We start from the raw sequence: 288,358 nt of genomic DNA, 5'->3' as shown, positions 1-288,358 counted from the left end.
ATCTCATTAATTTATCACTTCATTCATTTTTTTGGATGCCAACTCTCTGCAAGATTGTCAGTAGCCCGTGATTTGAGAATTAGCAAGATAAAAACACTACTTTTAACAGACTGTATATTACTTAACCATGAAATTAATAGTGAAATTGATAGAGATGGTGTAGGCACAGATAGTCCCAATAAGGGATCAATAGATAAAAAGGGAAACTTCGGGGACTTTGGGAGATCACTGTAAGTTAATAAATTGCTCAAAAAAGCCATCAGTACAAGGCTAGTGGAGGTGTGAGAATTGTCTCAGGTCATTGGGTGGGGGAATGGGATGAGGCCTGCATTCAGATTCAGACCAAGAGCAGGAGTTTGAAGACTGCCCTTTGTGGATTTGAATTCATACCTTACCAGATATGGGGTGGAGCTAGTACTCCCAGAAAGGAAGAGGTGGTCTTTTCCCACCCCTACTCCCTTTGTTTGATAAAACTGTAGCCCACCAGATCCTCTACTGGGCAGAGCTTCCATGCCTGCCCACTTGAACCTCTCACAGTTCTCTGGTCTTAATAAATCTACTTCTTGCCTATTGTTTTGTCTCTTGCTGAATCCCTTCTGTGTGGAGACGTGAAGAACCTGAACCTCAATGAGTGCAAACACAGGGTGAGTGATTCTAATTTAAAACCATGTGTTCAAGTCCCAAACTGGCTTTTGCCTGTGTTTGAGTTCCGGCACGTGGGTTCCAGTCCCAGGCTGTGTTTAGGCTGGGTTTGAGTCCCTGTCTGTGTTCTGGCTAGGTTCAGGCAGTTAGCACTGCTACTTTCAAAATTAACTGAGTCTTAGTGTAAATGCCAATACTCAATGTGTAAACTTTTGTTTCCCTAGTGAAGTGTAGAGCAGAGTGCATTTTTGTGGCATATTTGTTCAACATGAGACAGCACATTTACTCAGTTCTTCATTTTTTTCAACTATAAAATTGATGTATTTTAGATACAAATATTTGAAAATTATTTTATAAAATACTTTGTATAATATATAATGCTAAAATATGTTAATGGTAAAATAATTCTAATAGGTATTATCATTTAACAGTGATTATGCAACAAATCACCAATGAGCCTTTTTAAAGTTCTAAATCTGCTTCTAGACAGAAGCTACAAGAAATTGTGATAGTCAATTTTGAAAAGTGGCTTCTCACTATATATATTTACACAAATTACCAGTGCGACAAGTAACAAGACATTTTACATTCTTCATCACTAAATACTTTCCTAGTGATGAAGCATTCGTCACTTTTTCCTCCATATTTCCAGGCATTTCCTCTATACTTGAAATGCCTGGATCAAAGACTAAATCTAAATGTTTATTTAAAGCTCCTGATTCATAGTATCAAATCACTTTCTAGAAAATTCCCAGAAAGTTGATACTATATAAAAATAGCAGTTTTACTGGATTGTATTACTTTAAAAATTCATATGTGATTTTAAAAGTCTTTATATTTTGCATTTTTGAATGATGTCTCTCCTATGTGTTGTTTACATAATATTAAATATTTCCCTATCATGTTAGTAAGAAACTTTTTAAAAAAATTTCCATTTTCCTTGTTACACAAAGAAATAGTTGTTAAAAGAATGTGCTCCAGAGTTAGACCATCTGGGTTTTAATCCTGGCTCTCTGCATATTGACTGTGTCACACTGGGTAAATTTCTTAAACTCTCTGTTCCTTAATTTCTTCATTCATAGAAGGGGGACAATAATAGCATCTATGTCACTGAGTTATCATGAGGATTAGTTAAGTCGATAAATGTAAAACTCTTAAAGTCTTGCATTCTTTTAAGTTGGTTGCCATCCCTTCAGCCTCTACAATGTTAGATTGTCATTCTCTGTTCTGCAGGACTTACTTACACCCACTTTCATTAAAATCAATTCTAATCTTCTCGTACTCAATAAGTACTAAGTGAATGTTAACATACATATCATTTCAATATGATGTTAAATATATAGAGATGTTTTAAATCTAGTTACCATGTAAACATACAAAGATATTATATTATGACTGACTATATATCCAGGGCAATACATATCATTGCCATAATGCATTTATTTTTTAACTGGAAGTTTGTACCTGTTGTACAAATCTCCCTCACCTATTTAACTCATCACCCCACTCCCTCCCCTCTTTCAACTACCTGTTTGTTCTCTGTATCTGTAACTCTATTATGTTTGTTCATTTGTTTCGTTTTTTAGATTCCATATATAAGTGAATTCTATGGTATTCTTTCTCTGACTTATTTCATGTAACATAGTATCTGCTAGGTTTATTGTTATCACAAATGGCAAGATAACATAAAGATAAAATGGCATTTTACTCTTTTTATGGCTTAGTAATATTCCACTGTGTGTGTGTGTATACTTTTATATATTAATATATATGTGTGCATATGTATATAAATCACTTTACTCATTTATCTATCCATGGGCACTTTGGTTGCTTCCATTTCTTGGCTATTGTAAATAATGCTGCAATGAACATGGGGGTGTACATATCTTTGCAAATTAGAGTTTTTGTTTTCTTTGGAAAAAAACCAGAAGTGGAATTGCTAGGTCATACGGTGGTATTTTTTTTTTAATTTTATTGGCGTATAGTTGACTTGGAAATTGTGTTAGTTTCAGGTGTACAGCAGAGTAAATCAGTTATACATAAACATTTATCCATTCCTTTTCAGGTTCTTCTCCCATATAGAGAATTATACAGTATTGAGTAGATTTCCCTGTACTATACAGTTGGTCCTTGTTACCTATCTACTTTATATATAGCAGTATGTATATGTCAATTCCAACCTCCTAATTTTATCTCTACACCCAACATTTCCCCTTCAGTTAACTTAAGTGTAGTTTCAAAGTCTATGAGTCTGTTTCTGTTATATAAGTTCTTTTGTACTATTTTTTGTTAGATTCCACATAATAGTGATCTCATATGATACTTGTTTTTATCTATTTCATTTAGTATGATCATCTCTAAATCCATCCATGTTGCCACAAATGGCATTTTTCATTATTTTTTATGGCTGAATAATATTCCATTGTCTATATGTACCACATCTTCTTGATCCAAACTGTACAGATTGTTTCCATGTCTTGGCTATAATAAATACTGCAATGAATATTAGGGTGCACATGTCTTTTCAAATTAATGGTTTGCTCTGGGTAAATGTCCAGGAGTGGGATTCCTAGGTCATATGGTAGTTCTCTAGTTTCTTCAAGAACCTCCATACTCTCATCCATAGTGGTTGTCCCAGCTTACAATCCTATCAACAGTGTAGGAAGGTTCTCTTTTCTCCACACCCTCTCTAGCATTTATTGTTTGTAAATTTATTGATGATGCCCTTTCTGACTGGTGTGTTGTGATAAATCCTTATAGTTTTTATTTGCATTTCTTTAATGTGAGGTTGAACATCTTCTCATGTGCTTTTTGGCCATCAATCTATCTTCTTTGGAGAAATGTATGTTTAGATGTTCTAACCTTTTTTTTTTTTTCATAAAAATGTTTTTTTGTTGTAGTTTGTATATTTTATTTTTTATAATTTTTATTTTTTCCATTATAGCTGATTTACAGTGTTGTGTCAATTTTCTACTGCACAGCAAGGTGACCCAGTCACATATACATGTATACATTCTTTTTTCTCACATTACCATGCTCCATCATAAATGACCAAAGTTCCCAATGCTATACAGCAGGATCCCATTGCTTATCCATTTCAAAGACAATAGTTTGCATCTATTAACCTCAAATTTCCAGTCCCTCCCACTCCTTCTTGGTAACCATAAAAGTGTTCTCCATATCTGTGATTTTCTTTTCTATGGTAAGGTTCATATGAGCCATATATCAGATTCCAGATATAAGTGAAATCATATGGTATTTGTCTTTCTCTTTCTAACTTCAGTCAGGATGAGAGTCTCTAGTTCCATCCATGGGGGTTGCTGCAAATGGCATTATTTTGTTCTTTTTTATGGCCGAGTAGTATTCCATTGTGTATATATCCCACATCTTCTTAATCCATTCATCTGTCAATGGACATTTAGGTTGTTTCCACATCTCGGGTATTGTGAATAGTGATGCAATGAACATGTGGGTGCATGTTTATTTTTCAAGGAAAGTTTTGTCCAGATATATGCCCAAAAGTGGGATTGCTGGGTCATATGGTAGTTCTATGTGTAGTTTTCCACGTACCTCCATACTGTTTTCCATAGTGCTTGTACCCACTTACCTTCCCACCAACAGTGCAGGAGGGTTCCATTTTCTCCACACCATCTCTCACATTTGTTATTTGTGAACTTAGTAATGATGGCCATTCTGACTGGTGTGAGGTGGTATCTCGTGATAGTTTTTACTTATATTTCTCTAATAACCAGGGATGTTGAGCATTTTTTCATGTGCTTGTTGGCCATCTGTATATCTTCCTTGGAGAAATGTCTATTCAGGTCTTTTGCCCATTTTTCCTTTGGGTTGCAGTCTTTTTTACTGTTGAGTTGTACAAGTTTGTATATTTTAGAGATTAAGCCCTTGTCAGTTGCATTATTTGAAACTGTTTTCTCCCATTCTGTAAGTTGTCTTTTTTTTTTTTAATGGTTTCCTTTGCTGAGCAAAAGCTTGTCAGTTTGATGAGGTCCCATTGGTTCATTTTTGCTTTTATTTCTGTTGCTTTGGGAGACTGACCTGAGAAAAATTTGTAAGGTTGATATCAGAGAAAGTTTTGCCTATGTTCTCTTCCAGGAGTTTGATGGTGTCTTGTCTTATATTTAAGTCTTTAAGCCATTTTGAGTTTATTTTTGTGCATGGTGTGAGGTTGTGTTCTAGTTTCATTGATGTGCATGCAGCTGTCCAGGTTTCCCAGCAATTCTTGCTGAAAAGACTGTCTTTTTCCCATTTTATAGTCTTGTCTCCTTTGTCTAAGATTAATTGACCCTAGGTGTCTGAGTTTATTTCTGGGTTGTCTATTCTGTTCCATTGGCCTGTATATCTGTTTTGGTGCCAGTACCACACTGTCTTGATTACTTTGGCTCTGTAATATTGCCTGATGTCTGGGAGAGTTATCCTCCTGCTTGGTTTTTGTTCCTGAGGCTTTCTTTGGCAATTCTGGGTCTTTTGTGTTTCCATATCAATTTTTGGATTGTTCTAATTCTGTGAAAAATGTCATGGGTAATTTGATTGGGATAGCATTGAATCTGTAGTTTGCTTTGGGTAGTATGGCCATTTTTACAATATTAATTTTCCAACCCAGGAAGCATGGAATATCTTTCCATTTCTTTGGATCCTCTTTAATATCTTTGATGAATGTTTCATAATTCTCAGTATATAAGTCTTTCATCTCCTTGGTCAGGTATATTCCCAGGTAATTGATTTTTTGGGGTGCAATTTTAAAAGGTACTGTATTTTTGTATTCCTTTTCTTATATTTCATTGTTAGTAAACAGAAATGTGACTGATATCTGAATCTAACCATTTTTTAAGTAGGCTTTTTGCTTTTTTGAAATAAAGCTGTATATGAGACGTTTGTGTATTTTGAAGATTAATCCCTTCTTAGTTGCTTCATATTCAAATAATTCCTCCCATTCCATAGATTGTCTTTTCACTTTTTGCTTTCCTTTGCTGTGCAAAATCTTTTAAGTTTACTTAGGTCCATTTGTTTATTTTTGTCTTTATTGCCATTACTTTAGGTGGTGGATCAAAATAAGATATTTCTGTAATTTTTGTCAAAGTGCATTTTGCTTATGTTTTCTTCTATAGTATCCAGACTTATGTTTAGTTATTTAATCCATTTTGAGTATTTATTTATTTATTTATTTATTTATTGTCCTTTTTGCTTTTTCTAGGGCTGCACCCATAGCATATGGAGGTTCCCAGGCTAGGGTTCTAATCGGAGCTATAGCTGCCAGCCTATGCCACAGCCACAGCAACACAGGATCTGAGCCGTGCCTGTGACCTACACCATAGCTCACAGCAATGCCGGATCCTTAACCCACTGAGCAAGGCCAGGGATTGAACCCACAACTTCATGGTTCCTAGTTGGATTCGTTAATCACTGCTCCACGACGGGAACTCCTTGAGTTTTTTTTAAATATGGTACTAGAGAATGTTTCAATTTCATTCTTTTACATGTAGCTATCCAGTTTTACCTGCACCACTTCTTGAAGAGATTTCTTTTCTCCATTGTATATTCTTGCCTCCTTTGTCATTGATTAATTGACCATATGTGTCTGGATTTATTTATGGGCTTTCTATGCTGACCGTTGATCTACATGTCTCTTTTTGTGCCAGTACAATGCTGTTTTGATGACTGTACTTTTGTAGTATAATCTGAAGTCAGGGAGCATGATTCTTCTACTTCTGTTTTTCTTTCTCAAGATTGCTTTATCTACTTAGGGTCTTTTGTGTTTCCATACAAATTTTAAATTTTTTGCTAGTTCTGTGAAAAATGCCATTGGTAATTTAATAGGGATTACACTGAATCTGTGTAGTCATTTTGACAATACTGATTCTTCCAATCCAAGAACATGGTATTTCTTTTTATCTTTTTGTAACATATTCAATTTTCTTCATCAATGTCTTAGATTTTTCAGGGTATATGTGTTTTGCCTCTTTAGGTAGGTTTGTACCTCGGTATTTTATTCTATTCAGTGCAATTGTAAATGGGATTATTTCCTTAATCTCTCTTTCTGATATTTTGCTGTTAGTGTATAAGAAGGTAATAGCTTTCAGGGTATTAATTTTATATCCTACAAATTTACTGAATTCATTGAGCTCTAGTTCTGGTACCAGCTTTAGGGTTTTCTATGTAGGATATCATGTCATCTGCAAACAATAATAGTTTTACTTCTTTCCCAATTTGGATTCCTTTATTTCTTTGCTTTTCTGATTCCCATGGCTAGAACTCATTTAATAAAACTATGTTTAATAAAAGCAGCAAGAGTGGTCATCCTTGTCCTGTTCCTGACCTTATTTTAAGGGCTGCACCTGTGGCATATGGAAGTTCCCAGGCTAGGGGTTGAATCAGAGCTGCAGCTTCATGCCTATGCCACAGCAATGACAAATCCAAGCCATGTCTGCGATGTAAGCCACAGCTTGCAGCAATGCTGGATCTTTAACCCAATGAGTGAGGCCAGGGATCAACCCTACATCTTCATGGATACTAGTTGGGTTCTTAATCCACCGAGCCACAACAGGAGCACCTTATTCCTAATCTTAATGGGAATTCTTTCAACTTTTGACCATTGAGACTGATGTTAGCTGTGGGTTTGTCATTATGTTGAGGTGGGTTCTCTCTATGCCAACTTTCTGGAGGGTTTTTATCAGAAATAGGTATTGCATTTTTTCAAAAGTTTTTTCAGCATCTATTGATATGACCATATATTTTTAATTTTTTTAGGGCCACACCTGCAGCATATGATAGTTCTTGGCTAAGGGACTAATCAGAGCTGCTACCAGCCACAGCCATAGCCACAGCAACTTTGAAGACAAGCCACACCTGTGACCTATACCACAGCTCATAGCAACACCAGATACTTAACCCACTGAGTGAGGCCAGGGCTCAAACCCAAATCCTCATGGATACTAGTAAATTCTTAACCAGCTGAGCTATGACAGAAACCCTCCATATGGTTTTTATTCTTTAGTTTGTTGATGTGCTGTGTCACACTGATTTTTGTATATTGAAAAATACTTGTATCCCCAGGACAAAATCCCACTTTATCATGCTGTATTACATATAGTTTTTAATGTATTGTTGTATTTGGTTTGGTAATATTTTGTTGAGAATTTTTGCATCTATGTTCATCAGTGATAATGGCCTGTAATTTTTGTGTGTATATATGTGTGTGGTGTCTTTGTCTAATTTTGGTATCAGGGTGATGGTAGACCCATAGAATGAATTTGGGAGTGTTCCTTCCTGTGCAATTTTTTGGAAGACTTTCAGAAGGATAGATCTTAACTCTTTCTAAATATTTGGTACGATTCACCTGTAAAGCCATCTGTAAAACTAACTTCCAATTTCTCAAAGTTTTGAAATCACAGTTTCAATTTTGGTATTTGTGATTGGCCTACTCATATTTTTGATTTCTTTCTGGATCAGTCTTTGAATGAATGTTGTACTTTTCTAAGAATTTGTCCATTTCTTAGAGGTTGTCCATTTTATTGGCATAACATTGTTTGTAGAGTCTCTTAATATCCTATTTCTGTGATGTCAGTTGTAATGTCTCCTTTTTTGCTTCTAATTTTATAGATTTGACCTCTCTCCCTTTTTTTCTTGATATGTCTGGCTAAAATTTGATGAATTTTGCTTATCTTTTCAAAGAACCAGCTTTTAGCATTTGACAAAGTTCAACATCCATTCATGACCAAGACCCTCGCCAAAGTGGGTATAGAGGGAACATTCCTGAATATAATCAAAGCCATTTATGAGAAACCCACAGCAAATATAATACTCAATGGGGAAAAACTGAAAGCCTTCTCACTCAAATCTGGAACAAGACAGGGATGCCCACTCTCACCACTGCTCTTCAACATCGTTTTGGAAGTCTTAGCCACAGCAATTAGACAAACAAAAGAAATAAAAGGCATCCATATAGGAAGAGAAGAGATCAAACTGTCACTGTATGCAGATGATATGATACTATACCTAGAAAACCCTAAGGACTCAACCCCAAAACTCCTTGAACTGATTAATAAATTCAGCAAAGTGGCAGGATATAAGAATAACATTCAGAAGTCAGTTGCATTTCTGTATACCAGCAATGAAACATTAGAAAAGGAATACAAAAAAATGATACCTTTTAAAATTGTACGTCACAAAATCAAATACCTCGGAATACACCTGACCAAAGAGGTAAAGGACCTATATGCTGAGAACTATAAAACCTTAATCAAAGAAATCAAAGAAGATGTAAAGAAATGGAAAGATATTCCATGTTCCTGGATTGGAAAAATCAATATTGTGAAAATGGCCATCCTACCCAAAGCAATCTACAGATTCAATGCAATCCCTATCCAATTACCCATGACATTTTCCACAGAACTAGAACAAACAATCCAAACATTTATATGGAATCACAAAAGACCCAGAATTGCCAAAGCAATCCTGAGAAACAAAAACCAAGCAGGAGTCATAACTCTCCCAGACTTCAAGAAATACTACAAAGCCACAGTCATCAAAACAGTGTGGTACTGGTATCAAAACAGACAGACAGACCAATGGAACAGAATAGAGAATCCGGAAATAAACCCTGACACCTATGGTCAATTAATCTTTGACAAGGGAGGCAAGAACATCAAATGGGAAAAGGAAAGTCTATTCAGCAAGCATTGCTGGGAAACCTGGACAGCTGCATGCAAAGCAATGAAACTAGAACACACCCTCACACCATGCACAAAAATACACTCCAAATGGCTGAAAGACTTAAATATACGACAGGACACCATCAAACTCCTAGAAGAAAACATAGGCAAAACACTCTCTGACATCAACATCATGAATATTTTCTCAGGTCAGTCTCCCAAAGCAATAGAAATTAGAGCAAAAATAAACCCATGGGACCTCATCAAACTGAAAAGCTTTTGCACAGCAAAGGAAACCCAAAAGAAAACAAAAAGACAACTTACAGAATGGGAGAAAATAGTTTCAAATGATGCAACTGACAAGGGCTTAATCTCTAGAATATACAAGCAACTTATACAACTCAACAGCAAAAAAACCAATCACTCAATGGAAAAATGGGCAAAAGACCTGAATAGACATATCTCCAAGGAAGATATACAGATGGCCAACAAACACATGAAAAAATGCTCAACATCGCTGATTATAAGAGAAATGCAAATCAAAACTACCATGAGATACCACCTCACACCAGTCAGAATGGCCCTCATTAATAAATCCACAAATAACAAGTGCTGGAGGGGCTGTGGAGAAAAGGGAACCCTCCTGCACTGCTGGTGGGAATGTAAACTGGTACAGCCACTATGGAGAACAGTTTGGAGATACCTTAGAAATCTATACATAGAACTTCCATATGACCCTGCAATCCCACTCTTGGGCATCTATCCGGACAAAACTCTACTTCAAAGAGACACATGCACCTGCATGTTCATTGCAGCCCTATTCACAATAGCCAGGACATGGAAACAACCCAAATGTCCATCGAAAGATGATTGGATTCGGAAGAAGTGGTATATATACACAATGGAATACTACTCAGTCATAAAAAAGGATGACATAATGCCATTTGCAGCAACATGGATGGAACTAGAGAATCTCATCCTGAGTGAAATGAGCCAGAAAGACAAAGACAAATACCATATGATGTCACTTATAACTGGAATCTAATATCCAGCACAAATGAACATCTCCTCAGAAAAGAAAATCATGGACTTGGAGAAGAGACTTGTGGTTGCCTGATGGGAGGGGGAGGGAGTGGGAGGGATCGGGAGCTTGGGCTTATCAGACACAACCTAGAATAGATATACAAGGAGATCCTGCTGAATAGCATTGAGAACTATGTCTAGATACTCATGTCGCAACAGAAGAAAGGGTGGGGGAAAAAAAACTGTAACTGCAATGTATACATCTAAGGATGACCTGACCCCCTTGCTGTACAGTGGGAGAATAATAAAAAAAAAAAAAAAAAAAAAAAAAAAAAAAGAACCAGCTTTTAATTTCATTGATCCTTTCTATTGTTTTCTTCATTTTTATCTCATTTACTTCTGTTCTGATCTTTATGATTTCTTTCCTTCTACTAAAACTTTGGGTTTTGTTTGTTCATCTTTCTCTAGTTGCTTTAGTTATAAAGGTAGGTTTTTATTTATTTGTTTTTATCTTTAAGGCTGAACCTGTGCATATGAAAGTTCCTGGGCTTAGCCATTGAATCAAGCTGTGCTGAGGCCTATCCCACAACCAGGGCAAGACTGGATCTGAGCTGCATCTGCAACCTATTCCACAGCTTACAGCAGTGCTGGATCCTTAACCCACAGTGCAAGGTCAGGGATCAAACCTGCATCCTCACAGAGACAATGTTGTGTCCTTAACCTGTTGAGCCATAACGGAAACTCCAAGATTAGATTCTTGATTTGAGATTTTCCTTTTTCCCCCAGGTGAGATTGTATTTCTATAGACCTCTCTTTGAAAAATGCTTTAGCTGAGTCCCATAGGTTTTGGATAGTTGTATTTTTGTGGTCAATTATCTCTAGGTATTTTTTTTTATTTCCTTTTTGATTTATTCATTGATCATTGGTTCTTTACTAGCATATCATTTAGCCTCCACGTGTTCCTGGTTTTCTCGTAGTTTTTTTCTTGTGGTTGAAAATATGAGTAGGCCAATCACAAATACTAAATTCTAGTCTCATAGTGTTGTGGTCAGAAAAAAATGCTTGATATGATTTCAGTTTTTGAAAATATACTGAGGCTTGCTTTATGGCCCAAAATGTGGTCTACCCTGGAGAATATTCTGTGTGCACTTAAGAAGGATGTGTATTCTTCTGCTTTCAGATAAAATGTTCTGTAAATATCAGTTAGCCTGGTCTAATGTGTCACTTAAGTCAAATGCTTTTTATTGATTTTGTTTGTATGATCTGTCTTTTGATGTAAGTGGGGTGTTAAAATCTACTACTATTTTTATGTTACTGTTGATTTCTTTTTTTTTTTTTTCATTTAAAAACTTGATGAACATACCCTCTGCCCATGGAAGTTCCTGAGCCAGAGAGTGAATCTAAGCTGCAACTGTGACATATACCACAGCTGTGGTAATGCCAAATCTTTAATCACTGCAGCAGGCCAGAGATAAAACTTGGGGCTACACAGCCACCTGAGTTGCTGCAGTTGGATTCTTAACCCACTGCACCACTCTTATTTCTCCTTTTATGGCTGTTAGCAGTTACCTTATAAAATGTGGTGATCCTACTGGGTGAATTATTATATCTTCTTGGATTGATCCCTTGATTATTAAGTAGTGTCCATCTTTGTCTCTTGTACCATTCTTTATTTTTATATAAAGTTTACTTTGTCTTGTATGAGTATGGCTACTCCATCTTATTTTTTTTATTTACATTTTCATGGAATATCTTCTTCGATCCCCTGACTTTCAGTCTGTATGTGTACCTAGATCTGAAGTGAGTCCCTTATAAGACAGCATATGAACAGGTCTTGTTTTTGTATCCATTAAGCCAGTTTGTGTCTTTTGGTTGGAGCATTTAATCCATTTACATTCAAGGTAATTATCAATACATATGTACTTATTGCCATTTTCTTAATTATTTTTGATTCATGGATGTTGACATTTTTTCTTTCCTTCTTTTGTTCCTTTCTGATTTGACAACAATATTTAGTATTGTATTTATTTATACAATATTTAGTATTATATTATTGTATTTGGATTGCTTTTTCTTTGTGTGTTTGCATATCTATGTCTATGTTTTTCGTTTTTTTTCTTCTTTGGTTTGTGGTTCCTGTGAGGTTTTGATACACCATTATGTATATATGCAAAATTTTTAAGTTTCTTGCTCCTTAATTTCAAATGCCTTTTAAATATCCTGTTTTCCTTTTCTCACAATTACTAGATTTGATATCATATTTGTGTATGGATAATTTCCTTACCTTTACTGTATGTTTGCCCTTACTGGTGATCTTTTCCATTTGTAATTTTCTTGTTTGTAGTTGTGGTGATTTCTTTTCAACAGAGGGAATCTTCTTTAGCATTTGTTGTGAAGCTGGTTTTTTGGTGCTGAATTTTCTTAGCTTTTGCTTGTCTGTAAAGCTTTTGATTTCTCCATTGTATCTGAATGAGAGTGTAGTTCTATTTTAATTTCTTTTTTTGTTGTTGTTGTCAGGTACAATATTTTTATTTATTTATTTATTTTATTTTTTTACAGAATAAAATACATACATTTACACACAGTTACATTCACACAGATTATTATAACATGGATCTTAAGAAACAGATTAAGTGACTCCCACTGGAGAAGTGGAATGGAAAATATGCTGAGACAAATAGGAAATTTATTCTGTACTTTATCCCAATTTTATTGCTTTCATCTTTACTACTTAGTTTTATCTATTACATTTCAATTTTTCTTTAAAAATTAGTGTTATATTAAATTGTTATATTATGCAACTAAAATTTATAAAGAAGAAAGCCTTATATACCATTAAATATTTTATATAGCATAGTAAAAAGAATAACTGGTAAGCATAACAAAAATAATACACCCTCTGAAAATAAGTAAAATATAAAATGCATAAGTTGGTTAAAAAATAGTGTAACTATATAAATATGTCCTCACAATTTGTTCCATCTCATTGATTCTTCAATAAAGGCATTACACCATTCTAGGTGATGTGATAAACAAGACATTATAGACTTTACATTGTACCATAGAGAGAAATGGTTATTAATAATACAATTGTAGAACTGTATTATTTAACTGTACAGTGGCATTATTTAATTATAATTATCATAAGTTCTTTGATGGAGAGGAATTCAGAATCAGATCTAAGAAGACTTCAGCATTCCAAGAATGATGTCAAATGACCCCCTTCATGGTGGATTATGCACTTATTTACTATGAGATATATTTCTTCTCCAGAGATTCCTTGTTTGTGTATCAATTGTAGATTTTTGGTTTGCAGTTATTCTGAAGTTTTGATGTAAGAGTCTGTATGTATATGAGATTGTTTTAAGTTGTTGTTCTCTTAATTGCAAGTTCATCTCCAGTGTCCTGCATTTGTACCCACCTCGTCTCATGATTTCTGATTTTGATGGTATAATTGTGCATGGGTGATTTTGTATCTTTACTGTATATATACCTTTACTGGTGAGCCTTGTCATTTGTGGAATTTTTGTTTCCTGTTGCTGATCTTTTCTTTCCTGCCTAGAGAAGTTCCTTTAGTATTTGTTGTAAGGCTGGTTTAGTGTAGCTGAATTCTCTTAGCTTTTGCTTATCTGAGAAGGTTTTTATTTCTCCTTCAAATCTGAATGAGAGCCTTGCTGGGTAGAGTATTCTTGGTTGGAGGTTTTTCCCTTTCATCACGTTAAGTATATCATGCCACTCCCTTCTGGCCTGCAGAGTTTCTGCTGAAAAATCTGCTGATAACCTTATTGGGGTTCCCTTGTATGTGACTTGTTTCTTTTCCCTAGCTGCTTTCAAGATTTTCTTTGTCTGTAATTTTGGTCAGTTTGATTATTATGTGTCTCAGTGTGTTCCTCCTTGGGTTTATTTTATATGGAACTTGTTGTGCCTCCTGCATTTGAGTCAGTGGTTCCTTTCCCATGTTAGGGAAATTTTCGGCTATTATCTCTTGGAATATTTTTTCTGTGCCCTTCTCTCTCTCTTCTCCTTCTGGCACCCCTATAATACGGATGTTGTTGTGTTTCACGTTGTCCCAGAGTTCTCTGAGACTCTCTTCATTTCTTTTCAATCTTTTTTCTCTCTTCTGTTCTGCATCTGTAATTTCTTCTAATCTGTCCTCCACCTCGCTTATTCGTTCATCTGCCTCCTGTATTCTGCTATTAGCTGCTTCTAGTGTTTTTTTTTTTTTTTCAGTTATTGTATTTTGCATCTCTTCTTGTTTAAGTTTTATATCTTGTATCTCTTTGGTTAGTGTTTCCTGTAAGTTATCCTTCTTTGCCTCCAGTTTATTTCCAATGTCTTGCATCATCTTCAGCATCAACAGTCTAAAGTCTTTTTCCTGGAGGCTGAGAATCTCCTCATTGCTTAGCTGATTTTCTGGGGTTTTTCTTTTCTCCCTCATCTGAGTTATCATCCTCTGTCTTTTCATTTTTATAAGTGTTTGGTGTGGTGACGTTTTTCTAGATACTAGAGTTGTAGCCTCTCTTACTTCTGGTGTCTGCCCCCCTTGTGGCTGAAGTTGGTATGGGGGGCTTGCTGTAGGCTTCCTGATGGGAGGGGCTGATGCCTGCCCACTGGTAGGTGGAGCCGATTCTAATCCCTTTGGTGGGTGGGGCTTAGTCTCTGTAGGGGATTAGGGGCTGCTGTGTGCCTGAGGCTCTTTAGGTAGCCTGTTTACTGAGGGGTGGGGCTGTGATCCCACCTGGATTGTTGTTTGCCCTGGGGCTTCTCAGCACTGACTGATGGGTGGGGCCAGATTTTCCCAAAATGGCCACCTCCAGAGAAAGGCAACTGCTGAATATTCCCGAGAGCTTTGCCTTCAATGTCCTTCCCTCACAACAAGCCACATTCACCCCTGTTTTCCCATGATGTCCTCCAAGAACTGCAGTCAGGTTTGACGTAGGTTCCTGTGGAGACCTTGCTCTGCCCTGGGACCTAGTGCACATGGAAGTCTGTGTGCACCTTTTAAGAATTGGGTCTCTATTTCCCCTAGTCCTGCGGAGCTCCTATGCACAAGCCCCACTGGCCTTCAATGCCAGATGCTCCAGGGGCTCTTTCTCCCAGTGACAGATCCTAGCATATGAGGGTTTGATGTGGGGCTCAGAACTCTCACTCCTGTAGGTGAGTCTCTGTGAACCAGTTAGTTTCCAGTCTGTGGGGCTTCCCACCCAGGAGGTATGGGGTCTTTTATATCATGAAATCACCCCTCCTACCTGTGGATGTGGCCTCCTCTTTTTCTTCTGGAGTAGGGTATGGGTTTCCGGTCCATTTGGGTGGAGATTGCTCAGACTTTAGTTGTGAATTTTCTATTTTAATTTCTTAAAATTAAAATAGAACTATGAAAACAGTGTGGAGGACCCATACTAATTTACATTCCCACCAACAGAGCAGAGGGTTCCCTTTGCTTCACATCCTTGCCAACATTTGTTATTTCTTGTGTTGTTGATTGTAGCCATTCTGACAGGTATGAGGTAATACCTCAATGTGATTTTGATTTGCATGTCTGTGATGATAGTTGATGTCAAACATCTTTTTATGTGTCTATTGGCCATCTGTATGTCTTCTTTGAAAACATGTCTATTCATGTCCTCTGACCATTTTTAATCAGGTTGGGGGCTTTTTTTGTTTATTTTGTTTTTGATGTTCAGTTGTCCAAGTTATCTGTATATTATGAATATTAATCTATTATCAAATATATTATTTCCAAATATCTTCTCTCATTCAGTAGGTGGACTTTTCATTTTGTCAATAATTTCTTTTACTGGGCAAAATCTTGTTTGGTTTGATGTCATCTCATTTGTTTGTTTTTGCTTTAGTTTCTCTTGCCTGAGGATACATAGACAAAAATATATTGCTAAGACTGATGTCAAAGAACATAATTCCTTTTTTTTTTCCTTAGGAGTTTTATGGTTTCTAGTCTTACATTTAGATCTTTAATCCACTTTAGAGTTTATTTTTGAGTGTATCATGAAAAAGCAGTCCAGTTTGATTCTTTTACATGTAACTGTCCAGTTTTCCCAGCACTTTATTGAAGAGGCTATCTTTTCCTCCTTGTATATTCTTGCTTCCTTTGTTGTGTATTAACTGATCATATAAGTGTGGGTCCATTTCTGGGTTCTCTGTTCTCTTCCATTGATCTATATGTCTTTTTTTGTGTGTCAATACTATACTCTATTGATTGCTGTAGCTTCATAATATAGTCTGCAGTTAGGGAGCATGCCATATTCAACTCTGTTTTTCTGTCTCAAGATTGTTTTGGTTATTTGGGATCTTTTGTGCTTCCATACAAATTTTAGAATTATTTGTTGTATGAAAAATGACATTGGTATTTTGATAGGAATTACATTAAATCTGTAGATTGTCTTGAGTACTATGATCATCCTAATATTATTAATTCCATTAATCCATGAGCACAGTATAATTTCCCATTTGTTTGTGTAATTTTCAATTCCTTTTATCAATGTCTTAAAGATTTCAAAGTCCAGGTCTTTTACCTCCTTCGTTAGATTTATTCCTAGTTACTTTAATCTTTTTGATTCAATTGTAAATGAGATAGATTTCTTAATTTCTCTTTCCGATAGTTCATTTTTAGTGTATGGAAAGGTAACAAACTTCTGTATTTTAATTTTGTATCCTGAAGTTTTAGTGAATTTATTGAGTTCTAGTGGGGTTTTTGTGATATCTTTAGAATTTTATGCAGAGAGTGTCATGTCATTTGTGAACAGTTATAGTTTATTTCTTCCTTTTCAATTAGGATTCTTTTTGTTTTCTTTTTCTTTACTGGTTGTTGTAGCCTAGGATTTCTGATACTATGTTAAATAAACATGGTGAGAGTTGAGTGTCTTTGTCTTGATCCTGATCTTAGAGGAAGTACTTTCGGCTTTTTACTGTTGAGTAGGATATAGTTGTGGTAAATAGACTTACAGTGGTGATCATTTTGTAATGTATAGAAATAAGAAATAACCACAATGTTGTGCACTAGGAACTAGTATAATATTGTCGACCTACTACACATCAAAAGGCAAAATTATAGAAATAGAGAGCAGATCCATGATTTCCAGACACAGGGGGTAAGAGGAGGGGGAATACCATGAAGGTGGTCAAAAGGTACAAACTTCTAGTTATAAGATAAATAAGTACTAGGGGTATAATGCCAACATGGTTAATATAATTAATACTATTCTAAACAATATATGAAAGTTTTTAAGTAAATCCTGAGAGTGCTCATTACAAGGAAACATTTTTTCTTTTATATCTATATGAGATAATAAATGTTCATTAAACTTGTAGCAAATAAATGTTCATTAAACTTGTGGCAATCATTTCATGATATATATAAGTTGAGTCATTACCTGAACACATTACACTTATGGTGCTGTATCATTTATACCTCAATAAAACTGGGAAAAGAAAAATAAAATGATACCCACAAAAAGTATTTTTTTCTTAACAGCAAAATCAAGGGAATAAATTGCTTAGAAGTAAAAAAAAAAATGGATAAAGACATTTATATGATAGGGCACAATCTTAGGATATGAAACATTGTAAAGCAGATGGAATGTAGATAAATCTCAAAAACAATGCTACAAGATGTAACATGATCTATATATCTTTTAATTTGTGGCAGGTAAAATAATACACCAAAAACAATATTCTAAGATAATTTGTGAATGCATAGCTAGGTGTGTAAAATGGAATAAAATTATAAATACTAAATGTATAAATTCTGAAGATGCTACCAGAAAACTACTGCAACTCATCGGTAATTAGGAAAAGTTAGATACAAAATTAATACACAGAAATTTCTTGCATTTCTATACACTAGAGATGAAGAATCAGAAAGGCAAGTTAAGGAAAAAACCACATTTACCATTGCATCAAAAATAATAAAATATGTAGTAATAAGCCTACTATCTAAGGAAGCAAAGGATCCATACTCCAAAAACTATAAGATTTTAATTAAAGAAATTGAAGACAATGCAAATAGATGGAAAGATACAGCATGCTTTTGAATTAGAAGAATCAATATTGTTAAACTAACTACTCCAGGGCAAGCTACAGATTCAGTGCAATTCCTATGAAATTAACAATGGCATTTGTTACAGAACTAGAACAAAAAAACAAAAATTTGTATGGAAACACAAAAGATCTCAAATATTCAAAGAAATCTTGAAAAAGTAAAACAGAGCTGGAGAAGCTGTGCTCCCTGACTTCAGACTATACTGTGAAGCTACAGTCATCAAAACAGTATGGTACTGACACAAAAACAGAAATATAGATCAATAGAACAAAATATTAAGCCCAGAAATAAATCCCTGCATTTATGTCAAATTAATTTATTACCTATTTTCTAGTTAAGAAGATACAGTGGCAAAAAGCAGTCTCTTCAATAATTGATGCTTGGAAAAAATGGACAGCTACATGTAAAAGAAAGAAATCAGAATATTCTCTTTACACCATATACAAAAATCATCTCAAAATGGATTAAAGGGCCTAAAAGTAAGGTAGGACACCATAAAATTCATGGAGGAAAACATAAACAAAACACTCTTTGAAGTAAATTTCAGCCATATCTTTTGGAATCCACCTCCTAGAGTAATGGAAATAAACACAAAAATAAACAAATGGGACCTAATTAAACTTAAAATATTTTTCACAGTATAGGAAAGCATAAACAAAGCAAAAACATAACCTACAGATTGGGGGAAAGATACTTGTAAACAATGAGACCAGCAAAAGCTTAATTTTCAAAGTATATATACTGGTCATATAACCCAATATCAAAAAAAAAAAAAAAATTGAAAAATGGGCAGAAGACCTAAATAGACATTCTCCAAAGAAGACAGACAGATGGCCAATAGGCACATGAAAAAAATGTTCAATATCACTAATTGTAGAGAAGTGAAAATCGTAAGTACAATGAGGTATCACCTCACTCCAGTTGGATTGACTATCATCAAAAAGTCCACAAATAAATGCTGGAGGGTGTGTGAAGAAAAAGGAACCCTCCTACACAGTTAGTGAGAATGTAAATTGGTGCATTGACTATGGAGAATGGTATGAAATTTCTTTAAAAAACTAAAAATACAGTTACCATGTGATTCTGAAGTGCCACTCCTGAGCATATATCCAGAGAAAGCTTTAATTCAGAAAGATAAATGATTCCTAATGTTTCCTGCAACATTGTTAACAATAACCAAAACATGAGACAACATAAATGTACATCAAAAGATGAAGGATAAAGATGTTTTGTATAAACATAATAGAATATTACTCAGCCATGAAAAAAAGGAAATAATGCCATTTGTAGCAACATAGATGGACCTGGAGATTATCATACTAAGTGAAGTAAACCAGACAGAGAAAAATAAATATCACATGCTATCACTCATATATGGAACATAAAAAAAATACACATGAACTTATTTACAAAGTAGAAACTCACAAACATAGAAAACAAACTTATGGTTACCAAAGGGGAAAGGGCAGAAAGGATAAATAAGGATGTTGGGATTAAAACATACACACTACTGTATGTAATATAGATAAGGAGAAAGGACCTACTGTATAGCTGGGAAACTATACTCAATATTTTATAACAACCTAAAAAAAGAACATGAAAAATAATGCATATATATAAATTTAAAAAATAAAAAATGTGTGATAATTTTTCTGAGGCTGGAAGAATAAGGAATATAGATGTTAGTAAAATATGAGTGTAATCATATCTATAATAATTTCTTCAAATAAAAAATCTGGAAATAATTATGAAGAAATATTTACCATCATTCATTCTGGATGTTGGATTTATTAATGTTCATAAATCTTTGTACATTAAATTCCTCAAAACATTACATATAGACATTTTAAGTTCAGGTCATAATTAGCAATATTTTGTGTTTTTCTTATTGCTATGTATTGAAAGATCTTGACTTATCTATGGCAAGTTCTATATTGTTTTCTTTCTGAATTTATATATATTTTTTCCTTTTTTTTTTGTCTTTTTTGCTATTTATTGGGCCGCTCCCGCAGCATATGGAGGTTCCCAGGCTAGGGGTCTAATTGGAGCTGTAGCTGCTGGCCTACACCAGAGCCATAGCAACGCAGGATCTGAGCCGCATCTGCAACCTACACTACAGCTCACAGCAACGACGGATTGTTAACCCACTGAGCAAGGGCAGGGACTGAACCCGCAACCTCATAGTTCTTAGTCAGATTTGTTAACCACTGCGCCACGATGGGAACTCCCTGAATTTATATTTTTAATTCAGTTGGCACTGTCTTAGCATATGTTGAGATGAAAGGTTGACTCGATTCTTTTTTTTTTTTAAATCCCAGGTAACCATTTTTCCCCACATAATTTCTTAAATATTAACAATCACAAATTGGCATATGTGTATGCCTTTAACCACATGCTCAGTGTGTATGGAGATTTCTTTCCATAAACATATATTTTGTTAAACTGATCTACTCTTTATTGTGCCAGTCCACATCTTTAATTACTGTAGTTTAAAATATTATTTAAGAGCTGATAATACAAATGCCCTTTTATTTTTGTCTTCAGCATTATATTAAATTTGCTCTTTTGCTTCATCAATGGACCTTAGAATCATAATTTTTGTTTCTTAAACTCTCATTGAGGTTTCTATTATAGTATAATTAAAACCTGTATATTACTAGAAAAAATCATGTTCTTTACAGTAGTCAATTTTTATATCTGAAAATAATGAAGATAATTTATGCAACTTCTTATACCATTTATATAAATGAGCAAATTTAAAGATATATTTTTATAGTCCTATACATTCTATATAAATAACATACTATTCTGTATATAAATTACATACGTATTTAATAATTAAAATATTTAATCTCTTAGTCTACTTAGTGTGACAAGATGAAAAAGTTTTATCTCTCTATAATTTAGTTTCTTTAAGTTTCTCTTTGTACTTCTTTAAGTTATACCATTTTAGCTTTTAAAATATCACTGGAAGACTTATAATTATTAAACCCCTATTTGTGATGATATAAATTTTGTTTCCCCTTTTCTAAAATGCTTATAAAAAGAATGTGTCTATCCTCATAATCAAAATGTCTAGCTCAGTTTCTCAAATTTTGAGCAATCTCTTTGTAGCTTCCTTTCTGTCATTAAACATTATGTCTTGTAAATTCTATGATTATTTTGTTGGTAAGAGTTTAAATTCCAATAGTAGTTTCCTTAGTTTATTCAATACATCAGTATTTCTCTAATCGACTATTTTGGTAATTCTTATAATATGTAAACTCAGTTTTTGGCTTAATGAGTTTTTGTTGTTTATTTAATGTTAACTATACTGCTTCCATTCCTTCTGAGTTGGTTGCTCTACTGTTACCAGTGGTGTTAGATTAGATTACCATTTTCTTCTTTAATGTTAATACCCACTTTTTCCTTAAAATCACTTCTAATCTTCTGCTGCATTCTTGGTGGGTCTTTCAAGTATCTCAATTGTATGCTTCAAATCACTGATTCATGTTTCCAAAATTTTCAAATATAGTCTCTACCACTAATATATTTTGCATTACCAAGCATTTTTTGTCAGTTAATTATTTTTGCATTTTTGTCCATCCCAATTTTGGTTTCCCCTCCTGGTTCCAAGTTCTTGTTTCTCAGAGACTCTACCTTGTGATATATTTGATTATGCCAATCATAAACTCATAATATTTCAATATTTTAGTTTTAGAAAGCTATTTTTACAGATGTACTTAGTGTATGCTTTTCTTCTAATTTTCTTTGGAAATGTATTTTTATTTTTGCTTTTTAATGCAGCCTACTCTCATTGAATAGGGAGATAATTGGGCATGTTGCTTTGACAACATGCAGAATGGGTAAAGTAATTTTGATCTTTCTAATTGCCGACATGAAGACTGGCCATGTCCTACTTCTATACCCAAAACAGACACAGTTCAACTTGAAATTCCTGCATCATTTCATTTAATGTTTCCCTGGACATGAAGATTTAAATTAATTTCAATATCTTCAGAGATTGAGGGCAAAGAAAATGGCAGTGATTAAATATCTGAAGAATTCTAATATTCAAAAACATGTCATAACATGTTTATTATAATGATTATTATATATATAATTGTATTATTGTCAGAGTAAACTATCCACATCCAATTCACAAGCATTATAGCTAACTAGAATCATAGAATTTTTTTTGTCTTTTTTTTTTTTCCCTAGGGCCACACCCACAGCACATGGAGATTCCCAGGCTAGGGGTTGAAACAGAGCTGCAGCCGTTGGCCTGCACCACAGCCACAGCAATGTGGAATCTGAGCCGTGTCTGAGACTCACACCACAGCTCATGGCAACATGCGATCCTCAACCCACTGAGAGAGGCCAGGGATTGAACCCCCAACCTTGTGGTTACTAGTCATGTTCGTTAACCACTGAGCCACAGAGGGAGCACAAGGTGACTGGTGGGAATTGTTTTTCTTTAAAAAAACAATTTAACAAAAAAAATACTGGGATTGGAGAGCTTTGACAAAGATGACAATGAGAGGCAATGAAAACTCTTCTAAATATTAAAAGTTATTGAAGTTATGCCATTTCCTTCCAAATTGAACTCCTAGAATCATAGAATATTAAAACAGGAAAGGAACATTATCATTCAAACCAAGCTTAGAGTTTATATATTTTATAAATATAAAAATATGTATATAAAAACTTGTACAGCTTTTCTAAGCCTCAGTTTCCTCAATATTAAATAAGAAAATTAATTATCTCTAGTTTTATTCGAGGACCCAGAGAGTTAGTACATTTGCATGGTATTTGGCACATATTAAGTGCTCAGCAAAATATATAGTTGTTATTCATAATGGAGTTATTAAAACTAATACATGGTAGTTTTTAAGGAGATTGTATAGCATTTTATATTTTTCAAGTAATTAATATCTCTTGCTTCATTAACTATTAATTTCAAGGTTTTATACATTGAAGGTAAACATGTTGAGGTTTGCATCTACATTTTTACTTAAATCAGTTGGGGAAATTTCTTTGAAATTAAGAATTTTATTTTAGCGCTTTGTTTGCATTCCTAGAATTGAATTTAAACCTGAATATGTGGGGAAAAACCGTTTTTAACTATCATGAGACAATACTAAGCAATGTAAAAGTAATTTTCCAATGTTTTCATTAAATTGCCTAGAATAATGACATTCTTGGAAAGAAACTTTTTCTTTCCTTATAGCTATTAAATATTTTATATATAGGTCAGCATATTTATGTGTATATTGTAAAACTTCTGTCTAGTGGAAAGTGCTCATTGCAAAAAAGTAAAGTTTTAAGAGATGGATAGTACTATTTTAGGTATAGATGTTATGCTTTTATATGAAAGAAAGTCTGTGGGTAAGAAACCCAGCTAAGGTGAGGATTCTTTGCCTGATTCTAGAACACCCAAAATGGTGTTATATAAATCTTCTCTTGCTATACTGTATACAGACTGACAGGGACAGAATGAAAACCAAAGCAAATGTGAGGTAAAAATGATTTTTTATTACTTTAGGTATTTCTAGATGTCAGATAAAAATGAGAACATTGCTAAAAATTTTACAGAATGACAGCTCTGCCTTATGGATAAAATTCTATAGTTTGATGTATGAGGCAAAAAATGTGAAAAATATTATGAAGTACTACTCTGACATAATGATGGAAAGCCGCTGAAAGTGTGCTAACACCAGAGAAATATAATAAAATAAAGTAAAACTAGGAAGAATACAATTCTTTTGACTCTTGCTTACCAAGAAACATGAATTTAGGCCTTCAAAAAAATGCAGACCACTCAGTTTTATTTTTTATTGATTTTTAAATGTTGCACTTTACTTCTTCACTTCTCAATTAATGCCTTTGCATATCTATGAAATAGGAAATATAGAAAATCTTTAAGAATCATGATTTGTATGCCATGATCTGCTCTGCTGCAAATGACTAGATTACAGTATGACAAATTACTATTTCAGTTACTAACTCACATATATTCTCCCTGGATGTACTCTTGGAAGTGATGGTAGGTACTGGATTCCTTAGCCCACATAGTCAGCGCTACCCTTTATTCATAGTCACATTAGTAAATTTTGTCTTTTAGAAATGATCTAATTTAATAAGTCCTACCCTCATCTTTCAAGAGGTGAACATCTAACTCAGATTCGAGCAACTGGCCCCTTTCTCCTGAGATTTTGCTCTTATGCTAATTTATGTCACTGGTGGTTCCTGAAGAAATCAGCTTTTAGTACCTGGGAATCTGAACCTGCCTTGATTCCTAAATCTTTCTAAGCTTGATACATCAGTTACTCTTTTGACTCTATAAGAAACCCTTATCCTTTAAGTAAATTTTGTTTTTGTTAAATTAGCCAAAGTGATGCCTGAGACTTGAAACCACATAACGGTGTAGGTACCATATTTATTAGTTCAAGACATGCAATATGGTATAAAACCTCAGACAGAGGCATGTGGTTGAAAGTGCCAGGCTATTCTTAAAAATTTAAGATTATATATTATAAATTAATGTTGTTATTATATTATTATTTTATAATTATAATATTATTATTAAGATTATTATTTAAGAGAAACCTCTTATTTCTATGAATAGTGCTGACATGGAATTTTATTTTGAAAGAGGCTTTCTGGTTGACCAGTTATTTCCCCCCATGTATTTCTGATGTTGAGATTTCTCATGAATTGGTAAACTCAAATATCATTAACACATGCATACAGACAGACTAGTTTCTACATTGATTCCACCTTTAAAATGGGATCCATATAATAAAATGCTATCCATATAATATAATGTATTGATATAAGATCTGAATTTTCTGTAGAATACAGACCAGAATAGGGGCTACTTTTTTTTTTCTCTTGCCATAGATATTTTTCATTAAGTTTTGCTATACATACACCCCCCACACACACATATACACAAACACTTACATACACACACATATGTATATAATACACAACAATTTCAAGAAAGAAAAACTTCACTTCCTCAAGAATGTCACTATTCTGGATAATTTAATGGGAGCATTAGAAAATTGCATTTATGTTACATAGTATTAGAAAAACTCAATATGTCATTTACAAGTTATATGCATTATTTTGATTTAATGAATTAGTCACCAATGAGAATAATAGCTAGAAGAAATGTTAGAGTTTATTCCTCATTATATATGTATAAATATTGATGTTGAATAAATCTGAAGATTAATTGGAAATATTTTTTACTCAGTTTACTTTGTATAATAGTAGTAATTACCTCATAGGATTTTTATGAGTAATAAATAAGGCTTAACAGAAAACTAGGGACATAAGAAAATCTCAAAAAATGTTAGTTTTGATATTGAAAAGTTAATATAAAGATGATAACACTATGTTGCACATCAACTTGACAATGAGTCTTATCTAAGCATTATGTTTTTATTTTTAATACTCCCGTAAGCTGGTTAGGACAGTTTATATTTCACCACTTGGTATAAAGAAATTTTTTTTTTGCTTTTATTAAACCAATGGGTATGAAATTGTATTTTATTTTTGTTTTAGTTTGTATTTCTCTGAGTTCCAGTACAACTTGAGCTCTATAAATTATTTAACTTTATACTTAGGGTATTTTTAAATTAAAAGTGTTTTTATTAGGATATAATTGATATATAATATTGTATTAGTTTTAGTATAAGACATAATGATTTGATATATGTACATAAGTTGTGTAAGATTACCACAATAAGTTTAGTTAAGATCCAACAACATAGTTTGTTACATATATACATAAGTTGTTTCCATGTCTTGGCAATTGCAAATAATGTTGCAATTAAAATATGGTGGGACATATTTTTTTTTGAGATAGTGATTTTGTTTCCATCTTTTTGAAGATAGCTATTGTAACAGTTGTGAGGTGACACATTATTGTGGTTCTGGTTTGCATTTACGTGATGACTAATGATGTTGAGTAAATTTTCATGTACCTGTTGGCCAGCTCTACGTCTTTGGGAAAATGTCTATTCAAATCCCCTGCCCATTTTTTAATTGAATTATTTCTTTGTTTTTTTTCTCCTGAGTTGTCTGTGTTCTTTACATATTTGAAATATTAAGCATTATCAGGTACATTGCTTGTAAACATTATATCCTATTCAATAGGTTGACTTTTCATTTTGTTTATGATTTCCTTTGCTGTGCAGAAATTTTTTTTTTTTAGTTTGACATAATTCCATTTATCAATTTTTCATTTTGTGGCCTTTTATTGTTGGTTTCCAGTCCAAAAAATCATTGCCAAAAGTTATGTCAAGGAACTACTCCCAATGTTTTCTTCTCAGAGTATTATGGTTTTAGGTCTTATGTTCAAATCTTTAATCCATTTTAACTTGATTTTTGTTTATGATGTAGATGGTCCAGTTTTATTCTTTAGCATGTGGTTGTTTTTTCAACACTGTTTGTTAAAGCAACTGTCCTTTCCCCATTGTATATTCTTGTTTATTTTGTCATGAATTAATTGAGCATATATGTTTGGGTTTATTTCTGGTCTCTCTGTTCTGTCACACTGATCTTTATGTCTGTTTTTATGCCAGTACCACATAGTTTTGATTACTATAGCATTGTAATATAGTTTGAAACTGTGAAGCATAATTCTCCTGCTTTGTTCTTCTTAAGATTGCTTTGGCTGTTTGGGTTCTTTTGTGGCTTCATATAAATTTTAGTATTGATTGTTATTTTTCTGTGGAAAATGCAATTGGAGTTTTGATAGGGTTTGCATTTTGTCTGTAGATTGCTTGGGTAGTATGGACATATTAACAATATTCTAATTCATGAGCATAGGATCTTTCCATTTACTTATGACTTCAATATTTGTCAACAATAGCTTATAGTTTTCAGTGTACGTGTTATGCCTGCTTGGTTGTATTTGTTCAACCAAGGTATTTTATTCTTTTTGACACAATTTTAATGGCATTGTTTATTTAATTTCTCTGATAGTTCATTATTAGTGTATAGAAATGCAACAGATTTTTGTATATTGATTTTTTTTATCCTGCTATTTTACTGAATTCATTTATTAGCCTAACCGTATTTTGAAAGTATCTTTAGGGTTTTCTAAAAAAAAAAAAAATAGTGACAATTTTAATTCTAATTTTACTTCCTTTCCAAGTTGGATGCCTTTTTTTCTTTCTCTTGCCTAATTTATTTGGCTAGGATGTCTAATATAAGTAGTAAGATTGGCATCCTCATCTTGTTTCTTGTTTCTTAGAAATCTTTAAGCTTTTTATTGATGAATGTGATGTGAGCTGTAGGCTTCCCATATATGGCCTTTATTATATTGATATATGTTCCCACTATACCCTATTTTTGTTAGTTTTGTCATAAATGGATGTTGGATTTTTTTTCCCACTTTTTCTGCATCTATTGAGATGATAATGTGATTTTTATCTACTTTGTTAATGTAGTGTGTCATTAAATTGCAGACAGTTATACTGCTGGATGCTTAGTATAACTCTCACTTGATCATGGTGCATGATCTTTTAAATATACTCTTAAAATTGGTGACCCACTATTTCCTTGAAAATATTTACATCTATATTGTTGGAAATGTTGTCCTGTAATTTTATTCTATTTTGGCGTCCTTATCCAGTTTGATTTCAGAGTAGTAGTGGCTCTGTAAAATGAGTTGGGAAGTGTTATCTCAAATTCTAATGTTTGGAAGACTTTGAGAAGAATTGGTATTAATTTTTACTTAAATGCTTGGTGGAATTCATCAGTGAGCCATCCGGTCTTGGACTTTATTGTTGGGAGATTTTTGACTACTGACTTCTTACAAGTATTGGTCTGTTCTGATATTCTGTTTTCATGATTCAGTCTTGGTAGGTTGTATGTTTCTAGGAATTTATCCTCTTACTCTAGGTTGTCCATTCGTTGACATATAATTATTCATAGTATCTTATTCTTTGTATTTTTGTGGTATCTGTTTTAATATCTTCTCTTTCATTCGTGATCTTATTTCAGTTCTGTTTCTTTTAATCTTGATTAACCTAGCTAGCAATTTTCAATTTTGGCTATCTTTTCAAAAACCAGTTCTGTTTTCATTGATTTTTTTTTTTTTTTTTTTTGTCTTTTGGTCTCTTACATTTATTTCAGGTTTGGTCTTTGTTATTTCTTCCTTCTACTAAATTTGGATTCTATTTTTTTTTTTTCTAGTTCCTGGAGGTGTAAAGTGAGGTGGTTTGTTTGGGATCTTTCTTATATCTTGATGTGTGAGCATTTATTGCTGTTAACTTTCCTCATCAAACTGCTTTTGCAGCATCCCATAAGTTTTGGTATGTTGTATTTACATTTTCATTTGTTTCAAGGTATTTTTTAATTTTTCTTTTTATGTCTTATTTAACCCATTGTTTGTTCAGTAGCATGTTATTTTATCTTCACATATTTGTGAATTTTCCAGTTTTCTTCTTATGATTTCATACTGTCATGATCAGAAAAGATGGTTGGGGAGTTCCCATCATGGCGCAGTGGTTAAAAAATCCGAATAGGAACCATGAGGTTGAGGGTTTGATCCCTACCCTTACTCAGTGGGTTAATGATCTGGTGTTGCTGTGAGCTGTGGTGTAGGTCGCAGATGTGGCTCGGATCCCCACATTGCTGTGGGTCTGGTGTAGGCCGGCAGCTACAGCTCTGATTCGACCCCTAGCCTGGGAATCTCTATATGCCACAGGAATGGCCCAATAAATGGCAAAAAGACAAAAAAAAAAAAAAAAAAAAAGGAAAAGATGGTTGATATGTTTTTCAATATTCTTATATTTTTTAAAGACTTACTTTGTGCTCTAATATATTATCTGTCCCAGAGGATGTTGCACATGTACTTGAGAATAATGTGTATCCTGTTACTTTGAAATGGGATGTTCTGCATATATCTGTTAAGTTCTGGAATGACGTGTCATTTAAGGCTAATGTTTTCTTGTTGATTTTCTGCCTGGATAACGTAGTCATTGATCAAAAGGGGTATATTAAAGTCCCCTACCATAATTAGGTCTATTTCTGTGGGTGTTAATATTTACCTTCTATATTTAGGTGCTCCTCTGTTGAGTGTACATATACTTACAAGTACTATATCCTCTTGTTGGGTTTGACTCCTTTGTAATTATATAGTGACTTTCTTTGTCTCTTATTACAGCCTTTATTTTAAAGTCTATTTTGTCTGATGTAAGCATAACTATCTCAGCTTTTTGTTGATTTCCATTTGCAGGGAAGACTTTTTTACCATCCCTTCACTTTGAGTTGGAGTGCGTGCTTGTAGGTCTTTTTTCAACAGCACATAGGTCATGTTTTATTATACATTCAGCCACTCTGTCTTTGGGGAAATTTATTCCATTTACTTTTGAAGTGATTATTGATAGGTATGTCCTTATTTTTGTTTTGTTAATTGTTTTATGGTTGTTTTCTTTTTTTTAAATCATTTTATTTATTTATTTTTGTTTTTCTTTTTAGGGCCAGACCCATGGCATATGGAGGTTCCCAGGCTAGGGGTCTAATTGGAGCTGTAGCTGCTGGCCTACACCACAGCCACAGCAACACAGGATCCAAGCTCTGTCTGTGACCTACACCATAGCTCATGGCAATGCCAGATCCTTAACTCACTGAGCGAGGCCAGGGATTGAACCCGCAACCTCGTGGTTCCTAGTCAGATTCATTTCTGCTCTGCCATGGTGGGAACTCCGTGGTTATTTTCTGGTTCCTCAATTTTTTTCTTGTTTTGCTCTCTTCCTTTGTGATTTGATGATTTTCTGTAGTGGTATAATTAGATTCCTTTCTCATTATCCTCTGTATCTACTATAGTTTCTTGCTTTGTGTTTACCAAGAGGCTTACATAAAACAACTTTATTTGTAACAACCAATTTTAAGTTGATAGAAATTTAAATTTTAGTGCATTATAAAGCTCTACATTTTTACACATTCACCGCATGATTTAAGTTTTGTTGTCACAGTTTACAATTGCTCAGTATCTTAGAGTTTAGGAGACACAGGTGGGATGGCAATGTAAATTAAAAAAAAAATCTTGGCACATTTATCTGTGCAAATATTCTAAGATTTTTAATTTAATAACATCAATTATAAAAAGCTACACTGAATAAATATGTTTATGTTTCAAAATATGATTGTTTTACCTTACTGGTAATATTAATGGAAATTACAAAATACAATTAAGTAACTTCATTGAGTGTTTTGTGTCTGGTGCTCACTACAAATATCACTAAACAACTGCTGTGAACTATATATTGATATATATTACAAATACAATATTTAAGGTATAATCCATTACTTTGTCCTGGAGAATGTAAGGCACAGTAAAATGTAAATATGATGGGGTTTTGCGTAATATTTTAAAATATCTGCAGTAAATGTCACACATACATAATTCCCTTATGCTGATGCTGTGACTTGCTTTATTCTTAATGGGATTGGATTTTTGGTCTCCCTAGTATTCAATGATATTTTTGTTTTGTAAATGGCTCTTCTATTTAGGATGTGTGCATCCTTTGTCTAACATTATCTGTTACAATGACATTTTGGAGCAACTCTTCATATTTTTTTTAGCTCAGTATTAATTATACCACATTTTTTTTTTGCGATTTATAGAGGGCATCTGAAAGTATACATATGTAAAGCACACTATGTTATCAAAGGAAAATAATCCCATAGGTACAGAATTAGAGTGAAATTGTACATAACCCTTTAGTAGAGAATTTACAAACTCAAGTATATATGAAGTATAATTGTTGCCCATAATACATCTTAAATATATATTGGCATTATTTTCCCAAACAATTAGGCCACTGTCTTAAGTAAATATTTATCAAGAGGAGCTAAAAATACATGGAAGAAACGAGGGGGATTAGGGAGGCTTGTGCCTTCCCTTTATTCATCCTTAAAATTTATTTCATTTAGAAGTATATATTGAGAGGTGCTAAAATACTAATAATTTTTGTCCCCCATCTTCATTTCCTACTAAATTCATGCTCTTCTATATTCCCCTTGCTCCTGCCCTTCAAATGCATCAGATATCCTACTATTTATTTAATATTCTGGCTTTTTCCTGCTTAATTTTTGAATTACTTGTTCTTTGTGCCTAGAATATTCTTCCACATGGTTGCTGAATTGTCTTTTTTTATTTTATTGTATTTATTTTTTCCACTGTACAGCATGGAGACCAAGTTACACTTACATGTATACATTTTTTTTTTTCCTCCCTTTGATTCTGTTGCAATATAAGTATCTAGACATAGTTATCAATGGTACACAGCAGGAACTCATTGTAAATCCATTCCAAGAGCAATAGTTTGCATCCAATAACCTCATGCTCCCAATCCCTCCCATTCCCTCCCTCTCCCCCCGGACAGCCACAAGTCTATTCTCCAAGTCCATGATTTTCTTCTCTGTGGAAATGTTCATTTGTGCTGTATATTAGATTCCAGTTATAAGTGATATCATATGGTATTTGTCTTTGTCTTTCTGACTTGCTTCACTCAATATGAGAGTCTCTAGTTCCATCCATGTTGCTGTAAATGGCATTATGTCATTCTTTTTTATGGCTGAATAGTATTCCATTGTGTCTATATACCACATCTTCCTAATCCACTCATCTGTCAATGGGCATTTGGGTTGTTTCCATGTCTTGGCTATTGTGAATAGTGCTGCAATGAACATGTGGCTGAATTGTCTTTTGATAACTTTGTTTAAATTCCCCTTCTAACTGAGTCCTACCCTGATCTATTTATTTAAAATTGCTGTCTCTCACATAATCCACTTTTTTCATTTCTCTTTCCTTGCTGATATTTTTCCCACAGCACAGTTTTCTAATACCTTATAAATGTTCATTGTATTTGTTGTCATTTTCTCCACTCATATAGCTATATAGGGTAATAGCTATATGAGGGCAAGTGTTTTTTTGCTTGTTCACTTTTTCAGTTTTCCTCAAAGCTGTACCCAAATTGCCTAGAATAATACTCTCCAAGTAGTAGCTATTCTATATATAATTATGAAATGAGGAATAATTACATTTTCTATTAATAAAATACTCAAGTATAATAAAGTAGATTAGGACATTTCTAAAATAACATGAATTCATTATGAGGGGATTTACTATGCAGTAACTTTTTTTTAATTTGTTTTTATTGAAAAGATAATATTAATTTAAATTAGAACTTTATAATTCCACTATTTTAGTGAGCCTATGTTAATCTTTGTATGTAATCTTTATCATGTGTATAATGTTATTGAGACATCATAACATGTACAATTTTATGTTGTATTTTTTTCACTGAATTTTTAATTTTTATTTTTTCACCTCTTTGCCAGTTTTATTGAGATATAATTAACACATCCCACTGTGTGAGTTTAAGATAAAGTGTAATGGCTTGACTTACATATATTGCTAAATGATTACCAAAATAATTTAACATCCATCATCTCACATAAACAAAATAAAAGTGTGGGTTTTTTTCTGTGTGGTAGATGAGAAATCTAATTTTTGCTCTTAACAACTTTGAGATATTCCTTACAGCAGTGTTAACTATAAATATCATGTTATACATTATATCCTCAGGACATATTTACCTCATTACTGGAAATTTGTACCATTTAACTATCCCATCCAGTTCCTCCATCTACCATCCCTCCCTCTCTCCATTAAACACATTTGATTTCTTTTTCTATTAGTTTGATTTTTAGATTCTACATATACAAGAGATCATACAGCATTTGTCTTTTTCTGCCTGACTTACTTCACTTAACATAATGCCTTCAATGTTTATGACAGGATTTTGTTCTTTTATATGGCTAAATAATATCCATTGTTATATATACTACACTTCTATAGACACTAAAGTTGTTTCCAAGTTTTGACTATTATAAATAATGCTGCAATGAACATGGGGGTGCCTATATCTTTTCAAATAGGTATTTTCATTTTCTTTCAAAAAATACCTAGAAGTGGACCTGTAGGATGGCATGGTAGTTGTATTTTTAATTTTTAGAACAAAAATCATACTGTTTTTTCATAGTAACTATACCAAATTAAAATCCCAGAAACATTGCACCAACATCCCCATCAGCATTTATTTCTTGTACTTTTGATAATAACCATTCTAACATATGTGAGGTGATATCTTAGTATGGTTTGGTTTTACATTTCCCTGATGATTAGTGATGTTGAGCAACTTTTTGTGTATCAGTTGGCAATTTGTATGTTTTCTTGGGAAAAATGCCTAGATGGGACTTTTGCCAATTTTTGTTTTTTATTTCATTTATTTTTGTCTTTTTAAGGCCATACCTGCACATATGGAGCTTCCTAAGCTAGGGGTTGAATCAGAGCTACAGCTGCCGATCTATGCCACAGCCATAGCAACATGGGATCCCAGCCACATCTGTGACCTACACCATAGCTCATGGCAATGCTGGATCCTTAACCCACTGAGGCAGGCCAGGGTTCGAACCTGTGTCATGGATGCTAGTCAGATTCATTTCTGCTGAGCCGTGATGGGAACTGCCTGCCCATGTTTAAATTGGATTTTTTTTTTGTCTTTTTGCTATTTCTTGGGCCGCTCCCATGGCATATGGAGGTTCCCAGGCTAGGGGCGAATCTGAGCTGTAGCTGCCAGCCTACACCAGAGCCACAGCAATGCGGGATCCAAGCCGTGTCTGCAACCTACACCACAGCTCACAGCAACGCCAGATCGTTAACCCACTGAGCAAGGGCAGGAATCGAACCCGCAACCTCATGGTTCCTAGTCGGATTCATTAACCACTGCACCACAATGGGAACTCCCTAAACTGGATTTTTTTTCCCATTAGTTGTTTGAGTTCTTTATATATACTTGGATATTAACCCTATCAGATAAATTATTTGCAGATATATTTTCCCCCTTTCTCAGGTTGTGTTTATTTGTTGTTTTCTGCTCTGCAAAATTTTTTAGTTGATATAGTTCAACTTTTAAAAATTTTGTTGCTTGTTTTTTAGGTGGTCATTATTGTATTTTAAATTATCTATAATTTTATTTCATATTTTCTTTAAAGTGTTGCTAATTATCTTCAGGTTATAACTATTTCACCAAGTTTTTGCAACATCATTTAATAAATTATTTTTCTTGGATAACTTTTTTTATTTATAATTTTAAAAGATATTCTTAAAATTACAGTCCTTTATCATGGAGATTATGTATTTATTTGATATATCTAATTAACTCAGTTGCAGTTTTCTCCCACTTGACTGCTTTTAATAGTTCGATAGCTTTCTTATAAATTACAGTGACAAAGTAGATATATGAAAACATATTAACCCATTGATGTAAGAAATGTTTTTATCTTCTGTTGTATTTTGGACTATTATTACACTCACGCTACAAAATTTTAGTTTTTATACATTATAACTTGTCAGTATTTTTGATCATAAATTTTTCTGCTGTTTCAATGATGAGAATTTTTGTCCATTCTATTTTTCCCATTAAATTCTATTTTATGGAGCTTATCTTATTCATGAGACATTTAGGTTGGAGTATAAGACAGTATCAATGCAGAGATCAAAGCAACATGCTATCAGACACATGTGGTTTGTTATACAGAATAAAGCAGTCTCTGGTCTTGAGATCTTGGGAAGTATCTTTTTTTATAAGTACCTGAGTTAGTACTGAAGAAAACTATAATTTCAGAACAACTGACATAAGACGGATAGAACTCACTATGTCCCCCCCAAATCACTGTATTAAAATTAAATTCTTTATTTAATAACACTCTATGCTAACTTGTATTAAAAAGTGTTTATAACCAAGAGATACTAAGTTTTGTATTTAATTCATTGCATTCTGACTTGTCTGTTCTTCTAATTTACTTCTGTTTGCTTCTTCAAAGAGAGTTTTCAAAATATTTTATTTGAAATATTTTAATTTTACACTTAGTTTCTAAAAGGAAAAGAATCTGTCATATGTCTTTCAATATGTTCTACAACAATGTCTTTATATCTCCATTGTGTTTTTTAAACATTCTGTCAAGTTTTAAAAGTGCCCTCTTAAAAATATTGTCACCTTGGAGTCATTTAAATTTATACACTTAACTCAAGATGGAAATATCTTTCAAGTATTAGTGTTTATGTCTGAAAGTAAGTATGCCTATTTATTTTCAGACCTTTTAAAAATTGAGGCTTTGCTCTTTTAAAAACATCTGACCGTCTTCAGTTTATATGTATGGCTTATGTATTGTTATATCTTGTTATTTTGTTAGAGTAAATATAATCTTTTTATTAGATCTTCTGGCTTTTTTGTCTTTAAAGGGCTGCACTTGCAGCATGTGGAGGTTTCCAGGCTAGGTCCAATCGGAGCTGTGGCCTCTGACCTACGCCACAGTCACAGCAACACCAGATCTGAGCTGCGTCTGTATGGTACATTCCATGGGTTTAGACACCTGTGAAATGACATGAATGCATTGTGATATCCTATAAAATATTTTCACTGCCCTAAAAATCCTCTGTACTCCACCTCTTCATCCCTCTTCTCCACCCCCAGTTGCTAACAACCAATGATCTCGCTATTGTCTCTGTGGCTTTGCCTTTTCCAGAATGTCAGAGTTGGAATAACAGAGTATGTAGACTTTTCAGATTGGCTTCTTTCACTTAGTAATAAGCACTTAAGTTTCTACTATGTCTTTTCTTGTTTTAATAGCTCATTTCATTTTAGCGCTGATGGTATCCCATTATCTCGTGTACTAGCCTACTAATCCATCCACCTACTGAAGGAGATCTTGGTTGCTTCCAAGTTTTGGCACGTATGAATAAAGTTGCTATAAATATCTCTGTGCAAATTTTTGTGTGGATAGAGTTTTGGACTCCTTTGGGTAAATACAACTATTGGCTTTCGCTGGATCTTGTAGTAAGACTAGGTATTTAGTTTCATAAGAAACTGCCAAAATCTTGAATGAGAGTTTATGTAGCTTTACATCCTCATGAGCATTTGGTCTTGTGCCAAATTTTGGTCACTCTGATAGATGTATAGTGGTATCTTTTCATAGCATTGTTTTCTATCTGTATATCTTCTTTGTTGAGGTGTCTGTTAAGGCCTCTTTTTGATATGATTATTTACTTTTTTATTGCTGAGTTTTGAGTTCTTTGTATATTTTCAATGGATACCCTTTATCACACATGCGCACACACACACGTTTTTTGCAAATATTTTCTCCTAGTCTGTACCTCATCTTCTATTCTTCTGACATTGTCATTCACAGAACAGACATTTTAAACTTGAATGAAATCCCACTTAGCCATTTTTTTTAGCCATTTTTACTTCACAAATTGTGCCTTTGGCATTTTATCTACGAAGTCATTACTATGTCAAAGTTCATTTTGGTTTTCTTTTTTGTTATCTTATAGTAGTTTCACAGTTTTTTTTTCCATGTTTTATCTTAGATTTAGGTCTGTGAGCTATTTTTTTGTCGGAGGCCAGCTCCGGCAGCCAGGGTGTGTACGTCCCGATCAGAGATGGACGACGTTGGTGAAAGAACAGAGACAGCCTTTTTTTCCCTTCTTTCAGGGCGCTGGACTGCTCAAATTTTATTAGCATAAGTGGTTGATTATATAGACAGTTTTTCACTACAGATTACATCATAGTGTTAAAAGTACTTGGTTAACTATTAGGCTTTGTTTTTTGATCACATGGTATAGTAGCAATACATTACATTCTAAAATCTTCAACTTAACTAAATTTAATGAGTACAATTCAAGGACAAACAGGTGCAGCATATCATGTGGGAAAGAGGAGACCCAGCACAAACCATCTCAGGCAGCCAATTCCCACAAGCTGAAGAAGTTACAGACACAAAAAATCCTGTCTTCAGATTAGTGTCTATCTTTAAAGCGTCCTTGGCAGGGAAACAGTGTGAGAAAATACGAATCAACTTAGCCAGCTACCACTAAAAGTTTCTAAAATCAAGGATAAGACTCACAGCTGGGTTTATTTTGATCAAGAATAATATATGTCTAACTTCTATAGACCTCATTAAAATCCTAACTCTAAAGTTACTGTATAACTAGTTAGTAGATAAACACTATGTTTTAATTGAGTTGGATTTAAATAGGGGAAAGTCCTTTAGAATGCAATTCTTATTATATTATTATTGTAATTTTGTTAAATCACAAATCACCACAGGAAAAAAGAATGGAGAATAAGAATAATAAGTAAATAATCAGGAAAGACTAAGGAAAACTGAATAACAAATAAAACAACAGGAAAGACTAGGTCACCCGAGAAACAATCCATGTTCTCCAGTGCAAACATGGAAATTGTTTTCCCAGGAAAGCCCCGATCCTTCCCCATAAACATCAAAATGAGAGTTGTATAACCTGAGGCCTGTCCTTGGCTTGTACCGTGCAGGCAGGCTTTCATCCTGTCCAGAGGCCCACCTTCAGCATATACCATTCAGGTGAGCTCCCTTCCTTAGTTAGGAACCTGCCTTAAGGTTTTTTCTGCCATAAGGCAAGGTTTTTTTTTGTGTCCCTGTATCTCCTTGGCTCCCCATATTTTTTTTTTTTTTTTTTTTTTGCTTTTTTATGGCTGCACCTGGGCATATGGAAGTTTCCAGGGTAGAGGTTGAATCAGAGCTGTAGCTGCCAGCCTGTACCACAGCCATAGCAACACAGGAACCAAGCCACTTCTGTAACCTACATAGCAGCTTGTAGCAATGCTGGATCCATGGATCCGTAACAAGTGAGGCCAGGGATCAAACTTGCATCCTCATGGAGACTATATCAGGTTCTTAACCTGCTGAGCTACAAAGGGGACTCCTGTGATGCATTTTGAGTTAAGATTTGTGAAGGGTGTAATGTGCGTATTTAGATTTATTTATACATTTATTTTTGCATGTGAATATCTAGTTATCCAAGCACTATTTATTGAGGAAAATATCTTTATTCCATTGTGTTGCTTTTGTTCCTTTGTCAAAGATCAGTTGACCATATTTATGTGGGCCAATTTCTGGGCTCTCTATTGTGTTCCACTGACCCATCTGTTTATTCTTTTGCCAGCACCACACAGTCTTGACTACTGTAGATATAGATATAGATATAGAATAAGTTGGTTAGCATCAGTCTTCCAATTTTGTTCTTCTCTTCAGTATTGTTTTGGCTATTATGGGTCTTTTACCTCTCCATTATAAACTTGAAAATAAGTTTGTTGATTTCCCCAAAGTAACTAGCTGGTATTTTGATTGAGTTTACATTGAATCATAGATCAAACTGGGAAGAACTGAAATCTTGGTGACTTTGAATCTTCCTATCCATGAAGTTGGTATTTGCCCTCATTCAGTTCTTTAACTTTGTTCAGCGGAGTTTTGTAGTTTTGCTCATACAGATATTGTACTCTGTTGTTTAATACCTAAGAATTCAGTTTTGGGAGTTGCTGATATAAAGGGTGTTGTGTTTTAATTTCTAATCCCATTTGTTCATTTGTAATATATAGGGCAGTGATTGACTTTTGTATATTTCAACCTTGTATGCTGCAAACTTGCTAGAATTGCTTAATAGTTCCCAGAAAGTTTTTTGTCGATTTTTTAAAAATTTTTTATGTAGGTGATCATGTCATCTGCTATCAGAGATCATTTTCTTTCTTTCTTCCCAATCTGTATGACTTACTTCCATTTGTTGACTTATTATACTAACAAGGACTTTTAGTATGATGTTTAAAAGGGGTGGTACATGAAGATATCCTTGGATTGTACCTGATCTTAGTAGGTAAGCTTCAGGCTTTTGATCATTATGTATATTATTAGCTATAAATTTTTTTGCATATATTTTCTTTATGAAGTTCAGACAATTTCCTTCTATTCCTAATTTATGAAATATTTTATCACGAGTGAGTGTTGGATTTTCTCAAGTGTTTTCTGCATCTATTGATAGGATAACATGACTTAGCTTTTTTTTAACTTGTTCATGTGATGGATTTTATTAATTTGTTTTCAAATCTTGAACCTACCTTCCATGGTGGGATAAATCTTTCTTGATCATGGTGGATGATTTTTTTTTATACATTATTGGATTTGATTTGCTATTGACTATTCCTCAGAATTTCCCCATTTGTGACAAGTAGTACAGCTTATCCAGAATAATCAGCTACACACTGGAATTCACATGATTGACCAGAATTTTTTTTTTGGGGGTCTTTTTAGGGCCACACCAATGGCATATGGAAGTTCCCAGGCTAGGGGTTGAATCAAAACGGTAGCCACCAGCCTATACCACAGCCACAGCAATGCCAGATCCGAGCCATGTCTGCAAGGTACACCACAGCTCACAGCAACACCAGATCCTTAACCCACTGAGCAAGGCCAGGGGTTGAACGTGCATCCTCATGGGATACTAGTCAGATTCATTTCTCAACTTTAGCTTGATCTACCAATCGAGAATCAACATTACATCATACACACACATACACACACATACACACACACACACACACACACACACACACACACCCCAATTTAATCAAGTGTAAGTCTCTTCTCTCTGGGCTCTGGCAATAAGCAAGGGCATTTACCCTATGTAAACACAATATTATAAACTCTAAATGTCTATTAGAGTTTGTCTCACATGATCTTCATATTGGTTCTAGCTTTTTCCCTTCAAGTTTCTTCTTTTACAAAAAGAATTTGAAGTAGCTATTGAAAAGGAAGTGTTAGTCACACTGAACACAGAACACTGATCTGCCTTATTTTCTTGCACGGTTTGAATATACCACACATTGGGGAGAAGTAATGCTATTGAAGGCAACACTCTGTGCAGTCCTCTGTAGTCTAAAGTTAACCTCCTGGATTTTTCACATTTTCTCCAGGGCCATACTGGACTGTTTAAAAAATTGTGGATACTGATAGAGTCATATCTAACATATCCTTAATAAAAGCTGAATTTATTGATCTTCCCAAGTTATCTGATAGTGCTTTAAATTAACCACTAGCGTGTGTTTTGGTAATTATAAACGTTCTTAATTGGCATACAAATTACAATAGTATGAACAGCACATTGGATGATGTCCCTCTTCCAATGGTTTGTAAAAGGATGTAATCTCCCATTTGAACATCATCCCATTTCAATAATATACTCTGGGGGGTGAGATAGCAATCATGGATAAATTTGCTCTTAAATTCTTACTTTAAGCCTTACTCATACTTTGAAGTGTTTTATAAGTGCATCACCATATCTTCTTAACATAATTCTATTGTCTTTTTGGTTTTGATTAGTGGTTTTAGTTATGACAGTACTTTGTGCACCAATATCAAAAAATCCCCACAAAATTTCTTCACCAAACCTAGCCCATTTTATTAAAGCAAAATACTTGAGTGCCCTGTGGGGTTGTACTAAGAGATCCTAGCCATCCTTCCATTCAAAATTAGAACATTTCCTTTCCTTCACACCATTTAATGGGCACTGTTTAGAAAGGACTCTAGATTCCTCCTTTGTGTTACTATTTTTAAAAATTAATCAAGGCTCTAACAAATTGAATAAATTCATTGCTGTCTGTGTGCATTATTAGGGGTTGAATAGATAAATCATCTTTTTTTTTTTTGGTGATCCACTAAATTTTTAATAGCTACTACATCTATCTCCTTTTTATGTCATTTTAAAATTAACTATCTGAAATTGTATACCTGGTTTAATTGCCCCAAGGATATTTTATCTATTCAGTTTGTATTGTTTACTTGCTTCTTGAATTGTAACTATTTTCCTACTATTCAACCCCACTCTGGGGAAGCTTAGCAAGCATGTTCTCCATAACATCTGTTACATCACTCTGCCTTATGTAACCTTATTCTGACAATAGAGTCATATAAAGAATCCAAGTAGTTGGAACCTCTTTTCTCACAATATCCTACATTGCTTGGGTCAAAGTATAGAATTAGGGAATACATTAGTTTCAGCATAAAACCAATCCACATGTGTTTGAGTTTTCCACATTTCAGCAGCCTTAGAAACAGAATTCCTTTTAATAGCTTAGGATTGATTTGGACAATTTCTTTATCAGGCTGTAAATTATATATCTCTATTTTATTTCACTCAACAGATTGGGCGTTTGTCTATCTAGCTATATTTCCTGCAAAATTTGAAGTTAATGAAGATCCTAAGAAAGACCAAATGTGTCATTTCATTTGGTAATATCTAATACAAGGGAAATACCTCCCTGATCCCTGATGATCTATATTAATAATGTCTTAAAAGAAATCTACTAATAGTGTTCTGTAGAATGACTTGACTATGTGAATCAGTAATCCCATCTTTTAGGTGTCTCTTAAATCCTGTTTCGGATAATCTGGTGTCTCTTAAATCCTGTTTCTGATAATCTATATATTTTCAGTTATTTATTATTGGGTGATTGCCACATGTCATTTAAAAAATCTGCCTACCTCTCTTTGGTGTCATGTTTGTTCACTGAACACATAGGTTCATGGCCAAAATCTAAAAGCCTCTGCAGCATTGAGATCTTTATCAGTTACTTTCCCCCCAAAGCAACCAATACCATATTAAGGTACTGAATTTCACTTTGTTTGAAATTTTAACAATACATTTAGTTATTCCCCCGTGTTGTGGTTGTACTACCTCTGATTCCTACTGATAAGTGTTCTTCCTTTCAGTTGTCAGTGATCAATGAGGACTCAAAGCAGAGGTTGTCAGGAAACCATCCTGGCTTTGCAAATTCTCCATTCTGCTGGTCCTCATCTTTCTTTATCCTAAATCAAACTTTAGCAATTACTTATATTACAGAGTCAAGACAATTACAATTAACCTGGTTACAGTGCCACCAGCAGCAATTAAACAGTCAGATAATTGAAAGAATGTCCACAAGGTGGACTCATGTAAGGTGTTAATAAAGATAAAGGATATGGTATAGCAAGAGAAAGGAAGTGCAGATATCATCTTAGAGATCAGTAAATGTCCAACCACAGCCTTTAGGGAATTTTTTCAGTCACATAAAATATGCTCATTTTCAAACTATAGGATAAATTTTGGTTTCAGGGATATCAAAGCACAAGTTGACTGTGGGGTTTCCTATACTCCACTGGTAAAACCAGTCTATATAACCAGTTAAACAAAGTGTAAACCATTAATTAATATGTTTTCATTAAACAATAGAGATGAGTATAGAATTGTCTCCAGGGAATTTGTGAACTTTAAACAGGACTTTACAAGTACTAACTAGCACAATTTATTTTTATCTTGGCCAAGGGTTAGTAGATTTCCAGGCATTACCAAACTTAAGCATGGAGGTACCCCAGAAGAGCTTTAAGGCAAACCTATTTTTACATACTTTTTTCTAATTTGCAAAGATGTTTTATTTATTATGAAAAAAGTTTAGTTTTGCCGATTTTTGGTGTATATATTTAAAAATGTAGTTTTCCTCATTTATTCAGTGATATGGTGAATCAAATTGATTATTTAAATTTTTGTTGATAGATCTTATTTCTTAAAGCAGTAAATGGGTTTATAGAACAATGAACGGAAAGTAGGGATAGTTCCTATATGCTCTCTCTCACCTCAGTTAGAGTTTCCCCTATTAGTGACATCTTCAATGTTGATACATTATAATTAAAATCCATAGTTCACAATGGTTTATTTTTTGTGTGGTGTATGGGTTTTGCCAAATGCATATCATCATGTATTTACCATTATGATATCATACTGAATAGTTCCACTGCCCTAATAAATCCTAAACTTGCTTTACTCATCGATCTGCCTTCTACTGCACCTCCCCCCTACAACTCAACCATGGGAAACTTGATCTTTTTACTGTCTTCACGGTTATACATTTTCAAGAATGTCATATGGTTGGGATCCATACAGTATTAAACCTTTTCAGACTGGATTCTTTCACTTAGCAATATGCATTAAAGTTTCCTCCGTGTCTTTTCATGACTTGATAGTTCATCTATTTCTAATCACTGAATAGTGATCCATTCTAGGGACACACCACAGTTTATCCATTCACCTGTTAAAGGGCACCTTGGATATTTGTTTGCTTCTAAGCTTTGGTATAATGAATAAAGCTGCTATAAACACTTGTATGCAGGACATAAGTTTGCTTGTTTTGGACATAGTTATCAATTTATCTGAATAAATACCTGGAGTATGATTGATCATATGATATAAGATCATATTTGTTGGTCAGATGTTCTATATTCTTATTTTTATCGAGCTCGTCTATCAGTAATGGAGAGAAATGCATTAAGGTCTCCAAATATTATTGTAGATTTGTTGATTTCTTCCATAAGTACTGTCAGTTTTTGCTTCATATATTTTAATATCCTATTATTAGGAGATATATACATCCATAATTCATAATATATATTTAATATGGTATCAATTTTATAAACCATGAGCAAACCATTGGAATAGTAGACACATATTTATCTATGCTCAAACTCTCTATGTAAATATATACATACATACATACTTATATGGGGGAAATGATGTAGGGAAGAATACACAAAGTATTTGAAAAAGACAAGAAGAAAGAACATGGCAAGTAAACCATACAGTTTAGGAGAATTTTTTAATGAAAATTTTCCATACTTATAATGTAGTAATGAGAGAGTACACTATAATATTGGTACTTAGAATTCAAATTTTTACAAGTATTCTCAAAATTACTATCAGTTGATAAATACATATCCTTACTTTCATATAAATATACATACATCAGCACATGCTGTATGTACACACACACACACACACACACATACACACCACTCACATTGTAATAATGCAAGATTGTTTTTTATTTATTGAAGAGATTTGTTTTCAATATATAAAGTATTAGTGTTTGTGTTTTGGTTTGATTTTGTTGTATATTTTAATTATTGTTAATGGAAAAGAATATAACTATATAACTTTTAAAAAGTAATCATAAAAATTTAAAAATATTTAATGGGTAATGAGAAATCTTCTGAGTGATTTTATGTTGTTTTATAAAAGTAATTTTAGAAATAAATTAGGATAATTATATGTTTTCCCTGTCTCACATATTTTACCATGCCAAAAGAAAAGAAGAAATATAGTTCTATTTTTCTCAAATATAAATTGATTCTTTGTCATAAAACTGCATCAGTGTTATAGCTGTAAAAAAGAAAAAAAATTGATTTCTCCCAAATAGCTAAAATTGCCATGAGGAACAACAAATAAATGTAGCTTACATATTCCTTAGAGACTTGGTACTTTGCATTAGCTAAATAAGTAATTTGAAGATGCATTTTCCTGAAAAAAAAAAGTAGTATAAAGTCTCTGATATACATAGTTTTGCTTGGTAATTGTGAGCTTATTCTAATATATGTATACATGAATTTATTATTTGTATTAAAATTTCAAATACCTTTAAAGGAACAAAAGCTAGGAAAAACATTTCTAGGGTGTTCCCATGTGCCACAGTGAAATGAGTCCAACTAGTATCCATGAAGATGCATGTTCCATCCCTGGCCTTGCTCCCTGGGTTAAGGATCTGGCATTGCTGTGAGCTATGGTGTAGGTTGAAGATGTGGTTTGGATCCTGAGTTGCTGTGGCTATGGAAGGGGCTGGTGGCTACAGCTCTGATTCAACCCTGAGGGTGGGACTTTGCATATGCCACGAACTCAACCCTGAAAAGCAAAAAAAAAAAAAAGAGAGAGGAGAGAAAAGAAAAAGAAACATTTCTATGTCAAAAATACAATGAAACAATTTAAATGTTATGTATACCACTGCACTGGATTCATTACTTATTAGAAATCATCTTGATTCTTTAAAAATAAACTGAAAATTGGAATAAATGGATTTTGAATTAATATCAGTGCTCAAAGCAAAATTACCACATCTGAAGGACAGTATTGCTACTATTGCAAATAGTAAAAATGTATAAATCTAGGTATTCATTATTTTGTAGAATACTAATGTAAACTAACATCAATCTTTATATTGAATAGTGCAAATGTGTTAATCCTGGAGTTCTGGTCGTGGCACAGTGGTTAAGGAATCCGACTAAGAACCATGAGGTTGCGGGTTCGATCCCTGGCCTTGCTCAGCGGGTTGGGGATCTGGCATTGCCGTGAGCTGTGGTGTAGGTTGCAGACGCGGTTCGGATCCCTCGTTGCTGTGCCTCTGGTGTAGGCTGGTGGCTAAGCTTGGATTAGACCCCTAACGTGGGAACCTCCATATGCTGCAGGAGCGGCCCTAGAAATGGCAAAAAGACAGGAAAAAAAAAAAGTGTTAATATTTAGATTCATTTATGAATTCTGATTGGAATTATAGAATTAAATATATGTTGAACATCTACAACATAAAAACAAGGCTAAATACTACAAAACATAGAGATGAACAATGATAAATATATAATAAACACAAAGAATGGCATTAGATATTCAAACTGCTATAGATTTTTGGAGGAAGAAAAAAAACACATGAAGTTTGATGGGTCAAGAAATTTTCAGTGTTTTAGAAGTGATGGAGGTAGAGAAGAGAGAAGAAACAAGAGGGGTTGAGGATAAGGAAGAGAGCAGGAAGATACCTACTCTAGTAGGATATTTCTTTATTAATATTCAAGACAAATTTCAATTGTTGGTAGTTTACCCATCATTTTAGAGAGATGAAGTTTGAGAAGTGAAGTACTCTCCTTTCCATTATTCCATTAAGTAAATGTTACAGGTGATCCCACAAATGCTGTCCTTCTAAAATCCAGCACAACTTACAACCTACCTAGTTTTCTGTGTTCTCCCTTTTCTTCTGAAAGAAACCACAAATAGTCATTTTGAAACAGTCTAGGGAGTGGAAAAATTATCTATTCATAAATATTTTGTTTACACTGGACACAGATACACAGCTTCTTCTACCTACTATGCATTCTGTTTTGAAAGAGTTTTATATAAGCTTCTTGAGCCACTGTGAAAGGATAAAAAAAAAATCAGAATATGGTATTTTAAAGTTCATATTTCTGATCCTTTTTCACACTTTCATAATACAGCTGTGATAGGCAGCCTCAAGATGGGTGGCAATGATTCCCACCCCTTGAAATTCATGACCTTGTGTGAACTGAATTTACCAACTCCTTTCATGCAAAGAGAATGTGTCACTTCCGAGATAAGGTAATAAACTGTAACTTTGGTTACCTGAGGAAAACCAGCCGCCCCATCATGAAGCATCCCTTCATGATGCATTGTCACTTCATGAAGCAAGATGAGGTCCACAGGGTGAGGGACCACAGGCTGCCAACAGCCACATGAGTGAGTTTGTACATTGACTCCCTCCCTGAAGCTGAGCCTTCAGATGAGACTGCAGCCCCAGTTAAGAGCTAGACGGAAACCTCAAGAGAGACCAAATTCAGAGGCATCCAGATCAGTTGTGACCAGATTGAGACCCATAGAATCTGTGGGTAATAAATATTTGTTATTTTTATTTTTATTTTTTTTATTTTTTTGTCTTTTTGCTATTTCTTGGGCCGCTCCTGCGGCATATGGAGGTTCCCAGGCTAGGGGTCTAATCGGAGCTGTAGCCACTGACCTACGCCAGGGCCACAGCAACGCGGGATCCGAGCCGCGTCTGCAACCTACATCACAGCTCACGGCAACGCCGGATCGTTGTTAACCCACTGAGCAAGGGCAGGGACCGAACCCGCAACCTCATGGTTCCTAGTCGGATTCGTTAACCACTGCGCCACGACGGGAACTCCTGTTATTTTTAAATAGCTAAATTTTGAGATATTTTGGCACATAGCAATAGATAAACAATAACAGTAGCATAAAACATTTCTAGACTCTCATACTCATTCACTTCTCAATGACACAGTATTCTTTCCTCCACTCCCAGTGTCCCAGAGCATCTAAACCTTCTGAACTCAAAATAACATTTTTTTTTTTTTTTTTTTTTTTTTTTTGGCATTTAAGGGCCATACCCACAGCATATGGAGGTTCCTAAGCTAGGGATCCAATCAGAGCTGTATCTGCCAGCCTACACGACAGCCACAGCAACACCACATCCTTAATCCACTGAGTGAGGCCAGGAATCGATCCTGCAACCTCATGGTTCCTAGTTGGATTCGTTTCCACTGTACCATGATGGGAACTCCTCAAATAACATTTGAAGTCACTATTCAATTACCTGCCTTATGTAGCCAAAGTCAGCAGTAACCATTAGAAATAAATTTGAAATAAATCAAAATATATGAGAAAAAATTAGTTTTGGAATTAAGAATGTAATTTGTGAAAATGCTTTTATGCATACTATGTGGAATATCTCAGATAATTTAGTTCTTAGAGACTCGAATATATCATAAAAATCAAAACACTTTATTCAAAGTGTTTTGATTTTATATTATAAAGATGTAGTACATTTTCCCCTTAGTATCATGCATGTGCTTTTTGATCAATTACACAATAGATGTTAGGATACTTAATATATTATTGAAATATGTATTAACATAATTTGATGCAGAATTTGAATTTTTTACAGTGGTATGTTTTATACTGAATATGATATATGTTAATGTCATCTGTAGATATTGCATAAGGCTGTATGCTTTGGAAAAGAATAGAATTGTTAAATATGTTATTGCACTCATCCATTACTTTTATACCAAGTTCATTTTATTTTTTATTCTGTGTCCTGAGTGTTTTACAAGGTATTACATCAAGGTTTAAAGCATGTTTTGACTTCATTTGCAGGTAACAAAAGTCACTTCGTCAACCTTCTTTCTGAATCCAATCCTCCATGACAAGGAAATGAGAAATAGAAAGTTCATCTTTGATAAAATCAGGACAAAGCACATAGAAAATAAACTAAACATGGGGTAAGGGTGCTAACAGCAGAACTTAGTCGACTTTAGCAATAGAGACAAGAGAGAAAATAATCTCACTATCTAGATCATAGTGAGAAGAACACAGAGAATTACAGATCTGGTGTCACTTTCTGAGAGGCTGTTTAAAGGTGCCCTTGACTGAAATTACAGTGTTTGGATAAACAAGCAGGGAAACACCTTTAAACCATATTTATCAAAGAAAAATGTTTTGAAGGAAGACTCATATTGTCACCTTAACTAGTTCATACTGTCCCAAAAAAGGGTGGTGGGGAGGGAGATGATCAATACCAGGCCAATCCTGATGAAGTTATTGAACTTCGACAGCAAACAGTAATGTTCTAAAGGAATTTAGGTCAAACGTCAAATCTCTTAAAAAGGGACAAAAGTAAAGCTCATTTCATACTTTTTATTAACACCATTCAGTGCTTAAATACTGCAGCAATGTCTACAGTGTTCTTACAGCTGTATCAGAACGCATGATTCAAATATTCTACACTCTATATGCGCTAATAATTCAGTAATTCGGAACAGGGGTTCTGGGTTGGCATGGTTGAGTTCAAATCATGGGTCTACCACCTATAGCTGTGTGAACTTGAGCCAGTCACTTAAGTTCTCAATATCTCAATTTCCACATCTCTAAAATGCAGATAATTAATTTCCTCATATCTAAAAATGCAGGTAATACTTTTTTTCAAAAGATTACTTCTAGAATTAGTTAATACATATAAAAAACTGAGAATGAAGTTAGGTACATAGTACTATATATATGTTAAATAATTGAGCATTAAAATTAATAAAGCAAGAGCTCTCTAGAAAAATATTAAGAACCTCTACATATCTATTAGCCAGTAATAGATGAAGGAAATAGTTCTAATTAAGTATATAGAAGAACAAATATTTTTATTGGGATACAAAGTTACAGATAAATGTTTATGACCTTATAGACGCCAAACACATAGAATATGCTTTGCAAACATTTAAGAAACTTTTTCACTTATTTATTTTACCAGAATTCTCAGAAAACATTATTAAACAGCCACTTTTTTTTCTGGTCAAAGTGTAATAACATTAGATATGAATATATTAACAAAACAGAAAATGCAAATAGAGCAAAAAAAATACTAGCCAGAAATTTAAAGACAAATCTTAACTCTTAGCTCATATGATAGCAAAAAATAAAATTGCAGAATATAAAGGCCATAACACCATCAGATTTTTTATGGTATCTTGTTAAAATGTTCAAATGAAAAATTAATATTATGCACATAGGTTACAAGAAAAAGGAAAAAATGGAAACAAAAATACTGAGTTTACAAAATAATTAAAAGAACAAACATGAGTGGAGAATAAAATCATTTTAAAAGATAATAGCAAAAATTATAAAATAGATATCAGAAAAAATGGCAAAGTTTAAATACAACTGATATTAGAAGAGCAAATAGGATAGAAGACATTTCGTTTTGTTTTTATTTCTTTATATATATACTTTTTCTACTGCACAGCATGGTGACCCAGTTACACATACATGTATACATTCTTTTTTCTCACATTACGTGTTCCTTCATAATTGACTAGACAGAGTTCCCAGTGCTACGCAGCAGGATCCCATTGCTAATCCATCCTGAAGGCAACATTCTCCATCTATTTACCCCAAGCTCTCAGTCCTTTCCACTCCCTCCCTTTCTTCCTTGGCAACCACAAGTCTATTCTCCACAGAAGACCTATTTTGACTACCTGTCTCAGCTCCATATGCATTAATTTAGACACCTGGATTAGAAAAACGTTATCTAGAAAAGATGAAAATCTAAAAGAAAAATTCTAAAGAACTTTTTGAGATAATTATTAAAGAATTATACTTCAAAAATGTTATGTCCAGATATTTTTTAGGTGTAGTGTGTGCATTAGGAAACAAACAGCTGCACTTATATTTAAGGAATGAGGGAGGGGCAAAATAGGGCATGAGACTAAGAGATACAAACTGCTAGGTATAAAATAGATAAGCAACAAGGATTTATTGTACAGCAAAGGGAATTAAATCCATTATCTTGTGATAACTTTTAATGGAATGTAATCTGTAAAAATACTGAATCACTACTCTATAGATTTGAAATGAATATAATATTGTAAATCAACTATACTTCTATAAATAGATTCATTTAGCTCATAGAGAAAAGTAAAAATTTGTAAATGCTTTTTAGAAAGCTAGGAAAATGCTATCACTAAAATTTTAAAATGGTAAAGAATAAACTGAAGAAAATTACCAATGTTGCTTATGAATATAAGTCCAATAATGCTAATTTAAATATGTCTTAATAAGTACCATCAATTGAGTGATTTTTATCTAAGGAATGTAAAGATTCTTCAATATGGGATATTTATTAGTTTTACTGATTCAAGGAAAAAAAAGATAACTCAATAGGTGCTTTTCTGCATTAATTAATAAAAACAAACACATACAATATAGATAATCTACTCAAGATAGAGACATAGGGAAAATACTTTGTGATGTCTTAAAGAAAAGTTGGTAGCAGATAAATTAAAATACATTATTTCAGCTTCATATCATCCTTATGAAAAAGTAGACTACTTAAAAAAAACTCATTATTTTGAGTAATTTTGATAGTACTAAGTAGTCTAATTTTATATGCAATATATAACTAAGAAGATTTTTGGCAGATTGTGTTATTTGGCCAAAACTCTGAAGACTCAACCAGAATATGGTTAGAAAGTATAAGAAACTGTATTAAAATGGTTAGCTACACAATTAATAAAAAGTCAATCATTTGTATAATAAATATAAAAGAAAATTTAATGAGGAAAAAGACTTGTTTGCAAAATTTCCTGAATGGAAGAAAAGAAGAGGGATAGAGAAAAGGGGGAAGGAAGAAAAGATGATAGGGAATATATAGTGGCAATGTACTTAAAGGATTGCAGATCTATGTAAGGGAAGCTTGGAGGTTTTGTGTAAGACATAAAATAAGACTTAAGAAAGTGGAATTATATGGAGTTCCTGTCATGGCGCAGTGGTTAACGAATCCGACTAGGAACCATGAGGTTGCGGGTTAGGTCCCTGCCCTTGCTCAGTGGGTTAACGATCCAGCGTTGCCGTGAGCTGTGGCGTAGATTGCAGATGCGGCTTGGATCCCGTGTTGCTGTGGCTCTGGCGTAGGCCGGGGGCTACAGCTCCAATTAGACCCTAGCCTGGGAACCTCCATATGCCACGGGAGCGGCCCAAGAAATGGTAAAAAGACAAAAAAAAAAAAAAAAAAAAGTAACTACTCGTATTTAAAAAAAAAAAGAAAGTGGAATTATAAACATTGTTTTTTATTAGAAGTCCTTCATATTTAAGTATGTAATTTCTCCCTAAATTAATCTGAAATATATCTATATCAAATAGTTTCTGAAACCCAATACTTGTAATGGTAAAATTCGTAACAAAAATAGATGTTTTTTTAAAGGCCAGGATAGTCTAAAGAGAAAATTAATAAAAAAGTAGAGTCTTATCAGCAATATGAAAGGTATTTAAAACTTTAATCATTAAAGTAACTTAATATTGGCACAAAATTGGCAGACATTAATGGTACCAATTAGATAACTAAGAAATAAACCTAAGTGTGGGAACATAATCTCTCATAAACTGCCATTCCAAATCAGTGAAGAAAATATGGATATTCCATAAATGTTGGAAACATAGCTAGCTATTAGAAAGAAAGAATGCTGACTTGTAATTCCTTTCAAAATGAGCATTAACTGTAAATGAATTGAAGGTTTAAGAATTAAAAATGGAAACTGTAACAGAGCAATAATATATTTTAAAACGATTCTTAGTTGAGAAAGTCCTTTATAACCAAAATTTTAAAAATTTAAATGAAAAGATGCCATGTATAAAGTAAAAAAGAGAAACAATATTTATCCATGTAATTGTAATCATGATAGTTTACTGTTTTTCATTGATGTTTATCCACTGCACAAATGCAACAATCTGTGGTTAGCTGCTTCTAAAAATATATACTATTGTGAGTAAAGGCATTATAAACATTCCTTTATCTGTCTTTGCTAGACATGTGTCCTCATTTCCTTTGAAAATCTACCTAGGAGAAGAATGCTACTTAGAAATGCGTTTGTCAGTCCTCACCAAAAAATGTGGTTGTATCTATTTACATACTCGCAAAACTTTACTTCCTATAAACACTCTTGTCAACATTTGGTGTCGGTAAACTGTGAAACTTTGTTTTAGCTACTGAAGGATGTCTATTGATATCCCCTTGCAATTTAATTTTATATTTCTCAGATTATTAATGACTAGCACCTTTTATATAATTCTTATAATTTTAATATTTTCTTTTGTGAAGTACCTCAAGTGTTTAACATTTACTATTTAGATTTTCTTATTGATTTGTAGAGGTTCTTTATACAATCTGGATAAGAAGTCCTCTTCACTTGTGTGTACTGTAAATATCTTCTAATCCATACTTCCTTTTTATTCTCTTCATGGTATCTTTTGGTGAACAGAAAGTCTGAAATTTGATGAAGCCTCTTTCATTTTTGTATTGCTGTGTGACTACCTACCATCAAAATTAGCAGCTTAAAACACTGTATTATTTACCGACAATTCTGCCATTGGAGAGGGCTCGTAGTCCCTGGTAGTTGTACTTTCTTGCTTGGTAACTTGCTTCCTGTGATGCAAAAGCAGGACAATGTCCTGTCCTCCACATTCTTTTAGTTAAAGTCACCATAGTGCCACAGTTGTGCAAAGACACCCACGCAAATATTCTCACTATAACATAATTTTTATTAGCAAAATGCTAGAAGTGAATCAAATGCTCATTAATATAGGGCTCATTAAATGTACCATAATACATTTGTATAATGAAATATTCACTCTACTGCTACTAAAATAATGATTTAGGTCTAATTTGATGATATGGAATGGGCCAAAATATATATTGCATTATTTCCTGAAAAGAGAAAACAGCATGAGAGGAAACATGTATGTGTGTGTGCGTGTGTATAACATGATCGCATTTTTGTTAAAAAAAAATGGTGTTTGTGTACTTTCATAGGCAAGTTATGGTAAGATACCCAAAATCATATTAAGAGTATTTGCTTATCAAAAAGAGCCCTGTGGGATAGTGTGTAGAAAAGAATGTTTCTTTTAACAACTTTTTTATCATATGAATATATTAATCTTCATTAGAATATTAATAAAGCATGTAAATGTAACATTTCAATATATCAATATTAGCAAAATAAATAGTGCTAAGTGTGTGTGTGTGTGTGTGTGTGTATATATATATATACATATATATATATACATACATACATCTTAGGTGCCTAATATGTATTATACACACACACACATATACACACACATACGTACTACTTAGGTGCCTGTCATGAATATGTTGTCATTGCTTTTGATTTTAAAGTTTAAAGTTTTGCATATATATTTCTGAGGACACAAAAGAAGAGAACTAGATGGTGACAATAAAAACAAGATGAGAATCTCAGTAGAATTTCAACATAATCAGGAACACCCTCAGGCAAAAATGAATTCTCTGAGAGGATTTTTTTTTAAATAGTTTCAGAAACATACACAGATATTTGAAAATAGTAGGTGTAAAAACATCCATAGGAAGCAGCGTAAATTTCATGATGCCACAGAATATGTGATGGAAATGAATAGGTGGGATTACTATATCTCCTAAGAGCATCTATCAGGAGTGTAGTTGCCTGTTCTTGTTTACTGTGTATATTTAATCTTGTCTTTAATAACCCCAATAGGAATCACTCAATCTTGCCTTTCATTTGCCACATTGCTTCACCTGGGAATTAACAAAAATGTGAAAATGTATTTTTGATGCATTTATGATGTCTGTTATATATTAAAAATGATTAAAATATAGTATTTGGGGAGTTCTAATGTCAGCTTCCAGTTTCTCTACTGGAATCTGGTATAAATAATGGCCCGTCTTAAGGATTTTCTGGTTTCCTCTTCCATCTTTCTCTCCCTTGTATACGGTTGTATTTCCCAATTTATCATGTAATTCAACTTTACTAAGATGTCAGATTGTTTCTTACTACCAAGTGCACAGGAGAGCACTACACTTTATCCCCACACGCCTGATTTCTGAGTCAGTTTCAAATGTCAGCTCTTTAATACTCTAAAACATTTGTTTTCTTCTTGTTTTTGAGAATTTCGCTATAAGGAGACATGAATGTTGATGAGACCTGTAGAGTACAATTTTACTAATATAGATTACTCCAAAAGATTTTTTTAAATCATCTGAATATTTGTGCTGTGGGGATGGGAAGCAGGACTGTGTTAAGGATAATTATTTTTAAGGAGTTCCTGTTGTGGTACAGTGGTTAACGGATCCGACTAGGAACCATGAGGTTGCGGTTCCATCCCTGGCCTTGCTCAGTGGGTTAAGGATCTGGCGTTGCTGTGAGCTGTGGTGTAGGCCGGTGGCTACAGCTCTGATTAGACCCCTAGCCTGGGAACCTCGGTGTGCCGTAGGAGCAGCCCAAGAAAAGGCAAAAAGACAAAAATAATAATAATAATATTATTATTATTTTTAAAATATATGAAACCTAAACCATGACTCGCTATTCAAATAAAATTCTTGGAAATGCAGATTTGAAAACTAACCAAAGCCATAAGTTTAGCCTGGGGCAGAGCTTCTAGGCAAGCTAGGGAAAAAAACGGCTTCTGTGGACATTTGCCTGAAGGCAGTCTTTTGTTAAAGCTGTTCTACCAGCAGCTGAGTCACCAATTAGGCTTGAGGAGCAATTGCAATTGCAAATGCTAAGGTTTGGCTGCTTACTTCTCTTTCTCTGTAACCTCTCTCCAGAGCTGGTAGGAAAAAGTTATAGCCTTGAGAAAGAATAATGTTCACATTCCACAGCTTTCAACTTTAGAAACTCTGAGCCAGTACCTACAGGTTGCAGAAGTTTTGATTAGAAGTTAAGGGGGAAAAAAAAATCAATACTTTCTGATTCCTGTGATCCTTTGTGATTGCAGTTAACATTGCAATCACTTTCTTTATGATGAATAAAGTCATTATTGCTGCTACGTGAACCAGGAAAATTTAGACTGAAAAAGCCAGACCTGAATTATGACATAAAGTCAAATGTCACAATGAATTTTTACTTTTTTATTGCCTCATATATTTTATTTACTATAGTAAACATATAGGCTATAGAAACAAAAACATCATAGGTCTTCTCTTCCTAAAAAGAAAATGCTCTTCTAGCCTCCTGCTGTGGAAAAAAAATTTGCTAGTAAAATGGTAACATTGCTGTTTTAACTTAAACAATGTTTAGATGATGCCTTTGTTATTTAGTGTGGACAACAACCTCGTTTATGCTTCAGTTAATCTACATTGCAAGTGTGGAAAATAATGATATTAAAAACCAATGAAAAATAAATTACAAATAATATTATTATGATGTAATCTCCAAACACAAGTACAAAGGCAAATGTATTAACAGCAGCTTCATGAAATATGTAGAGGGTCATGAAGTCACTTATGGAATTAATTGCCTAGTTCTGAATTGAATAACTCTGTGTAAGCATATTACTCACACAGGTAAGAAAGATGTTCCTCAAGGCATCAGTGTAAATATTTAATCACTTATCCAGTCTCTAGAATAAAAAGTATAATAAGCAGTATGAAAATACTTTTCACCCCTTGGTTCCTAAGAGTGTGTATCCTTTTAGCTTATTTATTTTAGGCAATTTATGTCATCAGTGAGGGTAAAAGATAAAAAGAAGAGAAATAATTGAAGTCATTAATATTAAACCATTTCTCACTTTCTGTTAATATTTTTCTATATTTCATAATTAAAATCACCCATGATTCTTTTTGCTTCACCTATATTTATTTTGAAATGAAAGACTATACTCTCTGTAAAAATAAAAGGAGGGAGTTTTCTTTGTGGCTCAGCAGTTAATGAACCTGATGAGGATTTTTGGGGAAAATGACTCTGGCTTAGATTGTCAGTGTCAGAAAGTAAGATACATGAACATGGGAACATCTCAACAAGGCTCTTTCCTTCTGCAGAAGGGCTCATGTGCTCAAAAAGCACGTGTGAAAGAGGGAGACACCCCCCTCCCCTGCATTTATCCCTAACACAGGTGGTATACCTGTCCTTTTCCCTTGGACAGGTCAGGGCCCACATTCTTCTCATTGGCTAATTGAAACAATTGTTACTGGGAGAAGAGGGAAAGGGGAGTGGGAGGGTGTCTCAGATGAAGCAGGAACAAAATGGAGTAACCAAGACTTCCTTTGATAGAAAAGACATGTTAATTCTCACAGGATCCATGAGGATGCAGGTTCAATCCCTGGCCTTGCTCAGTGGGTTAAGGATTTGGTGTTGCCATGAGCTGTGGTGTAGGTCACAGATGTGGCTCCTCAGATCCTGCATTGCTGTGGCTATGGTGTAAGCCAGCAGTGGTAGCTCCAATTTGACCCTTAGCCTGGGAACTTCCATATGCCACAGCTATGGCCCTAAAAAGAAAAGAAAAGAAAAAAGAAAAATTACAAAATATCTTGAGGAAGAAAATAAAGAGCATTAATTTACAAAAACCAATGCCCAATGCAGCTTTATAAACTAAACAAAAAAAATCTATAAAAACCTCTGGTTTTCTGAGTCTATAGATAGGTTACTATGAACATGAGCCATGAAAGAATGAAAGAAAACAGCACAAAGAATAGGGAAATGTAGGAATTAGAAACTGAGCACTGAATGATCATAAAAGCTGAAACTGAAAATTTTGTTAGTTCTATGTACTGTGCATTGAATACACAATTTCTAAATCCCTCTATCCCTGCAAGGTGGGTTTCATTAGGTACTTATACTGCCAGGGCAAACTATGTTCACTAAAACCATCAAACCAGCCTTTTGCTATTGGCTGAAGAAAACAAAGGCTGGGGGAGGCGGGAATGCCTCGCAAGTGGGCTGTCCCTAAAGTTCAAGGGAAGGCTCCTGGGTTTACTAGAGAAGAGAAAATTCTCTCAGACAGGAAGAACCTGATCTGGAAGTCATTTGACAACACAACTCTGGCGAATTATGTACCAGGAGCCTGAGAGAAGTTTCAGATAAAGTTACTAAAAGGGTTGATTATTATTGAAAGAATCATGAAGAAGAGAAAGAAGGCAAAAGGTACATGTGTTTTCCAAAAGACAAATAGGTTACATTTTGATAATTGTAAGCAAATATGATTATATAGATCCTGGTTAAGTTTCTAAAATTATATATTTAAAATTTGTTTGCTTAGAAAATGAAACCATTAATCACTAGGAGTACTAATGGCTTCATTTAGTACATGTCATGACAACTAATCTAATTTTCTCTTTTTTCTTATACGAAGTTAGCAAGGCATTTGTCAAGATTTTTCACATAACCTAATGGATGGGAACAGAAATGTAGATGACCTAGAAGTTTATAGAGGAGTTTTTTCACAACGTATTAACCAATAATATGAATAAAGATATTGAGTAAATTTTCCAAAATTTGCAAATAACGGGAAGTGTTCATTAGTGAAAGTAATGAGAATCTGGGGTGGTTCAATGTAACAAAGCAATCAGCCTAGTAGAATGAAACTAAAAGTGGGAAAATATACACTATTGCATTTTGTTCCAAAAAAATGTGGAAGAAAATGGTAATTGAAGTGAGAAGGTATGCCATCTGAATGTTAGATACTAATCTCTATACCAGTCTCAATTAATATTTAATATATTGTATAATGTACCAACCCATTTCATTAATATAGTACTAGCTGCTAGCTAGATTAATAGAATTGTAGTTGTGTGAGATTGCAGAATCTTGGAATATTGACTTGAGTTTCCAAATGACCAAAATTTTCCTCATTGCAAAACTATCTAAAGAGGAAAGACATTTCCTCTGTAGGTTGTATATTCTCAATAATCATAGTTATCAAACAACTGGTGAGAATATATCCAAATATAGATTTGGATATGTATCCAAAGATAGATAGATAGATAGATACTATGTTAAGCATTTTAGAAGTAACCACTTAGGTATAATCGCTATACTCTTGAGCAGCAAAGTTCTTGAAATGTTAGGTCTCAGTAACCTTTCATACTCTTTGGGTATTGAGAACCCCAAAGAGTTTTCTTCATGTATATTATGTCTCTTAATGTTTATCATATAAACAGTAAAAGAGAAATTTAAAAAATGTGTTAATTTAAGGAAATGTAACCATAATTCAGCTATTTAGCATAAATAACATTTTATGAAAAACGGCTATGTTTTTAAACAAAAAATTGGTGACAAAGTAGCATTTTTGCAAATCTGTTTGTAGGTGAGTCATTTATAGAGAGCTGGATAATCATACCTGCTTCTGCATTCAATCTGTTATATTTTGATTTGGGGATGAAGTACATAAAGAAAATCTGGCCTCACACAAATACACAGATGGAAAAGAGTAGTATTTTAATAGCCTTTTGAGATAATCATGTATATTTTTCTTTGATACTATACCAAAACTCAACAAGTAGTATATACTAAAGGTTATTTGCAAGGTGAATATCAATGAATTTTTTTCCTCTGTGTTAAAGTAAAATACCTTGATCCATTTTATACTGTTTAAGAAAAACTATACTTTAGTACCATTTTTTTTCAAACTAAAAAAATCCTGAGGCATAATTGACATATTACATTATATTAGCTTCAGGTATCCAATGTGATGATTAAATATTTCACACTTTTGAATGGCTGGACTACCACAAACCACTTTGTAATATCATGCATTCATCATTTGGAAAACACTGGTTCACTGAGTTGTGAAGACTTTCTAAAAGGTGACACATTTCAGTAGAGCGTATTAAAAAATCACATTCACTAGAACCACCACCAATAATCAGAAAAATCTTTAATTATTGGGAAGCTGTGAATTTCATCCAAGCTTTTTAAAATTCTAACTTGAGCTGTCAAGCCCGAATTTTATTATTGGCAATAGGTAGCATTAGTAGTTTTCCCTGAAGTAACAAGTTTACTCATTCTTTGATAAAATGGCAGCAAAATACCCAAATCTGGATTGCCTTAGTTTATATGACAGTTGATTTTTGGTTAAAAAAAAGTCATTTCATTGAAGTTTTCTTATGGCACAGTGGGTTAACGACCAGGCAGTGTCATGGCAGTGGCTTGGTTCACTGCTGCGGCATGGTTCTATTCCTGGCTAGAGAACTTCTGCATGCTCCGGATGTGGTCCAAAAAAAGCATTTAATGAAAAAAGTGGCCATTTCTCTTCACAACTCAAACTGTTGATATTCCTTAGGACAATCACCATACTGTAATATTTAACAGAAATATTTTGTATGTACTTCCTACTTAGCTATACAGGATAATTAATAATAGAAAGATATGTACTCACGTAGAGATTTTTGAAAATTAGTATTTTTTATTGTCTCATTTAGGAAAATCTTAAGAAAACTGATTTTTTTCTTTTTCTTTTTTTCTTTCTTTCTTTTTTTTGGGGGGGGGGTAAGCAAATGCATAGTTGAGATGACTGTAATGATTCCTAGAACACTTTGATGCTGCTACCTTGATTCATGCTGAAATGCCAGTATTTTTCCATCTCTGCTTTTTGCATCATCATTGCTTGTTGCAAAGGCAACACTGTTAAAAAAAAAAAAAAGGCAAGTAAAGTCTCATGATTAATTATGAAATTAATTTTGACCCTAAAACCTCTGAAAATTCTCGAGGGAACCCTAGGATTCTATAGAACATACTTTGAGAACCTGTGGCATGTTGGTTAGAAGGATGGGGTCAGAGCTTCCCTGTCTGTGTAACAAAGTACAGCTCTGACTGTGAGCAAATTACTGTGAGCAAATTGCTTCAACTTGCTTTGCCTTATTTTACTCATCTGTAAAATGGATATAATAGTACTTATCAAAAAGTTGTGTGAAAATTAGAGCAGTAGTTGATAAATAATACTCACATTTTCTTAGCTCTTAATACTAGTATTAGTAAAGGACAGTTGCTTATTAACTTTGTAGGAGTACTATATGTTCCATGAATTAGTTATGCTGCTCTGTTATCTTTGAAATATTTAATAATTTAAATTTTCTACTTCTATGAATGAATTTTCCCATGAGCCAAAAAAGTGAATTTAAATGAAAGTAATTTTCTAAAGAATACTCCCCTACTCCAATTTTATTTTCTTTTTCAGAAAATCAATTTTTTTCACATATAACACATAAACATCTTTAATACTTGGAGTTTTTTAATTGAAATATATTTGACATATTGTATAAATTTAAGGTATACAGTTACATATGTATTATAGTATGATCGCCATTGTAGCAATAATTAGCACCTCTCTCACAACTCGTAATTATTTCTTTTTAGTGGATGGAACATTAAAATTTAATCTCTTTGCAAGTTTGAATGCAACATTACTGTTTCCCTACACTGTGCTACATTAGATCTCAAGGATTTATTTACTAATTGTTGCAAGTTTGTACCTTAAACAATATTTATTCTATCTTGATATTTCCACCCCCATCTCCTGGTAACCACCATTTACTCTCTCTTTTTACAAGTTTGGTTTTTTTAGATTGTATATATAAGTGATACCTTATAGTATTTGTCTATCTCTGTCTGGCTTCTCTCACTTAGCATAATGTTCTCAAGTTCCATCCATGTTTTTACGAATGACAGGATGTCATAATATTTTGGGGTTTGTACATACCACATTTTTAAATCCATCCATCCATTGCTGGTTGTTTCTATATCTTGGCTAATTTGAGTAATGCTGCCCTAAATAGGAGTGCATATATTTCTTTCTATATCCCATTTTCATTTTGTGGCTTGCCTAATGCTCTGGTGGGACTTCTAATAAGATATTGAATAAGAGGGGTGAGAGTGGGCATCCTTGCCTTGTTCCTGATCTTAGAGGAAAGCTTTCAATATTTTACCACTGAGTGTAATGTTAGCTGTGGGTTTATTGCACATGGCCTTATGTTGAAATGTTTCCTCTATACTCTTTTGAGGAATTTTATCATGAAAATATGTTTTATTTGTCCAATACTTCTTCTGCATCTACTGAGATGATCATGTAACTGTTATCTTTTATTCTATTAATGTAAGGTATTACATATATTGAATTGTGTATATTGAAACATATTTGTATGCCAAGGATAAATACCATTTGGTCATGGTGTATAATCCTTTTAATATGTTCTTGAATTCAGTTTTCTAATACTTTGTTGAAAAAGTTTACATATATTTCTATAAGGGATATTGATCTATAATGTCTATTGATTTTTTTATTTTAGTAGCATTCTTAACTGATTTTAGTATTTGAATAATGTTGGATTGTAGAATAAGTTTGGAAATGTTTCCTCTTTAATTTTTTAAAAGAGTTTTATGAGCACTGGCATTAATTCTTTAAATCTTGGATAGAATTCACATGTGAAGCCGTCTATAGTCCTTAGGTTTTCTGTGTTGGCAGATTTTTGATTACTGATTTAATCTCTTTACTCATTACTGATCTGTTCAGATTTTCTATTCATTCCTAATTTAATCTTGGTAGGTTTTGTGTTCTATGAATGGTCACATTTTTCTATACCTTATTAATTTGGTCATATGTGATGGTTAATATTACAGGCATACCTCTTTTACTGCCCTTTGTTTTATGCACTTCCAGATAATGCATTTTTTATAAATTGAAGGTTTGTGGCTACTCTGAATCCAGCAGTCACTGCCAATTTTTTTTGCAATAGCATGTACTCACTTCATGTCTTTGTGTCACATTTTGGTAATTTTCATGACACTTCAAACTTTTTGATTATTACATTTGTTATGGTGATCTATAATCAGTGATCTTTTGATGTTACTATTGTAAAAAGATTAAGACTTTTTTGAAGGCTCAGATGATGGGTTAGTAATAAAATATTTTCTAGCAGTAAAGTGTTTTTAGCAATAAAGTATTTTAATTAAGGAATGCACCTTTTTTAAAATGTAATGCTATTGCATACTTAATGTACTACAATATAGTATAGACATAATTTTCTTTGGCCACATCCGTGGCATATGGAAGTTCCCAGGCCATGGATTGAATCTGAGCTATGGATGTGGCATCGCTGGATCCAGTGGTTTCATTGCACCAGGCCAGGGATTGAACCTGCACCTCATTAGTGACCTGAGCCACTGCAGAGATAATACCAGATTCTGAATTCACTGCACCACAGTGGGAAGTCCTATAAACATTTTATATGCACCGGAAAAACCAGAAAAACTGAGTGACTTTTATTGTAATATTTGCTTTACTGGGATGTTCTAAAACTGAACTGTAATATCTCTGAGGTATGCCTAAAGTCCCTTATGACCCTATGAATTTGTGTAGTATCAGTTGTACTTTCCTCTTTAATTTCTTTGAGTCTCCTTTTTTTCTTGGTGAATCTAGCTAAAGGTTTTCAATTTTGTTTATCTTATTGAAAAACTAGCTGTTAGTTTCATTGCTTATTTTTATTGTTTTTCTCATCTCTAGTTTATGTCTGTTCTGATATTTCTTATTTCCTTCCTTCTGCTAACTTTGGACTTAAATTGTTCTTTTTTAGTTCCTTGAGATACTAAGTTAGGTTGTTTACTTGAGATCTATCTTGTTTCTTGATGTTGGCTTTTATTGCCATGAACTTCCCTCTTAAAACTGCTTTTGCAGCATTTCATAGGATTTAGTAAGTTGTGTTTCCATTTTTATTTGTTTCAAGAGATTTTTATTTCCATTTTTATTTTTCGTTTAACCACTGGTAGTTCCAAAATGGGTTGTTTAGTTTCCACATATTGATCTGTGTACTGTTAGATGATCCATCCTGAAGAATGTTTCACATGCACTTGAGAATGTTATATATATATATTTCAGTCTATATAGTCTAAAGTATGGTTCAGTTCCAACGTTTGCTTTTTGGTTTTCTATCCAGTGTGGGCAGTGGAGTATTGTGAAATATCCTCCCTATTGAAATGTGCTCTGTAGTTCCTTCAGATCTGTTAGTATTTGCTTAATATATTTAGGTCCCTCAATGTGGGGGTGTATATGCATATAATTGTTATATCTTCTTGATGTATTGAGTTATCATTTTTGGCTTAAAGTCTATTTTATCTGATGTAAGTATAGCTATCCTCACTTTGTTTTCCACGTACGTAAAGTATCTTCTTTCATCCTTTACTTGTAGTCTGTAGAGCTGAAATGTGTTTCTTGTAGGTATCAGAGAGCATGGTAACTAAACTTTTATGACTTTTTGCTTCTTACAATTCAACAGGTTGGCTATTAGTAATCCTTCATATATATTCTAGAAGGTGGTGCTATAGCTCAGGTTTCTGGTTTCCCCCGGCCTATTATCTGATCAGTCTCTGCATCTACCCCACTCCCTTATAAGGATGCACTTGGGAGCTTGCACAAGGAGCCAGCAATAGGGTAGAGTGGGGAAAGTGGGTTTAGCATGTGGGGCTTTGTGGGTACCCAGAGTTCTAGTAAGGAAATAAAAAACTCTTGAAACAAATAAAAATGGAAACACAACTTACACATATGTAGGGTATATTTTCTCATCTACAGCTCATCCTATTTATCTTAGGTCAGGAGTATAATTTTTTATGCTCCCAGAGGTTTGTGGGTAGACTTATTGCTGAAGTCCTAAAGCAGACAGCAGAAAATGTATTCCTTTAATGCCCTCTGATAGTCTTATCTGCTTCCTTCCTTTTTCCTCCCCCCCCACCCCCGCCCCAGTCATGAAGGATCCTCCTCAGACATCAAGAACTGCGGGAGACAAACAGGTGTCTCCAGATGTAACCCACACAACTGGAGTGGCTGGGCAGTCACTCACCATGTTTGCTTCCCACCACCTCTACAGGAGAAGTCACCACTGCAGCAGCCAAAAGTTGAGCCCCTTGCAGTGTTTCCTTGAGGAATGGCATGGGAGGGGGGACTTTTTCCTCTCTTCTGTGCCCAAACATACCTTTATCCTGATCCAATGGAATGCTGGGATCTCCAGTCTTAGAAGCTATACTTAAAAAATTCTCTCCCAGCCATGGGTCTCTGTCCAGTTTTGCACTTTTTCCCACCCTAATCAAGCCCAGTGGGGAATGGGGCAGGTTCACTGAATCTCTTGGATCCACAGCCCTTATCAAGGTTTCTTGTTTTATTTTTGTTTATTTTCAGATGCTCTTGTGGGCTAGAAACTCCTGTGTCCCATGGTGTAAAGTGCAGAGGTGCTTTTGTCTGGTTATACATATCTAATTAGTTGGTTAAGAAAAGAGAGAGAGGGAAAAGAAATGACGTAGGGCACCATAATGCTGATGTTATACCTAATAGAGCCACCAACTTTATAATGCATGGTTTAGGGAAAAAAGATTTTGAATAGATAGCAGTTTCTAGAGAAATCACGATCATATAGCCAATGTACATTATCTTTTTAAGTATATCTGTAATTTTTTTTATGCCCATACCCATGGTAAATTTCCCAGGCCAGGGATTGAATCTGAACCACAGCTGCAATCTATGCCAGATCTGTGGCAATGCTGGATCTTGGACTCACTGGACTGGGCCATGGAGTGTTAAACCTGTGCCTCCACAGTAACCCAAGCCACTGCAGTCGGATTTCTTAACCCACTGTACCACATCGGGGGCTCCTGTAAAATATGGCTTTAATTAACTTCATTTATAAGTAACAGATATTTGAAGTGAGATTTCTATGCTACATTCAGTCAAGTAAGAAAACTCTTGGTTCCTATTTTATAAATGAGTGAAGTCAAAGAATATTATGAATCAAAAATAAATGTCTACTGTACATTGACAAGTAAGGGTATATTTACTGTCAGAAACCTTTTGGCAAGTGCTCAGAATTCTGAAAAAAAAATTATACTCCTGACCTAAGATAAATAGGATGAGCTGTAGATGAGAAAATATACCCTACGTATGTATTTATGGTAAACTCCTTCTGCCATACAAATACAATTAAAAGTCAACATTTTTAGACATAAATATATATGCCTAATTTGTTCAAGTTATGGTCTAGCCAGCTGTGGCTGACTTCCCATCAGGGCAGCTTCATGAGCATGTAGCTTTTGTAGCTGCAGGGTCCCACAAAAGTTTTGGTTTGGTGTAGCCCCTTGTGTTTATTTTTGCTTTTGTTCAGTTTGCTTTGTGTGTCAAATCTAAAAATCACCAATAAGACCAATGTCCAGGAGCTTTTATACCTATGTTTTCGGTAGATGTTTTATAGTTTCAGGTCTTACATTAAATTCTTTCTTAAAAAATTGTTATTGGAATATAGTTGATTTACAATGTTGTGGTAATTTCTGCTACAGCAAAGTGGTTCAGTTACACACACACACACATATATATATAATATAAATATATATACGTTTTCATATTCATTTCCATTATAGTTTATCAGAGGATATTGAATATAGTTCCATGTGATATACAGTTGGACCTTGTTGTTTATTATAATTGTTACCATCCTATATATAATGGTTACCATCTGCTAATCCCAAACTCTCAATCCCTCCCTCCCCTATGCCCTTCTCTTTGGCAACCACAAGTCTGTTCTCAATGTATCCATGAGTCTGTTTCTGTTTTGTAGATACGTTCATTTGTATTTGGGGGGTGTAGTGATGGCTTTTTATTTTTTTAATGATTTTTATTTTTTCCATTATAGCAGGTTTATAGTGTTCTCTCAATTTTCTACTGTTCAGCAAGGCGACCCAGTCACACATACATGTATACATTCTTTTTGTCACATAATCCTCCATCATGCTCCATCCTAAGTGACTAGATATAGTTCCCAGTGCTATACAGCAGGATATCATTGCTGATCCATTTCAAAGGCAACAGTTTGTGTCTATTAATCCCAGATTCCCAGTCCATCCCACTCCCACTTGCCTTGGCAAACACAAGTCTGTTCTCCAACTCCATCAGTTTCTTTTGTGTGGAAAGGTTAATTTGCGGCATATATTAGATTACAAATATAAGTGATAGCATACAGTATTTATCTTTCTCTTTCTGATTTACTTAGTATGAGAGTCTCTAGTTCCATCCATGTTGCTGGAAATGGCATTATTTTTCTCTTTTTTATGGCTGAGTAATATTCCATTGTGTATATATACCACATCTTCTTAATCCATTCATCTGTCAATGGACATTTAGGTTGTTTCCATGTCTTGGCTATTGTGAATAGTGCTGCAGTGAACATATGGCTGCGAGTGTCTTTTTCAAGGAAAGTTTTGTCCAGATATATGCCCAAGAGTGGGATTGCTGGGTTATATGGTAGTTCTATATTTAGGTTTCTGAGGTACCTCTATGGCATTTTCCATAGTGGTTGTACCAGCTTACATTCCCACCAACAGTATAGGAGGGATCCCTTTTCTCCACACCCTGTCCAGGATTTGTTATTTGTGGATTTATTAATGATGGCCATTCTGACTGGTGTGAGGTGGTATCTCATGGTAGTTTTTATTTATATTTCTCTAATAATCAGTGATGTTGAGCATTGTTTCATGTGCTTGTTGGCCATCTCTGTATCTTTGGAGAAATGTCTATTAAGGTCTTTTGCCCATTTTTCTATTGGGTTGTTGGCTTTTTTGCTGTTGAGTTGTATAAGTCGTTTGTCTATTTTAGAGATATAGTTGCATCCTTTGAAATGAATTTATTCCATTCTGTAAGTTGTCTTTTTTTTTTAAGATTTCCTTTGCTATGCAAAAGCTTGTCAGTTTGGTTAAGTCTCATTGGTTTATTTTTGCTTTTTTGTTATTGTTGTTGCCTTGGAAGACCCACCTGAGTATTTTAGATTCCACATACAAGTGATATTGTATGATATTTGTCTTTCTCTTTCTGACTTTCTTCACTTAGTATGATAATCTCTAGGTCCATCCATGTTGCTGCAAATAGCATTATTTCATTCTTTTTATGGCTGAATAGTATTCTATTATGTATATGTATATAATGGAATATAGATATCCATTCACATGTCAATGGACATTTAGGTTGTTTCCATGTCTTAGCTATTGTACATAGTGCTTCTATGAACCCAGGGGTACATGTATCTTTTTGAATGATAGATTTGTCCAAATATATGCCCAGGAGTGGGATTATTTGATCATATGGCAACTCAATTTTTAGATTTTTGAGGAAACTCCATACTTTTTTCCATAAGGGTTTCACCAGTTTACATTCCCACCAACAGTGTAGGAGGGTTCCCTTCTCTACACACCCCTTCCGGCACTTGTCATTTATAGATATTTTAATGATGTCCATTCTGACCAGTATGAGGTGGTACCAAATTGTAGTATTGATTTGCTTTTCTCTAATGATTGAAGATGATGAGCATCTTTTCATGCACCTATTGGCTATCTGTATGTCTTCCTTGGAAAAATGTCTATTTAAGCCTTCTGCCCATTTTTCGATTGGGTTATTTTTTATTATTGAGTTGTATGAGCTGTTGGTATATTTTGGAAATTAAGCTCTTATTTTCATTTTGTTTATGATTTCCTTTGCTGAGCAAAAGCTTATAAATTTGACTAAGTCCCATATTTGCTTTTATTTGCATTGCCTGGGGAGACTAACTTAAGAAAACATTGGTGTGATTTATTTCATTAAAATTTATTTGTTTGTTTGTTTGTGTCTTTTTGCCATTTCTTGGGCTGCTCCCGTGGCATATGGAGGTTCCCAGGCTAAGGGTCCAATCAGAGTTGCAGCCACTGGCCTACACCATAGCCACAGCAATGCAGGGATCCGAGCCGCATCTGTAACCTACACCACAGCTCACGGCAACGCTGGATCGTTAACCCACTGAGCAAGGGCAGGGATTGAACCCACAACCTCCTGGTTCCTAGTTGGATTCATTAACCACTGAGCCACAATAGGAACTCCTCTTTCATTAAATTCTTTAGTCCAGTCTGATTTAGTTGTTGTATATGGTGCAAAATAGTGGTCCAGATTCCTTTTTTGCATGCAGTTATCAAACTTTCACAACACCAATTTTTGAAGTTACTGTCTTTATCCACTGTATATTCTTGTTTATTTTTTATTAAATCCATGCATATATTGTCAATTAATTTACGTCTGGGCTCACTGAAGTTGTGTTGATATATGTGTTTGTTTTACCATCAATATCGTACTGTTTTGATTACTATAACTTTGTTATGTAGTTTAAAATCAGAGAGCGTGATGCTTCCAGCATTGTTTCCCACCACCTACCCTCAAGATTGCTTTGGTTTTTGGGGGGGTCTCTTATTATTTCATATACATTTTAGGAATATCTATTTATTTCTGTGAAAAATGCCATTGGAATTTTGATAGACATTGCATTGAATGTGTAGATTGCTTTAGATGATACAGACAATTTATATACTAATTCTTCCCATCCATTATCCTGGAATTTCCTTGCATTTATTTATATATTCTTCAATTTTATTCAATCAATATATTTTTTAACAGCTTATTTAATTTTTTCCCATTTTTGAAGTTTTATTGAAGTATAGTTGATTTACAATGTTGTGTTAATTTCTACTGTACAACAAAGTGATTCAGTTTTATGTATGTGTATGTGTGTATATATATATATATGTATATATGTATACACACACACACACACACATCCATTCTTTTTCAGGTTCTTTTCCCATATAGATTATCATAGAATATTGAATAGAGTTCCCTATGCTATATAGCAGGTCCCTGTTGACCATCCATTCCATAGAAAATAGTGTGCATATGCCAGTCTTAAACCTCTATCCATCCCTCCTCCCTACTTTTCTCTTTTCATAAATTTGTTTTCTGAGTATATGAACTTGTTTCTGTTTTTTAAATAAGTTCATTTGTAACTTTTTTTTTGGTCTTTTTGACATTTCCAGGGCTGCTCCCATGGCATATGGAGGTTCCCAGGTTAGGGGTCGAATCTGAGCTGTAGCTGCTGGCTTACGCTGGAGCCACAGCAATGCAGGATCCAAACCGCATCTGCAACCTACACCACAGCTCATGGCAATGCCTGATCCTTAACCCACTGACCAAGGCCAGGGATTGAACCTACAACCTCCTGGTTCCTAGTCGGATTCATTAACCACTGAGCCACAACGAGAACTCCTCATTTGTAACATTTTTTAAGATTCCACATACAGTAGTTCTATGTATAGTTTTCTAAAGTACCTCCATACTGTTCTCCATAGTAGTTGTACCAGCTTACATTCCCACCAACAGAGCAGGAGGGTTCCCTTTTCTCCACACCCCCTCCAGCATTTGTTGTTTGTGGACATGTATGTGTAACTGGGTACCATGTTGTACAGTAGAAAAAAAATGTATTGGGGAAATAAAAAAAATTAAAATTAAAAAAAAGGAGAAAAAATTAAGTACACGTGTGAAACAACAAAAAAAATGGATATTAAAATGAAAAAATCCCACTTATAAATTATATCATATGAGGTTTGTCTTTCTCTGATTTACTACACTTAGTGTGATAATCTCTAGGTCCATCCATGTTGCTGCAAATGTCATTATTTCATCCTTTTTATGGCTGAGTATATATGTATCACATCTTCTTATCCATTCATCTGTTGATGGACATTGAGGTTGCTTCCTTGTCTTGGTTATTATAAGTAGTAATGAACACTGGAGTGCAAGTATCTTTGAATTATGACTTTCTCTGGATATGTGCCTGGGATTTGGATTCCAGAATGATATGGTAGTTCTACTTTTAGTTTATTGAGGAAATTCCATATTGTTCTTCATAGTGGCTGTACCAATTTACATTCCTACTACCAGTGTGGGAGGGTTCCCTTTTCTCCACACCCTCTCCAGCATTTATTACAGACGTTTTGATGATTAACATTCTGTCCAGTGTGAGGTGATAACCACATTGTAGTTTTGATCTTTATTTTTCTAATAATTAGCAATGTTGAGTATCTTTTCATGTGTTTTTTAGCCATTTGTCTGTCTTCTTAGGAGAATGTCTATTTAGATCTTCCCACCATTTTTTGATTGGTTTGTTTTTTGATATAAAGCTGCATAAGATGTTTGTATATTTTGGAGATGAATCCCTTGTCAGTCACTTCATTTGCAAATGTTTTCTCCCATTCTGTGGGTTTTTTTTTTTCATTTTGTTTATGGTTTCATTTTCTGTGAAAAAGCTTTTAAGTTTAATTATGTCTCATTTATTTTTTAATTTGCATTATTCTAGGAGATGGATCCAAAAAGATACTGTGATTTATGTCAAAGAATGTTATACCTATGTTTTCCTCTCAGAGTTTTATAGTATCCTACATTTAGGTCTTCAATCCCTTTTGAGTTTATTTTTGTGTACTGTGTTAGAGAATGTTCTAATTTCATTCTTTTACCTGTGGCTGTCCCTTTCTCCCAGTATCACTTAAGACAGTCTTTTCTCCACTGTGTATTATCTCCTTTGTCTCAGGATAGTTAAAAATTGGTGAATGGGCTTATTTTGGGAGGTTTTGTACTATTCCGCTGATTTATATTTCTGTTTTTGGGTCAGCACAGTAATGTTTTGATGACTGGAGCTTTGTAGTATACGCTGAAATCAGGAAGCCTGATTCTTCCAGCTGCATTTTTCTTTCTCAGGATTGCATTGTCTATTCAGGATGTTTTGTATTTCCATATAAATTTTAAAGTTTTTTTTGCTCTCATTCTATAAAAAATACCATTGGTAATTTAATAGGGATTGCATTGAATCTGTATTTGCCTTTGGTAACAGCCATTTTAAGAATATTGATTTCTCCAATCCAAGAATATGCTATATCTTTCCATCTGTTTGTGTCATCTTTTTCTTTCACCAGTATCTTATTATTTTCAGAGTACAGGTCTTTGGTCTCCTTAGGTATGTTTATTCCTAGGTATTTTATTATTTTTGATGTCATGATAAATGGAATTGTTTACTTAATTTCTCTTTCTGATTTTCATTGTTAGTGCATAGAAGTGCAATTTTTCATTTTTAGTCTATAGAAATACAAAATGTGTATTAATTTTGTATTTGGCAGCTTTTCCAAATTCATTTATGAGCTTCAGTACTTTTCTAGTAGTAGCTTTAGAATTTTCTATGTATAGTATCATGTCATCTGCAAACAGTGGTGGTTTTACTTCTTTTCTAATTTGGATTCATTTTATTTTTCTTTTCTGATCACCATGGCTAGGACTTCCAAAATTATGTTGCATGAAAGTGGCGAGAGTTGCCATCCTTTTATGATGAGTCTGGGAGTGGTAGACTCATTTTCTTTGTTAATCTTTTCAAAGAACCAGCTTTTAGTTTCATTCATCTTTTCTATTGTTTTCTTCATCTCTATTTCATTTATTTCTGCTCCAATATTTATGATTTCTTACCTTCTACTAACTTTGGGTTTTGTTTGTTCTTCATTCTTTAACCACTTTAGTGTAAGGTTGGGTTTTTTACTTGAGATTTCTATTTTTTGAGATAAGATTGTATTGCTTTAAACTTCCCTCAGAATTGCTTCTGCTGCATCTCATAGATTTTTGGGCCATTGTATTTTTATTTTCATTTACCTCTAGGTATTTTTTGATTTCCCCTTTAACTCCTGTGATCCATTGGTTGTTAGTAGCATATTGTTTAGTCTCCATGTGTTTCTGTTTTTTTGCTTATTTTTTCTTGTAGTTGATTTCTAACCTTACTGTGTTATAGTTGTAAAGATGTTTGATATGATTTCAATATTCTTAAGTTTACCAAGGCTTGCTTGTAACCCAAGATGTCATCTGTCCTGAAGAATGTTCCATGGTTGCTTGAAAAGAATGTGTATTCTGCTGCTTTTGAATGAAATGGTCTAGTAATATCAATTAAGTCCATCTGGTTTATTGCATCCTTTAAGGCCTGCATTTCCTTATTGATTTTCTGTCTAGATGATCTGTCCACTGATTTAAGTGGGATGTTAAAGTCCCCCACTGTTACTGTGTTATTATTTATTTCTCTTTTATGACTTACAGCATTTGCCTTATATATTGAAGTGCTCCTATTTTGAGTACATATATCTTTTCAACTGTTATATCTACTTCTTGGCTTGATCCTTTGGTCATTATGTACTTTCCTTCTGTCTCTTGTGACTTTCTTTATTTTAAAGTATATTTTGTCTGATATGAGTATTTCTGCTCCAGCTTTCTTTTGATTTCTATTTACATGGAATACCTTTTTCCAGCCTCTCACTTTCAGTCCATGTGTGTCCCTAGATCTGAAATGACTGTCTTGTAGATAGCATGCATACAGGTCTTGTTTGTGTATCCACTCAACTAGTCTATCTTTTGGTTGGAGCATTTAATCCATTTACATTTAAGTTATTATTGATATGGGTGTTCTTATTTCCATTTTGTTAATTGTTTTGGATTTGTTTTTGCAGGTCTTTTTTTTTCCATCCCTTCCTCTTGTTCTTTTGTGGTTTGATGACTATCTTTAGTATTGTGTTTGGATTGCTTTTTCTTTTTTGTGTAACTATTGTTAATTTTTGCTTTGCAGTTACCATGAGGTTTTGCTACAGCAGTGTGTGTGTGTGTGTGTGTGTGTGTGTGTGTGTGTGTGTGTATGCACACAACATTGTTTTAAGTTGCTGGACTCTTAATTTCAAATGCCTTTCCAATATCCTGCATTCATACTGTCCTCTTCTCACTAATGCTGGTTTTGATATCATATTTGTATATGGATGAAAATTACCTTTACTGTGAGTTTTCCTTTACCAGTGTGCTTTCCCATTTGTAATTTTCTTGTTTCTATGTTATGTCCTTTTTTTCCTCCTAAAGTAGTTCATTTTGCATATGCTGTAAAAATGGTTTGGTGGTGTTGAATTCTTTTAGCTTTTTCTTGTGTGTAAAGCTTTTGATTTCTCCTGCAAATCTGAATGAGAGCCTTGCTGGGTAGAATATCCTTGGTGGTAGGTGTTTTCCTTTCATCTCTTTCAGTATATGGGTGTCACTCCCTTCTGGCTTGCAGAGTTTCTACTGAAAAATCAGCTCATAACCTTATGGAGATTCCCTTGTATGTTATTTGTTGCTTTTTCTTCATTACTTTTTAATATTTTCTCTTTGTTTTTAATTTTGGTCAATTTGCTTAATGTGTGTTTCAGCATGCTCCTCCTTGGGTTTACCCTATCTGGGACTTGCTGTGGTTCCTCTACTTGACTGAGTATTTCCTTCCCTGTGTTAGAGAAGTTTTGGCTATTTTCTCTTCATATTTTCTCAGGTCTTTTTTCTCTCTCTTCTCCTTCTGGCACCTTTAAAATGCAATTGTTGGTGCATTTAAAGTTGTTCCAAAAGTCTCTTAGACCATTCTCATTTCTTTTCATTCTTTTTTCTTTATTCTGTCCATGTCAGTTGATTTCCACCAATCTGTCTTCCGTCTCACTTATTCATTCTTTCACCTCTTGTATTCTGCTATTGATTCCCTCTAATGTATTTTTCATTTCAGTTATTATATTGTTCATCTTTGTTCTTTAAATTTTCATCACCGTTAAATATTTCTTGTGATTTCTCACTCTATGCCTCCTTTTTTGTTGTTGTTTCTCCTGAGATCTTGGATCATCTTAACTATCCAAGATCATGTTTACTATCATTACTGATTTTTTTTCCAGGTAGGTTGCTATCTTCACTTCAGTTAGTTGTTCTTCTGGTATTTTGTCTTGTTCACTTGTCTGGAACAAATATCTCTGCCATCTCATTTTGTCCAGCTTTCTGTGTTTGCGGTTTTCCCCTCTGAAGGTTACAGCATTGTATCCCCTCTTGCTTCTTGTGTCTATTTCACAGTGGGTAAAGATGATCCAGGGGCTTTATAAAAGCTTCCTAGTGGGTGGGACTGATTCCTGCTCAATGGTTGGTGAAGCTGGGTCTTGTTCCTCTGGTGAGCAATGCCAGGTTGAAGGGATGTAATTAGAGGTACCTGTGTGCCATGGATGACTTTAGGCAGCCTATCTGCTGATGGGTAGGGCTCTGTTTCCACTCTTTTGTTTGTTTGGCCTAGGACTTCCAGTACTGGAGCCTATAGATTGTTGTGTAGGGCCAGATCTAACTTCTAAAATGGAAGCTCCAAGGGAGCTCACACTGATTATTATTCCCTGGGGCCTCCACTTCCATTATCCTGCCATCACAATGAGCTACAGCTGACTCCTGCCTCCCCAAGAGACCCTCTAAAACCCATAGGTAGATCTGGCACAGATTTTTTAGAGTCCCTTCTTTTCCCTTTGATCTAGTGGACTTGAAACCTTATGTTCACCCTCCAAGAGAGGAGTCTGTTTCCCCCCAGTCCTATGGAGCTCCTGCACTCAAGCCCTGCTGGCCTTCAATGCCAAATGCTCTGGGGGCTCCTCCTCTTGATGCCAGGCCCACAGACTGGGAAACTGACATGGGGTTTGGAACTCTCACTCCTGTGGAAGACCTCAGCAATATAGTTATTTTCCAGTTTTTGACTTACACACTCAGAAATTATGGGATTTGCTTACATCGTGAAAGTGCCTCTTTTATTGTCTCATTGTTGCTTCTTTGTTTTTGGGTATAGAATATCTTTTTAGTGTGTTTCAACTCTTTCTTATTGATGGTTGTTCAGACCTTAATTGTGATTTTTGGTGTTTCCATGAGAAAAAGTGTGCTTGAGTCCTTGTACTCTGCCACCTTGTTTCTAATAATCTCATCAGTATCTTATAGTTGTCAGTGTACAAATATTTCACTTCCTTCGTTAAATTTAATCGTTGGTATTTTATTCTTTTTGATACAATTGTAATGGGATTGTTTCCTAATTTTGTTTTCTGATAGCTTCTTATTAAAGAAATATAATTATTTTTGTATGTTTTTGTATCCTACAACTTTACAGAATTTGTGTATCATTCCTAACATTTTTGGTGGAATCTTTAAAGTTTTATATATATATACTACAATGTCATGTGCAAATAGAGACAGTTTTGCTTCTTCCTTTCTAGTTTGGATAATTTTATTTCTTTTTCTTGCTTAATTGCTCTAGCTAGTCAATCAGATGCTGTGTTGAAGGCAAGTGCCAAGAGTGAGCATCCTTGTCTTATTCCTGACCTCAAAAAGTTTCAGCTTTTTATTATTAAGTATGATGTTAACCGTCGGCTTTTCATGAATGGTCTATATTTTGCTGAGGTACATTTCCAGTAAACTAACTTTGTTGATGGTTTTTAATTATAAAATCAATTTTGAATTTCATCAAATGCTTTTTATGCATTTACGGAGATGATCACATTATGTTTATCCTTTGTTTTCTTAGTGGAGTGTATTACAGTGATTGATTTGCATTTGTTGAACTATCCTTGCATGCCTGGAATGAATCCACTTGACCACAGTTACTGATCCTTTTAATGTATTATTGAATTTGCTTCCCTAATTTTTGTCAAGGATTTTTTGCATGTAAGTTCATCGGAGATATTGACCTCCTATATATATATATTTTTTTTTGTGGCATTATTTTTTTAAAATTCTATTTATTCTTTTTAAATGTATTAAAATATAGTTGATTTACAATGCTGTGATAATTTCTGCTGTAAAGCAAAGTGACCCAGTCATACATATATATGTGTATGTATGTATGTATATATATATATATATACACACACACACACACACACACACACACACACACACACACACAGTCATACATATGTGTGTGTGTGTGTGTGTGTGTGTATACACTCCCTTTCTTATATTATTTTCCATCATGGTCTCCCAAGAGACTGAATACAGTTCTCTCTGCTATATAGTAGAACATCACTGCTTTCTTGTAGCATTCTTGACTGATTTGATGTTACAGTAATGCTGACCCTTTTAGAAGGAATTTGGAAGTGTTTCCTCTTCTTCAATTTTTATAAAATTTGAGGATAGGTATTAAATTTGGAATATTTGGTAAATTCACAAGTGAAGCCATTTTGCTCTTTGTTTATTAGGAGGACTTTGATTATTGATTCAATTCCTTAGTGAAACTTCTGTTCAGATTTTCTCTTCATGTTTCATTTGGTAGGTTGTACATTTCTAGGAATATATCCATTTATTCTAGGTTGTCCAATTTGTTGGCATATAATTATTCATAGTAGTCTCTTTTGATTTCTATGTATTTGTTGAAATATCTCCTCATTCATTTCTGATTTTATTTTTGTAGTTTTCTGTTTTATTTTCTATCGACTAGAAAATTTAGTCCATTAAGATTTGAAGTTGGAGTTCCTGACATGGCTCAGCAGTAAAAAACTCAACTAGTATCCATTAGGACACAGGTTCAATCCCTGGACTTGCTCAGTGAGTTAAGTATCCATTGTTGCTGTGTGCTGTGCTGTAGGTCACAGACACAGCTTGGCTCCCATGTTGTTGTGACTATGATGTAGGTTGGCAGCTGCAGCTCTGATTTGACCCCTACCCTAGGAACTTCCATCCCCCAGGTGCAGCCCTAAAAGAAAAAAAAAGAAAAAAGAAAAAGAAAAAAGAAAGAAAAAAGAAAAGAAAAGAGGAAGGGCCAAAATTGTAACTACTTTTCACTTTACTTTGACCAAATTTGGTTTTACTTTTCTTCCCTGGATTTCTGGTAAAAAGAGATCCTTCATTTTTAGAAAATGGTAGTTGAGAGAGAATAATCCATTAATATTAACATTAATTCATTAACTGCATTATCATTTATAATCCCCAGGAATTAGAGGGAATAGGAATCTTCTATATACTTAAGCAGATTTAATTGTGAAGATGTCAGGAAATGTTAAATATTAGGAAATAGAAGTTACATAGGTTAAGCATAATTGAATATGTTATATACGGTATGTAAAACATGTTTTATTAGGAAATAAAATTTATATATGTTATATAAAATGTTACATATATTAAATATATGTTATATATGTTAACTTCAGGAAATGTTAAATATTAGGAAATAGAAGTTAAATATTAGGCATAGAGTTATAAAAACAAAAGTCAGAGAAGGAATTTTGAGGTGTGAGACAGTAAAAGGGTGGGGATATCTGGATAGGACGTCATAGTGGGGTTGTGGTCAGTTAGAAAACTGTAAAGTAAAAGTTACTGAAAGTCTTGGAGATAAACAGATATAGAATGTATAAATTAGAGTGAAAAAACTCTCCTAACCATTCTGTCTAGAGCCCACCTACTTTGGAACACTGCAGCACTTGAAATATTATAGCTTTTCATTTCTATTCATGAATATTTAAATTTTAATTCCAAAATACTTCCAACATATAGCTCTTAAAACAAGCTATGCCACTCCTTTGAGGGGCCAACTAGATTACCGAAGGAGAACTTAGGCAGGTTAAAGGTTGTTGTTATTATGGAACTGGCAGAAGCCATGCAGAAGATTATGTGGAAAGAATCAACATCACTGGAAGCAGTTCCCCAATTCCTTCCTAGATCTCCACAGAGGTGCACACAAATTTTGGTCAGGACTACCTGTATGATGAGAAGAATCTGAAAGACATGAAAGCCCAGAGTCAGGGGCTTGCAACATTTTCCTCCAGTCCACTCATTTTATTTCATCTAAGTTCTTCACCAGTCATTGTTTGTCAACTATAAATAAGTATAGATCAATATAGACAAACTGGACAATCAGATGCACTGGTCAAAATTCTAGCCACTGCAAAGATTTCTCTTCCCACTGACCCTCTAAAGTTTAAATGCTACCAACTTCCATTTTAGTTTGGTTATATCATATCACATAGCACCATCTAGAGGACAGGTATATTTTTTTCTTTTGTCACCCAGTCATAGGAACTCTCCCAAAGGTCATAGATAGGGGTTGAGAAAGACACAGCAGTAAAACAGGGGTGAGTGTAGGCACTGGGGGTGCAACCTACTTGCTCATACAACCTTGTTGTGTCTTCAGGACTGCCTCTTCTTCTGGGCTTTGAGGACTTAGCAGTAACATGTGGAGTTTACCTTCTAGAAGATGTAGACTGAAAAAAATTTAAAAGGACATGTTTTACGTACAGTAGTGAGTACTAAAGAGAATTTTTTTTTTTTTTTTTTTTTTTAGGGCTACACCTGGAACATATGGAAGTTCCTAGGCTAAGGGTCAAATTGGAGCTTCAGTGCCAGCCTATGCCACAGCCACAGCAGCACAGGATATGAGCCACATCTGTAACCTACGCTGCATCTCACGGCAACACCAGATCCTTTAACCCATTGAGCGAGGCCAAGGATCGAATCTGAATCTTCATGAGTACTAGTTGGATTCTTAACCTGCTGAGCCACAATGAGAACTCCTAAATATAATTTTTTTAAATAAATAAAATAAATAGGTAGAGTGAATGATGGGTTATTAAGGATTGTATTTCCACATCGATAGTGAGGGAAGGTGAGGGTCGAGTGAAGTGAATTAAAAAGATAAAGGAGGAGTTCCCATCGTGGCGCAGTGGTTAACGAATCCGACTAGGAACCATGAGGTTGCGGGTTCGGTCCCTGCCCTTGCTCAGTGGGTTAACGATCCGGCGTTGCCGTGAGCTGTGGTGTAGGTTGCAGATGCGGCTCGGATCCCGCGTTGCTGTGGCTCTGGCGTAAGCCGGTGGCTACATACAGCTCCGATTCAACCCCTAGCCTGGGAACCTCCATATGCCGCAGGAGCGGCCCAAGAAATAGCAAAAAGACAAAAAAAAAAAAAAAAAAGATAAAGGAAAATGTTAAGGTTGTTATTAAGGAATATGTGGACCTCTGTAGGAAGAATGTTCCATGCAGAGAGAGAACCTGTGCAAATAAGCTGAGGTAGAAGCATGCCTATATTATTAGAGATCCTGTGTGTCTAGAGCACAGTGAAAAAGAAGAGGGGAAAATTATGAGAACACTGCTGATGGCAGCCTATTTATAAAGTTACAAACATACTATTCTGGGTGAATTAGAAAGGCATGAGAGAGCTTTAAGTAAAGATGTGACATCATTTGACTTATCTTTAAGTAGGATTGTATGGGGTTCAGTATTCAGAGTAGACTGAAGGGGAGAAAGTTAGAGACCATTGCAATTATCTAGGTTAATGATAGCTTGGACCAGAGTGACTAATGTGAAGATGGTAGGCAGTGTTACATCCCCGACCAAAGGGAATTTTTGATGTTACATGTTGTTTATAAGAAAAAGATAGGTTGTTAAAAAACTGGAAGGAACTAAGATGAGGAAAACTTCCTGACTGGGGTTGGGAAAATCATATCAGTTCTAGACATATTAATATGGGGCTCTACTCAGACAGTTGTATATATGATACATTTATACATAGGATAGAAATTGGGAATTAACAGTCTGGAGACCTTTACAGTTATGGGACCACATGTGATCCCAAGTGAGTAATTTAGAGAGGAAAAAAGAAGTCCGCAGACAGAGCAGAGACACAAGCAGGAATCGGCATAAGAGTGAGATGCAGTAGCTAGTGAAGAAGCCAGAAATCCAGGAGCATGTGCATCTCACAGGAGTTTCAGGGACTAGTGAATAGAGTTACATATTAGATTTTTAGATTTCATTCTCCACACTTATAATCCCTTTCATATTATCTATCTCGTTATTACTCTATGTTGAATTCTGAATAATTTCCTTAGCACTGTGGTTGATAGCACAGGTCACAGAGCCAATCTGCTTGACACCAACAAATTTCAGCCAGCAAGAATACATTAATGAACATACTTATAATAATAAAATTAATAATGAACAATGATAAAAAATCATAGTATAGCAATTACCTCTTTAGCACTTAAAGGCTTGGTAAGCCCTCAGTAGGCATTAGTTCTTATTGAGCTTCCAGGTCACTAATTTTCTATTTCTAATCAATCATTTAGCTTTGCAAATCAATGAAACTAGAACACACCATCACACCATGCACCAAAATAAACTCAAAACGGCTTAAAGACTTAAATATAAGACAAGACACCATCAAACTCCTGGAAGAGGACATAGGTAAAACATTTTCTGACAGCAGCCTTACAAATGTTTTCTCAGTCTCCCAAAGCAACAGAAATTAAAGCAAAAATAAACCAATGGGGCCTCATCAAACTGACAAGATTTTGCACAGCAAAGGAAGCCAAAAAGAAAACAAAAAGACAACTTACAGAATGGGAGAAAATAGTTTCAAGTGATGCAACTGACAAGGGCTTAATCTCTAAATTAGACAAACAACGTATAAAACTCAACAGCAAAAAAGGCCACCAACCCAGTGGAAAAATGGGCAAGAGACCTGAGTAGACATTTCTTCGAGGAAGATATACAGATGGCCAAAAAGCACATGAAACAATGCTCAACATCCCTGATTATTAGAGAATGCAAATCAAAACTACCATGAGATACCACCTCACACCAGTCAGAATGCCCATCATAAATAAGTCCACAAATAACAAATACTGGAGACGGTGTGCAGAAAAGGGAAACCTTCTGCACTGTTGGTGGGAATGTAAGCTGGCACAACCACTATGGAGAACAGTATGGAGTACCTTAGAAAACTATACATAGAACTACCATATGACCCAGCAACCCCACTTTTGGGCATGTATCTGGACAAAACATTCCTTGAAAAAGACACATGCATGCATGTTCATTGCAGCACTATTCACAATAGCCAAGACATGGAAACAACCCAAATGTCCATCAACAGATGATTAGATTAGGAAAATGTGGGATATATACATGATGGGATACTACTCAGCCATAAAAAAAGAATAAATAATGCCATTTGCAGCAACATGGATGGAACTAGAAACTCTCATACTGAGTGAAGTAAGTCAGAAAGAGAAAAACAAATACTGTATTATATCCCCTACATCTGGAATCTAATATATGGCACAAATGAACCTTTCCACAGAAAAGAAAATCATGGACTTGGAGAATAGACTTGTGGTTGCCAAGGGAGTGGGATGGATTGGGAGCTTGGGGTTAATGGATGCAAACTATTGCTTTTGGAATGGACTAGCAATGAGATCCTGCTCTGTAGCACTGAGAACTAAGTCTAATCATTTTTGATTGAACATGATAATGAGAGAAAAAAGAATGTATGCATGTATGTATAACTGGGTCACCATGCTTCACAGTAGAAAAAAAATTGTATTGGGGAAATAACAATAAAAAAAATTTTAAAGATCATTTAAGTTTTTAATTTCAATTTTTCATTTCCAAAACTTACATTTGATTCTTTTCAAACAGCCCTATCTAAATTTTGCTTTTTGTTCTTTCTCATAGCTTCATTTTTATATTATGCTTTTAATCATTTTAAACATACATTTTTATAATGTTCACCAGTTTGCTTTATTACCTAAATTTCTGAGGTTCTTTTCAACTGGATTGTCATGTCTTGGACTCTCTTATATGGCATCTTTTTGTTTGACTGTGCTATAACTTTGGATTGTAAGCTTGCCCTCTGGGCTTTATTTATAGGGATTCTGTATAGTCAAAGAGGTTTTGTACTAGTACCCCAAGCCTACCACTGTCTTCTGGGACAACACCTATTACATAGTGGAGAATCCAGGTAGACACACTATCTTCCTCATCATCCCCATGTGCAACTATGCAGACTTTATCTGTGTACCCTCTTCATGAGAATGAATGGAGGCTCTGAGGGTCTCTTCTTTATATGGGAGTCTCTGTACTATATCTTTGCTTAGGGTACAAAGAATAATAACTAAGACCTCCCTTTAGGCCCACTGCCAGCTAATTTTCTTATAATCCACTGAAGTTCTATTTTGTTACTTTTGCTTGGGAATTTCACATTCTTCCTTGTAATTTACATCCCACATTGCTAGCAAAGTTAGTTTTTGTAGGTTGGGGTCAGAGATTGAAACTAGATTATCTGTTTTACCATGTTACCAAAGACAGAATTACTCTACACAAGTTTTGAAGCCTGTTAAGATCATGTAGGAGTCCAGTCATAGCTATATGAAGGCATACCCAAAAACATGTTATTCAAATCCATGCAGTTAGAGATCAACTTGTAGTTTGTGTATACTTTCAGGTGAAGGTGAAAATCTCCAGGAATGCCAAAGACATGAAGACATGATAGAATTATCATTTTACTATTGAATTGTTATTTTTCTATACCTGAGAGCAAGCATTTCTTTACCCCATAATGTGGCTTTCCATTATGCCTAAAGGACGTAGGATGGATGAAACAGAAATGAATATATTCTCAGTAAAAGACCTAAATTAGTCCTTCTATTTTGTAAAGTAAAACTACTGGAAGTAGTTTTAGTTTCTGTATCATAACCTTGATTCTGTCCTAGTATTCCTATTTTTTATTATAGTTGATTTAATTCAATTTCTGTTGCCCTGCAGTGACCCAATCACACACAATTCCCTGTGCTGTACAGCAGGTGTCCATTGCCCATCCACTCCAACTGTTACAGTTTGTATCCACCAACCCCAAACTCCCCATCCATCCCACTCCCTCTCCCCTCCCCCCAGCAACCACAAGTTTCTCTCCATGTCCGTGATCTGTTTTGTAGATAGGATCATGTGTGCCGTATTCTAGATTGCACCTATATAAGTGATATGGTATTTGTCTTTCTCTTTCTGATTACTTCACTTAATACGAGAATCTCTAGTTTTATCCATGTTGCCACAAATGACATTATTTTATTCTTTTTATTAAGGGCTGATTAGTAGTCCATTGTATATATGTACCACATCTTCTTAATCCATTCATCTGTTAGTGGACATTTAGGTTGTATGTAGGTCTTGGATATTGTGAACAGTGCTGCAATGAACATTGGGCGGGGGCATGTATTTTTCAAATAAATTCTTTGTTCAGATATATGCCCAGGAGTGGGATTGCTGGGTCATACAGTAGTTCTATATTTATTTTTCTGAGGTAACTCTATACTGTTTTCCACAGCGGTTGTATCAATTTTATTTATTTATTTATTTATTTTGTATTTTGGGGCTGAACCTATGGCAGATGGAGGTCCCCAGACTAGGGGTCTAATCGGAGCTATGGCTGCCAGCCTACACCACAGCCACAACAACACCAGATTCATGCTGTGTCTGCAACCTACACCACAGCTTATACAACACTGGATCCTCAACCCACTGAGTGAGGCCAGGGATCAAACCTTCAACCTCATGGTTCCTAGTTGGATTCGTTTCCATTGCGCCATGATGGGAACTCCACTTGTACCAATTTACATTCCTACCAATAGTGTAGGAGAGTTCACTTTTCTCCACACTCTCTCCAGCATTTGTTATTTGTTGACTTATTAATGGTGGACATTCTGACTGGCGTGAGGTGGTACCTCATTGTAGTTTTGATTTGCATTTCTCTAATAATTAGTGATGTTGAGCATTTTTTCATGTGTCTATTGGCCATCCATATGTCTCATTTGGAGAAATGTCTAATTAGGTCTTGTGACCATTTTTCAGTTGGGTTCCCAAGCTTATTCTATAATGCCACCATCACCCAGATACTAAAACCAGACAAAGTTACCACAGAAAAAAAGAAAATTATAGGCCAGTATCACTGATGAGTAGATGCAAAAATCCTCAACAAAATATTAACGAACTGAATACAAATATATATTAATAGGATCATACACCATGAGCAAGTGAGGTTTATTCCAGGGATGCAAGGATTTTTCAGTATCCTCAAATCAATCAGTGTGATACGCCACAGCAACAGATTGAAAAAGAAAAACCATATGGTCATTTCAATAGATGCAGAAAAAGATTTTGACAAAATTCAACACCCATTTCTTTTCTTTGTTCTATCTTTCTTTCTTTTTTCTCTTTTTTTTTTTTTTTTTTGCTTTTTAGGGCCACACCCACAGCATATGGAAGCTTCCAGGCTAGGGGTCAAATCAGAGCTACAGCTGCTGGCCTACACCATAGCTATAGCTACAGCCGTGCAGGATCCAAACTGTGTCTGTGACCTACACCCCAGCTCATGGCAATGCTGAATCCTTAACCCACTGAGTGAGGCCAGTGATCAAACTCACAACCTCTTGTTTACTATTCAGATTTATTTTTGCTAAGCCACTAGGAAAATTCCTTAATGCCCATTTCTGAGAAAATCTCTCCAGAAAGTGGGCAGAGAGAGAACCTATTTCAACATAATAAAAGCCATGTATGACAAACGTTCAGCTAACATCATTCTCAATGGTGAAAAACTGGAAAACATTTCTGCTAAGATCAGGAACAAGACAAGGATGTCACTATCACCACTATTATTCAATATAGTTTTGGAAGTCCTAGCAGCAACAGAGAAGAAAAAGAAATAAAAGGAATCCAAATTGGAAAAGAAGCAGTAAAACTATCACTGTCTGCAGATGACATGATACTATACTTAGAAAACCCTAAAGATACTACCAGAAAACTGTTAGAGCTCATCAATGAATTTGGCAAAGTGGCAGGATACAAAATTAATCCACAGAAATCAACTGAATTTCTATATACTAACAATTAAAGATCAGAAAGAGAAATCAGATAAACCATCCCATTCACCATCATATCAAAAAGAATAAAATACCTAGGAATAAACTTACCTAAAGAGATAAAAGACCTATACTCTGAAAACTCTGAGACACTGATGAAAAAAATAAAAGACAACACAAGAGATGGAAAGATACACCCCATGCTCTTGGATTGCAAAAATCAATATTGATAAAATAACTATACCATACTACCCAAGCCAAGCTACAGATTCATTGCAATCCCTATCAAATTACCAAGGACATTCTTCACAGAACTAGAACAGAGTATTTTAAAATTTGTATTGAAACACAAAAGACACTGAATAGCCAAACAACATTCAAAAAGAAAAACAGAAATGGAGGAAACAGGCTCCCTGAGTTCAGACAATACCACAAAGCTACAGTTATCAAAACAATATGGCACTGGCACAAAAACAGAAATATGGATCAATGGAACAGGATAGAAAACCCAGAAATAAACCCAAGCACCCCTGGTCAACTAACCTATAACAAAGGAGGCAAGAACACACAGTAGGAGAAAGACAATCTCTTTAATAAGTGGTGCTGGGAGAAATGGACAGCTACATGTAAAAGAATGAAATTAGAACACTCTAACACCATACACAAAAATAAATTCAAAATAGATAAATACCTAAATATAAGGTCAGAAACTATAAAACTACGAGAGGAAAACATAGGCATTATGCTCTTTGACCTAAGTCACAGCAAGATCTTGTTTGATCCACCTCCTAGAATAAGGTCAACAAAAATGAAAATAAACCAGTGGGACCTAATTAAACTCAAAAGCTTTTGCAGAGCAAAGGAAAGCATTAAAAACCAGAAAAGACAACACACAGAGTAGGAGAAAATCTTTGCAGACAATGCAGCAGACAAGGGCCTAATCTGCAAAATATACAAACAGCACATACAACTCAACAACAAAAATCAAACAACCTAGTATTCTTATTTTAAAGTATTTGTAACATTATAATTTTGCCAAGTTATAATTGCCTCGAGTTATAAAGTTATAAAGATTAAACTGCAGGGAAGAAGGAGCTGAGATAAATATGACTAATAGATTCTTGCATTACCAATCATTTTTTTAAAATGCTATGCCTGCTTATATTGACTTTTCAATTCAAATATCAAAGGTAATTTGGCACTGAAAAGAAATTGTCTTTGACATGGCATTAAGAAAACCCATGTAATTTACCATGTTATTTGTCTGTTTAGGAAACTAAAAATGTGCTAGCAGAACAATAACAAAAATTGTTACAGCCCTGTCAGTTTCATTTTAACATGGTTAATGTTCACTCAGTAGAACAGGTATCAGGGCAAGAAAATGATTTGGTTGGCTAAAAATGGTGTCTGTTTCTGAGCATCTATATTGTGTTTGATAAGACAATATGTACTTAATTCTACTGAATAACTACAATTTCAATTTTATGAATGTGTTCAGTGTCATTCAAATTATGTAGGTAAATATATTTGAAAAAGTAACATTTAATAATGCTGGCGTTTGTTGAAATCAATGACCATAAATAACAAAACTATTTTATAAATAAAGTGTGAAAGACCTTTTTTAAAGATGCAAATGTTGAAAATTTTAGGTAGCACCACCAAAGTACTTTGAGAAGAGAAATATAAAGAAATAGAACCTATAAAGTCCAGGGATACTGGAATCCTGTTTATATTGTTTTGTATATACTAAATTTGATTTTCAGCTCTAATTAGGAAAAATATATTGTTTTCAGCCAAGTATGTTATTACTTTAAGATTATTCTAAACATTGCTACATAATTCCCATGTCTTTTGTACTTATTATTCTTGTGCTACTTAAAATAGACCCTGTTGTTGTAAGTCAATGCCTTCTGTCACCTGACAAGGCAGGTGGCAAACCAGTGGTAGCTGTGCCTTAGATACACCCAGTTTTTATGCTGTAGATCATCTCCACGTCACATGGTTTCATAAATAGTATTTATGACATCCTCTCATGTCATCTGTTTTGCATGTTTATATTTTTGTACTACTTACTCTGTTTTGCCCAGGACTTTTATATTCATACTCATATTCTTTGATAAGTCAAAGGAAACTTGACTCAAAACTAATTTTAAAAATTAAAGAAGGGGAATTCTCATCGTGGCTCAGATCTAACTGGCATCTATGAGGATGCAGGTTTGATCCCTGGCCTCGCTCATTGGGTTAAGGATCTGGCATTGCTGTGAGCTGTGGTGTATAGGTTGCAAATACAGCTCGGATCTGATGTTGCTGTGGCTGCGGCCGGCAGCTATAGCTCGGATTCAAATGCTAGCCTGGGAACCTCCATATGCTGTGGGTGGGGCCTAAAATAAAAAGACAAAAAAAACCTTAAAGAATAGTTATGCTCAATTAAAACTTGTTAATACCTTTTTCAACAGTTAGAGCTTGTGTGTATATATGGGGTGTATACTTATATACCAATATTAACTAAATAAAATTTCATGCTTATTTTTTGTCACTTTTGTACATAACCCACATATTTTTTTTTCCATTTTATGAGGCTACCTTTATACTAACACCAGAGCCATACAAAGCAATAGAGGAAAAGAAAACCATGAGCCAATCACCCCCATGAACATCACTGCAAAAATCCTCAGCAAGATACTAGCAAATCAAATTCAACATCACTTACAAAAACATCTTATAGCATTGTTGGGTGGAATTCATTCCTAGAATACCAGGATGTATTTTTCTTACACTACATTTTTCATTGTACAATACTAAAGATAGGCCCAACTACATAATTAAAGGATTTTGGAACATTTTATTATATTTTAAATTTGAAGCTTAGCCTGATTAGAGAATGAAATAAATAGCTAACTCAGTATAACTACTATAAATATTACACTTTGGTATATGTTAATTCCTGCATACAGTATGGGATATGGAATGAAACTGTATGGTTAGGGCTAGAGTGACAACTAAGATCAGTGCAGTAAAGGGAGTATAGACATGACAAATTTAAAAATACATTGGAACTGTATTTGACTAAATTCTTTGATTTCTTCGTAAGGAGATAATTGTTTGGATTTGTAGCCAGTACTTCTCTGTCCATTACTCTTTCAAACAATTCTTTAAAGCTAAACTGGATTGTTTTTTTCCTTTGCATTGCTTTTCAATATTGTTAGAAACATTTCCATAATGAGGAGAAAATTACTTCAGTAAAATGTTCATCTTTAGTACATTTCATGTATAGTTCACTTTAATGAATAACTATTTTAACTATTACTTTCAAAGATTTCCAGCTCAACAGTAATTCTGCTTTCCTCATTATTGCTAGTATATAACTGCATCATTGTAATCAATATTTTTTGCTTCACAATGATGCATCTTAAAAAAAAACTCTGTTTTACTTTCAGAGAAGCTGTACCATTGCTGCAATAAATTCCAACCCAAGAAAGCAGTCATTCACAGGCTAAGATAGTATTTCATCCATGTTGTAAATGTCACATGCCATAGAATCTGAGGTCAGGCATCCTATGAACACTGAAATTATAGTTACATAACACTTTAATATGCATATACTGAACTCAGCAATATAAAATAAGCCATTCTTTTCTTATAGAGTAGAAAATATGAACAAAGAATTGAACTTTAATTTCAATGATAAAGAAAGAGCAAAAACAATTTCCACTATGCCATTTGTGAAGGCTACATACAGGTCTTCAGAAGTATGGAATATATTTGTTAAATCTGAGAGCATTGGTTTGGGGAATTGGGCTCCAGGCCAGAGTTTCCTGTGTGACATTTCAGGCCTGACCATAGGCAATTACACAGGATCTGCCTTGTGGGCCTCATGGGGAAAGCTGCCTCTCCTCACTAGACTTGGTGTACAGCCTGCATATTAGAGTTTTCAAGAGAGAGTCAAGTTTAAGAACTTGAGGTCCCTCAGGCCAGCCATGCTCACATACATACGAGGTGCCTGCATTCAGAAGCCTCTTAATTGAGGCAATAGGCTGAGGCACTTTTTAGGTATCTATGCCAAGAACTTCTTAGTGGGGAACCTCAACTAAGACAATTTTCTCCACTGGCTCAGTGCTTCTCCACTCTTAGCCTCCCCTTCCCTCCCTCAGGCCTGTCAGATCCATAAAAAGACAGGGGCCCTCTGTTTGAGGGTCCTTGGCACTTAGATGATGCCCCCTGTCTACAGTGCATGTCATTCAAACCCTTGCCTTTGCCATTCCATGTAGAGACATGGAACATTGGGGAAGTGGAATCTACTTTTGCCTCTTGTTATGCAATTACAGTGAGTCAATAGGCTTTCTTATTACCTTCAGTTTGGCTTGCGGTCCTAAATGACCACTTTGACATCTGAAAGATCCACATAGTTCATAACTCTTCCCTTTTCATTTGGTGGTTTTCCTTAATTTTGTTTTATAAAACTAGTGAGCAAGTAAGAATAGACACTTTTGTATATTGTGAATTTTCTAATGGAGAGAATATGCTCCTCTAAGAATACAGATAAATATACTGGGTAAGGATACTCCATATTTATAGACAAAGCAAAGAAGAATGATACTTCAATTAGTCTATTTGAAAATAATAGCATATAAAATAGTCTTAAAAACCATATTCATGATATCTCATTAATGCAGCTAACACAGTATTTCATGTGTTCAAAAGTGCTGGGTTTGGGGTTCCATCCTTGTATTTTTAAAATATGTGGCTTTGTGCAATAACAATGTCATATTCACACCCCAACAATTAATATAATGTAAATGTTGAATCTTTCCTCTTGACACTTTAGGCATTAAATTAATCTCTTGAGAAAGAAGTTGTTATTCAAGCTACATTAGTAAAGAGACCAAAATTATGCGCAGGAAAACAAAGTTTCATTGTCTAACAGATGCCTAATTAGGGAGTTGAATACTTGAATCAAGTGAGGCATGGAAATGGATTATATAGCATTTACATGTGGAGCACATTATTTATCAATAAAAGTAATAAATGGTGCTTTAAGGAGAAACTCACCAAAGCTTTGCTGAACTTTGAGCTGTTAATTTTTCTTCATTTTTGATAATAAAAGTAGCAGAACATCACTTTACCATTACCGCTTCTGTTAGGTTAAACAACTATTAGTGATCCCTAATGAAAAAACTCAATGACCATAAAATTTGAATCTTGTAAAGTTTTATTTTCAGAAACACACCATAGATTTTGTTAAATTTAACAAAGAATTTGTGAAATATTGATGAAATAAGGCAAGTATTCAGGTACTAAGTTCCGCAGATGAAATGAATTAGGAAGTAGGAAGGCAGCATTGGTAGAAATGAAATGTTCTGTAGAAAACAACGACAAAAAAACTCAGCTGCTTTGTATAATGCATATGTCTAAACAAGAATGGATTGCTGTATCCTTTTTCAAATATTTTTTTCAAAAAAGGAAATGTTTTCGCTTCTTTAGGTTTTTACCATGTATGTGGCTGGGCTGAATATTTTAATGCTGCTTCTGACTTTTGAACAGATAGAATCTTACACTAAAATTACTTAATCACAAATATTATATATAAAAATGTGCCTATGTGATCTAGCACAAAATGTTCTGGGAACAGAAGCAGTTGCTCTGCCGTTTAGGGGATGGTAAGTGAAGTTGAATCTGCCTTTAGCAGGAGGTCAGGGACTGCTCATGCTTACAACAAAATCATGGCGTAAAGAAATTTTTGTAGTTTTAGACACAGCCACTACTATGTATTATCAAATATATCAATTTTCTGAATAAGAACTTTACCTTGGCTAGCTAAAATAAATAGATAAATACACAGACATTTGGAAAACTCAAATTGCTTCCCTTAAAATTGATAGATACAACTTATATTCTATGCATCATTTTATTTTTCCCTCTTTCCCTCATTTTTGTCTTTTCCTCAGTTCCTTCCCTTTTATTTCAGATTACTACCTGTTGTCCAGTTGTGTTTATATACAACTTCACAAAAAGAGTCCTTCTGTAAATGTCTGTAGGGCTAGTTAAGGAACAGTGTATTGACTATGACGGTATAACTATATTCTAGGAATATATTTAATTCTTGATAAAGACAGCTCAACATAGAGTCTTTGTCTTGACATCTCAATTTCAGGAAATCATTTGGGCCATTAAACTTCTCTATTTCAAGTTGAGTCTCGAGGAATGCTAAATAGTACATAATTAAATGCTACTGTTTTGTATTTGGAGTAGAATCCATTGTTTATGAAGTGGTTATTAAGAGTCTGATCAATTTAAACTGATATCCGTCATCCCTATCTTTCCTCTCCTTCGGGGAGGTGCCATCCAGGCTTGTAAAAGCCAGTCTGCTCTGTGATTTATTCTTCTTCCCACTCTATCATGTTAGAGCAGAAGCATCTGATACTTGGACTGGTCCCACAGTCTCTCTTCTGCTACACCGTTATAGCAAAACAGAAGGGTGATAGTGCAGAAGTGGCATCTACCTCAATTCAGTGCCCATTGAAGGCTGCTTCTACTGATTGTCACTGTCTTTAGCTAGTGCTGTCTGGCCATTGATGACCTCCAAGTGACAAATATAAAATGCTGGCTCTATCTTGAAGGGTTCTTGTGCCTCTTTTGAAAGACCCTAAGGTAGTTCTTAGGCATCGGAGTTCCACTTTTAAGGCAATTCTGGTAGTACTTAATTGTAGTAGGACCAGTTCAGCTTCTTTACAAAGACTTTGCGGGTGATCTGATCTCATTGTTTTCGAGGCTCCTTTTAGAACTGAGGCATGCAAATCCTCTTTGTCCTCAGGTGTCGATCCTTGGTGCCAATTGAAGAACACTCTGAAAACCCTAATAAATGTCTTGTTTCATAATTGCAGTTTGTAAGCACTCTGATGTCATAAAACCCATGGACTGCGGTGACTTTGTTGAGGTTATTAGATGACGTGTGTGTGGTGTTGACTGCAGATGCACAGATACTACCAGAGAGCTTCAGTGATCCATTTACCTTTCAAGGAATGCTTTAAAGAAAGTTAGAGGCTTGAAAGAATTATTGAGTTAAAGAACTATATCTCTTAAAGTGTGCGTGTGCGCACATGTGCGCATATGCACATATGTGTGTAGACAGAGACCTGGAGTTAGAGAGCCAAAAAAGTAACAGAGAGAACAATCAAGGTAGCAATGTTTCACTATATACTTTCCAGTTAGTTTTAGAATCTGTGTTTGGAGAACATAAAGTCTATTTTAAAGTCAAGTGATAAGGAGTTTTCACTGAATTATAGTGCAGTTGAAGATTTAGCAATTTCTGAGATACCACTAAATGCTTCAAAGAAACTAAAATAGGAAGAAATGGATTTTGAGATGCATAGATCTCTTTGTTAATATACCTAGAGTAAGAAATAAAAGGTCTATTATGATGATAATTTTCTATCTTAGTGAAAGTCCTTGTAGGGAAATCAATGAAATGTTTTAAGTTTTGATCAAATAAAGTATGCACATGATTTAAAAATGGAACATATTTACTTGATATAAAAAGCAACTGTCCCTTCTCAGTTCTTTTTCACATTCTGTCCTGTTCCTTGCAGGAAAAAATACTTTGACTTTCTTGGACCTTTTTTTCTGAAACCTAATTTAATCTATAATGTACCTACTCTGTTATAGATATTTCTTAATTTTAACCATTATCAATAGATTTTTACTCTAAAAAAATGAGAATAGAGCTCAAACTTTTTTTTTCTTTTTATGGGTGCACCTGGGGCCCATAGTGTGGAATTGGAGCTGTAGCTGCAGCCTACACCACAGCCCCAGGAACATGGGATCTGAGCTGCTCCCAAGCCACAGCTTGCCGCACGATGGATCCTTAACCTGCTGAAGAGAGAGGCCAGGGATCAAACCCTCAACCTTATGGATGCTATGTTGGGTTCTTAATCTGTTGTGCCACAATAGGAACTCCTCAAACTTTTTTATCTTCCCTTCCCTCCTTCATTCTTTCAATATAGTTATGTCAGTAACTCTCTCTTTAAAACCTTTATGTAAATTTACCTGCTACATATACTTAGTGCACTTGCACATCTATTTCTTATTCAATAAATTATGCTGAGTATCATGGAGGACATTACTGGCTGCCTATATAGCAGATACTCCCCCCTTTCTTGTTTGGCTTATGGAACAATATTTCCTACTGATCTCCTTTCCACCCTTGGATTCTGTTTAAGATTATCCCACGTTGGAATTCCTGTTGTGGCTCAGTGGGTTAAAAACCCGACATAGTGTCCATGAGGATATGGGTTTGATCCCTGGCCTAGCTCAGTGGGTTAAAGATCCAGCGTTGCCCCAAGCTTCTGTGTAGGTCGCAGGTACAGCTAGGATACCACATTCCTGTGACTGTGGTGTAGGCTGGCAACTGCAGTTCTGACCTGAGAACTTCCATAAGCCACAGGTACAGCCCTAAAAAAAAAAAAAAAAAAAAAAAAAGAATGTAAGGATACTTGTTAGAGTTATGGCTGAACCTAAGGGTAAACCACTAAGGTACTAAGCATGGCCAAGAAGAAAGAAAGGTAGAGCTTGGTCCTTGATATCTTGAATAAGTCTCAAAAAAAGTGCTGGGAATGCTAATGACTGGATGGTGTATGTCAGATTTGACTAGTCTCTTACTTGCACCTAAAATACTCCTAATCCATTATCACTTGATGTCCTCAATGTCTTGTGCTGGGCTTTCCTTCTACTTTCAAACTTTATTTATCTGCTCTTTTATTTTAGCCTCTCAGAGTGGAATAACAAAGAGTATGAGAAATATTTGATTGAGAAGTCGATTTCCACAAAGATTAGAGAATATCCACAATTAACTAAACATTTAAAAAATGAAAATTAAGAAAGAGAAAACCAATAGGAAATTAAGCCAGAGAAAAGATTAGGAGGTAGTCTAAGCAAAGACTTAAACAAAAAACAACAGAGATTCCCACCAGTAGTGAAGGAAGGTACCTTTTCTCCACACTCTCTCTAGCATTTTGTTGACATGATAATGATGACCATTCTGACCTGTAATGAGGTGGTACTTGGTTGCAGTTTTGATTTGCATTTCTCCCATAATTAGTTATGTTGAGCATTTTTTCATGTGCCATCTGTATGTCTTCTTTGGAGAAATATCTCTTTAGGTCTTTGGCCCATTTTTCAGTTGGGCTATTTATGTTGTTGTTGTCATTGTTGAGTTGTATGTGCTGTTTGTATATTTTGCAGATTAGGCCCTTGTCTGCTACATCATTAGTGAAGGTGTTTCTCCTATTTTGTAGGTTGTGTTTTCAATTTTTTAATGGTTTCCTTTGCTCTGCAAAAGCTTTTGAGTTTAATTAGGTCCCATTGGTTTATTTTAGTTTTTATTACCCTATTCTAGGAGTGGATCCAACAAGATGTTGCTGTGATTTAGGTCAAAGAGCATTATGCCTGTGTTTTCCTCTAGTAGTTTTACAGTATCTGGCTGTATTTAGGTTTTTGATACATTTTGAATTTATTTTGGTGTATGATGTTAGAGAGTATTCTAATTTCATTCTTTCACATGTAGCTTTCCAGTTTTCCCAGCACCACTTATTAAAGAAACTGTCTTTCTTCCACTGTGTGTTCTTGCTTGGGTTTATTTCTGGGTTTTCTATCCTGTTCCATTGATCTGTATTTCTGTTTTTGTGCCAGTACCATATTGTTTTGATAACTGTAGCTTTGTAGTATTGTCTGAACTCAGGGAGCCTGATTCCTCCGTTTGTATTTTTCTTTTTGAATATTGCTTTGGCTATTCAGGGTCTTTTGTGTTTTGATGCAAGTAAATTGGTACAACCACTATGGAAAATAGTATGGAGGTACCTCAGAAAAATTAATATAGGACCACCATATGATCAAGCAATCCCACTCCTGAGCACATATCCAGACAAAACTTTCATTCACAAAGATACATGCAGCCCTCTGTTCACTGCATCACTATTCACAATAGCCAAGACATAGAAATGACCTAAATGTCCAATGAATGGATTAAGAAGATGTGCCACATACATATAATGGAATACTACTCAGCCATAAAAAGGACAAAATAATGCCATTTGTAGCAACATGGATGGAATTAGAGATTCTCTAAGTGAAATAAGTCAGAAGGAGAAACAAAGATATCATATGATATCACTTAATTGTGGAATATAAAATATGACACAAATGATCATATCTACAAAACAGAAACAGATCATAGCCAAAGAGAGCAGACTTGTGGTTGCCAGGGGAGAGGAGAGGGGAGTGAAATGACTGGGAGTTTGGGGTTGGTGGATGCAAACTCTTATATTTGGAATGAATGGCAAGAAGTCCTACTGTACAGCACAGGGAACTGTGTATGATTGGGTCACTTTGCTGTACAATGGAAACTGAAGAAACATGGTAAATCAACTATACTGTAAAAAAAGAGAGAGAAAGATAACTTTGCAAAATATACAGAGGAAAAACACCAAAATTTTAAATGTTTTTTTTGAGAAGAAATTGGTATCCTTACAGTAGTGAGAAAGAATACTTCTCCATTACTTTCTTTCTTGAAGGACTGGGCTTCCCCACCCTGTGCTCTGCCATGTTCATAGGCAAACCTTCAAACTAAACAATTTCCCCTGAATTTTCATCCTCCTCTACATAGACTTTACAATAATTCCCCATCTTCCAGATTAACCTTCAGTCACCCACGTTATTAACCTCTGTAGTTTAGTATACCGTTTTGTCTCTTGGATTCATACTGCTCAGGTATGAACATCAAGTCTAGTTTTGGTAGCCAGTTGCTTTTCTAGAATTGATTCCTTACCTTCCAGTGAACAATACTTGTCCTGCCACACAATTCTTTTTCTCCCTACTCAAACTGCATCATCTTTGAGCCCTGCATCTTTATCCTCAACTACCCAGATGTATTCTTATTTAATTCAATGCTTTAGTATATCTTTAAGGTTACGGCTACATTTTGCAAAATAGGACCTATTCAATATTTTATTAAATTGTTAACTTCTCCTACATAGGTAAGTAAATTCTATAAAATACATATGTGTTTGGTAATATGGAACTAAAAAATGTGGCCATAAGACAAGTGCGATAATGTTTTAAAATGTAATAAGTAGGAGCTTTTGTTTACCTCACTATAATAAAGACAGTTTTTTTTTTCCCCAATAGTATCACCTTCCTTATATCTCTCCCATTATTCCAAGCAAGAAAATATAGGGGAGATATTAAAACCTAAAAGATTAGTATTTTTAAAAATCTGTCTTCCCATTTAGAAGAGATAATCACATATTCCAAAAAATAGTTGTAAAATAGATTATATTTTCTAGCTCTTAGAAAATCTTGTCTCATTCTTAGGTAGCACAATGCTAATGATTATAAAATTGAGACAGATGGCTCTTTATTACTCTATGCAAGGACTGTCTCTTGGATAGAAAGTCAACAGCAGATGCTTCAGGAGCTTTTTTTATGAGAAACAAAACAAGGGAAATGTTCATAAAAGGCTTATTATCTTATTAAAGGGCAATTAAGCCATACCAAGCATTTATTAAATAAAATATTGAGTCAATTATATATCTTTGAAAAAAGTGCATTTAAAAAATTATTATGGTTGATTTACAATTCTGCTGTACAGCAAAGTGATCCAATCATACATATATACACATTCTTTTTCTCACATTCTCCTCCATCATGGTTCATCACAAGTGACTTAGCTATAGTTCTCTGTGCTATATAGTAGGACCTCATTGATTATTCACCAAATGCCTCACCTATTAAAATATTCTCTACACTTGTTTAAGAACAAAAAACCCATGATGAATTTCATTTTGCATTCCTTGAGATTCTAATGATTAATTTGCTGTGTTGTGATGCCAGTGTGCTTTAGTGTTTAAAGTTGTGCTCATAAGACTACATAAAAATGACATGCAAATATTAGTCAACACTGTCTAAAACTTAGTATTGCCCAAGTTTGTCAAATCTTGTAGTGACTGTTGAGTAGACTTTTTGAGGTTTATGTCACATCTACTGGTTGTTCCTTTTTCCTATTTAAAAAGTGAGCCATTTAAGCGCAAGCTGCAAAACACCTATATTTCTGCCAACATAGAGCTGATAATTCCATGTAAGTAAGGGATAGCTAACATCTGGGCTAAATGCAACCACATTGCTCAACACCCTGAGTAAATCGAAAGGAAGGAGCTGGTTCCATTCTAAGTAATAGGTTGTAAATTAATCACACATTTACAAATCAAGCAGTTGTTAAACTTTATTTATTTATTTATTTTTGTCTTTTTGCTATTTCTTTGGGCCGCTCCCGCAGCATATGGAGGTTCCCAGGCTAGGGGTCGAATCGGAGCTGTAGCCGCCAGCCTACGCCAGAGCCATAGCAACGCGGGATCCGAGCGCTGTGCAACCTACACCACAGCTCGTTAACCCACTGAGCAAGGGCAGGGACGGACCCGCAACCTCATGGTTCCTAATCGGATTCGTTAACCACTGCGCCACGACGGGAACTCCAGTTGTTAAACTTTAAAGGCTAAGAATCAAACGTCATATGCAATCTTTTCTGGCAAGTATAAGCTTATAGAGCATGTTTCCACAATTAGCTACATATTACAAAGGCTCTTTTTCACTAGACTTTTTGTCAAAGTTATTAGTTTCCATTCTGTCCCTTGGTTTTGTTGGCATGTTCCCTATTTTTAGGTGTTTAAATTTTTTTCCGGGGATCCTAATCTTCTAATAAGCTATTCTTAAAACATAGGTTCTAAGACCCGTGTTAACCAGAATCATCTGATAACAATAATTTATGGCTCTTTGGTGATTGCTAAAGTCCACCTTAAAGTCTGGCAATTATTGCTGTAGCATTCACTGCTATTCAGCATTAGCATATAGGAGATGGCAAGGCTTAATTTGCTCAAGTCGTTTTTATATTTAAAGGGTCTTATTTTCCATAGCTTTGTAAATTCTCAATTATTCATGGGTACTTTTCACATTTGAAGTGCCACGCTTCCACATTACAGGGATAAAAGTCCAAGGGACGTGACTTTTTTTACATGCATTGAGATTTTTAACTTGCTCAAAATCAGCCGGGCATAGAAAGCCCGTTAATAGATATTGGGGAGAAAATGAGCTGAAGAAATGACTTTCAGAGAGAAAAAAAAAAAAGATAACTGCCACTATGCATTTTCTAGAGATTATAGAAAATGGAGTTTAGATAGCTCTGATTTCTTCTAAAGTTCAGAATTCAAGACTTTCAATTTAGCTACGATTCAAATCAATGCACAATATTGACAGGGCTAATATACAGAATGTGTCAGGCCATAGATTTTGGACTACTTTGGTTAACCCTGAAAAACTCTTTAAGAAGCAACCTAGAAAGCTTGACATTGATGCCAGAGCAGCTACAATAGCTAAAAGCATTGCTGTCCCTATATGAGAACACTTCTGCAGAGCAATTTAGATGTAATAATAAATTTCTAGTAATAAAAAATAATGTAAAGTATATAAAAAGCTGCTTCACAAATCACAGTAAGCTCTTTATACCTACAGGTGTCTAGTATTTTGAAATAATCCCTACACTAAAAGTAACAACCATTATCTCCTGAAATTGTTCCATTCCAGTGCTAAAACTTTGGATGTTATGAAATTCTTTCCTTCCTAGTTTATTAGGTGGATATATGCACCTGAAAATGTAATATTGGTTATAAGAACTAAATTCATACTGACGGGATTAACAAATGATACCTAAATTGACAGCACCATCAAGTGTTTTAAGAAATTCAGTCTTGCATAAATTGTGATATTTGATTGGACAAAGTACAAATGTAAGTAGAAAAATAGGCCATAAAAGACTAATCCTTTCATTGGAACAACAAAAATATAAACCCAGGAAAATAATTCAATGAATATATAGGGTATGGCTAATATGTGTCAGACTTTTTAAGCTGTTGGTTTTCTAGTTTGTGTCAGGGAAATGATTACACTGTATAATTTAAAGATTCGTTGAAATCAAAGCCCATCTATTTAGTGCAGTAGCTGTAGTAGAAAATTTATAGCACTTGAATCTAAGAATACTAGTGTAGTAATTAATGCAAGGATCCAGTAAAGTAATATTCTTGCATTCTGAAGTCCAGTAGTATTTCTGTATGTATTTATACCTATTACTAGTGATCTTGTGTTTTTTTCCAGTACTAGAGAGCTGAAGTCTGTCAACAAAAAATTAACCAGTCTATCTAAAAATAGATTTATTTGAGCTAAATTAAATATTATAACCAGAGAAGAGCATCTCAGAAAGCTGTGAGAACTGCTCCTCCTGTTATAGATCCAAGCACAGTTACACAGTTTTTTTTTTTTTTTTTTTTTTGAGACAGAGGGATGTACATTAAATGATGAAGTTTGCACAATCCAGATCTGCAGGTATGAATGAGTAGTGGGTATGGGTTTGGGGTCCCTTATAAAATTAGGAAGATTATCTCTTAAGTAGTTACCTTGCTGATGCTGGGAGAATATTGTTCTTTGTGGCTGAGCAGGTACTTCTGCCAATAGGGAGGTTTGGTTGATGCGTAATGCTGACAGATAATGCACAGTAAAGGGGAGAGAGAGAGGCCAAAGAGCAGAGAAAAAAATTATACTTAAATTTTCCTTGACTTGCCTTAGGATATGAATTTATACTTCATCAATTCAAAATATAGCTCAAATTTACAATGTAAACTGTTTTCTTCTATTTCATCAGTATAACAGATAATAGGGGTACCATCATCTATGATTGTTATATAAATGAATGAATATATATATAAAACCCTCCTGGAAGTTTTACACACTCAGTAAATGTTGGTTGCTATTTTTATTATTGCTTCGTTGAAGCTCTTTGCCTCCAATATCCCCTGGCCGGCAGTGTGGCTGAATGAGATGCAGCATTTCTGATCCTGGATCTCTGTTCCCTTAGGGATGTCAGAGAAAATTACTAGGGATTATTTTATTAGCTAAAGTTTTGAAGATTGGGCTATTTTTAGTTATCTTTATGCCCCTAATACTTAGTGTGGTACTTGATAATTAATTTTTGCTTCCTCAGTGTCTGATAAAAGACAAATGCTGTGAGCATTTATATAATGGGAAAAAAATACTCTGGGTAATAGATCAGAGAAGGCTCATGGTATTTATCTCAGAAGTTCTGCATCCAAATCCAGGACAAGGGAATCCAAAAGGAAAGCCATATCCAACAAAAGAAAAAGTGAAAAGCCAAGGTGACCGCAGTAGCAGGCTTATTGCCACAGCAGGCAGTGACGATCTTTCTTATAAACTGTCTTTCCAGTCCTGTGATGGCAAGCAGGCATGATGTAGAATTGGCAGCTACAGCACCTGGAATCATGTCAATCTTGAAATAGAACTGGCAGAAAATAGGATTTAGACAAACAAGAAGATAGAGCAAAGACCAGAAAGTCACTACTCTATGGAAGGTACATGTGTCCAAGCTACATTTCTCAGCCCTGAAAAGAAAGAGGCAAGACAGTTTTGTATTCCCCAAAATGATTTCTGGCTAGATGTATCTTATTTTGGGACTGCCATGTTGTTTACTTGGCTTTGCACCTTATAGAAAATAGGGTTTTTTATGAGACTGCTTTGTGTAGGCCAGTTCTCTGGGAGAAGAAAACTAAGTAATTACTGAGCATTTGATAAATCACAGGCACTAAGTTAAGAGATTTCTCATTGCATCATTTAATTTAATCATAATAATTCTGAGTTAATGTCCTTGAAAAATTTTACCAATGGCATTATCATTAATTTAATTTTAACAAATAAAGAAGCACAGATTACATAATTTGCCAGATAATTAAGATTCCCTGATAATTAAGATTCTCCATAAATATTTTAGGATGGATGAGCTGTAAAACTGATATTTTCTTCTTTCTTGCAGTTTACTTATAGAAAAAGGCATTGTTTTTTAGTTCAATTAAATATTTTGTCTGATATGATTAAACTGAATTAATTTTAGAACCTGTTTCATGTGTATTTCCTGAAATTTTAGAAACTTTGAAGAACTTATTGGTAACATACAGAAGAAAGAAATGATTCTTTGAAAGAAATCTATGGTACACAAAAGGGTTAAGATACAAGGATGTGGAATTAATAAAGCAATTTAAGTTAAAGTAGATTGAATAGAGGCATTGTGTTAAGAAATATGAAGTTCGAAGCATAGTCAGTAAATATCCATTTCACAGGTAAGTTTATAAATGAGGAATAAAATAAATGTAGGTGGCAATTACTTTTTTTCTGGTGCCTTTTTAAATTAAAAAACTATGAAAAATATGCATAATGTAAAATTTACCATCTTAACCATTTTTCAGTATACAGTTAAAGTGATATTAAATATAGTTGCATGAGTTCCCATTGTGGCAGAGCAGAAACGAATCTGACTAGCAACCATGAGGTTACAGGTTCGATCCCTGGCCTCACTCAGTGGGTTGAGGATCTGGCACTGCCATGAATTGTGGCATAGGTCACAGACGTGGCTCGGATCCTGCTTTGCTGTGGCTGTGGTGTAGGCTAGCAGCTGTAGCTCCAATTTGACCCCTAGCCTGGGAACCTCCATGTGCCTCTAAAAAGACAAAAAAAAAAAAAAAAAAAAAAAAAAAAAAAGGCTTTCTGTTTGTGTTTTAAATTTTTAATTATTTTTAACTGAGATATAATTGAGACATAAGATATTAGTTTCAGGTATACAACGTAATGATTCAATATTTATATAGATTGCAAAATGATTACCACATTAAGTCTAGTTAGCATTCATCACCATAGTTACACAATTTTTCTTATGATGAGAACTTTTAAGATTTACTCTTAGCACTTTCAGATATGCAACTGAGTATTATTAACTATAGTCACCATAGTGTATGTCACATGACCATGACATTTATTTTATAACTGGAAGTTTGTACCTTTTGATCTTCACCCATTTCACTGCCACATATCCCTATGTCTTATAACCACCCATCTGTTCTCTGTATCTATGAGCCTTGTTTGGTTGTGTTTTTATTTTGTGTGGTTTTCTTTGGTTTATAGATTCTATATATAAATGAGGTCATATGGTTTTTGCCTTTCTCTGATGTATTTCATGTATCATAATGCCCTAGGATCCATTCATGTTGCAAATGGGCAAGATTTTCTTCTAAGCCTGAATAATATTTGTGTGTGTGTGGTGTGTGTGTGTACACAAACCTTAGGATGCTTCCAAATCTTGGCTGTGGTAATTGTGCTTCAGTGAACTGGGAGTGTAGATATCATTTTGACATTGTTTTTGTTTTCTTAGAATAAATACACAGATGTGAAATTGCTGAATTATATGGTAGCTCTATTTTTAATCTTTTTGAGGAATTTCCATATTGTTTTCCACAGTGGCTGCACTAATTTTACTTTCCACAAACAATGCACAAGGCATCTATTTTCTCACATCCTTGCAAGCACTTGTTCTTTTTCATCTTTTTGATAATACAAATTCTAACAGATATAAGGTGCTATCTCATTGTGGTTTCAGTTTTTATTTATCTGATGATTAGGGAAGTTGAACAACTTTTCATGGACCTCTCAGACATCTATATTTCTTTGGAAAAATGTCTGTTTAGATCCTCTGCCTTTTTTCAGTGGATTGCTTATTTGTTATTGAATTGTACGGATTCTATATGATTTTTACATATATATCACATATATAATTTACAGGTTTTTTTTTTTTTTTTCAATCAGTAGGCTGCTTTTCATTTTGTTGGTGGTTTCCTTTGTGGTGCAGAAGCACTTGAGTTTGATGTTGTCCCACTTGTTTATTTTCGCTTTTGTTGCTTTTGGTGTCAAATCCAAAAAATTATCACCAAGACCAAAGTAAAAAGCTTCCTATGTTTTCTTCTAGTAGTATTATGGTTTCAGGCCTTATGTTGAAATATTTCATCCATCTTGAGTTAATTTTTGTTTATGGTATAAGATGGTGATTCAGTTTCATTCTTTTGCATGTGACTGTCCAGTTTTCCCAATAGTATTTATTGAAGAGAGTATCCTTTTCCCATTTTACATTCTTGGCTCCTTGCAAGCATAATCTCACTGGTAATCAGAGCTAAGTAGTTTAGAGGTGGTCCCTGGGTACTAGCCACAAAAATTGGGATGTCAGACGAGTGTACAAATGAGATACTAGTGAGCTGTAGAGATGCAGAGAAAGAGCACAAAGATGGCACCCACTAGCTTTTGTTCCTGGATAGTAGCTCAGTAGGTACCTAACTGTGTGCTAAAGCATAAGCCTGCCCTTCAGACAGAAGCTCCAAGACAAGCCAACAGTTTTCTTTCATAGAACCTGGGGTGGTTTCAGCCTGCTGTCCATACTGTGTCATAGGAGAGGTAGCCAGCCAAGAAGTGTCTTTCCATTTGTTACAGTGCCATGGAATTCATGATTTCAAGCCCCACTGGCGAGCACAGCCATGTGATCACTGGGCACCCCCTGGACAGCACCTAAAAAATGGGGGCACCGGACGGGTGTACAGGCTCCTTTCTGAGAGACACCGGCACTCTGGAGCATAGCTGAAGGGGGAATGAATATATTGCCCATACTCTGAGGTCTCTGGAGAGAATGCAAGTTGGCCCTTACAAGTGTATTTAATTACAACCCTGCCTCTCAGACTGCACCTATGAATATTAGCTAATAGGAGTCTTTTACAAAAAGACTGGGCATTTCTGTTTGCTGCTTCTTACTGTGCCCTGGTGGTGGTAGCCAGTTCAGAATTCTTTCTCAGTTGGTTACAGTCCTGTGGAACCCAAGAGCATAAGCCTCTCTGGCCACCAAAGCCAGATGACATAGGGGTGTCCCTTGGGCAGCAGCCACAAAAATCAGCATACCAGCAAGGTTACAAGTTCCTTCTGAAAGATACCAGTGAGCTGGAGTAAGACAGAGGGAGAGTGTAAAAATGATATCTGCCAGACTTTATCCCTAGAGAATATTTCAGAGGCTCCTAAATGTGTGTTCAATTAGATGCCTGCCCTTCACATCAAAGTGTGAGCAAATAACCTCTTTCACCGAAAGTCTGGGTGCTTTTCAGTTGGCTGCCTCTGTGCTGGGCATTAGCGCAGATGAATCTCAGCATGAGGGCTCTTTAAGGACTGGTTCTCAGTTCACTATTGCTCTCTGGTTCTAACAAATGCAAGCAGTGCTAGCTTTCAAAACTAGATGTTTTAGGGTCATGTTTCTCAGGTAGAAGTCAATGTGAAGGTGAAACCTTTTGCTTCTCAGGGAGAAGGTGGAGTTTTGAAACTTCTCCTGATTGTGAGTTACCATGAAGGGAGGTGAAGTTTCTGGAGAGTTTTCATCTCAGCTCTCCTACCCACTTTGATGTGGCTTCCTTCTCACTCACTTGATATGCAGGCATTGCTTAGCTGGTTGGTTTGTTTCCCAGAGGAAATTGTTCCATAGGTAGCAGATTCAGTATGTCTGTGGAAGGGGGTAATTTTCCATAAAAATTTTAAAAATTCTGGTAAGAGGTAAGCTCGGGATCTTTCTTCACTGTCAGCTTGAACCAGAACTCCCATTCATATTTTAAATGAAAAAAAAATGCATGTTATAAAATTTTTACGGTATATCTGTGTGGAACACTCTATATATAGCTCAGCTGTTGGCTAACATCAAATTTGCTGAAGAGAATCCTCAAGCCAGTTATTTTATGCTTCATCTTCCCAAATAACTTAATTTTTCTCTCTGAATCCCATAGATTTCTTTCTTAATCCTTCAGGTTCAATAATGTTGTCAACAGATGTGTCACTATTCATCATTTAAAATCAGCTCTTCCTGGAACAAATTTTGCATTTTTTTTGTCTAGAGAGTCAATTCCCTATTTCAGGAAATATAATATTCTTTTTGAGTTTTTAAAACATTTATCTCTTCTAGAAATCCTCTCACATTAGTTTTGCTGTGTTTTTTATGTCTATCATTTCATTAATAATAGTGATTATAATGTTTAAACTATTTTATTTTTTTCATACCCTCCTTGTGTTTGTCTTATTCTGATCTCTGTTTCCAGTATTTGTTCTATTTATTTCTGGTTCAAATGCAGTTTGACTGAATGTAGTTCTATTATTTTATTTCTCTATTTTCTATGCTTTTCTGATTCATACTTTATCTGCCAGTGTGCCTCCTCTCATTTTTAATCACTCTTGCAGTATCCCTTATCTTTTACATTTCCTCTTATATTAGAATTTTTCCTTTAGTTTATTTAAGGGCATTTTTGTGTGACATGTTTTCTGTTACTGGGCAGAATTTTTTCTTTTTTTTTCTGAAGCATGTTGTTCATCTGAATTTTGATTATTATGTCTATACTCCTCCTTTTGATACAGTATCTGTACATATGTTCTGTGTTGGAACATTTTTGCCTCCACTTCATCTTTGAATGAGGTAATTTTATGTGGTACAGCTGTTTGCTCAGCAGTGGTTAAGGCAAGAAGATGGATATTGATCTGGGATCACAACTTCAGGAAGAAAATGCTGAGCATTCAGCTTTTGGCATTTCCCCTCAGGACAAGCAGTGCCCCAGACAGATGTTAGTTCTCAGTGAAGCTTGTAGTGCTTGGGTATTTTGTTTGATGGTTAGTGCTCAATTCTGCTTAGTCAATTCAATCCCTGCTATAAAATCGGATGCTACTCATATTCTATCCTCCATTATGATTCATCAACATGATGCTTTCCTTGTCTTAGAAATAGAGATTAAAGAAAATAGAGATGGTGCATTAACAATATCCTTTCTTCCTTTATTGGAAAGGTCCTACTGGGTTTCAGGAGAAATGTAGTATAAACTGGCTACTACTTTACCAACAGTTTTTTTCTTTATTTTTCACTTTGACAACCAAATATATCTTTTCTAAATTTCAATTTATAAATCAATTTATAAATTGAATCTGACTCACTTGGTTGTATATTTAAACCACAGTTTAATTAGTATTCTGGTTTCCATGAAACCAGAAATGAACTTCTTGCTCTGCATTGATACTTTCACATAAGGCATCAATTATCTGACCATTGGAGAGAGGTCTGTGTCACTTTCACTGCATTAGATATATCACAAGTTTTAAATGCAGTTATGACTTACATGATATTATGCAAAATTACAAAAAGTGTTTAAAATACAACTCCAAATTGCCTGAAGAAAAAATATTTCTGGATATATTAATAGTGATGTTCATATCTTTTTAGTAACATCTATTTTTACTATTGTATTAGTCTTTCACAAGAAAAGGAAAGCATGTTAAAATTAAAATACACCATTTCTGGAGTTTCCCATCGTGGCTCAGAGAAAACGAATCTGAGTAGTATGACTAGGATCCATGAGGGTGCAGGTTCGATCCCTGGCCTTGCTCAGTGGGTTAAGGATCTGTCATTGCCATGAGCTGTGATGTAGGTTGCAGGAACGGTTCAGATCTGGCATTGCTGTGGCTACGGTGTAGGACAGTGGCTACAGCTCCAATTTGACCCCTAGCCTGGGAACCTCCATGTGCCATGGGTACGGCTCTAAAAAGAAAAAAAATTAAAACATACAACTTCCAAATATCATTTCCATGAATGATGTCAGATTTACTTTATTCCTTTGAAAGGTTTCCTTGTATCTTATGAAGGAGGCAAAAGGACAAAATGTTTCATCAGTGTCATATCTCCATTAATCAATGCTTAATTTTCTAGCTTTGCTGAAGTGGTGTTTTGCTTCCTTGGCATATCAGATCATATTCTTTGATTTTTGCATGAGCACATATGCCTTTCAATTGTAAACCCTCAGTAATAAATTTAAAATCTGATTATGCTCTCATTCAGTGCATCATGATACTGATTTTTTATTCCTATCTTAAAAATTTCTTATTGGCAATGTAACTTTGAAATCACCCTTGATATTAATAGTATCTTATATGTTATGAGCTGTTTCTTATTTTCACTCAGATGTATTACTTAGACTTGTGGAAATACACAAATGCTCTGATGTAAAAAATGACCATCTGTTTTATATGTGAAGACTATCTGCTCTGTTTCAAAAGTGGTTGGACAAAATGAGAATGTTGCATTAACAAGTATTATAAGAAACTATAAATATTAGAAATGCTATACCTTGCTTTTGTGCCATAAACTCTATAGGGGAAGCTCTGCACAGGGTGGTCTGCCTTCCATTGAAGCCTTGATAAGAAGGGTAAGCCTGTGTAATTCTTCAAAAGAAAGTATCCCATTTGACTGCAGACATATGCCCCATTTTCCAATATTAACTTTATCAATTAAAAAAGACATATTTGATCTCTCATTTACTCACTCTGATGATCTTCTTTCCCAATTGCTTTAGAAATTGGATGGGGAAATTTAGTGCTGTAAAAACTCTAAAACCTGTGCTAATTTACCTCATAAGAGATATGTGTATTGACCAATATGCTAATGAATTGTCTTACACAGAGAAAAAAGCAAGGCAAAACAGAATACCTGTTAAGATGGCAGTATCTTCTTTTCCTGTAAGAAAAATTATGTAGGAAATAATATCATTATTAGATGGTTTTTGTTAAATATGCAATATGGTCAGGGTACAACTTATTGGGTAATTTTGGTGATCACCAATATACAAGTTTGATGCATCTATTTTCCTATGTAAATATGCCTGTCAAGACAGTTAGATGCTTAACTCTGCTGGTCTATATAGGTTCTTTACCAGAACGACTATAGATACAAAAATTTTCTTCTCTGGCACCTTTTTTTTCTAGTTTCTAGATAAATACTCAAACCATTCCCTTCAGGTAAAGAAATATTTCTTCAGACAGCATAAAAATACATTTGAACATGCTATATAAGTGGACCTTCTAATATAGGTATATGCTCTGTAACTACATACTAGACCACCTGAATAGGGCTTATATATTTTTAAATCTTCTGTGGCAAAGATGGCTGATTGTCTGCCCCAAGTTTTGGCTCCCTACTTACTGTGTACAATTCGTGCTAGCAGCAATTGCCCAAGTAGGCAATATATTTAGTAGAAAACTTATGTCCATGTGACTGGGTTCTGACTGGTGGAATGTTGGCCAAAGTTCTTATGCCACTTGTAAGCCTGGCAATTAAAAACTTCTTCTAAGATCCTACAGTCCTGATATTTCCCCAAAATCAAGCTGAATCTTAACTTCCTAGATGATAACTGGAGGCCTCTGTTGAAGATGGTAGAGCCTCCATAAGGTTGGATTCCTAAATGAACTTATCACTCCCTAGAAGCATTTCTTTATACTACAAAGATTGTGACATGTCATTCCTGAATTTGCTCTCCATCACAAGAAGAATAATTAACAACTATTCATAGGCAAGATATTAATGAAAAAATACTAGAACATGGGGATGAAGCTGAAGCACCCCTGCACCACAGAGGCCAAGTCAGGTGCATTAGAAGAGAAGTGGCTGTATACTGACCACATTGACCCTCCCTCAGGCCAGCAGGGCACCACACAGAATGGTTGTGCCTGAACCTATGGTTCCTCTGGAGGGGAAAGAAAGCCCAGGGTAAACATCCATCTCTCCAAGCATTGTAGGTCATTTTTGGGCACCCCCAATCTGGCACTGCCATATGAGGATTGTGGGGGAATCTGATTATGATGGAGAAGGAATAAAGAGCTTCCAACAGTCAGCACTCAGATCTTCATAGACCAAGTTCCTACCTGCAGTGCCCAAGAAGTAATCCTGACCAGCAGCTTTGCTCATCTGCAGAGCCCAGATGGTAAAGCAGACTGACCAGGTAACTTGGCAGGGTGCAGGTCTGCCTGTTTTGGGTCCTCAAATCAAGAGCCTTTTGGCTCTAGAGCACTGTCTGCCCTGCCCAGGCAGGGAGTTAATTTATAGGACTGTTTATTGTTGAGTGTAGCTCTCAGACTTACCTGATTAGAAAACCCGGTAGCCCACTAAAGTTCAAGTGGAGAGTCCAGCAGGCAGAGCTGATTTTCTGCCAAGCAAACCATTGGCCCTATTTGGCTAGGAACTTGAGGTATAAGTAAACTTCAGTCAAAATCACAGAGAGCCTTGCTGATTTGGATACAGTTCTTCCACTCTTCCCTGGTGGGAAAACTAATTCATAGTCCTGTTTACTGCTAAATACAGTTTCAGGTTCTCAAACCAGGTGACCTAACCAGAGCATGTGGGAAGCTGCTTAGCCCAGCCAGCAGACATGCTTACAGATTAAGTTTAATAGAAAGCACAGCCTGTGGCTTTCTCCAACTGCAGAGCAAAACTGATGGTTTCTCTGACTTCAGAGAGTTGGCTCGCCCAAAAATAGTTCCTGATATAAAGCCCAACCTGCCCGAGGGAGTTACCTGTGGACATATCCAGGGACCCAAACCGAGCTGTCTGATAAAAACAAACAAAAACCAAATTATCTCAGCCACAGTGAACCTGTAAAGTTCAGAAGAGGATAACGCTTACTCAAACTCACAAATACCAAGGAAAGAAAACAGGACCATGAAAATTAGGTAAACATGACACCACAAAAGAAACTAATAAATCTCCAATAGCTGAGCCTAAAGAAATGGAGCTCTATGAGGTGTCAGACAAACAGTTCAGCATAATCCTCTTAAAATTTAGTGAACTACCAGAAAAGGGAATTAGAAAAATAATGCATGAACAAAATGAATTCAGCACAGAAATAGACACCATTGGAAAAATCCACAGGAATCACAAAGTTTAAAAATACCATGACTAAATTGAAGAACTCAATAGAGAGCATCAAGATCAGATTCAATCATGCAGAAGAATCAGTGATATAGAACACAGGGTATTTGTAATTATCCAGTAGGGGGAGCCAAAAGAAAAAGAATTTAAAAAGTGAAGAAAGCCTATAAGACTTATTGGACACAGCCAAAAGAAACAATATTTGCATTATGGGAATTCCAGAAGGAAAAGAGAGGAAAAGCCAGAAAGTGTATTTAAAGCAATAATGCTGACAACTTACCAAACCTGAGGAGAGACGTGGACATCCAGATCCATGAGGCTCAAAAGTTCCCAAATAGTTTGATCCCAAATAGGGCTATACTTAGACATATTATAATTAAATTGTCCAAAGTTAAAGACAAAGAATTGTGAAAGCAGTTAAAAAAAATTTAAATTCAAGGGAACCTCCATAAGATTGGCAGAATTTTCAGCAGAAACTTTCCAGGCCAGGAAAAAAAAAAAAAAAGGGGGGGGGATTAATATTATTCAAATGTTGAGAGTAAAAAAAAAAAATCAAGAACTCTATATCTGGCAAACCCATCCTTCAGAAATTAAGGAGAAATTAAAAACTTTCCCAAACAAAAGCTGATGGAATTCAAGGAAATCTGTAGATTCAATGCTATTCCTATCAAATTACCAATGACATTTTTCATAGAACTAGAATATAAAATTTAAAATTTGCATAGAAACACAAAAGACACCAAATATAACAAAAGCAATCCTGAGGAAGAAAAATGGAATTATAGGAATCAGGCACCCTCGTTTCAGGCTATACTACAAAGCACAGTTTTCAAAACAGTATGGTAGTGGCACTGAACCAGAAATATAGATAAATGAAATAGGATAGAAAGCCCAGAAATAAACCCAACCACCTATGGTCAGTTGATCTATGATAAAGGAGGCAAGAATATACAAGGGAGAAAAGAATCTCTTCAATAAGTGGTGCTGGGAAAACTGGATAGCTACATCTGAAAGAATAAAATTAGAACACTCTCTAACACTATACACAAAAATAAAATCCAAATGGATTAAAGACCCAAATGGAAGTCTGAATGCTATAGAACTCCGAGAGGCAGAACATTCTTTTAATAAAATCACAGCAATATTTTTTGAGTCCATCTCCTAAATTAATAGAAACAAAAAACAAAAATAAATGAATGGGACCTAATTAAACTTAAAAGCTTTTGTATGTCAAAGGGAACCATACCCAAAACAAAGACAACCTATAGAATGAGAGAAAATATTTACAAATGATGCAACTGTGAAAAGGGATAAATCTGCTAAACATAAAAACACATCATACAATTCAAAAAAAAAAGAAGTGGCCAGAAGATCTAAAAACACATTTCTCCAAAGACATACAGATGGCCAATAGGCACACAAAAGAGGCTCAATAGCACTAATTTATTAGAGAAATGCAAATCAAAATTACAATGAGGTATTGCCTCACTCTTTTCAGAATAGCAAATATCAAAAAGTCTACAAACAATAAATTTTAGAGAGGATATGGAGAGAAAGGAACTCTCTTACACTGTTGGTAGGAATGCAAATTGATACAGCCACTACAGTATGGAGGTTCCTTAATAGGTTAAAAATAGAACTCCCATATATGATCCTGCAGTCCAACTCCTGGGGAATCTATCTAGAGAAAACTATAATTCAAAAGGATACACATGTCCTAGTGTTCACTGCAGCACTATTTACAATAGCCAAGACATAGAAGCAACTTAAATGTCCATCAGCAGAGGAATGGATAAAGAAGATGTTACATATATACAACGGACTATTACTCAGCCATTAAAAATGAAATGCCTTTTTTGGCAATATAGATGGACCTAGAGATCATCATACTTAGTGAATTTAGTCAGAGAAAGACAAATATAATTGATCACTTACATGTGGAGTATAAAAAATGATACAAATGTAATTAATCACAAAACAGAAATAGATTCACAGATATAGAAAACAAACTTATGGTTACCAAAGTGGAGGGCTGGGAGGAATAAATTAGGATTTTGGTTAAAACATACACACTACTGTAGAGAAAATAGATGACCAATAAGAACCTTCTATATAGCACTAGGAAGTATACTTAATATCTTATAATATCCTATAATGAATGTTAAACACAATATATATGTGTGTATAAATTTATAACTGAATCACTTTGCTGTGCACCTGAAACTAAGACAACACTGTGAAGCAACTATATTTTAATAAAAAATATTTTAAAAATTAAGGCAAGATAAATAAATACTTTTGCAAACAAACAAAAGCTGAGGGAATTCATTGCCACTAACTCTGATTATGAGAAAGGCTAAAGGGAGTTCTTTGAGTTGAAGTAAAAGTACCCTAATTAACATTAAAAAATAAGAAAGTAGGAGTTGCCATTGTGGTTCAGCAATTTAAGAACCCAGCATAGGAGTTCCTGTTGTGGCTTAGTGGAAACGAATCTGACTAACATCACAAAGGTGCATGTTCAATCCCTGACCTTCTCAGTGGGTTAAGGATCTGGCATTGCCTTGAGATGTGGTGTAGGTCACAGACATGGCTTGGATTCCACCTTGCTGTGGCTGTGGCATAGGCCAGCAGCTACAGCTTTGTTTCAACCCTGGGAATTTCCATATGGTGCGGGTGTGGGCTTAAAAGAAAAAAAGCAACATAGTGTCTATGAGGATGTGGGTTTGATCCCTGGCCTCACTTAGTGGGTTAAGAATCTGGTGTAGTTACAAGCCGCAGTGTACATCACAGATGTGGCTCAGATCCAGTGTTACTGAGGCTGTGGCATAGGCCTCAGCTGAAGCTCTGATTCAACCCCTAGCCTGGAAACTTCTATATGCCACAGATTTGGCTATAAAGAGAAAAAAGAACAAAAAAGGAATATAAATGTATAGTCAAAGTTAAATTCTGTATTATAGTAATAATGGTACATAATTTACTTATAAGTTGTTTAAAAGTTTAAAAAATTGTAGAAATAACCATAACAACTATACATTATTTGACACACCATGTAAAAATATGTAAAATGTAACATTAATAGCCTAAAATATGATATGGAGGTGAATGTTTAGAAAGTTAAATCGTTATTAGCTTAAAATAGGGTGTTACAATTTTAAGGTATTTTTTATAATCCTCATGGTAACCACAAAGAAAAAAACCTGTAGTAATCACACAAAAAAGCATGACAAGTCAAAGCATACTCATACCAAAAGACATCAAAACACAAGAAAAGAGAGCAGGATAAAAAGCAAGAAACAATGAATCTACAAAACAGCTAGAAAACAATGAACTAAATGGTGATTAATAAGTTCTTACAACTCAACAATTATTTTAAATGTTATGGATATAATTCTTCAAATCAAAAGACATAGAATGGCTGAATCAATCAAAAAACAAAATCCAAAATTATGCTACCTACAAGAGATTCACTTTAGCCTTAAAGATGCACATGGAGTGAGAATGAAGTGATGGTGAAGGGATAAAGAGAAAGCAAGTGATAACTGTAATGAGGAAGGAGAAGCTGCACTTTATCTGATGAAAATATATTTTCAACTAAAAATGATAAAAAGAAACAAAGAAAATCATTGTACAATGATAAAGGGGTAAATCCATTGAGAAAATATAACATTTTAAGTATTTATGTACTCAACACTGGAGCACCTAAATATGTAAAGCAAAAACTAACTGAAATAAAACGAGAAATAAACAGTAATAAAATTATAGTCTAGGCCTTTAATATCCCACTCTCAGCTATGGATAGATCATCCAGACAGAAAAATCAGTATGGAAACAGAAGATTTGAATGACAGTATAGATCAAATGAACATGACAGACATATGCAGAACACTACCTGACAGCAGCAGAAGGCACATTCTTCTCAAGTACTCATGCAAGATTTTCTAGAATAGATCATACATTAGACCATAGAACAAATATTAGCAAATTCAAGAAGATTGAAATCATACCAATATCTTCTCTGATCATATGGTATGGAACTAAAAATTAATAATAGGAAGTTAGAAAACTCATGAATATGTGGAAATTAAACAATATTCTTCTGAACAACCAAAAGATCAAAGCAGAAATTACAGGAGAGGGAGAACAAATTGAGCCCAGGGTTAGCAGAAGAGAAAATAAAGATTAGAGCAGAAATAAGTAGAGAATAGGAAAACAATATAAAAGATTCACAAAACTGGAGTTGGTTCTTTGAAAAGATAAAGTTTTTAAAAATAGCTATACTAACAGAAAAAGAGAGGATCCAAATCAACAAAATTATAAATTAAAAAAAGAGATATTTCACTTTACACCACAGAAATGCAAAGGATCATAAGAGCCTACTATGAGCAACTATGTGCCAACAAACTGGAAAATCTAGAAGACAGGGAAAAATTCTTGGAAATATACAATATGCGAAAATTAAATCAGGAAAAAATAGAAAGTCTGAAAATATCAACTATTAAATAAGGAATGAAATCAATAATAATAAAAAAAACTTCCAACAAATAAAAACTCAGGACCAAGTGGTTTCACTGATATATTTTACTAAACATTTAGAGAATTAACGTTAATCTTTCCCAAACTCTTCTTAAAAAATCTAAGAGGAAGGAACATTCCCAAACTAATTTTGCAGGACTTGCATTAGCCTGATTAGCTAGAAAGGATAAAACAAGACACAAAAAAGAGACAAACAAAGAAGTATAGGCCAACATTCTTGATGAATATAGATACAAACATTCTCAATAAAAACTAACAAAATGAATTCAGCTACATATTAAAAGGATCATTCACCATGATCAATGAGATTCATCCCTGGGATGCAAGGATGGTTTGGCATATACAAATCAATATATGTGACATATTTCACATAATATAATAAATGTGGAAAAAGGAATTGTCAAAATTCATTTCATGTTCATGATAAAAACATTTAACAAATTAGGTATAGAAAGCACCTCAACATAATCAAGGCTATTTATGACAAGCCCACAGCTTATATCATACTCAATAGATAAAGTCTGAAAACTTTTCCTCCAAATCAGGAAAGCACAAAAGTGCCCACTCTCACCATTCTTATTTAGTAGAATATTGAAAGTTCACACTTGAGCAACCAGGCAAGATAAATAAATGAAAGCATCAGAATTGGAAAGGAAGAAGTAAAATTGGCTGTATTTGCGGATTACATGATTTTATGCATAGAAAATTTTAAAGCCTACACCACAACCCTGTTAGATCTAATTAATGAATTCAGTAAAGTTCCAGCATACAAAATTAACTTACATAAACTAATAGTGTTTTTCTATTCTAATAACAAAGTATCTGAAAAACAAAGATAATATTCCCATTTAGAAGAGCATCAAAAATAATAACATACTAGGAATAAATGTAGCTAAGGAGATGAAATTTCTCTACACCAAAACTGTAAGACACTGATGAAGTAAATTTTAAAAGACATAAATAAATGGAAAGGTATCCCAAGTTCATGGATAGAAAGAATTAATATTGTTAAAATACCCATACTACTACAAAGCAAGCCTTACCAAAATTCCAAAGGTGGTTTATTACATAACCAGAAAGAGCAATCCTAATATTAAATAATGCAACAATGGAGAACAAAGCAGGAGGCATCATAGCTAGTTTCAAGCTATATTATAAAAGTATAGTAATACAAACATTATGATACTGGTACAGAAGGAGACACATAGACCAATGGAACAGAATTGAGAACCCAGAAATTAAACCATACATATGTGAGGAACTAAGAGATGTGCCAATTGCTGCTAAATCCATCCTTATAATGTCTGTAACCTAACCTTCCAAGTTCCAGGTTTCTTGCCATCACTACTGTATACTGCAGGAAGGGTCAACCAGCCAGAGCCTGTAGACCAAGTCAGCCAACTGTCTGTTCTTATATGACCCACAAGCAAAGGAAGGTATTATATCTTCAAATGGTTTGGGAAAAAAATCAAAAGAGTAATATTTTGTAATGTGGAAATTATATAAAATTCAATTTTCAATGCCCATAAATAAAGTTTTACTGGGACACATTTATGTACATTTATTTACATATTTTCTATAGCTGCTTTCGAGCTAAACAGGAGAGTTGAACAGCTGTGACAGAGAACATATGGCCAACAAAGCCTATTATAGCAGACCTTTTTACAAAAGAGAGAGAGAAACAAAGAAAGGAAACAAGGAAGAAAGAAGAAAAGAGAGGGAGGGAGGAGGGTGGGGGGAAGGAAGGGAGGGATAAAGAATGAAAGAAAGAAGTGTGCTGAGGACTGCACAATAGAAAAAGTTTCCCAAACCAAGTATTTATTGTTAAGATGCTGAACAGCTGCTAAAAACACAGGCTCTGAGGTCTGAACCCTGGTTCCTCCGTTTACAAATGCTGGGATATTGGGAAATTGACAGAGTGTCTCTACACATCAGTATTGATTTGTAGTAATAATAGCACACAGCTAAAAAGGTTGTGAGAATTTCATGAGTTATATATGGCAGGCCCTTAACTACTGCTTGAAAATAAAATCAGTAAAATTAGCATTTTCCCTTCTATGTTTCCTTTTTAAGCTACATAATATGATTAAACATATGTTATTTACAACACTGAGCTCCAGAAAAACAAAAATAACTCAAAACTCAAAGATATTATATAACAACAATCTAATAATGTAAATTAATTCATACATTTTTTTACCTTAAATCCTAGTGAAGGATTAAGGGGCAATAACAGAGATATTCTTAATCCTGAGAATATAACTTAAAGCAGAGAAAGGATAAGAAAAAATTACGCAGTAGGTAAGAGATTGAAAATAACAAGAAAACAATAGAAAATACTTTCTCCCTGATAATAGTGGAGGATAAGTTTACACACACACACAAAAAAGAGTCTATAGTCTGTATTCCTGAACCCATTTGACTTAACTCTTAAAAGCCACATAACAAAAGTAATATACTTCAGGTACTAGACTATAAAGAAGAAATACATTTTCCCCTCTCTAATACTTTAAGAATTCAGTGCTTTTAATAATAGAAAAAATTTATCCAATATATTACATTACTTGAACACAAGAATTTACCAACACATGCAGCTAATGGTCTCCTGAGACGGATATAATGTCTTTTCATATTTGTTCTCCAAGTTTTTATAAGGTTTCTGTAGGCAAGTTAACTATTTACATATTTAATAAAAACAGACTCAAAAAGCTTGAACTTCTACCCTTTCTGGGAAATTTTAGGATTAGATATAAATTTGGTTGTGTTGGCACAAATTTGGTCAAATTCATTAATATACTTGAATATTTATAGCACACTTTTACTTCTGCTTTTAAATGTGATAATATTCATGGAAGTTTCTTTTTCACTTGCAACATTGTTAGCAATCTGAGATAAGACTTTAGTGATAGAAATTCAGTTTGTTTCATTTCTTAAGCCTTATACATTTGTTATAATAACTTTGGCAATACCATAGCTCCTTTCACTTGTAGAACTAAAGTGTATACCTTTACTAGAAAATATATACCTTTATATCCTGACTGGCATATTTAAATAAACCTGGTTTTAGTTTTGTTTGTTCTTGTCTCTCCATTTCCCCATTATCACAAATCAAAGTATAAGGATTACAGTTTTATGTGGGTACAAAATAATTTTTTCACACACAAATATGCTGTATGTTTCATTTAAATGAAATTAAAGAACAAGCAAAAATAGTTGGTAGTAAGAAAAATCAAAATAGTATTTACTCTGATGGTGAGTTGGTGTAGGGATGAGTAGGTATTGACTGGAAAGAGACACAAGGAAACCTGGGAAATGAAATTTTCTCAATCTTTAGTCCAGGTGGTAATTACATGTGTGCACAGGTGTGTATCAAGCTGTACAATTGGTTGTATATTTTAATAAAGTGCACTACAATTTTTAAAAAGAGAAATGAGAGTCATATCTGTATTATCCTACAATACAGTTTTAGAATTGTATGTCATCAATGGAATTTGAAACAGTTGTGTACTGAGTGAATGAAAAGAGGTGAAGTCAGAAGGTAAGATTCCACAACAGGTGGGAAACTAGAAATTCCCGCAAGGGCCACTGAAAAGTGGCAAGAGCATTAGCAAAATGCTCCAAGTCTAGCTTTCCGTTGTTCTTCATCAACCCTCTGAAATCACCACAGCTTTTTCTTACTCCTGTTTCCATCCTAAACATAATAAACATCTGTGAGAGCAGGCAAACAAACACCAGCAGCTGTTACTATTGGCACAGAAGAAAGGAAGAGAAGAGAGAGATGGCAGCGTGTAGAACAGCCATAAAACTGGGCCAAGTAGCAGCAGTTCACCCAAGGATGGCAAAGATCTGAAAACCAGGAAGGGTGGATAGCAATATTTCCACTTTCTGAAGCTACTAAGAAAACTTAACCACAAGTAATTTCTCTTTGTCAAATCATGAATACATAACCAACCATTCAAATGCCCTTTTAATAAAACATGCCCAGCTTCTCATATCCCAAACTTATATATTCTAACCCTGATATTTTCACTAATATCTTGCAGCTTTCTAAGTACTTGAGTTTGCTAAGTAAATTTTGAGTAAGATAAAATACTTTGTCAACATGTTGGCTGGCTTCTTTGTATTTCTCAGCAATTTCAGGTAGCCTGGGTAAGAAAGCTATGACTATTGCATGGCATACCTGCCAAGGACAGGAGAGCAAGAGACAAAGACTAGGACACTATGGTACTTAAAAGGAGAACTTGCATAAAGCCCAAGGGGCGATGACAGAATAAATCCAAATGTAAAGTTATGAAAAATAGGAATATGCAAAAAAAAAATATGTGGTATACTCACGGTAAAATGAAAAGCAGTCAGGTTGCCATTTTGAAAAATCAAACATATGACAGGAAAACTTTATCCAAAAGAATGTAGCTATTAACTAGACTTTAAATAACAAGCAGTATTAAAAATGCGTCATATATTGATAAATTATTTAGTTCCAATAAGAAAAACTAATTCTAAACTCCTATGCACCAAATGATAAAGTTTTGTAAGGTAAAATCCAACTGATAGAATTATGAAGAGAAATTCACCTATTCATGACAGCGATAGGATTTTTACACAACTCTCTTAGATATATTAATGTACTCAAGCCAAAAGTGTATAGAAAAATTAAAGAACAAAATTAGTAAGTTTAATACAATAGGTATATAAAGAATATGTTCCTCAAGTATTTTAAGCATAGACAAGCATTTATGAAAATTTATATACATTTCTATAAATTCAAAATGATTGTTATCCTAAAACGCCATGCCCTAAATTAATTTTTTAAAAAATTAAGACGAGTAGAACTTCCCACCCAGCTAGAAATTTAAGAATGCAAGCCTAAATAAATTCTGAATCAAAGATAAATCATATGGAAAAACAACACGTTTTAGATATAAATCATAAAGAAATACTTATAGAATGTAGCTTATGAGATACATTGAGATAAAATAAGTTAAAAGCGTATGTAAATGTAATTATAGAACAGAAATGTATAAAGGATTAAAACTAATAAGCTAATAGACTAATCCACTAATAGAAGAAGAAAGAAAAAAACTATTATCCATCAGAAGAATGTAAAAACAAGGAATAAAAAGAAAAACAAAAATTCATGACATAGAAACCCAAAGTATAAAAATCAAAAGAAAAAATGTTTTTTAAAGACTAATAGAGAGGGAGACAAGATGGCAGAAGAGTAGGGGGACACACTCGCCTCTCCCACAAACACAACAACAAAAAAAACACATCTACAGAATAAATGACTCCCACAGAACAGCAACCAATCGCTGGCAGAAGAACCTAAACTCCAATAACGGCAAGAAGTTCGTGACATTACTAGGCAAAACAAGAGAAAAGAGGAGAGTTAGAGAAGGTGAATCCAAGCTGGACAGGCGCTCCCGAAAGGAACTGTGGAGGAAAAAGGGATCCTGCACCCTGGAAAGTCACCTACTGGCGGGGGGGAGATCAAATGAACCAGAGGAATCTCCAGATGCAGAGAAGAGTGTAGCAGTAAGTTGGAGTTCTGAAAAGCAGATCGAGAACCAAACGGACCATGTGAACTACAGGCACAGTCACCAAAAATTGAGACACCTGGGTGGGGGCTGGGCACCGAGTCCTTGGAGGTTAGTCCCCGGGAAAGGGCTGGGGGGAGGTGGAGCAGAGATTGCTTCGGAGGTCTAGAAACTGGTCTGTCAAGTTTGACGGGGCAGAGACTGCCTGGGAGACTAGAAAGCAAAGCTGTCACAGGGGAAGGGAGCAATACTCTAGGGGCGGGAAGTGGAAAGCCACATCAGAGGGAACCTGGGAGAAGAGCCTGGTCTGGACCCATGCTGGGGAGGGGAGAGAAGAAGGGGTGGGTCCCCATAGAATACTCACCACGCCACAGCAAGCTTACTGGCCAGCTAGCTATCAGAAAGCTGTGCTTCCCAGTGCATCCCCTCCCCCCACCCCCGCCACCCCCTATGCACTTGCAGGACCTGGGGCTGCCTGCCATCCGGGAGGGCTGGCCTCAACAATTGCCTGAAGCCTACCACCGCAGGGGCTATCCCTGCACAGGCCTGCTTGCCCTTTGGAGAGGATACACCCCCACGGAGCACCACCAAACACCACCAACCCCCGAGAAAAGGCCTGCAGCCCAGAAAAGCTAGAACAAGCCTGGCCAGGCCATGAAAAGATTTCCCTAATTCTCGGACAGTCTTTCTGAGTCGGGCTGCCCTGGGGAGGAGTTTCCTGGGTTCGCAGCGGCCCAGCTCGCTGTTCCAGCTCTCAGAGGGGAGCCAAACTCTCACAGAACAGCTGCATAGGACTGCCAGCTGTCTGCAGAACCCCCCACACCCCAGAAAAGCTACAACAAGCCTGGCCAGCCATGAAAAGATCTGCCTAATTCTCGGACAGTCTCTCCGAGTCAGACTGCACTGGGGAGGAGCCTCTTGGGCTCACAGTGGCCCAGCTAGCTTCCCCAGCTCTTGGGGTGAGCCAAACTCTCACAGAACAGCTGCATAGGACTGCCAGCTCCAGGCAGGACCCCCTGCAGCCCAGAAAAGCTACAAAAACCCTGGCCAGGCCGTGAAAAGATCTGCCTAATTCTCGGACAGTCTCTCTGAGTCAGACTGCCCTGGGGAAGAGCCTATTGGATTTTCAGCAGCCCAGCTAGCTTCTTCAGCCCTCAGGGGGAGCAGCACTCTTGCAGAACAGCTGCAAAGGACTGCCAGCTCTCTGTAGGACCCCCTACAGCCCAGAAAAGCTACAACAAGCCTGGCCGGGCCGTAAAAAGATCTGCCTACATTTTCAGACAGTCCTTCTGAGTTGGGCTGCCCTAGGGAAGAGCCTCTTGCGTTCTCAGTGACCCAGATAGCTGCTCCAGACCTCGGGGTGTGCGGCAATCCTGAGAAACAGGTGCCCAACACCACCAACCCCCTGCAAGAACCCCACAGCCTAAAAACCCCAGAGCAAGCTCTGCCTAACCAAGTGAAATCTGCTACCATTGTGGTGTGGACCTCCTAGTCCTGTCTGCCCTCAGGAAGTCCTCCTTTGCTTCAAAGAGACCTGTTAGCCCCATTAACACTCCAGAAAAGCCACTCTGTCTCAAAAAAACTGACCAATAATGCCCGCCCTCAGGAAACATTCCACGGCAGTGACAAGGCAAACACTGCCCGGTCACGGACAGTACAACTGCCCCAGGAAAAAGAAAACAACAAGCAAGATGAAGAAGCTGAGAAACACCCCCAGTCAAACCAACAGGAGAACTCACCTAAAACAGTCAACAATGAAACAGATCTCGCAGTCTGACAGACCTGGAGTTCAAAAGAGAAATAGTGAAAATACTGAAGGAATTAAGAGAAGATATGAACAGTAATGCAGATACCCTCAGAAAGGAACTAGAAAATATAAGGAGGAGCCAAGAAAAACTAGAACATTCATTTGCAGAGATGCAAACTGAACTACGGGCAGTAGAAACCAGAATGAATAATGCAGAAGAACGAATCAGTGATATAGAAGATAGAATAATGGAAATCACCCAATCCGGTCAGGAGACAGAAAACCAAATCAAAAAACAGGAAAGCAATATAAGAGACCTATGGGATAATACAAAGCGGGCCAATCTATGCATAATAGGAATTCCAGAAGGAGTAGAAAAGATAAGGGAATGGAAAATATATTTGAAGAAATTATCACTGGAAACTACCCAAATCTAAAGGATACTGGGTTCAAGATACAGGAAGCACAGAGGGCCCCAAACAAATTGAACCCAAATAGACCCACACCAAGACACATCATAATAAAAATGGCAAAAGTTAGTGATAAAGAGAGGATCCTAAAGGCAGCAAGAGAAAAACAGAGTGTTACCTACAAGGGAACCCCCCTAAGATTATCAGCTGATTTCTCTACAGAAACACTACAGGCCAGGAGGGAATGGCAAGAGATATTTAAAGTGCTCAAAGGAAAAAATATGCAACCTAGAAGACTCTATCCAGCAAGAATATCATTTAAAATAGAAGGGGAAATAAAAATTTTTTCCAACAAACAAAAACTAAAAGAACACAGCAACACAAAACCCAGGCTAATAGAAATACTGAAAGGGCTTCTCTAAACCAAAAAGAAAGGAAGGAAAGGGAAGAAAAAAGGAAAAAAAAAAAAAAGAGGAAGAACTGGGACTGAGGAAACCGCAATCAGAGAGAAGTCACTCAAATAAGCCAGCATACATATTTAATCATGAACATGCTTCAAACAAAATAAAATTAAAAAGAAAAAAATTAAAAAGAGTCATCAAAACCATAAAATGTGGGCAAGGGATGTTAGGAGGTAAATAACCCTTTTTGATTGTATGTATGTCTCTCTTCTTAATTTTAATATAGTAATGAAGTGTTTGAACTTACAGGACCATCAGGCTAAAACACACAATTATGGGAAGGGGTTAGCATACTTAAAAAACAGGGCAACCACAAGCCAAAACCAAATATTGCATTTGTAAAAAATGAAAACAAAATACACTGAAGCAGATAATAACAGGAGACCATCCAACCAAAAAAAAAAAAGGAAGAATGGAGAACCATAGCATCTACTGGAACACAAGGTTCAAAATGGCAATAAATAATCATCTATCAATTATCACCTTAAATGTCAATGGACTGAATGCCCAAATCAAAAGACACAGACTGGCTGAGTGGATAAAAAGGCAAAAAGCTTCAATATGCTGCCTACAAGAAACTCACCTTAGGACAAAGGATACATATAGATTGAAAGTGAAAAGGTGGGGAAAAATATTTCACGCCAGTAGACATGACAGAAAAGCAGGAGTCGCAACGCTCATATCAGACAAAATAGACTTTAAAACAAAAGACATAAAGAAAGACAAAGAAGGACACTACTTAATGATTAAGGGATCCATCCAAGGAGAGGATGTTACTATCGTCAACATATATGCCCCAAATACAGGAGCACCCAGATACATACAACAAATATTAACAGACATAAAGGGAAATATTGATGGGAATACAATCATAGTAGGAGACCTTAATACCCCCCTCACGTCAATGGACAGATCCTCTAGACAGAAAACCAATAAAGCAACAGAGATCCTAAAGGAAACAATAGAAAAATTAGACTTCATTGATATCTTCCGGACACTACATCCAAAAAAAGCAGAATACACATTCTTCTCAAATGCTCATGGAACATTCTCAAGAATCGACCACATATTGGGACACAAAGCTAACCTCAATAAATTTAGGAGCATAGAAATTATCTCAAGTATTTTCTCTGACCACAATGCCATGGAATTAGAAATCCACCATGGGAAAAGGAAAGAGGAAAAACCTACTACATGGAGACTAAACAACATGCTACTAAAAAACCAATGGGTCAATGAGGAAATCAAGAAGGAAATTAAAAACTACCTTGAAACAAATGATAATGAAGACAAAACCTCTCCAAATCTATGGGATGCTGCGAAAGCAGTGCTCAGAGGGAAATTTATAGCAATACAGGCCTTTCTCAAAAAAGAAGAAAGATCCCAAATTGACAACTTAACCCTCCACCTAAACAAATTAGAAAAAGAAGAAAAAAAAGACCTAAAGTCAGCAGAAGGAAGGAAATTATAAAGATCAAAGAAGAAATCAATAAAATAGAGACTCAAAAAACAATAGAGAAAAGTAATAAAACCAAGAGCTGGTTCTTTGAAAAGGTGAACAAAATTGACAAACCCCTGGCCAGACTCACTAAAAAGAGGAGAGAAAGAACCCAAATAAACAAAATTATAAATGAAAAAGGAGAAATCACAACGGATACAGCAGAAATACAAAAAAAAAAATAAGAGAATACTATGAACAACTATACGGCAACAAGTTTGACAATCTGGAAGAAATGGACAATTTTCTAGAATCTTACAGCCTGCCAAAACTGAATCAAGAAGAAACAGACCAACTGAACAGACCGATCACTAGAAATGAAATTGAAGAGGTCATAAAATCACTCCCTACAAATAAAAGCCCAGGACCAGATGGCTTCACAGGCGAATTCTATCAAACATATAAAGAGGAATTGGTGACCATCCTCCTTAAACTCCTTCAAAAGGTTGAAGAAGAAGGAATACTCCCAAAGACATTCTATGATGCCACCATCACCCTCATTCCAAAACCAGACAGAGATACCACCAAAAAAGAAAATTATCACCCAATATCTTTGATGAATATAGATGCAAAAATTCTCAACAAAATCTTAGCCAACTGAATCCAACAACATATCAAAAAAATTATATACCATGACCAGGTAGGGTTCATCCCAGGTTCACAAGGATGGTTCAACATACGCAAATCAATCAACGTCGTACACCACATTAACAAAAAAAAGGTTAAAAATCATATGACCATCTCAATAAACGCAGAAAAAGCATTTGACAAAGTCCAACATCCACTCATGATCAAGACCCTCACCAAAGTGGGTATAGAGGGAACATTCCTGAACATAATCAAAGCCATTTATGATAAACCCACAGCAAATATAATACTCAGTGGGGAAAAACTGAAAGCCTTCTCACTCAAATCTGGAACGAGACAGGGATGCCCACTCTCACCACTGCTCTTCAACATAGTTTTGGAAGTCCTAGCCACAGCAATTAGACTAACAAAAGAAATAAAAGGCATCCATATAGGAAGAGAAGAGTTCAAACTGTCACTGTATGCAGATGACATGATACTATACATAGAAAACCCTAAGGACTCAACCCCAAAACTCCTTGAACTGATTAATAAATTCAGCAAAGTAGCAGGCTATAAGATTAACATTCAGAAGTCAGTTGCATTTCTGTATACCAGCAATGAAATATTAGAAAAGGAATACAAAAACACGATACCTTTTAAAATTGCACCTCACAAAATCAAATACCTCGGAATACACCTGACCAAGGAGGTAAAGGACCTATATGCCAAGAACTATAAAACTTTAATCAAAGAAATCAAAGAAGATGTAAAGAAATGGAAAGATATTCCATGTTCCTGGATTGGGAAAATCAATATTGTAAAAATGGCCATCCTACCCAAAGCAATCTACAGATTCAATGCAATCCCTATCAATTACCCATGACATTTTTCACAGAACTAGAACAAACAATCCAAACATTTATATGGAACAACAAAAGACCCAGAATCGCCAAAGCAATCCTGAGAAACAAAAACCAAGCAGGAGGCATAACTCTCCCAGACTTCAAGAAATATTACAAAGCCACAGTCATCAAAACAGTGTGGTACTGGTATCAAAACAGACAGACAGACCAATGGAACAGAATAGAGAATCCGGAAATAAACCTGACACCTATGGTCAATTAATCTTTGACAAGGGAGGGGAGTTCCCGTCATGGCGCAGTGGTTAACGAATCCAACTAGGAACCATGAGGTTGCGGGTTCGGTCCCTGCCCTTGCTCAGTGGGTTAAGGATCTGGCATTGCCGTGAGCTGTGGTGTAGGTTGCAGATGCGGCTCAGATCCCGCGTTGCTGTGGCTCTGGCGTAGGCCAGTGGCTACAGCTCCGACTGGACCCCTAGCCTGGGAACTTCCATATGCCGCGGCAGCGGCCCAAAGAAATAGCAAAAACACACACAAAAAAAATCTTTGACAAGGGAAGCAAGAACATAAAATGGGAAAAAGAAAGTCTAAAGCTCTACTTAAAAGAGACACTTGCACCCGCATGTTCATTGCAGCACTATTCACAATAGCCAGGACATGGAAACAATCCAAATGTCCATCAACAGATGATTGGATTCGGAAGATGTGGTATATATACACAATGGAATACTACTCAGCCATAAAAAAGGATCACATAATGCCATTTGCAGCAACATGGATGGAACTAGAGAATCTCATACTGAGTGAAATGAGCCAGAAAGACAAAGGCAAATACCATATGATATCACTTATAACTGGAATCTAATAACCAGCACAAATGAACATCTCCTCTGAAAAGAAAATCATGGACTTGGAGAAGAGACTTGTGGTTGCCTGATGGGAGGGGGAGGGAGTGGGAGGGATCGGGAGCTTGGGCTTATCAGACACAACCTAGAATAGATTTACAAGGAGATCCTGCTGAATAGCAGTGAGAACTTTTTCTAGATACTCATGTTGCAACAGAAGAAAGGGTGGGGGAAAAACTGTAATTGCAATGTATACATGTAAGGATAACCTGACCCCCTTGCTGTACAGTGGGAAAATAAAATAAAATATTAAAAAAAAAGACTAATATTTAGAAACCTAGGATGTTAAAAAAAAAAAAGGAGTTCCTGTCGTGGCTCAGCAGGTAAGAAACCCAACTAGCATACATGAGGATGTGGGTTCGATCCCTGGCCTTGCTCAGTAAGTTAAGGATCTGGCACTGCCGTAAGCTGTAGTGTAGGTCACAGATGTGACTCAGACCCCACGTTGCTATGGCTATGGTGTAGGCCGGCGGCTACAGCTCCAAATGGACCCCTAGCCTGGGAACCTCCATATGTGGCAGGTAGGGCCCTAAAAAGACACACAAAAAAACCTATGATGTAGTGATAAAGAAAAATGTATTCTCATAGATGTGAGAACTATAAAAAATGAACAACTTCCTAGAAAAATAATATGAATCAAAAAAGGCTGAAGAAGACCCTGCCAACTTAATACAATAATCATTTAAAATTGAATGGATAACTAACTCTCACCAAAATCCATAGACCTAAGTGATTACCAAATCAAGATTACCAAATAAAAGACACAGTTTCAACTCTGTAAGACTGTTTCAGAGAATAGAAAAAAAAAAAGCCTCAACTCATTTTATGAAGCCAGCATAATTTCATCAACACAATGTACGGACATATAAGAATGAAAAAATATGAGTACATTCTATTAAATATGAAAACAAAAATTGAATGAATAGGAAGGTAAATCTTTCAATATATAAAATAAATATTTGCCACGAACAAGTTGGATTTACCTTGGAAATGCAAGTTTGGTATAATATTAGAAAGTGACTCTAATTAAAAGATTGAGAAAATACAGTTGTACATCTCAGACACTCTTGAAGAAGTAAAATACAGTGAAGAGATTTACCTATCATATGTACCACACTACAAAAATGAACCCAACATGTTATAAATGTAGAGATAGATAGATAAATAAATGCAATAGAAGGGAATGTTCAGGAAAAAAGATCCAGGAGTTCCTGCTATTGTGCAATGGGATTGGCCACATCTTGGGAGCACTGGGGAGTGAGTTCGATCCCCTGGCCAGCGCAGCGTGTAAAGGATATGGTGTTGCTGCAGCTGTGGCTTGGGTCATGACTGTAACTTGCATCTGATCCCTCTTCCAGACACTCCATGTGCCATGGAGTGGCCAAAAATGAAAAAAAAAAAAATCCATATAAATGTGGAAACACATTCAATGGTGTTTTATCAAGTAATTAGCCATAATGAAAAATGAAATTGGATCCTCAAATCATATACCAAAATCAATCTCAGGTGGATTAAAAAAAAAAACAATGTAAAAATATAAAACCATAAAGCTACTAAAAACCAATACAGTAGACTGTGTATCTGATATTAGAGGCAGAGAAAATGTTAATAAATGTAAAAACATATAAACCAAAAATATTTACAAGTTCCACTACATTAATTAGAACTTATGTTCATAAAAGATAGGTCAAACTTGGTAAAACATGTGCATCACATAAAAGTTAAAAGGATTGTTATGTAGAAAATAATTTTTAAAAACCTACAAATGGGAGTTTCTGCTGTGGTGCAGTAGGTTAAGAATCTGACTGCAGGGGATTGGGTGGCTGTGGAGGTACAGGTGGCCATGGAGGTGCAGGTTCGATCCCTGGCCAGGCACAGTGGATTAAAGGATCTGGCATTGCTGCAGCTGTGGCATACTTCACAGCTGTCCGCATGGTCACAGCTGCAGCTCAGATTCAATCCCTGTCGCAGGAACTTCCATATACCTTAGGTGCAGCCACTAAAAAAACAAAACAAAACAAAACAAAAAAACAAAACCCTATGAATGAATGCAAGATAGACAACTTCCCCACAAGAAAAATGGGAAAATATACATCTTTTATAAAAAGAGAAAATGAGAAAAAACAAATGACCAGTAATATATAATGGATGCTTTTGATTATGAGCTTTTAAAGAAATTAAAAATCACAGCGAGATCAGATTTTATACTCACCAGCTAAGCTAAACAAGATTTCAAATTTCACAAAGTGAAAAAATAGCAAAGATGTACAGCAACTGAAACTGTTACATAATATAATGCCAGGTAAAGGTAAATTTTGCAACTGCTTAGAAATCAACTTGGTGCCTATCTGTTAAAAGTGAGGTTTTTTACAAATTTTATTTTTCTTTCAACAACAGGCTTTTATAGATGTGAAGGCACTGAGACCAGACAACCTGAGTTTGTATCATGGCCCTTTGACTACTGAGCCCTGTAACTTGGGAACATCCACAACCTCTCTCAGCCTCGCTTTCCTCATCTGTAAAATCATGAGAGCACGATCATAGAGCATATCATAAAATTACTGTGAACACTGTTACGCCATAAACATTCCATAAATGTTAGCTATGGAGTAATAATCACTTGAACACAGTATTAATCAAAGGATACTGCATTAGCTTTGAGAAAAATATTTGTTAGGCATGACCATTAAATTTGCAATGAAAGATTTTTTAAACTATCCTGAGGTAAATTATCTGTGACACACAAAATTCTGATTAAACTTAAGAAGTGGGAGAGTATAGTGTTTAAATCCACTTACCCCTAAGAAGTACAAGCAGGTTCTTAGAACTGAGGGGCCTACAATCATTTAGCAAGTGACACAAGCTCAGCACCCTAAGAGATGCTCAACTTGTAAAACCTTTGAGGATGGTCTTCAGAGCAGAGCCTTAGTGAGGCTTGCCGTTATGTTCTGGACCTTAACTCGAGCATGTAACTGACTGGAAAGCTGAGTCCCTAAACATCTCAGGCACGTGCTGATGAACTTCCCCAGTGCTTTGCATCCTTAGCTATACATTAGAAAGCCCTGGGGAGTTTTTAAAAAATTCCCACGCTCAGGCCACGCTCTCACCAATTTAATCAGGATCTCGGGCTGGAATCCAGGAAGCAGTACATTTTAAAATCTTGGCAGGAGATTCCAAAATGCAACTAACTGTGAGAACCATCATGTTAGAGCAAGTCCCCATCACTCTACCCTGAAAAATCCAATCGGTGTCCCACATGGGTGGAATTTTACTTAACCCTCAATAAACTAGCCCGCCTAGGATTTATGGGCTGAAGCTTTAAATTTACTTTTTTCTTTCCTTCCTCCCTTTCCCCCTTTTTATTCCTTCCTTCCTTTCTTTCCTTCTTTCTTTTTTTTTTTTTTTTTTTTTTTTGTATATAGATTAAGGTAAAGCCTTCGTTTTATGTATACAAAGACCAGAAAATGAACACACCAGTGTGGAACCCGTGGTTTAACTGAGGTTAAAATCCTGTGTAGAGTCATTCAACTGAGGAAGAAACCAGTCAAAAGTATTATATCAGCATGCATTCCCTCACCTGCCACAGAGACCTCAATGATCACATCATAGTCATGAAACTACTTACAGTTCACAATGATATTTGCAAAGCATTCTTCATTCAGTCTCCATGAGAAGGGCACCAAATAGTCAGAAAACAAGATGTGGATTGATTCCATTTTGAAGATGAGGAAGTCCATGCAGACTCTTTGAAAAACAAAAACAGTTCACATAGAAGAGTATTTTAGTAACACATTCTATCATCCTTACTGATGTGGTATGATTGTTACAAGGTAAGCGTCCAATTGCATTATACAATATCAACCAAAACTCTGTGGGCACCAACTTCAGATGCTTACATTATTAGACTTCTGTATTTGAATATAGGTGTATTTCCTATACCTAAATGGTAAGCTGGGCTTTTTTTTTTTCTTTTTTTTTAAGCTTTTTTTCAGGATTGCACCCACAGTATATGGAAGTTCCAAGGCTAGAGGTCAAATCGGAGTTGAGATGCTGGCCAACACCATAACCACAGCAATGCCAGATCCAAGCTGTGCCTGGGATCTACACCACAGTTCATGCTAATGCTGGATCCTTAACCCACTGAGCAAAGCCAGGGATCGAACCCATGTCCTCATGGATACTAGTTGGATTCATTACCGCTGAGCCACAATGGGAACTCCCTATTTTTGAGACATTCATTTACTTGACAGCACTTTCAAAACCACTGATTAAACTGAAACATTTTAGCTCAGATATACAGTTTTAGACATTTTATTATTTAGTCCAGTTTACTGAAACAGTTTTATCAAAACTAATTCTTTATACAAATACTTAAACTTAGCTCAGATATTTCTGTTTACTGTTAATTTTGAGGATTCGTCCCCTGCTGTGCTCTGTGATTTAATTCTTATCTTCATATCATAAATATGTCAACAAGGAAGCAAACACTATCAATTATTGTGATTCTTGTGAAAAATTCATCATCATCTATTAGCAAGCCTAAACCATATAGTGATTTTGAGTGGAATTATTAATAAGCATAATTCTCTTCTTATAAGGGGAAAAAAGTACAAGAATGATTAAAGACTCAGGTAAGAGCAGATCTTAACTATACCAGGAAAGAAAAATATATGAAAGAATTGGGAGAGAAGAGTTATAAATGTACATAATTTTCAAAGATGGTCCCTAATGTAATTGGTAGATGGAATTTTCCATTTACTTAAAGGCACATGCATCCAACCAATGTATAAAATTTCCTTTTTGCAGGAAACATAACATATTTGAGTGAATTAGGGTAAAGCTGGGCCAGAAGACAAGGGTAAATTAGTTTCAGCTTTGGAGATAATGAGCAGAACTGGCTTAAAACTGAACCAGCAAAACCCATAGCAAAAGGTACACATAAAACCAAGGAAATAACTAATAATAGGGTGTATAGGTGCCGTTAGTCCCCTTGTAGGTTCCCTTAACCTGGCTAATGTACCCGTATCCAGCTGTGGATATTGTTTACTCAGGGCCCATGGCTGCCTCTTTCTCCAAAGAACTGACCTGGGCTCCAAAATGTTAAATAACCCTTTATCTCCCCTTCCCAGCAATTCAACTGATAATAAGATAAAATGGCTGCCCTTATCCTCAGCCCCTCACCTCACCCGCCCCAAAGCTGGGTCAACTCTGGAATAAGTTAGCTACAGAGTCCCCATTGGGATCACATAAAGCTAGTTTCACATTCTCTATTCACATTTTTTTTCCCTTCCCTGCTTCCTCTTGACAGAGAACACTCTCCCAGTAAACCAACTGAGTAAGACTCCCCACCTCTGGCTCTTTGTCTGGGAAATCTAATTTAAACCCTTAAAGTTCTGCAGTCTTAGCTTGCACAGAATGAGGGACGTGCCAGTTAAGAGGAAGTCTGAACTAATAGCTCATAAGGTTTTTTGTGGCTGGAGATGAGCCATTTCTTACTGTATAAAAAAATTATAAATCATGTATTTCCACACTCAGTAACCTTATGATGTTTTTCTCACATCATAAGGTTACGAGCAGTTTTGGTACAGGGGGCCTGTCATACTCTTCAAAGATCCTACCCTTGATTGTGAACATGGGTGTCCAGCCCTTGCGGACACCCAGCCTCTAGCTCCTGATGGTGCATAGGAATGACAGCTCTGTAATTTGGCGAAAATATATTTGCATTACATGACTCTTCAGTTTGTAAGGCTTTACATTTCAGTGACTTGATGTGTTTTACCGCAGAGTCCTCAGTTCTGAAGCAGTGATGATCTGGCCTGCCCTCACCAGACAGTCTCTCAAGACTTATTTGCCGACCTTTATTTACTCCACAGGACTCACTGACAAGGATGTGTTCTCATGGTTTCCCACCCCATGGGAGAAAACAGCCAATGAGCTACATGGACTTGGTAAGTTCCACAGACTTCTATTGAAGAATCCTGAATGATAAATGCTGGCAAATAATGTCCATTCTTTACCAGTTCTAAAAGCAGCTGCAAGGTAGAGGTCAAGAGAGGATACAATATAAAATTGAAAGCCTGGTATAGGGTTGCCAAATTTAGCAAATGAAAATATAAAATACCCAATTAAATTTGAAATTCAGATAAGCAATGACTAATTTTTTCTATATAAGTATATCCAAATATTATAAGAGATACACATATACTAAAAGTTTTTCATTATTTACCTGTAGTCCTATATTTTCTCTGATAGCTCTATGCAGGGGTACAACTAGAAGAAGGAGGGTTCTGACTAGAAGCTACTCCTCTAACACAACCAATCTGCCGCAGACTGATGGCAGAGGGTGGAGGCGGCAGTGGCTTCACTGGGAGCCCAGCTCAGCCTCCCAGGCCTCTGGACATGTCCATAAGATTATTATACTTGAGAAAACCCAGGCTTGGTCTCTTTCTTAGGCCACCAAGCCAAGTCTTGAACACTCTGCTTGGCACTTGGGTGCAGGATCCAACACTTTTCCACTATAAAATTTCTCTATCATTCATAACATTCAGAGGGTGACTCGGTATCACTTCCACAGCCTCCCCCATCATAGCCTTTCTCTAAATGCCTCCGCAAAGAGCTCGCTGTTCAAGTGGGGATATTGCAGGTCCTTTCTCCCAGCAACTGGTGTGAACAAAAAAGGGTGATATCCATCATCTTTGTATTTTAGGCTTCTTTTTTAAAATTGTTCTCCACGTGCCCTCCTTTGAACATATGGTATCCTCCTTGCTTATCTCATAGGCTGCATCAAACAGATTGGCCAGATCACAGTCTGAGTTCAGATACTGGTAAAAATGATGACTCATATTTGTTTTTATATGCTTTCATGTCACTACTGAAAAATCAACACCAATATTTACATAAGTTCATAGATATGAGGAGGTGATTTTTGTTTCTGTTGCCTAATTTGCCCCTAAGGTACACCCAGCGCATGGCAGTCTTATCATCCCAGGAGTGTATGCAAGCTGGCTTTCCATCATGCAGAGCCTGCCTTCCAAGTGAACACTCTGCAGGTCCCAAACCTTCACCAATCTGAGACTGGCTCCAACCTCCACATGGGAATGGAGGACCATGAGAACACTTCCCTGAGAGTGAGTTAAAGATGTAGAGCAAGGCAGAGCCACCGTATACTCATCTGATGAAATTATGTCTGAGATATGATGAACTAAGAATTAATGGACACATAGAATTTGTAAATAATATCTTTAAATCATTTTTAAAAATGGCATACAACCCAATAGGAAAATAGGTGAATTGCAAAAATAGGCAATTCAGAAAAAATATGAAATTGACTCAATACATACTCTTAACAATAACTCAGGGACTGAAAATTGAAATGCACACACTAAGTAACATTTTTATCCATTACATTTTTTAAAATTGAAGAGACAGATAATGTCCATAACTGACAATGATGAGGAAAAAGAGGCACTCTCATATTGTACTGCTGAAGAAAGTATAAAATGGCAATGCCTGTTTAAACAGCCCCTTTTTAAAATGTTAATATCCATCAATTTAGTGATTCTATTTTGGGTATATATCTTAGTGAAACTTTTACACATGTATAAAGAGGAATGAAAGGAACAATATTGCATGCAATAACCCAAGACTATAAACCATCTAAATATACAAAATATATCTACACTACTTAGTATGAAATACTAGGAATGGAATACCTAGTATGGAATTCCTATGGAATACTAGGTAATAATTTTTAATTATATGTAATTTAAAATTAAGATACCTAAAATATATTGCTCAATGAAAAGAGTAATTTTCAGAATAATAGGAATTTGGTTCTTTGTAAGAGTAAGCAAAATCGAAATATACTTAATAAGTAGAAAAAGATTCACATGGATAAAGACCAGCTCTTACTAAAAATATTTGAAAAGAAAGTGCAGTTTGGGGAGGGGAAAAGAGAAAGTTTTCACTCTTTGTATGTTTGAAGTGTTAAAATAACCATGGATTCATTTGTGTAATTGTAAATGCACAAGCACAGAATACATATTTATGGTAGAAGAAGAATGGCCACAAATTTGACATTCCTTCCTTTGACAGGTGGCATCTGTGTACCTTTCCCTTGGATCAGGGCTCTGTCTATTGCACTGTACTGACTAATAGAATATGGCAGCACTGATGCTGAAATAGTTTCCAGGCCCAGGTCTTAACAGATTGGCCACTTCTGCTTTTGCTCTCTTGGAACACCCATTCTCAGGGTGCCTATGGGAAGCTAGCCAGCCATCTTGGCTATTCAGCCTACTTAAGTCTTCAGCAGTTGACTATATAGCACTAAAGACTGCAAGCAAGAATTGCCCAACTAAGTCTAGTCAACACCAAAAACTATGAGAGGTAATTATAAATTGTTATTTTAAGTCACTGAATTTTGGGATGGTTTATTACATGGCAATATATAACAAGAACAAGATAAATAATATGCTTTAAAACACTCAGCATTCTACATATAGGACTTCAAATGATGAAGAAGACTACAAAATACCAAATCTATCTATCCAGAGAAAGTTCATAAACATTGGTCAAAGCAAAATTTTATCTGCCTAGCACAATCTTGAACATGTAGCAAATGTCTTATAAATATGGTAAAATATAGATAGACACAAGAGAGCTATACAGTCAAGGAAAGGCAAAGAGAGGAGAAGGTATCTAACTTAGGTGAAAATGATAAATATATTTCCTTTCAGATTTATCCAATTCTCTTCACCAATACTGAAATGACATACTCTCCTTCATTTCACAGTGTGTTTTGTTCTAATCATCTATTTATGTGTAGTTAACACTTTACCTAACAAAGAAAGGACAATACAATCACCTTTTGCCCTGATACCTTCAATTTTCCCAAAAAAGTTTACATGCTTAGTACAGAAAAATGTTTCCAATAAAATTATGAAAATATTTAAATGAGTAAACCTAGAGACTTTGCTTGAAGATATGCATTTAAGAACAGTTCTTCTTTGTAGAAGGTCATATAATACTTGTGGCATTAGGGGACTAAACAATATTACTGGCTTCTTCAAATGGAGGGAAGATTACCTCCTAGAACGTAAGGCTCACCTAGAGAGTGCTGAGTTCAGAGAATCATAAAATGTTTATCCTGAAATAACTTCAAGTACATACCCCTTGTTTGCTAAAGAATGTTGAAACTGTGGAGTTCCCTTTATGGTGCAGTGGAAACAAATTCTACTAGTATCCATAAAGATGCAGGTTCGATCCCTGGCTTCGCTCAGTGGGTTGGGGATCCAGCATTTCCATGAACTGTGGTGTACATTGCCAAGGCTCGGATCCCATGTTGCTGTGGCTGTGGCATAGGCTGGCAGTTGTAGTCCAATTGGACCCTAGCCTGGGGACTTCCATATGCCTTGGGTGCAGCCTAAAAAAAAAAAAAAAAAAAAAAGTTGAAATTGTGAGGAGGATTCTCCAAGGTAATATTAAGGAAGATGAAGGGCTGCACAGGAAGAGGGGCATGGCCACAGTGTCAGTGGAAGAGCCTGCAATGTGGGGCACAAATCTTATGTCCACAGATGAAACAATTTAAAAATTGCATTTCATAATATTAGTACTAAGGTAGATCATCATCAGTCTAGAAAAAGAATGTCATACATATTTGAGAGGAAACCAAGAGTCCTCTGCTCTTACATATAAAGGCAGAGCAGCTTGTCTCCGTGCAACCCTCCTGTCAGTAACAAACATAGTTGTTGAATAAAATTAAAACAAACAGTAAACAAGAAATGAAAATCACAGATTTTTATGGCATTGCAAAGCAATCAAGCATCAGAATTTGAGGGGCCACAATCTTAGAGAAAAGGAAAAATTATTGAAGTCAACTGACATTTTTCTCTTCATTTACCTTGAAGTATTTATTATTTCTTTCTTTTTTTTCTTTGTTTTTGTCTTTTCAGGGCCACACCCATAGCATATGAAAGTTCCCAGGTTATGGGTCAAATCGAGCTGCAGCTGCCAGCCTACACAGTAGCCACAGCAATGCAGGATCCAAACTGTGTCTGAGACTTAGACAACAGCTCACAGCAACACCAGATCCTTAACCCACTGAGCAGGGCCAGTCTTTCACTCTGATTTTCAGATTCATTACCACTGAGCCACAATGATAACCCTGTATTTTATTATTCTTAATCCGTAAGCATTAAGAGGAAAATCCAAAATTAAAGCAGTGTCTAAGAAATAGAATTTTAAGCAGCACTTCAACAATCTCGCAAACTAGGAGAGAATAATTGGAATGTGGACTACTGAAACAGTCAGGACTTATGGGGCCAAGATCTTAGGGAAAAAAAGGAAATAATGGAGAAGGGAAAGAATACTCTGAACTGCATTTTTCACTTGAGATTTGTAGATTCTGAAGTTTCCTGGGATGAGAAGCTGAGATTAGCAGAGCAGGGGCAAAGAGGCTGAATATCTAGGCAGAGCTTCTAGCAATCTTGTATTGCTAGGGAAACAAAACTGAAGTTCAGGCTTCCAGAAGAAGAATTTTGATTAAGATGCCCTACTTTCATTTGAAACTCAAGAAGAATTCTCATGCATTGCTAGTAGGAATGCAAATTTTTCCAAAGACCTCTCAGAACAAGAATGCGTACATTTGTTTTGGTACATGGATATTCTGTTTACAAAGTCACTCAGGGATCCAGGCTCTCACTGGCCCCACCATCTTCAAATGGCTTCCATCTTGGCTGCCAATTGAAAGTCATCTCTTAGATTGGGTGATAGAGATTATAGAGGAAAAAAACAGAAGGCTTTATGGCTTTGGCCCTATAAGTGATCAACAACACTTCCATCCACATTCCATTGGCAAGAACCCAATTATATGGCCACCTTTCACTGCAGGGGAATTTAAGTCTGAACCTGAGAGACAAGCAAATGGATTTGCTGAACAGCTAGCCAGTCTTTGCCTAGCCGGTTTCTCGTCATTGACGTACATATAGATAGCATTCTTCAAACAATGCTAGACATAAAAAATGCTTAATAGATATTTCACATCTTAATTTTGTTTTACTGCATACGAGTAAAATTTCTCTATGAACACACCAGTATCTTAGAGCAGGTAGACCGATACTTAAAAAAAAAGACTATCTAGGCTCAAAATGTCATCCTCAAGCTTTTTGCTGATTTAACAGGAAAATTTAATAGAAACTTCTTTAGTTCTTAACTTATGCATACCAATGATACATTTGTTCCAAAAAGAAGGAAATTTTACAAGTTGAAAAACTAATGATATAAATAGTTATTAAAGATTATAAACTGCTGTGTGAGATGAATATTCACAGCTGGTAAAAGAAGTCTTAAATATAGAAGTTCTCATGGCATTCTGAGCATTAACCCTTTTCAAAAGCTAAACAAATTGCTTTGTGATTAATATCTAATTTGAATATACCATGGTAAATTATTTTAAGCAGTTGCTCTTGAGAGAAACTGGCATTTTTGGTCAATTTATTTTATTATGTTTTTGAATTTTACCCACTCATGTTTAAGGATAAACTTAGACCTGAGGATGCAATCCTAGTCACTGTGTCTTTCACTTGGATTTTCCAGGGTGATAAGAATGTGCTATGTTCACAAGTATTAACTTATCAGTCTTTTTTTTAGCAATCAAGGAATTGCAAATAAGTACAAAGACAGGTCATGATTAAACAGAAAATGTATTGATTCCTGTGTCCTCCATTTATCATGAAATTTACAATATAAATTTCATCATGGTACATAGAAACTTTATTGTTGTTGTTAATAGTTTACCTTGCCTTTGACCAAGTTTAAACAATTGGGAATTATTCATACATTTTATCAGTCCTTGAATTGATCTTAAACATTTTTAAATAGCTTGCTCGCTAATTTATAGTTTGCTCAATTTATGTTGAGACATCAGCCAGATAAGGAAGTAAATCTCTTGGCTAACATTTGTTAATCTGGCTACCCTCTGGGAAGCACTCCCTCCTTGTTCATTACATATATTATGTATTTTATGTCTTAAATTCATCTCACCACCCATGTAAGTTAGATATAAGGACTGACATTGTGACTTAATTAGTACTTTTCTTTCTGACTGGATTATGCCTTGCTAGTCATTAAATATTTTAAGTATTTCTAGAAATTAACTCCCATTTTAAAGAAGTTGTAAAAGAAAAGCAGATTGTAGGACAACTTTTTTTTTTCTTTTTAGGGTGGCACCCATGGCATATGGAAGTTCCCAGGCAAGGGTCTAAAGGGAGCTACAGCTGCCAGCCTAGCCACAGCCACAGCAACGTGGGAGCTGAGCCTCATCTGACGTACATCACAGCTCATGGCAACAGTCAGCTCCCTGACCCATTGATCGAGGCCGGGGATCGAACCTGTGTCCTTATGGATACTAGTCAGATTTGTTTCCGCTGAGCCACAATGGGAGTTCTGGGACAACTACTGATAATGGTTAAAATGCACATCAGATAAAAGATGGAATAGAGACAAACGTATATCAAAATCCAAGAGATAGAATCTTTGTAACAAATTATATTGAATACCCTTGCAAAATAAATTTCAACTTGTATTTATTCGAATACTTATTGCATGATACTTATTAAGTGTTAACTTTATAAAAGTCAAATCACATGAGGAAAGCATTTGCATGCATTAAAATATGTGCTTAATTATAAAAATGACAAATCACAAATCATCAGAGAGAAAGTGTAGTGTATTCACTATTACAAAAATAGAGCACAGTGTGTCTGATGTTATGTATGCTTTGACACTTCCTTTACCATAAGCAGACTATCACAACATAAACCCAAACCAAACTGTAAAGTCTTGAAAATAGCTAGGTAGTGTGTGTGGTTGTACCTGAGAAAAAGGTATCAGAGCAGTAGATTAGCAAGTGAGAGTTTTTTTTCCTTTTTACATCACACCTGTGGCATATAGAAGTTTCCAGGCTAGGGTTCAAATTGGAGCCGCAGCTGCAGCCTATACCACAGCCATGGCAACACCAGATCCAAGCCACATCTCCAACCTACACTGATTCCTTAACCCACTAAGCCAAGCCGGGGATTGAACCTGCATCCTTGCAGAGGCGTTAGGTCCTTAACTCACTGAGCCACAGTGGGAACTCCAAGAGTTTCTTTTCCTCTTATCTTTCTTTTACTCACGCACACATATTCACCAGAACATTTATAGCATAAAAATTTTTTTTTCTCTACCATGAAACAATTATGAGATACCTTTAAATAAAGAAATCTTATGTTTTGCTTTGTACTGTTATCCTTGGACTAATAAAAAAAAGGGAATTTATGATAATAAAAATCTGGCAATCAATGCAACTTATTCACATTTACACAAATACATGGCATCTGGCTCTGTCTGGAGGGATCTATACTCTGGTTCAATCTTAGTTTCTTACAACATATCCATAAATTCCCCAAACAGCTAATCATGAAAATATTAATGAAATGAGCACATGCTTTATTTATAAGTCTTGGCATACTAGGCCCTTATTACACTGCCAGAGAAGAGGAATATTAAAATAAATGATATCGGTGTTCAACACTGAAAATAAATCAACAGAGCCACAATGTCAGTTATAATAGATTCCAGTCAAATGTCATTTTGTCACCTTAAACTGAATTGACATTTTCAACAATTCTAGGATAATTTCAGCTAACTATATAATTGGCTAAGTGGTATAATTAAAAAACCCTAAATACATAAAGTATTACAAAGGTAATACTTTATATTATATACATAAAGAAATACCCTTAATACATTTTAGATTTTTCAGAATTATATATTAGGGATTCACACACTGAAACACAAGTTTGTAATTCACTAAACTACACACCATATTTATAAAAATCACCAATATAATGTATAGTAGTGCTTTATTAAAAACAGAATTTATTTCTTTTTTATCTTTGTTAAGGTAAAATGTTTGGCTAAAGCAAAAAGCAATTGTTTGTTGGAAGCAGAATCCTGCACAAAATTGTAAAGGTTTAGGTCACTATTCAGACTGGCATCACTCTAGGAGGCACCATTCTCACTGGACATTTGTGCAGTTTACAGACACATATGGTGCCTTTCGGTGGAATCATTTCCAGAATCCACTATTTAAGCAAATGATATGTCATCTCTGATTTCTAGCCTACCATACTCCTTTATCCTTTGCAAAAACCATTCATGGCATTTCAAATGGTTTTGGCCTCTTTCTTATCTGCTGAGTGGTTGACTTTTGTGAAACTTTTCTCCTCAATTAGTCTCGAATTGGCTGCTCCTGCAGAGACCCCGTTAGAGCTGTTTTTCCATTAGAGACATTTCAAACCCCTATCTCTCCAGACACTCATGCCCTTGAATAGATCTAACACGTTTAATTTCTTCATTCATCTAGCTGGTTTAGAATTTGCTAATTCATACATATGACTGCAGTCAGAATTTAACAGAAAGTGCCTTTAGAGTTGCGTTCAAAACAAAGGATGGCCCAAAACAGGAATGGCAAGTTGAATCTGCCATGAATTTATGGTACCTCACAAATGACCCACCACAGAGTTACAATCTCATCAAGAATGACCGGTCAATTAACCTTCGTATAATTCAAAGTCATTCACTCATTACTGCAGGCAAGCAAAGTCATCACAAGGATAGCATACTCTTCCTTCTCAGCATGTGGAAATTGTCACCTTTATTCTCAGAATTCTTGTCTTTGGATATCAATGCTAAAATTCCCTTCTTGACTGTAATACTCTATAACATAAAACATTATCAACAATTCAAAATAGAGCATATATCAAAAATATAGCAGATTTTCAAATAACTTACTTTCCCATCTTTACAAAAATTATTTCTAAAAATATCATTACAACATTTATAATCTCATAAATGGATTCTGTGTTTAATTGACTACAATTCCAGGTTTGAGGACATTTTAAAACATCTCATCTTTGTAGTTCTCTAAAAAGAGAGAGGGTAACTTCTCTAAAAGTTTTCCCTCTTGATACTTACTATTTAAGGGACACTTTCAAATGTCCGTTCCCAGTTTAAAATTCTCTCCTGGGTTTGCAACCTCTATTACTTATCAGCACATCCATTTAGTTCTCATTCTAAACCTGAGCTCACCGTCCTCCCCACAAACCTGCTCTACTGTCATGCTCCCGCTGCCTGTCTTAGTAAATAGCACTGCCATTTACCTGAGTTACTCTGGTTAGAACTCCAGATGCTAGCCTGGGCATCGTCTTCCCTGTCATCTTTCACATCTTCTTAGCCACAACCTGTAAATTCTACCTCCTACATACTCTGTCAGCTGTCTACTTCTCTCCTCGCCATGTGAAAGCCCCCTAGTCCAACCACCAACTTCTCTTGCTCGGACATTCAAAACAGCCTTAGAACTTATCTCTCTGCAACATTAACCCTATTAACTGAAAAATTAACTTTTTAACTATTTCTACTATTTTCTCCTTTGGTCATAAAATTTTAATATCACATTTCTCTGCTTCCCCCATTCCATTGTGTAGCATTTATGGTGATAAAACTTGTCACCTAATACTCATCCCTCATGCTGAACTGAATGAAGTTTTAACCAACACCAAATCATTATTATTAGCAGCCTTATCATGCCATTATATTTAAGTCATTTTCCTTTATTTCCATGCTCAATAGAATAATTACTCTAAGTGTGAAATCTAATATAAATATTTATTAGCTACACTGATCGCAATATGTACAAATAGCTTAGAAGCTAACGGTATCAACCATGCTGCCTTTGCATAGGATTTTAAATGTTCTACTGAATGGTGCAATGAAAGAAGTGGATTCTAATACATCATGAGACATGTAGCCAAAATGTTCTGAGCTGAATCAGAGGCAAAGCACCACAGATCAAGCAGACCCTTCACTATAAGTAAGAATATATCAGCTCTTTTATAGTAATTTTTCAAAGCAAAAAGAATCGCTCTCTCCAGTGATTTATAATGGACAATTTTCTGTTTTTCTGGCTGTTTAGCAACTTCAACACCCTTGCTACTTGGGAGAATCTCCACATTTCTGGTTTAAGCTTCTCCAGGGTAGAACCCACAAAACTTGATTCACTTATCTTTGGGGCTCAGGTTCAGTTGTTGAGATCAGAGATTACTAAGGCAAGACCTCACTTCAGAACCGAGCCACACAAAGAAGGAAAATGCACATGGAATCCACTTTGCTGTTAGGGTGATGGCAGAGGTAGCTGGTTCTCAGAGTGGCAGTGGTTGCAAGATTGCATTTCTGGCTCTGAAACAATGCCAGTAGGAGTGGCAGTAATTTAGAGTTCCTGGCAGAGGGGGTGTAGAGAGTGGGAGCGGCAGCAGTTTAGACAGCAAGCCAGTTCTGTGGCATGATTTTGGACGATGTTCCTGGAAGATGCATCTTGAGCCTGGTTATTTAGTCACCTTAGCTTTCTCTGAGTTACCCATTTAGAAAATAATAATAAATGCCTTTTCTGCTTCCTCAGTAAGAGTTAATTTCTGTTACTTTTAACCAGAATCTCTATGAATATCATAACATAGAATTTGTTTAACAACTCCAAACCGATAAAATCCAGCTGGAATTGCACCCAGAGTGGGACAAAAAGAATGAAGCAATTAAAATTTTAAGTGATAATTTTCAAGTGCTAATAGTTACCAGCACTATGTTAAAGCTTGTCACACATCATCTCCTTTAATCTTCACAATAGCCTAATGAGGACAATATTATCCCCATGAGGCCAAAGAGGAAACAGAGACAGAGATTAATTAACGACCCCAAGGTCTTCGTGCTATTGATTACCAGCGCCCTGTGACACTATATATCTAGGTCACCAGTATTCTTGCTTATGGCCACTGAAATTGTTTCATATTACTGATAAGTTTCAATCAATGAGGTAATAAATCAACTCACCATTTACACGAGCTATTGTTATCCATACGACTCTCTGCCAGATGGCTATAATAAATGTGGACATGTGGGTAATTGGCTGACTCTCTGGCCTTGCTGGGCATTTTTCCATGTTTATCTTTAGGTGTGAGGTTCTTCAAGTGTAAGCCCTGTATCTGTTCTTTAACACATTAAACATCAACTTTCAACCTTGCCTGGATGACTAGGCTCATCTTCCCTTAGATGTCAACATAGCATCAGAGTAATCCTAGGTCTTTTTTTGTCTGTTCTTAGGAGTACTTACAGAATGTAAAAATTTTTATCTGGGTCTATTTTAGAAGGAATCAACCAACTAGAAAACAAAACTTCTAGAAATTCAAGTTGAAATAAGTCTATGGAAACTGACAAGATAGTTTCCCAAACCAGGGTATAGTTAACACCAATAATCATTTGTTACCCCTTAAAATATATGACGGCAGAAGCAAAATCCTTCAATAGATTGAAAAATAGATTTTAAAAATACATATGGAGTTCCCATCGTGGCGCAGTGGTTAACGAATCTGACTAGGAACCATGAGGTTGCGGGTTCGGTCCCTGCCCTTGCTCAGTGGGTTAACGATCCGGTGCTGCCGTGAGCTGTGGTGTAGGTTGCAGACGCGGCTCGGATCCCACGTTGCTGTGGCTCTGGCGTAGGCCGGTGGCTACAGCTCCGATTCGACCCCTAGCCTGGGAACCTCCATATGCTGTGGGAGCGGCCCAAGAAATGGCAAAAAGACAAAAATAAAAATTAAAAAAATAAAATAAAATAAAAAATAAAATAAAATAAAAATACATATGACATTTTAAGCCAAATTATTTATATAATATTAATAGTAAAAAAATTTTTCTGCAAAGAAATCTAAACTATGTGTTTGTTTCTCCTATTTCCAAAAGGTCCACAATATCTTTGCAAGGGATTATGGAGAGGGCACTTTTTTTTTTTTTTTTTTTGACTTTTTGACTTTTTGCCATTTCTAGGGGCACTTCTGTGGCATATGGAGATTCCCAGGCTAGGAGTCTAATTGGAGCTGTAGCCGCAAGCCTACACCAGAGCCACAGCAACAGGGGATCCGAGCTGCATCTGCAACCTACACTACAGCTCACAGCAAAGCCAGATCCTTAACCCACTGAGCAAGGCCAGGGATCAAACCCACAACTTCATGGTTCCTAGTCGGAAGGGCACTTAAAGTCTAAATAAAACATTTTTTTTAAAAAAGGGAACATGTGTGGGGAAAATTTTAATTGAATAGACTTATAACCTATACTCATTTATAAGGATTTCTCTTGCAGGTTGCTTAGCTGACCTCAGTCCTCCAAAGATAGATTTCCCATCATAATGTCATGCAGACCATTCTCCTAAGTAATGTAAGTTGGGTGTCCAAGCAGAAAATTCTCTTTTGTTGCTAACTCTCCCTTGCTGGAGACCTCGCTTCCTAATTTATCTTCCATCTTCCTCTGTGACCTCAGAACCTATCAGTTTGCAGTTGCCCCATTTCATTGGCCACTTTTATTATTTCTTATATAAGGCTGAATTGATTTTGTCAAATTTTTTAACTTTTATTTCTACCTTGTGTCTGTATTTAGCACCATTTTCCTATGTGGTTTTGGTTCTAATTCTCCCATTTTTGTTTTTTAGTTCTAATTCTCCCATTTCTGTCTCTCCTAGGAAGAAGGAAAATGGGAATCTGCTCTTAGTATCAACTCTAAGCTTCAAAAGAATAGGGACCTTTATCACTTTTGTTCATTGCCTTATTCCCAGTGGCTGGAAGATCACTTAGTACTATACTCATTACCCATTAAACCAGTTCTTTCCACTTAGTAGAAGGTAGTTAAACTCTAATTTGCCTTTATAGATTTTGGAAACAAAGAGATGAACTACCATGAGCTCTAATTTCCTAATCTGTTAATTGAGAAGAAAAGTAATCTTGCTGTTCATATGAAAGTTTAAAGAAGCAGTTTCTAAATATATGTGATAATGCTTTGTATACATAAACATTCTTAATAGTTCTTTGTTCATGTAGCTCTTAGGTAAAATACTTTCCATTAATTCCTATTTCTTCTGCCTTGCTGTTTGACTTCACTTTGATTTCTTTCTGTCAACAGGTTTTCTTCTTCTACATTACTGTAAGCTTTTTTTTCTTTGAAATGGCATTTGTGGAAATTAAAGTTGATAGGTGTTTTAAAAAATAAGGTGTTTATTTGCTAATAAAGATTATCCATTGGAACACTTATTTCTTAGTAATCAAAACGCACTACTCTAGTCATCACCATACCAAAGACTGTCTTCAAGGCTACAGCCCTGAGATTTTATATAGTATTGATATCAGTTAATTCAAGCTTTGAAAATATGCAATTTAGGAAAATTGTATTCAAATTTGAATTAAGTAATATTTTATTAATATGTAGGAAATGTATCTCCTTCTCATTCAATTTCTAATTAACAAGAAGCTTTCGGTTAAATAAAGGTAAACCATGTTTGGTTTTTGGTACTTAAATTCCTACAAAAATAATTACTGTACCATCTCTTCAGAAATACAAGTCTGTACCTCACATTAATCTTTTACTTAATTATGTCAAGACAAGATTGTACCATTTATTCATTTTCATAATAATTTATTTTTAGTATTCAAAGCAGATTCCTTAATAGTATAAAAGCAAAAATAAGAACAAATTGGAATCATTTTATCATTTTTCCACTTTCAAAATGTAAAAAAAAAAGTCCTTGAAATCATTTATGTTATAAGAGCACCACTTTTTAATGCTAGAAAACCTTCAGGTAATAAGTTAAGGTAGGGATAGTTATGAGCTCCCTAAAATTCATATATTAAAATCCTAACCCCTGTACTTCAGAATGCAACTCTATTTGGAGTCAGAGCTTTTAAAGAATTAATTAAATTAAAATGAAGTCATCATGGTGGGCCCTAATCTAACATGACCTGTGTCCTTTTAAGTAGAGGAAATGTGGACACAGACACAGAGAAAATTATGTGAAGACATAGGGAGAAATTGTCCATCTATGAGCCAAGAAGAAAGGCCTCAACAGATTCTTTTCTCACATCCCTCAGAAGAAACTAACCTTGGCCTTGGGCCATCTAGCTTAAGTTTGTCTTTATAATTACTGTTAAAATGATACTGTCAAAGTCCTCCTAGTACCCTGCTATAGCAGGTGGTAGTAATGCCCTTCCAGCAGCTGTCTGTGGTACTTTTCGTGGCAGCCCTAGCAGACAAATACAAAAGCTATTGGAAGATAGGGGGAAATGACCTCCCAGCCCTAAGAATAGGTCTGCTTCTGCTGTGGCATAAACTAGTGACTAAACTCTTCTTATGTGCTTCATACCCTTTATAGAGTCTTTAAAAATAAATGCACTTTTAATTCATCGTTGAGAGAATCAACGATGTTTTATTTTTTAATTATATAATTCAGCTACTTGTTCATAATAAGTGGTGACATACAACTTAAGGTGTTAGTGAGAAGGGATAAAATCACATTATCTACCTTTATTATAGCTTCAAGTCTGAATAAATCAAAGATCATATCATTATTCTAAAGTACTGCAACATAAAATATAATATGAAATATAATATAAAAATTGATAAACAACCTATAACTCAGATCAACTAATAGTACAGTGGAAGTCTTTGTAACCTGCTATAATAGGTGCCAGTAATGCCCAATCCAGATTCCATTCACAAAACAGATGCAGCCCATCCCCCACATGCTGTGAATATTGACTACTGACAGCTCACAGATCTCTCCTCCTATGGAGAATTGCCCATGGCCAAATGGGAACCACTTCGCCCAGAAGGTTAAGCCTCTGTGGGGGAGGGGAGCAACAAGTAGCCAATAACCGACCTACCACAGGTACCTCAAAGTGGAACCAGCTCCATGGTACAATTCATGCTCCGGAATCTCCATGGGGAACAGTCTGAAACTTTGAGGCTTGCCTCCAGCAGAAACCACTTCCTTGGTTGCCCTTTCTCCCTGCTCTATCCTGCTCTATCCCCATAATGCGCTTCTCCTGAAAGCACTCTGGATCATTCCCTTGTACAGTAATTCAGGCTTAGCTTTGCTCAGGCTCTGCTCCTAGGAAAACTAACCTCAGGTTGTTGGTACAATCAGGAGTCAGAGGAAGCAAATGCTAATGATGGAAGTCTCAAGTTTGATCACTCATTAATCAAATGGCTATGGGAACCCATCGCTAGTGGAAGATAGAGAATTGATAGTCTCTAGCATACTGCAGCACTAAGATTTACTGGTGCCCCCTTCATAATCTTCATTCCTCTGTATTGGGTGAACTGAGACAGCACATAAATGGAGGGGGGTGTATTAGTTGGTGCAATGATGTGTGTGTGGACGGAAATAACAACTATAAGTACTGTGGAGTTAGGTGGCTATGGCAAAGTGCTCTATCACACTGGAAAGAGAAAATGAAAGACTCAGATTTAATAATAAATGTTTCAAGCCAAGTATGAGTCTGGGAGCCCTCTTGGCAGCATTTAAAATGCCAACAATTGAACTGTAGCTGAAGGGCAGTACAGCTGAAATTCAGGCATAAGTCCTAATTGTAAGAGAGGCAGAAGTTTAAAGAAGGTTGCATTCTTGGCTTAGCTAAGTATTCCATAACAAAGTCACAGCCCTGCAAGGCAAGAAGTAGGAACCCTGAGACTCTGGATGGAAATATCTTCACTAGATCCCCTTGAGTACTTGAATTTCCAGATTCCCCCAAATCCTGTGAGATAACAAAAGGAGCCCACATTCCTTTGCTTGAAAACAGGGGGAAACCCTTTATTTAAAGAAGACCCGTGGAGTTCCTAGACATGGAAGGTGGTCTATAGATACCCTATAAGACAATGATTATTCTCCTTAAGACCTGCTCCCACCTCTATTTTTGGCTCCCTGGATCTACAAGTTGGGTCAAATTTCAACAAAATATGACAAGTAGTATTCTAGGCCTGCTGAGAGAGGACTGAGATTATATATCAAAGGAGCTGCAGAATCTGGCTAACATGTGCTAGCAGGAAACAAGAATATGCCCGAGAGTGAATCGTGAGGCTGTTAGATCAAGAGAAATAGATATTAAACTAGGCAGGGAGAGTTTGTCAGTATAGAAACATTCTCCTCTCCTAGACACAAGATTTTCCATCCCTGAAGAGATGGGCCAGATACACTTCTGGGAATGGCTTTTAGAAGCTTATAAAAGGAAATGGCTCAAATTAAATAGAGATGCTGAGACCACCAATTCAGACTATTGACAAAGAGATAAAAATAATAAAACTCAGAGCAGTGAGCATCCTAGGGTAGTTCTACTATTTAAGTATTAGCATTTCTTGGAAGATCCTGGAACACACTCCATTTGCCCACAGCAGTAAGAAAAGCAGACTGCAAAGGAGCACGAGCATTGTTGAGAAGCTCACCAGTGGCTGCTTTCTGCAGGCTGGGACTGATGGTAAGAGATGCTGTTAGATAATAGGGCTCCCTAGTAGCAAGGAGATGACAGTATCCCCAAATAGCACTGAACATAATTATTGTAATAAGCAACAAGGTCTGATTGATCTTTAAAAAGATCAATCTATAGGGATCTACTGTCATGGATAATAGAAAATAATTTTCCTAGGAACATGTTAGATGGGCAGCCAACAAGGATATTTGTTAACATAATCAGAAAATATCAAGTATAGAAAAAAAGGTTGAGGTCAGCTAGACAAATGGAAATTCAAGTTCTCAAACTCAGAGCCCATTAACTGAAGGAATGACCAGGTCCCTATCACGAAGGACCATGAAACACCATGCCAGTTACATACTGTGGTGATTTCCCTAGTCTTTTTCTTTCAAGGGATGTATAGCCATGTACTTAGGTGACTATACATTGAGGAGTGTTCAGATCTTTCTAGCTCTGTTGAATAGAGTCTGATCTGTCATTAATATCTGGGAGGCCAAAGTGTCCTCCTCACTCCTCTGTTAAAGTGAGAGTATATGATGTCAGGCAGTAAGTGAAGTCCTAGCTTAGGTTTGGGTCCATCTCATCATAAGTCCACCAGATATAGAGACCCAACTAATAGAAATTTCTCAGGTTCTCAAATGTATGATTGAAAGGGACAAACTTACAATTGGTAAGACCTGCCTCCCCCTATCCCTAGAGCTATTGTAGTCAGAGAGGTGAAGTGGAAGCTCTATGTACTAGTTTTCTACGCTACATTAAAAGACATTATCACAGAGACTTACAAAAACACAATTCTGTGAGTCAGAGGTACAGGTGAGCTCACATGGGTTCATTGCTGAGAGTCTCACAAGGCTGAACTGTTCAGTTTCCTATTGCTGTGCAAACTTAGTAGTTTAAACAGTGCAAACATATTATATTATGGTTCTGGAGGTCAATATCTCAAATGGGTCTCACTGGGCTTAAATTAAGGTGTTGGCAGGGCTGCCTTACTTCTGGAGGCTCAAAGAGAGAATCTGTTTGTTCTGTCTGAAACTTTTAGACTCCATCCTAATTCCTTGGCTCAAGGTCCCTTCAAAGCCAGCAATGTGAAATCCAGTGTTTCTCATACTGCCACCCCTCTAGTTCTTCTTGCCACCCTCTTTCCCTTTTAATAAATTTGCAGTTTTATTGCCCCCCCAAATAACCCATGTTACTCTCCCTGTCTTAAGGTAAGCATTAGCAATCTTAATTTCATCTGCAATATTAATTCCTCTTTGCCATGTAAACTAACATATTCACAGGTTCTGGGGATTAGGACATTGACATTTTAGGGGCTCATTATTCTGTTTACCACAAGGGCCATCTTAAAATTCTGCCTACTGCATCCTGAAAGAACACCCCCTAGCCAAGTTAGTCAATTTTTAAAAATTGCAACAGTTGAGGAATGGCAGAAATAAGTGCCACCTCCAATGACACGAGGGTGCAGGGGTGGTGGTCCTCATCACACTCCTTTTTAAGTCATCAATTTGGCCCCAAGAAAAACTAGGTAACGTGTGATGAATGAAAGTAGACTACTGCAAACCTAAGCAAGATTAATCTCGATTATCACTGCTGTTTCAGTTGTGATCATTTCACTAGAGCAGCTCCTGGTACAAGGTATGCAGTCATTGTATAAAATAACCAAGGCAGTAGATGTCAGATGATGTTTGTTCTCAGTGCTTGTGCAATGGGCTTATGGACAAAGTAAGCATGTTATAGAGGTGGAAGCTCTACATGAGCCTAACTGCATAGACTCTCACCAAGGCTGATGTAGGTACTGATGAATGTCCAATTGTCCAACAACAGGAGCAAAAGCTGAACCTAACAGAGTACTGCCCCTTGAGGAGATTAGCCAGATACTTGGCACAAGTTGACAATATCAGACTCCTTCCACTCTAGCAGTGACAAAATTTCATCCTGATGGAACTGACAAACACACTGGGTAGGGGTGTACCTTTCCTGCTCACAAAACCTCAGGCATCATCACTATTAGAGGACTTGTGAAGAATCTGGCTTCTCATAATAGGATTCTATATAACATTGTCTCAGACCAAGTGACCCATTTTATAGCAAAGGAGGTGTATCAGTGGACACATGACCATGCTACCAATGTTTTTACCATCTACCAGACGCTGATGACTGACAGAGTATTAGTTTTTGGGGAGAACAGCTGGGATACTACATCAGAGAGGACACCCTGGATGGTTGGGAGTCATCCTTCAGGATGAGGCATATCCCCTAAGCAATAAGCATTATATGATTCTATGTTATCAATAGGTAGATCCCAGGAAATAAAGACTGGGAAAGAATGAGTTGAAATAGTTATGGTGACCTTGCGGTGTCCAACTTGGCGAACTTATATCTTTTGCCCACATACTTTAGGTTTTGACTTCCTGGAGGACTAGGTCCCAGAAGAGGGATGTTTCTACCAGTGGATGCAGTATGAGTCCTACTACACTTAAAGCAAGAGCTGTTGCCTGGCCATTTTGAGTTTCTTCTGTCAGTGGATCAGTAGGCACCAAAAGGAGTTGCCATTCCAGCAGGGCCAATTGACCTTAATCTTCGTGAAGATGTAAGACTGCTGCTGCAATGTAGGGGCAGAACAAATGGGTTTTGTGTTCAGATGGACTACTGAAGCATGGTACTCCTATGTCTCATTTTAATTGTAAATGCACAAATATAGCAGCCACAGACTATAAGAGCCTCATAACCAATGACCCATCAGAAAGTCATCCCACAAGGTAAACCATCTAGTTAAGCAGAAATGCTAGCCAAAGCTGTGAAGGAATATAAAACCCTCCTCTTATATATGTTTCCTATAAATTTTGACCAACCAGAAACCTAAATGAGCTGTGCCTGAATGCAGTAAACTAAATGTAAGAAGTAAGAGGACATGAGTGGTACCAGTGGTAGACTATAAAAAATGCTATGGTGCCCCACTTAGATCCCCCTTGCCATACCAGTGAGCTCATCCATCACCTAGCTGCTCTTTTCTCACTTCTTGAGTTTCTGAGAATTATACACATTTTTATAATATATAGATAGATGGATATATTTATATAATTTCACTGCATTTCTTCATTTATGGTATTTCAAGTGTTTTTAAATTTCTTAAGTATAAAACAAAAATGCAGCTCTGAACATTCTTACACATGAAAGTATTTATCTAAATTTGACTCTTCCCAGGAGAGAAATTGCTAGGGAAATGTTGTGTATGCATTTTTAACCTAATTTCCAAAGTTTTCTTTTTTTTTTTTTTTAAGTAGTTGAAGCAATTTACAGTATCACAAGGAAAGTTAGTGTTCACAATATTCAACATTCTTACCAATACCAGTATTCTAATATTTTAATGTTTCCTAATTTATCGAGTATGATGCTACATCAAGGTTTCATGTTGCATTTGTCTAATTACTTATGAGGCAGAGCATCTTTTTATTTCTTTATTATAATTCAGGTTTCCTCTGAGAAATGTCTGTGTGTATTTAGAATTCGTCTGTTGGAGTTCCCGTCGTGGCGCAGTGGTTAACGAATCCGACTAGGAACCATGAGGTCGCGGGTTCGGTTCCTGCCCTTGCTCAGTGGGTTAACGATCCGGCGTTGCCGTGAGCTGTGGTGTAGATTGCAGACGCGGCTCGGATCCCGCGTTGCTGTAGCTCTGGCGTAGGCCGGTGGCTACAGCTCCGATTCAACCCCTAGCCTGGGAACCTCCATATGCCGCGGAAGTGGCCCAAGAGATAGAAACAACAAAAAGACAAAAAAAAAAAAAAAAAAAAAAATAGAATTCGTCTGTAGAATTGCCCTTTCCTTATTGATTTGTAGGAAATAGTTATAAATTCTGATTAGTATTTGTGAAAATTTTCTCCAGTCTGTAGATTGTTTTTTCCTCTTGTATTGTCATCTGTTAATGTACACATTTAAAAATTTTTTGTTTAATTGAATTATCAATCTCTTTCTAATGTTTTCTTTCTTTTTTTTTTTTGTCTTTTTGTCTTTTGTTGTTGCTGTTGTTGCTATTTCTTGGGCCGCTCCCGTGGCATATGGAGGTTCCCAGGCTAGGGGTTGAATCAGAGCTGTAGCCACCGGCCTACACCAGAGCCACAGCAACTCGGGATCCGAGTCGCGTCTGCAACCTACACCACAGCTCACCGGCAACACCGGATCGTTAACCCACTGAACAAGGGCAGGGACCGAACCCACAACCTCATGGTTCCTAGTCGGATTCGTTAACCACTGCGCCACGACGGCAACTCCATGTTTTCATTTTTAACTCAGAAAATTTTCCCCTCCCCTAACATCATGAAGATATTTCCTAAATTTCTTTCTAACTTCTATAATTCTTACTTCCAAATTTATCAGCTGTCCCAGTACCATTTATTGAATTGTCCTTTCCCCCATCCTGATCAGCAATGGCAGCCCTGTCACTTATTACAACCTTATAATTATGTGGCCTATTTCTTGTTTTCTATTTTGTTCCATGAGTCTCCAACTATATTTTTAAGCCAAATGCATTGTTCTAATTATTATTATTTTTAGTTTTTCTTGATATTTGATAGAATAGGTCCACCATTTGTTCTTTTTTTTTTTTTTTTTTGTCAAAATCATTCTGGCTATGTTATATCCTCTCATAATACTTGAAAAACAAACCTAAGGAGTACCATTAAATCTTCTGTTGAGTTTTGATTGAATATATAGAATAATTTGATGAAATGACTTTTTTTTTTTTTTTTTAGGGCTGTACCTGTGACCTATGGAAGCTCCTAGGATAGGGGTTGAATTGGAGCTGCAGCTGCAGCCACAGCAAAGCCAGATGGGAACTGTGTCTGCAATCCACACTGCAGCTTGTGGTAACACTGCATCCTTTAACTCACTGAGCAAAGCCGAAAATCAGCTCTTCATCGTCATGGATATTAGTCAGGTTCTTAACCCGCTGAGCCACAATGAGAATTCCAAAACTGACATCTTTAAGATACCAATTACCTGATTCTTCCCATACAATTAGATCTTTAGTCCTTTTACATCTTGACATTATTTTTATAGTTTTTTCTATAGTTTCATATTTTGTTCAATTTTATTTCTATGTTATCTAAATTGGATGCTCTTCCAGTAGTCTTTTTCAACATTTATTTTTAAATGATTTCATTAATTTGATTATCTAATAGATAATTCAATTATATGGTTCAAAAGTCAAAAGTCTCTCTCTTCTCTTCTCCAAAACACTTTTGCCCTTAACCAAAAGCATCTGTTATAAAATTTTAAATATACCTTCAAAACTTTATGCTTATGTATGAAAACATATATATATTTTTTTCCTTTTAATCTAAATGGCATTTTATATAAATGGAGGAGTATATACAGAATATATGTGATGTATTTTTTTAAAGAATAATAAAATGAACAGATACATATAACAACCAGTTTAAGAAATGGTGCACAAATAATCCCCTTGGATCGGATCCTGCAATCACATATTCCATTTATCTACATCATTTAGGAGATCCGCTCTCTAAATGCAATGAACATAAGATGATACAAATAGTTTTATTTTTTCTTATCAAGGCCCATGATAGTAACATTACTACTATTGCTTTGGCTGAAAAGTTAATAGAATTTTTTTTCTACAACAATGTATAGCCTTTCTCCAGTAGATTTTCCTGTCCTTCCTGTTATCCTGGAGTGTGTGTTTCAGCACAGGCTCAGTTCTGTGTTGGAGTAACTGTGGACAATATCTAGGTGTACGGCCAGTGACACTGGTCACAAGCTGGCAATGGTTGTGAATTGGCATTAATATAGCACTAACTCATTATAGAAGTGCATGGAATATTTCCCCATAATGCCAGATCATCTACTGTCTTTCCGTGTCCCCATTTGTAATTTTAATTAGGTTAAACTCTTGGTTTTTTATACTGTGTCATTATAAAGCGCATTTCAGTTTACTATTTTTTCTCTTGGTTATTGCTTTGTAAATTGTTTTTCTTTCCAGAACTAACCGATAGTACTAATTAGTTCTAATTATTTGTCAGTTTTGTTGTTGCTTTTTCTAGGTAGCTGATCACACAGTCCTTAAAGAGTGAGACGTATTTCTTCTCCAGTTCTTAAACCACTCTTTTACGTTTCTTTTCTTATACAATTGGACAGGCTTTTGAATATTCTTTTAAATACTAATGAAGATAGCGGTCATCTTTGTCCCGCTCCTTATCTTAAAGGGAATGAGTATAATATTTTATTAGGGCTTGGGGTAGAAAATCTTTTCAAATTAAGGAATTTTTTTCCTTATCCTAATATGCTAAGAGTTTTATTTTTAACCAAAAAATAAATATTTAATTTTATCAAATGCTTCTACATTGATTTGAATAATTTGATTTTTCTCATTTAGCCTATTAATATCTTAAATATATTAATCAATTTTAGTATATCAAAACCCCTATGTTTTGTGATAAAATCTACATTTCCATAATCTATTATTATAAATTTATTATTCAACCCATTTAGCTGATAATTTATTTATGAATTTTGCATTTTTTCCATTGGTATAAAATATGAAATAGATCTTTTTTGAAAGTTTGGAAGAACTCAGGTAAAACCTCCTTAGGCTACATGGCCTTTTGAGAAAGGAAAACTTCAATGACCATTTCAGTTTCTTTATTGCTTATTGATCTGTTGAAATTCCTTTTTCTCATTCTCAGAGAGAAAAGTAATTTAGCCAATTTTCTGTTGCCATTTACTGACAGAAGCAAAAATTTAGCTCAGGTTTGTTTTATTGGCTCCATTGCTTATGCTCTAAACCACAGTGATAACTATCATACAGCCTTATCTTTAGAAAATATCCTCCCTAAATATGGACTATGAAGAAGGAACAACATAGATAAACACAGTGAAAACTCATGTATATAGAAAACTCATTAGCCTGAATTATTGACTGAAAGTAGATGTAACAAAGTGGGAAAAGTAAGTGAGAAAGGTTATTATAACAACGCAGGTACAAGTATTTGAAGAGTATAGAATACATTGTTGTTGATTGGAAATTTAAAAAAAAAGAAAAGAAAATGGTGGATGACTGAAACAAGAGAACATGAAGTTAAAGGTAAGAATAAATAAATACTCCCAAAAATGCAAAATGGAAATGCCTAGTTTCTTTGGCAGAAAGCAAAACACCTTAGACCATAAAAGAAAAAGCCTGAAAGGAAGAATTGATAGTGAATGAATTCAGTTATATATCTCAGTGGTGTGAATATTCATTTTTCCCCCCTTGTGGAAGCAGTGTTCCTGGTTTCTCTTACTCATCTCTCCAAAGGATGGAGGAATGATTTAAAGAGATTCTTGGCACACTGTCCCACCCCTTCCTCCCTATTACCTTCTGGGTGAGCTGTCTCTAAAGAATGATCTGCTCTGTCCCCCTCTGAGCTGCTAGCTCTAGAGAATCAGACTTGAACCCCTGAGGGCCCTGCCCCAGGCCAAAGCAGTCAGTGATGAGGAGGCTAAATCTAATTTGGTGTCTCAATTTTAGGATTAGGCATAAGCCACATTTTCCAAAAGAGCTTTACCATTAATAAAGTTTATATTTGGCTTCTCAGTCTCCCTATTCTTTTGTCCTATTTTGTTTTGTTCCAAACTCAGGAAAGGAAAATGAGTGATATTTTTTGATTTCCTCAAACACTAAACATGCATTAAGACTGATGTAAGATAAAATACATTAGTGTTAAGAAGTTTAAAATAAACAGTTATTTTTTTTGAAATGGAAATAAGAATTTAAGAAATATTCACATAGAAATGAAAAGGTTGTGAAAAAGAACTATGGAAAACTTAAAGATCTAGCTTTGAACATCCCTTATATTAGAAGACAGAGTGTATATTCCAGAATACAGGGACTTACTTGGAATAACTGGTAAATCAGAAATCAAGGGAAAATACTTTTAAGAAAAAGGAATTCTTGACAATATCAGATTCCCAGAGGGTTTGCTGAAAAGTTACTTGTAAACTAAAAACGAAGTACATTGATGAAGGGCTTTATGGCATGTGTATATACATGTGTAATTGGTAATGAGTGCAGGGATTAAGTTCATCAGAAATGTCACTTAAAAATAGTTTCTTTCTGCAAATAGAGATTTACATACTAAGTAAGTCAAAAAGAGAAAGACAAATATCATATGATATCACTTATATGTGGTATCTAAAATAGGGCACAAATGAACCTATCTACAAAATAGAAACAGACTCACAGACAAAGAAAACAGACTTGTGGTTAACAAAGGGAGAGGGAAGAGAATGGGATGGACGGGGAGTTTGGGGTTTAGTAGATGCAAACAATTACATTTAGAATGGAGAAACAATCCAAGAACATGATATATCGTTCCATCTCTTTGTGTCATCTTTCATTTCTTTCATCAGTGTCTTATAGTTTTCAGAGTACAGGTCTTTGTCTTTTTAGGTAGATTTATTCCTAGGTATTTTATTGTTTTTGATGCAGTGGTAAATGGGATGGTTTCCCTAATTTCTCTATTCTTTCATTATTAGTATATAGAAATGCAATTGATTTCTGTGTATTAATTTTGTACCCTCAACTTTACCAAATTAATTGATGAGCTCTAACAGTTTTCTGGTAGTGTCTTTAGGATTTTCTAGGTATATTATCATGTCATCTGCAAAAAGTGATAGTTTTACTTCTTTTTCTCCAATCTGGATTCTTCTATTATTTTTTATTTCCTTCTCTGGTTGCTGTATTCCAAAACCGTCCAAAATTCCAAAATGTTGAATAACAGTGGTGAAAGTGGACATCCTTGTCTTACTTCTGATCTTAGCAGAAATGCATACAAGGTCCTACTGCATAGCACAGGGAACCATATCTAACCTCCTGGGATAGACCACGATGGACAAGAATGTAAAAAAATAATGTAATATATGTATAACTGAGTCACTTTGCTGTAGAGCCCAAATTGACACATTGTAAATCAACTATACTTTAATAAAAAAAAAGTTTAAAAAATGATTTATGTGCTTTGCTGAGAACTTTTAATTTTCAGTTCTTGACTCCTTTAAGGTAAAAACAATACCAAACAGCAAACAACAATAAAAAACAAAACAAAACGCTGTCATATTTTATTCTCTCTTCTCTTCTTTCAGCTTTACTCTGTATTTCTTGATTTTCTTACCCCAATTTCTTTTCAGTCTTTCTTTCTTTCTTTTTTTTTTTTTTTTTTTTTTTTTTTTGCACTTTGCTGAATACTTAAGTAGTATTTAAATCTAGAAAAAAATCCTGCTAAGGTTTGATTTGATTTGGGAGAGAAAGATTGGGTTTACTTTGCTTTTTACCTCCTGATTTATCCTCATCTCAAGGTTCTCAGTTGTAATAAATTAATTCTAACTTTAAAGAGTATCATGTATCCTGTCTCAGTAGAGTAAGAATGTTTGTATTTTTACCATTGCCTCTATTCAGTTGGAAATTCCCAGTGTTATTAACCTATATTCAATTCTGTGAATACTGATCCTAAAAGGATATATAAATGCAACACCACTGTCTTCAGTTTTTTCCTCTGGGGAAATAGAGACTGGTTCCTCTAAATTTTCCATACCTTATTATGAATAGATAATGTAGTAAAATATAAGGATATGAATAAACATACAATATTAACTGATGGGACTAGAAACTTGGCTGTATTGCTTCCCCATACCCATCTTTAGTCTATATTTATACTCCAGTTCTACCATGATTATTTTCCAAAATTTCTATTCACCCAGAAGAGAACTATTTCCTGAATACTTTTGTTTAATCAGTACATAAATTATATGTATCTAATCAATTTATAGATTGATTTTCTTACATCAAATTCAATCAACTTTGGGAGTTCCCTTCATGGCTCAGCGGTTAACAAACCGATTAGGATCCATGAGGATGCTGGGTCAATCCCTGGCCTTGCTCAGTGGGGTAAGGATCCAGCATTGCCATGAGCTGTGGTATAGGTCTAAGATGTAGTTTGGATCCTGTGTGGCTGTGGCTGTGGTGGAGGCCAGCAGCTGTAGCTCTGATTGGACCCCTAGGCCTGGGAACTTCCAATGCCATGGTGAGGCCCTAAAAAGGGAAAAAAAAAGAAAATCAATCAACTTTGGTCAGCTGTGAGAGTGAAAGGGAAGGGTCATTATATGGTATAAATTATTGCTCATTTGACATAGCTGAATAGACAGAAGGTATGAAAAGCAAGCAAAAGTTACAGTACATTTGATACTATGATCACCAATATTTTTGAATATTACCCATACATATATCATCCCATGTATGACTAAAAAAACCTGTGCTCTCCTCAAACATTCAGACAACTCATCGTGTATTAATGATATCGTCCATGATATATGCTGTTTTCAGCATCAAAATCCAGTCCTGATGTTAATGCCATTCTGTGACCTTTGACATTTTTAACTTTTACCAGTATATCCTATACAGAGTGACTAGGAAAAGCAAACACAACATTCAATAATCATAATTCCCAATTTTAAGGAAAAAAGAATGACAATATTGCTACTAGTAATATTACAGACAGCACATCAAGGGCCAGTAGTGTCAGCAATTTGCAATGATATCTGGCACAGGGGGACAGTGGTGAGTGCTTCCTCTGTGGTGTATAGCACCAGTAATTTTCACCAGATAGACAGGTGTGTTCAATAAAAGATACCACTGCTTATCATCCCCACCTATTTTATATCTTATATGAAAAGACTAAATTCTTTTTTTTCTTTTTATGGCCACACCTGCAGTATATGGAAGTTCCCAGGCTAGGGATCAAATCAGAGCTGCAGCTGCCAGTCTACATCACAGCCACAGCAATGCCTGATCCAAGCCACATCTACCACCTACACTGCAGCTTGAGGCAATGCCAGATCCTTAACCCACTGAGCAAGGCCAGGGATCAAACCTATATCTTAATGGACACCATGTCAGGTTCTTACCCTGCTGAGCCACAATGGGAACTCCTGAAAAGACTGAATTTTCATCTTCCTCTTAGCATGGGAACAATGTTCCCGCTTTACAATCTTGGCGAGCTTTAGGTTTTCAAGACTTTTTTGACCATAAATGTGGACCACTGTTACAGAATCCAAAAACATGGTGGTAAATGAATTTATCTAATCAATGACAACACACATTCATATATTATCAGCTATATAGGCTGACTAAAAAATAGCAAGCAAATTTAAAAGCAAATGCTAAAACCATAACTACCTTGGTTCTAGTATCCAGTAAGTTTGGGAGCTTAGAGGGCTTCCTCTAGGGAGTTGAGATTGTGTGTACTAGGTCTTAGAGTTATTCTAGGCAATAAAATTTTCTGAAGTCTGGATTTTTGTTCAACCAATTGATTTGCATTTTTGCACCCTAGAAATAGGCAAAACAAATTCCAGGTTTTTTTTTTTTCTTTTTTTCATGAGTTGGTAAGATCTGGTTCAACTAGATCTACTTGCCCCTTTCATATTATTAGAAAAGTCTGCAATGATGGCTAAGGTGACTCATCCTTGGAATTGTGTCTTCTCACAGTTTTCAGCCATAATACATTACTATTCATACAAATTTCCCCCAGATTTCGCAAAATATAGACTCCTTTTTACTGGCTAGCTATAGTCCCAGTTACCCATGATTTCCTTTTGTGGCATATCTACTACTTTTTAGAAATTGTTGTTTGTCTGGGACCTATAGTGGTGATTGAGTACAACCCCTTCCAGTCCTTGGATATGATAACTGAGCATCCACCATAGGCTGTTGGTCTTCTGGATTTCATGGTTTCTCTGACTACTCCAAGACTTCTGAACACAAATCACTCAGCTTGATCCTGGGCTATGAAATAACACTGTGTTCTCCTACTTGTGGCAGGAAAAGTGGCTCTCTTAGCAGCTTGGCCACTTTTTTTTATAGTCTTTGTAAAGCCACTGTCCCTAGGAAGGAATATTTCTCATTTCTAAAATAAGCCAGTTAAACACCATCAATTCCAAGAATACATTACACCAGGATAGAGTAATGTTTGTCTTTCATTGTTTCCAACTCTTTTGCAATTGGTACACTCACCCAGCTAGCAGAAATACAAAATTAGGGTTTACTAAGGAAAATAGTGAAGTAGGTGAACACACTATAGCCTCCATGCTTTTTTTTTTTTTCCCCCAGAGAGTTAGATTGTATGTACCATGGCAAATATTCCAATAGAGAGGAATGCGGTCTTTGAAATGCCCTACTACTTATGAAAATGAGCAGCAGGGAATATCTATGTGTATATATAACAATGGAAGTCTTCTGGGAGTATTCTCAAAAACTTAGAATTGCATATTCTTCTATTGGGCCAACTCTGTTAAATTGCCAGAAATGGAGAGAAATTAGCCTCTCAGAACCATCCATATATGTTCTGTCTCCCTAAAATATATTGCTTTGAATTTTTAAATGGAATTGTCTTAGTCTATGTTTCATATAAGTTGCTGGGACCATTGAGACCACATTCCCAACTAGGGTTGGAGACCAAGATGTAGGGCTTGCAAAAAAGTTCTAAGAAAACCAGTCATGCACTCTTACTTAACTACACACTTCTGATCTAAAATTTGCTAGAAAGTTAAATTGAAATTCAAACAGGATTTATTTGAAAAGAGTTTCCCTATGAGTCTTACCATTCCTAAAGAAGAATACAGAGTTTACCTCCTAAACTGAAGCCCAGTGAAAGGGCTTCAAAGCTACTCAGGACAAAGCTTGATCGATATTCTCTGTTATTTGTGAGATGATCAGTAAACTAGTTCCTGAGTCATTCTTTAGAAATTTAAATGGATAGAGAGGCTGGCTAAAGGTCTTTGAAACAGCAGAACAGGAGCCACAGTTTTAGGAGAATTTAATTTCCAGAATTAAGAAGAAAACTATGTTTTCTTGGATCAAATATGGGCCCTAATGAGATGAGAGACATATGTGATCATGTTGGATACTTGAAGACAAATACCCAGACAAAAGCAAAAACAAAAAGCAAAAAACTAAAAACTTAGCAAAAATAAGCTGAAGTTGATACAGGAGGCATAGCCTTTGAAGAACAAATAAGGAGCCAGGGGAAACAGTGATACAGAAGAAGCCATAGTTGACCAATCCACTGAGATTAGGGGATAGCAGATGGGAACATTTCCAAAAGAAAAATGAAAGCACCCGATGAAAAGTCTTCTAGGTTCAGCAAAGATACTGCCAGCACAGTGTCAGATAGGCATGACTATTTCTGTCCCTTTGCTGCCTTTGCTTTTCCAGGAAGACGGAATTCATGGCTAAATGACATGAGAGGTTGGAATTGACAAAGTAGAGTGAGAAGCAGTTTGACTTAGCTCAAAAAGTGGAGATTCAAGTGGAATTTGAATTTGTATCACTATTGCACTGGACCAGGCATATTAAGTCCCCAACAGAATCTGTCGTCTGTGAATCTGAGTGGCCAAAGAACTTTTGTATACTTAATATTCACAAGAAAAGAAAAAGTTATCTTTTTATCTAGTTAGGGGAGGAACTGGGACTACAAAATCTAAAGAGGCAGTAGAAAAATAATTTAAAAAAGACTTTATATTTATACTTCATGAGTTTTGTTTGTTGTTATTATATATTATATATTATTATAGGCATATTTTATATAATTATTAGTTTATATTATTATAAAATAATAAAACTTTTTTTAGAGCTGCACCCACGGCACATGGAAGTTCCCAAGCTAGGGGTCGAATTGGAGCTATAGCTGCTAGCCTATGCCACAGCCACAGCAACACCAGATCAGAGCTGTGTCTGCAACCTACACCACAGCTCACAGCAATGCCAGATCCTTAACCCATTGAACAAGGCCAGGGATTGAACCCACAACCTCATGGTTCCTAGCTGGATTCGTTTCTACTGCCCCATGACAGGAACTCTCTAAAATAATAAAACTTTTAAAAGATAATTTTTAAAAGTGTTTTAAAAATAACATCATGTTTAGACTTTAGTTATTGCTAAGGTTAGAATCAGCACTTGGACTGCTATTTGCCATGACACTCTGCAAAGCACGTGACTCATTAACACTTTGGATTCCACTTGTGAGTGGAAACATTTATAGATCTCCCATCCAACATTTCATTATATGATATTTTTCATCATAATTTAGAAAGAAAGAAATTTGAATCTAAGGAGTAAGATTCAATTTTTTTAATATTTACATTTCTAAAATAAATTGCTATGTAATGTAACTATCAAACTTTAAATCATCCACGTGAAACTGACTATATTCAGAAACATTATAAGGGAAAATGTAGAGAAGGAAAGGAGAAAAAAGAAAAACTAATGAGCCATGGCTTAGTAAGACATCTGTACTTTTTTCCCCCTTTGTTTGGGCTTTTCTATTGTCAGTTTGATTAATGGGATATCTTTAAATGTATCTCCTTTTGGATATCTTATATCTCAACAAGTCCATTTCATGTTCTTGCCACCAACACTTCCAGTAGATTTCTTCTAACATGTCAGAATGACAGATAAGTTTCCGTAGTGAGTCTTATAGAGAGCTCATTATTTTTTCAAACCGGTGCAATTGCCCTGAAGAACCCCAAAGCAATGGCCTCGGAGTGCCACGTGATTTCCAAACCCATACTGAATAAAGGAGTCTATTTCTGGGCTTAAAATAAGGGTTTAAGTCACCCGTCAAGGTCAACTACTGATTTTTTGTAAACATTCATGAAAAGCTCCTGAGTTAATGGAAAGTAAATATTTTCAATATCTTATATATCTTATATACTTCAATTTTAATGTAATCTATCTGTGATTTCTTTCATATTATTTGGTTCATAATAGAATAATAGATCATCTAAAGTTTACTTAATTCAGTGTGAAAGATTGAAAGTTTATACAAAGCAACATTTTTATGATAAAACTGCAATAAAAGCACCAATTTTATTCCAGAAAATCTTCATAAAACACATACATGTCTTCCTTTTAAAGACACTCAAGTAAGTTTTAACTATCTCCCTAAAATTATTTTTATCAAATATTTGTAACATAAAAAAGGCATATTAATGTTTATGAAGTGTTCAACCTGTCAGTAGAGTGACCTAAAAGATAAAATAATGTGAAATATCCATAAGTCAGTAATATAATATTTTAAATATCTTCAGAAGTTAGTACTGAAAATATTGAAGAGTTGAGGATTTCATCAAGTTCTAAGGTTTTTAGACTCAGAGAAGACATTTACATCTGTTAAGAGAAAACACAACACATGATCCCATTAAGTGAGTATCTTGGATGAGCATTGTGACCGAAATAGGTGAAGATTTTTTTTTCTTAGCCCAGAGTATTGTAACTCTAAAGAGGAGCTCAGTGTCATAGCTGGGGAGTTGAGAAGCAACTACAGTTACTTTCAGCCTTAGGCTGAAATTTCTGGTGGCACATAATATATCTGGATTCCTTTGTATCATTTCTAATATGTACCTACCATTTAATTCTGGGAAGAAAACTACAGTAAAGTTTAAAACAAAACACTAGTATTTATAGTTTCATGTTAAGAAGGAAACTGTTAACTTAATAAACCTTACTTATAAAAAAAAAAGAAAAAGAAAAAAATGTGAGACACGGAAAGTCATGGACTTAATTTTCTAAATCACCCAACACTAGCCCAAATGGCCACTTCTCCAGAGAATCCACATTAACTGCTTATCCAGGTGTGGTCGGCTGCAGGAAAACTGATTCCTGGTAGAGCCCCCATGTGAATTTAGTTGAAAACGTTTTGACATATGAGCCAAATCTGGGAGCCAAAGAGACCACTTGTCACTTGAAGTGGTCAACTGGTCATTGTGAAGGGGGAATGGGAGACAGTTGGCAATGTGAAGACTTTGGGGAGGATGGCCCGAGTTGGACCTTCCCTAGTCCTACAGAAGGGCTCTTTTTGGACAAAAGGTTGTATTTTGGATTGGGGATTATAACATAGAGGCAAAATTTTGGATAATGATTTAGATCGCTCTCCTGGCTCAGATATTTTCTCTAGGTTCTCACCCTCTTCATCCGAACTGGGGTGATGTGGGGATCAGGGAAAATGATAACAGACATACTCCATGAGCTGTCAAGCCCCCATCCCATCTAAAGGCCTTCTCATATTTTGTCCTTCCTCACACTGTAATTTCCAATGTCAAGTATATTTGGAAAGTATGTCTTTTTCTCTCACATATCTAATTTTCTAAACTAGAGAGTAGTAATATGTCCTTTGGAATTCAATTTTTGAAATAAAATGTTGACTCTGAACATGTCAATGGACATACCTGTCCATAGAACACTCACACACAAAGAAAGAACCTCTATCTTTTAAAAGAAATTATTTAATGTATTTGAATATATTTTAGACGTGCTGGTCTACTGGGGTGGAAAAGTGGAATTTGCAAACGAGTGAAATCCTGACTCTCATACAAATATGAAATGAACACTGTCAAAGACTGTATTTAATTTACTAATTACTGAGGGACCCTGCAAGATGTTAAAATTGGCTCAAAGAAGAATTCGACTTGCAGAGATTTATATTTTCTACCAGACAAAAATTGACTTGTATTGTTGTCATCTGCAGGAGTGATTTGTGTTTCTATGACCAACAAATCTTGCATTGCTCTCAGTTTCTACAATATAACTTCTAAACCTACCAATCAAAAGCATGTGCACCCCCCGCCAACCACTACAGAATCCTGGAACACCTAAGAAATCTAGTTGACATGGCCCAGAACTCCATACCCAGTAATTTCTCATGTTCTTTCCAGACATTTGACATTTTTCTTAATAAGAATTAGAAATCTGTAACAAGTTCTAATATGTAATCAAGTAACTAATTTGTTAGAATGTGGGGAAGGAGGAGTCAGAGGCTGAAGCAATAATACTGCAAGCAAGAGATTGCAAACAGAGTGGTGGGGAGAATTGATCAAGCAAGACTCAGGCTCCCTCCCTCCAACCCCAGGGGAGTGCTTGGTTTTTTATAGACAGAGGCCATGGAGTCTGCAGCCTTTGTTCTAGGGAACTCAGTTCGTTACATGGGCCTGTATGGATTCAGCTGGGTTATGCCGATTTTTTGTCCTTTTAGGCCTTATTTCATTTTCCACCTAAGAGTGGTTGCAAATAAAAAAAAAAATGTGTATTCAATTTTGAAACATTAAAGAGACTTAAAACTTCATTCTATTTAAGTTTATTACATTTAGTAGTATTATTTAAGTATGGAGAAAGGTATTTAAAAACTGAACTACTTAAAATGAACATTAAACTTATAAATGCAGTTTAAAATATTGAAAAGTGTTTCAATAAAATTTTAAATGAGGCCAGACATAATTCAATGTTCGAATGGAAATTACTAAAATCTATGAGGTTTATAAAATATAATAATATTTCCATGCTGAACTTGAGTATAAAAGAGCTTTATGTTTTGAATTGTACACTTACCTGTATATTAAATAAATAAATGATAAACCTATAAAAGATCTTTTCTGCACAAAAATTTTACCCAAAACAGTACATTTGAAAATTGTTATATGATACATCCCTTTTAACACAAGTTTTTCATTTCGTATTTCTTTTCATGTTAACTAAAATGCTATATACTTAGGAATGCATATACCAACATTTTAACATCTCAATAAATTATACTCCTCATAATTGGAAGGCAAAATCTTTTCTCTCTTCTGAATTAATTTTTCACGTCTGTCATACTTCTCTTTTTCTATACATTTCAAATATAACATAAACATTTTACAATTCTTCCCACTAGATTTCTCCAAATGCCTTCCTATTATTCCAGATTGCTTAATAAAGACACAACCAAAAGCAAATACAGGGAAATATCTGCTTATGTTCACCAGATAAGTTCAGCAGAAAACTTTGCCTCAGTTTCTGAGTCAATGCAGTTTACCAATTCATGCTTTAGCCAAATGTACCCAATTTAAAAGTAATAGCGGAGTTCCCGTCGTGGCGCAGTGGTTAACGAATCCGACTAGGAACCATGAGGTTGCGGGTTCGGTCCCTGCCCTTGTTCAGTGGGTTAACGATCCGGCGTTGCAGTGAGCTGTGGTGTAGGTTGCAGACGCGGCTCGGATCCCGCGTTGCTGTGGCTCTGGCGTAGGCCGGTGGCCACAGCTCTGATTCAACCCCTAGCCTGGGAACCTCCATATGCCACAGGAGCGGCCCAAGAAATAGCAACAACAACAAAAGACAAAAAAATAAAATAAAATAAAAATAAAAAAATTAAAAAAGTAATAGCAATAATTTATGTGTTAATAGTTTTTGAATTATGAGTTACTGGAATAATTAATCTTTTCTCTCAACTTGCCCAATTTAGATATTTTTTAGTATAACTTAATGCTAAAATCCATTAATAAATGCTAGAAAGTTATTTTTTGGATGTAAACAAACTGATTTCTAAAGGTTGTATGGAGAGGTAAAAGACCTAGACTATTTAACACAACATTAAAGGAGAATATCAAAATTGGAAGACTTGGAGTTCTCTTGTGTCACAGCAGCGTAAGGTTATGGCATTGTAACTGCAGCAGGTTTGGAGACTGCTATGTCCTGGGTTCAATTCTTGGCCTGGGAATTTCCACATACCACAGGCATGGCCAAAAAACATTTGGAAGACTGATACTACCTGATGTCATGACTTATTATAAAGTTACAATGAAATTATAGGTCAGTGAACCAGAACAGAAAGCCCGTAAATGGATGCCTACAAATACAATCAACTTCTCTTTGACAAAAGAGCAAAGGCAATACAATGGAGGAAAGATAATCTCTTCAACAAGTGGTGCTGTAATAAATGGATATTCATGTGCAAAAATTTGAATCCAGACACAGATCTAACATCCTTCACAAAACTTAACTCAAAATGGATTAAACCTAAATGTAAAATGCAAAATTAAAAAACACCTAGAAGATAATGTAGGAGAAAACCTAGATGACCTTAGGCATGGCAATTTCAAAGGCACAATTAATGAGAGAAAATAATTGATTAACTGGACTTAATTAGTAGTATACACTTCTGCTCTATGAAGGACAATGTCAAGAAATGAAAAGATAAGTCTCAGACTGGAAGAAAATCTTTGCGAAAGACACATCTCATAAAGAACTTTCTTCAGGGAGTTGCCACTGTGGCTCAGCAGGTTAAGAACCCAAATAACATCCGTGAGGATGTGGGTTTGATCCCTGGCCTTGCTGAGTGGGTTAAGGATCTGGCATTGCTATGAGCTCTAGTATAGGTCACAGTCGTGGCTCGGATCCTGCATTGCTGTGGCATAGGCCAGCAGCTGCAGTTACAATTTGACCCCTAGCCTAGAACTCCCATATGCCACAGGTGCAGTTCTAAAAAGCAAAAAGAAAACAAAACAAACCACTGTTTCCATAATATACAAAGCACTCTTAAATTCAACAATAAGAAAACAACCGACCCATATAACAAATGACTCAAAGACCTAAACAGACATCTCACCAAATAATATATATAGATGACAAATAAATATGTAAAAAGATGCTTAACATCATAAGTCATCAAGAAAATGCAGATTAAAACAACAATGAGAGACCACTACATACCTATCAGAATAGACAAAATCTGGAACACTGACAACACCAAATGCTAGTGAGGATGTGGAGCTATAGGAGCTCTCATTCATTAATTGTGATGCAAAATAGTACAGCTACTTTGGAAGACAGTTTGGAGGTTTCTTACCAATCATGCTTTTGCCATATGATCCAGCAATCACAGTCTTTAGTATTTACCCTTAAAAGTAGAAACCTTATCCCTCGCCCCAAATCCGTACATGTATTTTTTTTTTTTTTGTCTTTTTAGGGCTGCATCTGTGGCATATGGAGGTTCCCAGGCTAGGGGTCGAATTGGAGCTGTAGCTGCTGGCCTACACCACAGCCACAGCAACACAGAATCTGAGCTGTGTCTGCAACCTACACCACAGCTCATGGCAATGCTGGATCCTTAACCCACTGAGCAAGGCCAAGGATCAAACCTGCAACCTTGTGGTTACTAGTCAGGTTCATTAACCACTAAGCCACAACAGGAACTCCTGTACATGGATGTTTATAGTAGTTTTACTCGTAATTACCAAAACTTGAAAGCAACCTACATATCCTACAGTATGTGAATGGATAAATAATCTATTGTATATTCAGATGATGTAATATTACTAAGTGCTAAAAAGAAATAAGAAGCCATGGAACTTCCTCTATCATGACAGAGGAAACTTAAATGTATGTTACTAAAGGAAAGAAGTCAATCTGAAGAGGCTGGATAATGTATGATTCCAACTATCTGATATTCTGGATAAAGCAAACTATGGAGTCAGTAAAAAGATTAGTGGGGAGTTCCCATTGAGGTTCAGTGGGCTAAGAACCTGACATAGTATCTGTGAGGATGCAGGTTCAATACCTAGCCTTGCACATGGGTTAAGGATCCTTTATTGCTGCAAGCTGTGGCATAGGTCGTTGATGTGGCTGAAATCTGGAGTGGCCATGGCCATGGCTATGGCTTAGGCCTGCAGCTGCAGCTCTCATTCAACCCCTAACTCAAGAACTTCCATATGGGAGTTCCCATCATGGCACAGGAGAAATGAATCCGACTAGGAACCACGGGATTGCGGGTTCAATCCCTGGCCTTGGTCAGTGGGTTAAGGATCTGGCGTTGCCATGAGCTGTGGTGTAGGTGGCAGATGCAGCTCAGATCTGGCATTGCCGTGGCTCTGGTATAGACTGGCGGCAACAGCTCCGATTAGACTCCTAGCCTGCAAACCTCCATATGCCGCGGGTGTGCCCCCCCCAAAAAAAAGACAAAAAAAAAAAAAAGAACTTCCATGTGTCTTAGGTATGGCCATAAAAAAGAAGAAAAAAAAAAAAAATCAGTGGTAGCCATGAGTTGGAGGTAGGGAGAGGTACAAATAGGAAGATCACAGGCAGTTTTAGGATAGTGAAAATACTCTGCATGGTATTTTAGTACACAATTATACATTGTCCAAACCCAAATGTACAACACCAAGGGTGAATCCTAATATAAACTATGAAATTTGGGTGAAGATGTGTCTGGTAGTTTCAGTGATTATACCAAAAGTACCACTCTGGTGGAGATTATTGATCAGGGGGTAGCTCTGCATGTGTGAAGACAGAGGACATACTGGAAATCTCTGTACCTTCCTGTCCATTTTGCTATAAACCTAAAGGAGCTCTAAAGTTGAAAAAAATACTGAAAGACCATTCAGAGATTCATTTTTTGGTGTTAAGAAAAAAGAAATGAATGTATTTTTAAAGATATTTAGCTGTTTCATAGTTGACTGAGAATAAATTAAGTGAGTGAGTAGTTCCCTAAAACAAGTTGTACTCCCACTATAATTAATTATATATTTGTTTAAGCTTTTTATTGGGAAAGTTAATTTTTTCCCAGGAGAAGATTGTGAACTACATCATGCAAAAAGTTTTGTACCAGACAGGGTTTGTACTATATTACCTTTTTTTTTTTTTTTTTTTTTGGTGGAGTGTGGTGAAAAGCCGTTATCTTAACACACATGATGTAGGTGTGTGTTACTTGAACTCAAGTCTCCAGAATATCTTAACTGTTCACTATGGCATGTGAAATTCAAAAGAAAAATTATTTTTAAGTCTTCTTTAGGGAATATTATTACAAGTCTTGCAAATTAAAATAATTAATATTTAATTTTTGAATGAAAACTGGCAATCTGTGAAAAATAACAAAAAGAATATATTAAGGTCTATCTTGGTAACTAAAACTAATTAAATACTGTTTGACTGTTTAAATATTTAAACTAATTGCTACTATGCATTTTTTGTGATTCTTCTAATATTAAAATGTAAATAAATACATGTGTGAGAAACATTATCCAGCAAGAAGAGGAGGACTTTACCAGACATATATCAAATGTAAGAAGGAAGTCTCAGAATTTTAGGATACCTTGCTATTCTTTTCGATGAAAAACCAGATACTCTATTATTTATGGCCTTTTCCATTATGACATCTCATCTGGATTTCACAGTGAAAGGGTCACTTTGATGAAATAATAAAGCAGAGAAAGCAAAGCAGAGTGGATTAAAATATTTATTTTTGTTTTAAAGCTCAGCATGCTACCTCAGTAAAAATATACACGAAATTGAATATGATTGTGACTATGTAATGTGTGTTTCTCACCAATAAAAGAAGAGGCATAAGATGTTGAAAGTTGTGTCTCTGTTGAATATTGTATTATTTTGAAAATTTAGAGTACTAGTTTATAATGAAAAGACAACCTACAGATAGTATATTTGAAGGGGAACAATCTTTATGTATTTGCAAGATTTTTGGATAAGAATATTTTTGTAGAATATTTTTAATATAGGACACACATATATTCACTTTACATGGTTCTTACTAAATGATTATTTAATTCATTGTAGTTTTATCTCTTATTCTTTGAGCTTTCAAGTAATAATTACTGCTGTCCCAGTAATTTTCAGTATTTTCAGTCAAATATGCTTAATACATTTAATATACTTAATATACTTCAAAATGCACAGTATAACAAATTAGAAGCCATTGTTGTATCAGTTTGGAAGAATAATAATTAATCATTATGATTAATAGTTAATAAAGACTTACCCCAAAAGATATGACAACATAAAACTCCTGGTAGAGAATGTGGGCAAAACATTCTCTGACATAAGTTGTAGAAATGTTTTCCTAGGTCAGTCTTCCAAGGCAATAGAAATTAAAACTACAGTAAACAAATGGGACCTAATCAAACTTACAAGATTTTGCACAGCAAAGGAAACCATAAACAAAATTAAAAGACAACCTAAAGATTAGGAGAGAATATTTTAAAATGATGCGACTGAAAGGGTTTAATTTCTGAAATATACAAACAGCTTACACAACTCAACTGCAAACAAACAAACAACAACAAAAAATAACCCAATTGATAAATGGACAGAAAAATCTAAATAGACATCTCTCCAAAGACACATGCAAATGGCCAATAGGCACATTTAATAGATTCAAGAGCACTAATGATTAAAGAAATGCAAATCAAAACCACAATGAGGTACCACCTCACACCAGTCAGAATGGCCATCATTAAGAAATACATAAATAACAAATGTTGGAGAGGGTATGGAGAAAAGGGAACCCTGCTACACTGTTGGTGGGATTGTAAATTGGTAGAACCACTCCGGAAAACAGTATAAAGTTTCCTTAAAAAACTAAAAATAGAACTACCATATGACCCAGCAATCCCACCACTGAGCATATATCTAGACAAAACTATAATTTAAAAAGATACATGCGCCCCTATGCTCATAGCAGCACTATTTACAATATCCAAGACATGGAAGCAATCTAATTGTCCATCGACCAATGAATATATAAAGACGTGGTGTGTGTGTGTGTGTGTGTGTGTATACACATATGAATATTACATAGCTGTAAAAAGAATGAAATAATGCCATTTGCAGCCACATGGATGGACCTAGAGATTACCACATTAAGAGAAGTAAGTCAGCCACAGAAAGACAAATATCAGATGAAATCACTTATATGTGGAATATGGCAAAGTGAACATATCTACAAAGTAGAAATAGACTCACATAGAGAACAAACGTATGGTTGCCAAAGAGGAGCGGGATTGAGGGAGGGATGGATTAGGAGTTTAGGGTGAGCAGATGTAAATTATTATGTATCGGCTAAATAAATAACGAAGTCCTACTTCATAGCACAGAAAGCTATATTTGATACTCTGTGATAAAGCAGAATGGAAAATATAAAAATGTATATACATGTGATAACTGAATTACTTTGTTGTACAGCAGAAATTAATACAATATGGTTAATCAACTATACTTCAATAAAAAATTTAAAAAATAGGTAATAGTTAAGTATAGTGACTTTTCTATCACAGAGGAATACTTGTCATCATATTTTGATAAACTTAAATAGCTAAATAACAATGCTTGTAATTTAAATGTTATAATTTGACAGTTTTATTAAATTTATCAAATGTGGAGAAAGGACACATTATGTTTATAAGTCTTAAGAACAACAAAAAAAATCAGAACAATTTCTTTTAACCCATTTAAATCATGAATCTAATGTTAAGAGATCTCCAAAATCTACTGTGGACAACATTATATTGTGGCTATAAATAAAAATGAGTAATATTTCATTCCTAATCTATAGAAGGTATGTAATATGCCCCTAACATATCAGACAACCTTATGTAAATTAGAAGTAGGTACAAATACAAAAATATCCCCTCCTCAAGGCTGGGATAGTCCAGGGTCAGGCATACCTCTTGGAAAACTGGACTAGGGTTAATATACCTCTTTTACAAATCCTTGTTGAATTATTTCTTTCTGTGAAAAATTTATGCCTAGTATTGTTGGCATCACAAAACAGTATCATGGCACTATCTTGTTGTATGCAAAGTAAACATATAACCCTGTCTAAACCCCTCCAAAATCATAAACTCTCCAAATCAGGGACTGTAACATGTGGAAACTAATTGCTAAATGTACTGAACCATTTTCTCTCGAGCATCTTTTTTAAAACCTTAAAAATATAATTGCTTCTATTTGTAGCATTTCACAGTTCACTTAAGATTTTACATTCATTATTGTATATAATCCTACAACAAGCCTGTGATGTAGGAAAATTAGGTGTGATTATTGGGCTCTTTAATGGTTGCACAGCTGGTGAGCACAAAAACCAGGACTATTCCAAGAATTTTGAATTTTAGTCTACTCATTTCTCTTTATAGAAGCTTAGCATGAAAGCGCTGCTACTTTTAAAACAATGTGACATGTTAAGGATATTATTAAATAGTGGTATTGCATAGAGAACTTATTAAAAGTTAATTCAGAAGCAGCTCTAAGTTTGAGAGGCAAGGTGCTTCTAGATTCAGTCTTTATTTCCTCCTTCCTGAAGAATCATAAAAACAGTTACAAAATATGTCTAATGACTCTGCTAAAAAGTAATCTTCCTACCAAATTTTAACTGAGAAATATTTATCTCTAGGGGGTATATTGTTGAGGCAGCATTCTTGGAGTTGCAATTGCTTGAGGATTTCCCAAAATTTAATGGGGAAAAAAACAATGGCCTGAAACCCAGCAAGTGAGTTCCCATTTATAACGCTGGAAGAAGCCCACTCTGACCCCCAGAATGAAACAAAAGAATGGTTTTTTTCTTGCAGATGCAAATCTTTTGAAGTTCAGGATTTTTTTCCTACTTATTGCACATCTCCCACTAAGACACTGACTAACATTTGGAAGAGACTGAATAAAATTTTGCCTAATTGAATTGTATTTTGTCTTTTTTTAAATTATATTTTATTTAAAATATAGTTGATTTACAATGCTGTGCCGATTTCTACTGTACAGCAAAGTGACTCAGTCATATATACATATATATGTGTATATATGTATGTGTGTATATGTATGTGTGTATTTATATCTTCTTTTTTTTTTAACATTATTTCCCATCATGGTCTATCTCAGAAGATTGTATAAGTCTCCTGTTCTGTAAAGCAGGACCTCTTTGCCCATACATTCTAAATGTAATAATTTGCATCCACTAACCCCAAACCTCCAGTCCATCCCACTCCCTCCCCACCCTCTAACCCTGGCAACCACAAGTCTGTTCTCCATATCTAATTGAATTTTAAAGTACAAATATTTGCTTAACTTTAGCCAACCAAATTTTAATATTTAACTCTTATTCACTGACTAAAATGGGCTTAATGATATTTGCTTTTCATATCATGTTTTTAAAATTTAGAAGCATAGACAGAAAATTAATTAAATAACTAAGAGGAAGAAATTCAAAACACCTCTTTATAGTGAAATGTAGTTAGAACCCACATTTTCTATTGTTTGTTCTCAATATGATATAATTAAATTTAAATTTTATTTAATCTTTGTAAACACTACCCAAAGTCACTGAAGTAGAGTTTTGAACTATCCATGGATCAAGAGTTCAAGAGTTGGTTGACTCAAGGTATTTCTTAAGCAACTATACCTGTCTCCTCTCACTGCCACCAAGCATGGCAAGAACACAGGGCAGCACTTGGGGACTCATTCAATGAAATAATACAACAGTTTTGGTTCAGTTGATCCAGTAAGAAAGTGTTCATATATGAACCTGTGTGTGTGTGTGGCATTCACATACATGCTTATTTAAAAATCTGTTGATTTTGCTTTGTAAATAAATATAAAACAAATTACATACTAGTCATCCCTAAAATTTTTTATGAATTTGGAGATTACATATAAATTAACAAGACAAATATGTAAGGCAATTATAGTGAGATTCAAAAGAAATCATGGACTTAATTTCATCCTGGAAAAAGCAGGCACTGCCTCTCCATAATCCCACTTTTACATGAACCTAAATTGGCACTGACATTGTCGTTTATAGGACCTGGAATTCCCTCTCTTCTCATATCTTCTTATTCAGTCTACTCATTCATTAAGCTCCAACATATATATTTTCTATTCCATGGCATCTTTCATGAAAACTAGAGCCCACATTCATCCTTGATGCCACACATAGTCATGATGTTACCATGACTAATGTTAAACTTTGTAAATTTTTGTATGCAGTTTGGTTTTCATCTTACACATCAATTCCAGATCTTGACTGCAAGCAACTGAACCAACACTAGGTAACTTCAGCAGAATTTATAAAATCATTGAAGCCTGTAGAATCAGGCTTGTGACATAAGCAGGATCCAGGGGTGCTAAGAAACAGGAAAATAGTCCAGGTTGGTTCCAGAAACAGTTTGAATAAAGATGTGCCCTCTGCATCTACTGTGAGTACCTCAATCTCAATGCCAAAAATACTGTCTTAGCCTACCTATGCATTTGCTTTAAATCCTCAAGATTCAAAGTTTCAGCAGGTTATGTCTTCGTTTCCCAGCAGATGGAAGAAGGAATGTCTAGCTTTCTCACCTTTAATGTGGTGGCAGTGAAGCTTTGACTCTTAGCACAGCTTACTCAATGAGGGCTCCTTCCAAATGGAGAAAATGGTTCAATTTGAGTAAGTTAAAATTCTTAAAGATGTCTGTGATATGTTTAAATTTATAATATAAGCTCAGTGAAGTTATAGATTCATTTGTATCTCATTTTTTGTATCATTCATTCTGCTTAAAGCAACACTGACTATATGGTATGTATTTCAACATTGCTAACAGATTACTGAGTAGAAGTAAACATAAAAAAGTCCCTTTTAAAGTCAAAAATTCATGTTTCTAAGGCTTGATTCAGATAACTTTTCTTATATCCTAGGACTTCATAATCAGACAATTTGGCATCAGCTATAGAAGAGCTTTAATCATTGAACTCTTAACAACAAACATTTGTAGTGTATGCATAAACTGTAACATGTGCTTTAGCGAATCCTAAAGAAGTATAAAAAACAGTCCATGAACCAAAGAACCTCATAACACTGATGCAGAGATGAAATTTTTTCTCATGAGAAACAACTTGGAAAAAAAGGCTAAGGCAGCAATAAGCAGCAAGTGCATATGATATATAGAGGCTCTTGCATGGGCGTTAAGAAAATACCGTAACCTAAAGATTAATGTGAACTGTGTTTACCTCAAGATCATGGGTATAAATTGATTTATACAGCTTGAACTCAAGGACGAATAACATTCTCAAAGTAAAAATCTGATGAATAATAATATTGTGAAGCAGTTTGATTTATACAACATTAATAAAAAATCCCTGTACTGCATTGTTGAAATAGGTTTTATAATATCAATTGTCAGTGTTTGAATTGACTATCTTTTTTAAAAAAATTTTAAGGTAGTAAACCTGATTTCATTTCCTTGAAAAATCCAATGAGTTTAGCATTTTGAAATCGACAGATTTAGTTCATTAATTCAGATGTCTGTGAGCATTTCCCACTGAACAATTTTGCTTTATAATGCATGACTGTTGCCTTCTCTCTGATAAATAAACTTGTACAAAACAAACAAGAAAGAAAAAAAAAAAATCATTGGAGTTCCCGTTGTGGCTCAGTGGAAATGAATCTGACTAGGAATCATGAGGTTGCCGGTTCGACCCCTGGCCTCACTCAGTGGGTTAAGCATCTGGCATTGCTGTGACCTGTGGACCTGTGGTATAGGTCAAAGATGTGGCTTGGATCCCACATTGCTGTGGCTGTGATGTAAGCCAGCAGTTGTAGCTCTGATTCGACCCCTAGCCTGGGAACCTCCATATGCCTCCAGTGAGGCCCTAAAAAGCAAAAAAAAAAAAAGATCATTGAGTGAGAAATTTTTCTCTTTCCATAATTTCATCTTGAAAAAGAAGAAAAAAAACTTTTTAGAGATTCAAATAAAGATTTAAAATTACGTTTATTGTTTTCCCTAAAGAATCTCTTACATCATCATGTCATGTTGCAGTCTTTTTGAGAAACGCAATGTTTTGGTACTACAGTATTGAGCATAAATGTAAGAAAATGTTCTTCTTACGGGATCCCAATAGGAAATAGATTGAATGCTCAAATTATGATTATTCTTGAAGGATTTAACAAAGAGTATTAATAAACAATTGTAAAGAGTATATTTTAAAGAAACTGTTAGAATGTCAGATTAAAGGGCTCTCCCTCTATCCCCAAGACTAGACAAGAAAATGCTATAATTATAGGGAAGATCTGCCTTAAGAAAGTTGTAAGCCTCTTTCAAAGGGTCTCCATACCCCACTACCCCTTCCTTGTAATGTGCTTCTCAGGTTCTCCCTTTGCCAAACTCTTTTGGAAGCCAATGATATTGTCCACCCAACTCAGCCTTCTGGGAGCAGAGAACAGGGCAGAGAAGAGTAGAGAGCTGACATGGATGGGCAAAAGGAATTAATCTAGCATGCAGAATCTTGGATTAAGTTTTCCTGTTATCTGGTAAAGAGATATACTGCTAGAATTTTGCTAAATTAAGAACCTACCTTACAAAGATCCATGGCAACACCTGATAGTACATTTCATTGAATAGTAAGAAAACGGCGTATAAAATTAACAGATATTAAGAGGATAATAACAAATCAAAGCATGACTTTTAATGTACTGATCAATTGCTTATTAATCAATGCATTAGAACAGTTTATTCACCTGCAATTTTTTTTCAAGTCTGACAGTGTTTTAAAGAAATTTGTCAACAACATTTCTTATAGGAAAAAAATTTGAAGGCAGGTAAACCTTGTTTCCTTATTTTAAGTTAATAACATATATATTCATTCATTTACTTATTACTCAAGAAAAATTTAATATAAGCCTACTATGTGTTCAGTATTATGAGTCCGTGACCTTTGGGAATTCAGTATAGTTGACAGACTCTAATGGAAGTCAAACTTCTATGAACAAATTAAATTCACTTAAAATATAGTGATTTGGTGAAACTTTCGAAGTGTATGTTCTTTTAAATAATTTAGCCTTCATAAGAAAAAATACCATTTCCTTCTCTCTGTTTATTATTGTGATCTGTGCTGAAAAATCAGCATTTCAAGGATCAGCTCTGTGCATGGCTTTACCTTTTTAAAGAAATATATTGAGTTATTTGGTCTGCACAACATCAAAAGTTTGGAATATCCATCAAATTGCAAATTTCTTAAGGTCAGAATTTAAATCTTCCTTCCACTGGCAATTTTATGCTTCTTTATTAGGGACTACGAACAGAGCAGTCACTAAGTCTGTATAGTTGTGGATCTCTAAGTCCAATACTTAGTTTATCTCTGTGCTAGAGTGATTGAATTGACTTATACCTTATTATTCTTCACATATTAAAATATCAAGCACACCACTGACAAATATTTCACTATGATTTTATCTACCCTCTTGAAATGGTATTTATTTTTCCCACTTTCTCTCGTATTCTACTAGAGAATCACTGCTGTTAAATTAGTTGAGTTCACATTTTTACTTTTTTTTTTTTTTTGCTTTTTAGGGCTGCCCCTGTGGTATACAGAGGTTCCCAGGCTAGGGGGTCCAATCAGAGCTACAGCTGCCAGCCTACACCATGGCCATAGCAATGTGGGATCCAACCAGTCTGTGACCTCACCACAGCTCACAGCAGTACCAGATCCTTAACCCACTGAGCTAGGCTAGGGATTGAACCTGCGTCCTCATGGATGCTAGTCAGATTTGTTTCCGCTGAGCCATGACAGGAACTCCAACATTTTTACATATTTTAATGGTGAGAAATATCCCCAATTCGACAGCTTTAAATCAAGATGACTGAACTGTCTGCAGCCCTGAGAGTTTATATACTACTGTATTTAGGACAGAGCTCAAACTGAGGTTTGAAAAGGAAGACTGCAATGAAATTCTGGGAATGTATCTATAAACAAGTGAGCCAAACTGAGATCATAAGCTTTCTCAGTTTAAGTGTTATCTGGGTTACTTCTTTCAGATTTCTAATATATTTTAAATGACACAGAAAATGTGAAACCTTAAACACAAGACTCAAAGGCAACTTATTACAGAAAATTGGGAGAATATTTACTTGTTATATAAAAAAATATCACTGGTTTAGTAATCAATAGCTTTTCGCTGGTAATACAAGGTTTAATATTATGACACAGTCTCACCTCTGTGAGATCTGTCTTAGATCCAGAATTTGTACCACTTAGAAAAAAAATGGACAGTCACCTTAATTTTTTTGAGGCAGAGAGTTCTTTTTCATCTGCTTCTAAATTTCTACATTAATTCTGAAATAGCTAGCCGTAAAGTCAGCAGACTCGGAAAAATCCAGGTGCGAGTGCGGGGTGGGGAATGGGGAGGAGGAATGATGGGGAAAGGCTGTTTCCAGTATGACACTGCTTCCTGGGATAAATGATTCCAAAAAGTAAAGTGGGATATTTTCAAGAAAATGCAACCCCGAGCATACCGAGTTTGGAGAACGAAAGGGTTTTGTTTATTTTTTGTTTTACTGTCTCTTTAGAGTAATAAAGATAGAAAAACAATCACATTTCAAAAGAGGAGAATATTTTCTAGAAATCTAAATATTAGACTGACAGCTGAACAAATCAACCTTAATTCTATCTGTGGTGCTGGAGGGACCTATACCCATGACCAAGATAACAGAAAGCCAAGGCAGGTATATTCCAACCCTTTACCTTTTAACCTAAACTGAATCTTATGGGAGGTCATTTCACTTGAGATTGAGTAAAGCAGAAAAGAGAAAAAAAAAAAAAAAAGAATAGGAGAGAAAGAAAGAAAGTAGGAAGGAAGGAGAAAGGAAGAAAGAAAGAGTAAGTTAGGAGACAGGGAGGATGGAAGGGAGAAGCCCTCCTGGTTGATGAACAATAAAAAAAGAAAAGAAAAGAAAAGAAAAGAAAAGAAAAGGGGCCATAAAGTCATCTCAAAGACTTAATGAAAAGTAAACCTCTGAAAATATTCCACTACCATACCCAGAAAAAAATTTCAGGAAAGCATTTGCCATTCTAAAAAATAATGCATATGGAGGTTCCCGGCTAGGGGTCCAATCAGAGCCACAGCTGCCAGCCTACACCACAGCCATAGCAACAGCATTTATGGAATTAGAAAATCCATGAGACAACATTCGCTGAAATGAAGACAAATGTTGATATGGAAGGAATTGGAGAAAATCCAAAAATCATAATTTTCTGTGAAGATTCTCCAAAGCAGAATTTCTATCATGTGTACCCTGACTATACATGGCTTCATGGCAGAGGTGATACAAAGAATAGCCATCTGAAGGAAGACTGCACTTAAAATCAATGTTCAATGTACACAATATTATTTATACACAAAATATCTTGTTCACCTCAGATTATTTTCTTAGGAAGTATGCCCTTGTCATGAATTTCCCAAGCTTGCCACTTTACAATGCTCTCTTTTCCTCCATGTATGTCAAATAAGAATTTCAGCTTTTACTAAGTGGAACATGGGAGGGGTGAAAGGCAGTGATGCAAAGGAAAGAGTAACTGCAGGGAGGCAAGAAGTAAAAACAAGACTTACTGAGTGTCAGGGTGGGAATGGTTAGTTAAAGGTGAAAAAGGAAGTAGATATGGCTCCCAACTTTCACACCTGGTGACTAGCAGCAATGATTCTGTCAGAACTCAGACAAAGGAGTAAAAGAAAGTTTCAATTGAAGCAATTATGCCTATAGATATATATAAATATTATAAAGATAAATAAGGATATAGTTCCAGATGAAGCTAAGCTTTAAAGAGCCTAGAAACAAATTCCAGTGAAATATAAAACATTATGTCTAAAATTTGATTTAGGGAGTTCCCGACATGGTGCAGCAGAAATGAATCTGACTAGGAAACATTTGCGGGTTTGATCCCTGGCCTCGTTCAGTGGGTTAAGGATCTTTGCCATAGGCTGCAGTGTAGGTCGCAGACACTGCTCAGATCTGGCATTGCTGTGGCTGTGGTGTAGGCTAGCAGCTAGCTCCCATTAGATTCTTAGCCTGGGAACCTCCATATGCCGAGGGTGTGGCCCTAAAAAATGTCGGACAAAATAATAAGATAGTAAAATAAAATAAATTGATTTAGATGCTAGCTGATTTTACCAATGCCACCTACATACTTTAAAAAAATCCCAGCCCTGAAATGGAAGGATTAAAATACAAACAAACAAAGGATTGCAGAATAGCGAGTTCATCAGCACACCAAAGGGCTGATTTGAATTCAGATTTGCTAGGCTGCTTGTGTGAAAAGAACCGATGACAAACAGAGATGTGCCACCCAGTGAACTGATGGAGGCAAGCTCATTTAAAGATATGTCAGTGACTTACTGGGGCACGACCTGGAGCAATGCACTGAGCTTTGGAAAAGACAGGAGCTGCAGTGGAGAGAATCTGGAGTTGGGAGGCAATCAACCACAGAGTTAATTCATTTTAGCAAAATCTTCGTGTTTTGCTAAGAGACAAAAAGAAAATGATATTATGCTCAAAAACAGGCCATGTAACTGAAAGCCCAAGACTATAATCACAGAAAATAATCTCTCAGCATAGCATTTCGCAAGTGACGCTGGGTTAATGACAGTCACAGCACCATTAGCCCATCTGCATGCATAAGCAGAAGTGTTCCACAGAATAAATTTAAGCTATGAAAGACCTTAAATTCTTATGTTATACTCTTAGAGTTTTCCATACTGCTAACAAACATGTCATTCCAAGAGGCAAATAAGTAACATTTTGAATGTGAGGAACTCTAAATTGAATAAATAAAAGAGATATGGATTTAGTTTCTCCTGCTTCTAATAAAATGTAAAATGAGGTGCTTTTCCAAGTGAAATGTAATCAGTACAATTTTAAACATTTTTGGCATTTACATTTCTGATGCTCAGATTTTCTGCTGATACATCCTGAGTGATACTAAGCTATCATACTTCACTCAGTTAAAAAGTTTACTGCTGTGTATGAGAAGTTCCCAAAGCAAGTAATACAATTGTTAAAATCTAGCCAAGGGGATTATCCTCTGGATACTGTATATGTCATTTAAATGCATTTTAAAATATTTGTCTAACTATGCAAGAAGAAAAAAATTCAGAAATTATAATGTAGAATGATTTATAGGTAGGTTTTACTGTTAACCTGTGCACAAATGAAACTACAGTGCTCAGAATAAACATGTCAACAGTAGTTCCACAAACAAAATCCAGAGTGGCTTCAATAATTCAAAGGTTACATAACTACAAAAATAAAACTATAAATATGTATTATGATTGCAATTTAAAATAAATCCCTGAAACTGGGAGCTTATACTCTGCCCAAGAATATCAGAAGAATTTATTGTATGTAAAGCTTGCTTCTACTTGACCAAAATTGAATTGAAAAGGGATTCTCTTTCCTGGAAAATTTTTAAATTTAGTCAGTTCTGAAAATAAGAACAGCATATGAAAGGATCACATCTAACAGATGATGTGTGAATCACTTTTATTTCATACTAGTGGAAACTAATCAGAACATTGACATTGGTGAGACAGACTTAAATAAAAAGCCAAGAAAGCTAAGCCAAGATATATCAAAACTGAAGTTTTAGAGTAACGTTTCAAGTCATTTCCAGACATGTTACTCAATCTGTAAATGAAAGGAAGAGCTACCTATTGGTGTCTGATGTAAACTTTTCTAATAAGCTTTTCATTACATTGAAAAATCCAGAAGTTTTTCCCCTCAAATTGTTCAAGGAAGTTTTAAAATACATAGGTATATGTTTCTAAAATGTAATATTCTTGGCTTCCCAAATGCTTCTTTTTGAAGAATACTTCTTAAAAAGTGTGATAATTTAAGGTCTTCTCTCACAGGAGAAATGTAAAAGCCTAACAGTTAGACTGGGAGGGATCTAAATCAGTATGACGACCCTAAGTATGAAACACAGACCAGTGCTGGTACACACTCATACAAACACACACACATACACACAAATTTAAACCCATCAACCAGCAAAACTTAGAAATTGAGAGTATAGTCTTTAACAATTTTACTTTGCCGCAATTTTACTTTGCTGTGACACCTAAATATGTCATCACTGTCAGTAAATGTGGCTTGGAGTTTAAGTTCTGGACAAGATTAACTTCTGTTGGTAGAGCTAAAACCACAGGAAAATATTTGAGTAGATACACATATTAAGAAGATTGAACCAGAATGTAAATCAACTCAGGGCTTTTTCCATTGAGAAAATCTGATGAATATCAGCTAACGTAGACAGTATGTTTCATAACAGCAGAAATTATAATTATATAAAGGTTAATGTGCTAAATTAAAAAGTAGGCTATTTATTATGTGATAACATGAAAACTGATCATAAGTAAATGTTACTGCATGCTGATGTGTGATTATGACCAAAGAAATGTTTTGTTGATAATGTTTGAATCATAGAACAGACTTTTAACTGAAAATAAGTTTCAGTTTTGTCCAAATTGTTAAAGATATGTTTTGCCACACCGGGTTATTTGTCTGATGTCTTATGTATTTTAAAGTTTATCTTAATGTGCCTAAGCAAAGAATGAATGTGTCAGATAATTTTTAATGATAAATAATATGAAGGAACAAAATGGAAGTTAGACCTATGAAATAATAGATATTCCCAATAATCATCAATGACAAGATGACAGACACGGAGTAGATGATATTGCAGCTTATGAAAGCTACCAAGAAACAACCTATGAATTGAAATAATTTTGGTTTTCATCAAAAGAAGATCAAGACATTTGAAATTAATAAGCCCAAAGTTCATTTTATTCAACTAAAGGTAATTTAAATTTAAACATAATTTTAAATTCTAAACTGTTGGAAATAACTGATCAAGAATTTAAGATGAATTTTGAAAATAATGTCTTGCCTCATTTTGGATAAAAAATGATATGAGATTGCTGTATACAAAATTAATCAACAAAAATCACAATTAAATGAGTTAGGAGGCCAGAAGAGGGTGTTCTCACACCCCATGTCAATGGCAGCGCAATAGGAAGAAGAAAGACTCCTTTCCTGGCAAGGTCTCAGCCAGTGAAAAGCCATGGGCTATTTATTTACTACAGCCCTCCCAACTTCCTTTTCCCCTCTATAAAAGTGTTCTCCTGCCCTTGCTCTTGTGGGACTTGCGCTAGGCTCACCTTAGTTGCAGACTCTGAATTGCAATTCTCTGCTGATCCCAAATAAACCTGTCTTTGCTGGAGAAATATCTAGCAGTCTGTTGGTTTTAGGTCAACAACTAAAATTACTTTAAGACTCTTCATTCATTCTCATTTTCTCATTGTAAAGACTGTTTCTCTTCTATGAGTGTTATTCAAACAACCTATAAGATTTTGGAATATATACATCACCAAGCAAGAAGCAACACTTGGTCACACAAAACTTTACATAATTATATATACAATGCTCCTTCAAAGTATTCATATAGATATTTAATACAGGCGATTACTACTTTATATAATTTGTTTAGTTATAATCATAGAACAATGGAATTACAAATTTAATAATATCTCTAAGAATACCTCCAATTAAAAATATATACAGTTTCTGTAATTTCATCTTTCTTCCTAGTTATATTAATTATGTTTCTTAAAATTTAATTTTATGTCTTTTGAATCTAACAATAAGTATGTATGGGAAGGAGAGGAGAGTGTAAATATAAAAGGACAGCAGCACAGGGATTCTTGTGGTAATGCAATTTTTTTTGCATCTTGACTATGATGATAATAAATAAAACTATACATGTTATAAACTTGCAGAGAACTAAATACACACATACAAACACACACAAGTATGTATAAAACTGGTGAAATCTGAATAGGTTGCCAGATGATATTAATGACAACTTCTTGATTGTAACATCATGTTATACTTTTACAAGTTGTTGCCATTGGGAGAAACTGGGTAAAGGGTACTCACTGCATTCTTTCTTACTGCTGCATGTAAATCTACAGTCATTGCAAATAAAAAGTCTTTTTTTTTTTTTTTTTTGGTCTTTTTGTCATTTCTTGGGTCGCTCTCATGGCATATGGAGGTTCCCAGGCTAGGGGTCTAATCGGAGCTGTAGCCACCGGCCTACGCCAGAGCCACAGCAACGTGGGATCCAAGCTGCACCTTCGACCTACACCATAGCTCACAGCAATGCTGGATCCTTAACCCACTGAGCAAGGCCAGGGATCGAACCCAACCTCATGGTTCCTAGTCAGATTCGTTAACCACTGTGCCATGAAGGGAACTCCCCAAAAGTCTTTTTATAAGTACTTTAGAAACAAAAGTAATTCAGAAAACTAACATGAGAGGAGAGATGACAGGGTCAGTGAAGAGAGAGAGGTTTGATTCCCAGCCAGTCCCAGGTTGCAGCTGTGCCACATACTTCTAGCTAAGACTCCTTGCAATTCAGTAACAGTGTGAGACAAGTCCTCAGTTGCCAGAAATTGTTGGAAAACATCCTATTCTGGAATGCTCTTCTGCTTAAAGATAACCTGATCACCACAAAGCAGAGCGTCAGTATTTAAAATGTCTTTGCCATTTTATTCTTCATAAGCATCTGCCTTGTATTCCAGGTTGTGGAAACACTTGATTTGCTTGATTTGTTACTTGTGTGATTTGATGTACCTTATGTTCAAGCATCGTCCTTCTGCTTTCTTGATGAGAAAAATGCCTTTGATAAATTGTCTGTAACATCTGTAATAAGGCCCTTAAAGTTTTATTAACCAATTAAAGAAGGTCTTATTTCTAGTAGTAAGAAAATATTTTGGTAAAATAAGGTCATAAAATAAAAAGTACACTTAAATAGAGAAGTATTATAAGAGTGCATCATAATTTTCTATCTTCCATTATAGATAAATTTATCATTGAAATTATAAGTACTAATTTAACTTATGGTATACAAAATTGGGTAATAAATTTAATGAATTAAACAGTTTGCACAGACATACAAAAGTTTTCTTGAACTTTAACCTGAATGAAAAAAGCCCATGTAATAAGATATACGTGTAAGATTGGATAAGTCATAATTTTTTGATGGATTTCATTTAGGTGACTTCAGGTTTATCAATAAATACATATGGAATTGTTTTTAGGCAGCAATATCTTTGACAGTTTTCTCATCTAGAGATGGGGTCTAAGCTCTCCACTTGAATCAATCTTGAATTTGTGAACATTTTGACCAATAGGACACAGAGAAAGTGGAATTATGTAACTTTAGGGCTAGGTCATAAAAGAAACGCAGCTTACAACCTACACATGGGGCCACTCACAGTGGAGCTCTGAGCCCATGTAAGAAATTCAAGTACCCTAAGGCCACCATTCTGTGAGCGACAATAAGGAGAGGCTACACCTAAGTTTACCAAATGACTGCTCTAGCTGAACTCCCAGCCAACAGTTAGCATCAGCTGCCAGTCAACTGAGTGAGTTATGTTAAATGTCCAGCTCAATCATCCTGAAAATAATTACAGCCACAGCCACAGCCAACAGCTGGACCCATCCCAAATTCCTGGCTTACAAAACTGTGAACAAGAAAAAAAAAAGAAAAGGTTACCCTCACTCACTGGTTTATAACTCACTAGACTAGTTTTGAAATGAATATGTTAAACAATATTGGGACTTTAGTTAAGGAAGTATAAAAGGATAGTCAATTGGATAGGAAAGTAAAATATATTAAAAAGCAAGAAGTCAATTATTTTTTACTTGAGCAACAGTTTTATTACCAGGTTCTTCACTATGAATTTTATCCACTGCAATCCAGAGAAGGGAGATGAGTTGCACTTTGTTGTAGGGTTCAGAATTCAATCTTCCAAATAAGGTTGAAAATTTAAGAGGTTAAGCCAAAATAGAATGAAGATAAGTCTTAAAATTTACCCAGGGAACACTTTATGCACTGAGTTGAAAAATGAAAATGCAAAATTCAAGCTGAAAAGCATAACTTTTAAGTCTCCACTAGCCCTTGATTAGTTTAATACAGACAGAAACATATCCCTAAAATAGCCGTATTAATGTGCAGCTCAGGCGGAATTATTAAGAAATCAAGCCCACATCCCATATAACTATTGAGAGTCTTGGTCCATTACCCAAATGTATAAATGCATTTGGATGCCAAATCTGGGATCAAGAAACTTTACCCAGTTTGAGATCTTAATTTCAATCCTTTCATTTTTATAATAAATCAGTTTGTAATCTCTGGAAGGTACAGAAATAAATACAAAAATAAGGAAGCAAATTAGAACAATAATATTAGTATTTTTTTATTAAGCTTAGCAATCTTTTCTAACCATGGTGATCATTCTGTCATTTAAATATTTGCAATGCTTAAAAAAAATCTGATAGATTGAAAGGCCTAACATATTAGACTTCATATTTAATTTGAAATGTTTAGGTTTTCAAATGATAATTACATACATAATTTGAATTTTTTTTTTCTGGCCATGCCCACAGCATGCAGAAGTTACCAGGCCAGTGATTGAGCCTGAGTCACAGCAGCAAACTGGGCCACTGTGGTAACAAGAGCAGATCCTTAACCTGCTATGCCGCAAGGGAACTTTTATAGCTAATTTGAATTTTTATGGCTAAAAATCCAGACATTAATTGGTGAGTTTAAGTGCATTGGTAGACACTGATTGATTTGTAAATCTTTTTAATATTCAAAGTCTTGAGAGATTCACATGTCAATGTGTGACTATATTTATAAATGTAAAATATTTGTAAATGTAATCAATTATGTAAGTGATATAATACATTAAAGTTTTAATCTGTAAAAATAATTGAGTTAATTTAGTAGTGATCAAGGAAGAATGAATTTTACTAGTTTTTATAAAAGCTATCAGATTTATAAAAAATTTTTTTTGTCTTTTTGACTTTTAGGGACACACCCACGAATATGGAGATTCCCAGGCTAGGGGTCGGATTGGAACTGTAGCTGCCGGCCTATGCCACAGCCACAGCAACACGAGATCTGAGCTGCTCTGCGACCTACACCACAGCTCACGGTGACGCGGGATCCTTATCCCACTGAGCGAGGCCAAGGATTGAACCTGTGTCCTTGTGGATGCTAGTCAGGTTCACTAACTGCTGAGCCTTGACAGGAACTCCAGATTTATAAATTAAAATAAAAACATAAACTTGATAAAAGTACTTATTAAAAATCTGTAGTTTTAGTAAGTAAACAATCAATTTAAACATGGGTATTGTGAATAGTCATTTTACATACAAAAATTCCAATTAGACAGATAATTGAAAGGATTTCCATTACTTTAGTATATATTAATAAAAATACAAAAGCTAACATCATTTTTATATATAATTTAAGACAAATTATTACTATGCTTTGATAATCTTAGGAGGCTTAGAACCCTGATTACTGACTGAGGACTTTAATGAATATGCCGTAATGTGTAAAAATTAAAACCTTAAGATATAAGAAGTTCATCAACTATATAGTAAATACTTTAAACCTGTATATCAGATATCACAACTAAACACTGGGATAAGGTGTTTTGAAACACAAAGGCCAGTGTGCTTGGGCTACATATTCACATGAAGGCTGCCTTGTAAATTTTCCATGAAGTTATTTCACAGGAAATAATTTTCCTCCACTTGGGAAAGAGAGACCAGGTTCCTTCCTGCCTCTCTCTGTAGACTGGGCCTCCTTCTAATTTATGCTTTCACTGAGAGAATACCCCTTTGACCCTTGTTCCATACTTTCTAGTTCAGTGAGGGTAGATTTTATCTTCTGTGGCTGACACCTCATGGAATTATCAAAGCAAAGTGCAAGGTGACCAGAGTTTGTAAATTCTCTCATCTCACCTTCTCCTCTTCCTAGATCCCTGCATTCAATTTATTTTTCATCTTAAAGGAGTTTACTTACATTCATACAGGTCTGAATTGCAATTAAAATGCAGTTAAAATAATGGTCCACCATATTCCACTTTATTTTTAAGATAAAGAATTTGGAATTCCCATCATGGCTCAGTGGTTAACGAATCCGACTAGGAACCATGAGGTTGCGAGTTTGTTCCCTGGCCTTGCTCAGTGGGTTAAAGATCCGGCGTTGCCGTGAGCTGTGGTGTAGGTTGCAGACTCGGCTCGGATCCCACGTTGCTGTGGCTCTGGCGTAGGCCGGCGGCTACAGCTCCGATTGGACCCCTAGCCTGGGAACCTCCACATGCCATGGGTGCTGCCCTAGAAAAGACAAAAAAAAAAAAAAAAAAAAAATCTGAAAACAATTTAGTTATCACAATGTTCCAACTGCAAAATTATACTACTAACCAAAAATTGAAAGGAAATAATACCTGTTACTTAACCAACAAACATAAATGATATATACATCCATAAATTTCACAAAAATATTTGTATAATCAGAAATAAAGAATTGATGAGTTTTTCATAAGTTATCCTATTATTGCTTTATCTCAGAGGCTGATTCAGAACATTATCAAGGTGATGGCTTTCATAGGTCAAATAAGAAAGAGAAAAAAAGAAAAGAATTACCAATTCTCAAAATGTAGTAAACTTTAAGCACTTTTACAAATTTCACTAGAAGAAAGTAATATAAAAATCTCTCCATTAGGTAAAATATTTTTCTAGTAAGTAATTATTGAGACCATAATGGTTGTTTATTTTTATTGATAATGCTTTTATGCATAAGAAACTATAACCAATATCTATGTAGCTATTTCTAAAAGAAGCCAATTTATCTGAATTATTCAGCCACAGTCCATGCTTACATATCAGGCAAAAATTTTACTCTTTTCTGAAATTACAGGGCAATGTATTAAAATGGAAAAAGCTTTAGCAGGAGGAAGTGGTTGATATTTGTCATTACTCCTCCAGTTTCTTGGCAGTGAGATCTTGGCAAGACATCCATACTTCTGGGGCCTCAGTCATCTCATTAAACATATAGGATTAATTTACTGCCACCCTGAGGCCAGGAAACAAGATAGAGGATTTATGGAAAACTTTTAAAAATTTTAGGTCAATAATTCGTCATAGTAATTCATTTTCTTTCTTTATTCTTTTTCTCCTTTCCTCTTTCTTTCCTTCTTTATTTTTTTTTTACTGCCCTCCCCCACCTACCACACCACAATCCTTCCAATTGCACAGTAGTGTCATAATCTACACATTCTATCTTCTAAGACACATTTTAGCCTGGAAAGAAATACATGTACACGGACAAACACTGACTCTTTGGAAGAAAACCACTGAGTTAAAGTCCTATGTAGAGAAGTTAAAGTTGATTTTAGTCACTTAAGTTGATATAAGCTATCCTCTAATTAAGAAAAAAAAATGAACCAAAAGTTACTATGGATTTCAGAGGTCAAGGAGAATTATGACCTAAAGTACTTAGGACCTTTTTGGTCTCCAGAGTTTAAGAATATTACAACAAATTCTTCTGCAAAATGGAGTCATAATCTTGGACTTTTTATAGTGAGACTTTCCAAATGGAAAGGGTTGGTTATTATTAGCTGCTTGAGTAGTTGAGTTTATATTTCATTGACTTCACAATCCATTCCACAGAGTAATTTTGTTTAGCCAAAAAGATTTTTATAGTGTGTTTTTTAAAAATCCTAATTACAAAGGAATATGCAATGACTGCTTATAGCTACAGTCCCAGTTCACAATTTATTTTACAAGTCTTTCCTGACGGTTCTTTGCTAAAGACATTCTTTGTGTTTTATTACAAGTTTCTTCCATTGCGTCATGCTCTCAGTGGGATAGTGTGCCTATATTTTATTTTACTCCTGCCATTAATTACCTGTGGGCCTGTATCATGTCTCCCTCAGACCCATTTATTATAATGGTGCCTGCTGATGTCCCTGCAGCTAGCAGTCTGTCAGCATTTCCATTAGAAACCCCATTTCACAGGGGCTTAAAATTCAGCTGTAAAATAGTGCTGTAGGCTGTACATGTTTAGAGTACATGATATGAGCTATGAAGCTGTTATTTTTAGCTCTCAAAGACAAATTTGGAAAAAAAGCTGTTTCAAAATTGATGTGCATATAGGTCTTAATTTTCATGACAAAAATATGTTTTTTTTTCCTAAAAACAATGTAGCCCTATAAAAATGTTTGCAGATTTTGTTCCATTATTTTCAAACTGGAAACATATTTGTATTTAGTTTATAGGAAATTAAATAAATCGAGGTGAAAGTTATGATTTCACATTTCTTGGTTTCTGCATTTTAATTCCATTAAAATATATACAACTTCTAATTTTTAAAAGAACTTTGATTTGCTCATTGAGAATCTCAGGAAATGTTCTAGTGACAATATTTAACAGATCTTTTAAAATGTTTTAAGGAGTTCCCACTGTGGTGCAAGGGATCAGCAACATCCCTGGAGGATACAGGTTCAATCCCTGACCCAGCACAGTGGGTTAAGGATCCCACGCTGCCACAGTCGCTTGTGTGGCTTGGATTCAATCCCTGGCCCAGGATCTTCCATGTGCCGCAGGGAAACCAAAAATGAATGAAGGAATGAATAAATAAATAAAATGTTTTAAGAGTTTGCTATAGAGTTTTTAATCAGACAGTAATCAAATATGAATGAATTTGGAATTTAGAAATCAAAGCTTTCTAAAAAATTATCACTCCAAGAGAAAATAAAATTACCCTTATCTTGGGTATGACATCAGTAGGATTGCCAGATTAAATACAGGATACTCAGTTAATATTCATTTCAAATTTCCAAAAACAAAAATTTTAATATAAGTATGCTCCAAATATTGCATGGAACATACTTATATTAAAAGCAAGTATTTGTTAATTATCTGAGATTCTAATTTAACACGGTGTCATATTTTCTTTTCTTTCTCGCTTTCTCTGTTTCTTTCTCTCTTGCTTTCTTTTATGGCCACACTTATGCCATATGGAAGTTCTTAGCCCAGGAGTCCAACTGGAACTGCAGCTGTATCTGCGACCTACACTGAAGCTTGTGGCAATACCAGATACTTAACCCAAGTGAGCAAGGCCACGGATCAAACACACATCCTCACTGAGACAACATTAGGTTCTTAACCCATTGAGCTGCAATGGGAACTCTGTCATATTTTCATTAGCAAAATTTGGCAGCCATAAATATTAGTGATTATTTTTCATATTCTTCAAACCTAAAAGTATAATGAATATTACAGGATATTTGAGGAATTAAAGAATGAGAAAATAGCCTTGGATTAAAAAAAAATCCAAAGGGTATAGAGGCACTTCTCCAAAGAATAAGTTTATTGTTAGGAAATAATAGGTTGTTGTGGCTCAAAGTCAAAGTGGAATTACATGAAAAAGAAGAAGAAAAGAGATATATGTTTAATGGAAAGAGGTTCCCTAAGAATGAAAACTGAGATACTTGAACACAGAGCCACTAACAGAAAAAAATATGTATGTGACAATAGCTAAAAAACATTTCCAGATATGCAACACCCCTTGTGGACTCTATCATATAAATTTGACTTATTTCTGAAGTGCACAACTGCTAAAGGCCTTTTAAGTACATCTATTTCATTTCATAATAAAATTGAGAAAAAGACTATATTATAGGATAAATTTCAAAGTATGTGACTCATTCACACAACCAAAAATTATCTTTAAGCCACCACAAGAGACTGGATGGAAACAAATGCCGCTAGTAGTTGAGGATTGTTGGGAAATGAGCAGGCAAAGAGTTGGATAAGTTGTGTTACCAGAGCAGTTACCAAGGATGAAGAGAATCAGTCATAAAACGGTGTCCTCAGTAAGCCTTAATCAACCATATGCCTCACAAAACTATTCACATAAAATAATACAAGAAGAGGATGAATAACTTAGGAGAAAAAACACTTATTTTATAGCTAAATGAATGAGTCACATTGCAGAAGACAAACACTATTCTAAAACCTATCAAAACATAGGTAAATCCATGAGGAGGGAGTCTTACTGAATGTGAGTTTATGTGAAGGGCAAAAAGAAATCATATGTATAATGGAAGCATTAAAATGAAACATTTTTAAGTGAATATGAATGATGAGTCAGAATAAGACACATACTATGGTTATAAGAATTTAAAACAAAGTTGGAGCTAAAAGACATGTCAAGTATATCTCATTTATTTTCTGTCACAAGATGGTTGGTTTTAGTTGGTTTTTGAATTACTTATTAGAATGGTTTCTTTTTTGAAAATCTATTGAATTTCTTCAACTGCCATTTAAAATCCTTACTTGTAACTCATCCTTACATTTTAAGGGTAATTTTGATTTTTTTTATTGTGGTAACATATACATAATAAAAATTTACCGTTTTAAATATTTTAAGTGGGATCGAGTACATTCACAATGTTATATATTATTATTTTGAGAAATTATTCATCATCCTAAACAGAAACTCTATACTCATTAAATAATAACTCTCCATTTTCCCCTCCTCCTAGTCTAGCAAATCTCCATTTTCTGTTTCTATCAATCTGCCTATTTTAGGGACCTCATGTAAGTGAAATCATACAATATCTGTCCTTTCAAGCCTAATTAATTTCACTTATAATGTTTGTCAGGTTCCCCCTTGTTGTAATATGTACCAGAATTGTATTGCTTTTTATGGCTGAATAATATTCCATTGTAATTATATGTCACATTTTGTTTATCAATTTATCTACTGCTGAACGTTTTGGTTGTTTCCACTTTTTAGTTGTTATGAATAATGATGCTATGAACATTGGTGTGCAAGTATCTATTTGAGACTCTGCCCTCAATTCTTTTGGGTATATAATGAAGATGAAATTACTAGGTCATGTGGAACTTATGTTAAATTTCGAAGACCTGCCAAGTTGTTTTCCACAGGACTAAACAATTTTACATCCCCACCAGCTATCTATGAGGTTTCAATTTCTTCACACACATGCCAACGGTTGTTATTTTCTGTTTTTTTTTTTTATTGTTTATAGCCATTCTAATGAACATGAAGCAGTATCTCACACTGTAGTTTTGATCTTCTTTCCCCTAATAACTGCTGATGTTAAGCAGTTTTTCAGGTGCTTGACCATTTATATATTTTCTCTGGGGAAAAATGTCTATTTAAATCCTTTGTCCATTTTTGAATTAGGTTGTTCTTGTTGCTGAGTTGTAGGAGTTCTTTTTATATCCTGGATATTACTCACTTATCAGATATGTGGTTTGCAAATGTTTTTTCCCATTCTGTGGGTTGTTTTTTCTACTCTTTGGATAATGTCCTTTGATATACCAAACTTTTTAATTTTGATAAAGTTCAAAAATATGTTTTTTCTTTTATTGCCTTGATTATGGTATCATATTAGACTTGATTCTTCAAAATATTATTTTATGTTACTGTACTTAAATACTCTTCAAGAGTTCCCTTGTGGCTCAATGGGTTAAGAATCCTACAGTTGTCACTGCTATGGCTAGGATTTGATCCCTTGCCCAGGAACTTCCGCATGTCATGAGTGCAGCCAAAGGGGGGGACGGGAAACGAAATGAAACTTTTCAACCAGATAATTGATTCTTAATTTAAAAAAAGTTTGCAATTTTAGTTAAGTAATAGAATTTCAGCCTATCTAGCACTAAATTTCTTGATGGTAATAATGAAAATCCTGGAAGAAAAATATAAAGACAGTTCTTGAAAGTTATTTGAGAGCAAACAAAATGTAGCAGAAATGAAGGGATGTGGCTCATCTGAGGAAATGAGAAACATACTGATTGAGGTCCAGAGCCATGAAATCACTGCCTAGCTTTTTATGGTACCTAGATGAAAGGCTAAAGTCTCAAAGGGCTAAAGCATTGTCAAAAGTTTGAAATGGTCCTTCTAGAAATGAAAATTGCAATGGACAATCTCAGAAAGGAGTCAACTACAGATAGAATAATCCTAATATCTGCATATAAATATCCATCAAATTTTTAGCTGACTCAGTCTGAGTATGCACAGAAAGATATTCTCAAGAATCCAACAGAAAGCATTATCTGGAAGCCAAAAGGGTAAATAGAGATTTTTAGCAGTTTCCCAGTACCTGGGATGCAGTTCGTAGATCTTACCAAGTCCCAGCAAGTTAGGGAAATCTGATAAACACTGATACCCCAGAAAGGAAATATTCAGAATAAGAAACATATCCAAGGGCTCAGGGTCATTCCCTATTTTAAGGTACAAAACTGAAATTGGTCTGCTTAGCTAATAAACCCTACAATCAATCTTCTATTGATTAGTAATTTAATTGTTTCATAGTACAGAGTTCAATTTTCTTTAGGGAAAAAATACAGTGTCTTTGCAGCATATCATCCAGTTTCCAGAGGTAAATAATATTTTGTTACATAAAAAAGAGGAAAATATGACTGATAATCAATAGAAGGTGATCTGAAGGGGATCTTGACATCGAAATGAGCAGACAATGATATTTAATAACTATGATAAATATGTTTAAAATATCTAGAAAAAGGTAGATATAATCAGTTAAACAGTGAGGAATTTCAGAAGAGTTACAGTAACCTTATAATTAGACTCTGCAAAAGAGAATATCAGTGACCTGCAGACATATAAGCAGAAACTATCCAAACTTAAGCACATAAAGAAATATAATTACTAGTACTACTCATTATTTACTATAATAATACAGTATGATTACAAGGATTACACAAAACTCAATGGCCCATGAGACTGTACTATGTAGTCTAACATTTGTGTGATTGAAATTTCAGAAACAGTGGAAAAATACTTTAAAAATAATAACCAAACATCCAATCAATTGAAGAAGGCATGGCTAGAACAAAAAGGCTGAATAAGAGGAAATTCCTTTTGCCTGACTGGTTGGTCTAGGACATTGTTCTTTTCTGGCCTTTGGACTTGGACTATAATATTTGCTTTTCTTAGGCCTTGAGCCTGTTGGCTTTTTGACTTGAACTTACACCACTGGCTCTCCTGGTTCTCAGGCCTTCAGGTTCTGACTGAATTACACATTGGCTCTCCTGAGTGCAGGTCTTGGGACCTCAGTCTCCATATTTGTAGGAGCAAATGTCTTATAATAAATACAAGGTGACACTTGAACATTGAGGGGTGAGGGGTGCTAACTCTCCATACAGTCAAAAATCTGTGTATAACTTCATAATCGGCCCTCCCTGTCTGTGATTCCGGATCTGTGCTTTCAAAGAAACACAGATGATGCACATAGTTAGAGAAAAAAATTCACATGTAAGTGGATATGTCCATTCAAACCAATGTTTTTCAAAGGTCAACTGATAAAGATTTTTTTTTCTATTGATTCTGTTTCTCCAGATAACCCTAATTCACCTCTCATGGAAATTATATTCACATTTACCTAAAACTTTATGTAACAGAGATACTGATCAATTTCTTTGGTAGAATCATGTTTACTAATTTTTTGCTGCATATTGTGATTCTGTACAATGATATACACTTGGTCATATATTTACATTAATACTGGAATCTACTATCCCCAAACTCCCAGTCCATCCCACTGCTTCCCCCTCCCCCTTGGCAACCACAAGTCTGTCTTCCAAGTCCCTGAGTTTATTTATTTTCTGTAGAAAGGTTCATTTGTGCCATTTATTAGATTCCAATATAAGTGATACCATATGGTATTTGTCTTTCTCTTTCTGACTTACTTCACTAGTATGGGAGTCTCTAATTCCATCCATGTTGCCACAAATGGCATTATTTTTTTCTTTCTATGGCTGGGTAGTATTCCATTGTGTATATATACCACATCTTCTTAATCCATTCATTTGTTGATGGACATTTGGGTTGTTCCCATGTCTTGGCTATTGTGAATAGTGCTGCCATGAACATATGGGTACATGTATCTTTTTCAATGAAAGTTTTGTCCAGATATATGCCCAGGAGTGAGATTGTTGGATAATTAATTTTCTATTTTCCACATTACTCATTGACAATTTAAAAAAATTGAGTCTCCAAAATTAAAAAGAATTTAAATCAATAGGTGGTACTTCAGTAGAAGTATCTTTTAGAGATAATTCTAAAAGATAATCATATCCAATTTATTAGTCAGGATAGGCCTGTTTTGGCTGAAACAACAAATATCTCCAAAATATCTCAGTAGTTTAAACAGCAAAGTTATATGTTCTTTCAGACAACATGTTCATTGTGATTAATGACAACATGTTCATTTCCAGGTAATCAGTAATCTACTTTTCATATATATTTGCTCATTCTTAACACTTCATATAAATGGAATTATACACTATGTGGCTTCTCTTTTTTTTGTGGTTGGCTCTTTTCAATTGGCATATTTTCAAGGTAAATCCATATTATGGCATGTTCTCAGTATTTCATGCCATTTAATTACCAAATATTTAATTTTCCCACATTCTCATCAAGATTTAATCCCTTTTTTATTTCAGTGATCCAAGGGTATGTGAAATAGTATCTGACTATTTTTTTTTTTTTTTTTGTCTTTTTGCTATTTCTTGGGCCACTTCCGTGGCATATGGAGGTTCCCAGGCTAGGGGTCTAATCGGAGCCGTAGCCACCAGCCTATGCCAAAGCCACAGCAACGCAGGATCTGAGCCACGTCTGCAACCTACACCACAGCTCACGACAACACTGGATCGTTAACCCACTGAGCAACTGCAGGGACCGAACCTGCAACTTCATGGTTCCTAGTCAGATTTGTTAACCACTGCGCCACGACGGGAACTCCTGACTATTGTTTTGATTTGCATTGCTTTAATAACACTGGAGCATTTTTTGTTAAGAATCTTTGCATGTGTTTATATCTTTGAAGAAATATCTTTTTTCTATACTTTGCTCATGTTAATCAGGTTATTTGAATTTTTATTATTGAATAGGATAAGTTCTTTACATAATCTTTACACAATTTACACAATTTCCTTATCACATATATGATTTGCACATATTTTTTCCTATTCCATGAATTGTTTTTACTTTCTTGATAGGTCCTTTGAAGGACAAAAGTCTTTCATTTTGATGAAGTATATTTTATCCATTTTTCTTTTGTCACTTTTGCTTTTGGTTTCATATCTGATAAATCACCTCTAATCCAGAGTCACACATTTTTTCTATGCCGTCTTCTGAGCTTTATAGCTTTAACAGTGACATTTAGGCTATGATCTGCTTTGAGTTAATTTTTATACATAGTTTGGAGGATGGCTCTAACCTCACTCTTCTGCATGTGATAACCGTTGTGCCAGTACCATTTACTGAAAACCTATTCTTTCCCCCACTGAGTTTTCCTGGCACACTTTGAACTGACAGCAAATGTAAAGAGTATTATCAGCCCCCAGGCCTCAACTATAGCTTACACCTACTTGTCAGGGACTGGTGGAAGAAGGGACCCAAGCCTAATGACTGCATTCACCTGAAATTTACTCTCTGCAACACAGAGGTAAGAGAAGAATTTGTGGTGGCCCTCTTCTCTTCGGGAAGTACTGTAGTTCTTGACTTGGACTGTGTAGAAAGAAGTAACCTTATCTTCTAATAATATCTGTTCAAACTGAAGCTTTCATCATGCTAAGCTGAGGGCAGTGGTGGAACAAGAAACAGGTTGTGGCTCAAGTGCTGCTGACACTCACTGTACTTACAAGATTTAGATTTTTAAAATAAATATATATCCATTTGCTGTACATCTTTGGGACAACTTTTGGAGACACTAAATGGTTGTTTTTAATATAATTTTCTCCAGTTACTATTTCACTGGAGAGCAGCCCACAGATCTCCTTAGATGACCATTTCCACAAGTGGAATTTTCTCCCTATATGATGCATTTATTTTATGTGCCCTTTTACTAGTATACCAAAATGTCCATAATATGCTTCAAGAAGTAGAACTTTTACTTTTCACACAGAAAAAAAAAAAAACTACAAATAAATTATAAAAACTAAACCCAAAGTCATTTTTAATTTTAATGAAATGAGAATTTTCTAAATAATAGCTGTGTAAATTATAGAATCATATAGAAATGAGATTTCTTATAAAGTAATAAAAGTAACACTACATTAAATATATAGGATTTAATCAAACCAATACTTCTGAATTGTTTCTGTTAGGATTATTTTCATCTGTAACCGACAGAACCTCTATAACATCAGTAGTTTAAACAAGGTGGAATTTTATCTTTTTTCCCATTAAAAATCCTGAAAATAAGTAACCCATAATTAGTATAGCAACTTGAGGATAATCAGTAACCTTCCAGCATGTGGCTCCAATATGTTTGTTCTAGCATCAGCTACTATGTTTGCTTTGCAGAAAATAAATGAGTAAAAAAGGTAGGAAGAAAGACAACAGTTTCCTTTAGAGGCACAACCCAGAAATTTCATATACTATTTCCACTGGAACAACAGAGTTGTAAAGATAGATGGAAATTTTTGTCCTTATTCTCAGCTGTATACATTCAATTAATATTCAAGGATCTATCACTGAGGAAGAAGAAAAGAACAGTTACTCTGTTCATATACTCTCCTGTGAATAGAGCCATCTTTATTTAATCAGAAGAAAAGTAATTAAACTAATAATTAAGTTAAAAACAAAAGGCAAGAGTAAATTAATAAAGGGTAAGATTGAAAGTAATACACAATAATTTATAAGAAAAAATATATCCAAAAGAAAGATTAAAATATTGAACTCCATGGGGGAAAAAAGCATAATCAGAAAATATAAAAATACAATATTCTATTAGATAAAAATAATATTAAAAATGTTATATCCTAGTAATATGAAAATTCTTAATGAGTTACATGATTTCTAGAAATATATAAAATTTCTAAATTCTTTATAAAAATTCTTTTTTCCAAATTCTTTTTTTAAAAGAGGAACCATTTACAAAATGATAGTAAGAACCTCAGAAAATTGCCACTTTATAAAAAAATTACAATGACAAAACTCTTCAAATAAACTTTTTCTGTACTCTGGAAATTACACAGACTTGCAGCAATGTGAAGAGATTTGGTCAATAAAAGGTTTGGATCCCATATAAAAACAGACAGTTTCATAGCATATTAACTTGTCCTTTTTCCAATCACCTTCCCCCAGCTCTGAGATAGCTTTGAAAATCAATAGCATCATGAGGACAGTAGTGAAAACCAGCAGCCTAGGAGCCATAACGATGCAAAAGTGGATTATATCTGTTTAGAAAGACTTAACCTCAGAGAACTCTTACTATCTGACCTGTCTGGCAGTTGCCTGGAAAAGTCTCATTTATACACCCTGTCTTTATTTGAACTGATTCACAGTTCATTCAGGGAGAAAAACCCAGGGTGTTTGTCAAAAATAATTAACAGTAATTATTTAAAATTGCAGCTGCTTGAGTCAGTGAAACAAGGTTGAGCAAACAGCAAAATTAGGAAAATCTGGAAAATGAGATGTCAATATGGGGTTTTGAAAACTTTCCAAATATTTTTGAGAATATAGATAGTCACTTGCATGTTCAGTGCTGTGTAGATGTCTATGAGAGATATGAGAATGCCTTGATCTCTCACTCTGGCTGACTATAAGTCCCTGTATAAGAAGGAAATATATACCACAGGAGATCTGAATCTGCCAGAGCAATCAAAGTATGTCCTATCATAAGCACAGAGAAAAGGAGGGGGAACTTATTTCTTCAAAGGTATTTAAGGAAATTTCTATTCAATTATTAGCTGACAACTAAGCTAACTGAGCAGAGAATTCAGTGGCAGCCTATGGAAAAAAATGCAGTTTTTATAGAATTTTTCCTGAAAAGTCATCAAAAACAAATAGCAAGAACAACAACAACAACAAAATAGTAACAAGCAAACCCAAGGGGACAGCTATTTCCAGAGTTTCCACTGTCATTATTTTAATTAGTCAAGTTTTTATCAAAAAAGTATCAGCTATGCAAATAGAATACATATCCCTAGAAAGTCAGTTTTTTAAAAAAACAGTAACCAACTTTTATTTAAATTGACCAAGAAGAGAGAATATTCAAATTAGTAAAATTAGTAATGAGAAACATTAGTACTGACCTTAAAGAAATAAAAAGATCTATAGGGTAATTTTAAAGCAACTGCATTCAAACAAATTAGATAACCCAGAGGGAACAAATACCTAGAAAAATACAAACTACTAAAACTGTCTCAAAAAGTAGAAAATCTGAATAGACCCTATAATACAAGTAAATATATTGACTTGGTCATTTAAAAAAAAATTACCCAAAGAAAAGCCAAGGACCAGGTTGCTCACTTTTGGATTCTACTAATCCTCTAAAGAATTGATATTAATCCTTCACATCCTCTGTCAAAATAAAGAAAAGGGAAACTCACTTTCTAATTCATTCTCCAGGGTCACTTCTAGCCTGTTACCTAAACCAGACACTGCTATTACAATGTAAGTAAACAACAGAGCTACATCCCTTAAGAACATAAATGCAGGAGTTTCCTGTCGTGGCTCAGTCGTTAAAGAACCTGATTAGCATCAATGAGGATGCAGGTTTGATCCCTGGCCTTGCTCATTGGATTAAGGATCTGGCATTACTGTGAGCTGTGGTGTAGGTCACAGATGCAGCTCGGATCCTGCATTGCTGTGGCTCTGGTGTAAGCCAGTGGCTACAGCTCCGATTTGACCCCAAGCCTGGGACCTCCATATGCTGTGGGTGCAGCCCTAGAAAGACAAAAACAACAACAACAATAACAAAAGAACATAAATGCAAAATTCTCACAAAAATATTATCAAGCAGAATCTTACTTACACAAAAACGATTAAACAGTATGACCAGGTGGGATTTATGCCAAGAAGGCAAGGTTGGTTTAATATTTGAAAATTAATCAATGCACTATACCATATTGATAGAATTAAAACAAAAACCACATAATTATCTCACAAGATGCAGAAACATTTGACAAAAATCCAAGCATTTTTCATGATAAAATATTCAACAAACTAGGAATAGAAGGAAATTTCCTCAACTTGATAAAGAACATCTATGAGATACCACAGATGACATCATATTTAATGATAAAAGACTAAACACTTTTTCCCTAAGATAAGGAATAATATAAGAATATGTGGCATCATCACTTATACTCAATATTGTACTGGAGGATGTAGGGAGGATAATTAGTCAGAAAAATAAAACCTGAGGCATCTATATTTGAAAAGGAAAAGTAAAATAATCTCTAGCTGTAGATAGCATTATATTTTGTATGGAAAATACACAAGGCATGAACAAAAGAACTACTAAAATTAAAAAATTTATCAAGATTGTGAGATAAAATATCAATAAACAAACAAAAAATCAGTTGCATGTGTAGCAATGAACAGTCCAGACACATAGGAAAACACTTTCTAACTATACCTCAATAAAGCTTGAAAAGGAAAACATTTTTATCTACAATAGAGAAAATAATAAAAGAGAAAATAATAAAATATATAAAATAATTTTTATAATGTAGTAATAAAAAGACAACCTAACTTAAAAAATAGAGAAAAAAAGACAATAGACATTTTCCCAAAAAAAAGAGATATACAAATAGCTAAGTAATATGATACCAAGAAATCTCTAGCATCATTAGCCATAAGACAAACACAAAAACAGTGACTTACTACTTTCGTACCCACTAGGATGGCTAAAATAAAATATACTGACAATGACAAATGTTGACAAGGATATGAAGAACTTGTAACCCTCAGACATTGCTGTGGGATGGTAAGGTGATGCAGCCACTTTGGAGAGTGGTATGCCAGTTCTGCCAAATGTAAAACATTGAATTACCCTATGACCAGGAATTGTTTGTTGGTATGTATATCAAAGAGAAATGAAAACATGTTTACACAAAAACTTGTACATAAATGTTCACAGCAACATTATTCACAATAGTCAAGACATGGAAATAATACAAATATCTATCAACTGATGAGTGGATAAACAAAATACACATACAAGTGATATTATTTGACAATAAAAAAGGAATGACATACTGATACATGCTGCAGCATGGATGAACCTTGAAACCATTATGCTACATCAAAGTATTCACTTACCAAAAAGCACACATTATATGATTCCATTTATATGAAATGTCCACACAGAAAGTAGATTAGTGGTTGTCTGACTAGGGGAAGGAAAGAATTGGGTCTCTTAGATGGTATGGGGTTTGTGTTTATAGAGTGTTAAAAATATTCTAAAATTAGATAGTGATGATGGGTACACAAACAACTCTGTGAATATATTAAAAACTGTACTGGAGTTCCCGTCATGGCGCAGTGGTTAATGAATCCGACTAGGAACCATGAGGTTGCAGGTTTGGTCCCTGACCTTGCTCAGTGGGTTAACGATCCGGCGTTGCCAAGAGCTGTGGTGTAGGTTGCAGACACAGCTCGGATCCCGCGTTGCTGTGGCTCTGGCGTAGGCCTGTGGCTGCAGCTCCGATTCAACCCCTAGCCTAGGAACCTCCATATGCCATGGGAGCGGCCCAAGAAATAGCTAAAAAAAAAAAAAGTACTGAAAACTTTAAACATATGAATTGAATGTTATGTGAATTATATAACAAAACACAAAGACCCCCAGTTTTTTCATTTTGATTCCCATAAAGGTCATTGAAGCACAGTGATTCTCATCCATGGATCACCCCCTTCAGCCCTCATCATTTGGTAACTGAGCAATGTCTAGAAACATAGGCTTGACACAATTATGGGGCAAGTTGGGGGGAGGCCAGAGGAGGTAGGAGTCTTCTGCTGACATCAAATGGGTGGAGATCTTTGATGCTGTTTAACATTCTACAGTGCCCAGGCAGGCTCCCTTCAACCAAGATTATCTGGTGTTAGTATATATATAGCATTCCAAAATAAAAATGTATTAAATTTGTCAATTTATTGTATTGAGCAAAGTAATCCTTATAAGAAAATATCGCTTAACTAAACCAGCCATGGCTAATACATAAACAAATGAATGTGAAAAAAAAGAATGTAACACTACAGTACCTTTTAACATTGCACCCCAAAAAATCAATTACCTGGGAATACACCTGACCAAAGAGGTAAAAGACTTATATGGTGAGAACTATAAAAAATTGATCAAGGAAATGAAAGAAGATATAAAGAAATGGAAAGATATTCCATGCTCCTGGGTTGGAAAAATTAATATTGTAAAAATGGCCATACTACCCAAAGCAATCTACAGATTCAATGCAATCCTGATCAAATTACCCATGACATTTTTCACAGAACTAGAACAAACAATCCAAAGATTTATATGGAACCACAAAAGACCCAGAATCGCCAAAGCAATCCTGAGAAACAAAAACCAAGCAGGAGGCATAACTCTCCAAGACTTCAGGCAATATTACAGAGCCAAAGTAATCAAGACAGTGTGGTACTGGTACCAAAACAGACATACAGACCAATGGAACAGAATAGACAACCCAGAAATAAACTCAGACACCTAGGGTCAATTAATCTTTGACAAAGGAGCCAAGACTATAAAATGGGAAAAAGACAGTCTTTTCAGCAGGTACTGCTGGGAAACCTGGACAGCTGCATACACATCAATGAAACTGGAACACACCCTCACACCATGCATGAAAATAAACTCAAAATGGCTGAAAGACTTAAATGTAAGAAAAGATGCCATCAAACTCCTGGAAGACAACATAGGCAAAACATTCTCTGACATTAACCTTATGAATGTTTTCTCAGGTCAGTCTCCCGAAGCAACAGAAATAAAAACAAAAACAAACCAAGGGGACCTCATCAAACTGACATACTTTTGCACAGCAAAGGAAACCAAAATGAAAATAAAAACACAACTTACAGAATGGGAGAAAATAGTTTCAAATTATGCAACTGACAAGGGCTTAATCTCTAAAATAGACAAACAACTTATACAACTCAACAGCAAAAAAGCCAACAACCCAATGGAAAAATGGGCAAAAGACCTTAATAGACATTTCTCCAAAGAAGATATATGGATGGCCAACAAACACATGAAAAAATACTTAACATCCCTGATTATTAGAGAAATGCAAATCAAAACCACCATGAGATACTACCTCACGCCAGTCAGAATGGCCATCATTAATAAGTCCACGAATTAAAAATGCTGGAGGGGGTGTGGAGGAAAGCAAACCCTCCCGTGCTGTTGGTGGGAATGTACAACCACTATGGTACAAACACTATGGAGAACAGTATGGAGGTACCTTAGAAAACTATACGTAGAACTACCATGTGACCCAGCAATCTCACTCTTGGGCATATATCCAGACAAAATTTTCCTTAAGAAAGACACATGCACCTTCATGTTCATTGCAGCACTATTTACAATAGCCAGGACATGGAAACAACCCAAATGTCCATCAACAGATGATTGGATTAGGAAGATATGGTATATGTACACAATGGAATACTACTCAGCCATAAAAAAGAAAAAAATAATGCCATTTGCAGCAATCCCTATGGATGGAACTAGAGATTCTCATACTGAGTAAAGTTATCCAGAAAAAGAAAGACAAATACCATATGATATCACCTACATCTGGAATCTAATATGTGGCTAAAATGAACCTTTCCACAGAAAAGAAAATCATGGACTTGGAGAATAGACTTGTGGTTGCCAAGGGGGAATGGGAGGGAGTGGGATGGGTTGGGATCTTGGGGTTAAGAGATTCAGACTACTGCCTTTGGAATGGATTAGCAATGAGATCCTGCTGTGTAGCACTGAGAACTATGTCTAGTCACTTTTGATGGAACATGATAATGGGAGAAAAAAGAATGTATACATGTATGCGTAACTAGGTCACCATGCTGTATAGTAGAAAAAAAATAATGTATTGGGGAAATTAAAAAAGAATGTAACACTTAAGACTATACATTAATTTTGTGACAGGAAAAAAATTGTAATACATTTGTAGCAAAGTAAATTTGGCATGGAAAGTTAAATTTCATTTAATTTTAGAAAAGTTATTAAATATCTATCATTTTAATAATTCAAAAAGTTAAGAAATTCTCTTTAGATGGGGGAAATAAACAATAAAATTCATTAATAATTTTGAGTAAGAAGATAATTTCTTAATATATATAAAAATATTTATCAAAAAGAAAATTCTAAATTACAATTAATAACCAGTTGAAGATGGGGAATTCCATAAGAATTCACATTTATATCAGAAAGAATAACAAACAAAAGTCTATTATTTAATTTTTACACTTTTCTAGAAATTCAATTAGTCCAAAAAGACTCTAAACTTGAAATAAACTATTTCAAAACAAAATTAATAAAATAGAAATAAAATGTGTACAATTTATAGTTCCAGTCCTAGTTTATTAGGTATGGTTTTATATAAGCTTCTGGGCTGTATCCTCATATACCTTTTTGTAGATGTCTCAAAATAAAGAGAAGCTTCATAATTTAAGCCCTTATATGTCACTTTTTATTACAAAGTAACATGTTTAAGAGATGTAATCCATTTTCAATCTTTAACTTTAACTCAGCCCTCGAATTTATTGTTACTCTTATCAAATTTTACTTAGTTACATCCCTAACAGTCCTAGGCAGGGAGGGCATAAGATTCTGGGGTGACCCAAAAATATGGGTTTCACATGCTACTTGGCAATTTTTATGAGCAATGAGTCCGACAGTTAAATTTTCAAGCAAGACAAAATACATCCCCAACTCCAAATTGTTTGTCAAAATGCCCTCAGTCGGATTCCAAGCACAAAAATAGTACTGTGGACAAGTCCATCTGTAAGGAGGCATTTGCTAATGAGAACTTCTTTCTGATGCATGCATGGACCCTGGTATCTTGCTCAGGGCAGTGTGCCCTGAGAAGGACGCAGCAGAAATGGTTCCTGGTTTAGCATTTCCTTTGTTAAAATTTTCTGATTCAACAGCTAGCACATGGCTAGCTTGGGACAAGTGAAAGAGAAGATGGACGCTGGGGGACACAGAGCCACTATGTCTCTGGCAATGTTGAGACCAGCAGGAAGTTTTACCACTGATTACTGATCCTTCTGAAAAATGATTAATGGGTATAATCATTTGCATGCAAATGACACTGACCTATCTGCGTCTTTTATTCCTGGTTGTAGAAAGTGGAAAATACTGTAACATATGAAAAACCATGTATCATATATCCAACTCAATGCTCAGTCAAAAGTAAGCACTCAAAATTCTTGCTCTTTTTCCTCTTCCTTTATACTCTTTATTAATGTTATAAAAACTTCATTTTAATTTTTTCTTCTAATTTCTGAGTTATCCAAACTATAATTTATAAATTCTCTTGCCTCACAGAACAAAGGATGAAAGCATATTTTTAAAACATGTTTTTCCATTGGAAATTTTTTATTTAACTATTTATAATATTTGAATTAACTAACTGAAATGAAAATTATAATACTTAAATGTATACTAAATATTCACCTATTACTTAACGATAAAATAAAACTATTGTCTATTCTAGAAAATTCTGATTCACCATTAGTATTTTTTAAATTTCAGTACAAATTACTGAGCTCTAATCACAATTTATTCTTAAAGTATAATCTTGGTTTTATTTCCTACCATTCTGAAAAATATATATATTCTTTCCTTCAAAATATTTCATTTGTAATACATAAAGTTGGTTTAATTTTCATCCTAGACATCCAAGAAAAAATAAAGATGAAAGAAACTTCTAAGTAAGAATGGCATAGCAAGTCAAAATTATAGTATTTTATGCAACAGCTGTTTTCCTTTCTGATTCTTGCTCCAGAGGACCAACAAAGCATGGATGTAAAAATAGACGCATGTGTGTGGAAATTTCATCTTATCATCATGTAAAAAAAAAAATCACATGAGATTTATTAATTTCTAATTCTCAATCATCTATCCAATATATGTTATCCTATTTTCAAATGAGTTCAAAATAGAAACATCAAGATATCTAAATATCTGTGGCAAAGAATTAACTCTTTTCTAGTCAACTTAAATCAATCATTGAGTAACTGATTAGAATAACTCACAGTTAATTTTATTCACTCACCATTAGGACAGCTGGAAAAGAAAATCAATCTCTTGATTTAAAGCTCTACCCTATCAAGACTACCCACCCATAGGAAAAGGAAATTTAGTCAATTCTTCCATCAGGCCACATAATGGCCTTTTCCTTGCTCTCTAGGAAGGTGCTCTGAGTTAATATAAGTAAGCTACTCATAGTTTATAATATCTCCAGACAAACAAGTTAAGTTTTACTTATCCCTCTCCCTTTATTGAACAAATATGAACTCAGACACAAGCTTGTATTTTGCCCTTTGCGATTCTTCAAATAACCTCAGTAGTTTCCAAAGAATATTTCGGTTAGAAACATTGTCAGTATAGATAAAGCTGCTGATGGGGGGGGGGGGGGACTAAGATGGCTGAATAGAAGGACTGGAGCTCAACTTCTCTCCTAAAAACAACAAAATTCACAACTAAAGACTCAGCACTCTTCACCCAAATGGACTGGAAACCTTAAAAAAGATATCCTACTCTAGAAGAAAAAGAGGAGGACACATCAAGAGGTAGGAGGGGTGATTTCAAGATATAAAAGACTCCATACCTCCTGGGTGGGAAGCCCCTCAGACTGGAAACTAACTGGTTCACAGAGACTCACCTACAGGAGTGAGAGTTCTGAGCCACACATCAAACCCCCACGTGCTGGGATCTGGCACTGGGAGAAAGAGCCCCTGGAGCATCTGGCATTGAAGACCAGTGGGGCTTGTGCCCAGGAACTCCATGGGACTGGGGGAAACAGAGACCCCATTCTTAAAAGGTGCACACAGACTTTCACATGTACTGGGCCCCAGGACAAAGCAAAGTCTCCATAGGAATCTGGGTCAAACCTGACTGCAGTTCTTGGAGGACATCCTGGGAAAACAGCGGTAAACGTGGCTTGTTGTGAGGGAAGGACATAGAGGGCAAAGCTCTCGGGAATATTCAGCAGTGCCTTTCTCTGGAGGTGGCCATTTGGGGAAAATCTGGCCCCACCCATCAGTCAGCTGCTGAGAAGCCCCAGGGCAAACAACAATCCAGGTGGGATCACAGCCCTGCCCCTCAGTAAACTGCTACCTAAAGACCCCTCAGGCACACAGCTGCCTCTAATCCCATCCAGAGACTAAGTCCCACTTACCAGAGGGATTAGAATCGGCTCCACCTACTGGTGGGCAGGCATCAGCCCTCCCATCAGGAAGCCTACAGCAAACCCCCATACCGATTTCAGCCACAGGGGGGCAGACATCAGAAGTAAGAGAGGCTACAACTCTAGTATCTGTAAAAAGGTCACCACACCAAAAACCTATAAAAATGAAAAGACAGAGAACTATCATTCAGATGAGGGAGAAAGGAAAAACCCCAGAAAAACAGCTAAGTGAGGAGGAGATTATTAGCCTCCAGGAAAAAGACTTTAGACTGTTGATGCTGAAGATGATGCAAGACATTGGAAATAAAATGGAGGCAAAGATGGATAACTTAAAGGAAACACTGAGCAAAGAGATACAAGATATCAAACTTAAAAAAAAAGAGATGCAAAATACAATGACTGAAATAAAAAAATCACTAGAAGCAGCCAACAGCAGAATACAGGAGGCAGAAGAATGAATAAGCAAAATGGAGGGCAGATTAGTGGAAATTACGGATGCGGAACAGAAAAGAGAAAAAAGACTGAAAAGAAATGAAGAGAGTCTCAGGGAACTCTGGGACAACGTGAAACGCACCAACATCCATATTACAGGGGTGCCAGAAGGAGAAAGAGAGGAGACAGAAAAAAAATATTCCAAGAGATAATAGCCAAAAACTTCCCTCACATGGGGAAAGAATCACTCACTCAAATCCAGGAAGTACAAGTTCCATATAAAATAAACCCAAGGAGGAACACCCCAAGACACATATTAATCAAACTGACCAAATTTACAGACAAAGAGAAAATCTTGAAGGCAGCTAGGGAAAAGAAACAAGTCACATACAAGGGAAGCCTAATAAGGTTATCAGCAGATTTTGCAACAGAAACTCTGCAGGCCAGAATGGAGTGGCATGATATACTCAAAGTGATGAAAGGAAAAAACCTCCAACCAAGATTAATCTACCCAGCAATGCTCTCATTCAGATTTGAAGGAGAAATCAAAACCTTCACAGATAAGCAAAAGCTGAGAGAATTCAGCAACACCAAACCAGCCTTACAACAAATACTAAAGGAACTTCTCCAGGCAGAAAAGAAGATGAGAAGAAGGAAAGAAAAAAGAGCAGCAAAAACAAATCCAAATCAATTAATAAAATGGCAATAAGAACATACATATGAATAATTACCTTAAATGTGAATGTACTAAACACCCCAACCAAAAGACATAGACTGGCTGAATGGATACAAAAACAAGACCCATATATATGCTGTCTTCAAGAGACCCACTTTACTTCTAGGGACACATACAAATTTAAAGTGAGAGGATGGAAGAAAATATTTCATGCAAACGGGGATCAAAAGAAAGCTGGAGTAGCAATACTCATATTGGACAAAATAGACTTTAAAATGAAGAATATTTTAAGGGACAAAGAAGGACATTACATAATGATCAAAGGATCAATCCAAGAAGATGATATAACAATTTTAAATATCTACGCACCCAACATAGGTTCACTACAATATATAAGGCAACTGCTAACAACCTTAAAAGGACAAATTGACAATAACACAGTAATAGTGGGGGACTTTAACCCCCCACTTACAGCAATGGACAGATCAACCAGACAGAAAATCAATAAGGAAACACAGGCCTTTTATGATACATTGAACCAGATGGACTTAATAGATATTTACAGGACATTTCATCCAAAAGCAACAGAATACACATTCTTCTCAAGTGCACATGGAACATTCTCTAAGACTGATCATATCCTGGGCTACAAATCCAACCTTGGTAACTTTAAGAACATTGAAATCACATCAAGCATCATTTCTGACCACAACACTACATGACTGGAAATCAACAACAAGAAAAAAACTGCAAAAAACACAAACACATGGAGACTAAACAACATGCTACTAAACAACCAATGGATCACTGAAGAAATCAAAGAGGAAATTAAAAAATACCTAGCAGCAAATGACAATGAATATATGACACTCCAAAACCTATGGGATGCAGCAAAAGCCATTCTAAGGGGAAAGTTTATAGCAATACAAGCCTACCTCAGGAAACAAGAAAAAGCTCAAACAAGCTAACTTTACATCTAAAGCAGCTCGAGAAAGAAGAACAGACGAGACCTAAAGTTAGTAGAAAGAAAGAAATCATAAAGATCAGAGCAGAAATCAATGAAATAGAAGCAAAGAAAACCATAGAAAAGATCAATGAAACGAAAAGCTGGTTCTTTGAAAAGATCAACAAAATTTATAAACCCCTAGCCAGACTTATCAAGCAAAATAGAGAGAGGACTCAAATCAATAAAATTAGAAATGAAAAAGAAGAAGGAACAATGGACATCACAGAAATACAAAGGATCATAAGAGACTAATATATGCAACTATATGCCAATAAAATGGAAAACCTAGAAGAAATGGACAAATTCTTAGAAAAGTACAATCTTCCAAGACTAAACCAAGATGAAAGAGAAAAGATGAATGGACCCATCACAAGAACTGAAATTGAAACTGTGATTAAAAAACTTCCAACAAACAAAAGTCCAGGACCAGATGGCTTCACAGGCAAATTCTAGCAAACATTTAGAAAAGAGCTAACACCTATCCTTCTGAAAACACTTCAAAAAAATGCAGAGGAAGGGATACTCCCAAACGCATACTATGAGACCACCATCACCCTGATACCAAAACCAGACAAAGACATCACAAAAAAAGAAAACTACAGGCCAATTTCACTGATGAACATGGATGCAAAAATCCTCAACAAAATACTAGCAAACCACATGCAGCAATACATTAAAAGGATTGTACATCATGATCAAGTGGGATTTATCCCAGGGATGCAAGGGTTCTTCAATATCCGCAAATCCATCAGTGTGATACACCACATTAACAAACTGAAGAATAAAAACCATATGATCCTCTCAATAGACGCGGAAAAAGCCTTTGACAAAATCCAACACCCATTTCTGATAAAAACTCTTCAGAAAGTGGGCATTACAGGAACCTACCTCAACATGATAAAGGCCATATACAACAAACCCACAGCAAACATGATTCTCAATGGTGAAAAGCTGAAAGAATTCCCTCTGAGATCAGGAACAAGACAAAGATGTCCGCTCTCGCCACTACTCTTCAACACAGTTCTGGAAGTCCTAGCCATGGCAATCCAAGAAGTAAAAGAAATAAAAGGAATCCAAATTGGAAAGGAAGAAGTAAAACTATCCCTATTTGCAGATGACATCATACTGTACCTAGAGAATCCTAAAGACTCTATCAGAAAACTGTTAGAGCTCATCCACGAATTTGGCAAAGTTGCAGGATACAAAATTAATACACAGAAATCGACAGCATTTCTACACACTAACAATGAAAGAGCAGAAAAAGAAATTAGGGAAGCAATCCCGTTTACCATCACATCCAAAAGAATAAAATACCTAGGAGTAAGCCTACCTAAAGAGACAAAAGACCTGTATTCTGAAAACTATAAGCCACTGATGAAAGAAATAAAAGATGACACAAATAGATGGAAAGATATATCATGCTCATGAATTAGAAGAGTTAATATTATCAAAATGACTATACCACCTAAAGCAATCTACAGATTCAATGCAATCCCTATCAAATTACAAAGGACATTTTTCACAGAACTCAAACAAAATATTTTAAAGTTTGTTTGGAAGCCCAAAAGACCCAGAATAGCTAAAGACATCCTGAAAAAGAAAAATGGAGCTAGAGGAATCAGGCTTCTGGAATTCCGATTATACTACAAAGCAACAATCATCAAAACCACATGGTACTGGCACAAAGACAGAAATAGAGATCAGTGGAACAGGACAGAAAGCCCAGAATTAAACCCACGCAACTACAGCCAACTAACATATGACAAAGGAGGCAAGGATATACAATGAAGAAAGGACAGCCTGTTCAATAAGTGGTGCTGGGAAACTGGACAGCCAAATGGAAAAGAATGAAATCAGAACACTCCCTAACACCATACACAAAAATAAACTCCAAATGGATTAAAGACCTAGATATAAGACCAGACATTATCAAACTCCTAGAGGAAAACATAGGCCAAACACTCTCTGACATAAACGACAGCAGCATCTTCTCAGATCCACCTCTCAGAGTATTGACAATAAAAAGAAAAATAAACAAATGGGACCTATTCAAACTGAAAAGTTTCTGCACAGCAAAGGAAACCCTCAACAACATGAAAAGGCAACCCACAGAATGGGAGAAAATCTTTGCAAGTGAATCAATGGACAAGGGATTCATCTCCAAAATTTATAAACAACTTCTGCAGCTCCGTACCAAAAAAACAAACAAGCCAATCAAAAAATGGGCAGAAGATCTAAACAGACAGTTCTACAAAGAAGACATACATATGGCCAAGAAACACATGAAAAGATGTTCAACATCACTCATCATTAGAGAAATGCAAATCAAAACCATTATGAGGTACCACCTTACACCAGCCAGAATGGCCATCATCCAAAAGTCTACAAACAATAAGTGCTGGAGAGGGTGTGGAGAAAAAGGAACCCTACTACACTGTTAGTGGGATTGTAAATTGGTGCAACCCCTGTGGAAAGCAATATGGCGATGCCTCAGAAAACTGAAAATAGAACTACCATTTGATCCAGCAATCCCACTCCTGGGCATCTACCCAGAGAAACCACAACTCGCAAAGACACATGTACTCTGATGTTCATTGCAGCACTAGTTACAATAGCCAAAATATGGAAACAACCTAAACATCCATTGACAGAGGAGTGGATCAAGAAGATGTGGTACATATACACAATGAAATATTACTCAGCTATTAAAAAGAATGAAATACTGGCATTTTTAGTAACATGGATGGACCTAGAAACTATCATGCTAAGTGAAGTCAGCCATACAATGACACCAACATCAAATGCTTTCACTGACATGTGGAATCTGAAAAAAGGACAGACTGAACTTCTTTGCAGAACAGATACTGACGCACAGACATTGAAAAACTTATGGTCTCCAGAGGAGACAGTTTGGAGGGTGGGGAGATGTGCTTGGGCTGTGGGATGGAAATCCTGTGAAATTAGATTGTTATGATCATTATACAACTACAGATGTGATAAATTCATTTGAGTAATTTAAAATAAATAAATATATAAATAAATAAATAAATAAAAAGAAACTTTGTCGGTATAAATCATCTCGGGAAAGAAAGCTCAATATACATAACAAGTAAAATAAAGCTATTACTTAATATGTTGTAACTGAATGATGATGGCTGTTAGGGAAGAATCTTGTTCAATTTTCTCCCTTACATCCTCCAATGCCTGGGGCATATTATATGCTCAGGTACTTGACCTGCGTAGTTGTTTGTAGGGAGTATGACCTGATCCTGGAAGAACATTAAATTTCTACAGCCAGCTGTTCTGGAGAGAAGTGAGCAGCACAAGGAGTCAATGGCGATTTTAACTTGCTGAGTTTTTTTTGTTTGTTTTTAAGGGCATTTGGAAATTCCCAGGCTAGGGGTCAAATCAGAGCTGCAGCTACCATCGTACACCACAGACACAGCAACATGGGATCTCAGCTGCTTTGCGACCTACACCACAGCTCACAGCAACGCCAGATCCTTAAACCACTGAGCAGGGCCAAGGATTAAACCTGCATCCTCATGGATACTAGTCAGGTTCGTTATCTCTGAGCCATAATGGGGACTCCAATTCATTGAGTTTTAGATCTTTGCTTCCTGGAAAGAGACTTGTGCTTTATAAAACAAACTAACAAACAAAAAACTCTGGGGCTCAGGAATCCCCATTGGTCTCTTCTTTTTGAGGATAGATGCTCAGATGGGACTATATAAGGATTAACCTGTAAATCTTAGTGCAGTGACACAGGCACCAATAATTGATGTTCTTGAACCCACTGAAGTCTAGAACTATACTACGCACTTTGGCCAAATGGCACTTCTGAGTCTGGGTGTCTTTGTCTCCTCTAATTTTAAAATGAAGAGGAGAGAGGTTGTCATCATGATGGAGTGGAAGTGGTGAGGAAAAAAAAAAAGGACAAACCAGTTTTTTAGTCTTGGAGAAATCTATTGGTTTGTTTTTCTTTCAGTGAATTCCATTTTTCTATATTTCTACCATAAAAGCAAGGATATCATCAGAGGAGTACTACCTCCCCAGACTGTCACAAATTTTCACTCACTGTCAATACCCACATTATTAGCCAAATTTTACTATATTAACAGTAAATCACAAAGTAAAAATATTAAGTTAAAATGTTACATTGCAGTACAATTTAGGAAATAAATACTTGCTTCATTTTGCTTATACTATTTCTTACCAAAGTAAAAATAAAATTATAATTTTAATCTTTCCCATATCCCAGCCTTTATATATTGTCATGTCTTCCTTTACAACAATAACAAATATGTTGAGGATTTTATCCTTTCCAGTAATAATGGACTATGTTTGTTTTCAAACATAGTCAGCCAGCAACATCTGCACATCCAGCAGTTGGCTAATGTGTGCTTATGATGGAGACTGGAAATGTCAAATAATCATTTAACAATAAAAATCATTCCTCTTTCTTGCAGGATATAGAACTGTCAGCAGCAAGCTTGTATCAGAATATATACTATAGCAGATTACTGTTATATTCCTCAAAAAGATCTTCAATGCCTGCTTGAGCCAAATCAAGACTAAAGAGTCTTCATTTATTGTTGGACTAGGACATTACATGTAAATTCACCAGGTATCCTAAGGGTAGGATACCCTTATGAGGTTCTATAATGAGCAGTTAGTTGAATTCTGATAAGTGAACCATCATTAAATTTAAAAAATGTTTGTTCCATTTGTAGCACAAGCTCAGTAATTACTTATAATCCATACATCTAGTTACATCAATTATTCATTGTAAGTCTACAGTAATAGTTTACACATGGCTTAACAACAAAAAACATACTCTGAAAATTAACAAAGTCATTGTTTTACCTGGTGTTTACTTCTTTGGGTGCAGTGATTTTTTAACTTGTGGTTAATACGAATTTTATTTGTGGCTAAGTATGTCATTTCTATGTTAAACATACAAGAAACAACATTAGAAAAAGAAAATTGTACATCTCAGTAGGTTATATTGTCCTTTCTGAGGACCCTCATAATAACTTTTTCTCTTATGACAGCAATTAAAAATCAGTGAATGTCAGAAGCCAGTCTACGTAGTAAAACCTGCTAAATCCATGCTGGTCCAAACCAATTCCTTCTTTCTCTGCACTCTTCCTTAAAATTATAGCTATTATGACAAAGCTCCCAGTAAAATATTCTGTTGCACCTTTCCTTAAAATTACAGATACTACAACAAAGCTGCCAGTGAAATTTTTGGTTACAAGATTCTTTCCTTCCACCCTACTTTGGATTAGAAATTCACTGAGGAAAGAGAGCTATTTTAGCTCTCTATCCTATTCCCCATAACATCATACAGGATACAGATAATTGGTAAGTTTGTAACAGCCCTTCATCTCAGGGCAAATTTGATAAAAAAAAAAAAAAGTATATCAACACAAAATCTGTTATAATGTCAGAGATTGAAAAGATAAAGTGGAAAAGTGGAAAAATTATCACTTAATACACAGAATGATTTGCCTTTAACAAGCTTGTTATTGTTCACAGAGGAGTAGTGGTTTGCCTTTTTCTTATCACTAAGTTATAAATGTAACTGCATTTTGCCAGAATTCACAATGGCAAGTTTCGGGGATCCTATCTATTCTGAATTTTTCAATTCTGTGTCAAATATTAATTCTTTTCTCTGATATTTCAAGGGAGAAATCTATTGAAAAATCCTTCCCTATATTTTCCAGGCCCACTGGATTATGTATTTGAACCTGACAACAATCACTTAATTATTTTTATTTCTCTACTGGATGGGAACTACAAGAAAGCAGAGACATTTTCCATTTCATCTCTACTGAATCCACTGGGACCTGGAACAGAGTAAGAACTTAATACACTCTTTTTCAAATATTGAATCAAAGTAGAAAAGCAAGTTATCATTTGACTAAGAGTGTGGGTCCTGAAGTCAGACATTCTGGAATGGATCTAACCACTGCAAATTTGGTCATGTTACCAGTTATCAATCTCGCTTTGCCTCAGACTCTTTATCAATAAACTGTAGATGATAACAGTATAATCTTCATGGGGTTGTTATGAGGACTGAATAAATAATTCCAACTAAAGTACTTATGTGCTTTGCACATATTATGCACTCAATAAATGTGATTATTATTATTGTTGTTGTTACATTAAATATAAGAAATTTGAAATTCAGAGACTTTTTATAGCCAAGATTACAGATTTTGTAACAGAAGAAAATTCTAATTTGAGACCTGTGCTTTTTCTATGAAGTTTTTCTGACTAGTTGGGGACAGTACAATGATATTTTATAGACAATATAGTTTCTAGAAGTTGAGTAATTGCTTAGCACAAAGAGAAAAGCAATTCTTTTCATAGGAAGAACAGATACATTAATAGTAATTTTATACAACTCAAGTTTTAAGACTCAACCTTGAGAGGATTTCAGGGAATGAGCACTGCCTTAAAAGCATGCATTAGGTAGTTATGCCTGCTAGGCTATAGGATATAGGAAAGTAACACATGACTTGGGATTGGTAGCCCTGGTCTGCAGAGGAGACCACCACTGAATTCAGTGATGCTGGTGCTATGTGTCCTTTGGACTCTTCATGGAAGAAAGTCCCCTGGTAAGTTTCCTGACCTCATCTCATATATGTATGCCAGCATTCACATCTAAGCCTTTGTACTAACTCCTTTACCATGTGCCATGCACGCATTCTCTCTTGGTTCACTTAGGTTCTTACTTGCTCTAGACTTCTAAAAGCTACCCTAGCAGCAAGTTTGTCCCACAGCTGTGTTCTTGCCAGAGTGTTAAATCCATGTCCTGAGGAAGTGCTCATGACAATGAATTTCTTTTCAAGTTAAAAGATTTTTTTAGGGAGTTCCCATCATGGCTCAGCAGAAACGAATCCAACTAGCATCCATGAGAATGTTAGGTTTGATCCCTGGCCTCGCTCAGTGTCTTAAGGACCTGGTGTTGCTGTGGCTATGGTGTAGGATAGCAGCTATAGCTCTAACTTGACCCCTAGCTTGAGTACTTCCATATGCCTTAGGTGCACGCACCCCTCCCCCAAAAAAGATTTTTTTAAACATTCTTGATTTAGATTTCCACTGAATCACTCTATGCTTCTTCACACCACATTCTGCCATTCTCTTGCAGAAGACAGCTAAACACCAGTCCTCATCATCACTGAGGAATGAGTTTGACACTAATGTACTTTTAAGAATCTGTTTTGTAAAAAGCTATCACATGATGGATATATTTTCCAGCCCCCAACTAAGGTATCAATGTCTCTATGTCCTTAGTTATTGTGAGAATAATGAAAGTTGAGTTTGCCTCATCACCGAAGTGGTACTTGATGAGAACAGAGGTGACCAATTATTTTTTAGTTCCTCTTCTCATTGCCTCTACCACCCCCCTAGTTGATTCTGCTTAAAGTTTATCTCATTGTTTTGTTGATTTTATTTTCTTTGTAAATGACTTATTTCTGGGTGAGACATCACCCTATCTATAGCTTATTGCAATATTCTTCATTTCCTATATTATACTCCATCAGAAAGAAAGAGATCCATCTTGCACATGAAATGAGATCATCCAATGCCAGATCTGCTGCAATATCCATCACCCTACCATAAGCTTAATCATCCAAACAGTTTATGTTCTATGGGTGTCCACTGTATATGAACTCACACCTGCATTTGCATATACAAATAGCTAATATCTCAGTACATATATGTACATAAGTGCAAAGGGTTAATTGGATAAAATTCACTAAATGTTAGTTATGGTTGCTATGAAGAGTAAATTGGGTAGTGTTTTTTCCTTAATATAACTTTCAATGTTGCATATGTATTATTTCAATTAATAATTTTACTATACAATTTATCATCCAAATCAAGACTTTTATCAAGGGTAAAAGAGAGCACTATTAATACATATGCCAAGGAAGTAGCATAAAGACAAACAAGACGTGTCTTCACCTGTCTAATCCTCATATTTTATAGATAGAAACACTGGTAAAGGATATCAACTAGCCCCAGGATACACTACTCATAATTGGCAATGTCAGGTTTCAAATCCAGCATCTGTATTTTCAATTACTACCTCTTAGACTATATCTCATCTGCCTGTTCTGGTCCCTGTGGCCAGATGGTCTCTATGCTCCTTCTTTCTCAACTTCCTATGAGCTCCTCTTGTGACACTTATCTCACTTAATTTTAGGTTATGGATGTCTGTGCACCTCTCTTATCTCTATTCCTAAATTGTGTACAAGCCACATATTTCAAATACAACATTGTTCCTTTCATTGTGTCTTAGTTATCTACAGCTGAGTAACAAATTACCCCAAAACTTAGGGACTTGAAGAAACAAATGTTACCAAAATGTTTCCTTTAAGAAAGTTATTCCAAGTTTGCAGCTGACAAGTCTTCTCTGCCTGCCCTCTGGGGTTGAGTGATCTCCTTTCATTTTGTTCTGTTTCTCTCTCTTTCGGTCCAAGTTTATAGTGTTTCTGCTGATGTAATTCTCCTGAGAATCTCACTTAGGTTTATTCCATCAGTCAAAACCCATACCCACAAATCCCTGAAGGGCATTAATGAGTTTTTAAATTTAATAATTATATGACATTATTCCATTTTCAGTGATTATAAATATTTCCCTCTGTAATTTTTTTAATCAGTTTTATCATTCAGTTGGTTGTCTCATTCATGAGTTAAATACATTTTTGACTGATGCTCCCTCAACGTACGTAAGAATCAAGGTTTAAGTCTTGAAAATTATGCTTTCAGAATAGATGAGTTCTCAGAAAACATAAAATTTCTACTACCAACATAACTTTGTTGGGGATGTTGATGATGAGATGTCATCGTTTCTTTTAAATCCTGAATTTATGTCTTAATAAAGTATAAAAATGACACGCAGGAATGAAAGGGAGTACAGCACAATACCCATTGCCTCTGGGAAAAATAATTTGACTTAAACAGATAGTTGGCTAAGCAGGTTTTCTCTTTCTCCTCACAAAATCTTGTGAAATTCCTCAGTTGAAAAGATAGATTGTGCTGTGAGAACAGTAGAACTGGCTTCTGGTGAAAGCTTTAAATATTTAAATATTCCATCTATTGGAGTGTATAGTAGAGAATCCAGCTTTCTATGTGAGGCATCAAAAATAAAAATCTTTCCTTTACTCTTAACAATTTAAAGTACATGCTAAGGAGAAATATTGTCATCTTCTTTAGTCTAAGAGGCCATGAATTGATAAGTAGATGGAATAGCTAAGTAAGTGGTCTTGAAAGACACCATCATAGAAGTGAGAAATCAAATTTCATCATTGCCAGACTGAAACCTCTCTCATAGTTCAGGCATGGGGAGCATAGAACATTGATTTTGTACTTTTTAAAAGTGTTATCTAGAAAAAGAACACTATAGGCTCTTTATTATGGCATTTTCTGCATATTGGAATAATTGGCACAAAACCTCAGGTTCTCAACTCAGTGACAATTAATGATATTGAAAGCTCCCTTGTGGTGCATCGGGTTAAGGATTCAGTGTTGTCGCAGATGTGGCATAGGTCAAAACTACGGTGTGGGTTCTGTCTCTGGAACTCCCACATGCCACAGGTGTGGACAAAAATTTAAAAAAAAAAAAAAGAAGAAAGAAAGAAGTCTCATATTATGATACTCATTTTGACAAATGGTAATGAAACACAAATCTCAAAAAAGAAAGCTTCCTGCATAACCACTTCTTATCTAAACTCTAGAATACGGAGATAACAAGGTACCATCATCTATAGTTCATATAACTCATGTCAGTCTTATCATCTGATTATTTCCTTGGGAAAGCAGTCCCAAAAGTTTATTAAAATAATTCAGAAAAATGTAAACATATAAACTGTTCTGATGTCCTTTTTGCCAGATTGCCCTTTAATCATGTTCTAACTCCAAATTGTATACTCTCTTTAATCCAGTGTAATAAGTCATGAAATGATTTTTCCCAGTGAGACAAAAGAGACATTACTTGAAATGTTAGCATGGCATGGGAATGGTGGAGAAGGCTGATGCAATTATCTAGAAGGTCTGTTTATTCCTTCTTCATTCTCTCTACCTGAGGACAAAATTATTGTTCAGCCCAGTCAGCTTGAGCATTGCATCAAGAGTGAGATTAGAAAGTACTTATTTATAAGAATTATAGCTGGAATAAGAAATTCAGATAAGCAAAATGACTTAAAGGCTTTATTTACTTTTTTTTTTTTTTGCTCTGCTTTTTAAACTTTCCTATGCTCCTTGCTTTCTATATTTAAGTTATATAATAACATTAAGACCTTCACTATTTATGTCTGTCTAGCCTCCCACCCCAAATATATAACTTTGTATTCTGTTACTGTTTCATCTCTGAAGCAAGGGAATTCTACTACGTAGGCATATAAATCATGCAGTGCATGATAAATGTGCTGAAGGACACTAGGTCCCATGTCCTGGATGGAAATGAATGGCCTTTGAAGGGTACAGTGTTCTCATAGAGGGTAGCAAATGGTGAGAGGTGGAAATTCTTATCTGGTAGTTCTTATCTTTCCAATATAAGCAGAATGTACTGGGGTTACCCTGAGGCACATAAGTTCAAATTTCTTGACTTCACTTATATATAGTCAAATAGAAAATACTACAGGTTGGAATCCATACAAGCAGAATGACATGAACATCCTGCTGTTGGGTGTGTGCACCTCCTTCCCCTCACTGTTTCTGGAACCTCCTTCTCTTCCTGTCCACATGGTTAGAGATTCAGAATAACTTATTTGGTAGCAGTGCCACAGTACCAATATGACTCTTTTGGATTGAAAAATTAAAGTATTTTGTATTGTCCTCAATGCAATCTGTTGAAAGAGACAGCCAGAAGAGCAGGTGTAGGGGTTCATAAAATAGACACAGGCAGATTTCCTCTGCATACTGATTACCATATGACATGTCAGCAGCACAAGAATGGATAGGCAAGAGTTTAATATGACTGAGCATTTCAGAAATTATAATACTTAATCCCGATAAGCTAGAAGTGGTAATCAGCTGATTATACTACACTTACACAAAGTAATAACTACATGAGCCTTTTGATTCTCCAGACAAATCATATTTCCTCTACTATATCTATTCATCTTTTTGATAAGATTAGCCTCAAATTCCTTGACGGTTATTCTTTTCTTATAAAGAGGATCTGGATCAGAGACATGGACCACTAACCTCAAGAAGGCCAACTATCATCCCACAGAGGGAAAGAAAAATTTACAACAGTCTTGTTAAGGTACATTATAACTAATCTACTTAAAGTATCCAGCAGGATCCATAATTATATATGAAACACTGATACTGTAATAAGAAATATTATATGTTACAATTTTAGAATACTTCTATGAAATCTATAGTATGGAATGTTTTCCCTTGCATTTCAAACTTATTACACTTTCCTATCAAGAGTTATATAAAAGCTCCTTTATAGTTAAGCTCTTTTCTAGTAATCATTGATATCCCAAGATTTAAGAAAATGATTCACTTACAATCAAAACATTATAAGATGTCATTAGAACTATCATAAATTTAATTTGTATGTTATTATGGTTTTCAAGATATATGTGAACAATAATCCTAGTGCCTATTTCTGAACGTTATTGCCAAATATTCAGCAGAATGTCAAGGTTTTTCTCTAATGACTATGAAGAATGAGATCTGAAATATGAAAACCACTAAATTTAAGAGAAAAGAATCTTAGAAATGGTTGCGTGTAATCCCTCAGTTTGCACAGAAAGGTTAAAAAGGCAAAGGCCTAGGAGTTCCCGTCATGGCGCAGTGGAAATGAATCCAATTAGGAACCTTGAGGTTCAATCCTGGCCTCGCTCAGTGGGTTAAGTATCTGGCATCCCCGTGAGCTGTGGTTAGGTTGCAGACATGCGGCTCAGATCCGGCATTGCTGTCGGCTGTGGTGTAAGCTAAGCTGGTAGCTACAGCTCTGATTAGACCCCTAGCCTGGGAACCTCCATATGCTGATGGGTGCAGCCCTAAAAAGACAAAAGAATGAAACACACACAAAAAAGGCAAAGTCCTAGAGCATTTAAATTTCTCTCACTTTTAGCAAAGTCAGCATTGAAACAAAGGCAAACTCAAACTCCCTCACTTTCTTGAAACAATGAATATATATTATTTTAGCCATTTTGATGTGATAGCAGGTGTACTGATTCATATTCCCCATTGACTTATCCAAATGACTACATTACATGCTAACCTAAATGAAAGGCATCCTGAAACACCTTGTTTGCATAGACACAAACCTGGACTTAAAAAGAGATTTGCAAACGGGAATTAGTGTTGATTCAGTCTAGAACAAGGAAGCTAAGAGCAAGGAGCAAAATGAGTTTTTCTCTGTCTTGTCAACCCTGAAATATCAAGACAAGTCATCAGGAGTCTTATTTACATCAAAGTCTGTAAGTCTTAAGATAAGGATAGAGGTGGAGAAAATGAGATTGGATTCCCATCAAGTTTGGGCTCCTATAATAAAAGGGGATTCAGACACCTTTAGTTCTCCTGAAAGATGCTCTAAGGCTGTAAGAAAATCTCCCACAGTAGCTGGAAGTAGAAATATCTGGAAGAAAGTAAGGTATTATTTATTTAGGACCTACTACATGTCAGGTATTATGCTGAATTTTTATATTAAAATATTTTCTTGACTGCTTACAACAATCCTATGAGGTAGATATTTTTATCTGAATATGTGAGTTTACACTCCTCTGGGAAGATCCCACATGGAATAGGAGTTGAATGTACATTCATTAGCAGGTAGAAAAGATTTACATTCAAATTCTAATAGCACTCAAAGTAGCTGTTCTGTTGGAATAGTGATAATAGAGCCACTTTCTAGAGCGAGACTATCTGGGTCTAATGCTGACTCACCAATTGTATGACAAGTGTTAGTTTCTTTGTATGTTTAGACAAGGGGACTGACAGACCTAGTGTGAAAGTTAAATGAAGTAAGGTTCACAAATCGCACACTTTGCCAGGCACATGGCAAGATTTCAGCCCTAAGTTTTTGCTGTATCATAAGTATCGCCAGCAGAGGGCGCAATAAACCTATAAAAGCAGGGTTCTTAAGCGTCCCAAAGGCCCAAACCCCATAGGAAGCCACAAACATTACATTGTAGGGAAACGCTCTTACCTATTGGAGAAAAAAATTACTATGGTTCCAAGAAAAGAGTTTGGTCAGGAGACCCTCCTCACCCCCCTAAACAAACCAAAGCAAGATCTGGAAACTACAGAACCAAGAACAGAAAGACTGGTGCTTAGAAGGCCAGTGACCCTAACAGCAGGACCTAAACAGCCCCAGAGTGAGCTGGCTGGGAAAGCCTACCTAAGAATCTCCTCAGCTTATCCCAAACTTCCCACATGGAGGAAAATTGAAGGGCTGAGGGAGGTGAGCATATCATAATAATAGCTAGCATAAACTTTGCAATCCTTACAAATATTTTATGAGTTATAAGGAGAATGAGATACAAGGTACTTAAGTAACTTTCTCAAGGTCTCATGCTAGTGAAGCCAAGATTCTTACCCATTATGTGCTTCTATAGGAAAGTCTCCAACAATTCAAGTGGGTCTGCAACAACAGGTTTGTTTGAGTATTTCTTTCTTTCATAAATCATTAATCTAGCCTCCACCTACAACCTTAGGTCACAGACGCTCTGCTGAGTCCCCATGAAAGAGCATCTTGGTCACCATATGACTTGGTCATGACTACAACAAGGGGAGTGTTACACAGAAGAGAGATCAGGTTTTTACAATGTCCTGAGTCAAGTTTCTTCAAGTTCCTTCTACAGCAGGAGTAACACAGAAGGTTATTCTTTATCCATATCACATGCTACGTGCTCCTCAAAAACACTCAAGTGTTTTTGTTTATTGTTTTTGAGTGGTTGTGCTTTGAGAAAAATTCTTCAGTGTCAACAGGAGACAGCTTGGCTGATGTTTGCATCATTTAGATTTCGAAGAAGCGGAATCACTAGGAGATTGATACATAAATAATGATGGATTCCATGTTAAAGTGCTCTACTCTAATTGTAATATTATCAATTTCCCCATTTGTTAATATTTGCTTTATATATTTAAGTGCTCTGATACTAGGTGAATATACATTTAAAAATATTTTATCCTCTTACGTTGATCCTTTTATCATTATACAAATAATGACTTTTTAAAAATGTGAATGTGATTTTGCAGAATTGGGGGAGATGGTTGCACAGTACCTATAAAGTGCTGCCTTCATATCTGATGCTAGAACTAAAAGTCTGGGAGAGTAAGAATATACTGGAACCACAAACACAAGCGAAGCCTGTGACCACAAACAGAAACCCATGACTTGTTGCTTTGGAACTTGGTAGAACTCCAGAAGCTGGGACTCAGATCCAGAGTACCTGAATAAGGCCCCAGAGAAAGGTGAAATAGTTTCAGGCTTGAAGATTGCCTCAAAATAAAATGAATCATCAAATAAGCAACAGTGTGCATAAAATAGCTGTTGCTATATCTCTGCCTTCCTAATATTTTAGAAGAATCAATCAATATGTGTAGGAAAGAGAGCTCTGGGAAATGTAGTTCAGTCTAGCCAAATTGGCACAATACAAAACAACCACGGTCAACACTTTTCAAATTTCAAATTTGGCGTATACACACATCTTCATAAACCATATTAACTTCCAAATAAAGATCACAGCAAAGCCACACCTCAACCCAACAAAATACACTAATATCCCAAGTGCAATTGAAAGCAAGCTAACATGGAGGTACACAGCCAGGAAGATAGTGTGAGGAACACTGCAGACTTGCTCCCACTGTAGAAACTATAATTGGCAAAAATGAAAAAAAAAAATTAATCTCAGAGATTATCCTAAGGGTACATATTAAATGAAAAGAACATTATTTAAGAAAGGAATAGCAAGAGTCTGTGGGACTTGAGCCATGATCTGCTCACCCATCCCCTTCACAGCTCAGCTAATGGAAGATGAACTCCAGGTGGGTGTGACCAAAAAGAAGGAGCTCCCTTTCCGCTCTGCATAACTCCCCAGGAAGGGCAAGCCATTGGTATTTCCCATTGACCCTTAGCCTGTGTCAGACAGGCTAAATTCTAGATGAGTACAGATAGGGGGCCAGGGGCTCTCCAAGCAGCACCTACTTTTAGGCAGAGGCTCAAGCCCAGGCACAGCAGGCTGAGAATACTGGAGTCTCCATTATCCTCACTCCAGTTCATTCAGCAGGTGGAGACTTCAGACTAAGCCAAGAGACCAGAAACTACCAATCTTGTCCAGTGCCATGCCCATAATGAAGGGGGTCACCCCAGGAGAAGTGGTTCACTGTTCCTTCTCTGGAACAGTGGCTCTGAGTTTTGTACAGAGAAGAGGGAGGATGTGTAAACAGAGCACACTGAAGGTCTCTCCTAAGGAAAGGACTTTATGATAAAGCACAGGAAGGTTCAAGACCAAAGGGACTTATCATTTGCAGCAACATGGATGGACCTAGAGATTCTCATACTAAGTGAAGAAGTCAGAAAGAGAAAGACCAATACCATATGATATCACTTAAATGTGGAATCTAAAATATAACACAATTGAACTTATCTATGAAATAGAGACGGATTCACAGATATAGAGAACAGACTTGTGGTTGCCAAGGAGGAGGAGGGAAGGAGGGATGGATTGGGAGTTTTAGATTAACAGATTATAACTATTATATCTACATTACATATAGAGTGGATAAACAACAAGGTCTTACTGCACAGTACAGGGAACTATATGCAATATCCTGTGATAAACCATAATGGAAAAGAATCTGAAAAAAATGTATATATATATATGTATAACTGAATCACTTTTGCTATGCAGCAGAAATTAACTCAACATCACAAATCAACTATATTTCAATAAAATAAAAAAGACAAAAGGTACCTTGAAAACAATAGAAATTTGTGTGGTAAGCAATTAATAAGAGACTGATCACTCCATCAGAGCCAGAAGCTAAGCCGTAGGACAGACACTTTTCCATTTAAAAAATAGGAAATAAGAATAGGATGTTTTGGGAATCCCTGATGTGGCTCAGTGGGTTAAGAACCCGACATAGTGTCCGTGAGGATGCAAGTTCAATCCCTGGCCTTGCTCAGTGTGTTAAGGATCTGTGTTGCCACAAGCTGTAGCGTAGGTCACAGACACAGCTCAGATCATGTTTCCATGGCTATAGCAGAGGTCTGCAACTGCAACTCTGACTCAACCCCTAGCTTGGGAACTTCCATATGCTGCAGATGGGGCTGTAAAAAAGAAAAAATTGGACTGGGAATCTTGGATTAATAGATGCAAACAATTGCCTTTGGAAAGGATAAGTAATGGATATAGCACTGGGAACTATAACTAGTCACTTATGATGGAGCATGATGGAGGATAATGTGAGAAAAAGAATGTATATATGTATATGTGACTGGGTCTCTTTGCTGTACTGTAGAAAATTGACAGAACACTGTGAAGCAGCTATAATGGAAAAAATAAAAAATCATTAAAAAAATAAAAAGATGTTTTGTAATTCCACAAATGGCAGTTTTGGCAGAAACACTGAGGACATCTACAGCAAATCCATATCCATAAAACAAGTGTCTATTCCAGTAAGAACAAAACACTGCCTCTTCCATTATGGAAGCAGTCCTATGCAATCAACCTGCTACCATGGAGCTTGCTGATTCCCTCAAGAAGTGGTTCTATGTCAGAGTTAAGTGTTGATCTCAATTGCTAACAGATTGAGCTCTCAGCAGTGACTGTAGTCAGCCTGGCCTTGGTGCATGAAAAACATAACCTCCATCCTGCTGTCATGGTCACTTTGTTTCTGAGTCCATTAGACAATGGAGTAAGATGCTGACTGAACCACTCCATTCTCTTAAAATCCTTCTGTCTTGAGGTCACCATTTGGTGAGCATTCACAGGGGACACAAGTATCTCCACATTCTAAATCTATTTGACCATCTGGCCAAAAAATTGGCCACAGTCTATGAGTGGCTGAAAACTCATACTTTTTGACCATCTTGTCTTTCACCTTAATTGAATCACCAGGTAAACATCTGAACTTCTGCCCATTGGGAGGGTTTCCCATTCCCACTCTCATTTAAGGCCTTTCCAGAGCAGGATGGTGGTGCTACAGCCATCCACTTGAGAGTAGCTCCTGTGTTTTCCTTCCTCAGGCAGTTGACCATAGAGAACTCTCCAAGAAACTTTAGGGACATGTTGAAGAAGAGAAAGGAATCAATCAGAAGTAAGAGCCATCTGGTCAAGCTTCAAATGCAACTTCCCTGTGCCTTCAGAACCTAATTCTATTTCATTATGCAATGCTGATGTGCATGCTGAACTTCATGGCATAGTATGTCAGACCAAACCCAGTTCGGTAAGGACCACTCAGATCACATGGTATCGCAGCAGGCCATGGTCAAGTTTTCAGTTCCTTAAAGGTCCAGTAGCAAGCTAGATGCTGCTCCCAAAAGAAGGTGGTGATCTTTTTGGAAAGAATGACCTAGCTTAGCTTCAAAATTGTAAGGGCTGTGTGGCCACATAGGGGTTTTCTGAAGGCTCCAAAGAGCCTCTCTCACTGACCATGACACTTTAAGCATCATCATATTCACTGTGTCATATGGTCTACATGGCAGAGCAGTTTTCACAGCAGCTGGTCCTGTTACATACATGTCTTGTCATGAGCCTCACTCAAATCTGGCCACTTATTGGGTCACACAATAAATGGGTCAGAGTAATACTCATAAGTGAATCCTATATTGTTTTCAGAATCCAAAAACTCCCACTTGGATATTGTGCCTTTTTATTGGTGGTTGGAGGGGTCAGATGCAGTAACGTGTCCTTTACCTTGAAAGGACTATCTTAGCACACCCCTATACAACTAGATACCTAGAAATTTCTCCAAGCCAGCAGACCTTTTAAGATTGGTGGGATTTATTTCTCACAATCACTCACATGTCTTACGAATATTTTTAGAGTAGTTGCTACTTCCTGTATACCCAATCCAAGCAGAATTATATAGTCATTGTAATGGATGAGCATATTGATCTGTGGAAGGAAATTGTGATGGAGATCCTTGCTGCATAGGTTATAACATAGGCCCTGAGAAGTTCATATATCTCTGAAGAAGGACAGCAAAAGTGTATTGTTGGACTTGCCAGCTGAAAATATACCACTTTTTGTGTTCTTTGTGCAGGTGAGTACCATCTACCACATAGCAGGTAAATCACAAACACTCTAACTTTCAAGTTGTTGATGGTGACACTTATGCCTATAATCCCTCAGAGAATGTGACCTTTCTCTTGGTTTACTGTTTTGGTAGATGTAGTTCTAGTTGAATTTTCTCACTTCAGAGATCAGAGAGCTAGTCTCTCAGTATGACTATTCCAATTACACATTTCAGGGCCAGATAAATACCCATAGAGTAGGTCAGGGAACACACTAGACCCATTGTATGAGAACCTAATCCAAAATCCATTGATTACCTAATAACTTATATACTCCTATTCTGACCAGTGGACCACAGTGACATTTTAGATTTCCAGGAATTAACATGATTTCAAAGCCAGTGTCCAGTAATCAACAAAAATTACACAAAAACCTTGGTCAATGCCTGTAGGTACTATTGAGGAGGGCTGGAAAAGTGACTGACATTATTAATTTGGGGCAGTGTAGCAAAACATTTCCTCAAGGGGACCAAACCTCCCCTTCATTCAAAGGGTTCTGGGTCTGTAAACTAGTGCAAGTATGTGAAATCGTTAAGAGACTGATGATTTTGTTGAATCAAGTTCTCTGTCTATATGTGGAAAAACTATGTCTAAATAAGACTTCATTATTATATACAGTTGATTTTCATTATTCATAGTAGATAAGTTCTAAAAAGTTACCACAAATACTGAATTAGCAAATACTAAATCATTGCTCCTAGGGAAAACACAGCATTAGATTCTGCCAGCCTCTGGTGATATTTTCACTCAATACATAGCCTCATTATATATGTGTTTCTGGTTAAAGGCACTATATATATATAAATATATAAATTTTGTGTGTATACACACACACACATATATATATACACACACATATATATTCACTAACATTGAAGTCAAGGCTAAGAGCATAACTCATACCTGAACAAGGAAGTCAAAGAATTGCCATGTTCACTTCAGCTTGAGTGTGAGCATGTTCTGGTTATGTATCTGTCCATGAATAACCTCAAAACACTGCTGGTATTGATTTTGAGGTGACAAAAATATTACCAAGTAGGCAACTGTACAAATAGAAAAACTGAATAACAAGGATTGACTATTTTCAATCTAGGGAACACCATGATCAATCCAATACCAAAAATCTCTGAGTCAGATTATTTTGGTTGTGGATTTGGCTCTGCTGTTTATTATGATAATAGACATGTCTACTTTGTCTTTGATAATTAAGTGCCTTCACTTATCCTCTGCCACCAATGAATCCTGTCATCCCCATCACATTTCAGGATCCCAGTTTGATAGCAGCACTTACCATTGTAATTTCTGATCTACAGCAAAGAACCACCTCATAACTCTTGAAAAGTATATTTATCAAAGCTACATGGAATGAAATATCTTTAAGGAATGTAAAAAACAACACCTTTTAAAATCACACCAAAGGAAAAAAAAAAACACCTGAGGAATAAACCTGACCAGAGAGGAGAAACATTTATACCCTGAAAACTATAGAACATTAATAAAGGAAATTAAAGGGCATTCAAAGAAATGGAAAGCTATCCCATGCTCTTGGTTTGAAAGAATTAATATTGTTAAAATGGCAATACTACCCAAAGCAATTTACAGATTTAATGTGATCCCTATCAAATTACCCATGACATTTTTTCATAGAAATAGAACAAATAATACAAAAAGTTATATGGAACCGTGAAAGACCCAGAATTGCCAAAGCAATCCTGAGGGGAAAAAAACAAAGCAGAAGGCATAAATATTTCCAACAGTATTATAAAGCTACGGTAATCAAAACAGTGTGGAATTGATATAAAAATAAATACACAGATCAATGGAAAGAAGAGAGAGTTCAGAAATAAATCTAGACACCTATGGTCAATTAATCTTCAACAAAGAAAGCAAGAATAGAAAAAGACAGTCTCTTTAGCAAGTGGTGCTGGAAAAACTATACAGCTGCATGTAAATCAATGAAACTAGAACACACCCTTACACCATGCACAAAAATAAACTCAAAATGGCTTAAAGACTTAAGACCTGACACCATAAAACTCCAAGAAGAGAACATAGTTAAAACATTCTGACATAGTTTTTACAAATGGTTTCTTAGATCAGTCTCCCAATGCAAAAGAAACAAAAACAAAAATAGACAAATGGGACCAAATAAAACTTAAAAGCTTTTGCACAGCAATAATAAATCATAAAAACAAAACAAAACAGAAGAAATAAAACAAATTAAAAAGACAACCTACATAATGGGAGAAAATATTTGCAAACAAAGCAGCTGACAATGGCTTCATCTCCAAAATATACAAACAGCTCATATAACTCAACAACAACAAAACAACACCATAGAAAAAGGGGAAGAAGAGCTAAACAGACATTTATCCAAAAAAAGAAATACACATGACCAGTAGGCATAGGAAAAGATGCTCAACATCACTAATTATTAGAGATATGCAAATCAAAACTATAATGAAGTACTACCTCAGACCAGTCAGAATGGCCATCATTAACTAATCTACAAGTAACAAATGCTGGAGAGGATGTAGAGAAAGGGGAACCTTCCACACTGTTGGTGGGAATGTGAGTTGGTACATACATTATGGAGAACAGGATGGAGCTTCCTCAAAAAACTAAAGATAGAACTACCATATGATCTACCAATCCCACTCCTGGACATAAATCTGCACAAAGCTGTAATTCAAAAAGATACACACACCCCAATGTTCATAGCAGCACTATTCACAATAGCCAAAACATGGAAACAACTTAAATGTCCACCAACAGACGAACGGATTAAGAAGATGTGGTACGTATCCACAATGGAATACTACTCAGGCACAAAAAAAGAATTAAAAAATGCCATGTGCAGCAACATGGATGCAACTAGAGATTCTTATACTAAGTGAAATAAGTCAGAAAGAGAAAGACAAATACCATATGATATCACATATGTGGAATCTGAAATATGACACAAATGTACATATCTACAAAACAGAAATAGACTCACAGATATAGAGAGCACACTTGTGGTTGCCAAGGGATGGGGAGGAGGGTGAGGGATGGACTGAGAGTTTGAGGTTAGTAGATGCAAACCATTACATTTTGAAAGGATAAACAATAAAGTCCTACTGTATAGCACAGGGACCTATAGCTAATCTTCTGGGATAGATTACAATGGAAAATAACATTAAAAGAATGTGTATACATATATATAACTGAGTTGCTTTGCTGTATAGCATAAATTGTCACAACACTGTAAATCAACTATAATTTAAAAAAAATTTTTAAGAAAGCATGTGGAAGGTAATGTCCTCTGGACCCTCCCAGAACGGTGGCCAGGTCTTTTATGATAAATTCATTCCAGCATTCCAAACTTCCTAAGCCTTGGATACCCTTCTCCAAAATACTCCAGGGAGATTCTGACATTTCAACATTATTTAATGTAGGCTACATTTGAGTCTGTTTCAGTCCAACCAACCAGCAAAGAGTTCAGAGCAATACTTAGTTCCTCAGGCTAAAAAATTAATTTGGGATTTTTGCTTACTAAACTTTTATCTATAAATTCATCCTGTTCTGTTTGGAGATACCTTAGAAATCTATACATAGAACTTCCATATGACCCTGCAATCCCACTCTTGGGCATATATCCAGACAAAACTCTACTTAAAAGAGACACATGCACCCGCATGTTCATTGCAGCACTATTCACAATAGCCAGGACATGGAAACAACCCAAATGTCCATCGACAGATGATTGGATTTGGAAGATGTGGTATATATACACAATGGAATACTACTCAGCCATAAAAAAGGATGACATAATGCCATTTGCAGCAACATGGATGGAACTAGAGAATCTCATACTGAGTGAAATGAGTCAGAAAGACAAAGACAAATACCATATGATATCACTTATAACTGGAATCTAATATCTAGTACAAATGAACATCTCCTCAGAAAAGAAAATCATGGACTTGGAGAAAAGACTTGTGGCTGCCTGATGGGAGGGGAAGGGAGTGGGAGGGATTGGGAGCTTGGGCTTATAAAAAAAAAAGAAGAGAGAGACAAAAAAAAAACCATTCAATAACCTAAAATTATATTATATAATTATAATTAAAAATAGTAACTGCCATTTAAAAAAAAACATCCTGTTCCAATTTTATATTCCTTCTTCCTTGATCAGACACCTTAGAGTTCCTTTCTTACACGTATTCCCTTGAGTTGGCATGATAAATTGGAAAAATCATGCAGTCATTTTGGTATGTATTATAGCCCCTCACAAATCACAGTTTTACCACAACCATTTGGGTCCTCCTGCGATTCGAGTCTGATTACAGATCTAGAAACCAGGAAAAGTTGTAGGGTTTTGTCCTGAGAAGGAACATCACTGATATCTTGCAGGTCAACCAACTCAAGGGAAGCTTTTATAGGTTCTTCAAACAGGGATGTTTCAACTTGCCACAAAGCTTTGAGAAAATATAGGAGTTCAGTATTCTGGCATCATTAAGATCTGCCCATATGTCCCTAACCCAATTTTCAGAAACCCAGTCCTCTCCAATCAATGTCTAACTTTAACAAAAGAGAGCCTATGAGATTGGGAAATCATGTGCATTATAATTCAGTCACCCTCAAGATTAAATTTGAGGTTTGATTTCCAAAAATCTGTAACTCAGGACAGAAGTATTTCTTTCAGAGAGGAAACAGGATTGTTAATACCTTTTGATTTAATCAGATCAAAGAATCAATTCCAGAAAATCCAGAACCAATTCATTCTTAAGATTCTGTACTTCTAGAACCCTTTGTGGTACCAAATTAGCATAGATCAGGATTTTATTAAAGAGGAAGAACTATTAGGATAGATATACAGATAATGATATAAATATAGATAAATATTAAGCAATTTATTATAAATAACTGGCCTTATAGAATGGGAGGAGCTGATTAAAGAGTATCTTAGCATTTGATTCTGGAGCTTAAAGCCGACAAGGAAAAGAGCTGGGAAGGAAAGATAGACTTAATGTAGTAAAGAGAAAAAGAAGGATGGAACTGGTTAGCTGGAGCCACAAGGACAACTGGAAATCCTTGTCAGATCCTCATACTGGTGTGACTTTGCTGACAGAGGTGTCCAACAGAGATCAGGGTTCTTCTTCATGGAGTTAGGCATACACATTTGACCCCAGAGGGTTCAAGAAGCTGAGGTAGAATCTAGCAGAAGGTGGAGAACTGCCAGTTCCACTACCTCCTCAGAAACAGAGTGACAGAGCAGGTCAGTGGCATATGGAAAGTACAAAAAGGCTACTGCTTCACTTCCCACCTCCAAAACCCCCATAAGAATCCCTCGTGATCTCATCCTAACCTGGGATATACAGGAAAAGAAATTTTAGGAAATCAGTTCATCCTTGCCAAGATGGCACTTTACAAAGCCAATCAAGTATCTTTAACACTCCACTCTGGAGAATGTGACATTCAGAGCAAAGTGGGGTTTCTGATGCCAATTTCAGGGGAGACAACAAAAAATAAGATGAGCTGGTTTCATTAAAAGGGGAGGGGAAGGATAAAATCGGTACTTCTGAAAGAAAGACAAAAATGGAAAAAAGATGGATGCAAAAGAAGATACTTCTAGCATTTGACTCCAAGTAGTCTCTACACTGAGTAAAACATAGCTTGATGGGAAAAGCAAAGATGCATTTGCCCTCTGGATACATTCCAAATATATATGTATTTTTTTCTTTGTAGAGCCACACCAGCAGCATATGGAAGTTCCTGGGCTAGGGGTCGAATCAGAGCTGCATCTGCTGGCCTATGTCACAGCTACAGCAACACTGGAACACAGCCACATCTGCCACTGACACCTCAGCTTAAGGAAATGCTGGATTCTTCACTCACTGAGAGATGCCAGGGATCGAACCTGCATCGTCACGGAGACAACATCAGGTCTTTAACCTGCTGAGCTACTATGGGAACTCCCAAATATATACTTAATCATCTAGAGTCAGACTGGTTTCTTTCAAATGATGAGCTGAATCTATATACCTTGCCCAGCTTGAGAGTTTTTAATAGCAAATTTATAATTAAGAGTAGAAAATGCTCTTCCTGTCTATCGAGTGTCTCTGCAAGTATACCTACACTCTGAGGAATGTCTTCATTCAGAGCGCTAGCTTGGTGCAAAACCTTTGACACTATCCAGACAATTTCATGTCTCTCCTAATAATGTTGCTAGGATTAGGATTCATGCAGTAGTGAGGAAACCGAGTTAAAGCAGTTGGTCTATAAAGTTATTAGCACAAGGCTAAAGCTGCCCTGATCATTATGGGAGTTGGAACACAAAGAGAACTGCCAGTAGGTGAAGGGATGTGGAATTCCCAAAATAGCAGTTCTGAGCACAGTGTTTTGACTCGTTTTCAGTATCTCCTTACCAACTCTTAAGAGAGCAAGAGAGTCTGTGTGATTGTAACAGAAAGGAAAGACATTAAGGTGCAAATGTTATTATCTACAAAGTTGCAGAAGCAGAAGTAATTTAGGCATGTTACTTCGAAAATGTAAAGTTCAGAGTCCAAAAATTTCATAACATAAGCCTGGTTCAAAGGCTAGAAATACTGACATTCCAAAAGAGAGATAGAACAACAAATGAGAAAATATACTGTCCATTTTGTCAGCTCATTTTAATTAACCCTAAAATGTGAAAATAGAAATGACATTTTCCAGTCATGGGTAGTTAAGTTGCCTTATACGTAGATGTAGAGAGAACAGTGACATCTGGGGGGGCAGGGGGTTACATTTAAGGCCACTTAGAGAATGAGGTATGGGTCTCAGTCTTTTACTCGGAGTTTAGCAGGAACATCCAAAATAGGTACTAGCAAATGTATAGTCAACCATCCCAACTTCTTTCTTTCTTTCTTTCTTTTTTGTTTTTTAGGGCCTCACTTGTGGTGTCTGTAAGTTCCCAGGCTAGGGGTTAAAAATGAAGCCACAGCTGCCGGCTTACAGCACAGCCACAGGAATGGGGGATCTGAGCCACATCTGTGATCTCTACCACAGCTCAGGCAATGCCAGATCCTTAACCCACTGAGCGAGGCTAGGGATCAAATCCACATCCTCATGGGTACTAGTCAGATCTATTTTCTGCTGCAATACAATGGGAATTCCCAAATTCTTAACCATATCCATTTGATCAGAGTCTCCCCAGTAGACTTCACGGTCATCAAAGTGATTTGCAAAGAAAAGACACTTCTTTGAGGGTCAATATTCTTCTTCAAACTCATCAAAGTGATTTAAGAATATTTAAGTCAAGTTTCCCTTCCCTCTTATCATCCTGGAGCACCTAGTTAAACAGCCAGTGACGGTAAAAGACCATTTAACAATCTGCTTCATACACCTCTTTTCCAACCAAAATTGCACCTATAAAGTTAAAACAGAACCCCTTTGGATTCTCAGCAAACACAAACTGAATATTTTATGATCTGTGCAGTAGTTACAGTGTGTTGCCTTTTCCTAATTAGCATATCTATGGATACCTGTCTTTCATGGCATGTTATTATCATTGCAGTAATTCAATGAAAGTATCCTAAACATTTACATTGTGGAGCTTGTTTTATGATTTATACCAACAGAACAGCGCACACAATGTTGTACATCTGCTTTCAAAGTCATTACTTTCTTTCATATGCCTATAGCCCTTTTAAGACTGAGAAATACTGTAGGTTTGGAGCAATGCCTTTACTTTTTATCATTTCTGTCTCAGTATGAATTTCATTCTTTTACATATTCTATTCCCCATAATGATGCTCAAATCAATACTGTTAAGTGGTGGCAATTTTTTCCTGAAATCTCTCATGACAGAGTGATGAATTGTTCCCTTAACCCATTCCACTGGATTTTTATTATTTAAAAAATAAATAGCATTTTCCTCTATTTGGTCACTAACTCAACTTAGACTCAGCCTCTTCAAAATGAGTCATAAAGAGCCAAAATTGCAAGTCTTCCATAGGGAAAAAAAAAAAAACAAAAAAAAAAACCAAAAATACATGTTGAAAGGAAAAGCATTATAATTCATGTATAGTGTGTTATTCCTCTAACCCATTTCCGCCCTCAAGGATCAATGGAATTAGGGTTCAGCTGAACAAAAATGATTACATCTCATCAGGGCTTCAAGTGTTTTCTCTTTTTATCATTATACATACTTGTGACACAGTAGAGTCATAGCAGTTTCCTTCAGTTCAATACTCAAGGCTCTGAGACTTCATTTGTAATAGTTCTCTTATGCCCATGTGTCTGCCCAAGCTGTTAACCAACCCATGTCTCTACTCACGCTCCTTTATATATAGAATAGGAAAGGAGCAACTTTAGAGAAATTAAAAAGAGGTCTTTTGAAAGTAACAATTAGAGTTTACAGTATCTAAATTATCAATATCATGTAAGAGATTTTGGTCAAGTAAGGCATTCTATGAAACTTTAAGTTGTGGTCTGAGTGACCAGCAAACATACCTGAAGTTGAGGATAGTGGTTGTGGTCTGGCCTGGGCCCCTGGCTGGCTGCTGGTGAAGTGAGTGGCATTTGTGAGTACGGCTTGCTAAATATCCACCTACACTGCTTTTCAACCACTTTCTAGGGAATCTTGCAGAGATATCTATGAGAGAGGTGGAAGGACAAAGGAGCACTTTAAATATCAAGGTGCTATATAAGAAACTGAGAACACCAGGCCTACCTTAAGGCTAGTGGGAGTAGGGACATCCTTTCCCTCAGATAGAAATTTCAGAGGGGACAAACAGCAGGTATCAAACAGCAGGTATCAAACAGCAGGTGACATCAGAGCTGGAACAGAGCAGCAATGTGGTTCAGATCAGTGTCCCCATCAAGTCACATGGATGGTAGATAAGAACACCAGGGATCAAAGGTTCAAATGTCCAACATTGTTGTCTGGAAGATAATTTTAAAGGCTACAAAAGAGAGTAGATGAAACATTCGGGATTCCCCAGATGAAGTGATGATGATAATAACTGCTGATACTTAGAAAATTCTTCAAATTTCTGAAGAACTCATCTAAATAGTTTACATAAATTATCTCATTTAAAACTCAAGCCATCCCTAGGTAGTAGGAATAGTTTGTTTTAATTGTTATTTCCCCAATAAATTTTTTTTTTTTTTTGCTGTACAGCATGGTGACCCAGTTACACATACATGTATACTTTTTTTTTCTCACATTATCATGCTCCATCATAAGCTTTTATCCTCTTTTTAAGATGTGGAAATTGAGGGGTAATGGGCCAAGTTATTCACCTATGGTTTACATAGCAAAAAACCACTGTTGCAAGCTTGCAATTGGTCTAGTCTTTATGAGACAGAATATTAACTCAGTCAGTGTAGGAACCTGGGCTCCAATACATTTTTTTGATATGGATTTTGATTAACATTAGTGGCTTAAGGGCTCCAGGGAGTAACACCTCCACAGGACTTGTTTTATTATAGGAAATGTGCATTCCCCACAGACTTTGTTTACTATAGGAAATGCGAATCTCTAGCCCACTCCTCAACTGATAAAAAAGGAATGAGAGGAATGGTGACTTAATCTAAGAAAAGGACAAAGAAACCATAAAATTTACATGGGGCATTTCCAACCCTAAAACCCTATTGGACAAGGACTGATATGGGTAACTGAGCAAGGCCAATGGGAGAAAACCACATCTTTCTGGACCCACGTTGGGGCCCCTCCCCACCTTTCGGAGATGAAAATCCCTATAGGACAATAAAGAAGGGGGCTCTTCTCCCCGCTCCCAGCAGCCCTGGGAGCTATTTGCTTTCCTTTAATAAATACTTTGTTGCTGGCTGCCTGTGTGTTGGCAGAGTTCATTCTTCAACTGCTGTGAACAAGAACCCCGATTCTGGTATCATCTTTAAGGTATCATCTATGCAGTCTGAGCTTCAATCACTACAGAACCCCTGGCAGGCGAGAGAGAAGGCTTGGGTTTCTATTTACAGGCCCTCCACCGCCAGTGTTCAAACACTTTTTGATATCATTGCTATTGTTACTTAGAGGCCCTGACTATTCTACCAGTCCTCTATGAGCACTGAGAAAATACAGGTGGGCAACACAAAATATAACTTAATCACGGTGGTCAACGATAGTACTGCCTATTCTTTCATTTTGTCATTCATTCACTCATTCATTGAACATGTTACCCTCCATTTTCCAGTTTCTCCTGGTTGTGCCTGGAATGGTAACTATATAATGCACAAACATTTTCAGTTCATAATTGTACGTGCTCTTTTTTTTTTTTTTCTTTTTTTTTTCTTTTTAGGGCTATACCCATAACATACTGAAGTTCCCAGACTAGGGGTAGAATCAGAGCTGCAGCTGAGGCCTATATCACAGCAACAGCAACACCAGATCCAAGCCACATCTGCAACCTATGCTGCAACTTGTGGCAACACTGGATCCTAACCCAATGAGCAAGGCCAAAGATAGAACTCTCATCCTCACAGAGATGACGCTGTGTTCTTTACCCACTGAGCCACAACTGGAACCCCATAGTATATGCCCTTGATACACGCGTCTCAATTGCTAACTCAGTCAGACAGGAAAAGTTCAGAGTAGAGAATTCCTCTGCTACCACAATATAGCTAAAATTCTTTGTGCTCATAGGGAAAATATTTCAATAGAAAAATTAAAAGGCACCAAGCTATTAGAACTAATATGCTGATAATTAGTGTTTTTTAAAATGGTTTTTGCTATGGCATTGCTGGAGGACCAAGTCATATAAACACACATACTCAAAAAGGTTTTGAATTTTCATCATATATTTAAAATAATGTAGGAATAAATAGCGAGATTTAAAGAGGGGAAAACATAAGTCTCTAAGTGAACTGACAATGCTACAAATCTTAAATGACATTTAGATGTGTTTGTATAGAAAATATATTCACAAAAAGATAAGAATGACCCTTTTCACCAGTATATATATATATATATATATATATATATATATATATATATATTCCAACCCAGCTCCATCTCCTAAAATTTAATCATCAATAACCAAAATGAGTATAGTCATAAACATGCTAAGTTTTATGCTGCTTTACCAGCAAGTAACTGGGTTTATCTGATACGGAAATAAATCAGCAATCTAACTCGTCTTTTTTCTTCACCTCACCTATTTTCAGGATGTAATTAAATGATTAAATGAAAGGTCACTCAGTGACTCATACCTAAAATCCTCGAGGTTAATCCTGAACACCTACTTTCTAATAGATTCAACCAATTATGCTCTGGGCTCCACAATTGTTAAGATGTACTGGATTCTTGAATCCACTGAAGTGTTTTAACATTCAGCTGGTATAACCCTTCCCACAAGTGTTTCATTGCTTTCCCCCCCCCCTCCAAAGTGTAAACTCTCCAGGGAGCTGACACAAAGTAGCTGTTCCACACTTCAGAAAGGGAGTACCAGTTGCCAGACTTGAAATTGCTGCTGGGATTACAACAAATTCCCAAATCACCCCACAGCAGAAACAAACAGCTAGTCTCATATGTTAAAATAGCATGATGAGATTGGAGACTGAAACTTTTGCACTGCAGAAGCCTTTGCAGCAACTGTTGGGTAATGTTGATGAGACTTGAAATTAAGGGGATTTAACTCTAAGAGTGACTGGGGAGAAAGGTAAGGACTTGCAAATAGGACAAAGAAAATGAGATGGCTGAGAATTTTAGAAAGTTTTGTTCACAGATTTAACCAATAAGTCATTCTTTATTACAGCATGTATTACTTATTGCCACACGGATTAGTTATTGCTGTGGTTAATGCTAAAAATAGGCTATAACATGCATAGAGATGGCCATACAGACCCAACTACATTTTCATCTTTGTATATCTATAGGTCCCAAGGAGGCTATGCATTTGGTACTTATTTAAACTGATAAAAATTTAAGTCATCATCTTCAACTTAGCAAGGCAAGAATTTAAATAATGTACCGAATCAAAATGTGGCCAGATGGCTATTTTTAAAATTACAAATTCAAACATTTCTGTCATTCTACAGAGACTAATCATTGGATGTTATTGTAAATGAGTCCTTGAAAAGAATTTTTGCCCATCTTCTGCCCTTCAAGCAATCATTTAGTACCATCACAAACAAATGAGAATTTGTTCTTTGTCAACAGAACTCCAGGGAAGTATAAGGCACAGTCCTCTTCAGTAAATCATGCCATTAATAATATTACCCTGTATTAAAGTTGTATGAATGAATTTATTGATGAGTTGGCAAAATGTCAATGGGAGAATTTAATCTTAAATGTATTCAAAAGGCAGCAGACTTTGAAGTTACTATCAAAAGCTAAAAGTCTTCTGGGTATGTTAAAAATTCAATCAAAACTTCAAAAAGTTAATAGAAAAAGTCTAAGTCTCCCTCTATGGTTTGTTTGAGGGTTGTTATTATAATGCTTGAAAATCAGGTATAGTGTAGAAAAATTAAATTCTGGTTAAGGTCCATTAATTATAATGCAATGCCTCAGCCAAACAACAGCTTGGCCTTAAATCAATACTCAATTAAATACTTCCTGCAGTTCTAGCCATTAATTGCTCTGCAGCTTAGAAAATAATATTCTAACTGCTTGTAGAAAGGTAATCAAAATTTCTATGTGAAAGTTAAGTTTGGTTCCTTTGTGATTATCTTCCCTCAACAAGGAAGATTAATTTCTTCAGTGACTTATAGTTCATACCTTTCAAATCCACTCAAAACTATTGAAAATTGAATACAGTAACAAGCAATAGATTTTTTTTGTGCTTGCGGAATAATATATTTAGTTTGTCTTACAAAACAAATGCACGAAATATCATTCTCAATCTTCATAATGAAAAGTATCATCACTTCTACATTAGATCATTATTTGGGGACGTACAGAACTCTTGCTGCCTATACACCATTGGATGGAAAAGATTTAAGGGGTAACATGTAGCTGTGCTGGCAAGAGAACATTTAATGTTTAAATAGGAAATGCTATTGCACTCTGCAATGAGGGATCACCTTTCAGTTCGACTCTAAGCACAAAGCAAGTCATCCTGACAAAGGTGATTTACAATGACCCTCCCACTGATGCATCATCTTCAATGCTCATTGTATAGCAGGGCAACTACAAAAACAGAGGAGGGAGATGTGGAATTAAGGATGTTGCTCTAGACAGAGCTGCAGAACCTAGAAACACATAGAAATTGTTACCATGCCCAAAGAATAAGGACAAGAGAACAAAACACAGGGACACAATGCAAATAGAAACACCATGCTGGCAGGGACTATCAAGTGTTTGCAAATGCAATGATTAAGAATTTAGAAAGTAAGGTTTTTAAATGACGTAACAATCTCAGCCCTCTACAGCCTCCGGCAAGATATTGGGGGGGGGCTGTTTGCAAAACAAAGATGATATAGAAAGAAAAGGAGAAGCACCTAGAAGGGGAACTCTTTCCTTTCCCTCTCATGTTCATGTTTTAGTGTGGACGGCTTTCAAATGTGTGTCGTACAATGTTTGTAATTTTTTTTTAAATTGATAGTAAGTTTTATGCCTATGCCTTATGATTCAGATGTGCAGAAACATAACTTTCCATATTTCTCCCCATTGCATTTGATGGGAATAGAGTAGGGTAATTAAATAGTCAGTTTAGAAATCCCATTAGGGGATTAAAGACAAAAAGCGCATTTTAAGGGAGTTTGGAAGACCATTGTAAGCTAATGACCACCCAAGAGAAGAATCCAGTAACCTAGCAACAATGTATACTCTGTCAAAGGAAGACCAGGTGCATCTAAGCTCCAGGCACACTCAAACCACAAACCGCAATAGTTAGAACACAATAGACTTGGGGTCTGAATCTTGTTACATGAAATCAGTGTTAATGGTCCTTGAAGAGTAGCATTTTCACATGTAGCCAAGACAGAAATACAGGTGAAAGGGGGAAAATCTAGTAAAAGGGGACATTATACTGAAACCTGACATAAATTGCCATATTTCAGTATATGTTCCCACCCTTTTGCTAATATACATATGATTTAAATAGCACCATGACAGTCCTGGTTAAACTAGGGTCCAAGGAGAAACTAATGATGTAAGCCTTGACCTCTGCTCCAAAATGAGGAAGAAGACACTCTTCTCCCTTTCCTACTATTTCTTTGATTGTAAAAATGTAGCCCTCTTTCTTCTTGGGGCTGCTGCATTCCTTTGCCAGCCTGCTTGTGTCTCTCACAAGCAACCATCCTAAACCAACAAACTTACTCATTGCCTGCCATCTTACCTCACGCTGAATTCTTCTTGCGACGAGACTAAAGAACCTAAGTTTCAGTAAGTCCTGGCACCAGATGCGAGGTTTCAATGAAAAGACAATGGATTTGAGTCCCCTGCTAAGGTAGGGACCATGGGTTTGAGTTCCCAACCTGAGTTTTGGCTGGATTCAAGTCCCACCAGAGAAGGAGTGCAGTTTCACACAACTTTTCTCTGAGCTTCCTTTTTAAAATGTAATACAGACTTCCAGTTTCCTGTTACACACAGAACAAGTTTGGAAGTTTCTACTCAGTCCGAACAAGAGGTGAAAAGCTGAACAAACTAAAAAATGAACATCTGAAATGAGCTCACAAGGGCAAACTGCTGCTACCAAATCCACTGACAAGCAAATACAAAGAATCACAACTTACCAGACAGAAGCCCAAGAGCAGAAACCTCTCTAGGAAACAGCACCCGGGTATGAAAACCTGGACTGTAATTGACAAATTGCTCCTCAGTGTGGACAAGTCTGAGAGAGGAAAAACTCCAGGGGGACCCAGTCCTTGGTAGGACCCCACACTTCTGTGAGTTTTGCCTACTGAAGCTCTACCAGGTTCTGAAGTATCTGAGAAACATCCTCTCATGTTCAGTAGGAGAAGGGGAAGAAGCCATTTTGAAATACACAGAGCATTCTGTTTTCCTTAACAAGGTCTTCCCTCAGGAGAAACTATTTAATCAGAGACTAACCTGCTGGGGTTTATTAGTGACCTCAGGGAAGGGAAATTGCCAATCTAAGCCTGCTCCTGCCATCTTGTCCCACCTGAGGAGGGTGAAGATAGGGAGATGGGAGATATAATTGAGAAGCACCCAGGAAGCTCTTAATCCAGAAGCAGAGGCAGGAAAAGATTAACACCTAATCAAAGGACTATAGGACACTCCCCTCCCCTTGCTTCCCCCACCACTAATGGTCTATTTACAGTAGTGTTTTTCTTTTTCTCCCCCCAGTCTATCACATATGGCTACCAAAAAGGACAATTATAAGACACACTATAAGGCAAAAACACACTTTGAAAAGAAACAGCAAGCATTAGGAGCAGACATGGCAAGAAAATTGGAATGATCATACCAGGAATTTTTAAAAATTATTATTAAAATTTTAAGAACTCTAAAGAATAAAGTAGACAGCGTGGAAGACCAGTAGGCAATGTAAACAGAGGGATGGAAATCCTAAGAGAGAACAAAAAGAAATGCTAGAGATGAAACACTGTAACAGAAATGAAGAATGCCTTTAATGGGTTTATTAGTAGATTGGGCACAGGTGAAGAATGGATTTCTGCCTGTGAGAACATCTTAATAGAAACTTCCAAGACAAGAAAAGCAAACAAACAGGACAGAATATCCACAAACTATAAGACTACCAAATACCAAAGGTGTAACAATACATGGGACAGGAATACAGGAAGGAAGAAAGAATAATTAACAAAAGAAACATAGGAAACAATAATGACTGAGAATTTCCCCCAAATTAACATCAGATACCACAGTGCAGATGCAGAAAGCTCAGAGAATGCCAGGCAGGTTAAATGCCTCCCAAATGTTCATTTAGGCATATCATTTTCAAACTGCAGAAAATCTAAGATTAAAAAAAGAAACATGAAAGAAACCACAGGGAATAAACACCTTACTGATAGAGAACGAAGATAATTACACCTGACTTCTCAGAAACAAGCAAGAAAAAAAGAGTGGAATGAAATATTCAAAGTATTAAGAGAAAAACAAAACAAAACAAAACAAAAGCAAAAAACTACCCACCCTGAAAAATTATCCTTCAAAAACTAAGGACAGATAAAGACTCTCAGATAGACTCTAAGGTAATCTATGGACTTTCTAATAATGATGTGTCATTGTAGGTTTATCAATTGTAACAAATGTTCCACTGCGATGGGAGTTATTGACAACAGAGGTGGCCATGCACTTGTGAGGGTAGGGGCTATTTAGGAAATATCTGTCCTTACCCTCAATTTTGCTATGAACCTAAAACTGTTCCTAAACTAAGGTGTATTTTTAAGAAATATAATCTAGGCTTCTTCAGGTAATTCAGTCACATCTTGCTGAAAACTTCTTTTTCGTATAAATATTTAATTAGTAGAAATGTTAATGATATGCACCCCTTTTGTGCACTTGCCTCTTGAACTGCTCCTCCATAAGAAAGTTTTGGAAAGCAAGAAGTTCTTAACAGGTAACTGCAACTGTGGGAGTGGAGGAATATATTTTACAAGGGTACACCTCAAGTTCCAATCGACTATATCACCCTCTATATTAACCTTTGATGACCACTTTGTTCTCTCTGTATCCACAGCTGATGTATCCACCGCATCCTTGCTTGTGACCAGAGCCTCTAGCATGGTCTTGATGTCTATGCACTCATTTTGCTCCTTATCTCAATTCCAGACTCCAATGATCTACTTTCAACCAGACTTTCTCTCTTCAGGCATGAAACAATTTCATGATTTTATCCATACCACATTTTTCAGACCTCTCTGTGAGGCAGTAAAAGATGCAAACCAAGCCCTCTTTCTGCATGAATATACAAAAGCTTCATGTAAAATCCTCTGGTCATCTCTTTTGGGGAGCATTATAAAGCCTTGCCTCCCAGAGGGAACAGAGAACATGCTTCTTCTCCCTGAAATTACCCACAGTTTGAGAGTAGGCTTCTCTTTGAAGCCTGAGTGCACTCTTTTCTTTCTTGCTCCAGTGCTTTCCCCTTGCCAAGGACTTTTACCTAATTGTTGTTCAGCAGGAAATTGCCCCTAAATCATTCTTCCTATTCTACAGTTTGTAGTAAAAAACTTCATTTTCAATCCTCTAATCTTCTGTTCCTGATATGATGTTTAAAGGATTTGATAATTTATAAAACTATTTCAAGTGTCCTTTGCAATTGAAAGCCTAGTTTTAATCATATAACCTATGAAACGGATTTCAAGTGCCTGTTTTGGAGTGCAAAGCGTTGACCTTGAGTACCTCATCCTCTGCATTCCAGCTATGACAATTTTAAGATGGCAATATACTGAGACTGTAGCAGACATCTTGCTAAGTACTTGCATGTGTTATCCATTTTACAGTCATAACATTTAACAAATGATATTACTGAAGTATCGCAAGATGAAGAAACTTACCCAAGACTGCACAGTTGGTAATGAAACCAGGAATTGAAACCAGACAGCTTGTATCCAGAGCCCACACTCCAGTATAACTCTTTCTCTGCTACATTGTCTTAAAGCAATCTATACTGACCCAATGGGGGGTCAGTTGCATACAAGGAAGTGAAAAAAAAAAAGAAATCTCATATCAAAACTTCACCTGTAAATGTATAAATACATTGACTAGTGCCTAATGGAATGTGTAGTGAACTTTTTATTTTGATTGAGGTTTCTATCATTCTTTTACAAATCTTTTAATCATCCTCAGAAAATCCCAGATTAAAGACCTTTCCTATACAATTATCTAGTATTCCTGGATGTTAAGAATTTTTCTAGATATAGGAATGTATCAGAATGCACAAAACTAGGTAAGCATGTCTCATATCATGTTGTCTTCATGTAGTGTATTTCTCTCTTAGTGTGTCACATGTTTCACAGTTAATGTTCATAAAAGTTGTTTTTCTCCTATGCCTAAAATTATGCTCTCATTATTATAGGTATTGCTTCTTTCTGTAATTATATGAGCAACTCATAAATATATGTAATGAATCACATCATGATCCTTGAAACTCAGTGGAGAAATTCCCTATCATAATTCAAACACAATCAGGAAATAAAATACTTGTTAATATGCTCATTGTGACAAGTCATTAAAAAAATCAAAATTTGAAACTTGGATTCTAGTGAACCATATTCATAGATATTTCTAGTCTACAGGTGTCATCATATTTTGTACTCTATGTGCCAAATAAAGAACTAGGAGAAAGGAAGATATATTTATTTATCATATGATTCCTACCTTGATTTGTCATTATTGTTTATACTCCATGTATTAAATTCTAGGACTTAGTATATTCTGACATATTTTTGTAATATGAAAAATAAAATTTAATATTTTTCTTTATTTAATATTTTTATTTCTATCATATATATTTTATTATGCAACTTTGTATTCATTTATTTACATACTATGTATTAAATCAATGAGAGGATTTATTCTACAAACATAAACTTAAAAACATCTAATGCTAAATTAAATTGTGAGTAAATATGGAAGAAAAGACAACTGGTTTGGTTTCTGCAGTATTGCACTGCTATCATGAATCCAGTATCATTGTCCATTCAGGAAAACAGAAATGTCAATTGATAGTTCAACTGGAAGAGATTTAATAGAGGGAATAAGTTATGAAAGGTTGGAAAGGGAAAAGGAAAATTTCCTCAGTAAGCCACTGCCATTCTAGGCTGCCTGAGCAGAAGGGAAATGGAGTCCTCTACTGTACAGGGTCACTGACTGACTGGAGCTGCTGGAGTCCCACTCTGACTCCTGCTATTTGGAAACACTGTTGAAGCTGCCTTGCAGAAATCCATAGCCCATTCTCCTGTTGCTAGCATGGGAACCTTGGAGCCCAAAGTTCCTTGCAGCTGCCACTCGAACAGATGGCATCAGGGCACATTGGCTAAGGCTGCCAAAGTACCTGCTACTAAGGGGGCTTTGCTATACCCCACAAAACTTGTGCTGCTGCTAGAAACATGCTGCCTGAGAGAAACGTAGGTGTTCGCTGTCACCCTTTGCAACTGCTGGTGAAGGTTGTGCTAAAAACTCTCTTCTCCCCACCAGAAGAGGTGTGAAATTTTGGCTACTTCCTTCCTCCCAACTTCCAGTCACCTGCCAGTGCCTCTGCCACAGTGTTAGAACTTCCCTGTCCTACCTCCTAAGTTATATCCTTTTTTCTTTCTTTCTTTCTCTCTCTCTTTCTTTCTTCTTTCTTTCTTTCTTTCTTTCTTTCTTTCTTTCTTTCTTTCTTTCTTTCTTTCTTTCTTTCTTTCCTTCTTTCTTTCTCTCTCTCTCTCTTTCTTTCTCTCTTTCTCTCTCTCTCTCTTTTTTAAGCTTTTTAGGGCTGTACCAACAGCATATAGAAGTTCCCAGGCTAGGGGTCTAATTGGAGCTACAGCTGCCGGCCTACACCACAGCCAGTTTGCAGGCTTCAAGCTCTATCTGCAACCACAACTCATGGCAACTCCGGATCCTTGACCCGCTAAGCAAGGCCAGGGATCAAATCAGTCCTCAAGAATACTAGTCTGATTTGTTACCACTGTGCCACAATGGGAACTCTTGTATCCTTTTCTTGACATCAGTCTTCGGTAGCCTCCAAAGATTCCTTACATTGTTTTCTGTTCTTTGTCTCTGATCATTTTAAAATTAGAAAATATACTTTTATTCTTTCAGTAATTTCTGTAAAACTTAAAAGTCTTTGTTGTTATATAATTTGTAATTATAAAGTTCTATCTAGCAATCTTGCTAAATTCATTTACTTGTTTTAATAATTTATCTGCAGATTCTTTTAGATTTCTCTACATATAATAACATAATCCACATGTAAATGGAAATTTGTTTTCTATTTTCCAATACTGAATATTTTATGTATATATATTATATATATTTTATATGTATATATATAGTATATATACATATATATTAGCTTTTGCTTTATTGTGCTGGCTAGTATCTCAAGACAGTAAATGAACAAAGTTTATAATAGAGGGCATCCTTGTTTTCCTTTCCTCATATGAGATGAAAAGTTTTCAGTATTTTTCCATTAATATGAATCAGACCATAAGATTTTCTTGTTTAGAAGTGTTATACCAGAACGAGGAATATTATTCTTAGTTTTCCAATTCTGTGTGTCATAAATGATTGTTTAATTTACCAAACATTTGTTCAGTACCTGTTATGAAAATTATGTGAGTTTTTTTAATTTTGTGAATGTGCTAATTGATTGATTGCCAAAGAATAAATCTCAAATTAACTCAACCTGGTCTTGATATATTACACATTTTATATAGTAGTGGATTCTCTTAGGCATTTTGTTTAGGATTTTTTTCATAGTTGTTTATTAGGGATTTTTCTTTCACAAATTGTTATTGTTAGTTTTGGTATCAAAGTTATAATGGCTCCATAATTCATGTTGAGAACTGTTTAATATTTTTTCCATTCTCTGAAAGAATGTGTATAACATTAGTGTTATATTTCTCCTAAATAGGAGAAATTACCACTAAGTCATTTGAGCTCTGATTTCCAATAAGTATGAACTAAGAGTAAATGAAGGCAAAAGACAATAATTTAGTAGGAACAAATATCAAGACAGAAGTATCATAATGAATACAATTACAAATTTCTTCTCCCAATCAACTATGAATAAAAAATCCAATAGATATTTTTTCTCTTTCTTCTCTTGCTAGAAGGGAGTAGAAGTAACAACTGGGGAAAGACTAGGAGGTAAAGAGGTTTACTTAACTGATGGAAATATAAACTCCTTCATTCTGTAATGAATATAAGAAAATAAGATATCCTCACAATGAAATGACAGTTACTAACTGTCAACTTATTCACTGTGAGTTGCAAAATAGAAGTCATTTTAGTAGTCTGTGTCTTTCTAGAAATTTGTCCATTTCATCTAAAGTGTGTTTTATTTATTTTCCTTCATTCATTTTTTTCTCTTTTCTTTGGAATGCATAATTTCTATCAATCTATAATAAATTTAAGATTCTTCTTCTAACTTAAGCCTACTATTGAGCTTTTCTAATGAACTTCTCATTGTGTGTGTTACGATTTTCAACTCCAGAATTTCCATTAGATTCTCTCTCTCTCTTTCTTTTCTTTTTTCTTTTTTTTTTTTTTTGGCTTTACCAGCTGCATGTGTGACCTGCGGAAGTTTCCAGGCTAGGGGCTGAATTGGAGCTACGGCTTCTGGCCTACACCACAGCCACAGCAACAAAGGAGCTGAGCCTCATCTGCAAACTCCACCATAGCTCAGGGCAATGCTGATCATTAACTCACTGAGCAAGGCCAGGGATTGAACCCACATCCTCATGGATACTAGTTGGTTTTGTTTCCGCTAAGCCACAATGGGGACTTCTTGTTAGGTTCTCTCTTTATAATTTCTATCTCTTTAATGATTTAACTATTTGATAAGACATTGTCTTCATAACTTCCTTTACTTCATCGAGCATAGTTTATTTTAAAAACATATTTATGTTTTGAAGTCTTTGTTAAGTCTGACATCAACTCCTCTTATAGGCGGTTTCTGTTTCCTGATTTTTTTTCTTATTTTCTTATATGTGGGTCATACTTTTCTGTTTCATTGCTGGTCTCATAATTTTGAGTTGAAAACTGGACATTTTAGGTAATATGTTGTAGCAGCTCTGGATTACCCCAAAGACCTGTTTTTGTTTGTTTGTTTATATTTTGGTGACTTGGTTTGGCTCTTTTGGTGAAATCTATTTCTACCTTTTATATTATCCCTCCTTGGGAAAGCCTTGTATGAGGTAAAGTCACCCTGAAATAACAGCAGTTTTATCAGGGCTCTTTTTGACTCTCTCCTTCTGTGACCTCTCAGATGAGCTGTCTGCTTCATTTGGTGTTAGCCCCTACCCACTGGGCTTTTCTAATTACCAGCTGATTATTTTTGCTGACAAGGTCCTCAAGACTGAGAGCACATTGCTCAGTGATCTAATCCAATTAAATTTGGGCTCCTTTGTAGGCATAGTTTTTGAAGCAAGTCTTTGAGCTATTTTCTGATCCCAGAAGTATTATTCTTAGGTGTTTCTTTTTCTAGTTCTCTGTTCAACTAGCTCACCTATGGTTTTGAGTGTTGTTCAGGTTAAGAGGAGCTATTGTTTGCAGGGATTCTCTTAGCCTTGAACTTCCCCACACTCTGTTTCAAACAAAATGAGTTCCTTTGGGAAGAGTTGCAAAATTTTCTTTTCCTATGGATTGTCTCACCTGCTGGATAAACTCTCTGAACCACTGTTCTGCAGTGGACATGGCAGTAGCCTCTGGTCTTCTCAGGTTGCCTCGCTTCTATTTTGGAATCTCTGAGTTGGAGATTGCGGGAAATCTTGTTCCAGGTAGTCATAACCTCCCCTGCATGGACTAGAGTCTTCATCCTGTGGACAGAAACAGGGCAGAGGAAGGTGGAACCTAAGCTCTCACCCTATCCCAGGAATTTAGCCTCTTCAACTTGAAGTTGGAGGAAATGAGAAATGTTGCTAACTTTTACCTCTCAGTGTAAGAAAGTAAGTTTTGATTGGAAACTTAGGGGAGGGAAGGCTTCATCTTCTTGGTTCCACTTGCCTAAGGTGAAGCTTCTGTCAAGCTGAGCTACAATGGCAGAGAAAGAGGAAGTGGATTGCAGCTCAAAACCACAGCTTCTCACTTACCTTTCTGCATTTTAGTAGATTTGATTGAATAAATGTTTCTTCACTGCTTTGCTGTATGCCCTTAGGACAATTTCCAGAAACTTTAAACATCTGCATTATTTTTTATAGTTTGCACAAGTTTTGCTTATTTCCTTGGGTTTTCATCTGTAGAAGGCTCCATTCAGACATCCTGAAAGTGGAGCTCTCCTGAGCTTCAGTTTTAAAAGCAAGATAATGTCATGATGATCTAAAACTATTTAAAGTTTTTTATATTAGTGGCTTTTATTTTTTGTATCTTACTAATTTACTGTCATATCCCAGCATTGAGGGTATTTTGACTAAAGGTATTGATATTTCTCTGATATTTGATTTAAGAAAAAATATTTTTACAAGTATGTTTCACATCAGGACCAACTGTATATTTATCCCAATTTAATCTGCTACCATTATTGTGTCCAACATAATGACAGACTAGATTGCTATTAGAAATTAAAAACAAACAAACAAATAAACTTCATATTGCCAGAAGAGGTCAAATAAAAGGCATATTTATGCTAATAATGTTCCCTAGGTTTATGATGTGAATTACATGATATTAAATAGTGTCAACCCAGTTCTCCAAGCTCCAGTAATTATTTGTATTAATTGAAATGATCCAGAAGAATCTTTCGGCTCATGTAACTCTAGAGTTAGAAGTAACCTGCCTGGGCATTTGGATCTGCCATTTCATTTTCAGCTACAAATATGAGAGGTCACTTGTTAAGAGCTGAGACCAAATTCATATTTTTTAATCAAAGATCACTATTGTTTCTTCTATGATGCTACTCTTCCTAACAATCTGTTGTTCTCTATTTAATGGTTGTTCTATTATTAGATAGCTAAAAAGTTATTTTTTATCTAGTTATCGATGTGTATACATCTGGGCAGCTCCCTACTCCTATGGTTTATTTTTAACATATTATCTGAAAAAATTAATATATGTGATTTCTAAGTTGTTATACCTTTGATTTCCTCATTACTACTTTCTAAATGTCTACAATTCTGATGCTATAAGTTATATGTCTTTTTCAAGTAGAATTTCGTTTTGTAGTTTTACTCTTTTCAGTTCATTGTTATTATTGGTTTCCCCAACTGGTATTTACAGTAACAATTTATTAAACTCCACAAAATTTGTTGGTGTGATTTTCCTATCCTTTTCCAACTAAAGATTATTGACTAAGGCATATAATATTTTCCTTTATTATATTTTCCCAGTTGGTTTCAAAGCCCTCTATCATTACCTCTCAGTTTATAGCAATTCAGTCTCATCCAAGCTAAAGTACTGCCAACCAATACAAATAAAATTTCAGATTAAAATAAACTGTTATGTTATACATATAAAAATGTGTGCATGTTACTGTTACAACATTTCTGTTTTAAAAATAATATTATAGTGTATGAGATCAAAGCTTAGTGGCCTCCATTAAAAATATTTTAATTTAATGCCTACTTAAAGTTACAATTCATCTCTTTCCCATTCATGATTCATTTTTGTGCTCTGCTAGTTATTTCCAACATGTTGATCACTTTCTACTAAAGTATATTTTCTCTTATCTATTGCTATCAGGACTTATTATTTTTCCTTCTTCCTATTCTTTCACTTAAATGTGAGCTCTATGAGGACTGAGATCTTTAATATAATCTGTGTGACTAGGATGATGCTTGGCTCTGAATAAGTGATGGCTGTCTATTGACTGCCTACAGTATTTCAGGCACTTGGCTAAGCTGGTAAAGGAAAAAAATGGTTATATCCTTCAAGATTCATACATTTTAAATGTATTTAATAAGATTAAACTTTTTTCCCTTTTTTGGCCACATCCACAGCATATGGAAGTTCCTGGGCCAGGGACTGAATCTGTTCCACTGCAGAGACAATGCCAGATCCTTAATCCCCTGTACCACAACAGAAACTTCAGTTTAATTGTTTTAATAGCACTATAACAAAATATGAGCAATATAGCTGACCTGGACTCCTCTATTTTCAAATTAATTAAAGAGGATTTATAATATAACCTGCACCAGGAAAGAGTCTATATCTCTTGATAATGAGATCAAAATTATGTTAACAGAGGGAAAAGTGTTATTTCATTGAGGAAACTAATCTCTGTAGTATGGGGTATTATATTTTACAAATATTCCTGGAGGGGGAAGGGTCTCCCCAAGTCGGATCATCTGGCTGTCCCTTCTTCATCCAGGAGACTGCTTTTCTCCCCACATAGGTGCAGAAATCTGGCAGAGCTGGAAACATTTTCAATCCATGGCTTATTTGGGAGAATGAATTCATTCATTCATCCATCTATTCATTCACTTAATCAATTTGTCTTAATTCCTGTCTATGTGTTGGTAACTATGCTAGGTTTTGGTGATTTAGCAGTGAACAAGAAGACTAATTGCTGTTTTGTAATTTACATGACACAAAAGTAGACTTGGAACTCAATGGATTTTAAAAATGGGGTAAATTGTTTTGGAAAGAGAAGTATATAGGACATAGGAGACTTAAAAATGATGTTTTTAAAAGAGATACTGAGAAAAGGGAGAAGAGGTCAGGTTGAGAAAGAGGGTCCGTTCACACTGCAACACATGGAAGGTTCTGCGTCATTCACATGGCCAACCTCATGCACTGCGGTGGATACAGCCACATGTGACCACTGAGCACTAGAAATGTGGCTTATATAGCTTAAGTCTATGCAGTGAGGGCCAGAAATACTAATTTATAAGCCATCAGGTCAATAATTAATCCATATTCTTCAAAATTCAGATTTACCCCTAGAAGTCAAAACAGCTTCCAGGGATTGCAAAAGCCAATGGTTTTGGAGAGGATTAAATACAACAAGGTCTCAAAACCTGTGGCAAACTCCCTTTTGTCCACCATTGATTACACCTTCAAAAGCACTGAAATTCAAAAAAGTCCAAAACTATACTAGTCAAATTTAAAAAATTCTATAATCATACTGATAAATATACTGTGACTTCTGGTTTAATGGTTCTTAGAATATGAACATGCTTGTGTTTGTGTATAAGTAGCTGCCAACACAGTACTAGAAATAAGCAAGTACCATAAAGCCTATTTCATCCAACACTGAGAGGCAGCATCAGATACATTTTTGACATGAGATAAATAAGGAGCAGCATAGGGAACCCCAGATTATAAAAACCATGTTGAACAAAGAATATGATGAATAAGCCCTCACTCTGTAACTATACCAACTTGTCACTTTATTTCAGAAATACCACCCTAAGAAACAAAAGAAAAGAATCTGCTAAATTGCTTTAACCTAAATGAACACATCTTAACAGGCAAGTTAGTCATATTCCTAACCAAAGCAGGAAGCTTTGTCATTCTCCTTAGCAGACTGTTAGATGACAATACACTGCCAGTCAGCACAGCTCTGGGACTCATAAGTCTGGTAAATTCACTTTAGGAAATTTTGTATTGCTAATATCTTCCTCATGTTGAGCTCCAATTTCTCAACCTGAAGTTTCCACACTTTTTTCCAAATTTTTCTCTTAGTTCCTTTGAAATTACATCAAATAAATCTAACTTCTCTCCTACAAGAAAGTGCCTCAAATATGTCACATGTTATAAACACTCACTCTTCCTACTCTACATATCTATAAGAATCATCTTCCCCAAGTTAAATATTCTTCATTCTGTCAATGCTTTTTCATTTGATGTTAACTTAGATGTGTCTAGGTTTCAGCAAACAAGTTTGAGTTTATTAGTTTTTGCTTCTGATCTCCTCTGAATCCAAAATTGTGCATTGGACTTTTATTTTTTTGTGTCTCAGGGCTTAGTTCATTTATCCTTATTGATTTTACCACATTTAGGATAAGGCAATCTCCCAAATTTTTGGTATTTCATTTTGAATAGTGCTTCTATCATTCCAATAGTTTAGCTGCAGCTACAGTTTTGCAAGACCTATAGATTTTATTCACCTGCCTTCCCTGTATTTCTAAGCTATTGATAACATGCTGAATAAAGTAAATCAATAACTAGAAAACAAGATAAATCATACCACTATAAATCTTTCATTCTGATTATCAAGGACATGATACTCTCTCTAAATAAGCTATTAAAAATCAGAATATAAAACATTTAACGAACATCTGTAACATTTAATAAACATTTGTTAAATATTTACTACATGTTAGATACTCTTTTAAGATTGGTGCTAACACGGATAATATAGAAATAACAAGACAAACTTTACAACATGAAGGAGTTCATCCCTGGTGCCATAGAATATGTAGAAAATTACATAGATAACTGTTCTATAGTCGGTGCTATCATTTAGAAAAGTATGACTGTATTTCATTTACGATCTTATTATGCTTCAGGTTTGAAAACCCAACTCTAATGGCTTAAACAATTAAAGGTTCATTTTTGTTTTGCTTCACTTTTCATATAAGAAGTAAAGTGGGAATTGATGGTTAGGCTAATGCATCATCTTAAGAATATCAGAGAGCAGATCTTTATCAGTCTCTTGTCATTTCCATGATAGTCACAAGACTGCTAGTGTAGCCCCAGCCATTACATTGACATTCAACATCAGAGGAGAATAGGGTGAGAAAGTGTAGGAGTTTCCTTGCAATGCAGTGGGTTAAGCATCTGGCATTGTCACTGCTATGGCTCAGGTTTGATGCCTGGCCCAGGAAATTCCACATACTGCAGGCATGGCAAAAAAAAAAAATGAAAATGTGTTGCTGTGGCTCTGGCGTAGGTCGGGGGCTACAGCTCCGATTCGACCCCTAGCCTGGGAACCTCCATATGCCGCGGGAGCGGCCCAAAGAAATAGCAAAAAGGAAAAAAAAAAAAAAAAAAAACAAACAAACAAAAAAAGTAAAGAAAAATACTTTTAGGAGTTCCCGTCGTGGCGCAGGGTTAACGAATCCGACTAGGAACCATGAGGTTGGGGTTGGTCCCTGCCCTTGCTCAGTGGGTTAACGATCGGCGTTGCCGTGAGCTGTGGTGTAGGTTGCAGACGCGGCTCGGACCCGCGTTGCTGTGGCTCTGGCGTAGGCGGGGCTACAGCTCCGATTCGACCCCTAGCCTGGGAACCTCCATATGCCGCGGGAGCGGCCCAAGAAATAGCAACAACAACAACAACAAAAAAGACAAAAGACAAAAAAAAATAAAAAAAAAAAATGAAAATGTAAGATCCCTATATGTCAAAACAAATAATTTTTCCACATCAAAATTTAGTTTATGTCTCATTGGCAAGAACTATGTCAAATGGCCGTGACTGGCTTAGAGGTATTAAGGAAAGGGGTGGGGTGGGGAATTGACTGAGCTTAGTAACAGTATTTTGCAAATTATTGGCACATGGTATGGCTCCCAAATATGCCTAAGTGACAAGCAGAGGTGAGAAAAAGGCTCTTACAGTTACTGAATTGAATCATGGAAAAATAAATAGGAGTTTTTCAGATGCAGAGTGTACAAAGATAAGATGAGGAAAGATTGATGTAGAATAAAAAGTAATGATATTTATAAATGCAGAAAACTATGAGAGACAAGGTTGTGTGGTACAGGAGACTAGGACATAATCCTGCATTTTCTTCCTTTCTCCTTTGGCATGTGGCACAGTGTTTTCCAATGTAATGTCAGTCACAGAGAATGCAAGTGTATCACCCTTGATCCCAACCCCAGCAGGTCCTGTGATATGACTGATTCTTCTAACAGATCTTTTCCTCAAGTGCTGTTCGATGTTCATAACTTCTCTTTCCTGATTTGCTTTTTATTTACTGTATCGAGGCTTGACTGAAGCAGAGTCCCTCTCAGTCCTAATTGCACTGTGGTCTGGTCTGCTCACAGCTCAAATTTTCTATTTTATGAGCAAATAAAATCACTTTTTGATTATATTCTTGAGGTGGTTTGAATCAGTCTCCTGTTATTTGCATTCTGTTACTTGAAAAAAGATTTTTGATGAATACAGACTTAAAACCTATTAAAGTAATCTTCAGTGAAACACACTTTGGGGAATATTACAGTAGCCAGAATTCTAGGATGACCCCATGATCTTCACTTTTTCTCTGTGCATAATTTCCTCCTTTTGAGTGTGGGCAGAACTATCTTCTATCCATTTGAATGTGGCCAAGTCAATAGGCTATCCAAACCTCAGCTAGGTTTCATCATATAGCAAAAGCAATAGCATGTCACTCCCACTATTATATTGTTATATAAAATTACTTCTTAGCCAACTGGTATGAGAAACTGCCTTGCTATACTCTAAGAACAAAACATATATTTTGTACTACCTAGGGAGAGGAGTATGTGGCAGGGAATTGCTGGACAACTCTAGGAGTTAAGGAGAGTCTCTGACTGGTAGTCAGTGAAACGCCAGGGCCTTCAGTTGTATAGCTACATGGAAATGAATTCTGTCAACACCCTGAATGAGTATAGAAGTGGACTCCCCTAGTCAAGTTTCCAAATGAGACTACAGCCCATAAAGTGAGCAACATTATGAACACAGATAAGAAAGCCTAGAGCAAAACATCAATCATACCAGTGTTTTCTTACATCAGTCTCCCAAGGCAATAGAAATAAAAACAAAAATAAACAAATGGGACCTAATCAAACTCACAATCTTTGGTACAGCAAAGAAAACCATAAAGAAAATGAAAAGCTAGCCTATGGAATAGGAGAAAACATTTGCAAACTATGAGACTGACAAGGGCTTAATTTCCAAAACATAAAAACAGCCCATACAAATCAACAACAGAAAACTAAACATCCCAATCGAAAAATGGGCAGAAGACCTAAACGGACATTTCTCCGAAGAAAACATACATATGGCTATTGGGCATATGAAAAGATGTTCAACATCATTAATTATTAGAGAAATGCAAATCAAAACTATAGTGAGGTACCAACCCATATCAGTCAGAATGGCCCCCAGTAAAAAGTCCACAAATAACTGGAGAGGGTGTGGAGAAAAAGGAACTCTCTTAGAATGTTGGTGGGAATGTAAGTTGGTGCATCCACTATGGAGAAGAGTATAGAGGTTCCTCAGAAAACTAAGAATAGAATTTTCACATACTTCAATCCCACTCCTGGGTTCATATCCAGAAAAAAACTGTATTTCAAAATGCAATATTGGCACCCTTCTGTTCATAGCAGCACTATTCACAATAGCAAAGACATGGAAACAACCTAAATGTCCATCAACAGATGAATGAATAAAGAGGTGGTGTATACACACACACACACACACACACACACACACACACACACACACACACACTGGAATACTATTCTGCCACAAAAAAGGATAAAATAATGCTATTTCAGCAACATTGATGCAACTAGAGCTCCTCATGCTAAGTGAAATAAGTCAGAAAGAGACAAATACCATGTGGTATCATTTGTATGTGGAGTCTAAAATATGACACAAATGAACTTATCTAGAAACAGACTCACAGACATAGAGAATGGACTTGTGGTTTCCAAAGAGGAGGAGGGTGGCAGAAGAATGGAGCAAACTATTATATATAGAATGGATGAACAACAAGGTCCTACTATATACCACAAAGAAGTATATTCAATAACCTGGGATAAACCACAATGGGAAAAATATTTTAAAAGATCATATATATATATATGTATATGTATGTGTATATATATATATATATATAAAACTGAGTGACTTTTCTGTACAGCAGGAATTAACACAACATTGTAAATCATCCATACTTTAAAAATTAATATAAACCCTAAGGGTTCTTCACATAGAAAGAACTTAAGTCACGCATTTGGTTTTGAGCTTCCTGACATAATATAAAAAGAAGATATATTTATTTGCCTCATTCTTATTGTATAAATATACTATTTCTCGGCACATAAATAACAATAGTAGAAAGTGAATCAAAGTACCTCTGTATTCAATGTTGTTCAAGCTTCTGAATCTTTTTTTAAATCCCTTTATTTTATTTATTGTATTTTTTTAAATTATTTCCCCAACAATTTTTTTCTACTGTACAGCATGGTGAGCCAGTTACACATACATGTACACATTCTTTTTTCTTCCATTATCAGGCTCCTTCATAAGTGACTAGACATAGTTCCCAGTGCTACATTGCAAGATCTCATTGCTAATCCATTCCAAAGGCAATAGTTTACATCCATTAACCCCAGGCTCCCAATCCATCCCACTCCCTCCCCCTCCCCATTGGCAACCACAAGTCTATTCTCCAAGTTCATGATTTTCTTTTCTGTGGAAAGGTTCATTTGTGCCACATATTGGATTCCGGATGTAGGTGATATCATATGGTATTTGTCTTTCTTTTTCTGGATAACTTCACTGAGTATGAGAGTCTCTAGTTCCATCCATAGGGGTTGCTTCAAATGGCATTATTTTGTTCTTTTTTATGGCTGAGTAGTATTCCATTGTGTATATATACCACATCTTCCTGATCCAATCATCTGTTGATGGACATTTGGGTTGTTTCCATGTCTTGGCTATTGTGAATTGTGCTGCAATGAACATGTGGATGCATGTGTCTTTTTTAAGGTAAGTTTTGTCTGGATATATGCCTAAGAGTAGGATTGCTGGGTCGTAAGATAGTTCTACATATAGATTTCTAAGGTACCTCCATACTGTTCTCCATAATGGTTGTAACAAGCTTACATTCCCACCAACACTGCAGGAGGTTCCCTTTTCCCCACACCCTCTCCAGCATTTGTTATTTGTGGACTTATTAATGAGGGCCATTCTGACTGGTGTGAGGTGGTATCTCGTGGTACTTTTGATCTTAATATCGGAACTCTAGTAAAGTCTGAGCTGGGATACATGGTCTAAGTGCTGCAAACAGATCCACCTCATCCATGAGTCTAAAATCCTGAGAACAGTGCAGCTAGGCATGACTGAAAAAGGATGAGGGGGAGAAGGACAAGAGGGAGAAACAGAGCAGAAGAAGATACCATATCCCAGGAAGGGCCTTCACACAAAAAGACTGACCAGCTGCACTGAGCCAGGAATGGAAGAGAGATGAGGAGCTGCACTTGGATCTGCCCAGGGTTTCACAGTTCAGTCCCTCTGCCTACACATCAGTGTGGCCTGGCTGCCGACTCTGCATGCTGACTAATCAAACAAGTGCCCCTTCCTCCCTTGGACAGGCTACAGATGGTACTGGCAGAGGTGAGCATGGCCTGAGAATCGCCTGACGTCCCCATGCCTCTCTCATTTTTATTCTATTTTAACCTAGACTCAACAATAAAATCAAGTTTCAAGCAGAAAAATAGTGTCTCTTTTAGAGGAAGACTTCTTTCTGAGGCCTCCAAGGCCTAGTGGAGTGGTAAATTAAGTTCTTGCCCACAAAGTCTCTGAAGTAGGCCAGAACAGCCACCAAACATTAACTCTGAAACCCTTTTAATACTAAATTCTCCCCCATTCTGTTTCTAGTCTCAGTTTGTGCCCAGCTAGCTAAGTGGCCCATCATAGTTCACCAGACAGTGAGCACCATGTGTTATGCAGAATTCTTTCTATTACAAGGAACAGGACACCATCTCGAATGAAGCTGAGGCAAAGAAAGGAATTTATTGTTTCATGTAACTGAAAAATCCAGATGTGGAGCAGCCTCAGACACGTGCTGCAAAGCACAAAATCAGGACTTAATTGATCTCCATCTTTCAGTCCTTCTACTTTCATATGGGCTTAATTTCCAGGCAGGCTGCTTCTGTGTCACTGAATAGAGAATTAATATCATCTCAATGTGTACAGCCTTCCTTTCACCCATCCAGAGAGACGAACCTGAAGGCTTTTGTCACATGCCTATCCCTGAAACAACAATCTTGTGATTCTGGCTGGCCAAACTTGGAACTGACCCAGCCCTAGAGTCACAGACATCACCCATTCCCAATCAGGTGGCCTGAGAATTTGGGAAGAATGGCTCAATAAAGCAAAACAGAAGTGTTTTATTAGTGAAGGGGGAATGGATACCCAGCAGGCCAAAATAACAGATGTCTCAGGCACACAATTGGCCACCTCGTTCCAAATATAAGAATGGAACATTTTCCCAAATCTGAACATAATGAGCAATATTCCATTGTCATTTTAACACACCAAAATTAAAATGCCAAATAAAAGCCTGGTCTACTTGTAAATTAAAGTGGTAAAATATTAAAGTCCAATATCCTTTCCTTCACAATTTTCTTTTACAGCTTAGTTCAGCTTCACAGATTTCATTCAGAAGTAAGGGCAAATAGAGGACTTTTATCAGGCACTGCAAGGCTTAAAAAATACATCATCCACTGAAATAAGTGTAACTCTTTAAGACATTTCCAAAGTTTAACTAAACCATGCAAGTCTTTTGTACATCAAGAGATGAGTTCATACACAACAGCACCTATTCCTTAATAATATTTAGAAAACACAAATAATTCCCAGCTTACTAGGTACATGATGCACTGAATAAAACTGCAACTCTGTTACCAAGGAAAACAGGGGAGTGGATATTGTGGGAAAGCAGAAATCTCTGCCAAAGGCCATCATATTTACTATTCCACATGATCTGCAGGAGAAAAGAAAAACAGACCCCAAGTCCAAAGTATCCTCTGACTAATAAGAAAATTTATACAGTATTTATGTCGGTAGATGAAATAAAGGCAAGACTCTGAGGTGGTGGCCTGTGGGTTAATTATCACAAGGTTAGTGAGAAAATTCAATTACCAATGACAAATATAGTCTATAACTGTAAGTGAACAAATATAATTTCCTGATATATATGTTTTATAAGTCTTGGTTGCAATCATAGCTTGTAGTTCAAAGGTTGCATTTTAAGGGAAAACAGCAGAACCTTTGTAGTTAATAGCCAAACATGGAAGAAGAGTTTCTGCCCTTCTTGATAAAATATATAGGAAGGAAAATCTATAAGGATAAATGCAGAATCCATAAGGATTCAATCTGAGTAAGACTTTTGTGATTCTTGGGCAATTATTTAATAAATTTGTGGTCATTATTTGGAGGTTATTTACACACTCATTTTCATTTCTCCTAGGAATTTATCATCAACTGTTAAAACATATTTTTTTCACTTTAACCTAAATTAGGAATTAAACTTTCTTTAACATTATGACTTTTATTTCCATTAGAAGTTAGTGGTGCCAGGAATTAAAGTTTCTTTAAAGTTATGATTTTTATTTCCATTAGAGGTTAGTGGTGTTGCCATTTGCTCTTCCATAAATGCACCTTGAGGAAGCCCCAGAATGTCTTTATCTTCTTGTCACTTTCCAAACCTGAGCTGTTAGGGGCCCAAAGAGAAGCAACTATTTTTGCCAGGTGCTCTTCCCTGATCTTGACTTTTTTCAGCATTTAATTTCCCAGGTATTGGATAACCTTCACCACTTTGGTATCAGCAAAGAATTTTCTTCCCACCTTTGGTAGTGTTGCTGTAACAGAACCTGACTTCACCATTCCCCCAGCCAAGGCGAAGAAACAGGACAAAATGTAAAAGGTCAGCAAGATTCTCAATAAGATGAAGATGAATGGGATCATTAGCAATTAATCTGATACTGCTTACCGACATTCAGAACTAATAATCCAAAACAAAACATCTTCCCACAAAAAAAAAAAAAATCTATCAACATTTATCCTGGCTCCTTGTGCTTTGCATTACAGTTGAAGACACACTTCTTTTGTGATGCAACTTTCCTGACTCTAGCTATAGCTTTTCCATGCCCATATGGACCTCTAAGCTCTAGAAGATGGCTTTGTAGTCATGGTCTATAAGAATGCTGGCCTTGACCCCCAAGGAGGAAATTTCCAGTCTTGGTCTCATTATTCTGCTTGAAATTACCACTAGCCTCTCCACCAACAACCTCTAGACTATTCTCTAGCAATATTACAGCCATGTATGGTAAAAATCACCCACATTAGCCAAGTTTCTTTAATTCACCAGTGTAGTGCATCGACCATCTCCCTGCAGAAACATAAACATTGTCTGAAATGATTGTCTCTCTTCCTAGACTCTCAGAATATCACATGGGGTGATGATATCATAGGGATGATTTGCATGCCTATGTAGTACAACAAACTGTTACATCACCTAGCTGAATGGAGAAGAACATGCTCGCATCTCTTTTGGTTGAATAATCCAACAATTAAATACACATCTGTAACAATGTACCCTCCTTTTAGAGTACTTGTTGCAGTCATATGTTTACATTTATTTGTTTTATTACCTGGCTCTATGCCTGTCTCCTTCACTAACTCTTCACACTTTGAGAAAAAAAAAAGTCAGGTTAACTCATCATTAAATCAGCAAGACTTAGTGCCATGCCCAGCATATAACAGGCACTTAATACTTATTGCTACATGGATAAATGAATAATGCTCCAATAACATCTAAGCCTGAACTAGTCAGATTGACAATTCATTCTCATTCAAAAGTGAGGGGCGTTAGGTCTAAAAAAATTACTTGCAAAAAAGGGACTTCTCTACAAAAATGATTTCATATTTCAATTTTATTTAAATAAAATTTTTCATTTTCAAGTTTACTTAAATTGATTATTCACATGGATATTCAAATACGTAATACTAAATGGAGAATGTCCCCAAATACCTGAACACGATGTAATGTTTGAGTTTGGTATTAATATTCTTCTATCATCTCTAGATGGAAGCAGTTAACTGATTCTACCAGAAGTCAAGGCACTGTGATTCACATACTCAGATATTCTATGATTCAACTCAACCCAAGTTAATAACAAATATGCAAATAGAACTTAAAGCACAAACTAGAATAACTAAAAGAGATCTAGAGGATATAATCATTTCTTCCATGGAGACTTTTGAGAAGGGATGGATTTCAAGGTTATATTCTCTGGCAAGGCACTGTATTCTAAGCATAGTTTCTGTGGTACAAGAAATGACAGACTAATTAGTAAACGGATTTTTCCTTTAAATCCACAATTCTATCATAAATATGTGAATATCTTATTTCTATAAAGCAGAGCTAATGGTTTTCCTTTAGGGAGAAATTAATCTTTCCTGAACACATATTACAATTTTGCTATAATAAAAGAACAACTTATTGATCAACTCCCAAAATCTTACACAGGAGGCAATAGCCTCTACTAGTGCCATTCAAAACATGCCCCAAGGACTAGTGGTGGTCTGCAGACTGCTACCAGGTCACAATGATATAAATTTAGAAATTGGTAGTAAACACCAAGAGACATAATAATTTGATATTGTCATCAGCGCATTCTACAAAAGTATTAGAATATGAATTCATGAAAATTAAACAAACAATAAAAACAACCACAATAAAACAGTTCTTTATCACAGATGGTTTAAGAAGCTTTGGCCTAAGTGGTTTTACTTGGAAAGTTTTTTAAAAAGTTTAGCAGTTGCTTAAAACAACCACAGGAAATTCCCATTAATGAAATCATACAAAGTCTTGTTTGAATCAGATTCTTGGGGCATCTGCTAGGATTAATTATTTGCATAACATGTCCAAAAGAAACCAAATAAAATGACTGATTCTAGGGATTGTTATCAAATACAGTGATGTTAATTCCAGATTGATTCATCTTAAGGTATGACTTCTGACAGTGGCTGGAGAAAAGGAGGCATTGTCCATTCAAACAATAAATCAGCATAATATGGTCATTAAAATTTATTTGCACTTGGAAAAATAAAATTCATTATTTTTACTTCTATAACTCTTCTCACATACAAATTGCCTTCGATTAAGCATGAAGAGTGTTTTTTGAGAAACAGAAGAGAGTATTCAGGAAAAGATGGCTAAGCATGATTTTTTTGGGGGTAATGAAATTCAAAAGCTCTATGCTGTCTCTATTTTGATAAAATGTATACCTTCCAATAATGACTTTTAATAGAGTGAGAGGGAAAAGGATAGTGGTCATTGTGGATGTAAGGTAGTGTTACTCCTGCTTCAAAGTTGACCAAGGCCCAAACCAAGAAACAGAAATACTATATTTTGGAAGTGGAATCAGTTACACCAAACTTATATACAGGTAGATGTTTGTCACCCTCCTACACTGTTGGTGGGAATTGTAATTTGGTGCAGCCACTTGGGAGAACAGTATGGAGTTTCCTTAAAAATCTAAAAATATGCCTGGCATATGGTCCAGCAATCATACTCCTGGGCATAAATCCAGAGAAAACCATAATTTAAAAAGATGTATTTGCCCTCATGTTCATAGCAGCACCATTAACAGTAGCTAAGACATGGAAGCAACCTAAATGTCCATCAACAGATGAATTGATAAAGATGTGGTACATATATACAATGAAATATTACCCAACATAAAAGACTGAAATAATGCTATTTGCAGCAATATGGATGGACCCAGAGATCATCATACTAGGTGAATTAAGTCAGATGAAGACAAATATCATATTATATCACTTAGATGTAAAATCTTTTAAAAATGATACAAAACAGAAGTAGACTCACAGACATAGAAAACAAATTTTGGTTACCGAAGGGGCAAAAGGGGGGGGAGGGATAAATTAGGAGTTTGGGATTAATACATACAAATCACTATATATAAAATAGATAACCAACAAAGACTTGCTATATAGCATAGGGAACTATACTCAATATCTTGTGATAACCATGGATAAGAATCTGAAAATTAAATATATATATATTTATACACACAAACACACACACACATATAACTGAATCACTTTTCTGTACACCTGAAACTAACACAACATTGTAAATCAACTATATTTCAATAAAAATTTTTTAAAAAATATTTAATTTTAAAATGTTAAAAAAATAATAAAGAAATTTGTGTGTGTGTGTGTGTGTGTGTGTGTGTGTGTGTGTGGCTGCACCTGTGGCATATGAAAGTTCCCAGGCTAGGGGTGTAATCAGAGCTGCAGCTGCAGGCTTACACCACAGCAATGGCAACATCAGATCCAAGCTGTATCTGCAACATATGACACAGCTTGTGGCAATATCTGATCCTTAACCTACTGAGAGAGGCCAGGAATGGAATTTGCATCTTCATGGACATTCTCCCACTGAGCCACAATGGGAACTACAAGACAATGATTTTTGATACATTAAATCACCAAAAACAAACAAAAAACAAATAAACAAAAAGTATGTAGAAAGTGAGCTCAGAATTTCAAAAAGTCTTAAAATATCATTTAAAATGAGATGAAGTCAGACAACTCAAAAACAGTGTTTAATTTCTCCTGAGAGCATTTGTACCAACCTAACTCAACTAGTGGTTCTGGCTGATGCCTGATGGAAGCAACAGTGAGCAGGAGTTCATATGGAGTTCTTAGGTGATAATGAACAAAAACTCCAGTTCTGAACTAAAGAGAGTCATATTGTGTTCTTGCCATAAATTCACTAAAGAGTGACAGAGTAATGAAGGTCAATATCTGAATAGGTTCAGTAGCCTGAAAATTCCTTGCTTTTCATGCAACAGAATGATTAAAAATCTTCACAGGTAATTTATCAGAGGAAACTCACAAATTTAGATGCAACGCTTAAAACTTTCAGTAGAGTTAAGATTCAGAGGAGTTTGTACAAACATGGGATGGAACATACTCTTTCTCAGGAGCAAAAGAGACTTAAAAGACATTAATCATACTTTCTGAGGATTGTAATCTCCAGTAAACAGATAAGAAGATGATCCAGGGTGTTCCCTTGTGGCACAGTAGGTTAAGAATCCAGCATGGTCACTGCAGTGGCTAGGGTTGCTGCTATGGCACAGCTTCAGTCCCTGGCCCTGCAACTTCCGCAGGCTGTGGGCACAGCCAAAAGAAGAAGAAGGAGGAGAAGAGGGAGGGGTAGGGGTGGGGGAGGAGAAGAAGAAGGAGGAGGAGGAAAAGGAGGACGAGAAGGAGAAGAAGAAGAGGAAAGAAGCAGCAGCAGCAGCTCTAAGTTGTTATGTAATAAATTAGGATTTTTAGTCAACTGCACTACATGAAGCAGTTGAAGTATTCGAACTTAATGTGGACATAAGATATGCAAAATTTTGACCTTTTTCCTGTCATCATCAACATGGCAAATTAACGACCAAGTTAAATGTAGCTCAATGCTGGTTTGAAGTATAAACCTAATACTTATATCTGAGATTATTGTATTTTAAATATTTGCAAGCAATAAACAAAAAGGTGAACTAGGACAAGATCTTGTGTAGCTCCTTTCCTGAGTCCATCTCACTCGCCTCATTGATTTTCTTTTCTGCTGCCTTTTCCCCCCTCACATAGCACTTGCTGAAGCAGGATTTTTTAGTGTAAGATGTACATCTTTCCAAACATGAAATAAACCAAATTTTGTTTATTATCTGTTCATAAGAGAAGAATTTTTACTTTCAAAACAGTGAAGGCAGTTTGAAATATTCTGAAAAAACAAAATAGAATAAATCTTTCCTTAATCTTTCTCACTCTTGGCAGAATTGTCATCTCACAAGTCTATGTAGGGATATAGACTATAACAGATAAACCAAGATATTTTGTCTAAGGCCAAAACAAGGCAAATAATGGTTTCATTATAATATAACCAATAATAGTGTCTTGGAGGTTAAAATATACATTATTTTTCCCTAAATATAAGTGACTTTTTCAAATTTGCCACATAGGCTTCCATTTAATGATATAAAAAAGTGTGTGTGAATACAATGAGAAAAAGTTTTCCATTAAATTGATATAGCTCTTTGTCAAGAAATATATTGTGTTAAAACAGTGTTCCCCAGAGCAGCTTTTCTTTTCTATAGGAACCTACAAAATCTTCAAAATAATCATCTCTGGTATATATTAATACAATATATAATAATGTATAATATACACTCAAGTTTAAGAGTTATTACAATTTAATTGAAAATCTGAACAGTCATCCTCTGCCTTGCTGGGAGTGATAGATACATAAAATAAATAATATAGAAAACCCAACTGGGTCGGGGGGCAAGTTTTAGGGGGAAGTGTGGGTCAGAGAGTTTAACAGCCTTATATTTGCACCTCCTCCCATCATCCTCACCCCAACTATAATGCTGGAGACTAGCAGGCACTTGAGGAAATCTATTTTGTAAAATTCCAGGTTGCCTCTAGACATATGGTATTACAATTCACCAAAAGTAAAAACAAAACTGTGCACATGACAACTCACAATTCTGAAGACAAATCTTGGAATCTGGAAGGCAATAATCACAGAATCTGCCAAACATAAAAAAAAGTTATTTAAGTCATTACATACTTGTAATTTATCAGAGGAAACTCACAATGTTTAGATGCAATGCTTGAATTTTTTTTTTTTTTTTTTTTTTTTTTGCTATTTCTTGGGCCGTTCCCGCGGCATATGGAGGTTCCCAGGCTAGGGGTTGAATCGGAGCTGTAGCTGCCAACCTACACCAGAGCCACAGCAACCGGGGATCCGAGCCGCATCTGCAACCTACACCACAGCTCATGGCAACAACGGATCGTTAACCCACTGAGCAAGGCCAGGGACCGAACCCGCAACCTCATGGTTCCTAGTTGGATTCGTTAACCACTGCGCCACGACAGGAACTCCTGAAATTTTTAATAAAGAGTTAGAGGAGCTTAAAAGATTCATGCAGCTTAAAGTGCAATCTGTCGGTGCCCGTTGGACGATGCAACTCATTCAAACCAAGGACTGGAATAGGTCACGTGCCCATGTTCTGGGTTAGCTAGAAAGAAAGCTCAACAAGTGCTATTTCAAACTATTTCTGAGAAGAATGGGGCAGGATGTTGATGGAGACAGCCTGAGGGTTCAATTACCAACCATTTCATACATCATTTTAACTAAGTGGTGGTAATCAATTAGGTTTCCGAAAGAGAAAAACTGTAAACTTTTCAGAGAGTTTTAATATATGCTCTTTTAATTTTTTGAAATCTAATACTCTGCTTAGCATGGTGCTGTTTATAGAGCATGCCCTGTTGAACTGTGGTTAAACCGAACTGAACACATGGTAATCTCTGAGAAAAGGTTGAGATTTTTGTAATTATAAACATCCATCTTGCTAAAGACTTTTAAATTTAGTAGATCATTTTACATCATAGGAGTTTTAAATCAAACTTCTATTTTGGGAACTGTAATTAAATATTTTTCTACAGTCCCACTTCTATAAAGACATTCTTTAGTTTATATTGGAACCCAGTCAGTTTATGAAGCTTATGTTGGAGCTTAGTCAAATTCTCTTACACTCTTCCTGCATTTCTTTGTATAATGACCCCCATTCCCCAACTCAATCTCTGTTGTTAATTTCCTGAGGATTGTCTAGAATGCTGCCTAAATGAGAAACATCAGTTTTAGGGATGTAGGCAATGCTTTAATTGATCAGATAAACATGGTCCATTTAGTTTTGCTTTAACTCAGACTTCAAAGTACCAAGCTGTACGTTTGCTCCATTTCGGCAGAAGTAAAAGCTTGAAACTCTTCAGGAGGTAAGGAAGCAGTGGAAATTAGGCATCTGCCCAAAATCTAGGATGAAGAATAAACACTTAAAACCCATTTTAATTTCTACTTTGAACTGAAAAGAAAGAGATGCATGAGAGCATTTGAAGACAGGAAACATACAATTTTCAAGACCATGAACTTGAATCCATTGGACAGCAGACTATGTGGTCTCAAGGCCACAGAATATTGGTCTCTCTTCATTAAAGTCCCATCAGGCCTATCAAGATAAAACACAGGTTCTAAAATCGCCTGCACTCTTCCACCTGCCACATGATGCCCTAGGTAAGGAGTTGCCTGAGGAGGATTTACATATGCCCTATTGACCTTCTAATAGACTCTCTCTTTTGAGTAACCATTTAAAAGAATATTAAAGTTAATTAGACTGTATCTTTTGTCTGTGACATGCTGCTTTCAAAGTCCATTTTATTATATTCTTCTACTCCAGCAGCTTACTAATGTTGGCTGGCACAGGGCACCTTCAAGATGCAGGAGGAAGGGAAGGAGATATTTATATACTCACTTAATCCTCTGGGAGTATTTCAGAAATGACTGACATCTGACATCCACACCAGCCCAGCAACACACCTGGGAAATAGGTGACAAATTGAAGGAGTCACCTGAGTGCCCCACCCACCTGCCTAAGCTAGGAGTTCAGATTAATCTTGGGTTCTATCATTTGTTTATACTCTGTTTCTTTCTTTTTTGATATTTATCATTCTCTAAATTTATTAATAATACTGAATCTTCATAGTAGTTGGTAAGAACCCACTTATGGAGAAGTATTTATTTTATCCCGAAACGTAGGGACGGTTTAATTAATGATCATTTCAGTCTAATTTGCTCTCAAAACTATGTTTATATATTTACTCTAAATACTATTTATTCAAATAAAATCAGTCTTAATGGCTTTGAATGGATTCATGGGAAGAAAGTACCTCACTTGATGTTCAACAATTTTCATGTAGAAAATCATTCCATGTAAGATTCAGTAATTGTAATTTTTGTTAGTAGACTTTTGAGAAAAGAGAAAGAAATATGACGGAAAAAAAGAGGCACATACAAATGATAAAAGTCAGCATTTTCAACCTGGTACTAAGGACTTGTTCTTCTTAGAGGGAAAAGAAATGCAGCTGCTTTACAATACCTTTTGTTATATCAATATCATTGGGAAGCACAGATGAATGTGGTTTTTGCTCGTCATAATTGTGTTGTTGCTTTAGCCAGGATGCTATGCCATTTTACCAACCTTTCCCTACCCAGTCATATCTTTTACAAAGATAAAGAAGAAAGAAAACCAAAAATTTTTGAAGAAATTCCTTCTTCACTTTGGTGTTTTTTTCAGCATCACTAGAGTGTTTCTGTGGCCCCAACTGTGGGCTTGCTGTTCACTTCTCTGGCCTCGAAGGCTTCCCCACTGCTTGGATAGGGGGAGGCAGAATGGTTGTTTGTGATTCTTCAGTTTTTGCTTTTTCACTGGCATGCCAGTGCACAGCAGTCTAGTCTATTCTTTTATTTTTCACTGGTGCAGAGGTGCGCTGTCCCTTAGCAAACAAAACCACCAGTGGCTAAAGGCAGCAAAGAGGAAAAAAAGGAGCAGAGCAGCCTCGCCTTTCTTTCGGCCTGAAACTGCCTGAAGTTAATTGCTCGCATAAGAAGAATAACTGGTGATACTGTAATTGAATTTTTATGGAAATAAACAGGTGGCAGATTTACTATAGCTGTGGGGATAGTAGGGGGCGAAATGCTATAGCCACATTAACCTGTTTAATTTAATAGTTTCAGTACTCATAGAAAAAAAAAAAGCAGTGTTGCTCCTGGAGTCAGTTGGATGCCAAATGTAAATAACTACAATTACCCTAGCATGACTATGTGGTGGAGCCAAAAAAGGGCACTGTGCCAGGTTCCACTCGGTTTTCATATTTATTAATGAAGCTCCTGGAAGATTCAAAATTAAAGTTTTAACCCATCAAGAACCCTGAAATCCCGTAAAGGGAAGAGGAAAGAATTTGACAAGGAGAAGATAGACCAACAGACAAACAGACAGTCTCTGCTTTCATTAAAGTCACTGCACAAGCCTTTGACCTGAAGGTTTTGTACAGTCTCCACTGGGTACAGAAAGGATGAACTAAACAGCTAACTTTGCACTATGCTGACCCCCAGTGGTCAAGTTTTGGAAACACATTTTTATAGTAAGGAAAGAAAAATTTGGAATCACCTGGATGAATTATGAAAAGAACAGCTTATTAATGTCCCTGATGTTACTTTTAGGCCAAATAATAAAAAAAGAGAGTTTGTTTTTAAATCTGTGCAAATTTGAAAATATACATACATTATATATAATGTATAATATTTATTTAATGTATATACATATTTATATTTTGTTAATCAGGAGTTGAAACACAGTTTAGAGAAAAAAATATTTACAAGAGAGCATTTATTATCAGGAGACACCTGAAGGCATCCTCTGCCAAATTTCCCAGGTTTGGAGGGTAGTCAGATTCTCAGATCAGCAATTTAAATACAAAGCAGAGTTTTCTAAGAACTGAAAGTGGCACGGAAGAAATAGGGATGATAGTCATAGGGATGGTAGTAAAATAGAGTATCATGAAGTCTTTGGCTAAATGATAAGTTTCTTAAACTTCTTTATTTGAATCACCAGAATAAATACTTAATAGCCAACATTATCAGAACTAGAGGAATTGAGCAAACCACAGCAACCCAAAATGGAATGTTTGGGGTTTACTTTTACTAGTCTGGAGTAACCTAGTGGAAAGAGAAAGGGCCTTATGGGGGCTCCTTTTCTATCAGTTTTACTTTATTTTATTTTATTTTATTTTATTTTATTGTCTTTTGTCTATTTTAGGGCCACACCCACAGCATATGGAGGTTCCCAGGCTAGGGGTCTAATCAGACAGAGCCACAGCAACACCAGATCAGAGCCATGTCTACGACCTACAGCACGGCTCATGACAACGCCGGATCCTTAACCCACTTAGCGAGGCCAGGATTGAACCCAAAACCTCATGGTTCCTACTCAGATTCATTTCCACTGCACCAGACAGGAACTCCTATCAGTTTATTTTTAAAGTCCATAAGCCATTATGAGTTCTTGCTGGGTGCATCACGCTGATACTGACTGTATCTCAGGGGACCTGCACCCTACCTACTAGAGTCCTTTGGGGCATAGTCTCTCGGGCTCTTCTCTTCTCCCTCTGCATTCCTTCTCATTGCTTGCCTCACTTATCATCCATGGCCCAATGACCACCATATTTATGGTTTATTTCATTATCAAACCGGTTCTCATCCCTCAAACTTTTGTCTAATTTCTCACTCAATATCTTCACATAACTATGTGATGCCTCTCAATCTCTATAGCTCCATGAATGAACATCTCATCATTGCACCACTTTTATTCTTATTTAGTGATTGATAGATAGACATCTTCCAATGAATCCAGATTACAGCAAAGCAAATGAGCCCCAAATCAGACCTAGTCCAGCCAGTTAGATTATATATACACATAGAAATAGTTATCTTCTGTCATACCAGCAAGAAATATGAGTATTACTTTACAGTTTCCACTGTTCCATGTCCCATATTCAATCCATCATCAGCAGTTCACCACCAGTCACATTAACTGTACTTCCTAGATATCTCATGAATCCATTTCCCATAGAAGAATCCATCTTCTATGACCATATGACAAACTCTCGCTTGGATTGTTGCAACAGCTGATGACATATCTTGGCACTTTCTGTTCCAAACCTATTGCAGTCAGAGAAGTCTTCTAAATATCTGATCATGACATCTTACCTTCTTATAACCATGCACTTGACTTCATGGAGAGTCGCATTGGAGCAAATCCTGCAAGTTTAACTCCCTGTCTATTACTTTAATCTCCTCTCTGGCCATGTTGCCCATCACACTCATCACTCCAGGTATACTGTCCTTCATCCTATGCCTCAAGCACACTTTTCTCTCCTACTGTCTAGGGTGTTCTGCCCTCCCTTTTGCCTAGCTAATACCCACCTCCACCTCCAAGCTCATCTTGGCATCACTTGTAGAAGGAGGACTTTCTCCACCTTCCCTGCTCTCTCCTCCAAAGGCCCTCTACACACATGCAGACACAAACACTAGGACAACACAGGGTTCCCCTGTAAAACAAGCTCCTAGAATTATATTGAGCAATACCAGGCTCCCCCACCAAAATATCTATGCCACAAAAACAAAGACATGTCAGGACTGGCTCATAACTGTTCCCCTGATATCTAACATAGAGCATGAATCTTGGTTTGTACCAAATAAATATGTATTAAATGGACAACTGGGTATAATTTATAATCACTCAACGAATTTCTGTGTTTCAAGCCTGTACCTCTTCTAGATAGATCTGAATAGAGACCTGAAAAGAATCATCAATCCAGTATCTTTCATGCTTTCGATGATGTCTTTCATTTTTGTGATTCATCTCTAGATGCAATATCACATTGGATTTTAATACTTTGGTAGGTAGGGGAAACTCCAGAAGCTTAGCATTTCCAATCACAATAGCCCTGTTTATGATGCAAGGAGTTATTGGGGGTCCCTGCCAATTGCTTGAAAGACCTATTCCAATCATGTATTCAGAAAAATAACCACAAGACTGGACCACCTAGAGGCAGGCTCAGATCAAAATTCAATTTATAACCTGAAGTACAGTTTGCTGTTCTATCTGTAGATCTCGGTGGTTTTCTCAGTCACCAGGAATTAGGTAGCTCAGCATCAGTGTTTAACAATATCCCAAAGCCCTGTTTTTTTACCCTTTCCCAGGGCATGTTTAGCACATATATTTTTACAACATGGAATTTTACAGCTCCTTTGTATTCTATTCACATGTAGATAATACTGAGCATGAAATGTCTGTGTAGCCAGATTCCAGGATGTGTTTGTATCAGCATGACCTGAAATGCAAGCAGTCTATTTTTGTCACAAAGTCAAAACAATAATATTTGGTACCTGAAATGTTTATATGAATGTTGACCCCTAAAAGCACATTACCTTTTGAGTGTAATATTGCTATCCTTAATGCTTGCCAGATCATTGGTATAAAAAAGCAATAGTACCTTGGAATTCTTTCCCCAAAAAGACAGTGTTTCCCCAGGCATTTTGAATAAACCCAGAGCAAAGACTAGGCTAACCAGATTTAGAGCTCTTTATCTGCAATTCATGGTAAATGGTCACAGAGCCTTTGGTGAAGGCTAGGAAGGAGATTTATTGCACATACAGTTGATAGTATAACAAGAGTTCATCATCAAGTAAATTCCTGATTTACTAACTCAAATCTGAGAATTAGGTGAAAATGAGCTACTCCCTTAATGGTAGCCAGTTTCAGACCTAAGCTTCCCACCTGGGGAGTGTTTTCTACAATGCAAATCAAAAAGGACTAATGTCCTACCACCTATTTCAACCAAGGAACCCTGTGATTCGCCAAAGATTCCTATAATTCAGAACATTCTAACCAATGCGCTTGCTCTGCTGCCTATTATGGCAACCATAACAATTTTACCTTTGAATGCTGCCACATGGCCTCAGCTGCCCTGCAAGAGTTTCCTCCTCATTTCAATCAGGGAAACCATTTCAACCGAAGCATCTGCCATCCACATGCTCAGTCAGGAAAGAACAGTGGCACAAACTCTTTTCAAAACTGCTGCCACTCCCCTCAGCAACACATTTCTTAAGAACTTGACAATGAACTATATACCCTCTTGGGGGGCAAATTAGGGTGATGGTGATTTGTATATGATAATTTTACCCCAGAATACATGCCATACTTCTCTGTATTATTTAAGGCATTTCAACTTCAGAATCTCAACTTCACTGTCCTAAGCCTCCACTGAATTGAGATTATAGTCAAGCAAATGACCAAGAATCAGACACATACCTGCCAGTTCAGATTGAGCCAATCATTTCTTTGAAAAACTGTTTCAAGGTCAATCACTCTTATTAGTCATTATTGTTCTTGCATATAGTCCCAAGTTTTGTCAAAAATAAAAGGAAAAAAAATTTTTAAAGGAAACAACTTTTCCACCCAGGTTTTGAAATGCAATTCACTCCTTTGGGACACATCAGTTAGAAGTCCAGAAATAATGGGAGGTCTGCAGGTTTCTTGCTATGCATTGGCTCTCCCTGGCAAAGTTAGCTCCAGAGAAAAAGAAAGTCTCCAAGCAAGAAGAGACAGCCCCATTAAATATGGAAAATGTATGTCTGAAATCCCAAGAACAGTGATGTGCTGGGAAATGTCTAACAACCCACTCCCCAGCAACAGGGAGGATGTTATCCTGATTTATAGCATTTAAAATACACCATGGTTGACATCAAGTTGTCCAGGTGACATCACTGAACAAAGATGAGGTAAATACACTCAGCCCTTGTAAGCCATAATTAGCCAGCTCCCACCTACCACTACAGAGAAAGAAAGGCTAGGGATTCTCTAGAATCAACTCACGTGGTCCAATTCTGATGCTTAGGAACCAACAGTTTTTCCAGGTGCTTTTGCTTTCACTTAAAAAGACCAGCAGGATTATAAAGTTAATTTTTATTGTAATTCAGCAACCATATCACATCCTGAGTTTCATTGTCAAGTACGTGGAAGTTAAAAGAAGCTGAAGAATGGAGAGACTCTTTGAGCACTGTTAGAGTTCCTGAGATCCAGTCTTTGCCATAATCAAGAATTTAAGGGGAGAAATGTATCATTTGCTTTTTTTTTAGCTATTCAATGCTCTCGCAACATTCACAATATTCTTACAGTCTTTTATTTGATGTGTTTAATATCAGTGGCAATGTGGTTCCCCCAAAGTCTTACCTTGAATAGACATTTCATCCCAAGGGAGATCTTTCATTCCAGAGATCAGAGGCTGTATTTAATTAGCTCTTCACCATGGCGTGCAATGGGCAGCCTCTGATCTCTGGCAACCTCCCAGAAGATGAATGGGAGGCATTGTTTTCAGTCCCAGCCCACTAATAAGTCCCACATCCTCACTCTTCATCCCACTTTTTCTAAGGCTCCATTACATAAACCCATTCCCAAGTAGCATTTTCTTTACCAGTGAGGTCTTTTAACTCAAAGGAATATAAACCAAACATGTTTAAATTAAGGGATGAAAGACATTTATGAAAAAGGCATTAGCTCAAAAATTATGGAAAACTTAGAAAACCAGTCTCAGAAAGTAGGAAGTACTCAAAAGAGATGAATCAACAGAAAAATGTTGCAGAGAAAGAGTTTAGTTTGGGACCCCACGGACTGGGTAGACAGGGCCATCACCTCTCTTCCATGCTCTGTTGCTGCTGCTGCCTATTTGTTAATAACTTCTCCTCTATCCTTGGGTGGAACTATCTTACTGCCAAGCTAAGCTGCATCTCTTCAACCTTGCACATGAACCCTACCTTCTGCCCAGATGTAGAAACTCAAGAATTCACCCTTAGGAAAAAGTGTGCTCAGATGCTGATGGTCTACAACTACGACAACCATACTCAGCACATAGAAACGTGCACTTTCGTAGAATGGTTTCAACGAATGGGGGAGCAGAAAATGATTTTACAATAAAGAGAACAGAATAGTAAATGAAGAGGAAAGATGACAGAAACAGGCTAATCTTTTAAGAACTTTCATAGGAACAGAAGCGATAGTAGCTTGAAAGGGAGTGTGGTCTTGGAAGTAATGTTTTTTCTCTTTTCCTTTATAAGGGGTAAATGCAAGTCAATCAGAAGATGTACTTAAGAGAAAAAGGTTGAACATTTTCTAATTAAGTGAAAAATTGAAGAATGAGTGGAACCGGGTAAAATTAATAACACATGCATTTGTTTTAGCTTTATGAAGAGAGGATACCTTTCTCCCTAAAATTTGGGAAAATGAAAGAATAATGAAGTCAGAGACATGAATCGGAGGGGAGGTTGCAGTTGTTTATTGAGTTCTCTCAGATAGTCTTGATCTGTCTACTTAAATAGGAGATGAGAGCAGTGTTCATACTGAGGGAATGAGGCAGAGTTATGAATGAGGGGTGAGTAGAAACCATTTAGAAAATGTGTTATGAAAAGTAATAATGGGAGTTCCCGTCGTGGCCCAGTGGTTAACGAATCCGACTAGGAACCGTGAGGTTGCGGGTTCAATCCCTGGCCTTGCTCAGTGGGTTAAGGTTCCGGTGTTGCCATGAGCTGTGCTGTAGGTCGCAGACATGGCTCGAATCCTGCATTGCTGTGGCTCTGGCGTAGGCCGGCAGCTGCAGCTGCGATTAGACCCCTAGCCTGGGAACCTCCATATGCTGCAGGAGCAGCCCAAGAAATGGCAAAAAGGACAAAAAGAAAAGAAAAGTAATAATGAATGAGGCTTGAATAAATGAACTACTAGTGGAATCAAAGACCACGTCCAGCTGACTGCCTAAAAAGCTGCTTTATAGGAGTCACTAAAGTTGGGCTGATAGATTTTTCCATTAGGAGAAAAAAAGTATATGCTAAATCCAGCTTCCTCCCCAGCCATGGTAATAGCCTTGAATGTGATTACATAAACAACAGATGCAGGAGAAGGTGTTAGCCACACACCCACACACATAAAAGGCTCAAATACCTTCTTGTAGTTATGGTAAGTAGAATAAAATATTGCAAGAGGATGAAATGGTTGTGACAGATGGTAAATTAGTACTGAATTCCAGTGTCTGGGGTAGTTTTCTCTTTGGTTTTGTGGTGTCTTTTATGGCTACTTAAAGGAACTAGAATTTAACCACCCGTTGAGAGCACAGATTGGACCTTAGATTCACCTTGGTCTTCTGAGGTTTGTCCCTTTTCCACAGAATCTTCCAGATGCATTCTGTAATGACACTTTATCAAGCCACTGCGATCAAATTCCAAAGCCAAATCTGCTATAGGAAACTTCCTAGAAGAAAAGGATATTTCATCAGAGGTAGCCATTCATCCTAGCCCACACCTCCCCTGCTTCTGATCTTCCACTGTTAAAAACATAACACACTGGAGGAAGATTGTGCTATATTTCATGAGTGCTCTGTGCCACCACCAAGGGACAGTTCCATCTGTTATTTGCTCTCAGCTTTGCTTACTGATAAAACAGGAAGGACAGCTTGCTGATGGGCTCTTTGAAGCAAATGGTTCCTCTCTTTCCTGCAATTAATGTTTATAAATTATTTCTACAGTAGACAATATGTACGGTACCATGATTTCAAAATTAGTTTCAATAAATTAAGGGCCTGCATTGATTGCAAGAGGAGCTCAATTACAATGCACCTCATGGAGTTTAGCATTGCATGCCACCTTTTGTGAAAATTGTTGCATGAAATCAAACAGTCATTAAATCTGCTGATTATCATTCCCTTCTAAGATCTTAAGATTGTACGTTCAATTGTTGAAATTTCATTTTATGCATAGTATATCAGAAAGTTTTAGTTGTTCACAGAAAACAGAATTTCAGAGCACCTTAAAATTTCAGAGACTAGGTTAATAGCTTTCTAGTTGTAGCAAAGGGAAATAGTTCATGAGAACAAAGCACAAATATAACTAAAGTGATTTTTTTCCCCCAAATTATTCTGTTGTCCACATAATTTACCATTCTTAGGGCAGAGAAATAATTGCGTATTTCCTGGACTTTGCACTATTTTAAAAGAGATTTCCACAGACCTAGAATATGAATCACTTTTTCTCAGTTGGAAAATAGCCTTTTGCCTCAACTTGCATGTTTCCTTTGTTTCTTGGGCTCAATACTGACGACCACATCTGTCTATATTTTCTTTATAAGCTAAATATTTTCCCATGCTCTACAATGATCCACCTTCTGAGAAATAAAAATTAAAAAACAGTGACTATAAAGTTGATCTTTGCCTTGTCACTTTAAAAGTTTTTGATTAGTAATTTTAACTTTCCAAGCAACACCTATCAGTTCAAACTACAAACAAGAAGAAAATGAAATCCTGATTTCTAAAGACTCCAGGTTGGAAAGAGAAGCCTTTGAGCAACGTGAGAGTCATTAAAAGACTCTGAAAAGCCCAGGGAGGCAACTGTCTCTTCATCCTCCTGTGAGATCAGATGAGAAATAGAACCCCTGCCAGGAGGGAGGATCAAGGGGAGACAGGAACACCAAGATCGCTGGTTAAATAGAAGACAGAGCACTGCCCAAAAGCGCTACTCCTTGGTAGAGGTGAATAACAGAAAAATGGAAGAAAGAATCACTGGAACATGAGGAAAGAAAAATAGGTCTGAAGCACCCCCTACCATTAACAGAATGTATTTAGGAGAAGAAATGTTACAAAAATTCAGGAAGTGGTATTGCATACTCTGCCACCATTGCATTTAAGTCCATAACAACTCACAGAAGACGGTCTGTTTTGTGTGGGCTCACAGAACGGAGAAAGCCAATTAGAAGGCATGGTAGAGATTTGAACCCTGAAACCCACTTCATGAAATGCAATTAAGTTTTTAAAAATTTTTTTTTGTCTTTGATGGTAATATTTTTTTTATTACTCAATGAATTTTATTACATTTATAGGTGTACAACAGTCATCACAACCAAATTTTACAGTATTTCCATCCCAAACCCTCAGTGCTTCCCCCCACCAACCCACCTGTCTCATTTGGAAACAATAAGTTTTTCAAAGTCTGTGAGTATCTGTTCTGTGAAGAAATTCATTGTGTTTTTTTTTTTTTTTTTTTTTTTAGATTCCACATGTTAGTGACAGCATTTGATGTTGGTGTCTCATTGTCTGACTGAATTCACTTAGCATGATAATTTCTAGGTCAATCCATATTACTAAAAATGCCATTATTTCGTTCTTTTTAATGGCTGAGTAATATTCCATTGTGTAAATGTACCACATCTTCTTCATTAACTTGTCTGTCGATGGGCATTTAGTTTGTTTCCATGTCTTGGCTATTGAAAATGTGCTGCAGTGAACATGGGAGTACATGTGTCTTTTCGAGTCATGGTTTTCTCTGGATAGATGCCAAGGAGTGGGATTGCTGGATCAAATGATAATTCTATTTTTAGTTTTCTGAGGAATCTCCATACTGTTTTCCACAGTGGTTGCACCAATTTACATTCCCCCCAACAGTGTAATAAGGTTCCTTTTTCTTCACACCCTCTCCAGAACTTATTGTTTATGTCTGTATATATCACATATATATATATAAAACCGAATCTCTTTGTTGTACACCAGAAACTAAAACAATATTGTAAATAAACTATACATCAATTAAAAAAAATACTGATAAACTGGAGAATTGATCAGAAACTAAGAGAACACAGGTACAAAAAGAGTGGGTAGACCAATTAGTTTTTTTAAATGCATTGTGGTAGAATTAAAAGAAATAGTTCTAATAAGGTAATGTTCTTAAAAAGAGCAAGAACACCACTGGTCTGTGTGAGGAATAAGAGCAATGAAATAATTTTCCTTTTGAATATAGTCATCTCTTTTGGGGGAAATTTAGATAAGAAATTTAGATAATTTAGATAAATTTAGATAATCCAGGATCCATTTGAATGATTAGACATTCAACAAAACATTCTGGTCAGTTCATACTTTTCAAGTCATCAGGGAGATAGGCACATTCAGAGAGGTTAGAGGAGAAAACAAATTAAAGTACACAATATTTTTTTAAAGGAATAGCATACATTGAACCCAGAGAATAGCCGCCCCCCTTGTAATAGATTTCAACAAGAAATGGTAATTGTGTTTTTCATAATTACGAAGAACACACAATAAAAAAAATTGAAAATGTAATATGAGGATTGGATTTGAATATAGGGCAACATACAGAACCTGAAAGACATTAGCCTTCCTTTTGACTCTTTATAAAAACATATGCCCTGCCATGTGTGAAATACTTTACCACCAATCTTCTTATCAGCTTACTCACCGTGATCAGTCAATTATTATTCCCTCTGATACAGTTTGGAAAACAAGTTTGTACACTTAGTAAATGGACTGAATCATAAACAACTGTCTTTTGCTCCAGAATTAGATTACTGGTACACTTAACTAGTCAATAGGGAGGGGAAAAAAATGTTCATTTTCCTTTGAAGAAATTAAGTGCCTGTTTTTAGAGAACTAGAAGCAAGGAATCCATTGTGTTGTTTTCCAATGAAAGTTCAAGTGCGACAAAGACATTATAATCACTGACTACTAGTGGTAAGTGGTTTTCTTTTGATATGAAATGTAAATGTTTTTAATTATTATTTCAGAATTTTCAGTTGTCTAATGAAGTGACAGGGAAAATGGGCAACACAGTGCTAGGATTCAGGAGAAAGACCAGGTGTTCTTAAATAAAACAACATGATATGTGACTATAAGGAGACAAAATTCTTTAAGCATTAAAACTACCACTATTTAAGAAGGTATTTTTCTTCAAAGTCATTTCCACAAGAAGCTATTATTCCAATGATAACTTTTTCTAAGTATTTGTAAAACATCACTTTGGGAATTGATTTTGTACACAATACCAACCATACAAGAAATCAAGCTCTCTAATTTTGCTGCATCCTATGTAATGGCTCAAATTCTGCCACTTCCCCCAAATATCTAAATAAACATGATTTACTCAGAACAGTTGCTGCCTCCTCATCTTACTGACAGAGTCAAACAACTAAATTGAAGACATTTAAAAAATTAAGACTTGTACTTAGAGCAATTGAAAAACATGTTCATGGTCCTTACATTTTTGTATCATAATTGCTAAATAGACTGTGGGGATGGTCAGTGAACCAACCCACTAATCTACTCCTATTTTACTACTGATTTGGTTACACGAGGCTACTCTGTATCACTAGATAAACATTTAGGAAGAAAAGTTGCTTACACAGTGCAGGTGAAATGTCACAATCTAGTTAATTTATTTTGGTCCTCGACTGCCATTTTCGACCAGCTCAATACTAGTGCAAATTCTGCAGTCGGCTTGGGACTATTACTCACTCCTGACAGAGTCATTTACAATTCAAAGAATGGTCAAGTTCTTCCACTTAGGAAGGCAAGAGTCATAGAATCAAAACTCATCAAATTACAATTTCCAATCTAAACAAATCCTTCATTTCTTATTCTGAAGAGCATTATTGTTCTTTAAAAGGTATTAAAATATTGGCTGTAGAGTACAGTGGCATGGCAGATTTTTTACAAGAAAAGACTAGCAATGCCAACAACATGTAGTGAAATATAAGGACATGATTCCTCTCTTTCAAACATTTATAAATTTGTACAATGTATAATGGCAATATTTAGTATAACAATTCCCTCCAAAGTTATCACTGCATTGCTGTCATTATTGTTTTCAATAAAACCTCTTGTCTTGAAAGGAATGGTGGCACATATGACTAAAAATGATTATAAGTTATCTGCACAGATTATGTGTCTGCTGTATACTCTACTCTCCTAAAAATGGTTAATATTTCTAGAGAACTTACTGTGATCCAGTCACTATGTTTAACCTCTATAGGAAGTATAGCCAGCCCTGTTTTAAAGATAAGTAGGTAAAAATTCAAAGAGGTTAATAACTTGCTCTTGGTTTCATCCCTAAGAGGTGGCAAAGCCAAAATTTAAACCTAGGGCTAGGAGTTCCTATTATGGCTCAGTGGGCTAAGGACCCAACACTGTCTCTGTGAGGATGTGGGTTCGAGTCCTGGCCTCACTTAGTGCATTTATGATCTGGTGTTGCTACAAGCTGGGATCCAGTATTGCCATGGCTGTGGCATGGGTCACAGTCACAGCTCCAAATCAACCTCTAGCCCAGGAACTTCCATATGCCACAGGTGCAGCTGTGAAAAAATAAAAACCAAAAACCTATGTCTAACTCCGGTTTGCAACTTCATTGACTGTTTCTGAGAATTTTGACTAATCCTAATTTTTGAAGTTTTAGTAGGAAAAAAACTCAGTCTCTAGGAATTGAAATGTACAAACTGTTGTATATGACAATATCTGTCAGCTACAGAAACATAATTTGAAATAATGTTTAAGCCTGAGACTAACACCCCATGTCCTATTTATCATTTCAAAAATGATTAAATAAATTTATTTCCCCACCAGATTAACACCAGAATGGCATATGATATCTATCATCCAGTCTCAAATGGCCAGAAAACAAAAGCTGCTTTCATGTTATTTCTAAGCAAGAACTGAAAGGCCAAAAATCACAAGAAAAATTCATGCTGGTGAGATTTTCAGTTCAATTTGATTCTCCCTTGAGGTTCAAACAAACTTCAGATAATCATCTTGAACTTGGTGATGAACCAAACTCACATTTAGACTATGGCTTCTCAGAGGGTCAGCCCTTCCATTTAGACTAAGGCACAGCTTAAACTGACATGCCAAATGGGGTCAGATATTCAATACTTGGCAAAACCCTCAGCTGTCATATTGAAACAGTGTTGACAAGATGGCAGGCTTAAAATAAATCCCCTGTGGAGGTTATTGATATCATTCTTGCTTTCCCTTCTGTCTCTTATCCAGCTTTGCTTCTTTCTGGAGCATACGCCAATCATGCACAGCACTTACCAAGAAATGCAAAGACTATGCAACATGACAATATTTCATCAACAGAAGTCAGCTGTGGGTACATAAAGGGCACTTTCTTGACTCTTCAGCCCAAAATAAAACATGCTGCTAATGCATACCTGCCCCAGCTATCAAAAAAGGCAACTGAAACCACCACAATCTTCACCCACCAGCAGTTAACACTTCAGTCGATTTTACTGAATAAATTGGGCGTTGAGCACCATGAGTTCTTCTCCTCAACAATCCATTTTGGCAAATGCTCTGAGAATGCTGATCAATTTCAGTTCAGCAACATCAATCCATCTTTCTGGTAAGCAAGAAGCTGGCTTACCAACTATGAGTTAAACACCATATAAGGTTTAGAAATATGGATCAATTAACTCTTTGAGTAGTACAATTTCTCTACAATAAACTAACTTGGATTGCTTCTAGTATAGCCTAAAATTTTATCCCAAATTATAACAATATTAAAGCTTTAGATGAACCTTTAGAGCTAGCCACACTGTGAAGAAAATTAAGTTTTTGATACATTAATCCTCAGTTCTAAAAAAACTGATCACACCATAGAGATAAGAGAAAAATAGGAGAATAATATAGAGCCAATAAATATAATTTGGTTTCCAAGTGAGATTGCTTTAAATAGCTCTACTTATCTTTGTTTTGGCGTCCATGTAATATATAATTCCAGCCCACATATATTCCAATTATAAGATTCTGAAGTTGGAATATAGATATCTCAGTAGTTCCCGTCATGGCATAGTAGAAACGTATCCGACTAGGAACCATGAGGTTGCAGGTTCAATCCCTGGCCTTGATCAGTGGGTTGAGGATCCAGCGATGCTGTGAGCTGTGCTGTAGGTCGTAGATGTGGCTTGGATCCCAAGTTGCTGTGGCTCTGGCACAGGCCGGTGACTACGACTCCAATTAGACCCTTAGCCTGGGAACCTCCATATGTGGTAGGTGCAGCCCTAGAAAAAGACAAAAAAAAAAAAAAAAAAAAATTTCTAATGAGGGTCTTAGAATAATCCCATTCTTAGGCTATTCCTCTTTTTAGCGTCCTCAGGGTATTAAAGTCATAGATAATAAAAAAGCTAGAATTTAAAGGGGCCAGATGATGGTCTGATTTTGTCCTTGAAAAATGTGTTCTAATGCTTCATTCCTAGGATACTCAAAGGTGAGAGCAGCGGGCTGCCCATGCCTGCTTCCATCAGGCCATCTACCACTCTTTATCTACTGGTCTTTCAAGCAGTTTCTTTTAGGAAAATAAAGTGACACTCTTAGGGGAAAAATTAAAAATCACGACCTTGTCCATACCCCTCATTTTGCAAGTGAATGAACTGAATTTGAGAAAGATGAAATAATCAAGCCAATGTCACCTGTCTAGTTAAGGATGATGTCAGAAGTGCAACAACTCTTCCCAATCCTGACACCAGAACACACTAGGCCCTTTCAGGAGAGGAATGTTTTGCTCATGTTGTTTATTCTGTCTACATTATCACCTCTTTTTTCCTGATATAGCCTACTTATTTGCCCAGCTTAAATCCATGAAGCCCTTTAAGAAACCCAGGCAATTTTATTCATGTCAACATGCAGCTGAGCACTTATTCAAAGTCTGAAGGAAAACACAGGCAAGAGCCAGTTTCAGAGAGAAAAGTCAAAGCTAGGGTGAAACTTTCACTTAATTTCAGGGTTACTTTTATCATCATCATCATCATCATCATCACGGGATTGTTCCTTGTATATAAATGGCACTGGACAAAGTTTTATTACTGTACCTGTTGCTTCATTTGATGATGAGTCAACAAGTTCTATGAAGCATCTTAACAAACTGAGTGCTGGGAAAATCAAAATATGTAAGACTTTGAACTCTTACACAGACTGCTTTGTAACCATTCACAAGTTCCATAGCATGCGGAATTTCTCCCTCAAAATAGATTTTAAAGCTTTTGAAGTCATCTGTTATGCCTCCTGTTACTTTTTATTATGCAGGTAACTAACAAAGAGACATGTTTATAGAAAACAATCTACAGATGACTGGTTAGTGAAACTTGAAATAAAACCAATACTCTTCACTAAAGAGTCTAATGACTAAAAGTTGGATTGTACATAGAATCCACTGCGTAGGAACTGCGGGGGTGCTGCAGTCCTGATGCTAATGACCATGCCCTCCTTCCTGAACCTTCCATTCCCTCTGCTTTATACATCACTACTCTTTTCTTGGCTATTTGAAGTTTCCTTCTTTGTGCCATTTGATGGCTTTGCTGACCCTCTATACATTTTCATACTTTTGAGTATTTGCTCTTGATATTCTTTTCTTGCTTCCTCTCTGCTTGAACTTCTCATCTCCCCACATTCACCTCAAATACCCCTTCCTTCTAAAGTCATTCCTGACCATCCAGGCTGGAATGACTTGCTCTTGCCTCTTTTCTTTTTAAAAAATATAGTTAGTTTTTCAAACAGGTAATGTAATCTCATGGTTGAAAAATAAAAAATTTAAATAGGCATGAGATGAAGTCTCCTTTACACCATTGTTTTCTGTCACCTATTTTATCTTCCCATTGGTTGATTTCTATGTTCCCAAAGATACATATGCAAAAATAAGCAAAGCCAAGCATAATTTCCCTCTGGCTTTATGCAAGCGGTAGCCTACTATATACACATTGCTTTTTCTTCACTTTACGATGTATTTTGGAGAGAGAGGTGTTTTTCTATTAATATATAGAGTATGGCATCAATCTCATATTCTCTTATGTACAGTATTTTTTTGCAGGGTTATAAATAGTGTATTTAATTAGTTTCCTATAAATGGAAATTTAAGTTTTTCTAGCTTTTGCTATTTTTAGTGATGTTGCAATTAATATTCTCATAATATGCTTTTGTCCAAACATACTATTATGCCTACAGAATAAATTGGAATTGTTCTATCAGAAAATATGAAACTTTGATAAACATTTTCAATAATTGTGGATATATGTGTTATAGAAATTTGTACATTCTCAAGCAATATAGGAAGTGCTTATTTGTCCCCATTCTTGATAACACAGTATTATCAAACATGAAACTTTGTCAGTCTTAACAGGTAAGAGATGTTATTTCAGTGTAATATTATTTTTTGTTTCTTTTACTATGATTAAGATTGAGTACCATTTCATAGTTTTAAGTATTGTATATATCTCTTTTTAATGAAATTTTTGTTTATATTATTTCCACAATTTTCTGCTGGGTAATCTCATTCATTATAGATGTTCTTTACATATTAGGGAAATTAGATATTTTGTTGTTGTTAAATGAGTTGCAATTTTTTTGAGTTTGTGCTGTTTGCTTTTCACATTGATAATAGTAACCCATCTCATTTTCTAGCTGCCCATTAACTATTTATTGAACTCATTATATCATAAATGTTTCCATATTTGCTGTTACAAACAAATATTATTGCTCTTAGACTTTGAGGCTCTCAAGAGCACATATTATTTCTTATTCAACTGTCTATGCTATAGGACTTCAAGTCCCCTTTAGGGAGACAGAACTCAAATCCTCTGGCCAAGACAAGGATTACCAGACCCTATCATGCCCCACCTGTTTTATTATATTGTTCCTTCCCCACCTTGAGCAAAAAATCCTTCCTATCCCCTACCTTTCCTAGTAGGGGATAGGAAGGATTCTCACCCCATCCCTATAAGAGCATTATAGGCCTCCAACCAACCGGCAAGTATATCATA

The 288,358-nt window shown here is 35.7% G+C and overlaps 1 long non-coding RNA gene across 1 annotated transcript; it reads right to left on the bottom strand.

Moving 5' to 3' along the window:
* Positions 76,639-247,315, bottom strand: LOC110262154. The gene is made up of 5 exons (XR_002346782.1): positions 243,715-247,315; positions 237,529-237,670; positions 129,402-129,520; positions 78,040-78,138; positions 76,639-77,653 (listed from the first exon to the last, which is right to left on the bottom strand). It is a non-coding gene; the product is annotated as an uncharacterized LOC110262154 (long non-coding RNA).

Source organism: Sus scrofa, chromosome 8 (assembly GCF_000003025.6).
Source record: "Sus scrofa isolate TJ Tabasco breed Duroc chromosome 8, Sscrofa11.1, whole genome shotgun sequence".
Lineage (NCBI taxonomy): Eukaryota > Metazoa > Chordata > Mammalia > Artiodactyla > Suidae > Sus > Sus scrofa.
This window is presented reverse-complemented; position numbering and strand designations above follow the sequence as displayed.